At 41.6% G+C, this 243,793-nt stretch overlaps 13 protein-coding genes, 1 long non-coding RNA gene and 2 other non-coding genes across 17 annotated transcripts; 11 read left to right on the plus strand and 5 right to left on the minus strand.

The window, feature by feature from the left end:
* Positions 1–8,307: 8,307 nt before the first annotated feature.
* On the plus strand, positions 8,308–11,417 carry b9d1 (B9 protein domain 1). The gene is made up of 7 exons (XM_054608061.1): positions 8,308–8,499; positions 8,620–8,688; positions 9,252–9,363; positions 9,598–9,694; positions 9,834–9,896; positions 10,415–10,482; positions 10,946–11,417. Exons 1-7 carry the CDS (start codon positions 8,437–8,439, stop codon positions 11,101–11,103), a joined length of 630 nt encoding a protein of 209 aa, XP_054464036.1. The 5' UTR covers positions 8,308–8,436; the 3' UTR covers positions 11,104–11,417.
* A 3,652-nt stretch (positions 11,418–15,069) lies between these two features.
* On the minus strand, positions 15,070–33,892 carry epn2 (epsin 2). Its single transcript, XM_054607172.1, is given in 11 exon segments — positions 15,070–15,113; positions 15,116–15,388; positions 16,750–16,962; positions 18,329–18,421; positions 19,116–19,268; positions 19,787–19,919; positions 20,378–20,482; positions 20,730–20,842; positions 25,468–25,622; positions 26,238–26,958; positions 33,639–33,892. Coding segments are annotated over 10 exon segments (1,713 nt in total). The 5' UTR covers positions 26,669–26,958; positions 33,639–33,892.
* Positions 33,893–40,684: 6,792 nt separating this feature from the next.
* Positions 40,685–69,287, plus strand: grapa (GRB2 related adaptor protein a). The gene is made up of 5 exons (XM_054608114.1): positions 40,685–41,139; positions 46,528–46,625; positions 47,678–47,797; positions 59,042–59,210; positions 68,115–69,287. The coding sequence occupies exons 1-5, from the start codon at positions 41,062–41,064 to the stop codon at positions 68,295–68,297; spliced, it is 648 nt and encodes a 215-aa protein (XP_054464089.1). The 5' UTR covers positions 40,685–41,061; the 3' UTR covers positions 68,298–69,287.
* Positions 69,288–74,363: 5,076 nt separating this feature from the next.
* On the plus strand, positions 74,364–86,882 carry LOC129098262 (protein FAM83G-like). Its single transcript, XM_054607246.1, has 5 exons — positions 74,364–75,120; positions 77,006–77,173; positions 81,914–82,038; positions 82,487–84,794; positions 86,313–86,882. The coding sequence occupies exons 1-5, from the start codon at positions 74,647–74,649 to the stop codon at positions 86,880–86,882; spliced, it is 3,645 nt and encodes a 1,214-aa protein (XP_054463221.1). The 5' UTR covers positions 74,364–74,646.
* Positions 86,883–104,478: 17,596 nt separating this feature from the next.
* LOC129098263 (sphingosine kinase 1-like) lies at positions 104,479–117,061 on the minus strand. Its single transcript, XM_054607247.1, has 5 exons — positions 116,641–117,061; positions 111,124–111,273; positions 107,719–107,813; positions 107,013–107,128; positions 104,479–105,388 (listed from the first exon to the last, which is right to left on the minus strand). The coding sequence occupies exons 1-5, from the start codon at positions 117,059–117,061 to the stop codon at positions 104,479–104,481; spliced, it is 1,692 nt and encodes a 563-aa protein (XP_054463222.1).
* A 2,272-nt stretch (positions 117,062–119,333) lies between these two features.
* LOC129098257 (uncharacterized) lies at positions 119,334–120,210 on the plus strand. The gene is made up of 3 exons (XR_008531592.1): positions 119,334–119,438; positions 119,710–119,773; positions 119,965–120,210. It is a non-coding gene; the product is annotated as an uncharacterized LOC129098257 (long non-coding RNA).
* On the plus strand, positions 120,062–120,135 carry LOC129099176 (small nucleolar RNA SNORD49). Its single transcript, XR_008531626.1, has one exon. It is a non-coding gene; the product is annotated as a small nucleolar RNA SNORD49 (small nucleolar RNA).
* A 96-nt stretch (positions 120,211–120,306) lies between the features above and the next one.
* On the plus strand, positions 120,307–120,376 carry LOC129099174 (small nucleolar RNA R38). The gene has a single exon (XR_008531625.1). It is a non-coding gene; the product is annotated as a small nucleolar RNA R38 (small nucleolar RNA).
* Positions 120,377–120,469: 93 nt separating this feature from the next.
* LOC129098264 (fas-binding factor 1 homolog) lies at positions 120,470–134,824 on the minus strand. The gene is made up of 32 exons (XM_054607248.1): positions 134,751–134,824; positions 130,171–130,225; positions 129,580–129,607; positions 129,283–129,330; positions 129,132–129,177; positions 128,983–129,049; positions 128,860–128,910; positions 128,654–128,771; positions 128,453–128,527; positions 127,680–127,823; positions 127,447–127,579; positions 127,015–127,169; positions 126,830–126,911; positions 126,277–126,741; positions 126,138–126,191; positions 125,977–126,044; positions 125,440–125,769; positions 125,281–125,333; positions 125,141–125,191; positions 124,911–125,042; positions 124,699–124,799; positions 124,311–124,517; positions 123,994–124,101; positions 123,267–123,406; positions 122,912–123,030; positions 122,695–122,817; positions 122,427–122,603; positions 122,126–122,302; positions 121,902–122,039; positions 121,691–121,790; positions 121,458–121,588; positions 120,470–120,905 (listed from the first exon to the last, which is right to left on the minus strand). Exons 1-32 carry the CDS (start codon positions 134,822–134,824, stop codon positions 120,822–120,824), a joined length of 3,834 nt encoding a protein of 1,277 aa, XP_054463223.1. The 3' UTR covers positions 120,470–120,821.
* A 671-nt stretch (positions 134,825–135,495) lies between these two features.
* On the minus strand, positions 135,496–140,636 carry LOC129098015 (cytoglobin-1-like). 2 transcript variants are annotated; one of them, XM_054606959.1, is made up of 4 exons: positions 140,560–140,636; positions 140,319–140,467; positions 136,884–137,115; positions 135,496–136,218 (listed from the first exon to the last, which is right to left on the minus strand). In XM_054606959.1, exons 2-4 carry the CDS (start codon positions 140,465–140,467, stop codon positions 136,054–136,056), a joined length of 546 nt encoding a protein of 181 aa, XP_054462934.1. In that variant the 5' UTR covers positions 140,560–140,636; the 3' UTR covers positions 135,496–136,053. The 2 variants fall into 2 exon arrangements, with proteins under 2 accessions (XP_054462934.1, XP_054462935.1); XM_054606960.1 differs by lacking the exon at positions 140,560–140,636 and having other exon boundaries at positions 140,319–140,508.
* A 3,306-nt stretch (positions 140,637–143,942) lies between these two features.
* On the plus strand, positions 143,943–151,971 carry tbc1d17 (TBC1 domain family, member 17). The gene is made up of 17 exons (XM_054606958.1): positions 143,943–144,032; positions 145,423–145,518; positions 145,595–145,672; positions 145,759–145,870; positions 145,959–146,142; positions 146,309–146,420; positions 146,588–146,758; positions 146,885–147,010; positions 147,128–147,231; positions 147,685–147,779; positions 147,894–148,010; positions 148,883–148,983; positions 149,346–149,445; positions 149,843–149,940; positions 150,762–150,878; positions 151,009–151,095; positions 151,266–151,971. Exons 1-17 carry the CDS (start codon positions 144,006–144,008, stop codon positions 151,425–151,427), a joined length of 1,887 nt encoding a protein of 628 aa, XP_054462933.1. The 5' UTR covers positions 143,943–144,005; the 3' UTR covers positions 151,428–151,971.
* A 2,198-nt stretch (positions 151,972–154,169) lies between these two features.
* Positions 154,170–160,033, plus strand: ccndx (cyclin Dx). Its single transcript, XM_054607249.1, has 5 exons — positions 154,170–154,210; positions 157,963–158,242; positions 158,355–158,570; positions 159,355–159,681; positions 159,884–160,033. The coding sequence occupies exons 1-5, from the start codon at positions 154,170–154,172 to the stop codon at positions 160,031–160,033; spliced, it is 1,014 nt and encodes a 337-aa protein (XP_054463224.1).
* A 727-nt stretch (positions 160,034–160,760) lies between these two features.
* nucb1 (nucleobindin 1) lies at positions 160,761–166,629 on the plus strand. Its single transcript, XM_054607484.1, has 13 exons — positions 160,761–160,854; positions 162,365–162,488; positions 162,576–162,683; positions 162,806–162,938; positions 163,666–163,769; positions 164,022–164,207; positions 164,297–164,387; positions 164,473–164,531; positions 164,756–164,848; positions 164,947–165,036; positions 165,676–165,846; positions 165,968–166,085; positions 166,185–166,629. The coding sequence occupies exons 2-13, from the start codon at positions 162,369–162,371 to the stop codon at positions 166,250–166,252; spliced, it is 1,341 nt and encodes a 446-aa protein (XP_054463459.1). The 5' UTR covers positions 160,761–160,854; positions 162,365–162,368; the 3' UTR covers positions 166,253–166,629.
* A 6,959-nt stretch (positions 166,630–173,588) lies between these two features.
* ppfia3 (PTPRF interacting protein alpha 3) lies at positions 173,589–201,146 on the plus strand. Its single transcript, XM_054607252.1, has 32 exons — positions 173,589–173,652; positions 173,793–173,968; positions 180,376–180,477; positions 180,672–180,911; positions 180,993–181,052; positions 181,879–182,007; positions 182,094–182,186; positions 182,763–182,815; positions 182,917–183,010; positions 183,272–183,406; positions 184,132–184,215; positions 184,457–184,588; positions 186,082–186,144; positions 186,235–186,314; positions 186,907–187,075; positions 187,547–187,740; positions 188,359–188,584; positions 188,674–188,753; positions 189,592–189,645; positions 189,730–189,884; positions 190,040–190,136; positions 190,223–190,304; positions 190,591–190,791; positions 191,604–191,669; positions 192,118–192,141; positions 193,156–193,331; positions 193,618–193,715; positions 195,918–196,093; positions 196,980–197,048; positions 197,168–197,330; positions 198,233–198,294; positions 198,552–201,146. The coding sequence occupies exons 1-31, from the start codon at positions 173,589–173,591 to the stop codon at positions 198,283–198,285; spliced, it is 3,588 nt and encodes a 1,195-aa protein (XP_054463227.1). The 3' UTR covers positions 198,286–198,294; positions 198,552–201,146.
* A 1,294-nt stretch (positions 201,147–202,440) lies between these two features.
* LOC129098972 (uncharacterized) lies at positions 202,441–210,405 on the minus strand. The gene is made up of 2 exons (XM_054608116.1): positions 210,321–210,405; positions 202,441–203,868 (listed from the first exon to the last, which is right to left on the minus strand). The coding sequence occupies exon 2, from the start codon at positions 203,847–203,849 to the stop codon at positions 202,605–202,607; it is 1,245 nt and encodes a 414-aa protein (XP_054464091.1). The 5' UTR covers positions 203,850–203,868; positions 210,321–210,405; the 3' UTR covers positions 202,441–202,604.
* A 12,535-nt stretch (positions 210,406–222,940) lies between these two features.
* On the plus strand, positions 222,941–242,309 carry slc1a9 (solute carrier family 1 member 9). Its single transcript, XM_054606757.1, is given in 12 exon segments — positions 222,941–222,962; positions 227,388–227,543; positions 228,789–228,941; positions 229,836–230,089; positions 232,612–232,717; positions 232,809–232,935; positions 234,976–235,209; positions 236,075–236,269; positions 240,594–240,728; positions 240,844–241,046; positions 241,049–241,278; positions 242,084–242,309. Coding segments are annotated over 12 exon segments (2,001 nt in total). The 3' UTR covers positions 242,270–242,309.
* The last annotated feature ends 1,484 nt before the right edge of the window (positions 242,310–243,793 follow it).

Raw genomic sequence — 243,793 nt, forward strand, 5'->3', positions numbered from 1 at the left:
AACTATTCTGTTTCCAGAAACACATCTGCTTGAAGAATCATGTCTTCAATCCAGAGAAAGGCAAGTTGGCTCACAAGAGTCTCCTAAATCATCCAACGAGCATTTCTCCAGACCTCTGTCATTTCAGAAAGAAAACATTTAACTGCTACTGTAACTGAATGTGTGTAAGCCCCCCCTCCTCCTCCATCTACAACCACTCCCCCCAGGGCCGTTACTGTAAATAAGAACGGGTCTTTAAAATGCCTGCCTGGTCAAATGAAGGTTAAAAAAAAAAAATCCTACATGGGCTTTTCACATCCCAGAGCAGAGTGGAGGTAGAGGGGAATTGGGGAAACTACACAACAAAAGCCCTCCAGGCTCCATCACTTCACATTAAGTTTAAATGATGTTTGGATCAGGTGACTGGGGAAGCACATGCAGTCATTTGAAACCACTTGTGTTAGTTTAGCGGTGTGTTTTAGGGAATTATCGCCTCAGAATACGGGACGGGACCATCTGTGCTCACACCGTACGGAGCACCTAGTAATGTAAAATGTTCTTGTAGTACTTGGCTGTTTCAGAATGATCCTGAGCGTAATGTAATCTAATGATTTCCTCAAAGATGGCAGCGAACCAGCTACAGATCATGTCAAACAGCTGAGAACACACACGGCTGAAGACTTTCTTCCTCCGTCTGTCCAGATACGGGAAACTGGTGGGAAATGATCATTCAGGTTATTTATCTCTCTAGGGTCAGAGGAGGCCTGGGAGGCCAAACGCGGTGAAAGGAAGACAGTTTTTTTTTGTTAGTATGGACTTTGCTTTAACACTGAAGGCTCCCTAAATAACAGCCCAAAAATACAAACAATTATTGGGATTCAATGGTCATTTTTGCAACTTTCCATTCAACCTCATGTCATTGTAAGGTATGTAATTGTTATTTAGAAAGGAACTTAATACTCTGAACAAAAGAGTTGTCTTTTCTGATTCTTTCAAGTCTCAGCTCTGGTCAGAATCTGGCTGGTCTCGTCCAGTAATCATAGCAATACCGACAAAAAGTAATGCGCTGTATTTCGTAGATATCCCACGTAACTATTTTGTATGTTATCCATGTAATCATGAACGAGGAAGTATAAACAAAACTCCTGTTCCAGCACACAGTAATTCTTTCAACCAGGAGATCGCTGTTTCTTCCCAGTGTGAAACGAATAGACAACGTTGCTGTTTTTTTCATGAAACTTTTGTAATTAGTTACGGGACTTATGTAGTTATTTCAACCCGATTCTTTTTTTAAACATAACTACTTACTTTTGTTGCCTAAAACTAATTGAGTTTCCTGTAAAGACTGAAGTTTATTTTGAAAAGACTGTATGCACGTAACGAGCGGAAATTGGGACATGTTTCTGGCATTTTGTGGGAAAACGCATGAAAAATCATTTAAACCTTTGTCAGAGGTTTCCTCTCTTGCGGCTGTGAGCACCCACCCAACAGTGATGTCACAGTGCACTGATGTACACTTTGACATCTCTGTGGAAGATAAACCAATAGGAGGCCACAAAAGCTGGTGTTGCTCCACATTTACTTCCAGGTTAATGCTACTTATCTTCATTTTGGACCACTCTACCATGAGGACCAGCAGCAGCAGTTCAGCAGCAGAAACTCCAGGTGTTGGAGCAGCTGTGGGAGATGAGCAGGTGGGAATGATCAGGTAGATCACAGAACCTTTTTCCTGCCCTCCCTCCTTTGGCAAATTACCTAAATATTAGTAGAAATGCTGGATGTGTGACTTTTCTAAATTGTTCTGATTTGCTGAACTGTTTTGAAGTAATGAAAGTAGTGGTGTGGCAATACTGCCTAAGTACACTCGAGATATGACTTTAAGCTACAGAGCTATCAAAGCTCTAAATTGTAGTGGTATTTTAATCAGCATAAAGCAGAAGTACATTTATATAGATTCCATATTGTGTAGAAACAGCAGCTTGACTCGCAGAAAAATCAAGACGAGAGAACACATTCATTCATATTGATGTCAGTACACTGGCTGCCCATATTGTTTTTAAAGTCAGAATACATATCTGACCTGCTGACCCCTCACTAACCAGTACGCAGCTGAGATCCTCTGGAAGGTTTCTGCTGACTTCATCAAAAGTTTTAGGTTACTTTTTTTCCTTAAGCTTACCTGGTTAGTTAAGCATTATTTTGTTTATATCGTGGTGTTTAAATGTATTTGTTGTAAAGGTTTTGTAAGTGGCTGTACAAATAAACCTGTATTTATTATTATTATTATTATTATTATTATTATTATTATTATTATTATTATTATGTTATTTGAATATTTTTATTTTTCATTATCATTATTATTAGTAGTATTATCATTTTTTTTATTATTTTGTATAATGATGATTGTTATTATTATTATCATTATTATTATTTTGGAGCTGATTCTATCAGACTTTCACGGATCACAACAGATCTAGGAAAAAGCTTTATTCCTAGATCAACCACATTACAAGAAGTCGATAGTATTGCAAAGAAGACTGAAACCTAATTTGACAGTAGATGTTAAAAATAACTTCAGAATGAACAAGTATCAGTGCCGGTTAGGAGCCGGAAGAAATGGAATTATGTACATTAAACAAATGTGATGCATAGAAAATACGCTCATATCGGACAGGCTGGAAAACATAAAAAAAGATCTCCCTCGTAGCTTTTTTCTTTATTTTTCTCAACCAGAGCCACCAGCGCCATGACTTATTACTCCACCACTGTGGAGCTCAGCGGAGCAGACTGACCTTAAAGACTCACTCCGGTGATGAATATCTAAATAACTTCCCTCTGAGTTCTTCAAATCTCTCACTTCTCTATTCCCCCTCATCTGCTGCTTGAATTTCTCCTCCGTCCCCGCCGGCCACTCCTTAATGGTACTTCTAAATAAAACAGATATTTTTTTCAACCAATAGCTTCCTCCATTTTCCCCCCCGAGCATAACTTTCCCCCCTCCCTCCCCCCTCTCCTTGCTGTCTTCGTCTCCTCCCCGCTGAAGGAGGTCACGGAGGTTTGTAGCAGCCTGAGGGCAGAAGAAGCTCTCGGAGCAGGAAGATGAGGTTGATGCTGCCTGGAAATTTAGGCGCGTCTCTAACCAGTCGTGTTCTCACTGCGCCCTTAAAAGCTGATTTTAACGTCGACTAAATGCATTTTGAGATTTGTGGCGAAGCAGGGCGGCGTCCTAGTGGTTAGAAAATGGACATTGTTTTATCCACTCACGGAGAAAGGATGACTTTAGATGGGTTTCCTGTTTACTAAGAAGCATGGATGAGAGTGCAGCAGAGGGGAGAAAACTCATTTCAACAAAGTCACGATAGCTTTTATGTGGACTTTTCAGAATCCTATCTAGAAACCATGCATGTTGATGGAAACAAGAAAAAATAATACTTTTTGGAAAGCAATGGCTCTGACTAGCGAAAATGACATATATTCCAATGAGAAATGGTAGCTATTAGCAGAGATAACAATAATTGGGTGCACAGTACAGTTTTTTTTTATACTTCAGTTTTATGTTTGGATTAAACAAACAAGACGTGTTAATTTGTGAGATTAAGCATCTGCCTGCTATTAAGCAGCTAGCAGGCAGATTTGGTTACAAACTAGCTGTTTCAAGCCTTTAAGCTAAGCTAAGCTAGCCGCCTGCTGTCTTTAGATTTATATTTAGTGGACATATTTTATCAATATCGATCTTTTCATCCAACTCTTAACAAGACAGCGGTAAGCGGAGTGTAATCATTTCCCGAAAATCTCGAAACGCATTCCTTTTAAGGCTAAAACTTGTTGACTTGAGTGTGAAATAAAGTCTGTTCTTTCCTGGAAAGCCTCCACTAACGATAACAACGGTCAAAAGAAGCCTTTGGGCCAAAACAAGACCAGCCTGGTTCTGGACAGATGGGCCCCTGGGAGCCAAGAGGACTCTGAGACTGAGGCAGAACGACATGTGAGGGGGGGGGGGTTAAAAATATGATGTGGAGTTTTGGTGCCTGTCCCAGAGGGATAGAGATATTTAAACTGGGCCAGAGACCACACACACACACACACACACACACACACACACACACACACACACACACACACACACACACACACACACACACACCTCCATGCATGCTGACACACAGATGCCCAAACACACGACTGTATTCAGCTGCGCTAGAGAGCCGTCCAGGTTAGGCAGACCAGAAGACAACTTGGACAAGAAACTTCTGCAGACAGTTTAGGAAAGAAACAGAGGAGAGAGAGAGAGAGAGAGAGAGAGAGAGAGAGAGAGAGAGAGAGAGAGAGAGAGAGAGAGAGAGAGAGGAGACAGCCAGAGGAACACCTCATTAAACTGAATGTGAAGGGCTGCAACAGACAGTTAGTTCTTTTTACTTTTTATTAGACAAGCTGAATGTCTCGACTGTTGCAGGTGTCATTCCACAGGTAGTTGTCCTCACAAAGCCCCAGAGACCGGCTGGTGTGGAATTAGAAGAACAGCTTTAATGGAGGAGTAGAGCAAGACAAACTTCAGGTATGGAGGAAGTTTGGTTTCGTATCAGTAGCAATGAAATGTTCAGGAAATATTTCTGCCAATCCTTTCAAACCATATCTGCCGTATGGCTGCAACCATAGAATACTTAAATCCATTTAAGAAGTGGATGTAGTCATCGTGACGTCACAAATTCCTCGAGCTTGGATATTTGGCCGTCGCCATCTTGGCTTTTTGCAACCAATGAACGAAAGTGACCATATATGGACGGCGGAGGAGTGACAGAGAGACGCCGTATACGTCTAGTAGGAAGCGACCAGTGAATCACAAGTTAGCCCCGCCCTAAAGCATGATTTGATTTATGGTCTATGTGACTCTAAATGGACCATAATTTACTAAATGAACATCATGCTGTATTGAAGAAGACTTGAAACTAGAGATTGAGACCATAAACTCATGTTTACAATGTTTACTGAGGGAATAAATCAAGAGAGAAGTAGAGTCATTTTCTCATAGACTTCTATACAACCAGAGGAGTCGCCCCCTGATGGTCAGTACAGGGAATGCAAGTTTAAGACACTTCCACATCAGCTTTACTCGGCAGAACCGGAGGTTGTCTCCTGACTTCAGTCAATTTAATAATCCAGTGTGATAGTGGGTGAGGAAGCTAAATGGCATTCAGCCTTCATTCATTTTAATATTTCCACCCAACAGATGCAACAAAGCAAACAGGAGAGTGAGGAAGATGTCAATCAAGTGCAATGCTGTGAGGAGAACTAATGTGGCAGGGTCTTAAGTCTATAATTCTACTGTAATAATTGCTGCTGTTATTATAAGTAGTCTTATTATATGAATCATTTATGTCATATACATTGAATGTGTTGTATCTCTGTTATGCTGTTCATTCTGTACACATGACATCTATTGCATTCTGTCCATCCTGGGAGAAGGATCCCTCCTCTGTCGTTCTCCCAGAGGTTTCTTCCTTTTTTTCTCCCTTTTTTTTTTAGGGGAGTTTTTTCCCGATTGAGGGAAGGACAGAGGATGTTGCATGTGTACAGATTGTAAAGCCCTCTGAGGCAAATTTGTAATTTGTGATTCTGGGCTATACAAAATAAACTGAATTGAATTGAATTGAATTGAATTGAATTAAATAAATCCTTTTCTGCCAATTTACAATGTCATGAAATATACTTTTCGTACTTCTTCTATCTCTCTTACACTTCTTCTGTGTCCCTTATGTCATTTGTTATTGGTCAGATCTCTTCCCACGCTGACTTTGTCTGCAGGTTAAGTGTCTGGGCTTCCTCTAAGGAGCAAAATCTGTGAACCAGTAGTCACGGACCATTAGTAACATACGGTCTGGGACATTATCCTCCATCAGGTCCTCTCACTTCTGCAAACCTATTCTGTGTGTGTGTGTGTGTGTGTGTGTGTGTGTGTGTGTGTGTGTGTGTGTGTGTGTGTGTGTGTGTGTGTGTGTGTGTGTGTGTGTGTGTGTGTGTGTGTGTGTGTGTGTGTGTGTGTGTGTGCAGCCAGTTATAAACTAGATAAATATGACTCACTGAATTATACTTGTCATACATAACGTCTTGTGACAGTTTGTTAGTGAGCAAAGACTCTCCGTATGAGCAGAGTGTGTGTTCTCGGTGAATCACTCACCCAGGAGACACCTGTGAAGGACACTTCAGCGAGACGTTTCCTCCAAGACGCTGCAACCTCCGGACAATCAGATCATTGTGCGCTCTGTGACAGAAAAAATCATAATAATCTTCATAAGGATTAGATAATATGGGACACGTGAAGTGTCTCTTCCAATCACACAGAGACCTGTGAAGGGCACAATGAAGTGTGTTCTCATGTTCAGTGATTAACAAACAATCACATCAGGTGTTTTTTTGCCTCCAATTGAAGCTCCCAGGCAGTAAAATATGATGAACAATGAAACCTGATTTGTGGGCTTCTGTTTGGACACACACACACACACACATATGCAAACTTTCATAATTTGTGTGAGTTTCAGGTAAAAAGTCCAGAGAAAATGAGATCCCAGATGACTGCTTTTGGACTGGCCATAGCGGCTTTAAATGGGCCGCGAGTCGTGAGGCTGTCTGACTCTAAATCTGGCGTTTGGCAGGGAGAATGAGGGAGAAGGAGATGGAAGAGGTAACAAAAAAGGGGGTCAGAAAAATGGTGAGATGAGGAGAAAAGAGGGACGTGGGAGGAGGAGAGGAGACAGGTGAATAAGAGGGAAACGATATAGGAGAGGAACGAGCAGGGAGGAGAGTTTTAATGTTAAATTGACGAGACAGACACGGAGTCGGTTGTGAGGAGGAGGATAAGAAGAAGAGAAAATAGCCGGGACGCTGGGGAGAAAGAGGCAGGAGATGCTGGCGAGAGGAGGAAAAAGCAATAGGGAGGCGATTGAAGATGAAAACGGGGACGGAGGGATCGCAGGAGGGAGGTGGAGAAACAAAAACACACCACATTTGGCAGGTGGAGAGGGAGGAGGTCCGGTGAAGTGAAGGGAAGGGATATAGGGAGATGCTGGGAGGGAGAAAGCAAAGAGATGGATTGGAGGAAGAAGAGGTGGAAACAGCGAGGAGAGAGATGACAGAGAGGGGGAGTTAGGGGAGCTAAAAGGGGGGCAATAGGAGGAGGTGGAGGGAGTAAAGAATCAGTGGGAGGAGAAGTGTCATATAATCACATGAGTATTTATTACAGAATATTTACTTGAATATCTCTGACGAGTCAAGATGTGAGACACACGACAAAAACAAAACGTTACAAGCTTTGAGGACGGAAAAATGAACAGCGTAGTAAAAAAAAAGAGATGGACGATGGAAAGAGAGCTGCTGTTTGGGCAGAAGTAAAAGGTCAGAGAGTCGGGGGGGCTATCTGCTGTGTGACAGCAGGACACACAGACAGAGAGGCGGAGGTTAGCAGGCCGAGAGGGGGGGGATGATTGGTGTGTGTGACACAGAGCTGATAGAAACAGCTGATTTCCAACACGATAGCTAAAACACAATTATCCGAACAAAGGCAGTTAATGGATGCGTAGCCTAATAATCACCCTTAAGAGTATGCTATTTAGAGCAGTCCTTTATTATAGACCGACCTCCTCACAGCAATATGTCGGCCTGCCTAGTGGGACATCACATGAGGACTACTGTAATTGTTGTTTGCTGCAGCACAGATCAGAAAGAGACTTGAGATACTACTGATATAACTGTGGTGGAGAAATATAACAGAACTCATACGCCTAGTATTTATTTTTACTGAGATATATCCCTAATGGTACACAGCACTGGACACAGTTATTAACTGCAGAGTTCTTATGTTGTTCGTGTCTAAAGTAAATAGTTTATTTAACTTTATTTTAATAACTGAGTCTGGATATTTCAGGTACTTGGGGATATGTGGATTTTTGTGTGCATTTGCAAATATTAGTTGCAAAAAAATGTATGTCAGCTTTATAAATTCCAAACTTTATATGAATAACATGATTGAGTTATATTTGCAATATTGCATAAGCAGCAAAAAAGACTGTCAACAGTGTGAGAAGTTATTAACCTGTTCGGTAGGGGGGTAAAGAAAGTAAACAATGTGTGTTTATTTGATTAATAATTAATTAACAGTGACGTGCACAGTGCAGAAGTTAGGTGGTAAGGTGGATGCAGCATTTGCTTCAGGTGCAATTGAACCCTGAGCAGCGTGGATACTTTTCGCTACAACGCCGCCATCTTGTGGTTGATTTCGGTACCGCGTTTGGCGCTTCCGTTCAATGTGAGCCTAGCAGGTAGCCGTAGGGAGGAGCAGCCGTCGCCTTAGCAACAGATAGGGTTTGGGTGCTTTGCGGAGCATCAGGATTCTTCTAAACTGGGTGGAACTGTCGTAAAAAGGCAAAAACGCCTTAAATCTCCAGGTTGCTGACTGAAGCCGGGATGGCTACAAGCAGCCCGTCCGTGTTCCTCCTCACGGTGAACGGGCAGATTGAGGGAGCAAACGTGAGTGTTAGCCTAGCCTAGCCTAGCCTAGCCTAGCAACACTTAGCAACGGTTTACGGCAACAGCTTGTGATTCATTATTTAAAGGTATTAATGTTGGTTTTTTGTTGTTGTTTTTCAGTTTCCAGATTATGACAACTTGTACTGCAAATACTGTTTTGTGTACGGACACGACTGGGCTCCAACCTCTGTGAGTATCTGAGCTTTATATGAAATAATATGTTAAAGTTTAAAGTCTTCTTTAACTGCTCTATGTACCAGATATATATATATATATATATATATATATATATATATATATATATATATATATATATATATATATTAAACCACAGCAATGCATTGAATGTGTGCATGAAGAAGCTCCTCTGCAGAGCAACAGGTAACGTAAAGTAGGCTCTCATAAACAAATACTATGTTATTATTATTTTATATATATATATATATATATATATATATATATATATATATATATATATATATTATATATATATTTATATATATATATATATATATATATATATATATATATATACTGCTGGTGAGTTTAATAAACCAAAGCAATGCATTTAATGTGTGCATGAAGAAGCTCCTCTGCAGAGAGACACATAAAGTAGTCTCTCATAAACAAATAATATATTATTCATATTATTATATATATATATATATATATATATATATATAACTGTTAAAATGCATGTCTGGTCATCATCTTACTCTCTGTGCTTGGTTCCTGTTGATGTGTCTCTGTAGGGGCTGGAGGAAGGCATCACTCAGATAACATGTAAAGGCAGTCAGGCTTCACACAAACTGATCTGGAACTTCCCTCTGGAGACGACGTTTAAGAGCACAAACCCCTCTGGATGTGAGCATCATCACACACACACACACACACACACACACACCACACACACACACACACACACATACATACATACATAAGTACCACACAAAAGTTGTTCTGTAGCTGTTTCCTTCATTCATTTATTGATAAGAATGTGTGAGGTTTCATATTACCCGAGCAATCATATTGCATTTCAATTACACTATGAGAATATAACGTACAAAATGAAGAATTCATTTTTTTTTTCTTCCCAAGGGCCTCAGCTGGTGGTGAGTGTTTACGGTCCAGATGTGTTTGGCAACGACGTGGTCAGAGGCTACGGAGCAACACACATCCCCATCACACCTGGACAGTCAGTGTTACCTGCACTACTTATCTACTTTCTCTTCTTTTATTAACGGACGCCTACCCAAGGCACTCATTTCAGTTTGGACTAGTGTTGCATTTAAGTAACTGTATCTTGTTAATTGTTATTTCATTTTATTTCTCAGACATACACGAACCATCCCCATGTTTGTTCCTGAGCCCACATGGAGACTTCAGAAATTCACAAGGTACGACGTGTGAACCGCCGTGTGTTTGTGTGTTCAGTTTATTTTCTATCACAGCCTCTGTGGAGCTGCAGCTGATGATTGTGCCTGCTGGGGGAAGAAACAGATAGCTGAGCATTAGCAAATATTTAGTCTTACTCAGGGTACGGTCTTAGTTCTAAACATCGGTGTGTATTGTGTTCCCACCGCTGTTATCAGTGTATCGAAACACACACACACACACACACACACACACACACACACACACACACAAAAGAAAGGTATACACACCTCCTTTCCAGTCCCACCAACACAGCAGGCTTTTAGAGAGGCAAAGGTGCACATCTGGACATTTGTATTTGCAATTTAGAACATTGGGAGCAGATTTTGTATTTGATCTGCAAAAATGTTACATGTTGATGTGGGTGGAGCTTGTTTGCTCATGCACTCTTCCTAGTTGTACTTACATGTACATTAACACAACACTGTATATTGGAAGCTCAGTCTGTAGTTTTTAACATGTTTTTCTTTCTCTTGTTCAGCTGGCTGTTGGGGCGGCGGCCTGAGTACACAGACCCTAAAGTAGTGGCCCAGGGTGAAGGCAGAGAAGGTTTGTTGTGCATTCGAGCCTGTCTTAATTTTTTTTATTGTTAACAGTGACTTACAAGCTGCACAGGGGAGAACAACATTTTTTTTGAGATTTGAAACACATCTGGTGGAACAAAACTGTGTATATTTCTAAAATGAGTCCCATAAGAAGATGGGTAACTTTTAGGCTAATTATGACCAGTATGATATAAATAACTGGATAAAAGAAGAGTGGTGGTCTGAAAGCAGAGACATGCCCCAATAAATAAACGTGGATGAGTATACGCAAGATTTAAGCTACTGATAATGTAATGAGTATATTGCTGCTACAAAGAGAATATGAATAAGTAAAAACAAAAAAAGACTGTAAGAACACTCAAATACCCATTTAGTTCCAATAATACATCATCAGGTTGAAATTGTTTCTAGGATCTTTTTACATTAACTAAACCTTGACATGTCCTATTTCCTGTTGTGTGTTGCAGTGACGCGGGTTCGCTCCCAAGGCTTCGTCACCGTCTCCTTTCACATCATCACTAAAGACATGAAGAAACTGGGTTACGACACGGGACCATCAAGCCCCTCGAACACACCGTCTGCCACGTCGGGCTGGTCGACAGAGGAACAACCGCACAACACGTAACAACACCAGAGACTGTTCAGAGAGATTTTGTACACAGATTTTTGTAAATTTTTTGGAGCGTTTGGCCCCCACCGAAATGAAAGCTCGACACTCATGTTACATGTTAAACGACTCGTGTGCTAAATACACAAAACTGCAAATACACTAACTGCAGAAAGTGGCAACAGTGTAAGGGGCAACTATGACCAATCAGAACACACACATCACTCCTTTATCAAGATTTTTTTAGTAAATGTATACGAGACTTCTTTTTATGTAATTTTAGATATTTCAGTTTGATTCAATTTTTACTTTTTTAAATAAATATAATTCATCACCGAATTCTTAATGTTTGAATGTATTGAGCATATTTTGCTACATAGACCACTGTGTTTGTTAGGAGATTTGGTAAAAAAAAAAAAAGTAAAAAATACAAGGACACAGACTCTGAAGTGACGGAGCTGAAGTGATACACATTTTATTTTGAACCAATGCAGCTACAGTCGTCCTCGTCCAACGGGGTGCGGCCCGCTGCGTTCGGTTGTTTGTTTGTTTGTTTGTTTAGATGCCGTTAAAATACCACGGTGACTTTTCCTACAAAAAAAAAACCCATTACACAGAATAATAAGGTATACAGAGGAACAGTATGTTACAATAGTACAAATGATAAATTATATTATACAGTTATAATGCCAACAGGTTGAGCACGTATCCGATAAAAAAAAGCAGCCTGCTCCCAGTACTATGAGAAGGGTAAATAGACAGACATGGAAAAGGTTAAAGGAGGCTGTTTATGCATATAAAGACAGACGGTCCATAAGGTGGGTTAGTCCTCTTGATAAAAGCATAGTGAATACATAGTAACACACGGAGGAGCTCGCTACACACAGGCCACATTTTCACTGCACCATAGCCACGACTGTGAAACTGCAGCCAGGGATTCCGAAAAAAAAAAAAAAAAAAAAGAGTTCGACCGCGGTGACATCTGACTGTTTGGGAGTTTGTTTAAAAAGACAGAAAAGTTCTCTTTTTTGTTGTTGTTTCAATGCATCCATAACAAGCTTTTTTCACAATCGCTGGAGTAAAGTTAAAAGGTCAGGCTGCGGTGAAATCAAGGCCTGATGTCTCAGCTAGAATATCATGGTAGCATTTCAATAAACAACGACTTTAGTAGCAAATCGAACTTTGCAAAACACATCAAGCGTCAAGTCTTATCATCTTTTTTTTTTTTTTTTTTTTTACTTTTTCAACTCCCAATTTGTTTTTGCATATATTTAGTTGAGATTAAAAATGTTTGCTGGTCTGCAGGTTAAGTGTCACATCCATTCATTCAGGACCCCGAAGCATAAAAGAAATCATCACCACCCTCAGCATCATAATCATCATCATCATCAAAATCATACACACGGTTGGAGCTGCCCCTCCTTTTTGCCTGAGAGAAATGAAGGTCTGTGTTTAGTGGGAATACCAAGGGTCCGGCGGTGAAGCTATCATACCACAGCAGACCAGGAGGGGGCGCCAACTCACACCAAAAGAAAAACCCTTCCACAGTAATAACACTGGCAGTGATATCAACAGAACCGAAGAGAAGGGAGTACAAGTGACCTAAAGAGAAGAAGAGTTCATCAGCTATATTTCATTAAACCATCTTTTTTTTTTTTTTTTTTTTTTTTTCAACCAATGATGACAAAGAGACGCTCAGCTCGCTGTCAATATATTCAGCCAACAGTAACACTTTCTTACACAAACTCCTGAAACAAACTGTAAAATAGCTCTGAAATATAAAACGTTATAACAATGAATCCATAAACAGAAAAAACAAAAAAACGTCAGTGAAGTGTGACCCTACTGCTCAAACTACTCAAAGTACGACGCCCTCAGAAATCACAGTCGCTATGACTTTGGTAACAGTTGTGCTTCTAAGAGAAGAGAATGACATAGCCTACCCATAGGGTGAAAACAAACAAACTACAATGACAGAAAAATAGAACAAAAGAGAGGATGAAGATGATACGCGGCTTAGCTAGTACGCAGCTCCACAACTCTGAACGGCTCGGCTATGGATTTACATCTAACGAGTAAATAACATGAAAGTAACCGACGGAAACAAAATGAACAACTGCTGTTTACGTGTTTACACTGTTGTTTGCTGCAGGACTCCCTGTGCTATCAATAGACCCATCCTGGAACAACCCTATGTGTGTGTGTGTGTGTGTGTGTGTGTGTGTGTGTGTGTGTGTGTGTGTGTGTGTGTGTGTGTGTGTGTGTGTGTGTGTGTGTGTGTGTGTGTCCGTCCGTCCGTCCGTCCGTCCACCAGGTGACGTTCTTGTGGGCAGATTAGCCGCAGTAAATCCACTCGGGAGGTAAACTCTGAGCGGCTGACATGCTCTTTAAACCCGGAGCTTTCTTCGCAAACTTGTCGCCATAGTAACACTCATGATATGTGGTTGCACACAACACATGCGAGCACACACACACACACACACACACACACACACACACACAGACTTAAGGCTGCAGATGTCTACATTATATCCCCCCACGTTTTGACTTAAAACTTCAGAAACAAAATTATTTTTCTAAGTCAGTTTTCATTTTACTGAGTGAAATGGAAGAAAAAACCCAACTCATTAAAAGTACACTTGGAAGCTAAACGTATCTCTCATGCAAACTGCGCGCGCACACACACCCCCCACCCTCTTCCCTTTGATCCTAGAAACAAACTAAAAAAGTGGAAGAAAAAAAAAGTCCCATGATGCCTCACTGCATCCAAAATACTGATGCCATCACAGTTCATGTCTTTTTTTTTTTTTTTTTTTTCAAATCACACACTGGGGAAGATTTAGTGACGGGTACATTAACATGTGGCTGTTAGTCTCCGAGCTTTAACAGTACACCTTTTAACAGACAAAAAAAATATTTTAACCCCTAGGACAAGAGGCTCAACCCCCCCTTTGATAAGTGTTCATTGTTAGTCCTGTGACCTCTTTAGGGTCAAAGTTCACGTGGAGGGTCGGGGGGGGGGGGAAGGTCCAAGTTTGACAGGAAGTGACCAGACGAGAGTTGTGACTGAGTGGTACCGAAAGAAGAGGCAGTGTGTGTGGTACGAGCCACTGTTAGCGGCTAGCCTCCCTTAGCTAAGGTGTAACGGTGAGCCCAACAGTCGCAGACAGAAGAAGAAGAAAAAAAGACCAAAATTGTGCAAAATCCCTGCTTAGTAACAGACACACACACACACACACACACACACACACACACACACACACGCCACACACACACCCACACACACAAGAGTATAAACACATCTGACCATCTCTCATCCATACTCCAGTGTGTATAAGTAAAACCCACTGGAATATACACAGTGTAAAAGTACTGAGATGTGCACTCACACTCACACTCACACACACACACACACACACACACACACACGCACACACACACACACACACACACACGCACACACGCACCAGCTGACAGGGCTTATAAAAGATTAGCTCTAGTGAAGAGATAAGATCCTGGCGTTAGTATGGTCAGACTGTCCAGTCACTCCACCACAGAAGAAGAAAAGAGCAGTCCTAAGGGGAGGAGTGAGGGGCGAGGAGGTGAGTGAACACGAGAGGAGGACAAAGGGGGAGGAGACACTGGCTCCCGTCCTCCCTCTGTGGAAAAACTGTAAACACCACTGCTATTCTGTAAGTCTGAAGACGGATCAGTATGGAACACACGGGACTAGGCAGCTTGTAGCATGGAGACAAAGGGACGGGGGAGGAAGGAGTAAAGGAGTGTGTTAAATTGGGAGGGGGGCGGGGGGGAGGCCAGGCTGGGACTACGACCTGGCTGGGAGTTGGTTATAAAGGGATAAATGGGATAAGACATCTCCTTGTTCATTCTGAAGCTTCTTAAGGAGCCAAAGTGGAAGAGAGAGAAGAGAGAGAGAGAGAGAGGAGGGGTTACTCTGGGGCAAGTCGTCCCCCGTCATCCCCCTCACAAAAGGAAGGGGTTGGTGGTTCCGCCGGGCTGCGCCCGGTCTGGGGTGGCATGCTCATAAGGGGCTGTGGGATGGACATGGAGGTCTGGATCCCCGTATTCATCCCCATTCCGGGCATCACGTGGGCCATGGGGGTCATACCCGCCAGGGGGACCATGGCGATGGGCGGAGGCGGCCCGGAGGAGACGGCCATGGGCTCGACGGCGCCGAAGCCGGAGGGCATGGGGCTGACCCGCATCTGGTTGAGGGTGGGTGGTGCTGGCTGGGTCACCTGGAAGGGGTTGGCGTGGGCTGCTGCAGCTGGAGCAGAACCTCCTGAACAAAAAGGAGAAGACTAGCGTTAGTGAGCTCACAGAGTACTTTAGTTACTGCTCAGTGGTGCAACTGATCACTGTCCATCCGTGATCTGTAAGAATCCCCCCCTCACGGTTCAGCGTGTGAACCACGGATTAATTACACAGTTTAACATTAACCATCACAGTGTGAAATAAAAGTTTACGGACGATCTTTATCCGCCGATATTCAGTAAAATATGCGAACAGGATCTCACTATTAATGCCGTTCTCTGATAATGTTACATTGAAAACAACCAATCTGTGTTTAAACTGACAGGAGGGGAGCTAGTAACGTTAGCAGCACCGCTAACGGCCAACGAACGAAGGCTCTGTTCAGTTTGATGATGATGATGATGATGATGATGTGTTCGGGCTCTGTTCAGTAAAAAGGACTATCGGGCGAAGTTCACACGTAATCTCGTTAAATATAGTGTTGTGAGAAATACAGTTGTTTGAAGGAGATGTTTTCACAACAACATAAATATACATTAGAGATGAATTATGAGCCGTTTACAAAACCTCCAAGCAGACAACACATTATTAAAACTACTAATGACAAGATTTGTTTTAATCCATAAAAATACTATCTTATTTCCTTATCATATGAATTGTGTGTTCATATGAAGAAGAAGAAAAACTATAGATGACTCTAACAAAGTAAAAGGATAACATTTAGAATATTTCATGTTTTACAACGACTTCAGAGTGAAATGATTTTGGGGACAGTGGCACAAAAAATAAATAGTCTTGTAAACCAGCTGTATAATCAAACAACAAAGGGATCTGTATGTGTCAATATGTATCATCAATGATCAGCAATCAGCATCAGTGGCCAAAGAAAACATGATCAGAGATCTCTAAAAGTTATATTTGCTCCCTTTTTCCTTTTGTGCTGATCCGATCTGTGAACCGATCCATGACTCTGATCCGTGACACGATCCGAGTTTAAACACCATACTACTACTACTACTACTACTACTACTACTACTACTACTACTACTACTACTACTACTACTACTACTACTACTACTACTGCTATACGGCCATTTTATGAGTCTCATCAGGTATGACTCATCTCTCAGTTTACTGCTGGTATAGACAGGGCAGGGTAAATGATTCCGCATTGAGCTGTGTGGACGGGTGTGTCTGCCTGTGTGTGTTCAGGCCTGCATGCTTAGCTTAGCGACTGCACTTCCTGGCTAAACACAACCTGTTATCTCATCAGTTTGAATTAACCAGCGTGTTGTATTTCTTTTGTACGTTAATATAAAAGCATTTCCTCCACTGACTGATCTCTTGAAAAAGTGTTGAGAGAACAAACTTCCTGATATTTTCTCCCACCTGTTGAAGCTAAGAAGGGGTTGACGATTGGTGCAGGCTGGGCCGGTTTGGTCACCAGAGAGTCCAGGTTGACCAGGGCAGCATTGGGACCCAGGAAGGACTCTGGAGTCTTTCTGGTCGGGTTCGTGATGCCAGACATGGACATGGAGCCGGGCAGGGGGTCGAAGAGGTCCAGGCTGCCGCTGCTGGCGAGCGATGCCACGCCCCCGTCGCCTTGGAAACAAAGAGCAGTTGTATTGTTGAGAAACTGCTACTTAACGGCTCTTTGGGGGAACAAAAACATAATAATATAACATAACACTGAGGCATCAGGAAGAGAGGAAGATAATGTTTCTTATCTGGTCTTGGATTGCAGACGCCAGGCTGGTTTGTGAAAGGGTTGTTTATATTTGTGATAGTGAGCTAAGTACACTCTAAAAGGTCAAATAGATAATCAAAAAAGTTGTTTTTGTCTATTCTTTCTTTGTGTAAACCTGCTTACTTATCACCCGCTTATACGTGAGCACCCACACTTAAATTGGGTTGATGCAATGAAATGATCAGAACATGCTTTTATGTGAGGACATCAGAGGCAGACAGCCTGTCCGTTTTTTGGGTTTTTTTTTTGCAGCAGCAGTCAGACGGCAGTGGCAGACTGCAGACATTCATTAATAAACTCACACATGAGCACGCACAAACCCAGCATGCCAGCAGCAACAAACACCAGAGGAAATGTCAAAAGATAAAAACTGTCTTCTCAGAGCAGAAACAGAATAGCAGAGCAGAGCTCCAAAAAAAAAATAAGTCTCATGACTCAAGATCAGACAGGCGTAGTGGTTATTAACGCCCAATGAATCCTGTAGATTTCAGTTGATTCAATCTGTGACAGTTCCACAACTCGTCCTGCTTCCTTATCACTGTGTTTTGTGTCCTCTTCACTCTGTGTGGTGACTCGTCCCTTCTGGGAAAAAGTTACTCTGTACTCCGTGTTTGTGTTCCTTCTCACCTTGTCCTTGACGGTATCGGAGGTGTTTTGTGTTCGGCTGGAACTAAAGTCAAGACACCAATGTTACCCTCCCACACCCACAGACAGTCACACCATACGGGGAAGAAAAACACTCCAGACCTGAGCCAAACTGTTCACTGGAGCCCCTCTCTCACACACCAACCTGAATGGTTGAGAATGGGTTATTTTAGAGTTTCTGTTCTTGGTTCAGATGCACCAGACAGATCAGAGCAGATCTATAAAAGGGATTCCATGAACTGGATGGCTCAGGTCTAATAATGCATTTAGCCATAAAAGCATAAAAGCTGCATCATATTTCACCACGGTGATATGGGACCGGACCAGAGCAATAACAGCTATTTTTCACCATTTGATATGATTACTGCAGCATTTGATCGCATTTGCAGTGATACAAAATCATCGACTGTTTTTTGCTCTGGCCTGGTGTTCACATAAAAAGACAAGACATGTGTGTGTGTCTGGACCCCCCCCTGCAAAGACATAGTGTCTGCAGACAGGCATCGTTTCAGACACCTGAGGGGAAAAACAACACAGACTCCGGGTCATTAGAGAGACGAAGACAAGGGTGAGTACCAGTGGGGACAGAGGAGGAAGAGCGCAGGCTGTCAAACTCTGAGAAGTCCTCTTTAGACGTACCGTTGGATGCATTGAACAGGTCAAAGTTACCTGGAAAGGACACAACGCACACACACACACACACACACACACACACACAGACAAAATCATATAAACAAACAGCAGACACACACATACACACAGATAGAGATGGAAACAAAACACACAAGTATGAATGAGTATGGATAATTGGGTAAAACAATGGATAATAATGATAAAACAATAAGCAAGTGAAAGCATGCACATGTGCATAAGCATTCGTTGTTGTGTACTGCATGAGCCTCTTTAAGTCTCAGGAAAATCAAACATGGTTTCCTATTTGCGCTACATAGCCAAGAATTTAATGTTTTTTACAGGATCTGGTCAAGATTTAACAATAGATGTGGAGCGAGATATTAAATGAGACATGTAGAATATATGTTTTTAAAGAAATATCACAATGTTAAGCTTTATTTTGGTTGCTTTTTCATACGGAAGCGTATGTGCGTATGGAGATGATATGTTGAAAGGACTGTCGAAAAGATGTAAATCTGATGATACAGATGTATTTTCACAGTTTTGGAGATTGTTTAATGAAAAAACATGGTTTTCCATCCTGCCGGCAGGTTTTGGGTTTCAGTACAATCAGTACAATCAAGTACATCATTCCCAGACAAACTAACTGTCATTTGGAGGTACAGTTGACTGGTTAATTCAGTGAATGCCTTAGTAACCGAAAAAGCTCCTTCTTTCCCCTGACGGTCACCTGTGTTGGAGGTTTTAGGGCGGGCGGACGCGGAGCCCCAGGGGTCGGCGGCAGGAGCGGAGTTTGTTGCCCAGGGATCGCTGCTCTTCATGGGTGGGACAGAAGGAGTGACCCCCCATGGGTCCACTGGGGCAGCTGGTTTAGGTGCAGACCCTGGAAGGAGATTTAGAGTTGGGGAAGACCGGGGGTTAGAGGACGCATCAAAAACGTAAGGGCAAATTTGAGGAAGAAGAGGAAGGAGGGAGGTATGAAGAGAGCAGGAGGACGGTAGAATAAGATAAGTGGTTTAAAAACCACTGCTCATCCATTCTTCATTTCTCTTTCAACATTTACATATCAAACTCCCCCACAGCCTCCTTTCCCCATCTCCCTGTCCCTCTACACTCCTTTCCTTCACTCCCTCCTTTCTCTCACATCCTCCCTCCCCCTCCTCCTCCTCCTCCCCTCCCTTGCAGTAATGCCAGTGAGCCAGTGGAGCAGCATTCCTACTTAACAAAGAGTCACAGTCCTACGAGCTGCAGGTGGAAAGCAGAGATGACGACGTCACAGAGAAACTGACTCTGTACACAGATACTTCTCAACGACGTATGTCAGTGTTTAGATATCATCTGATGTATGTATGTGTGTGTGTGTGTGTGTGTGTGTGTGTGTGTGTGTGTGTGTGTGTATACCATATGAATGCCAGGGGTCTTCTGGCGCGGCGGCAGCCCCGGGCCCAGCTCCGCCCGCGGCCCCTGCACCCCAGGGATCAGCACTGGCACTGGGCTCAGGGACGACCATCAGATCCATCAGAGACGATTGCGGCTGGAAAGAGACGGAGAGAGAGATTAAGAGACAGGAGACGAGGAAATAAAAAAACAAAGAAGGCAGACAGAAGAGGAAAAAGGAAGAATGGGACGAGTTAAGATAGAGAGGGGAAAGATAAGGAGGGAAAAAACGTTAGGAAGGACAATCCGTAGCTTAGTCGTTATCCTTTTCAAACACAATGACAGTGGTCGTTCTGTTCTGCTATAAAACATGAACCGTTCTTCATCCCTTCAGCTCGGAGCGCCCTTAAACTCCAGCCAGCCAGCTATTCGGGCAGAATAATGATGAGTGAACTAGGTAGTCTGCTGCCAGTTTCGCTACTGCTCATTAGGCGGCAGACATCGTCAGGCAGAACAAAATAATAGGATGGGTAGAGACAAGACGACTGTTTCATGACCGATATAATGGAATAATTGAGTCGCTCTCGTCTCCACATTTGTGGGTTTTTTTTTTACCTCTCTCTTCTTCTTGGCCAGTTTTGCTGATTCTGGACCTCCTTTCTTACTCTCCTCCAAGGCCATCTGTAGTCGCAGGTCATCCCCTCTGCGTATGCGCTCCTCCTAAACACACACACACCCACAGCACAGTTAGTATAAGCAACACGGGTGTAAATTCTAGGTAAAATGAGCTGCTTTCCACAGATGTAATGTAAACGATCTGCAAAGTTCAAACACAGCCACACAGTGAGAAGAGATCATGACAGGTATGGAATCATTCAATGATGTGTGTGTATGTGTGTGTGTGTATGTGTGTGTGTGTGTGTGTGTGTGTGTGTGTGTGTGTGTGTGTGTGTGTGTGTGTGTGTACCTGCTCTGCTGCCTCTCTGCTCATGGCCAGAGCCAGCTGCAGCTGGAGCTCCTCCTCTCCGCTGGTCTGGGGTCTGGCCTGCTCCAGTTCGGAGCCCGCGTTGGGAGACGTGGCTAAGAAAGACACATTCAGAACATATGTTAACGTCGCTGCCACATGAGACTCCATCGCATACTGTGTGAAATGTAGTTGTGCTTGAAACTGGCGACTGAAATTCTGTTTTAATATTCCAAAAGCAAGTCCTGTAGTGATAATAACACGTATCACACAGAGTCGTGAATTTTAATTACATTTTTACTGTATAGAAAACAGTGTGTGTGTGTGTGTGTGTGTGTGTGTGTGTGTGTGTGTGTGTGTGTGTGTGTGTGTGTGTGTGTGTGATTAGAGGCCTTATGTGAGCCTCTAAGGGATGACAGTTCCATTCAGTTTATTGGATTAGACAGGGCCATGTGGCAGCGCAAAAACACACAAGATACTGCACGTTGCAAATACACACACACACACACACACACACACACACACACACACACACACACACACACACACACACACACACACACACACACACACACACACACACACACACACACACACACACACACACACACACACACACACACACACACACGACAACCTGGTCAGTAGAGAGATGTTAAAATGTTAAAAGTTTAGTTTCATTAACAGTGAATTCTTAAATTCAAAAGGGTGATCATGTGTCTTTGAGTTTGGAAACTGTGACTTTGCGGTTTCCGTGGGAACCATAGCGTGGGAGGTTATGACAAGACACAGTGACATCACTCATAGCAATCCTCTCTCTCTCTCTCTCTCTCTCTCTCTCTGTAAAGTCGCCGTTCCTGCTTCATCGTCTATCAGCAAACCAGTTTAGTGCAGTTTTGTACGTACAAATGTTGTAAATGTCTGGATTCTCATACTGATTTCTTAGGGTTTAATCTAATTGTTCATATACAAAACCAATTTTTTTTATTCATTTTAACAGTATGCATTGAAAATAATTGCAGTATTACTTAAATAATAAAGAGTGCTTCTCTCCGTCTCTGCTCCAAACAAGCAGGACCAGTCGTGACTTGCCCTGCTGCTGATGCGGACACTCCCAAACACTCACTCACTCACTCACTCACTCACTCACTCACTCACTCACTCACTCACTCCATGATGATCTTGTGTAGAACGTTACATCACTCTGATAGCTGTTCCGAGTGCAAACAGTTAGAGGAAGACACACGAGAGGCCATTGAGCCAGAGACAGAACAACAACACTGACACAGATATGACTCGGGGAAACACTAACGGTTGGTTTCACTTAATGACACAATTAACTTTGAAACTTTCACAAGCACTTTGACGAACATCCTCCTGCCCTCTCAAGACGTCAGCAGGAAGTAAGACGTCACGTCAGCAGTTCTCTATAAACATTGCAGAGTAAATTTGCCACATCAATTGTTTCCATGATGAGGATATGGTACAGATCGTTTCTTTTAAAAGAGGAATACTCTGACATTTCCTTTCACAGTTAAAAAGGCTTGGCCTTCCTGGAAATGTCTGCCAACTTTATAGTTCATCATTTTGGGGATATGCATAAATAATAACAACATACCAAATCTACTATGTGATGATTAAGCAACAGCACTACAGCCTCATTTCTACAATTCTTAATAATTATTTCACCGCTTCTGTCTTGCAGGTCTACTAGCCTCAGACCTGAGTCAGTCTCCTCTCCTCCCTACTTGACTCCTTGCTCACTTCTTATCTTCTTTCCTGCCTCACTTGATTCTCAAACCCTCGTCTCCAAAATCTCCGTCTCCAGACTGTGTGTCTCGGGGGGAAAGTGACCAGAGGAACACGGGGTGAAGGGGTGTTTGGTTAGCTGCTGGGACGGCTACATGTCTGCCCGAAATGGACAGTGAACCCAGTGGTACTGAAGCCAACGCAGAGACAATGTAACTGTAAAATAGGCTGCAATCATATAGTAATAAGTGGAATACAACCCGGTAATTTCTCCACTAATTATTAAATAAAGTAGGGCTGTACGATTTGGCCAACAAAAAAAAAAAGGATTACGACATGTATTTTTAAAGTTGATTGATGTCAATGATTATCAAGATATATTAAATAATAATAATAATAATAATAATAATAATAATAATGTTTTTTTTGAGTATGTATATTGAGTATATTCTTAGGACAGAATACTAAAGAAACCAGACAGTTAAATATGGTTTATATATATATATATATATATATATATATATATAACTTTTTCAGAAAAAATAGAACCAACATGGCTTTAGGTTATAGATAAAAATCATAAATATTGTTAATAATTCCCATTACATCCAATGCATTGATTCAAACGATGAGGAGACATTGAACCCCTCCGCCTCTCTCCATAGACAACAGCAAAGCAAGAGAGCGCTTCTACAACAGTTCTTTCAACCACTAAGCCAAACCAGAGACTAAACTGCAAATACAGAAAACACACAGCACAAAACGTTTTAGAAGCGGGTCAGAAAGACAAATAAACAAAACTCAAAGCCAACTAAAACACACCAGGTTCTCACCCACCACTGTGGGAATGGACCATATATGGATAATCACAATTTCTTGGCATTCCTCACGGACACAGCTCTGCCTGCTCGTAGAAAAATGCTACTACCGTTTTGCTACGATCATGCGTCGGCTGTTTATTTCAATTGTTTCTTATGTTTTCATCTTAAATTTCTGTGGTGCTACATTTAAAATATGAGCTTACAGAACCCTTTAAAACAAAGCTAGGAGTCTAAAGGGGCAGAATGCAATTCAAGCTCTGAACAGAGAGTTTTGGGAGAGAGTGAAATGGCCTCATGACGCCTACTGTCAGCTGTGGAGGATTTATGTGGCAATAATGGCCCCAGAGGGTTTCTATCCCAGGGTGTCAACCAGACACACAAGAAAGAAGTGAAACCTGAGGAGTGAGGCAGGTCCTTAGATGTGATTTCTTCAAACATTTTCAAGACATTTTGCATTAAACTGTATAAGCGACAGAAGAGGATAAATGACAATAAAACTAAATACATCTCCTGTGTTTACATTTTGGTGCTCAACAGAGAAAAACTTGTTGGAGTAACTGAACTGCTGAACATTCAAGATGAAAAAGCATCACTGGAGAAAACTAGAGAGGAGAAAAAGAGCAGACGCTGATTTCACTACTCGCTCGTCAACCTCAGGGAAACCACAGCCGCAGAATATATTCAACGCACATACACACAGAGGTAGATACAAGTTTCTAATAGCCAAATGTAATCACATGGTTGAAATCAGGACATTTTAATGCCTGGATCAAGCCTATATCAGACCCTTTCAGATACTTTGGGGACTGATGGGGGATAAACTAGGTTAACACCAACAGTCACACCTGCGGGGCCGTTCATTCACAGCGCGTCTGGACAACAATACTCGAAAAAAAGTTGGACTGGAATCCCAAAAATCCCCCGCTGGAAACACCCACAGCGACGGCCCCCGCCTCGCTCCCATTGGCTGGACTCTCCTTCAGTTTTCTCAACTGATGACTCAGCCGCTGGAGCTTCCGCCTCGGAGCCGCACACTCAAACATAACGCACATGCAGGAATGCGAGCCACAAAGCATAAAGATGAACAGACGCTCCGTGCAACACGTAGGAACCACACACACGCACACACACGCACACACACACACACACACACACACACACACACACACACACACACCACCATCCTGCTGTGCACAAAGGACTGGGGGGGTCACAGGATGAAAAGAGACCGACGATAACTCATTCATTTCAACTTCTCCATTCTTCCCTTCCTTCCCGCTCTGAGTTGCCCCGTTTCCTGACTGGGATTTCTGATTCTTTTCAGCTCCGCCCCTCCCTCACTTCATTTGAACTTTAATTCTCCGCTTGAATGGGCAAGAAGACAAGAGTACCGGTAAGGATACTTAGGAACAGAGAACACAGAAAGTAGTGATGAGTTATCACCGACGTGTCACGGTCATTCCTAGCTCGTGTTTGTGGAGATATGAGGCTAATCAATATATGGTGATAGTTACAGAAGGCAGAAGTAATGAGCATTTGTAGAAAATAAACCCAACATGTGTCACTGCACCCTTCATTAACAAAAAAACAGACATTTCTTCTCCTTTTTTTATTAATGGAAGGAGAGTCTGGTTTCCAGTCACTTCCTCTTTTTTCCATCATGCATCTCTTCCCCCTGTCTCTCTGAGCTTCTATATCTCTAACTCACCGTGTCCCTGGAGGAGTGAGCGTATCACTGAAAAGAGGAGCAGATTCCTCTGTCATGCGGATGATAGAAGCTGCTGCTGATGGGGGGGGTTCTGTCTGTGTTCGTGTGTGTGTGTGTGTGTGTGTGTGTGTGTGTGTGTGTGTGTGTGTGTGTGCGTGCATGCGTGTGCGCGTTAAGGAATGCAGCCCTACTGCGGGACTGCAAGCCAGAGACAGAACACGGGGGAGGGGCAGGTTTTTCAGGATGTAGGCCAAAGTTGCACCAACTGGGACAGTATAATGGGATATTCTGTATGACATATGTGGCTTAAACATATGGAATGAGCGCTATGTGTGTGTGTGTGTGTGTGTGTGTGTGTGTGTGTGTGTGTGTGTGTGTGTGTGTGTGTGTGTGTGTGTGTGTGTGTGTGTGTGTGTGTGTGTGTGTGTGTGTGTGTGAGTGATAACTAGTAGAGAACACTCACAGCCGTGGTAGGAGGCAGGCGAGCCCTCTGACCTGCCGTACTCTTCGCTGTAGGAAGTGGAGAGGTTGGGCTGAGACGAGCCTCGGCCAAAGCCCATCTGACTGCTCCCTGTGGACACCTGGGCCATTCGCTCTTTGGTCTTCAAAGCCTGAGACCTAGACGGACAAAAAAAAAAAGAAATCACTCATTGATTCAAGTCAGAATTCTTATCATCGCTAGAGTGGCGTCCAAAAGGACAGAATAAGCATGAGGTTAAAGAAAATGGAGACCTAGAACGAAAAAAATAATGAGATGTTCCTTTAAGACTGTTAAGCTGGGGAAGACATCTACAAATCTTTCAAGTACTGCGACTGCACTTCTTACCGGTGGTGGAGAAGTGTAAGTTAGAAAAGCAGAAGAGACGGTAACATGGCGTCTTAGAGATGAATCATTGCTTAGAGTTGTAAAGTGCTCGAGAGATTCTTTGTATTAAAGTGTCTCATCTGCTTTAATAAGATGGGACATATTGAAAGCTTGAGACATTGTTTAATAGAAGTACTGGTGACAGGTTCTTGTGTGGGTTCAGTTAAAATTTGATATTAATTAATTAACATTCAGGCAACTTGCTGCATGTGCGTTCAGGCCATCTGTCTCTCTCCTGTCTTTTAAGTCATGATGTCTGACAATGTCGTCTTTAAATCGGCCCGACCTTAATATGAATAAACACAAGGTGACCCCTAAGGTAATCAACAGCTGTGCGTCTGTCCTGACGTGTTTCATAAAGCTCTTACCTCTCTCCTTTGAGGCGCTCCTCGTCTTTGAGTAGCACCACCAGCTGCTTGCTCTTCTCCCTGACGTTGATGCCCTGGTCTTTGCCGTCCCGGTCAATGTACTGGAAGTCCTTCAGCGTCTGGATGGCGAAGATGTTCTCCTTGCACTGCAGCGCCACCCGCTCCGAGCCCGTCTTGATCAGGTAGTCGAGCAGGGTGAGCGCCTTGTAGACGTGGCGCCAGTTCTTGCCGTGGTCGTTGAGCCGCTTCCAGATCATGCTCATGATCTCGCTGAAGGCGACCACGTTGTAGGTGAGGTCGGCGATCTCGGACATCAGAGAGGACGACGGGCCCCAGGGGTCGTTGGAGGTGGCCTCTCTGACTTTCTTCTCGGCGTCCGAGTAGTTGTTCACCATGTTCTTCATCTGGCGACGGATGGTGGAGCTCGGCATGTTGGCAGCCGTGGTGACACAGACGAAAAGAAACTGTGTGTGTGCTCTGGGTGGACGCTTATGCGTCTGTGCGCCCGTGTCCTTTCTCAAGGCACGGCGGTGGCGTTGTGTATCTGTAAATCTTCAAGTACACAGGTGTGTGTTAGTGTGTGTGTGTGTGTTGTGTACGTGTGTGTTTGTTTATGAGGCTTCTCCAGGCCAGTGCAGTGTTCCTGAGTCCTCCAGAACGGCGTCTGTTAAAACCATCTCCAAACACACAGCGCTGGCTGCACACATGACCGCGCCATCACCTGGAAACAAACAGACAAAACACAGGTTAGTGGCAGGAAGAGAAGAATAAAAGGACATTTTGTGAAAAGATAACAAAAGAAGAAGAACGGAGAAATTTGCTGAAGCCAAACTGAAAGAGCAAACGCTTCCTTACTGAAGTGCCCCCATAGAAACATGCCAGCAGCTTACTTTTCCTTTTAGCGCTGTGATAACATCACGCTTCTCTTAAACAGATGCATGCAGACAAACCCAACTCAACGAATTCCTTCCCCCGAGTAGTCACAAGAAGAAACCTACTTTTCATTAGTGAGACGTCGCAGAAATAAATGTCCTTTATATTTCAGACAATGTTTTGATTTCAATTACAAGACGTACTACAAAAAAACATCTGGTAAAACGACTGGTCTAATCAGATGTTCTTTCTTAAATGTTTGACCGTAATCTTGATTTCCACACCTAAACAATAAGATTGCGAAGATAATCTGTATTTATAGGAGCCTTCCTTTTTGAAACTAGACAAAACAACACGTTTCATTCTCTCACACTTAGTTAAGCAATTTCCATGCTCTGACAGAGAGCCTGCCTTCTTCTTCTTATTATGCAGGACAGCGGTGTTGTGACCAAGAATTGTGTTTCCACCTTTTGTATTCTCGCTTGAGTTTACAGTAACCTGACTCATTTGCAAATTTTAAAAAGGCAGGGTGTTGTGGTCGGTCTGGTGGTAACGTTGTGTATCGGGTGGGCTTGAAATAGAAGAAAGAAAACTATCACATCAAACACAAGATTAGTGGGAACCAGATAGAAGATTCATGCCGTGAAAAACGTCAAAATAATAGAACAATCTATTTTAAGAAGATACATCTAGTGTCGCACAGGAAAATGATGTCCTAGTCACAGTGTTTCCCTGCATCAACAAGGTCCACCAAGAATTGACCTGCAACGTGGTGCTTTTTACTAGTTGCTAATAATAACCATCGTCAAAAAATGTTTCGTTGCTGTTGGTTTCTTGGATAAATGCCTTAAACTGATCTGCCACTGACCTTTATCTGACGATATTCAATCTGGATAGTTTGATCGATTGTCTCTACTGGTGATTTCCCAAAATATCGGTAATAGCCGAATCAACGCTTGTGTAAAAAGGGAAAAGCCAACATGGAATGACTGCTGTGAGATACACGTCGGGTCAGCATGCGATCTTAAATCACAATAGGGGCGTTTTTATACCGGCTCTGTTTGGTTCGGTGTAAAAAAGCAAAGCCAGTGTAATGAGGGTTCTTCTGTTTAAAAAGAGGCTTATAAAGACAGAGAGAGCGTCTCTAAGAAAGAGAGTGGAATATGTTATTCATGATACTTTTTCCATCTTTTAATTTCAGTACTTAATTTGCAATGTTGTCAAGATGAGTAACATAAATAATTAATGCTGTGATACGTAGAAGGCTTCAAATGAGATCGGTGATCGTTCAATGCTGCTTCAACTGATCGGCCCCCAAAAAACGTGATCAAAACAAAGAACATGGAATTTGTGCAAAGGTGCTCCCTTTGCACAAATTCCATGTTCTTTGTTTTGTCAAAGCAGAGCTGACAAAACAAAATTAGCACCCACCTAATACATTTATTTACCAAAAGGGCAACTTCTCCTGAGATATGGTAAGTATCGGAGTAGCATACAAACAATCCCTAATTTTAGCAAAATTGGATTCAAAGTTTTGCTGACTAAATTTCCGATTTATTCGAGCATCATTCTCTAACAGCGTTTATTTAAATGAGGCTTTATCTATGCTCTTTACCGTCACGTCAGAATCTTTTCAGTAGGCCAATATTCCTGTGAGGGATGCCAAAAACAATGAGTGAGTAAAAAGGTGTTTCCACCCTTTGGTGGGTGGCAGGGGAGATGAACCATTTCCAGTCTGAAGATGACTACAGGAGAGACTGATGACTCCTCCGTCCTGTTTTCTAACAGATCAGCAGCCCAGCTGTTAATCACTTCCTGACACACACACACACACACACACACACACACACAGTATAGAAGTGTGTGGAGACGCATAGCTGTGACCTACACTTCTAATATCAATATGCAAACTCTCTTGAATATGAAAGAAAGTCACTTTAGAACATGAAATGAAGTAATGAAACAGCCATTTACTATTTAGGCGCCATCTGTTTACCAATTACCGTCTTCATGTTTATGGTATTGTGCAGCTTGGAAAGAAAAGTCGATTCCATTGAAAGACGATATTGTAATAGGGTTTGAACCAACCACAGCAGCATCTCCTCGGCTTGACCATTAAGACAGAGTATTACACGGACCGGTCTACATTTATTTATCCACAGAACATATCCTGAGCGTACACACACTCTTATCCCTTCTACTGTTATTCACCACATTGGCACAGTTGCACACATCGACATCAACTGCAAACTTACTCAAATGTATTTTTTATTTTTTTTTAATTGTTCTCTGTAATAAATAGCAGCTTGGATCTTTTCGTGCCCACTGTTTCTCTAGGGGAGACCCGGGATGACTTCTCCTATTCAGTAATCTGATCCCTGCACCACGCCTGCCCCGACATGCCCCACAACCTAATGCTTTCACGAACAGAGGGAGAGTGTTAAAAGTGATCAGCAGTCTATGCGGACTCTGTGTTGAATGCAACAGGTCGAATGTTTCACTTAAAAAAAGCAGAAAGCTGTACTTCTACCTATGCATGTGTATGAGTTTGTCTCGGGGGGAGCCTCCTGTCTAGCAATGGGGGTCGGGGGAGGAAACCAGGAGGAGTGTGAGTGTATGTGTTGGGGGGGTAAATTTACTAAGCGAGAGTGAAATGTGATTCCTGTGGAGCATGCCCCCCCCCCAAAAAAAGTTCCCTCGTCACCCTCTTCCTCGCCCTGCATCCGCATGAATGCAGCTCAGACCTAATGACACATCTGCTGCTATAATCACCTATTCACCAATGGCAGACAGGAGGAAGAGAGGAGAGTCTGTCTTGTCCATCCCACCCCCGACACGGACACACGGACACACACACACACACACACACACACACACACACACACACACACACACACACACACACACACACACACACACACACACACACACACACACACACACACACACACACACACACACACACACACACACACACACAGGAACAACCCCCACCACAACACACCGCTGGCCCGCCTTCCTTCAGCCCTTCTATGCCTCGATCCCTCGAGCTCCAAGGACCAGAAGAGACGGCACACAAGACTTGTGTTTGTGTGTGTTTAGAAATAAATATTCATGTGTCATTGCAGGTTCATTATGTCTGAATGACGATTTTTGCCATTATGCCTCGTTATTGTTGGAAAAAAAGGAGATAAACATAAAATTGCTTTAGTGTGGGGTCTACTTTTTGCAGCTTCAGATCGACTCACACACATAGTAAGCTTTCTTCGGTTTCCTCTTCTGTCTGTATCTGACAGAGAGACATGGAGGTTGAAGAAATTTGAGCGAAAATTATCTAAATAATGGCATCGACTCATGCCAGTCCTCTTCCTCTCATGTATAATAATACTCTTTATAATTCGATCAGCGGTCCTGTTCCTGCATTATACTTGTAGACATGCTGCGATACAAAGTGCTAATGGCAGTCCTGGATTTACACTGGATTTCATTCAACACCATGGATTGTTTCTTAATATCAGTCGTGTTGACATCGAAACATTCGGCTGTCTTTTCCGCCATCAAGCTGTCACGTTCATGTAGAAATTCCTGACTGTAAATGCTTAGAGATGGACAGAACTGTAGCATCAGCAGAAAACTGGCAGTGCCCACACGAAAAGTCAGGCTCAGTCTAAACTTAGTCAGCCAGTTTTTTTTTTTTTTTTTGAATGGGAAAGAGAAGAGAAACTACCTCGGACATGTGTCATTGCGAAACATGAACCACATAACCTCCACAGTGGACTATGTCACAGTTACATGCACCATTACATGCAAAGTCAGAACATTAAAATTAAGCCAAACGGTGGAATCCAGTTTTAACCAAATAAGATACTGATAACATTATTATCAGATCTGTGCCCTTCTGGGAATGGATTTTAGTCACAACAAAAAGCAATACACTTTGATGTTGTGATGTTTACAATTCAACAAACAACTTTAAAAGTAGCAGCAGAAAAAAAAAAGCATAAGGTCCATCATGCAAAAGGCCTGTGGACAATTTTACTCGAAATGCAATAGAAAAAGTGATCCAGCGTTCTCATTTCCTGTGCAAACCTTCTAGCAGCAAACGTAACTCTCTATAACAAAGTGAATTAAAAGAGTATTAAACATGTTTATTTCAAGGATAAAATTAATGCATTGAACAGACTGACAACATGTGTATCTAATGTTGCGGTTGTGTTGCTTATCAACAGGTGAATTCCTTGCTGAACTTTAAATCAATTTCTTATGCAGAGGTATTTAGGGGGACATCAAGACCTGATCTGCAAGATTGTTATTGGGGCAGTTTACAGCATTTTTTTGATGGGTCAATTTCCGACCCTATTTGTTGACAACAGTAGAGCTATGTCGGCTATCAAAAATGCCTGATCACACTTAGTTAAAACATTGGAACATTAGATGATACGATTATCAGAAACTACACGAATAGGCTAATCATATCAGAGTCTGTGTAATCGCATGACTCTGGCTTACGTAGAGGACTTCCAGCAGTTGTTGTTGATGTGCTTACGAAGTGTTGCGTCTGTAGAAAAAAAAATGTAATCATGATTGATAAAAAGGAAGTGTAGCGCATGAGTCCACGCCATGACATACAAGAGTTTGTTGAACATCTCAAAATGCCGGTAAATCTCTCGACTGCTGGACACAAGTGTGCCGTCGAATGCGAGAACACAACAAGCCGAACCTATTCTGTATTCTGCATGGGCCAGTTTCTGGGTGTGTCTTGGCTAAACCTAGGTAAACTGCGATTAGCATTAAGGGTTGAGAAGCAGTAGGCTGAGAACAGGTCTACCTTGCCAAGCTCAAACAACAAGAGTAAAGCTGATCTGTCTGGAGATAGAAGGCTTGCACAACCAGGTGCCTATATGCCTGACAATATCTGTGTTAAGAAAGAAAGAGAGAAAGAGAGAGAGGGGGGGGAGGAGGAGTGTGTGCAACAGCGTGACATCAAGTTATCCAGCCAGTGCCTTCACCGTCCATTTACTTCTTTTGAGCTCCATTTGAGTGTAACCACCAGCAACCTACACCAGTAATTAATCCTTTAACCGCTCAGCTACTCGGGGGATTAAGATTCTTTTAAACCAAAACTAACAATCAAATCAAATCCAACCGCGAGAAAAATCAAAGCACTAACGTGTTTTAAAAAATAAAAGTATTTAAAGTGACTGTGAGAGGAGTGCGTTTATGATGAGCACTTACTGAATTCGTATTAGTTTGTTACACTTATTGTATTCGTATTAGTCTGTTTCTGTACTTTTGCTCTGGTTTATGCTCTTAGATGCTTGTTTAAGAAAGGAGATGCACTTATGACTTCTGGTGACTAGTAGTTCTCTTGAATACCTATGTTGAATACACTTATTGTAAGTCGCTTTGGATAAAAGCGTCTGCTGAATGACTGTAATGTAATGTAAAAATACTATACGACGAGCTATTAGTGTTGGGTATCAATCAGCACAAGTAGAAAAGGTGCTTTGGATAAAAGCGTCTGCTAAATGACTGTAGTGTAAATGTAAATGTAATGGGGAAGAGAGACACCTTCTCATCGGCATGTCACCCCTGTCTTTTGTCCTCCCTGACCTGACCGAGACAAAGCCAAGTCAAGGGGAGGGAGTGAGGAGGAAGGTGATGATGATGATGATGAGTCTGTGTCACCCACTGTGACTGACAGATCACAGTGACAATGGACAAAGCCCTGCCCCTCTCCCAGGCCACGTTTATATGAGCTCAGTGCAATACAAAGCTGAACATTGACTATAACTAATAAAACAAACCCCTAAACACTGTCTTTAAAAGCATTCCCCTTAAAAATCTCAACAAATATGATGACTCACAACAGTATGATCTCATTCAGAAATCTCCTCCTTCAAAGCAGAGTGCTTTAGTAGAGGAGATAATCTACTGAAAGTTGCTTTAAAAACAAAACAACAAAAAAAAGAACAAATCACTGCTTTTCATTGAGCTGGTGTGATTGATAGCACAGGAGCTAAACTAGCCTTAAGCTAACGTTAGAAAGGCAAACTTCTGCATGTATATTTCAGTCAACTGACCTGTTTTGAGTTGCGTAATAATGTTTGGGCGTAGTGGAGGGCTAAGTTTGCGCAAGTTGAGTGCAAACATGCGGGCAATAAGTTGTCACTAGCTAGCAGGATAAGCTAGTTAGCAATGTTAAGGGGAAAAAGTTGGATGAGAGCTAGCGTAGCCGGTGGCAGATCTCTCCTCTCCCGTAGTTAAAATACTATAAAACTATTGCATACGACTCTTTACATTCATTACACTCATATTATTATGACACTATTCTGGTCGGCTCCCAAAAAAAAACGTGTTTTCAGTGCAAAAACGCGGCCAGCTAGCACGCTAGGCTAGTTAGCAACTCAAGCTAGCAGGCGAAGACGGGTGCTCGGTGGAGACATCGCCAGAGCGAACTGGGAAAACAAAACAACTGTGTTGAAACACACACACACACTCACACACACACAAAAAACGCGAACTTACCATATTGTGTTGGTTTGATTTGTAATCCAGGGATGTGAACCCATAAACTAGTTTGGTCAATTCCAAAAAGAGGGGAGAGAAAAAAAAATGAAAGAGAAGAGGAGTTATTTTTCAGGGGAGCTTGTTGCGCCTCCGCCTGAGCTAAGTGTTGCTAATGCTAATCCAGCCAAAGCCAGGCTACACGTATCTCCTCCTCCAGAACATGGCGGGCAGAGCGGGAGGGAGGGAGGAGGGAGGCTGGGAAGGGTGTGACCAAGGCGGGCAGAAAGACCGACCCTTTGCTCCCCCCCACTGCAAACTATATGCCTTGTCATGTTAAATGTACAGCAACAGGGCAATGCAGAGTCCCCATCATGATAAATAATAAATCACATATTTGATCCAAAGATTGAACAGTACTCACATGCAACAGGGTGGGCCCTATTTCCATAGAATGTATATCACAGTGCTGCTTGACAAGGCCTCTTTTAGGGATTGCAAATTACATTATATTACATTACAGTCATTTAGCAGACGCTTTTATCCAAAGCGGCTTACAATAAGTGTATTCAACATAGGTATTCAAGAGAACTACTAGTCACCAGAAGTCATAAGTGCATCTCCTTTCTTAAACAAGCATCTAACCAGAGCAAAAGTACAGAAACAAACTAATATGAATACAATAAGTGCAACAGACTAATAAGAGTACGATAAGTGTAACAAACTAATACGAATACAATAAGTGCAACAAACTAATACGAATACAATAAGTGCAACAAACTAATATGAATACAATAAGTACAACAAACTAATACGAATACAATAAGTGCAACAAACTAATACGAATACAATAAGTGCAACAAACTAATACGAATACAATAAGTGCAACAAACTAATACGAATACAATAAGTGCAACAGACTAATACGAATTACAAAGACAGTCCTGTTTTAAAACACAGTTCCTTGTGTCCTGTGATTTAGCTGTTTCTGAACTGACTTCTCAGGTAAATCAGGTTCCTCGCAAGGCCACCACTTGTGTAATTTACTTCCTTTTTAATGAAAGTTGTATCAGCCACAAGGAATAAAATACGTAGGCTTTACACAGAAGCAAGTGCATGCCATGATGTGTGTGTGTGTGTTACAGGTGTGTCCGTACAAGCCTCAATATTGCAGGACAGCATTCCATCACTCAGACTCCACGCAACCGCCTCATGATTTAAATACAGGAAGGGACCCACACCCATCACACACTGTCGATCATTCAAATTGGGTTCTATGAATAGAAAGGCACTCCGTAAAGCGTACAGTGAGCTATGAATAGACGTCTATATGTGTAGATGCTTAAAAATAGAGGTAGGGATCAAGACGTCACAGTTTTACGGCACAGTTGGCAACAGTCTGTGTATATTTGAAACTTTATTTTGGCTTCCTATTATAATGCTGTACTTCCTGTCTGGCAGTGACATTTTATTTTTGTATTTTTCTCTTCTTTCATCCACTTTGTTTATCTGTATTTCTCACGGGAGTTCCACTCTCTCTGCTGTGTTCAGTGCACAGGATGAGCCAAAGAAAGCTTAAGACAATTGTGTTTGTCAGTGTCTGCGTGAGAGTTAGAAAGAGAAAGAACGATGGACTCAGTGCAAAAAAACAGGCTGTTTAAACAATCCCTCATCAGCCACACTAGTTTTATAGCTTGAAATAGATTTTTTTAAAAATGACATTTGCAAGCCAAGATACAACCAAGACACTGATTACAGATTATTAACTAACTCCAGACATTTACCAAAAAACTATTTCTGGCATACTTATATAACCCAAACCTTTTCACTAATGGATAATCTCTTTTTGTTTTTCAGTGTTAATTCAGTCGACTGTATTTCCAGTAGTCTGAGTCATCATCGTAGACTTAAAAGCATCCACTTTAAAAACACAACCCCTGAAACACACGGAACAGTCAATATTTAGCTCAGATAAGATCCTATTTCAGAAGAGGATTATCTACCAAAGCTGGTTTCTTCAACAACACCGGAGGTGACGGGCGGAGGGCATTGTGTCTTTTGTGTTATTCAATATATATTTTCTGCAGCTGGAACTTGCTCAAACAAGTGTAATAAAAGCAATCCTGTGAAGATAAGTCTGAATGTGACATTTAGAAGTTGGTCAAATCTTTTATTTGAGCAAACATATAAAACAAAATCAGCATTTAAAAGTTTCTCCTTATCAAACAAAACCATTTACAAATTCCTGACATCACTTTGTTTCATAGTTAGTGCTTTCTTATCACGTCTGTCTGGACTGTTATCATATTTTTCCTTTAAAGCTTGTGCAAACCTGGACTGTACTATTCCACTGAAGGCAACATCTTTGAAATTTCCAGTGAGCGCAGTGAAGGTCAGGCAGGTCTTACAGTGTGTTGGTGCCTCCTGCAGACCAGATCACATCACTCCCCTGCAGGTTTGATGTCCGCCAATAGAGGTCAGCAGTGTTCTACTTTATTATCATAAGACGTGAGGTCATATTAAAGGTGACTTGTGTCGCCTTATATCTGAATCCCTGCAGCCACGTACGTCCTTTAATATGTGTTGGTGGCCCTGAATTTGAAAATTCATTAAAGCTAATTAACATTAAACACCGTAGCCTGCCTGCTTTCATATAATTACCCCCATTCACAACAGTCGTACCCTATTAGAGACTCATCGGGCCCTTAGCTTTCCTGTGTGCATCCTCAGGTCTAATGCACTGACTGTGGCTATTCCTGGCCGTTTAGAAGTGCAGCTACTTACATGAACACCAGCACAGAAATAGTTGCAAAAAAGCATGAGGTTATCTCATAAGCAACTCTGCCACATCCCAACCATTGAATATCTTTATTATTTTTTATTATATGACCATTGTTATTCGCTGATAAAACTTTTAGAGATTTGCCATTTTGCATACAGGTTATTAAATGAATCATTGTTTTGTCACACGTCGGCATTGTAGGCACAGACTGCAGTAAAATCGCAGCTACAAAGGCGGCGACGCATGTGAGTCATGGCCATTTAAATAGCGTTCAGCAAGCATGTGCGAACATAGACCGGCCCTGACAGTCGGCGTGTGAATTACTGGTGCTTTTCAGCTTTCAAAACCTGCAAAGTTATGTAATGCGGGAAAAGAGGAAGGGGAAAGAGTGGCAGGATTCAGTCTGTGGCCTGCAGAGGAACGCGTGGTGCCAGACGGAGCCGAAATCAGCAGAAGAAGAAGAGGAAGACAGAAAGCATGAAACAGGATCATGTATAATACCTGCCACTCCTGCCAGCTTATTAACTGAATCTTTTCATATGTGCAAATGGGGTTATGCCTGCTGGGAGCTGGTGTAAAATCCAACCGAAGTAGATGAGCAAGAAGGACAGTTTTTACATGTTGGATGGAAGTTCACCTCTGTGAGTTTAACTTTAAGTCACCAATCAGCGTCCAGTTTACAACTCTTATAAGTGATAACAGACCAAATAACGTCTTTAAATCTATAATTCAGGAACTCTGGGAGTCGGTCTGCCTCTTTGTTTGCACACCATCACTGTTGTTAACGGACTCTCTCTGGTGGGTATCCCATTCACCACAAAACTAATCTGAACCAACAGTCACAGAGGTCATTAACATTAATAATACACTGTGTTAATCTCACTCTGCTGCAAAGAGCTGTATCAATTCAAACGCATCCGGCTTTTTAATGCACGACTCGAGCCACAATGTGATTTTTGAATTAACTTGATATCATTTCAGTTTGCAGCTGGCATTGTTTGAAAATCAACGCTGACAGTTTTATCCTTGGGAAACTGCTGTTGTTCAAGATGTTTCCACGAAAAAAATCTATTCTTATAGACACGCTGTGAGTTATTAAGGTTTTACATGACACATAAGTTTTGCAACCGTCTTTACACATTTATCACATTTTATCTTATTTTTCACCCGTATCCTGTGCATCGTTTTTTTTTTTTCAATTTTTAAAAGAACAATCTTTGTCTTTCTCTTCTCATTATGTTGACTCACTGATAAAATATGTCACTCAAACATGAACAGAAGAGTGAACGTCTGCTCCATCTGTTAGAGGAAATCCAAAGGTTTCTCACTGAGTTCCCCAAAAAATTCTTGCAAAAGCAGTGAGAGAAGTGCAGAGAAAAGAGGGTGAGATAAAAGAGAGAAATGGGAGGAGAATGAGAGGGAAAGAGCATCACTGGACGATGAGGACATATCTTTCTTTTCAGAGCTCGGTAAAAAGAGAAGAAGCAGAAGAACAAACTAATGAGAAACTGGGCCTTCAGACCAAACAGATGGTGAAAGGCAGAGTTGTCGTTGTCTTTGAGGGGAAGTTGAGAGACTTCATGCCCACCTGCTTTTCCGCCGTTGCCGACTTGCTTCCGCTGAGAGACACACAATCACACACACACACACACTCACTCACACACACACACACACACACACACACACACACTCACACACTCACACACACTCACAGTGGCCTCTGCATCAGTGCCCCCGACAGGCAGGCAGAAAAGTTCAAGCTTGCCTGTGTGTTTGTGGGTGACACAAATGCACCACAACTGAAGGCTAATTACACACAGACAGTGAAGTGTCAGTTTAACAGTGAGCTCTTGTTAAGATAATGAATCTACTATAAGAATCCTCAGTAACATCAGAAGACGTGTCACTGATTAATTTGATGCAATGCAAAGATTAAAAAGCCACTTCATGACATTGTTAAACACTCGCTGCTCAAAACATCCGGTGAGACCTTGGCTGGAAATGGACACAGGAAGTGATGTAAGTGCATCAGCTGAGTGAGCTGAGCAGAAGAATGAGGGTATGAGCAGACAAAGAGCAGAACCGCCTACGTACAGAGAATCCAACTTCACAAACAAAAAGAATCCACAGAAATAAACTGAAGCAGCGCCTACGCTGTTTGTTTGAGCGCCGCGCAGAAACACAACAGCGATGAACAATTAGCATCAATTAGCTTCAAAAGCTAACATGTGGACGCCCGTCTGTGGAAGGCTGTGTTGATTTCTAAATCATCTGATGCTCAGTGATCTTTTACTGACATGTGCATGGCTTCGATGCTATAAATCCAATCCTGTTCAGCATTTATATATATGCAAAAAAATAAAATAAATACAACTATCTAAGTAGAGATTGTGCTTTGGCCCCTGAGCTGATAGGCAGTTCCACTTCCTCTTCTATTCTTCCTCTCTTCCTCCTGCAATCCTTCTTCTCAAGGCTGAGTCAAGAGAACCAGCTGACCGGGGGTTTCCTGGACAGGCCATGCTATTGAAACCACAGTCCGGCCATGATTTCCTGCTGTTCTGCTTTGTCCAGTTCTCATTTAGCTTTGTTTACTTTTTTCTTTGTTTTTATAGCATTTGAAACACGCTAGCTTGTTTTAAATATATTAAAATAAAAGGAAAAGTTCCGTAAAGGGCCAAGAATGTCCATATTTTTTCCATTCTTTTTTACTTCAGGATAATTTCATGAAGAATAAGCACACCCACATTGGTCAGGACTCTGAAGAGCAAGAGACTGCAGCAACATTTCTCATGACATATTTTTGAGGCGGCAAAAAGGGCAAAAGCTTTTTTTATTCTGTGACAGCTCGTGGCCTCAATGTGTCGTTTGGAAAATGCAGATCTCACAATACATATGAGCTGAAATGTATGTGTTATATCTAACACCAAAAAGAGAACCGTTGTAGAGTAGCGTATCTGATGTGAGCGCTGATGCAACCGTTTGTGTAATATTCTGCAGCTTTCAGAGCAAGCATCAGTGAGTTTTTAGGCTAACATCTGAGTCCATCACTGACTATGAGGCTGTTGTGTGTTGTAGCTGTGTTGACGTTCTTTTGTTCATGTTTTTGCGGTGGAAATGGCTAAGTGTGTGTTAAAGAAAAGTAGAAGAAAAGTCATGACTGAAGACTGGTGACATGGTGTGAGTGATGTAACGGTCGGAGACTCTTTAGAGACACACAGAGGGCTTATTGGTTTTAATTAGCAATATATTTATCTGTCTTTAATGAAGTTTGACAATCAAACCATCAACACCTTTTCTTCACATTATGATCAGCATTTTTCCTTGAAACCTATGGGTCACCAGTGCATTACCTCACCGGAAGAGGGATTTCAAGTTGTCTCTCAAACCTGCAGACTCTCTGTTTCGGTTCAATCACGCAGGGGAAGTTTGGAAAAATGGAGTTTCAGTTAAGCTTCATTTACTCCCACAGTGTGTCAGTTTGATCTCCTCCGATCCGGCTTGTGTCCGTACATTATTGAAAAGAAAAACTCTTTTTTTGTTTGTTTTTCTAGTGCCCACTATTCCCAGCTTTGCCCCAGGGCACTTTTTGCAACAGTGAATGCATCTCAGGGAAAAATATACAGTCGGGATTTATGATGCTGCTGTAAAATGTGGATATATCCTCCACCCTTTATTCTTTTTCTTAAACTTTCTCAGGTTCATCCCGGTTCATTTGTTTGTTGTTCCACATGAAACCCTGGACGCCTTGCGATTCCTGAATGCAACCAACGTTAGTCCGGAATCGTAATGTAGCATGTATGAATGGATGGGAGGATGAAGAGGAGACGGCAGTTTAACGGAGGATAAACGGATCCCTGCTGGCTGCTGGCCCAACAACTACACATTGGAACAGAATTCTTGTAATCTTGCATGAATGCCAATGAATAATTCAAGTGTTTCCATTTTTGAACGACATCTTCCTTTTCAAACTCACACTTTAATGTCAGTTTCAGTCTGTACAGGTAAACGTGGGACGCTAGAGATGAGGTGACTTTTCACCTCGAAGGTGTGAATCTAAAGCTGGTTCTCACAGCGTAACGACAAACCACACACACACACACACACACACATACGGGCAACTGATTGAAGAAACAAACACACACACACACACACACACAGAATCCACACCAACTGTGTGAGACAAATATATACACAGGAAGTGCCTCCCACTCACTCGCCCCTCATGCTGCCTCTCTCTCTCTCTCTCTCTCTCTGAATGTTACTCATGGTGGTGTGTTGCTGAGCAGCAGCCAGTCGTGTTTTTCCCCTCGCCGAGCTCACTCTCTCTCTCTCTCTCATCCTCTGCTCTGACTCTCTCTCGCTCGCTCAGCGGACGGACGGACGGACAAGACCTCTCCTCTCTCTCTCCTCTTCCTGTCTGTTATTTCATCGCCTCATTTTTTCTTTTATCTGTTTTATTTTAAACATTTCTCCCTCTTTCTCTCTCCCGCCCCCACCTGGGCCAGGGGCATTAGTGGGGGTCCCAGATTGTGGGTGTGTGTGTGTGAGTGTGTGTGAGTGTGTGTGTGTGTGTGTGTGTGTGTGTGTGTGTGTGTGTGTGTGTGTGTGAGTGTGTGTGAGTGTGTGTGAGTGTGTGAGTGAGTGTGTTGGGAGGTTTTCGGCATGGAAGCAGTGGCACTGTATACGTTTCGTGCCACTGAGGGTGATGAACTCAGTTTCAACAAGGGAGACTTGCTCAAGGTAAGAAAGAATTTGTATCTATCTATCTATCTATCTATCTATCTATCTATCTATCTATCTATCTATCTATCTATCTATCTATCTATCTATCTATCTATCTATCTATACAGCACATGTCTCACACACAGTTATACTTACTACATCAGAACAGTTGGTGGACTAACAGCAGCACTCTCTCTCTCTCTCTCTCTCTCTCTCTCTCTCTCTGCCTCCACTGTGATAATTACAACAATTAAAAGTTTAGCGTCTGCAGCTCTTGACTCTGTATCCAGGTGCTGCTGTTGCTAAAGAAAGAGCCCTATGAGGAAAAACCAGCCAATGGTTGACCTGAACTTGTGTTGAATGTTAAAGTTATTTTGGATTGAGAAATGGATCAGCATGCTAAAATCTCTGAACAGGAAAATGCTTTTTAAACTTCCTTTGGAGGGGAAATACCTGTATTCTCTTGTTTCTTCACGAGCAGACTGACACCACTGATGTCTGTATGCTGAATATGTAATCAGCTAGCTTAGCTTAGCATAAAGAAACAGCTAAACTGGCCTCATCCAACGCGAACAAAACCCACCTACCTGCACAACTAAAGCCAATTGGAATGAATGTAAACTAGTATTACTGCCTTGTGGTTCTAACATATGTAGTGAACGCTTTGAAGGAATTTACAATAAAAGGTATAAGGTGTATTTTTTGGGCAGAAATGGGAAAAAAATCACTATATTGACATGTATCATTCCAGAGAGTAGTTTCCAATAAGAAACACCCTGTCTTGGTCTTGGTCTTGATCAAAGGAGAGGAAGTGAAGAGTACCTTGCGGTCCCAAATGTGTTAACATGCTTGGCCAATAACGTTGATTCTGGTAGAGCACAAGATGGCAGACGATGCTCCAAATACGGATGTTGCTGCAAATAAGCTAGAAATACTAAAACTTGGATGCTTCAAAAATGTCCTATCTCTTGAGATGGGACAAAATCATGTTTTGTGAGGTCACAGTGACCTTGACCTTTGACCACCAAAATCTAGTCAAGACCTCCTTGAGTCCATGTCGACCTTTATGCCAAATTTAAAGAAAGTTTGTTTCAAGCGTTCCTGAGATATCTATCTAAAACATGCAGGACGGTTTATTTTTTCACCGCCAGTCATTTCCTGGAGTTTCTGGTCTGCTGTTTCCAGTCTTTATGCTAAGCTGAGCTAACAGCTGCTGGCTGTAGCTTCATATTTAGCTAATCTTTACCATAGAATGCAAAACAAGCATTTTCTTAAAGCTACAGCTGTTGTGTCTTTATAATGGATATCCGGCCAAACGCAGTGCTGAGATCGCTCCTGCACAGCTGGAAATTACTGTAGTAGAAAAAATCTCCATCTAAGACAATCATCAGTAAACCTCAGGGTTAAAGCGCAAGAGCTTTTCTCTGAACTTACGCTCCAGCACCAGCTGTTCCACGTCCACATACAGTACACGGACAAAGACACAAAGAGATCAATGTCTCCACGGGGTTCAGCCTCAGAAGACCAGAGTGCACTGCTGCTGCGGAACTAGCTTCAGTGGCGGCTGTAACTTTGTCATGACTGAGAAAACCCTCCTGCTCTCATTATCATATTGCTTTGTACCATATATTACTATCACTTGCACGTACCATATATTACTAGTTTGTGAAAGGCATGCTGGGAAACGATTGGAAATTTACTCGAGGTAGTAATAGTTGAGCCAGGTCATCAGGAAATAACCTATGACATGTATTTGAATATTTAAAACAGGATAATAATGCCAGCATGAGGGTGGAATTTACCTCTCCAGTCATTTAACGCAGCAGACTGGTATATTATTCATCCGTGACACACTCTGTCACAATATTAGAATAAAGCAGCATATCCTTCCAGCTGAGTCAGCATTTGATGCAGCTGAAATGAGTTGGCATTTAGTTTTTCTGCTTTGTCTGAGCCTTCTTACAATAAATAAATGTGATTCTTAACTTCCTGCAGTATTTATGCAGATATCCGTCTTTTTGGTCTTAACAACCTACCTGTTTTTGTCTTTTGTCAGCTAACTGTGACACAATACTTTATTTATCTTGATGGCTTGGCATCACAGTGAACTCATGCTTTATGGCCACAGTGACACATTTTGCTGACACTTAACTTGGACCAAACTCGTGTTCAGTTTATGCACCATGTTGTTTTTTTTCCTTCCCGCTGGGATAGAACTGCTGTTAAGTCCCAGCCAAACAGCTCCGGTTCAATCATGGGTCAAACGGTACTTTTAAATAATTCTTCACATTTGTTCATTGCTGCTCGCGGCGCCAGATGGTCGGAGCTTTAGAACTTCACCACGACTCACATAGCATCATGCCAAATGCACATATTTTCCTGTCACTACCTACTTGTGATTTTTGTCCTCAATCATTATATTGTGGTACATTGTTATTTTTCTTCACGTCCTGTTATGCAGTGGCCATCTGGAAACGGATCTATCAGGCTGACTTGAGTGTAGAGTCCCAATGAAATGATAAAAATAGCTTCATAGTTAAATGAAACAATTTGGGGTTCTGTCGTTGGCAGTGACTCAAATCACAGGGGAATGCCAGGTGCTAAAGTGATACTATTTCATTTGTTCACTTCCTGGGGTGACAGATTGCCTATTGAATGACGGCTGGGACACGGTTTTGAGCTATGGGTTATGAACAGTGTTCGAAATACGGGGGGTCTCACAGGGTCCCAGGCCCCTTGAATGACACTTGAGACCCCATGAAAGCCTCAAAAGCTAAATTTTGTCAGGTCAGATAATTATTTATCACTTGCAAGTGTCACTAATATGTCTTTTAAAAGTTATCTTCATTCAAACTGCAAAAGGATTTATTCACAAATATGTAAAGTGAGTGCGAGAAACAGTTTTCCGCCGCAAATGACAGCCAGTCAGTCAGTCTTTGTGTCTGTTTGTGGACCTGATTGGACCCCCTTTGGACAAATTTGATTTAGTGCTTTTCGTGAAAACCTGGATTAAAATAGGACATTTTCTCTCCTCTTTTTGGATACCAGGACGGCAACGAGAGGAAGCCAAGCAAAGGTCGGTGTGTTGGGTTTGCGCGTGTGCATGTGAGCGTGTGCAGTGCGTATTCTGTTGCACGGCGTTGTTTTTTGCGTTGTGTAGTTGTGTGAGTGGCCTTATTGGTGACAATAAAAGCCTTAGTGATGTGTGGGCAAAGAGTGCATAGACCTCCGTCCTTGGCCCGTGTGCAGTGAAACTCAAGCTGCGATGTTGGAGGGTTACAGTAGAGGGCGCAAGAAAAAAAAAATGGAACATTGTCCGCACAGGTACTCTTTGGGTTCGCTTGAATTGATGGTGGCCGAAATTTACAAATGGAAACATTTGTTTATGGTCTTTTATTAAAGATCTTTTCAATAATAGCTGAATATTAGTTCCAACCCATTAAGTAGGCTTTTATGAAATATTCCTCGTAAAAGCCTTGCAAGTGTTTTACCCCAACGATAAGAAGCGATATGAAGCAGTAACTTCATGCATGTTTTAATCAGTCCTTTGGAGTGGCAAAGAAGACCCAAGCACATCTGACTGAAGCCTAGAGGCACAAAGAATCAGCCGACCTGAGTTTTGTTCCGATATTTACGGTCTTGTTCAGATGGTCATGTTTGAAATGTGTTTTTCCTCGATGCATTTCGGGCTTATAGTTATTTTAAGGGTTCATTATGTAATTGTTAAATCCGTTGGTATGGGGAGCTCAGTCAGTCACAGCTGAATCGGTGGGGGTGGGGGGGTCGTGGGTAAACATCATATATATATATATATATATATATATATATATATATATATATATATATATAACACACATGGGGAGGAAAGAAATGAATAATGGATTAAACTGAGCTCAGAAGCTTAGACTGAGTTCTTTCCAAAGAAGCAAATATGATGACGAACATGATGATGCTGTTTATTGTTGAATTAATAAACAATGGGGCAGTGATGATGCAGAGTCTGCAAGAAGAAAAAGAGAAGCTGATTTTATTGCAAATTCAAGAGCTGTTGATGCATCTACAACGTAGCTCAGGCCAAGAATCATCAGAGTACAGAAATGAGAGGGACACGATACTTTTTAATTCAAAATTTTGGTTATAAAATCAACGTCTAACTGAATATGGTCGTCTTGAGACAGTCCAAAATGTTTTGAACCTGTTTTAAACTGTTTTAAATATAGCAACAGGTTGTTTCAGAGGGACTTTCTATTATTCAAATGGAAGGTTGTCTGGCTGCAAACTGAAACCACCAGCTGAGTGAAAGGGCAATCATTCAGTCCTGTGATTGAACAATGATTGATGCTTTGAGCAGTTAATCACTCCGTGGCCTGCAACACGTTTTACAATACGCGTACGATTGTGCACGCCATTAAAGTAGGTGGTGCATGAAATGAAGTTCCTAAAGGCAGACAGGGGGCAGGACAAGTTTTTTTTTTGGGGCAGATAGGCAACGTTTGACATCAAAGTCGCTTAAAGGGCCAGATGCATTTCAGTTGTACGTGTTTAACTGTATTTCACGCTCTGCTTGCTCTCACTTTTAATGTCTGCGATTTCGTTTATTTGAGTTTGACTGATAAAACACAACAAATATAAAAAGTGATGAAGCTCATCTATGTAGGGGAGATAAAAAAATAAATATATAAGGGGTTTATGAATTACTGCACACCGAGCAGAGAGAACAAAACAACAGCTTAAAAAATCTAAATGACAGGAAATGTCACAGCCGGATTAGAATACTGAATTAAAAAAATGACAACAGAAAAGATACAAGACCGAAGAAAGACGCAGGATAAGACAGGTAAATATTAAAGAAGTCAAACTGGAGCATATCAGGTGACAGCGTGTCTCACAATTACAGGCGGTGTCCCGGTGTTTCTACGCCGGTCTCAAAACTGTCCATCCTGCAAAAGTCCTTTAACACCACCGTTCTTCTGTTTGACTAAAACATGAAGCTGAGGAATGTCTGCTCTGTTCTGTGCTGCAGCGAGGGGTTAATGCAGTTCAGAATCCGCCTGCTGGCCCTCATGTGTGCAGTCATGAAGGGGCATTTTTTATGTGGCATTTTGAACTTGCCAATAAGCTCCAGCCTCTGAATTTGAGTGAGTGGAAGGCCTCGCTTCACACAGCGACGGATGAAAGCCACTGTAGCGGATAATAGAAGGGAGAGAGGCCGGGCCAGGAAGGAGAGAGAGAGAGAGAGAGAGGAATGATAGTGGCCTTTCACCCGATGGTAATAGGCTGCGTCACATCATTATGGGCAATATTTCATGTGTGTGTGTGTGTGTGTGTGTGTGTGTGTGTGTGTGTGTGTGTGTGTGTGTGTGTGTGTGTGTGTGTGTGTGTGTGTGTGTTTACATTTGCTCGTAGATCACCAACATGGAGGATGATCCTAACTGGTACACAGCTGAGCTCCACAACAGGAAAGGCTTTGTGCCCAAAAACTACATCAACCTGCGACCACACGCGTAAGTTAACACACACACACACACACACACACACACACACACACACACACACACACACACACACACACACACACACACATGCACTTCAACTTTTTTTTTTTTTTTACACGTCAAGCACTGGTCTATCTAAACAGCTCATCAGTAAGTGTGCGGCGCTCTGGGCGATTTTCTGCTCTGCTTTGGACATCTGCACTCATAACAGCATAAGGCAGCCCCCCCCCAAAGGGACACACTCACTCGCTGGCTTACGTAATCACACACGATACAGCCGTGTGTGTGTGTGTGTGTGTGTGTGTGTTTACAGTGAAGCTGCTGGTACACCCATGTATCTCCATCAGATGGTCATACACCAGCTGGGCTCTACTTTTTTCGCCGTGACAACACACACAAAACTGGCAGCACAGCCGATGCAGCGGCCCTGGCTCGTTAATGAACATTCGGTGTGTGCGGTCCAGTCCGAAGTGTGTGTGTGAGTGTGTGAGTGTGTTTTTCCTCCTCCGCGTTTCTTCGCAGAACCAGTTCCAATTCTTGACCCTTTGACCTAAACCACAAGAGTCCCTTAATGCCGCCTCCATATCGGATGTGCTCTCAGTCAATCTGCAGACCTTGCATCCAAACAAACCGCCCGACTAAACAGGACTAATGAGCAAGAAAAAAGAAATGAAAGATGGCACTGTTAATTACGCTCCACAGCTGACAACTGATATCCAGCATTTTGGTTTGGGGTTTTTGAGTGCATGTTTAGAAGCGTGTTCAAAAATAACTTCACAAATGTGCTAATTTTACTTTTTTCTCCCCCACTCCACTTCCTTTATATATCTCTGTCAGCATTGATCTGTGCTGTTCAGAGCTGCTTTTTTTTTTAGGTCTCATCATTTCCACTGAAAATAGAAACATCAAAAGTTCTGAGATACCCAAAATGAATAATTCAATGCGTGCAAAATTGTATTGTAGCTGCAGAGACCCCAGAACAACCCGGTTCACATGCGTAAAAGAGTCAAATGAATGAGTTCTTTCTGATTTGCTTCCTGTTTTTGTTTCCCTGCTTCCAGCTGGTTTGCTGGTCGTATATCTCGCGGCGTGGCGGAGAGTCGACTCCGACACAGGGAGTGCGGGGCTTTTCTGGTCCGAGAGAGTGAGAGCGCCCCTGGAGAGTTCTCCATGTCCGTCAGGTAGGAGATAAAGGACTCTCTAAGGGTCCTAAACACACTACTTGAATCCTATTCTCCATGCATCCTCTTATTACTGCACAGGGATCATTTAAGTTTCTCATCTAATGCAATCTAATTCAATTAGCTGATCTATGCAAACATATACTGTGTGCACACATCCCTGCTCATGCAGTATTGTTGTCCCTTGTTTGATTCTTAATTAAATGCTGAGTGTGTGTGTGTGTGTGTGTGTGTGTAGGCTTTAAGTTGGTGGCGGGGGGATCTGAGGACCTCCTGCAGAAGAGGAGGTCTAGAGGAGACGGTGTGGGGAGGAGGGTAAGAGGATCTGCAGCCCCTCTGGCCTGATGTGAGCTAATCCTGTCTGGCACACCGCGGCATCTGGAGCTGCTGATGGGGCCGATCGGTTGTCTTGTCAGGGGGGGGGGGGGTCGTCAGGGTTTGCAGCTGAGGCTCTGTGATATGCTCCTGGGGGGGGGGAGGCTATGAGGATGTGTGGGGTCTGAATTTTGGCACTTAAATCCTGACCTGGAAGTGAAGGTTGGCTCCTGTCTTGTTCTGCCGTGGCTGTAAGAGGAACTGGCTCGAATCAGAGGGTTGGTGGTTTATTTGGGCATGATATCTCTCTCCCAGTGGATTTAGGACAGGCCTTTGGAAGCATTAAGGCAGAAAAAAGAAAGGAATTTGCCGGCATTAAGGGAATCGGAAGGGGGAAAAGAAGGAAGGAAGATGCTGGGAGGTGCTGTGTTTATCGGGTTTGCCAAGAGGAGACAGAGAGGATTTTGATGCTTCTTGTTTTTTTCTTGTCTTTTCTGTTGATTCCTCTCTGGCGGTTGTTGTTGGATGGTGTAGCAGCTCCAAAAATTGGGTCAGGTGTTTGTGTGTGTGTGTGTGTGTGTGTTGTGTGTGTGTGTGTGTGTGTGTGTGGTGTGTGTGTGTGTGTGTGTGTGTGTGTGTGTGTGTGTGTTGGGTGTGGGGGTGACGTTGTGTGCTGACGTTGTGTCCCGTCAGAGGAGACGTCCTGACAGCAGAAACTGTGGAAGCTCGGCCTCGGTCCACCTAAAATCGGATCCACTTTCACAGCCACCGATGGAGCCAAATAAGGGACTTTGTTCTTAATTTACAGGAAAATTTGTGATGTTTTGATTGAAATGAACATCTCAGAGTCAGTTTCACCTCCATGTATTATAACTTGGATAATTGGGCTTTGATGAAAAGTTTTTAACTGTAACTTAAACGTGCACCTTTTAATCACCGTAGTCCATCATTTCATGATGTTAAAGGTCTGGGATTGGGTGTTACTATGACATGCTGTTTTGGTGATAAATAATAATAATAGTAGTACAAAATGATTACACAGTGACCCATGTGACCGCTTTTGTGATGGGTGTTGCATTTCTCAGAGTTCATTTTCCCATCAGAAAGCTGTCAACGGGTTCTTGAGCATAGGGTTCTTGTTTATCAATCCAATCCTATTATGAGAAATGCACTGTAGGGACATCAGGGGTTTGGAAATACTGATGTCAAGGTGATGGTTCAATTTTCAAAAAAAATCTGGTATTAATACGTGCCAAAAGCTTTATTCAGCCAAAGAAGGAGGATCATTTTGCAAAGCATGAAGGAACACTTAAACTTGCTTACTTCTAGGTTTGGAGCATTTTGATTGCCTCTCAGCAGCTCTAAACATAGCGACGGCTGAGAATTCAGTCAATCTTTTAATTATGTATGTATTAATGTGGCCTTAATATACTGAGTGTGCATCAAATATACTGACATTTCTCTATAAAATATCCCAAATTGTAGAATGCAACTGTCTCAGAGGTATCTAAAACGTTCAGGTAAAAAAAAAAAGGACTGAACCGCAGAGTCCTCTTCAGTGATTCTGACTGGGAGCTTCAAGGCGATCAGTCTTCATCTAGAACAAAAGCTTTTTTGTGGTCTGAATTGGAGATTCATCGTTAGCAGACGGACTCCTGCTTAAGTGCCGTCTCTGTTCAGAATGCTTTCTCAAAGGTGGTTATGAAAGAATACGTGGCTGGGGACCAGCTTCAGACTGTCCCAATGGGTTATTTAGTAGCTTATTTTTGGAAAGTGGAACAAAGTGACACCAACCTAGACTTTTATGGAGGAATCCATTTTGCTTAGCTGGGCTTTTGCAGTGCTCTTTGATTTGGCAGCAGATTCAACCTAAGGAGGTGTTTTCTGAGACTTCCACATTGCTGTTATATGGATCCGGTTTGTAAAAAGATATATGTGAAGAACAACAGCTGAGGTATATGAGCATAGATAAAAGGCAGCAGGTTGCTTTCTTTTGCTTTTTTTGTTTTGTTGGTGTGGTATTTTGCAGACCCTCTTGCTGACAAGGGTCATAACTTTCCCCACTTTTTTCTCGAATGGAAAGTCTCGCTTCCTTCCTCACACTCTGCCACGATCGCTCCTCCACATACACGTAAAAACTCACATCTGAGCGCCACAACGACTGAGCGCCGTCTCTGAGAGTCATCAGAAGACACTCTAGGAAATCAGTAGCTGAATACCATGTCTGAAGCTGCAACTTTATTATTTATTTTAGTTGTGTGGTCATTTTTTGCTTATCAAGAGCTTGGTCAACATTTTTTTTTTACAAGTTAAACTGTAAGAGAGCAGACGTCACGTTGTATTCTCTTTGATGGCTGGATGTCTAGTAGCGTGATTGAGCTTGAGGTTGTTTCACCACAACTCCTTCCATGATGATGGAAGGGGTTGTGGTCCTGTTTCTGACTCATTGTTTTTCTGAACAGTATGGTGGTCACACACACACACACACACACACACACACACACACACACACACACACACACACACACACACACACACACACACACACACACACACACCCACCACACACACACCCACCCACCCACACACAAACACTTGGTTTTCCTGAGGCCTTTGTCTTTTTCGAAATGACTGTTAACAACTTTGCGTGTACAATAACTTGAGAATAAAAATAAATAGCGTGATGATGACTTTGATACCACTTCAGATATATTTGAAACGTAAATTTTTAAAAAGTTTTGAGAAGGGAAATTGTATCTCTGTTGCTTGCGTTGCCGGTTGTCTATTGTCGAAGCATTTCATCGTGGAACAGATGCCACCATTTCTGCCGTATCCTCAGATATCACCGACTCGTGCTCTCACAGCAAAGTGCTGAATCGGGTTCCTTGTCATCATTAGTCTCTTATCAGGGTCATTACTCCATAGAAGAACCATAAAGGGACGCGACTCTTTGGGCTAAGCTTATTTCACAGCTGCATAATCTCCTTTTCACTTTAAGTAGCACGCATCACTTATCATACAGTTTAGTTTTAGTTGGATAAATGAATGCTTGTGGAGAAAATGTGGAAATTAAACGATGACAGAGGGAAGAAGTGAGCAAACAGTATTTGGGAGGAAATATATGGAGCTTTTTCTTCAGGTGAAATTCTCCTCTCAACACAAAGTTGTTTTCTTGCTTTATGCTAAAGAAATAGTTGACATTTTGGGAAATATTCTTATTGTCTGTTGAGAGTCAGATGGGGAGATCAACACCACTTTAATTTATTAGGTTAGCTTAGCATAAATACTAGAAACAGGAGGAAACAGTTAGACTGGCTGTGTCTGAAGGTAACAAAATTCAACTTCTAGCACCTCTAAAGCTCAATAGTTAGAACGCCTTTTCTTGTTTGTTACCTCTAGACAAAACCAGGCTAACTGCTTCCCCCTGTTTCCAGTCTTTGTGCTAAGCTAAGCTAACCTGCTGCTTTATATTCATTGAGGCTACACGCATGAGAGTGGTATCGATCTTCTCCTCTAACTCTCACAAATGGCGCTGGAGGGTTTTTTGGAAATATCCCCAATGAAGACTAATGGCAACATTTGTAGTAATAACCGTATAAAAAAACTATCATCTATATTTTATATTGTTTTATTTTCATCATTGCTTCTACTTTTGGAACCAAAAGAAAAGTGCACCGGTCTCCTTTTTTTCTATTAACTGTCCAGTTAGGCTTTCACAGCTCACACCACAGCTCAGTGGCACCAATTGAAATGCACAGTTCAGTGACCAAAACACAATTGAGAGAGACAGAGACATAAATACAGAGAGAAATAGAGAGAAGAAGGGAGAATATAAAGACAGATGAGGAGAGACAGAGGGAAAGAGCAAGTAGATAAAAGAGGCAGGAGACAGAAGAGCTTTTAGCGGGTAGGGACATGAAAAGTTATTTAACTTTTTGGTGTCCCTGTTTTCACATATTGGGAGATAAAACCTCCAGAGGATCTCTCTGGGTTTTTTTTATTCATTTTTTCTCACTTTATTCTCTCCTTACTCTTTCCTCTTCTCTGTCTTTATCGTCTCTTAGACCCCAGTATAAACAAGAAGCAATAAGATGTCATAATATCATTAATGCATGATTTTGTCAGTGTTGTCATACAACAGATTTAGTTTGAGTCTACAGTACCAAACATGCTACAACTTAAAGGAATAGTTCCAGATTTCGAGAAAGATTTGCTCCATCCAAAGACAATAAAAATCTGCCTATTAGACCCTCAAAAGATCACTAATCAACAAATTTGTTTAATGCGTAAAAACAAAAATACTGGAGGTTAGGCCTTCAGATTTCTTTGCCGCATGGACAACATTTTTTGTTTGTTAATTACTTAGCTTGCTGGTGGTGGATTTTCTTACTTTTGAACAGAGCTAATCCAGCTATTTCCCATTTTTTCCGCTTTTAGTATTTACCATTTACATGTTGTTGTATGCCAGGTGGATATTTATAATAATATAGATTCATTTGAAGAAATTCAAGGCGTTCCTGAAATATTGCGTTCACTAGAAAGAAACGGACCAACGGACAAACAACCCCGAAAACAAAAGGCCTCTGCAGAGTCCTAAAAATAAGAAACCTCTGCTTTCACAGGGTTTGCATGACAAAAAATATAAAATATTAAAATGCTACATTGCTAACTAGCGTACCCAATTGCTAAAGGCTGTTTCGGCTCGTCTGAACTTTGAAAGTCAGCTTGATAAGATAAGTGAGGAAGAACATGCTAATTTTGTGAGGTTGAACGGGACTGATAAAGTACTTCAAGTTATAGAAGTACTTTTTTTCCTGGCTTAAATAATTCACCTCCGTAGTTTAAGACTAGCCCGAGGGTTTGTTAGCCTAACGTTATTTAGCGGCGGCTCCGTTGAGATTAAACTAAACCGATTATTTCTTTCCCTGAAGCATCTCTGTCTCTGAGAAACTATTCCATAACCACTCCGATCTATATTTATTACAGGAATTCATTTTGGCAGTTGCTGATTCGGGCTTCACTTCCTGTATCTCAACCAATGCCAGCAGCTCTTGGCTGAACTCAATCTCTCTCAGTTTGTCCGAACCTTCCGGCTGACACAAACCACTTCGAGGTTTTAAATTCACATTATATGGAGTTGAAAATGTAATCTTTTCAAAAGCAAAAAAAAAATATTCTGCTTTTCTCAGTATCACCACCGTTTGTTTAGGTAGGTGGTTGTTTTATTTAAGACGATAACTGGAGACTCTTCATCCCTCTCTCCGGCCAAATATCATCTCCGTCTGAAAGGCTCCTTATTGAACCGTCAACTCACTTTTGACTAAATTGCCTCCACGGCACCAAACATCTTTCATCACCCTTCCCCTCACACACACACACACACACGCACTTCCTCCCTCTCTCCTCACCCAATTATCGAAACAGGTGATGGGGAATATATATGGATGCTGCAGGAAGAGCTGAACCTCTCACTCAATCACTCACGTGCACGCTACATGCCCAGTCTGTGAAACACGAGTAACGGACGCACACACACGCTGATGTAATCGGTGATTTGCAGCGAGCACACGGGCCGACGCACACACTGATAGCTCCCTGACACCACCATCAGTGACAGCTGGAGGTGTCAGCGCGGCTGTGTGAAGTATTCCAGACATCTGCAGCGGTTTAGAAACTGAACAGCAGATTAGAAAAAGGGGGGGAGGAGGAGAGGGGTGAGAGACAGAGAGAGAGAGAGAGAGAGATCGAATAAGGAAGTGAGACTAGATTGATGGAGAGAAAGTCGAGGGAAAAAGATGGACGGATGACCTTCACGCGTCTTGAATTGTGCTGGCGCAGAGCAAAAGTTTTATAAATAACTTCTGTCCTCATCTACAGTCCGTCTCTCTCTCTCTCTCTCTCTCTCTCTTTCTCTCTCTGTGCGCTCTGTCTCTACGTCTATTTCATTATTCTCTCTTTCAATTTCTCTCATTCTTTCTCAATCTCTCTCTCGCTCATTTCCTTTTAGTTGGAAAAAGAAAATAATCTCTCTATCGCTGTGGGCCTTAATTACACTGGATCAGGGAGATGAGAGGGCACTTGGAGTGAGTGTGTGTGTGTGTGTGTGTGTGTGTGTGTGTGTGTGTGTGTGTGTGTGTGTGTGTGTGTGTGTGTGTGTGTGTGTGTGTGTGTGTGTGAGTGTGTGTGTGATCAAGTTGAGACAGATGCTGTTGGTGTTATGCACTCTGGTTCTCTGATGTCCCTGGGTAATAATTAAAGAGGAACTGCACACTTTTCTAATGTTTTTTTAAGCTATAAAACAAATTATATGAGAGAACTGGGATGAAACAGCAATGCTGGGTGTTAAGTTGGGGGGGGTTTTACATTTTAGTTAAGAAAAATGCACATTTCATGGTTGAAACGGCTCAAAACGCCATCTAATGTTATTGTCAGACCTAATAATCTACGTCTTGAAATATCAGAACCTTCTCCTCGCCTCTTTTCACAGCGTCTATTGTTTTTTATTTTTTACTTAACCACTGTGCAGCATCACAACCACAGCACAGCACAAGCTGGTTCTCTCTTTTCTGTGGACTGTAAATGAAGCTGTCATCACATTTCAGCATCTAGTGAATCAGTTTTCAATGACTGATTATCTGTCGATCATTAAAATAAGTGCCCCAGTCCATACCGCTATGTTTCATGCTAATGCTGCTAGCTGTCATCATTTTTGATTGCAGTTTCAGCCCCATGCTCACTTTTTTTGTACTTTTCAAAAATCATGAAAACCAACATAGCTGCAACATTAAAAAAAATTCTTCTGTGTCGTTTTTTTTTCACTCTTCTTAGCCATTGCTGGTAATGGTTCATATACATTACAGTTTGTGTTCATCACACTGTGTTTGTTGCCCTCTAGTCAGTGAGTTTGTAAAAATACTATTATTATCTTTCCATTGTTCATATGATAATAGCGTGTAGGAGGTGAAACATGATCTATATCTACTGTGAATTTACGTGCTATCTTACGTGTTATCTTGTGTTGGGTTTTAATCATTTCTGCTTTTTTTACTATGACGGTTTTCTACCGTTTCCTGAATCGTCCGTCTTTGAATTTCAAAGTGCATTAGTTTACTCTAGAGGTACAGAGGGGGAGTGATGTTTTGCACTGCAGGGCAAATTGAGGGTGAAGATGTGATGTTGTAGTTTAAGTGTTGCTCAATAAATATTTCAAGCGTTTCTGGTCAGCTGTACAAAGACCCTACAGGAAATTTAGTTAGAGTTTTTTTTTTCTGTAGACAATAGATGCAGAACTGATATGCAAGATTCAAGATTAAACCCTTTTTTTTTTTCTTAAACAATGTTTGAAGAGTAGTTTAACCACAGAGTTCTGGCTCATCATATATCACTAGCAAAGCAAAGCAAAGCTGGCCAGTCATGGCGAGCTGTCATTCTCCACAGATTCATATAAATGAACTGATCAACAAAATGTTGCTTTGCCTCAAAACTTAAAATTGATGCAAGACTTCATTACGGCTCACTCTGGTGTGCTGTACATACTAGAGTGAGCGTTAGCTAACGTTTTAATTGCAATCAGACATATCTGCAATACATTGACTTTTGGCTAACTGCTAGCTTAAGCGTGTTGCTGTTTGCTAGCTAACTATTTAATGGAGAGCTGTCAGGTGTCTAATGCTCACCTGCCTAATATACGCCAAACTATTGTTAGTCCCCACAGAAACAGGGAGACATTAGTGTTAAATAAATATGACTGCAATGTAACTTATTATCCGGAATGATGCATGTTAACTAAGCATTAAAATATCGTATGAGCTTGTTTACAAGACCCCAAAAAATCCAATACAACAGTTTAATATCATATACCAGTTGGTGGCAGCCATCAAGAGAGCCCATGTAATAATGACAAAATCTCATACTAATAAGTAGTATATTAATGGTATCTGGTGGTCTACGGGGGTCTTGTATGGGGGTTAAAGGAGTTTGTGATAGTAATGCATTTTGACATTGCCAACAGTCTAATCTAAAAATGTTCTAACTTTAAACCTTAATATAATTTAAATTCCCCCCTTTTGAGTTGAGCTTTAGAGACCAAAACCCATTTTGTGTTACTCATTCATAGACCTGAAATTTACAATAATTATAGTATCTATATAAAATCTTTTTATGGATTTTAAAACACGTTATATCTGGAGTTTGTTTTTATTTCTTTTTTTATAATACACTAACACCTCTAGTTGCCAATTTGAAAAAAATGGTAGCTTTCAATGGTGTTCCTATTAACTTGCATTAGTTTGCTAGAGATGTGTCTATTTTCTGGACAAACTTTCCTTCTTGCAGGGTGTGAAAACCAACTTGTACAAACTTGAACACAGCAACACAATCCAAACTTCTAACTTTCTAACTGTCATCTTTATTGCTTTGTGCATTAAGTGAGATTACAGTTTTTATACCAGAGTTTGTGGCTGCCTGCATTATTTATCCCCTGCCAAATGTTAATCAGTTCACTGGATGATTTGGAAATCTCTGTCAAGAAACAGGGCAAACCCCCTGATAAACACGTTGCCTTTAAGCTGTATATGTATTTATTTATTTATTTATTTGGAGCAGTTTTGTTAGTCAGGGCAACAGATAAATATAAGGTAGGCTTGTTCTGTTATACTTGGGATTTTTTTTTTAACTTTAAAACGGATCCGAAACAATTTTAGTACAACAAAATAGTTCCAGTAAATGTAAAGTAGATGTGTCGAACAGGCTACAGCACAATTTTAAAGGAAGTCTTGTTTCCTTTTTCCTTCCTTGATGTGTTTCATTCAACATGACATTGTTGTTGATCACCTAAAGGGAGAGTTGTTGCCCTGCCTACATCCTGTCTTTAATCTCCACCTCCATAGAATTTAAATTCCCCTTAATTTTTCCTTTGTCATCAGTTTCCTGTACGGCGATGGCATCACTGCTTTGTGTCAGCCGGACAAACAGCTGCACAGCTGGAGGCAGTGACAAAGCCCGACCAGTAGGTTGCAGCAGACAGCGTCGGTGATGGAGGGGGGGGCTGATAGAGATCGTTCACAGGGAAGATACCAGTCGAGGGCAATGAGAGACGGAGCGGAGCAGATTACAAGAGGGAGTGAGATGGGGGGAGGGAAAAGTTAGATAGAAGTCAGATAACAGAGAGAGGAATATACAGACCCAAAGGCAAAGAAAGACTGATAGCACGGCGGCTCACACAGAATGAGTTTATGTTCAATCAAAAAACAAGTTTTATGTTTTCAACAAAAAAGCATCATCTACTTCTTACAATTCATCACAGTTTCATTGTTGTTTTTTGGAGGGGGAGACTATCTGAGGGTGAAAAGAGTGAAACGAGGACACAGAAGTGGTGAAACTGAGAAAAGGCAGAGAAAGAAGCACAGGGTGGAGGTGGAGGTGGAGCTGAATGCCATCCAGTCATCAGGGAATCGGGCCCCGCTTGTTCATATACTGTAGAGCTCAGCGTCTGAATAGAGAAAAAAAGACAAATTCTGCCTGGAAAACAAGCCGATGCTCATTTCACTTTCTCTCTGAGTCTGGAGCGGAGCCAGTCGGACTGGATAGAGGAGGAGTTCAGTGAGGTCAAACCAGGAGTTCTACATTGTGTTTACTCCAGAGCCAGGGCGTGTCATTTCTGACACGGAAGAGTCTGATATTTTTTAACACCATCGTGTTACAATAAAGACAGGTCGCTTTCCTTCGTTATCTTTTATTTAAATTTTTTCTTTCAAACAAAGTCGATTTTAACCATCGTTAACTTCCAGTCCCTACACACACCCACTTATGTGATGTGTTTAGAAACATGGGGGAGTCGCGTTGACTTCCGCCGCATTTCTTGGATGCCGTTACATAACCGTATGATCGTGGTGAGGTGTCCAGATTTTTCTAAAGATAAGCTGGCAAGTTACTTAGCAACTACCGCGGAGCCGGATCGAGGGTGGGGGTGGGTGGGGGTGGGGGGGGGGGGCAGGTATGACTGCCAACGAATACCGGCCAAACTCTTTTAATCGTGACAACAAGGCCTGCACTCCAACACTGTGGCTATTTTTGTTTGTGCCGCCGGCTTTATTTCATTATTATTTCAGCCCTGCATTCATCAAAGTACGACATTGAATGTTGGTAATATGTTACCCTGTGTGACAAATGAGTCACAGCTAAATGGGTATTTTGTTGGACATCATCCGTTTTGCACAGAATCCCTCAGAGGAGCTCACGTAAATGTCATTATCTGCTCTTTAAATTCCCAAATATTACTCACACACACTAAAAAATAAGACCCCACTAGTTACCACAACCATTCTCTACTAATTGTATTGATTTAGAAATTGCGCAAATGCGGGTTCTTCTTCATACATCTGGTTAAAAAAGCTCTTGTATTGTTTTATCTGTTCTGGTGTTCTCCCTTTATCCGTTTTGTTCAGGGTTTTCATTATGGACTTTCTGCAGTTGCTTAAAATAATCTAAACTTAATAAAAAAAAAGGAAATAAGTGATCTCAGCTGTGCGAGTTAAAGGGGGGGCTTTGGGAACTAAAGGCCGAGACTGTTGGTATCAACCCGAAGCTGGTCCAAATGTATTGTTGCAACAAAAAAGAGCCTCGACCCGGGGAAGACCAGATTTTGTTGGACCGTCTGTCTGTCTCCACTGTTGCTGAAAATTGTGAACCTGCAACAGCATGCTAACAGCGCTCCACTCCCAACTATGACACAGCACACGGCAGCTTTACTGGTCGGACAACTGATTTTGAGAGGAAATGGCTGATGCAATGGCAGAAAAATATGGTCAAACAGATATTAAAACTTTTAGTTTTCTTATTTTGAGGCTTTTCTATTATATCATAATTCCATATCAACCCCCGACAGATGAGAAAACATTCTTAATTTCTCGTTCTGTTCACTTTCTGCAGTTACGGTGACCACGTCCAGCACTTCAAGGTTCTGCAGGACCGCTGCTGTCAGTACTACGTGTGGGACGAGCTCTTCTCCTCCCTCAACGAGCTGGTGGAGTTCTACCATAGCAACAGCATCGCTAAGGAGAGGACCGTCTTTCTGAGGGACCCCGAGCAATTCGCCAGGGTGAGCACGAGACTTTTTCTGTCTTTCTTTCATGCATTTCAACTCAAACAAGTTTATCTTTAATTAAAGCAATAAGCACGAACATATTATCAATAGACAATTTAATCAGTAATTAAACTGATTTTAAAGTCCTTGCTGTGCAACTAGTTCATACAGTTTAACAAAGAAATTGTGGAGAGAATGTGTACACTTTCAAAAAAAATTGATTTTATTGATGATTTGATAAATGATTTAGAAAATTTAGCTTAAGGTCATAGAATAAATCTTTAATTTAAGGAACAGAAAATAATAATTTTCTCATCTCTTACTCATTTTTTCAATATCGTCATTTTCAGTTTTCTCTGAGACATTTTATATACAGCATTGCATGTTGTTTACCCCTGAGATACTTCAAATTTGAGAAAGTTTTAACTGTTCAGAATTTAGTAAAATTAGTTTTTCGTACTTAATATTGTCCACACAACAGATGTTCTGTTTCCATCTTTTTTATAGTAATCCACCTCAAAATCCACAGCATCTATTTTGCTATGACAATTTCCGTCTCCTTGCTAACTCATTTAAAACACATCTGTTCATGTTGTCATCAGTCTTTCTCTACTTCATCTTCTCTCTTTTATTTAAGTATCCAATCAGACTTTTCACAACAGTGAAAGCAGCATTTTGACAAAAAGTGTACTTTTTTCTTCCTGTTATGTATTTATATTACAGACATAGCAAGCTACCCACGTGTTCATATTTCATTTCGCCGTGACTTTTGAGGTGCTACTAGGTTCATTTATATTTTTTCTCACAGCTATGGGAACACTCCATATGTTTTTGGGGCTGTGACTGTGGCCGCAGGGTTTGACGTAGAAGGTGCAGCATGTAATGAAAGATCACAGGGACTGCCGTCGCTTTGGAGCAGAACCAAATCAGTCATCTCAGGCACCGAGCCAGAGGGAGCGAGGACAGCAGTGCTATAGAGAAATGATCTTTTTCATTAACATAAGTCATGATTTAGTTGCCACATATCAAATTTGTACATTTCTTTAGTTAGTTGTGTTTCGTCCACAACACTTTAGACATCTAATGAGCCGGGTTTAGGTTTCTGCTCTTATCTTGACGATTGATAAGGCTATTCAAGTCAAATAAAAGCATCTTTTTTTATCTAGCTCCAAATCATAAGTGTTTCTCAAGAGGTTTTACACTCTGTACAGAATACAACACCCTCTATCGTGTTTTTAATGCACTCGACTCTGTCGTTGGGTGAAAGAACGTCTGTTACCACAAGGCGTATCCCAAACTTCTGTCAGGTTTAGCGAGAACAAATCTAAATGACAGGTAGTTCCCATGATGATGTCGCCATGGGAGAAGCCGTTGTTGCGGCCTGTTGTTGAGTCATATTGCAGACGGGGAATCGCGTTGCGTGGTTAAATATTCCCCGGGAGTGGCAGCGACGAAGCGCCCGCAGGCGAACCCGCCCGCTGTGGAGATGAATGTGATCCACAGCGATGCTGACATGACAGCATGTTCTCATCACAGTAACACAAGCCGCGTGTTAATACTCATCGCATCAGGGTTCTACGCTTCTGGAGACCGGCACCTGAGAATAGGAGGCCATTCAATTAGGCAGCTGAACATGCAGCGTGAATCACTGGGAGCAGAAACGTTGATTTACTGCAGGGTAGACTCATGTTTTATACAAAGGCATGGCTCTATGGTGGCAATGTCTGTTGATCAGAACTCCACTTTGGTCTAGACTGAAATATCTGCTATGAATAATATTTAGTGTGGACATTCATGGTCCCCAGCGGATAAACCCTTAATTCTCTTGTGATCCTCTTGGATCCTTTAGTGACAACACAAGGTTGACATTTGTGGTTTTTCAGTGAAATACCTGAACAAACTGTGAGATGGATTGCCAGGAATGTGGTTTTAACATTTATGTCCCTCATCAGGATGACATTAAAATAGACTAGTATGAACAAATTATCAAGTCCATGTAAAGTCTCAAGTCTTACAGGGACAAGTCCAAGTCAAGTCTCAAGTCTTAGACCTTGAGTCCAAGTCAAGTCTCAAGTATTTGAGATACGAGACCAAACCAAGTCTCAGGTCTTTGAGTAACAAGTCCAAGACAAGCCTTAAGTCTTTGAGGGTACAAGTCAAGTCTCAAATCTCAAGTCTTTGACCTCGAGTTAAGTTAAGTCAAGTCTAAGTTAAGTCAGAGTCTTTGAGGATAGTCCAAATCAATTCCAACGTTTTTGAGGGACAAGTCCAAGTTAAGTCTCAAGTCTTTGAGGATTGTCCAAATCAAGTCGAATGTCTTTGAGGGACAAGTCCAAAGAAAGTCTCAAGTCCTTGCAATCAAGTCCAAGTTAAGTCCCAAGCTTTTGAGGAACAAGTAAATGTCAAGTCTCAAGTCTTTAAAGGAACAAGTCCAAGTCAAGTGTCAATTATTTGAGGAACAAGTCCAAGTTAAGTCTCAAGTCTTTTAGGGACAAGTCCATGTCAAGTTTAAAGTCTTTAATGATTGTAATCAGCGTTGTATTGTCGGCTGCAGGCCACCCAGTCTGTGTAGAACAATACATAGCTTTATCTTAGGAATCCAAGGCAAGTACTGTATCATCACTCCTTTATCTATTAACAAACAGTATCACCATTGATTAGCTGTTTGGTTTCTGATCACTTTAAACAGGCTGTTGCATTTAAATAGATATTCACGTGAGTCACAGATTGAAGCTTATGGCCACTGACCAGGCGACAGTATTTCATTAGTTGAGAGTGAGAATGTGTGTTGTTCTGCAGCTCTCCTTCCACTGCATCAATATTTAAACTGTATTAATGTGAGCATGCATTGAAGTTAGTCTCTTTCTAACATGGAAAAGGGTGGAAAAAATAGTCTAAATGCAGAGCTGCTTTTTCAAATAAAGAAAAAACAAATTACCAAGTCCCTTTTCGGTGTTTGTCATCCGTAAAAAGTGTGAAGCCATTTTAATGGGTATAGAATGATTTTAATACCCTCGTTCAGAAGGCATCAGCCCGGGGCAACTCTAAAACAGATGAGCACAACTTCCAGATTTTGCTACCACCTGCACACAATTCTGCAGAAAGGGTCTATTTGTAACCATTTCTTTGACTCTACTGGTTTATTTTGCCATAAAATCAGACCTCACACTTAACTATCAGCTCAATGCTCTGCATGCAAGTAAATAAAAAGCAGTGAAGAGCCATTGGCATTTAAATGGTGCTGGAGAGAAGCAGCACCCTGCAGGAAGCCGACCACTGCTGCTTTGTGGTTTTTCTGAGGTGATCAGATAAAATGTGAGGAGTTTAGAGGCAAATTCTTTTAATAGAACTGAAACTGGGGGAGGAAATAGCAGCGAAACATACAGGCACATACGTCCTACTGTGGTTATGACATTATCATTTTTTTTTTTTTATATTTCAAACAGGCATTAGTATTCTGAAAAGGCAGCACATTGGAATACTCGTATACACTTGAAATACAAAAAAAAAAATGAATGCAGATAAATAGGTTTATTATTTAAAAAGGAATAAAATATATATAGCAAAATATCAATTTTGTTCAATATTTTCATGGCCACATCATCAGCGCAAGCTTGGAGAAAATCTGAAAAGTGTCGAGTCTGTCTGAATCGTATGCTCTTTAGAAAATGATCCACATGTATTGATCTTTGTGATGTGTGAGCTTTACTCCAATAAGTCTGGTCCTTCTCACCACTCTCTTTATATACCTGCTGTAATATAAGTGTGCTGGAGTAAAGTGAGGTGTTAAAGTCGGGGGGGATTCGGGTTGTCTCACCAATTCATTTTTCTTAAACCTCATTTTAAAACTCAGATGGGGTTCTTACTAAAATGCACGTTTTTTCTTCATGATCTCGATTTATTCAGAGACGGTTTGCCGAGCAGTCAGGCTGCTGCAGTAATTCACCTGGTGGAGCAGCAGAATTTCAGATGAGGGCGACAGGTTTTTTTTTATCCTAAAAATAGCTTTTTATTTCACAAAGCAGCTTCTTGCTTTTTTTAGTTCTTGTGTTGGTAACATCCTGCCTCACACCTTAAAAACAATTTCAAGCATCTTCTAGATCACGGGGGGGGAGGAGATAGATGTTGCTCAGTCCTTTGAACAAATGCCGCTGGAGCAGATGCGATTTAACAATTTAGCTTCAGGGCGTTACGATGGTAGTTAAACGGGAGATAACGACGGCGGTCCCGTAGGGGAGAAGGAAAAATCTGTGCGACCTAAATACTGTCACAGTCTGAATCTGTTTAATGAGAGCAGCCAAAATACAGTAGCTCTTTCTCAGCAGTTTGATTTTATAATATTCATATTCAGTAGTTTCTGTCGGTGCACCACAAACATCTGTCTTCTGTACTCGACTGAGAAGCTTGTGTCATGACTTCTACATACAGTAAAAGAACAATTATTAGAATAATTGCTCAAAATGCCAATTCATCCAAATCATCCTCCTGCCACTGGATCTATTTGTCTGACAAACACAAGTGAAGTCAAACTTGTAACACTTGTAAAAAAAAGTGTGAATACTGGATAAAGAACTCAGACAGATGTTTGACTCTTTTCCTGTTTTAATAGGCATTTATTGCTGTTATAAAGCAGATTTAAGACCACGACAGATTGTTTATGCTTGTTAATTTCACTGCCATTTTATACTCCATTTATTCTCTCCATTACATTTTAATGTGATGCCGCATCAAGTTAGTAAACTTGCCCCGCATTCTCCATGAATAAACAGGTATTAGCAGTCATCAAAACATATTTAAATGGCTGGTGTTCCTCTGCAGCGAATGGAGAACGGGACTCAGCCCACACACATCCTCACAGCTGCTCCTCTGTGATTTAACTAAGTCTTCATCTCAGGTTTGGGCTGCTATTGCTCCATTATAGAAATAACACTCAACACCAAATATGCGGGAAGTATGTTTTAAGTGTGTTTTAATGCTCTGCAATTAGTAACAAAGTGATGTGAAGATGATCTCAGCAAAATGATGACCAGATTGGACTCCCAACAAAATGAATTACAGCCCTTCTACTCAGTGTATGGGCACATCTATATTAGCAGATTATTTTCCTATCGTATTTCATGATATTTATGATGCGATAGGTCCCCAGTAAACATAACAATATTGCTCTCTTTTATATCATGAACTGTAAGATGTTTCATCAGGAACATGCGTGTTGAAGGTCCATCAAAGCGATGTACAGTATTCTATGTTATTCCGCCTCAGGTCTGCATGATGTGGTCAAAGGTCACTTTGCTCTTCTATATTAATTCAAATCTAATATGGGTTGCGTGCAGAGTGGGCCTTGTGCATATACATAACTGTACAGTCCTTAAAACTGTGCTGAATGTCCATTGTTGGGTTGGAAATATTGAAATCTGGAATTAACAAACGACAAATGCAAGAAAACAACAAACTTTTTCTTGGTTATATATATACGTATATATATATATATATATATATATATATATATATATACGTATATATATTTGCACGGTTCTCTTGTATCATTCCAACGTTAGCATGCAGGCTGAGACTTCTCTTGTACTGTAGGTCACCGTGCTGCTCGGTCACGGCCTCGAGGTGAAGCGTATCTCTGCATCACAACGCGCCCCATAGCTGAGGGTGGCGAGTTCACCTACACGGCTTTGTAGCTTTAAAAAACATCCGTCATTCCAAATCACATCACGGTACCTTAGTCATTATGGGCTGCATATCTGTAGCCTTGTTTACTCTGTAACTGTTTTAATGAGAATTTTAAGGGGAACATTTTTCTTTTTTTCTGTCTATTTTAACAATACAAATAAACAAACAATGATTTAGAAAAGGCAAAGTTCTAATTGATTATGTCACAGTCTATTAGATTGCAGCTCGAAATCTACATATTGTGCAACTTATTTAGACATTTAGACTTATCTAAATCTCTAATTAAATAATTTGTTCAGGTGAAATATATATTTTTTAATCTCACCTGAATGTGTTGCAACAGCCTTTTTTAAATCGTTATCTTTAGTCTGGCAGCAGACTAAATATAAAAACTCCATCCTACCTTTTTTCTTCACGCTTTAGATTTGGAGCACATCATGGTCATTGGCGATTCCAGCCAGTGTTCTTTGTTCCTCTGTACGCCTGCAGATTAAAAACAGTGCATTTAGTTTGGATCCAAACTGTCTGTCATTTTAAATGAAGTCATGGTCAGCTGGTCTTTGTATCCGTGGGGCTTCGTCGTGGCCTTCGGCGTCAACAAATCCCCAACGCCCACTGAATGTCTCTCACTATGCATGAACCTACTACACAGTCCTCACTCCATTATGGGTTCACATACACAAATTATGACGGCAGACAAATAGCAATACTTCATTTTCAAGATGCAGTAAACCTTTTTTCCTAAATCCCCCTGAAGTTCTTCCGTAACTTCTCTGTCTTTGCAGCCTTGAGGTGAATTCTCTATGTATATCTATATAAAATATTAAAGTATACCCATTTATTCAGTTACCAGAACACCATTTCATCTCCGCTTCACACAAATGTTAGGCAGTGACACTAACAGCACAAAAACTAGGAAAAACTGCTTCTTGCATCGCTCCCTTTGGACCTTTGGATTATTTAATAAATGCATTAAAAAAAACAGGGTTATAGAGAAATTATGTTGACTTCAACCTGTGTAATGTGAACGTGTCATGAAAATATTGCCAATTTAATGACACAAACACATGAACACAGTTTATTTTAGGTTTTGTATATACATACATTTATGATAGATTTATGATAGTTCATGATATAAATATATATGTGTGTGTTAGCTCTTTAACTTGAATTAATCCAGTATATATATATATATATATATATATGTGTATGTATATATACAGTATATATACAGTATATACTGGCTTAATCCAAGTCCATGCATCTCCTTGTGTTGTACCCCTTATTGTGCAATTAATCTAGTATATAGTTTGTATAAATATATATATATATATATATATATATATACTAGACCAATCGAACAATAATAGGAACAAAAAATGAAAAAAATATATATATTTATTATATATATTTAGTTTTTAATTCTTCCCCCATCATGTCCCTTAAGATTTATCTTTAAACACAAAGTCTGTTCATGCAAAACTTTTTCTCCACCTTGTCATTTTCAAGTGGAAACAGAAACAGTGTTACAGGCGGGTTTTTTCTGCCGTATACACCTTGTTTGTGTGTGTGCTCAGAGACAGATCTACTACCCAGCTGTAGTCCATCGATGTTACGGAGTAATTTGTTCCACTGTCAGCGCTCGCTCTGGGTCGGAGCGGCCGCTGACGAGGACGTTGATCACAAGGCAGCCGAGCGCAGCTGATACCGGCGGACCATATTTATCTTCCATACCGCCGCTCCTCACGAGCTGGCATGGAGAAATGAATGGGTTTTTCCTCAGTGCTGTCACACAACACACACACACACACACACACATACACATCGGAGCAAATACAGGCCTGCACCCACATGCTCTCTGCACCCAAATAAACGGGAAGAGAGTGCACAGACACTTACAAGAAGTCTAGACTAGATCAGCGACACAATAAAGGAGAAGTCCGTGAGGATTTTATGGATTTGTGGGATTGATAAATTGTGTCTGTGTCTCAAGATCTGTCTAATCTTGCTGTCTGGTTAGTGTGTGTGGGACTTGAACTAAGTCCCACACACACAACGAAGTCTAAGGCAAAACAGTCCACAGCAGAAAAAAGCCCAGAGTTGCAACATAGATACCCACACACACACACACACACACCAACAACAAATACAATATTGGTATTCCTCCTCTCCACTCACTCCCCGTTCATATCTCTTCCTCTCTCCTCTGTGGGAGAGCAGCTGACAGCTGAGAGGTTAGCTAAGTTCACAACGCTCCCCCTTAAAATAGCCGCTTTCATCCTACTTCTCTTAAACTGCTTCTTCTTCCCGAGCAAACAGAGATCAGAGGAGGCCGGCTATCAGGGGAGGAGAGAGAAACTCTACTTTAGTGAACTCGAAAGAAAAACACAGTGAGACAGAGAAAGCAGAGCATCGTTAATTCACCTTTCTGTGTGCGTTGTTGTATCTCTCACACATAGCATTCTGGACTTCTTACTCTCTGTCAGTTTGTCATTTTTTTTCTGTTTATAGCAGCTCTGCCCTGATAAAGCCGGCGTGTAGCCAACTAATTAGCAAAGCTTATGATGAGCAGATGAGTGGTTTACATTAAATACACGCCCTCTTTGCCAACTTGTACCACAAAGTGCAGCTGCAATACAAAAGAATCTTCTTTTATCAAGATTTAGTTATCTATTTGAATTGTTTTGTTCAAATAGATTTACTAAATCTTGAAAAAAAGAAGATCTTTTGTATTACCTCTTTTAGTTGCCTCGTGTCTGTAAAGAAAATAGAATGCCAGCTGGAATTTGAGCATGTGTTGGTTAAATGTTGTGTACAGTGTGATTTGTCTTTATCTTTTTAACCTGTTTTCGCTCCTGAATCAGTGTGAAACCCTGTTTATATCTTTAAAACACATATTATAGACCCTTCTGTCTGCTTCTCTCTGAAATATCTTTTCAGTTTTTACCAAAAAAAAAAGTTGATAATAATTCTTCAGGTAGTGCAATTAGTGACAGTGTGGGCTCCATGGTAACTAAGCTCTGACAGCTTGACGGTGTAGCAGCAGTGGCAGGGGTTGGTAACCACGGCGCTGATGTATTACTTTTTCTATGTTTCATTAGGTTATGTTGCATAAAACAGAGATCATTTTGAAGTAAAGGTTGTTCCCCTTTAAGTAAAACCTTTGTCTGTTATAACATGAACTGTATCGAAAAGTTGTAAAGTTTTCACAAACTTTCTCTCTCTTTGTCCCCACAGCGACCCCACCATGCCCACGCTCTCTTCGACTTCACCCCCCACCACCCGTCCCAGCTACGCTTCCTGCGCGGTGACGTCATCGAACTCATGGACTGCTCCGACTCGCTGCGCTGGCGGGGCCGTTGCCACGGACACGTGGGCTACTTCCCCGAGTACGTCCAGCCCATCTACCAATGCCAGTGACCTGACGCACCAATCAGATACCACTCCCCACCCCCCCACCCCCTCACACTGCTCCCCTGCTGTGCACTCGCCCACTCACTTTTGGAGAACTGAGCTGCTCATTATGTAACTGACTCCCCCCCCGTGATGCCACCTGTCGATCACAAGCTTCGTCCAATCAGCTGCTACGGGCTCATCAATCGCTTCCACCTGATCCCACGACTCCACTTTCTCTTTAATCATGTACAAAATAAAGAAAATGAAGATATGGACCTACACACTGTGGAGAACTGGAACCTACACACACATTCCCAGGCATACTCATGTATTCGAGCTTATCAGCGCCGGTGCAGGCTAAATAAAAGCAACACACACACCTGCAAAGTGTGTGACCCACGGGATACGCTGTGGAGGAATGTTTTCTTCGCCGAAGACGAGTCAGGATTTTGCCGCTGCTTCAACAAAGAGATCCGAGCAGAGAGGGACACAGAGAGTCATTGTGTTGTGAATATCTGGGACAGACACTCTGAGGATACTGACACAGCAGATTCCTCTCTCGCTGGGTGTGTGTGTGTGTGTGTGTGTGTAAAGTGTGGGTCTGAACACTTGTAAATCTGTATTAGTGTGATATGGAAAAGTGAATGCATGTGTGTGTGAGTTTGTGTGTGTGTGCAGCAATGTGGACCAGTAAAGGAGATCACTGGGTCAAAGTGACCAGTGAGATGAACTTTAAAACACACAGCTTAAAAAATGTAATATCCTCAACTAAATTGAATATGAATCATTTATTTTGTTTGTTTGTTTGTTTCCATGTATTTATTCTTATTCATGTGTAATCTTAGAATACATATATTATAAGTAAGATACAACATTGTAAAAAAGGTTTTGTTCCTGTTGCAACAAAAAGTCTAAGAAAGCCACATTTGTATGTGATTTACGGTAAGAGCTTGGACCAGTCTTCCTTAACGTGTAATGACAAATCATTTAAATAAAGTGATACATTTACCTCTTGGACAGAATTTGTCTGTTGAAATGTAATATTAATATATGAGAGTACACAAAATAACATGAGCACTTCAGCTGTGAAAAAAACAAGTAAACGACTAGAAACAGTGAATACGTTTTCATGCACCAAATATTGCCCTCATTCCGAAAAAGGCAATATTCAAATCTGTTTCACGGCTGATGAAAATGAATATTTCACTAATTTTCCCATTTACATGCAGGCGTTCACATTTCGATCAAGGTAAAAAGACCCCACTGTGGCCAGTAAATCCCACGTCAACGTCATTCTCGACTGTGTTTGACGGGTCGATGCCCTAAAATGTAATTTATCATGTAAAAATATGGAAATATAAACAGCAGGAGTTGCTGGTGCCATTATGCTTCTTTCTTTTTTTCAAAGTCCCACCGGTGGCGGACTTGTTCGACCATGAAAACACAGCCTCCCTCTTTCATTCCTTCAATCTCCTTCTTTAAAAGGGTCTTCGTTGCAATATTTGTTCATATCCCAAAACCTGTTGATATCCAAGTCCTTCATAATTCTTTAAAGTAGGTGTGTTTACGTAGTCACTGTAACAAAGCTGGGTTTTATGTTAATACTATGAGTGAGCCTCTCTTTATGTCGTAGCCAGAAATACAGTTTGTCGATTGTATTCCTAAAGTTTCAATATGATGGTGACTCTTCCTCTTTGTTGATGCAGCTCATCTGTGGCTGCCAAAAGTTGCAGACTTGCACTTTGTGACACATTGTGCAATGAAGTCCATTTTGTGCTCGTCTTGCTTTGGATGTCACAGAATGAAATTTCATGCCCAAAACAGCGTCTTTATTTAGTGTGTAAATCTCGTGACATTTAACATGATATTTCACACTTTGTGCCTCAAAAAGCAGGTAAATCACACAATAACGCATGTTGTGCATTAAAGGTGCAACATACAAGATCGGGAGCCTTTTTTACTGCCTCTAAACGTGTTGACGGCTAGCAGCTAGCGGTGCTAACAGCGCTAACAGCTGTAACCGTATGATCGAAATGCAGAGCAGTGGCTCATCGCTAACCGGCGAGGCACAAAAACATGCATGAACATCCACTAAAAGCATGAACGGCCGGCCCGGCTATGTCAACAAGGGAATGAGAAGCTCAGATCACAACACACAGAGTTCTCTGCTCAGGTAGACATTACTTATACTTATATATTTACATAGCTCATAGTGGTTTGCTGCTATATTGATGTTCTGAATTTCATTAATCACACCTTTCAGATACGGTCACATGACATTTCCTTCTTACGGAGATGAAACATGCTAATAATGAGATTTTGAGTTGTCTATTGGCTGACCACGTTGCACATCAGGCCAGTCAAGGTGAACTCTGACCTGCGAGTCCACCAGAGCTGGAAATTGTACAGAAAAAAAGGAAAGGCACGCATGGATTCATTTGTCTTGCTGGCTTCAAAAATAGCGAATGGGAAACGCAATACAGACATTTAATGAACCCTTACATTCACTGTATAAACAAGGTGCCCACCAAAAAGTCATGACTGAGCACTGTGTTGCTGCACAGTAAGTGCTGAAATGATTTCCAATTCACATGTCAACTGACAGAAAATTAATCAAAAACTGTTTATAATCAATAAATGGTAAAAAAAAAAAAAGTTATTTATTAAGAGAATCTGTCAACGCTTTCTGGTTCCAACTTCTCTCTGCTCAACATCTTTGTAAACTGAATATATTTACATTTTGTTTGGTTAGTTGGATGAATCAGCAATTTTGCAGTTTGGGCTCCAGGAAGGTGTGATTAGAATTTTCTACAGTTTTCTTATATTTTATAGACTAAATGATAAATGAATAGTGATGATAACAGCTGTACACAAACTGTCACTGATGCCAATTAAATACTATATTACTGTGTCCACAAGTTAATACTTTTGTGTGTGTGCCAACCTGATTGTATCTAAACGGAATGACACATGCCTGTCCTCTTGTCAACAAAAGGTATTGCGTCTGTGTGTTCATGCGTGTGACTGAACAGCACTCGATGACACACACACAATAGGCGTCTGTCAATGAAGATGTAAGCACAGCATGCACAGTCCACTGGTGCTATGAGAGGAATGCAGCGCGGCCTCTCTCACCAGGATGTAATGTCCTACAAATCCCCCGGTCTGCACCACCTCTGTTCTGTTTTCTTTTACTCTTTTGTCTCCTTTTATGTTTTGTTTTTTAACAAACTTTTAATCCTCGCTGACTGACTCACCTCTGACTTGCCAATGACAGTTAGTCATTAAACCATCAGCATCCAGCCGGGGAGGAGACGAAAAGGCGTTAAAGGTGGAACAGAAATAGTCACCAACTGATGTTTCACCTTCCACTGTTCTGTTTCAAAAAAACAAAAAACGCTGAGTCACTTTGAAGTGTGTGTGCTGCGTGACACAGACACATTCATCATGACATATTTGTGTCATACACTGGAGGTGAGACGACATAAGAATAATAAACGTCCCTGACAAACTGTCACAAAGAAGAAGAAAAGTAAGGAAGTGGAAGGTAACAGATGGGAGTTATGAGACGGCAGCGAAACGAGACAGGAGAGAGAGAAGAAAATGTTAAAAAATACGCAGCAGTGAGAGACAAAAACAGAGAGGAAGAAGCCAGTGATACGAATAAAAGATGGAGGAGCAGGGTGTCACTATGGGAGTGAGAGTGACAGTTGCAGAGCAATCTGCGGAGGGGGGAGGAGGTGGTTTGACCTGGTGACATCAACGATATTCAAAGGCGTTAGGACAAATACAACGAAACAGTTGAACCAGTTCGACTGACTGACTTACTGACTTACTGACTGAGAGCCTCTGGCTGTTGAGGCCCTGACAGGGAAAGAACAAGTAAAAACCAATCAGCCTGCAAACCAGTCCAACACGCGGAGAGCCAGCAGAGAACTTTTTATCAGATAATTAGTGCTGTTCTGCAAAATCAGCACGACAATAAATCAAAAAGATGAGTCAAAAGACAGGCTGTTGATGAGTCAGCGAGACACAAGCTAGTGCATCACCTGAACAATTCACTAAAACATGTGATCAGCATTGACAGCGGGACGGAGAGGAGGTTTCAAATATTTAAGGTGCTTCAAGTAATGCTGCTCATCAGGAACTCCAACAAAGATATGTCACTCTTCCCCATTATCTAATATGCAGACTTGGAAAGATGGATGTTCTTATCTGACATGAAGGGTGCAAACGACTGGAGACAACCTGTTTCACATGTTCAATCTCTCTCTAACTTAAGACCAACAACAGCACTGCGTTTAAAAAAAATGCTTCGTTAGTGGTTTGAGAAGAAAAAACATTATGCACAAAGGCTAGTTTTCGTATTATATCCATAAGTTTGAAAGTTTAAGAGACATCAAAACACTGCAGTTGCACTTTACAATTCTGGAAACTTATCACCATTGCAGTCGTTTGAAAGCAGGAGGAAAATCAGAGAATTCTGATGCAAAACTGACCAACCAGACGAGTGTGCATAATCCTGTCTGTGCAACAAACATTTACCAAAAGGTCCGACCACTTGCACAAATTTTCTTCCCGTTTGCACGACAACACATCCAAACAGGTCTCGATTGACACTTGAGACACCATGAATGCCTCAATAGTAAAAATAAGGGTCTCAAACTAGCAAAATTGCGTCAACATTTAGATCTCTAAAATCACAAGACGTTTATTTGCCACTACTTTTAAAAGCTTACTAATGCAGAGCAACTGCAAAACACCCAAAAAATAGGGAGTGCAAGGGATCATTTTTGCTGCAAATGGCGCAAAATGTTGGTGGCTCAATGGACTTAATTGGACCCCCTCTGAATTCGATGGTAAATGGACTTGTACTTAGTCCTCTAACTATAACCCATTCTTCACCCATTCATACTCCTACTCGTACACTGTTTGCAGGGTGCCACCTGCACATCAACAGGAACACAGTTTACGGGAGCAATTTTGGATTAAGAGTCTTGCCCGAGGACACAGACACAAACTAGAGGAGCCGGGGATCGAGCCATAATATGAGAAAAAAGAGAATTCACGAGAAAAAGTCATTAGTAATAATAGGAGATGTTGTCATTTTATATGCAGGGCCTTTCCAGAGAGCCTGGGTTAAAGCAGGACATTGTCTCCCCTTCTTGGATCCCCCTGGTATTTAGCACACTGATCACAGAGCATGTGGACATATTGCTTACATGCTCAGCAGACATGTCGCCCTTAAGCCTTTTGCTGCAGTCTCTTTGTCCCTGACTGTCTTATTGAGCATCTTAGTCATAATAACATAATTACTTCACACGTAACTGAAGGGATCAATGCAGGCTGCGTCATGTGACTGTAATTAACTGATGTTGAAGTGTTTTAAATTCAGATAAAAAATATGTTTTATGACCTCCAGGCTGCGTGTTTGGATTTTTTGGGTTCTTGAGACGACTTGTCTTCTATTGTGAAGGGTTGCATAAATGTTTTCTGCATAACTTATTAGTATTATTAAGTTAGGGGGATTTTAGTTGAAGCTGTATGAGTTCCTCGGGGTATGTGAACATGTGGTTTTTTCGGTGGTTTAAGACACCGTTTTTGTGCTTATTTTTACGGAAATCAAACATATTTGCTCTGTTACCTCCGGTTAATGTTTTTTGATCCCATAAATCAAAATCCTAATCTCTTCATCTTCCCCCCCCCCCCCATTTTCCAATGAAGCAATTTTGCGTTTTTACATTTTGGCCTTTCCCATCCCGGCAGCGGTGTTGAGAAACATGACAGAACAGGTCAAACAGCATCGCTCAGCTCTGCAGGATCTGCAGATGCTTTTTTCCTTTATGTCAAACTGGCACCATAACGATTTAATGAGGGTTTGGGGAAGAAAGAAAAAAAGGGAGGGATTGCCTCATTAATCACTTCACTTCTTCACTCATTTACCCTTCCACACACACACACACACACACACACACACACACTGTAGGGAAGCTTAACAGGTCACGTGACAAAGGTGGAGGTGTGGGTGTGGATGTTTTGCCTGTAGGGTCACACCTGTCGGGCGGTGCCTCCTCCGGGGTGTCAGTCTCTCACTCTCCCTCTCTCTCTCTCTCAGGCCGGTCATGTTGGGAGAACTTGGGGCAGACAATGGCGCAGTGTTAGTGCGCCATGGCCGGTCACAGGACTTCCAGGACAGAGCCAATTAGGGGACGACATGAAGTTAAGCGTAAAGAGTCTGGAGCTAAACTTTGCCGCAGTTTGAGGAGCACTTTTACGCAGCGTTAGGAGAGCAACTGCGCTCGTAAAACTTGTACATTTGTAAACTTTTTTTTTTGTTTTTTTAAGTGTTAGTTTTTCATTTGGAGCTCGAGACATGGCTCTGTCCCAGGTCCAGTGTCTGGACGACAACCACGTGAACCCGAGGACGCACGAGTCCAAACCGGAGTTCTTGTACTGCGAGGACCAGAGGCTCGCGCTGGAGACATTCCTGCGGGACGGCCGCGAGGCGTTCGTGAAGTACCTGGGAGCCCGGGACCTGCGCGGCTTCCTCTCGGACCCGGAGCTGGAGACCCTGGCGGAGGTGGTGGAGCCCTACGACCCGGGCTCGGAGCTCTTCTTCCCGGAGGATGGAGATGGAGATGGAGATGGAGAGGGAGACGAGCCGCCGCTGTCGCTGCACTACTGGCCCGAGCTGTCGGACACGTCCGTCCCGCAGATGGACCTGAGCTGGCCGGACAACGTGTCGTACCGCGGGGTGACGCGCACGTCCGTGTACACGCAGCCGCCCCTCGAGGGTCAGGTGCACATCAAAGAGGTGGTCAGGAAAATGATTGCGCAGGCGCAAAAGGTATGGTTGTTTTTAACCACATATAGTGTGTATGGTTTAAAGGTATTTTATCAGTGTCCTGTCTGTTTGAACCCTAAATTAAGACTACTTTAATGATATTTTAAAGCCAATAAAAAAATTAATCAAATTAAACATATAAAGTACAATAGGTGGAGGGTTATTAGTGCTGGGTATTATGGAGAAAATCAAATATCTCAACCATTTTGATCAAATATCGCGATATTGTAGGGTTGACTTTTGGTGCTTTTACAAAATATATTTTTTTGAGAAATATTCATCATTATTTTTGGATACAGTGACTAAGTAGGTAAAGGGAAAAACTATTAAACATATAAAGTACAATAGGTGGAGGGCTTTTGTTACCTTATTTGAAATACTTGTTATTAGTGCTGGGTATTATGGAGAAAATCAAATATCTATTAGGGTTGACTTTTGGTGCTTTTACAAAATATTTACACAGTGAGATTTTTTGGGATAAATATTCATCATTATTTTTGGATACAGTGACTAAGTAGGTAAAGGGAAAAACTACCTCACTTTACTGAAATGCAGCCTTTCAAGCCAGGAAAAAGACAATATCTAGTCTCATATCACAATATATACATTGCTACTTTCTTATGAAAGTGTAAATCTCCACTTTTTGTTTGTAACAGACCTATAGTCAGAATCTATATGTATACCTCTGTGTATCTGATCACTTTCAAACTAAATTAAGACTACTTTAATGATATTTTAAAGCCAATAACTCAAATTAAACATATAAAGTACAATAGGTGGAGGGCTTTTGTTACCTTATTTGAAATACTTGTTATTAGTGCTGGGTATTATGGAGAAAATGAAATATCTCAACCATTTTGATCAAATATCGCGATATTGTAGGGTTGACTTTTGGTGCTTTTACAAAAAATATTTAGAAATAGTGATCATTATTTTTGGATAAATATTCATCATTATTTTCAAAAACTACCTCACTTTACTGAAATGCAGCCTTTCAAGCCAGGAAAAAGACAATATCTAGTCTCATATCACAATATATACATTGCACGGCCCTACTTTCTTATGAAAGTGTAAATCTCCACTTAGCGCTGTCTGGTTTGTAACAGACCTATAGTCAGAATCTATATGTATACCTCTGTGTATCTGATCCCCTGTGTTTCTTATGCATCAGTGAATGTCTGCTCTGTCGGTTTCCAGCCATTTGTCTGACCTGCTGTACTCATTCAGAAGATTAACTGCAACGTTGACATAAATGTTTCCACGAGCAGCCACGGCTTTAACCAGTATGAGGGCAGAGTACAGACTGACGACCGAATGAGACAATCAAGACTAAAGTGCAACTTGATTAGGCTGCTTTATCAGCGGCCTATAGAAAGGCTGCATACTGTAACATCTGAGTGCGTCTGTTATGTTTGACATTTGCATGATTATGTGCTTTACGGCCGTTCTGCATGTATATGAGTGTGTGCTTCTGTCTGCTCATGAGCTGACTCATCTGAAGACTATCTCAGGTGTGTTATTTCTCAGCAGCTAGTCTCGGTGTTACATGACGTATCCTATGTGGATTTTCCTGAAAGGAAAATAAAAGGATATATGTGTCATATAAGCTGGGAGAAAATGCATAAACTCCCTTAATTATTGCCTTGCCTGGAAAACTCGTCAGATCATATATTGCTCAAACCTGTGGAGCAACTTCAATCCTATTTGTTTTGGCAGAAAAGAGTAAACACTGTGTGGTGTTTTAACGCCTGAGGCATTAACGTTCTGTGTGTGTGTGTGTGTGTGTGTGTGCATGTATTTTCCGACATGCATGCATAAACTATGCATGAGTATTTCCCCTGTTTGTGATGTAGGCTGTGTGTGTGTGTGTGTGTGTGTGTCTCTCCAGGTAATAGCAGTGGTGATGGACGTGTTCACCGATGTCGACATCTTCAGAGATTTGCTGGATGCTGGTTTCAAGAGGAAGGTTTCCGTCTACATCATGTTGGAACGCTCAACTCTACCTCATTTCCAGTCAATGTGTCAGAGGGCCAACATGCACGCCGGGCACCTCAAGGTGAGTCGGCCCCGCTGACGTTTAGCTTCAAAGAGCAAGAGCCAAGTGAAGTCAAGAAGTCTAAATCCACCAATTATGCATCTAAGGAGGCAATACGGCTCAGTAAAATCCAGGGCAACTTTCTAACTAGATATTTATGTATATTTTGCAGAAGTGGAAATTGAGAACTTATGGCTAAAGAAAGTAAAAACATTTCGTGTTATTGGACAAATTGACCGACCCGTATCACCGTTTGCCTTAATAACCAAAAGCAGATAATAAGTGAAAGTTCATTATTAATAGTAGTAAATGTTTCACTAATGGAGAGTGGATCTTTGACCTGGTAGCAGAGGGGCTTTCCAGATGTTCTGAAACTTCCTCTTGAGCCTGAAATACATCTGTTAGGCTCCGTTGGACACAAGGAGAACAAAATATATTTTGAAAGACAGACAAGCTATTGAAGTCAGGAGGTTTTCATTATGCATGGAAAAGTAAAAGCACATGCCATCTCGCCCTCTCGCCCTCTTTCTCTCTCTTTCACACACACACACACACACACACACACACACACACACACACACACACACACACACACACACACACACACACACACCAGAGCTTAAATAACAAACCAGCAACCCTCTCAGATGGAACTGTATCATCGATTAATCTTTTACTTTATTGTCTGCCTTGGTGTTCTTTTAATTGGCCGATTACCATGAAAAACAAACGTCAAAAAACACGTTATGATCATGTTGCGACACGTAGAAGTAACTTACGAGAAACATAGAACAGTGAATTTGATTCTTGAGAAATGTATCTGTTGATCAAGCTGCCAGGTTATCAGCACATCTCTGAATGATAGGCCTTTAATGGTTAGCATCTAACAGTGCAGTATCTTGGGAATCAGACTTTTTACGCGCTTGCTCAGTTGCTGCTGCGTTGTTCCTCTTTTCTACAGGGTGATCCTTTAGATAAATGTACATGAGGTAGAAGCGGGACTGGATACATTTCCACAAAGGCTCCCAATGTGCTTAGCTAATTATCTTCAAAGTGATATGAGCTCTACAGTGTTTTAGATCAGTATTTGGCAGGCAGAAGTGAGACATTTAAGATGCAGAAAGCTGTGTTCAAGAGACCTCAAGAGAACACATATGCATGTGCATGTGTGGACAGACATATTGAGACTCACACATACATATCCGGCAGATATACAGATCTATTTCGGCCAGGATGATGATGACATGACATGTTCACATCATCGCATGCCTATTGGCAGACTTCCTATATTTATCTGTATCTGCATTATAAGCAAAACAGCAGAACGCTTCACTGCCCCATGTGGTAGTTTGTATTAACATGTGACATTTACACATATTAATTGACTGAGGAGGTTGTTTTAGCTCGGCTGGATGGATGTTTTCTGCTTGCTTTTTAAAATAAGTAGCATTTTGTTGTTTTTAATTATTCTTTTGGGATGTTTTGATCACGTTTTTTGGCCCCAAAATCCAAGTACAATGTGCAAACCTAACAGTACTACAGCAGCACGGTGCACACTTGTGCCTCAAGCCCTCCATTTAAATGGGGCCTCTGTCACAGATTCCCTTGAACATTTTTTTCTATTTTGTATATAATATTCTGTTGTGTACCGCAAGGCAAACCACTCAGGCCTGGTATGCCTTGGGAAATGTTGCAGAATAACATGCAAACAGATTGTTATTTTAACCCAAACCGACTCTGCTGGCAGCACATCTTGACGTTGTCAGACTGAATATCATTAATGGAGACGGACGGCTGATATTTATTTATTTAAGCCGCTGCGTGAGTCTTAACAAACAGATCCAGAGTATTTAACGGAGCTCAGTGAGGTGTGTTTGACAGCTGGCGCAACAGTTTTATGTATCCTTATCTCTGTTATATACTGTGTCTCTGCAGGGATCTGCCCTTTAAATGGTCCTGTAAACATCAATGTAAGTCTCTGAAAGAGTCCCATTACCTCAGTTACTATGTGGCATTAAAGACAGTTTGATAGCCAAGGCTACAGCTGTATAAGTGGCAACGCAATAAAAAAAACTCCCAGTCTGTCGGGAAGACGAGTCTGAACGAGATGATGATTGGCAGGAGGAGTAGAGGACAGATGTGACAGATTGTGGACAGCTTGAGTTTTTACTGCAAGTGACAAGAAGGAGTAGGTGGAGGAGTGGAGGAGATGAGTATGTAAGTAAAAATGTGTCAGGTTCTTCTTACTCATCGGCCGTCTGAGGGGGTTTCTGGACATTTTACAATATAACAGTGACCTTTCACTCTGACAGGTAAAATAAGCTAATCCACGGTGTCTCAGTTAGTTGGGATTTTGTTCTCTGTAGAGCTCTGTGCACTTTGTAATTAAAGCTTGTTTTATATTTTCACATTTTGTTCTATAAAAGGACAGCTTCATCATCTACACAAGACATTCCAAAACACTTGGTCAGGACGCAAGAGATTTTACTAAAATTGCCAAATAATTAGCAGAATATCTTCCATAGTCTTTTATTAAACATTCACGTTCGTTTTTTGCACTGATAATTGTGGCCTACTCATGACAAAGATAGGAAATAAGCAAGAGCCTGTTTGCATTTGTTGTCATTTATAAAGTATTTAACATGTATATATGTTTTCAATAGCACATGCATAAAAATATGCATATATATTGTTAATATATATAAGTCGATCATTTTAGGCGATTCGCAAAGGGCAGTAAAGATGGTCAGGAACTAATTATCTCTTCTCACGATTTATCTATATTGCCTATTTGGCATTGGGTCACAAGTGTTTGTCGTTTTTTTAAACGTTGTGAAAAAGAAAAGCAATTTGCTGATCTTAACAAATCAGTTTGCCACAGGAATGTACAGAGGGCAAGAGATAGTTAAGGGTGTGACCAAAGGAGGGAGGGAAACGAGCTTTTCTACTGTGAGACATGCCACACCCGAGCCACGCCAGGAATCTCATGCCGTATCGTTTTTTTGGCTTCATGCCAGTTCAGGACCTGGTCCCGCAGACAGAAGTCTTTTAGAGTTCTTTAAAGGTCCTCCCCCAAGAGATGGTCTAGATCTAAGCTCATAACATACAAATTAGTGGTATGTTAAGTAAAAATCAATCACATAAGAGCTGAAAATCTACTATCAAACAAGTCAGACAGACTTTGCGTTTCACGTCGTAGCTCTTTGCCATATTTTGGAATCATATTAATTCTGGGTGGCAAAAAATAAGATTTTGATCATTATTTAACGCCTTTTATTTACAATATGATATTTTCCCTCTGTGTACAGGATAACAAGGACCACCTCAACCCTCCAATACCACTTTGGTCAAACAATCGAATATGGAATACAAAGGCTGCAGTTGATGTCCTCAAAATTCAAACCAAAAAGGGCTGCATATGTAAATGCTAAAATTAGGATTCAGTTTTTTTCATTATTGAAAGCACATCTTCCTTAAAGAAAGAAAAGGGGAGGACAGAAAAAAACGAAGAAATGAAGTGAGTCACAGTGAGAGAAACACTTAGCTCGAGGTTTCTTTCATGTTTAATCTCTTATCTGAAAAGTTATTACAGTCTTTTATGACTACAGCACCATATACCGTACCACCCATTTATTACCATGAACGCTAGTTAAATGTTAGCACTCATTGAATATATTACAGCTATGCATCACACCTGTAGGCTTGTCAGAGTGCCGGTGTTTACATGTGCACAATGCGACAAAAAAAACAAATCATACACACTAAACGTCTTAACTGTGTGACGATGAGATTGTGTTGCAATTAAGTTTGGAATGGAAATGTCAAAAAGAACTTCTCATCTGGCTGGATTAAACAACAAAACAACATTGAAGAAGTGCAGAAACATCTTAAATCTTAAGAGGACAGAAAACTAGATTCAAAGATTTGAATCTGATTGAAGCCAGAAGTATTTTAGTTTTTCAGACAGAGATGAGCAAAGCAGGCAAGTCCCAACAAAGACCAGCAAAGTTGGTCAAGATAATGGTGGGGTCCGTGGTGTAAGGTGCAGCACTCAAATCAAGTAAAGACAAGACAGAGATTAACATTATATCATTATAATCACCATGTAAGATTTAATCACAGTATTTACAGTGGTGTAATTATTTGATTAAATTAAAGGGCAGGAAGCAGAACATGACTGCTCCTCCAGTCTATGTATGTCTTTATCTCAAAGAACTGTATCTCATGTAAATATCACAGTTTATTTAAACCTTTAATTTATACGGTTTAAAAATACAGAAACGTGGCTTAAGGCGCATGCATGTCTTGCATAATGTGCTTTACTGGTGTTAATGTGAGCATGCTTTAATGCTTTAATCACATTACAGTAGTTAGAGGATGGTGCTGGTAAGATTATATACAGGTCTGTGGAGTAAAGGTGTCCTTTTTATTTTATTTACATATAACCTGGCCGTCAATCAGACAATAAATATTCAAAAAGAGAGATAAGGTCACCTCATAAAGTCATGAACATAACTTTTGTTCTTTGAATGCTTGATACAAGACGCTGTGAATATTTCTTGTGATTTAAATTCGGTCTCTCTTCTTAACTTAAACTAAAGAATACCACAATGTTACATGAAAGCCATTACTGTCGTTGTTTTGCACATTTACATCACATGACAACGATCCTCTTTGTGTGTGTGTGTGTGTGTGTGTGTGTGTGTGTGTGTGTGTGTGTGTGTGTGTGTGTGTGTGTGTGTGTGTGTGTGTGTGTTACAGAACCTCCGTGTCCGCTGCTCAGATGGAGCAGAGTTCTACACTCGGTCCTGCAAAAAGGTCAGAGGGCGAATGGGACACAGATTCATGTTCATCGATGGAGACAAAGCTGTGTCTGGGTCATATAGGTCAGTGCACTTTTATGTGTGTGTGGGTGTGTGTTTGTCAGTGAGAGTGTGAGAAAGAGATAAACCGTGACGGTGGAACAAACAGGTTATCTCCGTGTGCTCCACCTGTCTTTGTCTTTGCAACCGTTCTTTGCAAATAAAGAGTTCACTGTTTTACAGTTTGTAAATGTATCCGATGTTCAGTCAAGTCCATGAGTGACAGGACAATAAGGAATTTACTTTTGGCTCTGTACTTAAAGTTAAATTAATCTAAGGTTGCTACCATCAACATCTGATGAGCTGAGTAGGAATTGTCGCCATAGTTGTCCCATTTATCTGCCTGGTTCAGTTTTAGCTGTTTACTCGGCCTACATACTGTAAATATGCACAGTATAAGAGGTGTTTATTTTGTAATGTACCGCTGTACTTTAAAGTAGTCTAACTTTTTATTTCCCTGCATGTTCTGTAGTTTCACCTGGATGTCATCACGCCTGGACAAAAATCTCATCACCGTGGTTACGGGCCAGGCAGTGGAGGCCTTTGACAGGCTGTTTCGCGTCCTCTACGCGACCTCCACCTCGGTTGACCTCCGGCAGGTCGCCACGGAGCCCCAACCCGAACTGGAGCCCCTCCCACAGCCGGTCCCGGTGGCCGCTACTTCTGCTGCTATTGCCAGGAAACTGTACAGCCCAAAATATGCCATGCTTGCTCAAAGCAACCCCAGCCCCGCCCCTGAGCCGAAAGAGGCCGAAAATCTGCAGAACTCCAAAGAAACCAAGAGGGAGAGGCGGAAGCGGGTGAGCAAAGAAGCCATACAGGAGGATCCTCCCCTCCACCCCGGACTCACCCATCTAGAGAAAGTATGCATGATGTCATACCTGCCCACCTGGCCAGAACCCGACCCCCCCAGTGATGTAATTGGGTTCATTAACATTCGTGATACCAGAAAACCGAATCAGGTCCATCTACAGAGATCTGAGATGTATGAAACCAGCCAAGCGATCCGGTTCAGCAGTCCGTTCAGCATGCCGAAGGAGACCCTGCCCGAGGTCGCCACGCGCAGACAGGTCATCGCCAAACCCGAGCAGACGAGTAAACTCAAACCAGCACGAGATGAAACCAAGGTGGAAGTGTCGGTGGTGGACGGAGCTCAGCCCACACAACTCAACGCAGGGCCTGCGGAGGGCAAAAGTAAAGCAGAGGCAACTGGAGAGAAATCACCTGCATCTGACACCACTAAGACCCTGAACAAAGAGAATAAAAAGCATTCAAACACGCACAACAACCAGGATGCACACACACCTCCAAACACTGGGAGCCCTTCGCACGGCACACAACCCGTCCCGGGATCAAACACAACAAGAGAGGCAGAAACCAATTTGAACACACAGCGTGAGGTCTTCTACAGAGGTACGCAAAGTCCTCCCACTGACTCAAACACAGAACCGTACACGCAAACAAAGACGGTGTCGCCGAGCACAGATTCAAACGCACAAGCTGTTCACGCACAGCCACAAACTTTACGTGACAATCCTCCTCTCACCTCTTCTTCTACAACTCCCAATGGTCCCCTCCCTTCCTCCGCAGCATCCCCATCGTCCACCTCAACCCCTCCCGTCCCTAAACCTCGCACCATCCAGCTGGTCATCAAAGACGGCGTCAGCGGCGATGGCCAGAAGCTGCCGGAGTTCAGTGTTGTCAAGAAGCCCGAGACAATCACAGGGGTCCACAATGATCCCGCTGTAGCAGCTGCGGTCCAGCCTTTGCCAGAAAATGAGCCCGAGACCGTCCCAGAACCGCAGAGCGGCAGTGGAAGGAAAAAGGGAGCAAAGAAAGATGCAGATAACACCTCGGGTATCGGAGAACAAATTCCTAAAGCACAGGTGAGCTCACACATACCAGAGAGAGCCCTGCGCCTACATCTCCCCGACACACTCGTGCCAGACTTTCGCTCGCCGACGCCGGAGAGAGAATCTCGGTCGCTCTCGGCTCTCATGCGCACTCCGACTCCGGACGGATTTCTCCCGCGCACGCCCACCCCGGACTCACAGACAAACACCCCTGATCGGCGCACTCCGACATCCGACGGGTATATGTCACCGAGAGCGGGCTCCGCTCTCTCCGCCAACTCAGAGGAGTATTACGAGTGTAACTACTCCCCAGTTTTTGACCGAGCGGCTTCCGGGACGACGGAGGATTATGTTAGCTTCACACACACCAATACTCTCAACGCCACCACTTGTGCTGCTACGTTAGGCTTTACAAACAGGAGTTCCTCTAGAAGTGAAACAGAGAGTTTATCTGGGCCTCCTAGTGTCTCCTCTTTGTCTTCTTTAAAAGTGAAAATGCGGGAGGAAAATGTAGAAAATGGGAGGGAAGAGGATGAAAAAGGGAGCGTGGAAGAGAGGAGTTCAGAGGGAAATTATCAGGTGACGGAGAGGAGAGGCAGCGAGGACGCAAAGAGAACGGCAGACCATTTTAAACAAGCTAAAGATCCAACGGAGACGGAAGAAGAACACAAGGAGGCTCAAACTCAGGCCCCAAAGAGAAAGAGGGTCCTAAACCAATCAGCAGCGGAGAAACCGGTCGACACGGGAGGGACTCCGGGACAATTAACCAATGAGAGGACAAAGCCAAAGCGACTGTCATCAGGTGACCTCCAACCAAGGAACACGTCTTCTGAGAGAAAGACACCGGACAAGGAGAAGGCAGCAGACAGGGTGGCATTAGGACCCAGCGGAGCGGAGAGGAGAGACATATACACTGATGGACAGAAGGTATGAGCAGTAAGAAGGAAGATGTTTTCATGTTTATGTTTAAAAAGATAACTTTTCAAAGCCACTGTTAACAGGTCACCCACTTATATAGCTAATAAAAAGTCGTTAAAAGAAGAGAATATTTTATTTCCTGTTGTGTTTTTTTATTTTATTGTTGAAAGTGAAAATAAAGATGTGTAAATATTAATGTCTGCTCTGTCAAACCTTGACTTAACTCTCCAAACACTGTTAATTCTAAGGATTTTATCAATACTAGTAGTCTCATCGATCTGCTTATCGGTTCTTTTTGATCATATTGTGAGAAAAAAAGACAGAAAAGAATCAATATTGCCAACGTGTCACAGGTTGCAGATACAGGGAGCAGGACAAGGACCCAAATTGGGACTCTGATCAGCGAGTTTCAATAAAGACGCTTTGATAAAGAAAGCAGACTTACAGAATGAGATGTTTGAAGGCAGGTAAATAAGCAGGTAACAGAAGCTCCAAGCAGCAACGAGGCAATTGAAGACACAGTGACAGAAAAAAGGGAAACTAATCAGACAACAAGACACAGCTGGGCAAACATGAGGGCAGAATGAAATAAAGGGAACAGAGCGAGGGTGACGAGATTAATACAACACAAGTGATGTATAGAAAAAAGGAGGCAAAACCCCCAAAAACAGGAACACAAGAGGCAGGTTGAGTATTTTTCAAATGATCAAACCTCCTATCTTTATTTGTTTTTAATGACTTAATAAAAATGAACATTTAGGGTTTTAAATGACATAAGTGACAAGTAAGTCCCACGTTGTACATCATTTTAAATGTAATATTTAGTCTATGAAGTCAATATTAGTATAAATTCACTTTTTGAATCATACTAGCTTCACTATATTTAATCAGATTACATAACCATGCTCAAAAAACTAAGCCAGAAAGAATATCAGCAGTTGTTTTTTACAAAATGAAATGACCTGTTGCAAAATTCTATATATATATATCTTACACCAGCTTACCGTGTGTGTATGTCTAGCTCTGTTGAGTATGCACCAGCGGAGCGTCACTAAGCTGAAACACGAGACACTTGTCCATTATTGAACAAGGAGACTGTGCCCGAATTAAGTTCACGTACTTTTAATGAAGCTCTGCGTGTGTTCACACTGATGCAATATTGATGAATCGGTAAAAGATTGATAGTTTCACTTTTATTGCAGTAATTTAGCTCACCGTCCATTTATCCAACCACAGTCCTTTTGAGTAAGTGAGGCGCTGCTGCCATGTTTTAACTCGGTTCTGTCATGTAATATTAACTCGAGCGACAATAAAACAGATCTCACATTTGCACCCAAGAACCTGTCTTTTCCATTTGCAACAGAGCTTTTATGACACACAAAAAAATGTTTCACTGCATTGTAGATAAGTTCCCAGCAAACCAACAGAATACAATATGAGTAATTGGTGTTATAATAAACCAAACAAATGCCTCATTATGTATACATTTTACATTTCTTCTAATCCCTGTTTCTTCTCTTTCCTTAGCTTTTGCATACGCCTCCCAGAACTCCACAAGGACAGCAGCGAGACGTCAGAGGATCGTCCCCTTCCCAACCATCCGGACCCCCTCAACCCCTCTCAATCAACCAGGCTTTTGGGCCTCGTCCCTGGGGGAGCCACCAGCTGAACCAGGCAGAGAGCAAGGTGCTCCACGGTGGTCTCCAGAGCACGGATAACACCTCGTCTCCTCGCAGACCGCCGTCCAGACTTCCTCCGACCACAGCGGGTTATGTCTGGTCAGTGGACGGGCTGAAGGAGAAGGAAGTCTCCCACAGCCAGCAGAGCCCCTTCTCTCGACAGCCTCCGGCGGCGCAGGGCAGGACGAGAGCCGGACATCCTTTCCCAAAAGCCGAAGCCTCCCTCCGTCCATCCCAGAACCAGACGGCATCACCGCAGGAAGCTCATCGGCAGGAGGAAAAGAAGGCTCCTTTTAGCTTCACTTTTAGCCGGCTGTACAGTGTGAAGGGGCTGAAGGAAAGGGTGAGCAAACTGCCCGGACAGAGCAAGATAGGCAGCGCCAGCGCTTCAGGACCGGGACGTAAGAGCACCAGCTAGTCTGATACCGTCATCCTGGCATCCATTTTTAAAGAAAAGATAGTTCACATAAAGATTTAAGAGAAAAACTCCACTTCATCATGTTTGTGTACTGTGAAAGAAAAAGAAAATACCACCTCTGTCACCCGAGGGTGATTTATCGTTGACAGTTTTAGTGATTTAGTGACTTTGACCTTTTGACCCATGACTTTGACATGTACTGGCCTGCTCCAGTCTCGTCTGCTGGAGGACCCCCTTAAGTTGTTTACCGCACAAACCAGAGGAAGAGTGATTGGATGGGCACTACATTTCTTTCTCTTGGCTTCTTCATTCACATGGCTGCATCTCACATTTTTGTCTTTTCATGCTGCCTTTTCTGGCTGAACTCAGGAGGTCGTGACCTCTGACGCTTTCAGTGGCGTGGACATCTTGACTTAAACCAGCTGCCTCTCCTAAATTATGATAGTTTTGAATGGTTTTGTTGTTGCTGTTTCAACTGAATAATAGTTGTTTATAGTATTTTTCACACAAAAAATTGGATGTTGAATGTTTTAATTGTTTGTATGACCAAATAAAATTAGCACATAAAACATTTATAAACCAAGAAGTTTGCCTTTGACATACTGCACATAAATTAAGCTGCTTTGACCTCGTTCAACTCTACATATATTGGAGATCCAGCGGAAACAAAAGCAGATGCTTCCTGAATTCACCGTAACTCTATTTTTGTGAAATATCTTAAAGTCACTTTCTCTTTTTTCCTCTTTTTTTTTGTCATTTCACTCAGAAAGATTTCAAATCTTCTCTGCTTGCAGTAGTTTTAGTATCTCGGGATGATGCAATGTGAATGTGAATTTTCTGCTTACAGTTTGAAATAGGGTACTATCACATATGCGATGCAAGTAAACAGGAAAAATGTACACACGTACTGTATTTTAGGGATGTAATGTATTTTGTGTGACACTGAGCAAAGCTGGAAACCACTGAATGTGGTTCTTCACCTCCACCACTTCACATTCTGTGTGCAGGCAAATAAGCAAATGTTCAAATGACTAACCTCATGACAGCGGCTGTTTATATTGTGTTTATGTGAATACTTCTGTATTGTAACAAGCCTCTTCTGTACATTTAAGTGTTCACAATACAATTTTGAACCCTACATCCGTTGACGCGGAATCGTATTGTTTTTCGATGTCTCAGACCTTTTATTATGGTTATTTTGAGTTCTTCCATTGTATGCTGTACATCAAAAGACTAAAAGGAGTCAGGTAATTGATCTACTCTTTGTTTACACCAAATCCCATTTACGTACATGATGCTTTTTGCCTGGAAGGCAAAGTCAGAGCGACTGTGCTCAAAACAAAGTTATCTGCAGGCGATCACGGGACAGACAGAGACACAGATGTTCTGCAGATTAAAACAACAGCGTAAAAGATGGCGCCCTTTAGTTTTATCTGAAGGTGAAAGGAAGCGTGCCAAGGTGCTGTTTGCATGACAAATAAACTCATCAAGGAAGTGGCATATGTGAACATAATTCATGTGTTGGATGAAAACAGCTTTCTTGTCTTGGAATGAGAGAAGCTCCAGTCTGTCGTCTCGTTGTGGGACACAGATAATCTGTTTGTTTGCGTCTTTACTTCTAAGCAGAACCAGATTCTTCCTAATCTGTTCCTAAGGGAGGTGTTCGGATGACATTTTGTAATCTCCCAGTGCAAACTAGGATAGAATTCTTTCATAAAATATAGATTATGAATCATGGATGGCTGCCCTTTGGAGCTGCCAAAGGCTGCTCTGCATGCCAACTGAGATGTACTGAACATCAGATGTATCCCTTTCTTCTTGTTTCACTTCTGTCAACAACAACAAAAAAGTGAAGAAGTAGTTAGCAGAGGTCCTGTACAGTCCCACGATGCCTCTGTGGTTTTGGAAGCTTCAGTCATCTTTCTTTATATCAGATGTGATCCATGTCAGAGGCGGTTGTGAATAGACCAAATGTCCAATAGTAAATAGCACATTCAAGATGGTCCCTAAGGATACCTTCTATCAGATGTTGCCTAATATTCAGACATGCAGCACAGAAGCTCCTCCTGAGGTTGTGTGAGCAGCGTGACAATCTGCAGCTGGAGCGTAGCGTCAATGTGTGAAACGACTGACTTTGATTTGTTTGAAGTTCTCTGTGTGAGCTGTAAAAGCTGACAGCAAGCCAGTAGGGACAAGTGTCTTGATGAATTTGCATGTTTAGGTAACAAGAGGAAGAGAAATGGAAGATCCCTTTATTGGGTAGGGTGATATGCAAACTTTCACACACGGCTGAACACCTACATGTGGCCTAAAAACCAAATACTTAGTTGAGAATAGGATGCAGTGTATAACACAGGGGCTCCAGAGAATAATGAAACAACTTATATATTTACGAGAGCTGCTACAAAGTTCATATTTGAGAATAGTTGGTGTGGAGCGGATCAATACCACTTTCAGGTCTGTACAGTACATTACATTACATTACATTACAGTCATTTAGCAGACGCTTTTATCAGTAAATACGAAGCTCCAACCTGCTGAATTACACCTACAAGCGTTCAATGAAGCTCTTTAATTAACATGTTCGTTAAATCCAAAAACAGCTGCTGGGAAAACAGAGAAGACTCCTGGAAGTCACTGGTACCGAATCACAATTTTGGCGTTTTACAGGATGGGTTTGGACTTTACCATTTAATGTCTGAGAACAGGGACTTCCTGGAGTTAATGTTTGTTTCCAGACATTTATTCAGAGCAAATAAATAACCCTTACACTTCAGTTTTTATTTGGATTAAACAATAACTACCTTTAAACAGCCAGGCTAGCTGTTTCCTCTAGCCTTTGTCCTAAGCTAAGCTAACTCTCGCTCCATATACATACATAGACATGAGAGTCATATTGAACTTCTTATCTAACTATAAGCAAGCAAGCCATTAAACTGTTCCTTTAAATACAAATTGACAGCATTTGTTGAAGTCTGACAATCAGCATGTTGATATTAAAAGATTACAAAACAAAATGAAACAGTGCAAAGAGACCAAAACACTGCAAAAGTTATATTTAGATTATATATTTTGCATTTGCCAAAAATTACAAAATGCTATATGAGAATTGTATCAACAAAGAAGTAAAGCGTCAGTGTGGTTTTGGTCTACCTGCCCTGTGACGGATGGTGAAACAAAACTAAAGTCATAGAGTAATGAAGACATGACATGAAATATGCTTTATGAATAGTTTTCTGGGTCACACAGATTTAGAAGGAGTCAGACACTGTCACTCACACACACACACACACACACACACACACACACACACACACACACACACACACACACACACACAAGAGCAGTGATTGAGATGCGCAGAGAGATGGAGGATAGAGAAAAACAGAAAATCCCTTCTTATCTGAATTGACTGAGAGGCAAAAAGAGAAGAAACTGCGAATAAAGCATGAGGCAGGGGAAGATGGAGGGACAGATATTTACAGCTAGAGACATGAAATCTGCAGAAATAGGCTGTTGACTTCAGCATCCACGGACCGACTTCTTCATAACTTTACTTTCCAGCTTCTCTATTTAAGTGTGCCATGCACCAATCTATGAGTGCATCTCACAGTACTTTCTCTGCCTGTGGCTGTCACTTCCATCTCCACTGGTTTGCACTGAAAAAAAGAAAAACAGCTGGGCGCTGAAGTTTTCAGTGGAAGCTTCTCAGATAGGAGACATATAACATTTGATGGGGACTATTTTCAGCCGTGGATTTGTTATACACTTCTAGTGAATATGTTCGGCAGCACAATTTGATTTTCGTTGGCAAAATATTTACTCAAATGAATGGTTTTTAAGACTTCCTGTTTGAAAGCATCTAAAACCAAATTGGCCACGTAAATAGTGCTTTTATCAGTGAACTATTTGTGACAGTCGCTTAATTGCCCACGCTGCGCGCCGATAAACAGAAGTTCAGATGTGCACAGCCAAGCACTGCGACCGTGCAACTCGCAGTAGCTTTCGAGTGTAGGAGAACTACGGTGGCTGAGGTAAAAACGTGAACATCTAGAGCCAGTTGGTTTGTCCATTCTGGGCACCACCGGTTCTTAGAGTGAACAGAGTATGCTTTAGGGCGGTCTTACTGTGATTGACAGGTCTTACTGTGATTGACAGGTCTCTGTCGCTACCGGAGCGGTACATCTTCATCACTCCTCCACATTCTAAATATGGTTACTTCCGTTCCTTGATCGCCAAAAAAAAACAACATGGCAACGGCCTTAATCCAAGATGGCAAACTTGAGGCCTCAGTCAACAAACCAATGGGTGACCTCACGATGACTACATCTACTTCTTATATACGGTCTATGGTTCTGGGCTACTGTAGAAACATGGCCGCCGGCTACCTGAAGAGGTATTTATTATTTTTAATTTCAGGTGATTATGCATATTTATTAATACTATATTTCATTTCTGCCAACATATCCCCTTAAATGCTACACAATGTATCTTTAAGTGCATGGCTGACTTCATTAACAATGGCTGCAAAATTCCCCCAAAGCATTTAATGATTGTTAAGAAAGACTCATGTAACATCCGTCATATCACGCACTTGTTAAGCTTTGTTTTCATTCCTGCAGTTTGTTTGCAGCTTCCTCATCTTATCTCGTTATTATCTGAGGTGGCGCCTGGATGGTATTCAGGCGGGACAGACAGACAAGCAGCAACCCGAAAGAAAAAAAAAAAAAAAAAAAAATGGAAAAAAAAGGCCATCTGTTGGGTGACTATGTGCCAGACACACAGGTAACAGTCAGCGAGCGGTGCAACGTTAACCAGAACTCAGCAGCTACACACTGCGTGGCTTCATTTCCAGCCAATCGCAAACATCATGCAAATCTCTTGCACACGAACACACACACACACACACAGTAGCCGTGATAATGTTTTTTAATTTTTGTGGATGATTGGACTGCGTGATAGTGTTGGCTCAATCCCAGAATAGCACACCATACACGTCTACACACTCGTGTTTAAATAGAAACCATCCCCTCTCCCTCAGGCCATTTATATGGAGATGAGAGACCAGGCGGACGGACACGCAGACGCACAAACATAAATAAACACACATTAGTGGCTCGCGGGGCTCATCGTAACATCATCCATTCAGCTGAGCCCTCCGAGCTCATCATAAATGATAATGCCAGACTTCCACTCAGCCTCAGGAGTAGCAATACAGATACATATGACACAATGGGCTCACACACACACACACACACACACACACACACACACACACAATGACTCACACACACAATGACTCTTTTGGGTCTCTCCACTTTTTGAACCGCCCTTTGGGTCCTTCAACTGCCAAGTAGTTCACAAACACATACACACACAAGCGTACTTAAATATAAACACTGGTTGCCTTGCAGCTAGAGGTCTGTGTGTGTGTGTGTGCGTGTGCGTGTGTGCGTGCGTGTGTGCATGTGTGTAGGAAGGTGCAGGTGGACCAGGGGTTTAGTCAAAACATCCTCTGATGTCAACGATTTCTACGTGAGTCATTCTTTAATTAGCGCGTTTTCCTACACACTTGGTCCTCTGGGTAATGAAGTGTCCCATTAGCCTGTTTGGACTTGATTAAAGTCACACACACACACACACACACACACACACACACACACACACACACACACACACACACACACACACACACACACACACACACACACACACACACACACGTCCTTTCAAATTTTTTTATGTGACATTTGGTGATGATGAACGATTATGATGTTTAAGTGTTCACGTCCTACTCTGTCTCTCTGCTTAACTACTGAAGTGGTGGTCTTCAGTAGTTAAGCGGTTGAATCAAAATCAAGTCTTAATTAATAATAATGAATTAAGTCAAGTATAGTTTTTCTTTTTTTTCCTATGGAGTCAATACAAGTGGAAGGTCTTGGTTTGGTTCTGAAGTGTGTAAGATTTACATGTTTCAGCGTAGCATCCACAAACTAACGTGTCACATCCATGTCTTGTGTGTTTTATCATTGTTCACTTGTCAAAGCAGTTCATATCAAGCTACATTTTATAGTGTTCCTACCTTTTGTTGCAACCAACCTGATTGTTGACCATGGCAGGAAGTACTCAGACTAGAACATGAACTCTTCCCACCTGTGAGCATTGCCAGTTATGAGTGCAGAAGTTCCACAAAGAGGAAGTGCAACATTTATCATTTAGTTTATCGTCAATGTAGGGAAGCCAGTGTGAGGCGCACGCCAGAATATGACATAATCAAGGCCTGCACATCCTGCGTGCAAGTGGTCACAGCGCTTTGTCGTGCACCTCTGAATTTCTGTAACATGTCAAACGCGATCATGTGACCGTCACAAATAGCACTATTTGCATGTCTAGGGATTATACCAAGAATGCCAATTTGGGGTTTTTTTATGCTTTAGAAACATTTAAAAATCTACATTTGAGTAAATATTTTGCAGTCAGATCAACAGGTTTACAGGATATTCAGACTTTGTTTCTTAAAAATGCTTTAGGTACTTGACTTTTTTCTTTAAAGGGCTTGTACAAAGGCAAAAGAGTAGTTCATGAATATAAGATATGAGTTAACGGGTAATACAATCTGTAGAGGTTGGTTTATGGCGTTTTGCACCTACAGTCTATGGGCATATCTCTGGGTTACACTAGTTGTCTTTTGGATTCTTTGCAGTTCATCTGGTTTGTACGCCCTCTAGCATTTTGGAGAATAATGCAACGAGCAGCTGGACCAGGAAGTCGGAGGAGCAGCAGCAGAACACTGAATGTTTTTAAGAAAGCGGTGATGAAATGTGTTTTGGAAAAATTGGGGAAAATTGCCAAGCGTCTGTATTTGACGCCATGAGAGTGAGACTCGGCTCGCCCTGCTTCATGATTGCATTTCTGTACAATATCTTCATTACCCGGTTGTAGGTGCAGTTCCTCTGCTGTCCTCTGGGAGCAACGAGCACAGAGCAGCGTGAAACAACTCTCTCGCCATCTCATGTACTCCGGAGGCCCTACAGTTTATAATACCAGCTGACAGGGTGTCCAACAGCCCTAGAGAAAGAACACAGATGTGACACAGAATCGGAAGCTATATTTGGGTGGGAAAAAAAAAAAGACCACAATCCCTGCTGCAATAATAAAATGGATGATTAAGCAGTGGGACCAAGCTGCACACCACCGAGGTGAATTATGTCTGGATCCGTAGTTCAGAGCCTTCTAAAGATCAGTATTGTGCCAACTTTGGTTGTCTGGCTGTTAAATGTCATGTCAATCATAGACTGCAAGTAAGAAGTGGAAGTGGTTACCGTGACGTCACCCACTGGTTTGTGGAGTAACGTTTTGAAGCCTTGATTTTTGCGTGTTGGCAGTTGCCATCTTGTTTCTTTGAAGCCAGAAGTGGCCATATTAAGAAAAGATGGTGGAGCTGGGTTCGAGGCCTGTCCAGGCGTAGACCTTCCGTACACGCTAAGTTACCGAGCTAGCCAGCTTGGTTAGCAAAGTGCATCCATAATTTCCGTTAACTGTATATTAAATGCCCATTTTGGCTAGCATAAAAAACTGGAAAAAAAAACAATCCAGGTATATTGAGCGCAGACACGGATACCTGCTAATTAGTGCTAAAAAAAAATAATAATAATAATAATAGAAATTCAATCACCGAAAAACTGGAGCACTGACTTCTTGGATGGTGTATTGGTAATATTTATCCGATATTTGCATGAAAAATTTAGTAGTATAAAAATTTACTCCGCACAATTGTCATGAAGGTGGAAATGTGGGGTTTTTTTAGGTAAATTGGGTATTTTAACATGGTGGTCTATAAGGTTTGACTCGCTTTTGGAGCCTCAAGTGGTCATTCTAAGAACTGTTTTTGGCACTTCTGCGTTGGCTTCATTTTTCAGCCCCGGTGAAAGCTACATCACTGAATTTAGAGGATATAAATCTGGAGCATCAGGACTCATTCCAATCCAAATGTGGATGTCTGCTTTTGAGTGACAATAATCACAGTCTATCATTTGCTTGGGCACTTTAATGCATTTTTAAAGACAAAGACCGTAGATTAAATAATTAAGATGATATTGCATGTGTTTGAAGAACTTTATAAATATATATTACATCAAATAAATTATTGAAAAAGTCTGTTCTCCATATTTCTTCCAGGACCTCTCACCTGAAACGTACATTTTGAATGTTACAGCAGCTGTTCGTTAGATTTCAGCCGTCTGAATGCACTTCATTTCTTTATGATATTATAGTTCTAGGTTTAGGAGTACAATGAGGATGGGAAAATAAAAAGTCCTGGTGTCAATGTGGTGCAACCAAATGTACTATTGAAACATGATTTATTGCATCGTAAAGGTTATTGGTAAAAACCCAGGCTTTGATTTTAACTATAGAGCCGTTGCGTGACTAACGTCTGAATAATGACACTTTGTAGACACACCTGGTTTTAGAGGATGGAGATGAACTCTGCCAGGTACAGACTAGCTCAGGGCTAACTGGCACATTTTGAAAGAACGTTTGAGATTATCTATATTGTTGTTTTGTAAAAAGTGTGATGTTTTAAGATGATATTTCAAACAAGCAGATGGCAGCTTTACCGGCTACCCTGCAACCAATCAAGGAAGGCACAGATTTTTGGGATCTGTTGAGGCAGAGCAGCAGGGAGGGTCATGCGAAAGAATAAAAAAAAGAAAAAGAGCTTAAGGTCACACACACACGCACTCCACCAGCCCACTCCCTCCTCTGGCATGCAGCTGATTGTTGGAGTGGCATTTAATTAATCCTTCCAGGAAAGGTTAAGGAAAAAGAAGTAAGAAGGGGGAGAACAAAATTAAAGACTTTGACAGAGGGGGAGACTCCTTATTCCCCAACTGAAAAACACATTTTCACTAAAGCAATTCAATTTAGCTTCACTCTGCAGACAACTCATTTAGGTATATCTGAATACTTATTTGGCTTAATTTAAACCGTGTTTTCAAGCCAAAGATGAAGGTCAGTGTAAGTGATAGAGGTGTTATAAGCTTTTTATGCTCTAAATCTTCAGCATGTCATTAAAAGTCGACCGTAATTTGCTGCATTCATGTTCAGGAGCTCTCATTACAGGTCACTGCTTTACATCCAAACCCCAGTGGTGAACGCAAACCTGAATCCCCTCCATTTGTTAATGTAATCAAGCCCTTGAGCAAGGTATTCAACCCCTGCAGGAGGAGACTTGTTGTGGGTGTCAACGTTATGTCAGGAGCTGCTCCTGCCCACTGAATGAAGGAGACCAAACCAAACATCCTCAAGACAAATTCCTTTACATAAGTACGGGAGCGTTATAGGGTAAGACATATTTGCTTACATAGATCTTTTTCCACAGAGGGTTTTTGCTGCTCCGTGCTGTATCTGCAGGGGCTGATGAGGTCGTTGATTTCTTTCTTTAAAAAGTCATTTTTCCAGACCCACTGGAGATAAATGATTCAAGGAGCTGCATCTGAGAAGATAAACATGAATGATAAAGCTGCATTGCATTGTGATACAGTACCTTTTCTGACAGAGCTGTGTATCATATTGTTTTGTAAAGCCACTTTATTACTGTACACAGTCTGCCTGAGCATGTAGGGAGATAGCTTTAGAAGAAATGTGGGTATGTCTATGGTTACCATACAGGGGATGCAATATATTACCATCTGAATATGAATTTGCGCAAATAAACAGCTTAAGAATGTTAAAAAAGTTAATTTCAGGTGCATCAGTTTAAACTTTTGTTGCATGTATGATTTAAAAACTGTGCGATCTTCAAAGAAATAATTATATTTATCATACTATACAGTGTTATTTGTATTACGGCTAATTAATGGGTCATAATGGCTGGATCTTTGTTAAAATTGCTCTGGAAAACACCTTGACTCCGGACTAGCAAATCATGCATTCATAAAAAGAGACCTGATCCGCCCTTTCCATCGTATTTAATGTGGCTAAGAGATAGAATGTAGGATTGGATCACAGAAGGGTTCTACAGTGATGTAAGAACCAGTATGCTCCACAGACATGAATAAATTAGAACGTTCAGGTGTCATCTTGTGCATAAAGCCGGGTTTCTGTGCAAACTAACTTAGTGTCTTCAACTCTTCCACAGAGGACACCTGGACGCCTCCGAGGCAAAACAACCTGTCAAAGCGTGACATCGTGTGATGCTAATTTCCTTTCGTTTTCATTTTCTTTTTTTGATCGTGGTCAGACTTTCTTGGGGCCCCCACCCCCCCCCAGTTACCCTGGAACTCGAGTGGCTGCAGAGGAGGGCCAGAGCTATTTTCAGACCTCCAGTGTATCCGATGTAGGACGCTGTGGTTAGATACTCGCACCAAACTGCTGTATACTGGTAGCATATCTGACCTGTAACTGTGGATTCACATCATACTTTAACTGCTACCACTTTTTTAATTGGAAACAATAGGAAAAGAATAGAAATGTAGCTAAATCTTTATTTAGAAATTGAATTATAGTATTTATAATATCTGCTATATAATGCTGCAAATTGAATAACTTTAAATTTACGTATTATACAATAAAATTTTACTAATTTAATATAACTTTCTAAACTAAGGGAATGACTCTTTACGCTCTCGTTCATTCACAAATAGCTTCTGCAGCTTCTGCTCATTCAGCTTTACGGTCTCCTTTGCTGTTCTCCTCTCTGCTGCCAGTTTTGTCATTTCAGTACGAACCGATCTTCATCACATCCAGCTCTCGAGGATCCTTCCGCTGAGCTCAGCAGAAATCCTTCTCCACATCCTGTCATCCGTCAGACAACTTACCACCACCGAATATTCAGCGTCACCCACCCCTCCTAAATATGAATATGTCAGTATTGGACAGAATAGGCAAAGACTATCCACAATACTATATTTATTGTATTTAAAAAAAGGTAGGAAAATTGACTCTTCTTTTGACTTTGGAAAATGTCTACCTTTGATGATGTTTACCAGGCTCCAAGATCTAAAAGACAGCCATGATTTTTGAGAGTCTGCTTTTAAACAGCAACCTCTTTCAGTGTTTACCTCCCCAAATTATTCATAGCAAATTTACAGACTGCGTGGGCTAAAACGCACAAGCAGCCTAATTCTCAATTTCCAATTAATAAATCACTTCATGTTTACAATCCGATTATCACATTAAAATATACGCAATAATTAAATTCCTGTACTTGGTGGAATAGTGGTGTTAGAATGTGCCAGAAGAACCAAATGTTGGTCTGGATGCTTCATATGGTTGTGTAAAGCCACAGGAAGTCTTTACACAGTCTGACTGTACTGGTTGGGAGATTTTAAACTTACAGTCCAAAAGAACAAATGTATTAACATTAGTTACTGATGACCAACAAACATCTCTTCCTGCCCCCAACATTCAACCAGGGCCCGCCTGCACTTCATCGTCTTTATGTATGAAAATAGTTTGAGGCACGAGCAGCTTGGAGGTGACCTTCTCTGTGACTCATGTTTGTGGCTGTCAGGAGTCGGTGACAGCGAGCGCAGAGACAAAGACAGGACACGCCATAACGACCTGTGGCTTCCTGTGGAACAATACTTCTGCAACCTCTCTAGCAAACTTCTCAGGGTCGCTAAATGAAATACGGACCACACACACACACAAACACAAGTCCCTGTTCTACCCCGCTCACATTGAAAACTATTACTATACTATATTGCCATCTGCAGGCCATCAACGAGTTCTTACACAAGTAGTTCTAATTTAGTTTAGTCAGTTTATGAGAAATAATTCACTCTTATAAAATAGTCCTGCAATAAATCCTGCAAAATATCCTTCATGGATGTTTGAAGGTTCGTTGTTTGTTGATACTGTTGCAGAGAGATATTTGTTTCTACTTTAAGGTTCATTTGATGGCTGCAGTTTCAACAGCACCACTAAACCACAGCCTCAAATATTGTGAACATTTAAGTGACACATGCAGCATAAAAGTTTTACATTCAGGCAGTTATATATAAAGTGAGGATTTAAATATAGGGAGATGGGAAATTAGAAGTTCAGACACAGTTTCTGTCTCCCTCTGGTGGATACAGAGGTGCAACACAAGCTCTCTGTACCCAAGATGCACTCTGCTTTATCACAGGTACACGCTCACACCTGTGCTTCCTTTTAATTAATTGGACCTAATTCCTTAGCTCCTCCAGTCACTTAGGATTTAAAATATTTAAACTACAATCAAAATGTCTTTATTAATGAGGAGTTTTGATGCAGTCTCTCCAGAGGATCTCTCTGTTAGATATTATGTGGTTTGTTTGACTATAGAGTCTCGCTGATATGAATTATAAGTATTTGAAGTGTCATGTCTCTCTTGTTATCAACTACAGTGTGGGCTACAATACTAAATATATAAATCCACTATAAGTATACAAATCCCTAAATTGTCATTTAGCACTTTCCTTTAAAAATATATTTTTAATATATTAGCATCATTATATTTTTTTGTCTTCATAAGCTATACAGATCCCCCACTGTATTGCTTTCCACATGTTAAATTCTGATGCCAAAGCTCAGATACAACTCCAGATATATTTGTATCATATTTTGTCACACTTTGGCTCCCAATCTCTCCTCTCGTTACACATTTCCAGTTCTGCCTTTTTCCATCCACCCACTGGATGCCCTCAGACTTTACCTGCTTTCTCCATCACCTGATTGCCACACCCATCCACACACCTGCATCTCATTCCCTTCTCTGCCTCTCTCCACATTCACCGGTCCACTTCCTTCGATCAATTGTGAGTGATTTAAAGTTGCAAGAGTGTTTTTCTTGCCCAATCTCAATGTCCCCCCAAAGCCTTAAACCCTGAAATGGTGTAAATACAAATGGGACCGCACTTTTATTTGACACATCACATTACCATGACAACATTTTCACATATGAGGTACAATTATGGGTATTTTTTTAATACTTTTTACTCCCTGATTTGAACATCTTCCAGGCTCTTACCTAAAGGGATTAGAGGAAATAGTCAAATAGTCTATGTACTTTTTCTTGTCAAAACAGCTTCAATACAAAATGAAATGTTTGATGAATAATGCTATGAGATATAGTCTTTGCTTTCATGTGTTTTTTTTATGTACCGTCTTTAATCCTTAGTGTTTCTGTGTCAATTTAAAATGTGACGTCTTCTTTGTTTACCTTTTATGTATGTCTCCCTCTTCCCCTGGTAACCCCGTGTTCAACGCCACATTGCTATGAGTTGTGGGTTAAAATTCCTTTGAGCAAAGTCTTCAGAAATGCAGCGTTGAACCCTGATACACTAGCAAAGGACCGGTGTACGTGGAGAGAGGCTGAAGAGGGAACGAGATGCAGGCGTGAAGAGGCCGGCAGGGTGATTAGGGAAGTGGGAACAGGTGTGGTGATGTGTGTGGGGATGGGGGAAGGAGGGAAAGTCTGAGTGCATCAAGGTGCACGGATGGGAGATTAAAAACTAGACATGTGTCTGGAGAGGAGGGACAAAGAGATGAAGTTTGACATATGATTAAAAAATCAGCACAGGAAGCCGCTTTTTCTATATGAATATTTTTATTGGTCTTTTCAAAAAAATAAACAAAATAATTACAAGAAAATAAAAGGAGATGAGGAATATCTGGTTGTCAACAGTTCAATGAATGTAATAAGAAGGACCCATCAACCTTTATTCCAGAAAGCTTAACGGATCAATCAGTGTATGAACTCCACATTTGTATTCTCACACTGATGCATACCAGATAACTGTCCTCCAAAATGCTAAAATGTGAGTATTTCATGTTTCTTTGTTTTCTTTCTTCTTGTTTTTCTGTGCACCACCTATCTGCTGTCTTGGGTAAAGGCTAAGGCACTCTCTGGAGGAACTGTTTTTCCCCCCATTTGCACTTACTTCAAAGTGAAAAGCTGCAAATACGTGGCACACAATTTACATTTTGCCTTTTTTGTTTTGGACAGAATAACACATTCAACCATATCACGTGGATCCCCTGATCTACAGCACTGATGAAAGCCAGTTTATATCACCACATTAACAAGAAAACAATGAACAAAAACATTCATCACCCAAATCATGTTATTATTTCAGGCTTTTGATAAGTGTGGATACAACAAATGGGTTTCATTTCAGTTCTGTGACACAGCTTTCTCGACTCATTTATAAATTGCTATGACATAATTAACAAAGACAAGTATGAACATTAGTATTTTCTTCTTTGTTAAACGTACATTAAAGCAGCCAGTGGAATAAACAATTTAACAGTATAGTACCATAAGATTATCAGCAGTGTAACAACGTCCTACAACCGAGATGTTGACACTGATTATTATTTGCAGCTGTGTTTCTATTGTATCAAGTCTCTGATGAGATAAATTACAATAGGATGGATGTCGGCTTCCATTATGGAAGACTTGCATGGAGAAAGAAATGTCTTCTGCAGCTGAGCTAAAGACTAATCCATCCACTACTGTAAATATCAGAAGCAGGAAGGAGGTGACAGTCTGAAGACATAAAGATATATATTTCAGGATGGTTCAATGAGTGGTCCAGCAGAGGGCCCCCTCTCCCCAGACGTCTGCAGCCATGACAAGGCGTTTGCATAGCTCATCTCGACCCTAATGAGATGTTCTTCATACATTTAGTAATGAACAGTGCATGCGCCCTGCAGAACATGATAATGAGTTCAAAGCACCGAGATAACTTTGCTGAGGATACAGTTATGGTAGAAGGTACAGTATGTTGTTGCTATGACTATCACACAGTACATGTACATGTCTCAGAATGTAAAATCAAGTTATAGGCAACAAACTGGGCACTGCAGTAAAGATGGAGGGTAAAAGAGTTCAACTTCAAGTATGTTATGGTTCAGTGTGAAAAAAATAAACTGCACACAAGATCAATCATAATGGTGCATTTTGCCATATGTGGAAGAAAATAATATCATATCTTTGTATATTCTTTCCTAAACACAATTTACTAGTTGCTAACAGGGTTGGTAGGACAGTCTTGAGAGGCAGAATGACATGGATCTATACAGTTATCAGTGATTCACCACATTATGTTAATACGGAGTCATCTTTCACTGTCCCTTTCCAAAAATCAGCAGCAATACAACAGTAAAGTTTAATGTGCTGGAGGGAATTTTTGCTCCTGCACGAAGTGTAAAATGCATGAATCGCTAAAAATGTCCTTTAATAGGCTCTTTAAATGTGCACAAAATGTTTATTCTAAAAAAGAGTTGAACGATCAGTATGCATTTTAATTAATTCAGTCTTTCTTCACCTGCTGGGCGACTAAACGCTAGATTACCTGTCTGCAGATATCATGTGTCAAGAAAACACAAACACCAGGAGATGAAATAGTCTGCAGATGCTTCTGAGCTATCTCTGTTGGAACTGATCATTAAAGTGGATGTCAGTTTGGTCAATCGAGATAACCTCTATGTACCTCTTGAATGTGCATAATGCAGGTGGTGCAGGTTTTAATTATTAATGCTCGACTATCTTGCACATGAAGACCTTAAAAAATATATTTCAATAGTGTTTTAGTTAAGATAAAGCTAAATAAATCGCAATAGTTTCCAAAGAAACTATTGAGCCTAAAGAAATCTTCCTTCTGTTTACATTTTGGGGAGGATTTTGAATATTTACGCTCCTTCCAGCGGAGGCCAAACACTTCTCTTCTTTCACAAGCTCCAGAAAAAAAGCAGCAGGAAAATAATCAGCTCACTGCATTGACTGTAATGCACTCAGGGTGACAGTGATGTATTCATCAAAACCCGTTAAAGCTTATTACCAGCATGTCTTTGAACCCAATTAACCTGTCAACAGTCTACTTATAACTTTCTGCGAGAGAGGTGTTTTTGTTGTTAGCACCCGCATTCATACCGTGACGTCTCTTTCACCTTTTTGAGATTCTGTTTTTCTTGTTTATAGTTCAGGAAAATGATTTGTTTTCAAGCTCCCCTACTAAGTGATGATATTCAGCTGCTGCATACCTGTGGGGTCTAACAGTGATGGTGTGCGGACGTTGTGATCTGAAATAAACTGGAGTGTGAGTGTATGGGGCGGGTGGGATGGGGTTGGGGGGGGGGGGCACTGATGAAAATGTTAACATTTGCACTCTGCTCTGCTCCGGTTCACTAGCGCTCACCACCGCAAAAAAAAGGCCACACAGGGGAGCAGAGCACATGACTCCGTCCAGCTCACATTGATTGCCTCTCAATATACAAATGCTGACCGACCCGGTGTGAAAAAACGCTGCTCTCTCCACTTCGGTGAGATTCAACCAGTATAATAAGTGTTGAAAACTATCTGTCATGTGATTGAAAAAGCTCCTGCAGATGCTTCATATTAAGGACACATTAGGTGCTGATGGCTCATTAACTAAAAGGGGAAGGAGGAAGGGAGAGTACAATCTTAAGATAGCTCGAAGGAGAGGAGATCATATGCACAGGAGCAGAACATGCCCCTCCCCCTCACTAAGTGCTGCAGAGATGCAAGGGAATGTGTGTGTGTGTGTGTGTGTGTGTGTGTGTGTGTGTGTGTGTGTGTGTGTGTGTGTGTGTGTGTGTGTGTGTGTGTGTGTGTGTGTGTGTGTGTGTGTGTGTGTGTGTGTGTGTGTGTGTGTGTGTGTGTGTGAGTAGCTGTGCATAGGAGGAGGGGAGGGGGGATGGGGCAAAGAAAGTGTGTGTTGATGTGTGAGTGGAGGCGGTTCCTACAGTTTGGTTGCAGATGATGTACGTACAATAACGGATGGGACAGGAAGTGGTGGAGGTGTAACCTCAGCTGGCCACATTGTTGGATTCACTGTTTCGTGTGGCTGTTTTTTTTGTTGGAGTTTATATATATATTATATATATATATATATATATATATATAAGCTATGCAAAGATTAAAGATTTTTTAATCACCAAACCCCCCAGGGGGATTTATAATTCCTCTCCACCAGGCTGAGGACGGAGGCGATGCTGTCAGAGCGGTTGCCCGAGAGGGAGACCGTCGGCCTGGGGCGGTACAGCGGCACAAGGAGGCGTGGCTTCTCTCTTTACGGGAGCCTCCCAGGACCTGAAAATGTGCTTCTCTTCACGTGTGACATGCTTATGAGGTCCGACAGCAGAGTGCACAATGCACTCCTCAAACGCTGCTCTGCTATGTGCCAAAGCTCCTTACACACACACACACACACACACACACACACACACACACACACACACACACACACACACACACACACACACACTCGAGTGCACGCAAACACACATCAAGATCTCTCTAGGTTTATACACATACACACACACTCTATCTATTTCTCTAAGCTGGGACCAGCCAGCAGCATGAACAACCATCCATGGCTTTGACCCTGAATCAAACATTGAGAGAAAGAGAGGAGGGGGGGCGGCGTAAAAATAGGACAAGTTGTTTCTGTAGAAAAATAGAGGAATTTCCAGAGGCTGATAAAATGTCTTTGGCACTTCTGAAAACACAGCATACAAAGAGATAAAAATCCACACTGACTAGAAAAAGGCCGATCTAGAAAGCTCTACAGCCAGAAAAAAAAAAGATTAAAATAATCCAGGTTTATCCACAAATGAGTCTGGCCAGTCCCGGGTGGATTTGAGCCTGAACGGGCCCGTACTCCACCATCTCCCCGTCCACGGTGATCATGCCCTGTGGAGAGACCGGCTCCAGCCTCAGCGCCTTCACCTTCTCGTACACCAGGTGGGGGCAGCCGCACGCCAGGTGGCCGCCCTTCTCCATGGCGAGGAAAAGGCGGAGCAGCGCCGGACGGGAGATTCCAGCCGTCACGTAGAACAGATGGATCACCCCGTCGTCTGCCATCGCGCCCGGGACCGTCCACAAGTCCTCAGCCAGGTGGGACTGGTAGATAGCCAGCACCAAGACAAAGTCCTCCTCCCTGACCACGGTCCAGCTCTCTGGGACCGGCTGGTCCAGCCCGGGAAGCAGGGAGTCCTCCTGTCCTCTGGTTTTGCCTTCACACTGAGTCTCGGGTATCTTGGTTGTGAAAGCGTTATTGGAGGAGTTGGTGATGGTGTTGCGGTTGGAATTTGTGCTGTTGTGATTGTGGCGAGAGTTCTGATTTGGGGAGGTGTTGGGTATGAGCTGGCAAGGGAGGGAGGAGCAGAGTGAGGACCGCTGAGGTGTGGAGGGAGGGTGATGAGCCCTGATGCTCCCTTTGGGAAGCTTTGGCGCCTCCGTAACAGGCAGGTACGCTAACCTGCCCTGGTAGACTCTGAGTGACGCCAGGCGCACCAGGGTTCCCATCAGGAAGCGGATCGCTCCAACGTGGCGGTACTTCTCACTCTCCACGTCGACGTCGGCCACGAAGCCCCAGGCCAGAGAGAGGAAGGAGAAGAGGCGCTGCCGAGAGGCCAGGTGGATGGACACCAGGTCCATGGAGCCCACCAGACCTTTGCACAGCATGAAGCCGCAGCTCAATAAAAGCTCCTCGTTCCACGCTGGAGGCGACCTGAGAGATGGTTACACAAATCAACAGTTAGGCTACAATCACACTGCTATGTTTTCATTTTGAAACGCATTGCTTTTGCTTTACGTATAGCGTCCACAATACTCTGGTTTTAGAACCCCAAATATCGTGTTAGTTTGAAAACTCCATGGTTGCGTTGTTGTGTGGACTGGAAGAAACAGGGACCTTTTGAAAATGATGAGGCATACACCCGCGGTTGTTACTTGTTGGGTCTTAACAGTCATGACGTTTCCTTCCCTGATTCGTCAAGCCGCCGGAAGAAAGCAAACATAATCAGCATTCATTATTGATCAACTACCAGCAGTTCATTTAACATGGATAACGGATTACAGGCGTTGCTGACCTTGTTGTCTATGCTAGTAATGTTGTGCAGTTAAATTCTGCATTTTATAATTCTACTACTGCAGACATGCGGAGGAAACAGCTGTTATTGGGGCAATTGGTGAGAGGTATGTACAGCTGCGTAATTAGCCATACGGAGTGGACGTTTAAAGTCACGGTTTGGGACTTTGAGGAGAGCTATTGACAATGAATGATTCTTTTTTATTTAGCTATTGTGAAGTTCACAAATAAACTGTAAACAAACAAAAGCATAAATGCTCTCCAGTATGGCAGGGACTTCCAGGCACCCAGCAGAGCTACGAGTGTGAAAACAACGAAACTGAGAGGAAACACTTGGAGACGTGTGTTCACCAAATTTCTTGACCGATAATTTAGTAAAAATGTATTTGTAAGTGTTCCTTTTCAAAGTACATTTGATGGGTGTGTGAGAGAGCGATAGAGCAAGACCTGCAGCGTTGGGTTAGGGTTAGTTTGAAAAATAAATATTTTTATTTTTTTCACTGAATTTGTCTGTTTGAGTAAATAGAGGAAGATCTTAAGAATCAAGCCCAACCTCGTATCATTAATGAGTATTATAATACTTGGTTGTATTTTCTGCAACTAAGCGACCTATATACTTCCTGTTTTCACCAGCAGCCGCATGCCCAGTGTACGATAATGGTCGTGTAATATTTGTTTTTTGTTAGTAAAACGGTGTTGTTAGTAAAACGGTGCTGAAACACTTGTATGGACGTTTAGTGTGGATGAAGCATGACACAATAACATCCAGTGTTATGAAGAGGGACACTTGGAAACATGACCACATTATGCTTAAAATCCTTGCAAGGGCCTGTAGCTTAAAGGAGCACTTGATAAATGCCCCGAGGTGACAGATATAGCCCAGTTATCTTTTTTTATGTTGTGCCCACAGCCGACCAGCAGATGGAGATGACACCCTGGACGTGTTCTGGGTCGACTGGTTCCGCAGCTGCACGGTGGACCATAATCACTCATAATGTGGAAGTTTCTAAACCCATTACATCACTCCTTTGAGAGTTATCAGCAGCCTGAAGTGACCTCTGCTGCACAGCGAAGCAGTTCCAGGACGCAACGCTGTCTCTGCTCCCTCCTGAGGAATGATGTGCCCAGTCAGCCCTTGGCATAATTACACCGAAAGGAGATAAATCGTTCTTTTTTTTTTTTTTTTTTTTTAAGGCTGAGAAAGGTCTTTCAGCCTGTACTGTTGGTCCATGCATTTAAATGACTCATTAATGGGCAGACTTACTGTGAGTAGTGGTGGACAGAGGCAGCCAGGGCGTTGCCTGAGCCCCCTGGTAGAATACCCAGAGGGGTCTGGATGGCCTCCTGCCAGTCTTCTCGCTCCATTAGACCGTTTATCACCTGGACGAACAAGAGCAAATGCAAACCCAGAGTCAGATAATAGAAAGTGGTGTCTGTGCATCACTAATGTTTCCATAAAACGTGTTTCATTGATAGCTACAGCTGTCGAGATTTATATAATCATAATACAATGCCGCGCTGTGCAGAAAAGCCCCTATTTGTATATATGTTTTCCATATTTTCCATCATCAATTTAAAAAACAAGAGAAAGCGAAGCATCTGAGGATCAAAAAATAAGACTATTAATCTATAACTGCAGAGATTGATGGTAGCAGAATCACACGCACTGTTGTTGTTTTTTTTGTTGTGTGAGTACAAATATATATTTTTATTCTATTCTGAAAAATAAAAAAAAACGGGTGAGAGACTTTATATCATTTCCATCTGAACTGAAATTTGAAATGCTTAAAGAAAAACAAATAAAACGCATAAATAAATAATGTGAAATACAATATGTATGGTTGTAAAACAACGTTAAAACAATAAATTAATAGAATATTAAAAAACATATGTTAAATCACGGGGGATACACATAACAATGCGTAATGTATTGCACTTAATTTTTATGGACTGGGTCAAGGTCAAAGCACCTCAAACAGCAGCCCGTCTCCAGACATGATAACCAGAGCGTCCCACTGCGACAGGTCCGCCTTCCTCACCAGCTCCCGTGCATGGTTCTGGTGCTCTGACGGGAAAAGAAAAAGAGACTAAATTAAAATAAATATTGTAGGACAAACTGACAATAATACAAGGGCAAGGGCAGAGAAAGAGGCGTGCTGCCTTCATGGCCGGCCTCTGGGGTAGGATCAGGGAGATTAGGCAGAAAAGAGATTCAATTTCCCCTTTTGAGGCCAAACATATCACATTAGCCCATCCAGCAGCTACTCAACAGCTCCCAGGCAGCTTAGCCGCCATGCAAACATCTGTGACAGACAAATATCTGCGTGTGTGTGTGTGTGTGCATGATGCATGTGTTCAGCATGTCTGTGTGTGTGTGTGTGTGTGTGTGTGTGTGCGTGAGTGTTTGTTAATGCGCCCGGCTGTGGACTGAGCTGTTTGTTCAGCCTAGTTTTATTGGCAGCGTCCTTGAGTGGGTCCCTCTGCAGGGGCTCTCTGTGGGCTCATCCCGTCAGCATTAAAGTCTACAGTCCATCCAGCCGAGACTCCCCAGAGTAGAGAGAGAGAGTGTGCGTGTGTGTGTGTGTGTGTGTGTGTGTGTGTGTGTGTGTGGAAGATGGAGAGAGTAAGCTTTAAGAGAGAGAGAGAGAGGAAGGCAGACAGCAAAGAAGTTAGCAAAGTATTGATGCTCTGCCATCACGAAGGAAATATTTTTTCCGCTCCAGCTCCAGTATTGATCGAGGGCAGAACTGAAATAAAAAACAACTGCCCTCTCCTTCCCTTTCACTTTGCTCAACCTCTACCTGTCCTCCCCACACTCTCCTCTCTTTTTCTCTCTCTGTCTCCCCCGCGGTACTCCCAGTGATGCTGCTGTTTGTTTGCCATGTGCTTGGAAAGTCTGGAGGCAGTGATGCAGTGCCATGTTGACAGACGGAGACAGTTAGGGAGTAACTGCACTGCACAGCTGACTCAGCATTTCAAAACCTGCCAGTACTCGGAGTTGATGCTTTATTTCCTAACCAATTCTTTATTCAAAGGTTACCAAACACACACAGGTAACAAAAATCCACCTACCAGCACCTCTAAAGCTCACTAATGAACATGATATATCTCAAAAAACAGAACAACCGTGGAGACTCAAGGAAGTTCCCGGCCAAGAAGTAGTATGGCAAATAACTCCCATTAAACGTCAAATTGTTGTTTTTACAATGACGGACTAAACAAATGAAATGTTACGTGTTAAAGTGAGCTTAAATGTGTTGGTAGGCAGAGTTTGTGTCTATTGGATGGAGCCAGTCGAGCTGTTTCCCCCCTGTTTCCACTCTTTATGCTAAGCTAATATGACCGGAAGCTAGCTGTAGCTACATAATTACTGTACAGACGAGAGTGGTGTCAATCTTATCATCTATCTCTCAGCAAGAAAGCAAATGAGTGTATTTCTCAAAATGTCTCACAGTGTTTTTAAGAGAATGGTGGAGAAGGACGTTGGCTATTGATGGAAATACTGGATAGATGATGTGATATGAAGGCGGCTGTAGAAAAAGTAATTGAGAAGTATAACAGCTGCTAAATGGTTGTGATGAAATGCATAGAGGGTCAATTATGTTATTGCATTAATAGCAATAGAGTGCCCACACACATACATCAAACTAAAATGGGTGATCTCATCATTGATTCTTCTTTTGAGCTTCACAGAGTATACCTTGTAATTACACTCTGATAAGGCACTATAAAAAATCTGGGGTAAATTCCAGTCGTTGTCGCTTTAAATGCGACATTTTTCCTCCCCGTGCCACGCTCTGCCGCCTTCCTCTGAGGTTAACCCGGGTAAAGATGAAGCTTGGTGCACTGGATGCTTCATACAGTATGTAAAAGGTACACGCTGACACAAGAGGCGCCTCCACTGGTACGTGTCCTTCCTCGGGCAAAGGCTGTGCGATACATTCATCAAGGAGGCCGCATGCCGGGAAAAATGGGTTGTGCCAGTTAATCCACTCACGGTGGCTTCTGACTGGCTACCGAATCCGACCACTGAAGGCCCTCAGCGACCCATATTCTCCCCCTTACCTCCCACCCCTCCCTCCCTCCTTCCTGTTCTGCTCGGCCTGGGTCGCCGTCAGTAATTACTCGGTCTTTTTTTCATCACCATCCAGCTGCTGACCTTCCTTTAAGTCCCAGGAGTCGGCACAAAGAGAGCCAGGACTCTTTCTCAAATATACAAACACACAAACAGAGTTTCTCCCTGTGTTTCCTCTGTCTTTGTTCAATCTCTCTGTGAGCTCTATCAGATGTTCAGGAGTGGAGGCTGGTTGAGAGTGAAGGGGTTAAATGATGCATCGTGGGGTTTTTTTGCCCTCACGGCATTTAAACATTTCCCAGTTTGCAGCTCCTTGCTATTCAGATCGAGGTCACTTGAAGTTCAGAGCCTCTGATGACAGAAACCAACACATGACACTGTTTAAGGTCACAAAAAGCCAGCAGCAACTCTCACAGAATGTGGAGCAGCTGGGGTGACAGAAAGGAGAATTAAATGTGTATCAGTGCTCCAGTGCCTGCAGATGTGGCCCGTGAATTTGTCAGATAAGATAAGATAAGATAAGATAAGATATGATATGATACGATACGATACGATACAATAGGATAAGATAAGAGTCTATAAATAAGATAAGATCCCAAAGGAAATTATTGTGCTAGAGTTTGGTCAAAGATTACAACCGAAAATAACAAAAAGCAATTGAATAAAAATATAAACATATTTGAATAATAGAGTTAGAATAATTAAGTGTAAAAGAAGTAATACAGACACAAATGCAAACTAGAATAGAATGGAAATAAGATTAAGTAAAATAAATAAAGTAAAACAATTCAACTAAAATAGAAAAAGTAAATTACAACAACAAAAGATAAAATACAAGTGTAAAAATATAAAGTGTATAAGATACACCAGTGCCTTGTAGAAACTTAAATAGATCAGTAATACTGAGCATTATACTGAGAGTGCAATTGTAAAGTAGTAAAAAGTTATATTCCACATAATGAAAATAATATTGCAAGTAATTTTGCACATTTATCATTATTGTTATTTGATTATTGTTGCGACCACACAAATAGTCAAATGATGCAGCGTAGCATGCAGAGTGTGGAATAACTGCAGAAAATAAAAGTTTGTTTATCAGGCAAGTTAAGTGTGTGTGTGTGTGTGTGTGTGTGTGTGTGTGTGTGTGTGTGTGTGTGTGTGTGTGTGTGAGCTCTCAGCGTAATTGTCCCGTGCTGGGGGTTGAAGGTTTAATCCCTATTTGATGTCAGTGTGACCTCGAGAAGAGAGGCAGCGAAATGCGTGGAGGATAAATGTCTGCATGAGCGTGAACTCCACTGACCTGTGATGACGAGCGTGTACGGGACGGCGGCCTCGGTGAGCATGCCCTGCACGGACCCCGTAAAGAGCTGGAGGGCCTGACCACGGCCGCTGTGAGGGTTCACCAGGATCATGACCCTGCAGGGCCGACGCACCTCCGTGTACACCACACCTGAGACGGATTGAGAGGGAGAGGGAGAGAGGGAGAGAGAAAGAGAGAGAGAGAAGAGGTCTTCTTATGCATGATAAAATATTCAAAAGAATGTATACGGACAGGCTCGTCCCTGAGGGGGAACAGTGATGTCAGAGGCCTCGACAGCATTCAGATAGACGACGGCTGATGTTCATGTGCTACTTTCTTCAAGCAGAGAGGGCTTACAGTTGCTTCTCATTCGGGATCCGACTGATTATTTAGCAATTGTGTGACATTGTATGAATCCCTGTGAGGAAATCCTGTTGCTTTATGTCAAAAGATGCAAATAGAGAAAAACAGCAAGGAGATAGTCCGTGTGTCTGATTGAGGAATAGTTCGCCATTTTGGGCGAATATTTGCTTTTTTGCAGAGAGTCGGTTTAGAACATAGACTTTATAAAAGAACTGGACGTAGTCATCGTGATGTCACCCATCGCCGTTTTGAAGCCTCGATTTTGGCGATTTGGCCGTCGCCATCTTGGATTTTTGCATCCAGTTAACCGACGTTACCAAATTTAGACTGTGGAGCAGTGACGTAGCGATGCCATCTACGGCAGCGACCTGTCAATCACGATAAGCCCGACATAAAGCATACTCCACTTTATGGTCTATTTCGCTCTTTTAATAGCAGGAATCAGTCCTAAACCCAAGAGATGAGTGAGCATTATTTTTTACTTCCAGTTCCCTCTTTTTAAAGTCAATGTTTTTTTGGTAAGATGTCTTAAATTAGATGAGTGGTTAACACAAGCTTAAGACATTTTAACGCCTTGTTGTATTATATAAAATCAGGGGGCTGCAAACAAGGGGTTAAATGAGACAATAAGCACTAGTCTGGCTCTAGCTTGGTGGTGGTTACGTGAATTCTAGAGACTGTGCAGCAGTTCGGTTTACGCCAACTTTTTACTTTTGACGATTGCATTCAAGCGTCCAAAAAAGAAAAAAGCATCATAAACTTGTGTTTTACACCAAGCTTAACTTCTGCAATAATCCAAAATCCAATGGAAAAATCCTAATTGGCTTTTTTGGTCAAGGGAAGGGAAGTGCGATGCTATCTTCCAGGGTTGGCTTACAAAAATAAGTAATTCGTACACCACTCATGACTTTTGCCTTAATGACTCAGGGGTTATTTGCTCCACCTCATAATGTTCCAATTCTTTTTTTAAACGTATTAATGTCGGAAGATCAGGTTTAGCAACCTAATGTAACACTGGATGGTGAGTTCAGAGAGCAGCCCGGTCTGGAAAATCCAATCCATTTTGGGGTGATGAGGACAGAAACTCATCAGTATCAATTTCCACTGTAATCATTTGGCTGCAGGTGATGCTGACTTTGGTATCAGGTATACAAAATTACTGGAAGTACAAAATGTGATGGGTGGTTAAATTCCATCACCTCTTGCTTATCATGTAAATGAATCAAGAGAGATGCCTTGTTGTTACTCTGTATACCTTGTCTGAGCCTCATTTTCCAGAACTGTGACCTGTGCTGCATTAATAATGTCGCCACCACCCTCTACATTTGGCCCGCGATGATAGGACTCAGCAGAGGTACAAAAATATCTCAGAGAAAGAGGTGTAAAACCCGGTAGGAAGAGTGAGGAATGGGTGCGAAAACACACAGACACATGACAAACTCTGCCTCCATTCACACACACACACAGGGTTACTATTGTGGGGTTTTTTTTTTATCAGAGCACAATGCGGCTCTCAGACACAAAAGGTCGTCTCTGCACTTCCAGAATATTGTAGAAACTGGCTTTCTGACGGTGAAAGAGCTTTAGAATCAGAATCAGGTTTTGCACTCAAGAGTGCTGAGCTGAATAGCAAACGCTTAACAGACGCCCCTTAAAAAAAGGTCGAAACCTAAACAAACACAGATCAGCATCCTCCTGTGGAAACTTTGATACTGGAATTCATGAGTCCTAAAGCACAGATGGAGGTGGAGAAATGTGTCCAGCACCTCCAGTAGCCAGAAACCAGCAAGGGGTCACAAATAGACACTGCTTTGTTTTTAGGGTATCACAAACCAAAAATAGTAAATAATTATTTCATTTTGCTGCCCTAAATTTCTATGTTTTTCTTTTTTTCCAGACATTCCTCCCATGTCTATGCCTGTGTGTGTTTTATTCTGTGTGTGTGTGTGTGTGTGTGTGTGTGTGTGTGTGTGTGTGTGTGTATGTGTCTGTGTGTATGTGTGTAAGAAAGCTAGAGAGAGACAGGAAGGTAGATGCAGGGTATGAGGGTGAATGTGAAATCAGTCTGGGAAGTGAAGTGAAGATACCTTGCGGGCAGATCCTGCCCATCACACCGGCAAGCAAACCTTCCACTGCGGTCAGTCTGTGTGTGTGTGTGTGTGTGTGTGTGTGTGTGTGTGTGTGTGTGTGTGTGTGTGTGTGTGTGTGTGTGTGTGTGTGTGTGTGTGTGTGTGTGTGTGTGTGTGTGTGTGTGTGTGTGTGTGTGTGTGTGTTGTGTATGTGTATTTCACAGGTACAAGTGTGCAAACAAACACTCTCACAGGCAGCCAGGTGACAGGCAGACTGGATGTGACAGCGCTGAGCTGCCACAGCTTATTGCCACAAGTGTATCGCCATGACGATTGTTTAAAAAGCGCTAAATAAAGATGCAAAGTGCCTGCGGTGTGTCTCGTACTGAGGCACAGGTAAACCCCGACACCGTTCGGTGATTCTGAAAGCAGCACTTTAGACCCAGACTGGACTGACGTCTGTCTGCAAACAAGCTGCATTCCGAGGTTGGGTGAGTGTTTGCTAGAGAGGAGGGGAGCCGGTGTGAAGGGCACAAACACAACTGCCCACTGAGGCATCACCAGGATGAAAGAGTGGGGGGGGGGGGGGGGAGGGGGAGTGTTGACAGGCCATCACAGCCGTGTGTCACGGAGCAGGAGACGAAGGCTCCAGAGGGGCCGAGATGTTGGACCGGGGTGAGAGGTCGTCTGGTGACGCAGTTTAGCTTTTTGTCTCCTTCACCGAGGAGTCCGTACGACTTGCTTTAGTTGACCCCCCCCCACCCACAAACCCCCTTGGGGAGGAGGGCTCATACTCTGACAGATGCACACCTGACCCTGAAAAACAGTTGCTTTTTGTGAGGGCTGCACAGACTACAGCTGTCCCAACGGCCATTGTGCTCACATTTTGCACTAGATTAGCTGAAAAATCAAGACAATCCACAATGTCATCATAACACTGTAGCAAAAATGTCATCATAAGAATGTAAAATTCCAAAATGAACACATGGTAAATCTGTAACTGGCCTCCTACCAGCTGTTTGAAAAGCAGAAAAGGATCCGGCCGGTCGCTATGACGGCAGCCACGAGGAGAAAAAGTCAAAGCGAGTAACCGTCATCTTCTACCTCTGCATGCAATCTCCCTGTGGCTCCTCTAAGCAGGGGACATACTGTAAAAGGGCCATTAGCTTGTGCAGGACTGTATCATAGTCTATGTGCTTCATTATTTACGGCTCATTCGTTCCAGGAAATATGAAGTGAGAGTGAAAAAACGCTGCGAGAGTGATGGAGCCCTCACAAAAAATAAACTAGAGTCCAATTAGTGAGCTCACTGCAACCTGCACGTGTTAAATTCAAAATGTATCCACTTTATATTTCAGTAAAAGTGAGTCACTCGGACTAAATAACAAATCTTTTGCACTGCAATTACACTTTTAATCCAACCTTTACATCTGCACTACCAGATGAGACGACACGCAATTAACTTAGAGGAGTAAATACACCAAAAGGGATTAGTGGATCACACTAAACCTTCATACTCCACTCTCTCCGACATGACGGTGAAGCAGCGTCTATCACCACAACATGACTCCTTTAACTGGCATATCATATTCTGTTAAATACTGTATTATTGGCTGGCCTGGAATCTAGAAATGCTAAAACAAGCTTATAAATTAATGATATGATCACATCATCGCTGAGACGCTGTGTTCAAAAGAGGGATCTGGGATGAGAGAGCGTGTTGGAAAATGGTTAGATGTCTGAAGTGGTTCATTAGTATGTGTGATTTGAGTCCAGTGAGAGGGGCAGTGATAACCGCAGCTCTCAGGTTACCATCTGCCTGCTGAAACCCAAACTCCTGCTGGCTGCAGACCAGAGGGAGGTGATTCTCCCCATCACAAAGAAGTCCAGTCACCCTCTCTTTCTCTTTGTTTGCATTTATACACCTGGTGGTTTACTCCTCATCCCTCCCACCAACACTTCCCTCCATCTTCGGCAAACCATCATTCCAAATAAGTCCCTGTCAAGTCAAATATCTGCTTCCTCTTTGATCTGCTCGGAGGCCGGCCCAGGAGAACATGGCTGCTTTATATATTTCAAACTGATAAATATTTCCATATGAATCAAAGGATTAAATTACCTGATTCTGAATTCGTTCCCCCCAAAAGATGAATCAATCTGGGACCCCAAAACAGCTTTGTCACATCATCAGCGACCTCCCCGCTTCCTCCCAAATGAGTGATAGAGGGTAATTAGCTGCATAAACACTTCTCAGATAGTATTCGTGTTAATTATTGCATCATTGTGTTACGGGATGGAACACAGATTGGCTAATGAGATCGGGAGACAAAGGAGCCATGAGGACAGTGTGCATTTTAAACAGAGCGAGACACGACGAGACTCTAATTAGAGGAAGCTGCTGCAAAATAAGGATGAAAAAACAAAACAAAACCGCTTTGTTTTTTTCATGTGATTCTTTTTCCACCCGTCAACAATAAACTCTCAGTGGGAATCTACTGAGGAGGAATAATGAAGCCTGAGCAGCGGCTACACTGTCTGCTGACAGAGGATCAGTAGAAATATAACTACTTAAGTGATCAGTTTTGTATGTGTGTGTGTGTGTGTGTGTGTGTGTGTGTGTGTGTGTGTGTGTGTGTGTGTGTGTGTGTGTGTGTGTGTGTGTGTGTGTGTGTGTGTGTGTGTGGTTCCACATCCAGAATCATCCCCTCTCATGGGCTGTTTGAATGAATGAGGCAGCTGTAATTGCTGCTGAAACATCTGGATCAGCTTTCAGGTGGAGCAGGTGACTGAGATCAGATATAAAGTGTGCATCCTCTCTGTTAAATCTGTTTTAATCAATATGGTTTATGTTTCATGCAGCTTCAGTTGCTCACTAATGAACCCCCCCCTCACTTTATAACACTTTTGTTTACAATTACGGACTAAACAAAACTTTTGTGTTAAAAAAAAGAAAGAAAAGTGAAATCACACAGAAATATTCATGTCCCACTGTGACCGAGTTTATTGCACATTTGATGATGATATTGAAATAACATGTAATAGCCTTCTCCTTCATTCATCCGTCATATAAAGTTCATTATCTCACCTTCTCTGCGGGGCGCCTGCAGCTCGGAGGCGTCCCTGATGGCCCGAGCCCACCTCTCCGCCTCCTGGAGGTTTGCGAGCGGGTCCTGGACCAGCGCGACCCGAAAGCGCTGCTCCAGTCTCTGCCGGGCCACTCCGGCGCTCATCCAGCGCCTCCGGAACGGGTAGAAGTAGGCGGTGAAGTAGGCTCCGACGTCCCCGCCGCCCGGCCCTCCCTGCGCCCGGCATCCGACGCAGTCCGTCAGGTTGAACACCGCCTTGGCGCGGCCGGGAGACGCGGAGATCCTCTGGACGGTCAGGGCGCTCCGCGTCAGGGTGACCGAGTACCGGACCCGGTCGTTGAGCGCGTCGGTGAACTCCCCGTACAGGACGCCCAACACCCCGTTCAGCCGGCAGGATGGGTCCGGTTCAGAGGTCTCCATCCCCGGGCAGAGAGGGAGAGAGAGAGAGAGGGAGGCCGGTGTGCGGATGGCTGCAGACTCTCCTCTGGACCGGAGCACCGCTGTGGGACCCTCCGAGGGATGATGATGAGGATGAGGATGAGGAGGATGAAGATGAGGATGGAGATGATGATAACAGCGGCTCTCCTGGTTCAGAGTCTCTCCCTAGTGACTGGAAGAGGGAACGGCAGTGATGAGGCTGGAGGAGCGAGCAGCGGACTGACCTGAAAGCAGAACATCTACCACAGTGTGACCTGCAGAACCAGATGGTCCATTTCAAGCCTCTGCTTTAAGCATGTTTGCAATTACAGTAACCAAGTCAAAAAGTTTGCACACACCTTCTCGTTCAACTACTTTGATGGATCTAAATATAAAACATATTCTGGTTTGTTGAGCATTTGTTTGTTTACCACATAATTCCATATGTGTTCCTTCATAGTTTGGATGTCTTCAATATTAATCTACAATGTAGAAAAAAATAAAAAATAAAGAAAAACATTGAATGAGAAGTTGTGTCCAAACTTTTGACTGGTACTGTATGTTTGAGGGAGTTCAGTAAACTATCCATTAAAATAAGAATAAACCCAGAGTTTGGAATAAACTATCATCTAAAATGTAAAACATATTCTGGTTTGTTGAGCATTTGTTTGTTTAAAAAATTCCATAAATATTAATCTACAATGTAGAAAAAAATAAAAAAGAATACTTTTGACTGGTACTGTATGTTTAAGGAGTTTAGTTCCTTAAAATTAATAAACCCAGAGAATAAACTATCATATGCATCTGACCTTAAATATTAAGAATAATTTAATATTATATTTAACATGTACAGTACCAGTCAAAAGTTTGCACACACCTTCTCGTTCAACTACTTTGATGGATCTAACATATAAAACATATTCTGGTTTGTTGAGCATTTGTTTGTTTACCACATAATTCCATATGTGTTCCTTCATAGTTTGGATGTCTTCAATATTAATCTACAATGTAGAAAAAAATAAAAAATAAAGAAAAACCATTGAATGAGAAGGTGTGTCCAAACTTTTGACTGGTACTGTATGTGGGGGAAAAATATCTTATAGGAATATATAATGAACTTTTGAATTACTTTATTATCTGAAAATACAGATTTATTTTATTTGACTCTCTTAAATGTCATTGGATATTTATTTGCAGGATGACAGCAGCTGCACTTGGATTTATCTTAAATAAGAGGCTGGAAGTGTCAAAAAGTTCATCATGTATGCTGTGATGAAGGTCATTAAGACCGAAAGCTGAATAAAAATAAAATGTTCTCTGCATATATGGAATATTTATTTTAAAATAATCATGATAGGAATCTTATTTCTGATAAAATACACATTTTCAAAATTCATTATGGGCGTGAAATACCATTCTTGACCAAAACAATCACAACTCAAAGTCCACCTTACTTGCTTGTTCAGGTCCATCAGAGTTCGAGACGATGATAAAGACAAATCATGTGGTTGAAAGCTCCGGAGAATGTGGTGAAAACTACACTATCTTTTATCCAGAGTTGCTTTATAAACAACAAATTGTGAAACTGAAGAGGTCCACAGATGCCTTTGACTTATCTCTTAATTGTGAAATAAAATAATTCCACTCTATTACTTTTTGCACAGGTTATCCGATCTCTATCAATTTTCAAATAATTTGTCTATTAAATATTTAGATACACTGCCAAATATGCCCCCTAAATGAGAGATTTTCAATTTGATCCCAATTATCAGCCTCAGTCATATCATGGGCTGTGGTTTCTTAATATAAGTCATATCACATGGAGCAATGAAAAGAAACAAACACGAAATCCGAATTTGTCTCTTCAATTGTATTTATTATTGTTTTCTTTTTGATAAATCTGACCTCATATTCATGTAATTTCCCATTAGTAAGGTTCGCATTATAAAATGTGTGTGATCAAACTGCTGTGAACATAACTGCTATTTCCATTCTTTTCACATTGTCGAATAATGTAATTAATATATTTAATAATAATTATTAATTATTATTAATAATAATTGTTGCTGCATATGTATTCTCTTATATCATCTTTATTATAAATTGTTAAACCATATCTAAATTAATATTTAGTCCACCTATGGAATAGTAGCCTACTTTTCGCAAGCCAATTAAATACAAGTTGAACTTTTACCACACCCAAATCACGTGGGCTGTGACGTGTACAAGCTATAAAACCGTAATCACGCGAGACTTCCGTCCTTGTTCTCTCTCGTCGCCGGTGTTGGAGGACACAGGAAGGGAAGCTCTCCAGCTCTCACTGACACGATGCATTTACTTCTAGATATGAAGTTTGCTGCAGACGAGCCGCCGTGAACAGGTAATATAATCTGAGAAGTGAACGAGATTTAAGTAAAGGAGATTTAAGAGAACGGGAGTTTGTAGAGTGTTTTATGTGAGTTATGCTAGCTGTGAGCTAGGCTAACACGTGGAGGGAGACCATGTTGGGCAAAGGGTTTTTTTTAAGTGGGAAGACTAGAGAACATGCATGCAATCCAATGGTGTGTGTGTATGCAATGGTGTATAGATATTATAATAATGCAGTTTATGTATTTGATTAAATATTAAAGTCTAATTTATTCACTTTACAGGACGCTTAATCTCTCTAATGAGGCTCATCATCCTGCCAACAGAGGCACATCTACACAATGAAAGGTACAATGACATTTGATTTTTAAATATTTATGTATACTTGACTTTCTGCAGTTCATATGATGATTCTGTTATCCCTGTCTGAAAATACAGTGTTGCAATAAATGGTATCTGACCAGCTGCAGACCTGATGTGTGGAGTCACATGATGTTGCTGCTGAACTATCATTAATGAAATGTTTCTTTACATCACAGGTCCACGGTTGATCTGTCCCCACGTGACTGGGGAAAATGAGGCCTGTTGAAAAAGGTGTGTACCACGCTGCCCTGTGTTGCTCCACGTTGCTGGTGGTTCAGTGATGAAAGCTGCTGCATAGGAAGTGCCGTCTGATGCGACAACTGACGATGGAAATAGCTGTTCTGAGAAATACTGTCAAACCTTTTTTTTTCTTATGGTGTACATAATCTAAACACTTAATGATCTAGATGTATCATTTCTCTCTACAGGACTTAACAATCTGCAACACATGGCTGTTTAGAAGACACATGGAGCAGAGAAAAGTTGATCAGAAGGTAAATGTGGCCTTATGATTAATGTCAAGCCAGTGATGAAACATGTTATCCCTGTCAGAACTACAGTGTTGATTCATGGTAACCTGAGGCTTGACTGCAGATACAAGAGTAGTATATATTTATATTATACTAATTACTTCATTGTTAAAGTGTTGACCTCCCTTTTTTTTCTGTTCTTGACTTGCAGATGAAATCAATGGAGAAGTGGACACACCAGCTTGGGGTGGATCCAGAAGTCTGATGCCACAGTATAATAAAGACAGTGGAGTTGTTAGTACGCACATTAGAAAAGGATTGCTCTGAAACATGTTTAATGAAAAATATGCTTTTATTAAGTGTGTACAACATGTTAAAAAAAACTCAGATGGCACCTTTGAAATGTTCTGTCTGCTTTACCTGATTAAAAGGTCTAATGACCAAAATGAATTTCAGAATAAAGTTCATTGTAAGTAAAAAAATACCGTTGTTTGTGTGAATTCTATACTTAAATATTCTACACTTTTTTTTATTTAAAACTGGGAAGACCCAGCATGTGTAGGTCAATCTGTGTTGAAAGGTGATCTGTAGGATTTCTTCTTCAAATTCTCTAAGAAGATCTGCTCCTCTTGGAGGTATTCACGGTCCTGTGGGGAGGAAGGGAGCGTAATAAGATTTTATTATAGCCAACTAAAGGTGATTGTGGGTCGGATTCATATTAATGAATCTGAAATCACATTTGTCAACTGCCTGTGCGTGAGGAGAAAAAAAAAACATGCAGGCATGAGTTTACTTGGATGTCAGTGTAGAATTGGATTATGGTGAAACATAACTCTTTGATGTCTTAATCAGTTTTTTTTAAAGGTTTTTTTAGTTCATGGACTAAAGGGACAGCACTTTGTTGCGACATAGGTTACAACATGTTGAATAAAGCTATGCTATATTTCCATATTTAATCCTGTTCTATGTTCCTGTGTAAATGTGCCGTCCTCTTAGTTTACCTTCTTGATACATTCTGGCTTCCATTAGTAACCCATGATGTCACACTTATGAATTGTGGATAATTCCCTTGGGTAAAGTCTGCAGAAATGCGGATTTAGGGAAAGTGTTCATAAAGGGCTAAAATGAGTGTGGGGATCGGGACTGGGCCTGTGACTGGATTTCCTAAACTTTCAGCATAATGTGTCTCTACTGGTTACCTTTTCTGCGGTGTACTTCCACAGAGCCAGACTCGCCTGGAGAGCCATAGACTGAGAGCTGGCAAACGAGGCAGGAGGGGGAATGTTCAGGCTCGATGCCAGCTCAGGGTTTGGCAACACTGAACCTGCATCTACAGATAAAGATAACAAAGCCATGTTATGTACCTTTATTTAAATTTAACTTGAGTCACTACTTTTTGTTGAATGATGGCCAATAACAGAATTGACCTCACCTTGTAACGAGGTTGGAATCATTTGTGGTATCGAGGTAATTGGAGCGTTTTGTCTCAGCCTCTCTGTGTCATTCTGCAGATGACTTAACCGCTGTCGCTCCTGTAATAAGAAATGTTTAGGTACTACTGCAAAGTTACCGTTCATGTGCTGTTCATCCTTTTATGTCAAATTGCAGCCTGATCTGAAGAATATTTTGGGTGACCCACGCACCTGAAGGATTCGTTGTTCTTGCTGCCTCAGCCGCTCTGTCTGGATGTGGATATTTCTGAGCCTCACCTCGTGCTCAGCCTCCACACGCTTTGCCTCCTGCAACGCTCGTTCTCCCTCCTCAAACTTCTCCGCGGCAAGCTGCAAAGAGCGAATCAGGTCAGAGCTCAAATATATCACAGTCGACTGCACTAACACATAAACGGGTCTGCGTGGCGTGAACTCACCTTGCTAAAGGCCTCCACCTCGTGGGCTCGTGTCTTGAGTCTCAATGCCGTGCTGCTTATTCTCTCTTTCTCTCTGTCCAGCTCTTCTCTCAGTCTCTCCAGAGTCTCTCTCTCTTGTGCCACAGCCATCTGCTTCTGTTTCAGCTCTGCAGTGTTGAGCTTTAAGTCAGCTTGTTCCTACAATAGAAACAGAAAAAAATTCATTTTGTCTTTTGTGTATCCCGGGGAGCTAAACAAAATGTACTTTTTGAATTTATCACATTATATTTAGTCTCTTTTTTTCCTCTATTGTGAAGCTCACCTGTGCCAGACTGAGGATGGAGCCCTCTCTCTTCTCCAGGAGACTGCTGACCTCCCGCTCTGCCCTCTCGTGCCTCTGCTTCTCCAGGCTGTGAAAGTGGGCCCAGTCTGCGGCCAGCTTCCTCCTCTCCTCTGCACAATGCTGCATCACCGACTTCTGCTCCTCCAGTAAGGCACTCTGATGGAAAAAAACAGAGGATAGGCAGGAAAGGTAAGAGCGGACACATGTGGATGCAGATACCATAGATGTGGATGTTCACACGGCTCACCTTTGCTCTCTCCAGCTCCTCTCTTTCCATGTTGATCTGCAAGCTGAGGGCGTGTCGCTCTCCCTCCAGGCCTCTTTGGGTCGACTCTGCCTTGGCCTGCTCTGCTGTCATCTTCCAGCGATCCTGAGGAATAAAAAAAGAATCAGTCTTTGAATGTATCCACTTGTGGTGTACTGCTACAACAAAGCAAATGCAGGTATCCTAAAAATAGTCTGACCTTCTCAAGCTGTCTCTGCTGCTCATTGAGCTGAGTGTCCATCCTTGAAATGATTTCCTTGAGGTAAGCTCTCTCCTCCACCATCGCCTTCTGCTGCTGGGCCAGACGGTCCTGCATCACTGAGGAGAGCATTTAGAGAATGACCTTACCCCACTTGCAATCTAATGCCGACTTCCAGCATGTTATTAAACAAACTTGTATCTTGACCTATTTGTACAAAGTGAGCACATGCATGTGTGTTTGTTTGTGTGTGTGTGTGTGTGTGTGTGTGTGTGTGTGTGTGTGTGTGTGTGTGTGTGTGTGTGTGTGTGTGTGTGTGTGTGTGTGTGTGTGTGTGTGTGTGTTTCTGAGGTACTTCTGAGCTGCTCGTCTCTGTGCCGTGCCCCTTGCTCCAGGCCGTGAGCCGTGTGTTCATGTGTGCTCTCCACCCGAGAAGAAAGATCCCCCAGCCGAGAGGAGAACTGCTCCATCTGCTCAATCACCACCGTGAGAGACCTGGACGAAAGATACAAACAAACATACAGGTATCTATTTAAAAAAAACAACAACATAGAAATCCTGAACAAGATTTGTTGGTCAGCGTTGATTATATGTTCTGCAGAAACAGAAAGTGACCGTACAAAAAGAAGAACTCCAGACTGTTAAAAAAGACCAAAAACATCCTGTTCTTGTTTCCTCTTGCTACATTCTGTGTAGCATAAAAAGAAATCAGCACTGAAACTATTTCAAGCAAAAACGCAGACAGAAAATACTACTAGTATTTACAGGAGTATAATTATTATTCTATTTTATCCACTGCTGCTGTTATTAGTAGTAATGATTTTTCTGTTCCAACTTCTTTCCAACATATTGGTGGTGCTACTGTCATAACTACTCTCACTATATGTATCATTTCTGTCATATGGATTAACTATGTTCATTCTGCACTCTATTGCACTTCCTTGTATGTCGTACAAATTTTAAAGCCCTTTTAGGCTAAATTGTGATTTGTGATATGGTGCTATACAAACCAAAAATGGAATTAGATTAGAATTATTAGTATAATTTCAAACGGGGACTGGTGTCCTTTGATAACGTCTGACCTTGTCTGAGATGTTGCGCTTGTAACTGCATCGATCTCCTCGTCCTTTAATTTCTTCAGTCTCTTGACCTGGTCCTCGTGGTCTTTCTTCATCTCCAAGATAGATTTCCTAGACGGCAACAAAGGACAAAAACACCAATATATGGTAAACTTCAAGCTCATTTATGGGTCATTATTATATATTCTCTTTTGTATGTATATTACTTTACTGACGACTTTTCAGTCGGCACCTGTTGTTAACTGGTGAAAGTCAAACTACAGTTCTTGCTATTGTTATAGAACCAATCTGTTCCTATAGAAAAGCCTGCCCTGATGTACCTCTGGAGGTCTCTGAGTCTCTCCACCTCACGGTCTCGGTCTTGCTGGGCCTGCGCCAGTTTGCGCTGGTACTGAGCCTGCAGCTCGGAGCGGTCCTGCTCAGCCGATCGTGTTGCTGCAGTCAGCCGCTCCATCAGGTCTTCACACTCCTTCCTCCCTTGTGTCTCCCTCTGGGCTGCCGATTCCTCGAGCAGCTTCACGCGACTCCTGGAAGAGCACAGAAGTACGTAAGGCATTTGCTAAGCATACAGACACACGTAATCTGCTTGAGGTGCTGGGAATTATGCATTATGTATGTTAAACATGAGACAGAGGCGATGCACATCTGTGCTACATGTGTGTGTGTGTGTGTGTGTGTGTGTGTGTGTGTGATTGAAGAATAACCTACTTGTGTGCGTTCTCCATCACTTCCATATCCTGTTTATGCCGATGCTGGACGTTCTCTAGCAACATCTGGCTTTGCTCTCTCTCCAGCTGCAGAGTCTTCACCTGGAAAGCAACACAAAGGAGTTGAGCAGTTTCATGGAGGTTACATAGGATGGGAATTTTGGGGCAGAAGAGGAAGGTTTTCTTTGTTTCCCTTCAACAGCGTTGATGTACCTGTCCCTCCAGTTGGATGATGCGAGCCTGTAACGCTTGATAATCTCCAGGGTGCTGCTCTCTCTCTCTGGCTCTCTGCAGGACCCCTGGATCCACAACGCTCCCGAGACCCAGCAACTGAGAGTGCATCATCTGTAAGAGAAGAGTCAGCGAGTCAGGAACAAACCCGGTGATGTACGCATCTTTACATTTTGAATAAATCTAAAAGTAAAGACTTTTATGTTCCCAACCTGCTGTTGTTGTAGAAGCAGCTGCTGCAGACTGTCTGTTGAAAGTGTCACCTTTTACAGAAGATATGGACGGGATTAAAACAAACGTATTAAATGATTGGCTAAATCATGCCAGCCTTAATACAGGAAAGCATAAATACCTGTTGTTGGACAGCAGTTGATGTATTTTGCATTTGGTTTGTCTGTGGAACAGCTGGAAAGAAAACAACCATGAGTAATGATCGCAATGACCTGCTAACATGAGATTTATGTTGATAACTGAATCTAGAACTACTTCAGATTTTCCCAAGATCACCTACACCAAAGCGGCAGCTGTTGCAGGTTTTCATCCGAAGCCTGACTTGGACCTCTTGGCACCCTTTGGGATGGTAGGTGGTGGGGTTGGGGCTGCGGCTGGGGTTGGGTGTGGCTAATGCTAGCAGTAGAGGCCGACAAAGGACCAGTAAAATGAGGAGGGTAATCTGAGGGATGAGACACATTTAGAGGTTGTCCGAGGTCTACTTTAGCGTGGAGAACGGTTGCTGAGGAGGATCTTAAGGTGGAGGGGAGGTGAGGCTGGGTGCTGGGTGTACACTCTGTAACAAAAGAAGGGGATTGTGGTGGAGTCGAGGGGAGAGCAGCGATGGTATCTGTACGAGAGGAGGAGCAGAATGTGAGCTAATGGTTCACTGAGATTATGAGCGTGACCTGATACATCAATGCATCAGATGCGGCTCCACGCTGTGTGATGAGCTTCTGCTGTAAATGAGCAGAGTGTCCAGGAAAGGAACGTGGCTTTTAAAAGTCACCATTTTATTATAAAAATGTAATTAAAGAGAAGTTTTTTTGATGAATACCTTGTTTGGCCGTCTCTCTGACAGGAGTAGAGTGAGCAGTGGGGCTGGGCTGTCCGAGAAAAGTGCTGCTGCACAAAACAACAGAAGAATGACAGAAATAGCTGAAGAATTTCACTCAACAGTTCGTAGGATTTCATTGATTCACATAACAAATATCTTACCTAGTTTCCTTGACAGATGTAAAAGTGTCCTCTCGGCCTCTGGGAGCTTGTTTACTGAAAACAAGAGCAGGTTATCGTTCGGAACTGAAAAACAAGCTTCCTCTGTCATTGCATGTGTCGTATATTCTTTGTTGTGTACCTAACAGTCGACTCCAGATCCATTTCTTCTCCCAGGCCTAAAGAGTCTTCCTGTTTGGATGTTTTTGCCTCAGAGTTAGACGTTGGCAGAGCCTTCTTCCTGCTCAGCGCTCCTGCCAACCAGTCATCCTCCTCCTCTTCCTCTTCTTCTTCTCTCTGCTTGACTTTAGAGACCTCTGGCTTGGCTGGTTTGGTGATATTATCAGTTAAGGCTGCTGGCGTTTTTGCCGCGGACTTGGCATGACCACCAGTGAGTGAGGATCTTCTCTCTAATGAGGGAGAGGAAGGAGCCTTTGGAGAATCTGTAGAAGTTCTGGTCTCTTTAGCATCGTCCACTAGAAATGTTTGGTCGTTGTTCGTCTTGAGGCCCAGCCAGTCGGCAGAGCTGCGTTGTCGAGTGGAGGTAGGGGTGATGGGTTTTGGTTTCTTCTCCGGGGTCGAGGGACTGACGTCCTCTGTAGAAAACCTGACGATGAGACAAAAATCAAGGATTCAGTTTACCCAGGCAGGCAAAGAGCGGACGGTAAAACACAGAGGTTGGACTCCACACACACCTGACTGACTGTCTGCGGGACTGGCGCCCCTCAGGCGTGGATCCAAGGGTGGGCTGATACGAGCCAAATGTGAGGTCATCCTCTAAAAGTGGTTCCGATAAGCGGGAACAAAATGAGCTTTTAAATATTTTGTCATTTTAAAATCAGTACTTGTGCCGAGCAGCAGATGGTGGTGCTCTTATTACCTTTCACAGTGGAGGTCCTCTCGTGTTGCTGCTTCTCCTGAGACGGAGGCTGGTCCTTCCTCTCGCCTGTCGGAGGTCGCTCCAGAAGTCGAGGTGAAGTCAAACTCTCCAGAATCTCATCCAGCTTGGTACGAGGTCTCTGAGGGGTCTCATTCCTGAGGATAGGAGGACACAACCAGACAAAAGAGACCACGTTAAGAGACAAACCAAGGCAGGGGAAGTTGGCAATGTTTGCAAGAAACAGTGAAGGTGACACAAAGTAGAAAACAATAAATATGCATAAAGCTGAAGAATGCTGCTTTGTAAAACATTGTTAACGTTTCTCTTTGTTTTTAGCGGTACCCCTAAAGCCCAGAGCACTGCAGCAGAAATTATTTATCGTTTGAGCACTATAAATAAGGACAACTATGAGAGTGAGAACAGAGCCGTTACCTTTCTGTGTTGGACCAAAGCGCTGTCTCTTTTTTCTTGGGTTTGTTTTCAATACTGTCAAATCCCAGCGCATCCATAAGGTCATCCTTATCGTCATCAAATGTGAGACCGCTTTGGTTTTTTGCTGCCTTAGCTGATGAACACACAGACACACAAACACGTACTGTACTCTAGGATTTGTTTGTTTGAAGTTTGAAGAAAATAAAGAAATGAGGGATGATTTTAAGGCTCACATGTTTCACTCTTTAGGATAGGAGACGCTAAAAGAGATGGTGCAGATTTCTGAGGCTTGGCCGGCTGTGTGCTAGGTTTAGGTTTGGGTTTAGTGTCATCTGGAAGCAAGTCATCGAGTAGATCAGCCAGGGGGTCGTCGAGATCTGCAGAGGGAATTAGATTATTTTAAACGTCACATACAACAATGCACACATTTGTTCAAATATATTTAAATGACGAGTTTAACTGAGCATGTACACTATGTTTTTTTTACACTGAGTTTATCAGGCAGATCTGTTTGCACCGATACAATGGTGCTGTATTGTATTGCATTCATTGAGAGGCATTTTTTATTTATAATGTCCCCCCCCTCATGTATATAAACAGGGGTGGACAAAATATTGGAAACACCTTAAACATAAGGCAATGACGTAAACAAATAAAGGATTTATGGAGGGCTGTTGCATTCGATTGTACAGGTGAACCAAAGAGTAACTATCTAGTAGTACATCAACCGGGTACTTCTGTATCTTCAGATGTGTACATTGGTGAAGGATATCCAACTACCATCACAAAGACACCCACTGAAACTACCCACTGATATTACTCAACTACAAGTAAAAGGCCAAACACATTGACACAAAAGTACCTGTGGTGTAAGGTTTTTGAACAACACCTTCATCATCATCATCACCACTGTCTAAATGGATGCAGCAGTTTGAGGGAAACAAAGCAAGGCTATAAGTAACATAGCGCTCATCGTCATGGATGGATGCATAGAAGGCTCACTCACCAGAGAAGGTGAACTTCTTGTAGTTTGTAGACGAAGGTGCAGAGTTTGGCTTCCTCACTCCTGCGGTGGGTTCATCTGAGTGCAGAGGGGGATACACGGCTCTCTCTGATTGCTGCTATTAATGCAAACTTCAAAGCTGGTAATTATGTGAGACTAATGTATTCAAGACTGAACTACCTGCTCCCTCTGGTTTTAGCTTACTTTCTAACGTGGAAGAGTCTTTCTTTGGCGCTTCATTACCAAATGGCTTTGTTTGTGCAGGAGCTGAACTGGGCTTTTTCTTTGATGCAAAAAGGTCAGCATCCATATCATCTATGTCCTGTACAAGGAGACAGAAAAAAACAATGTGCCGACAACTACAAAGCTGAACTTTTGTCTCTGCTTTTACACAGTTTATCATGACTTACCTTCATGTTCTTCAGTAAGTCATTGGGGTCTGCTGCTGAGACATCAGAGTCCTGGACACAAAAGGAAAGGGATCGTAAAATAATGGTGAAAATATAAGACTGTGAACGTATCTGTCTACATACCTCAGTGTCCCCATCCCTCTTTACCTCCTCTGCTAGCATACTGAAGATGTTATCAGTCGCAGAAGTTCTGTAGAAGAAAAATAAAAACCTCACAAACATTTATTGATTTATAATTGGTGGTATGTAACTCTTTGATTCCTCCAAATTACCGAGTTAGTGGTCCACTGCGAGATGCTTTTCCCCTTACTGGGAGTTCTGGTGAGTGAATTGTTGCAAAGAAATATCACAACACAATAAAACTCTCCCAGTGATAATACAATAATAATGATGATGATTCTGTCTGGTGAAATGCTCACTTACTTTTATCATCAAATAAGCTGTCGAGCAAATCTTCATCTCCAAATGAACCTGGGAAAACAATATTATACACTATATTACTACACTTTAAGTCATCTTTACCTTTATGAGTATATATTCTCCATTCTGACTTCACTGCCACCACCAGATATGTTTTGATTGGTTTTTTTTCTGTTATTCTCCAATTTTAAGTACTTGGTTGTAAGTGTATTTCTGTTTCTCTGCTACAATAATAACACAGTAATCAAATACCACTATGGGGTCACGTTAAAGCATTGAAATGACACTGTAGGAGCTTACTTTTGGATGCTTTGCCCTTCTTTGTAGCCTGTAAAGTTGCACAAAAGTGACACATAATGAGGTATTTTTACAGCTGGGGTTAATTCATTAACAGTTAAGTTGATTGCATGCATAACACTGCAAAACATAAACATGCTGACACTAGCAGAAACCAGACTCACCATTTTGAAATCTCTCCTGGTTAGCTTCAAAGTTGAGAGTAGCTAGCTTGCTAATGTAGCTAACCTAGCTAGCCAAATCTGATTAGGCGTCTCCGGTAACCATGGGCAACCGCTGAGGCGCGTTCACGTTAACGACCATATTGTGGTTATTTAATATCTTTACACGTCGCATTGTTTTAATGCTTTAATTAAATAATGTGAAGTCATTTAGAGTTTTTAAAAAATTGCCCAGTTAACGTTACTTGAAGTTAGCTCACATTGAATAAAAAACGCGCCGCCGCTTCCGGTTTACAGGTCGCAGTGCATTGTGGGTATGGTAGTTTTTGAGCGTACCCTTTTAGGGAAAACACATTTTAGAGAATTTGTGTTTGTTTTGGGCTGCGTTTAAATTATGAAGGTGCTTGTGGTGGACTTCCTCTGACATCTTTACCTCCTGAAATCCTACCAAACGATTTGACCACCAGGTGGCGTCAGAGCTCAGGAAACTGGTCAAAGGAAATCAGTTTCAACCTAATTGAAAAAGCTGAATAATTTATATTCTGAAGCCTATGTTTAATTCAGTAAGGTCTAGGCCTGATGTTGCACTCTTAATCGGCACAACGATAACCAGTAAGCGTGTTGCTCAAAGTTGGGTTCATAGCACTGTTCCTCATGAGATGTTTTTCCAGAGTTGGCATGGTTGGGTTAGATATGCATGCCAACGTCATTTTCTTATCATCATTCTGTCAAAAGTTAGAGATTTATTCCATTAACATTGCGAACAAGCCAACACCCTCTGTGTGAAATGTCTGGCCATGCATGCAGGAGTATATTTTTGTAGATAACTGTGATGATGGAGGGGTTTGTTGTTTCATGCGCTCTATCAATATTTAGTTGGTTTTCTTCTGAGTGCACTGAAGATCTTAAAGCAGGAAATTCATCCTTTTTACTTGATCAAGGTTGAAAATCACAAGTTTGATGTTTTTTTAAGAGATGATAATTGATTGTGAAGCAAATAATACCAGTTCCAACTATGGAAGCCTGTAGTGACGAGGAAAATTAATGTTTCACTGATGTTATTATAAGAAAAATTAACACCTTTTTAATAAGTCATCAGCAAATCGAATGCAGCTGCTCTACGTGCATTTAAGAGACACCATTCAGAAGAACACAACAGCACACAAATGCATTTCATTGTCTTTTTTTTTTTATCAGTGGGCTTCTACAACATAAACCTTTAGGAGATTCACAGACTGGACATATCTGCCATTTACAATACAACACATGACTTTTTCTGAAGAAATGACAGGTCACTTATGAGATCTTAAGAGAAGCTACTCTTTAAATGCATCCAGTCAAAGCTCATCCTGTCTTCATACATACATTTAACACAAAACAGGAAATAACATAAATGATTATTACTTGTTTCTATGCAGAGGCACATAACACAATTTATCATTTTTTTTAATCCTGATCAATATTAGTATTGTACAATATTGTAAATTCAGTTTTTATAATGAATAAGCAGCATTTGTAACTTAGTGGCCGTTTCCTATTCCAGTGATGAGAGAGCCTTCAGGACAGACATTGGAAGCCATGATCAAACAGGCCTCATCGATCATTAAGCCTGGAGGAAGCCTCGGAGAAAGCAATGAAAAAGGTTACAGGAAACTTCTCTGTAGTATTAGGGGGGAAAAGTCTTGATAGCAGAAGTCCCTGAGAAAAGAAGAAAAATCTAATCAGGGTTTGTAGCTTACAAATTTGCAACATAAATACACATTTCTACACCTTTTTCCCCCCCATTTGTTTCCTTGTTCATTCTTGGTAAAATGTGTCAAATGACACCAATCACCTGATGCTCACCTGACTTGATAAGATGATAAGATAACTTTATTAGTCACGTCTGCAGGTGAGCAGGGGGAGAACAAGAGACATAGAAATAAAAGACAAACATGCAAATGCCTGACTCTAGTCACGTCTGCAGGTGAGGGGGGAGAACAAGGGAAATAAAATCATTCGTAAAAAAGTGAATCACTCTGACTCAGCTGACTCATGTGTGTGCCACCATAAAAAAGATTCCGATAAGATAAAAGAAGCAGAGAGTCTCCATGGTGGCTAGGTATAATGCTCAGTTAGTTCATATCGTTATATTAAGATCTTTTCAGCTGCATTAAGCGTTGTGGTAATGTACTGATAATAATAACCCTCCGAAGAGATGATGGATTGTCGTTCAGCCTCTGAATCATTTAGTATTAGCAGTGTAGCAGTGAATACTTAAAAGCTAAATGTGGGGCAGGCGTCTTAGCTCTTTATGCATCTGTGCCTCTGTAACATGCTCCACTGCTCCACTTTCTCCCCTTGTCTGGAGCCCCCTCTGTAAACCCACACACACACACACACACACACACACACACACACACACACACACACACACACACGCACAAACACGTACAAACATGCACAAACACGCACACACCACTCCCACATGACTGTCAGTGTCTCTTTGTCCGTCTGGATGTTTTCCTGTCTCTCTGTTGTGCACTTTGTTTTGGCACTTGATTTATTTAGAATTTACAACTTAAATCAATTCTCCACGCTATTTATATTCGAAACCAGTTAATTAAATTTACCATCAGGCCAATTTTATTGATTAAATACTTTCAAAAATACAAACACTGCTGCCCTCAAATAACTTTTGCACAAGGTGAAGTGCAAAGTTTGTATTCTTAAATGGGTACTCCTCTGATTTTGAGTTACGTATATCACCGATCAGTCACTCGTGATCAGTTGTATCATGTCGTCTGTGGCTCTGGAGAAGGCTTTGTTAAGTCTGAGTAAACGACCCAGATGATGTCATCAGGGTCAGTGACTAGCAATAGCATTGGAGTAGGCTGTCCTCGACAAATACATTCTTAGTCGACTAACTTTCATGATCTTGGTTTTTGTTTAGTTTGTTCCTTGCCCCTTGTGTCCTGTGTTTGTTTAACTTCCTGTCTTTGTGTTTCCTTCCTTTTTTCACATCACCTGTTTTGCATTAGTCTCATAAGTCTGTTCCCATTTGTTTCTTCCACCAATCAGCTTTCAGCCTGCCCATCTGTGTCTTGTTGTCTAATTAGCTTTATGTGTATTTATAGTTCTGTCTTTTGTGTTTTATCTTCTGGTTGTTGGTCTGTCTTCAGTTGTGTTTGGAGTTCTGTGCCAGTTTGCTTGCTGTTTCCTGCCTGTTATGTTTGATTCCAGCTTTACATTTTTGTTTTAATTAAATCATTGCTTTGTTTCTGCTGCTTCCTCATCTTTGTCTGCGTTTATGTCCATCCCCTGTTGCCCGCTCTACAGATAGAGATACTAACACTCACACCATTTTTTTAACTAATTGAACAGATTTAACCAACTGATTCGGAAAACTGAGATGTAGGTGCCATTCAGTCATTCAGCTTGAAAAAAATGTAGGGTCAGCCCTGCATTGGAGTTAATTAACTGGAAGATTTGCACTTACATAATAGGTCCTTTTAAGGGAATTACAGGGACCCATACTTTGGTTATGAACCCGTAACATTTAAAAAAAAAAGATCAATTAAATGCTGAAGTATCTTAAACTTGCATTCTCTCTTATGGCCATCAGGGGGCGACTCCTCTGGTTGTATAGAAGTCTAGGAGAAAATGACTCTACTTCTCTCTTGATTTATTCCCTCAGTAAACATTGTAAACATGAGTTTATGGTCTCAATCTCTAGTTTCAAGTCTTCTTCAATACAGCATGATGTTCATTTAGTAAATTATGGTCCATTTTTGTTTTAGGGCGGGGCTACCTTGTGCTTTACAGGTCACTACCAGAGCAGTATACAGGGTCTCTATGTCACTCCTCTGCAGTCTAAATATGGTCATTTTTGTTCACTGGTTGCAAAAGCCAACATGGCGACGTGCAAAATCGCCGGACTCCAGACTTCAAAACAGCAGTCCACAAAACCAATGGGTGACGTCACTACGCTTACGTCCACTTCTTATATGCTTGTTTAAGAAAAGGAGATGCACTTCTGACTTCTGGTGACTAGTAGTTCTCTTGAATACCTTTGTTGAATACACTTATTGTAAGTCGCTTTGGATAAAAGCGTCTGCTAAATGACTGTAATGTAATGTAATGTAATGTTATATACAGTCTATGATTGGAAGTGAAAAACTTAAATCACAGGAATATCCATTTTAGCCCCTGTGGCCATACAGTACACATCGTCAGTCTGTTTTCATTGACTTGATTGTTTTTGTTTTCTTACTCTGTGATGCTCACTGTTGTCATTTTTGGGTATCCGCTGCTCCGTTGCTCTTCATGTATGGCACATCTTTCTCAACGGTCTGTTTCTGCCTGTGATACAGAACATAATACTGAAAATTAAATACCTCATATTAATCATCATGGTTCCTTCTTGAACAAACACTTATCGAGAAACAGTTTGGTAAAGAAACTCATTAAAGTAATGGAGATAAAATAGCTGTTTATTAGCTCATAATTGTGTGAGCCAGCTGTTGCCATGCTCCATAGTGCTGTAGCCTCCTGGTATTGTTTGCCATTGCTGTGTGAATGGCTGAGCAGGGCCGGGGGGGGGGCTAAGATTGCACTTTGAGTCAATTAGCAGCCATGAGCTCGAGAGCTCTGATGCTTTCCCCTCCATTCATCTCTCCATTAGAAAAAAGAACCTGGAATACACTGTTGTTATGTATCGAGCCACTTCAACCGCAGCAACACTGTTGCTCAAGGCGAACCCTAAAATAATCACTGGAGTGATTTCAAATCAATGTTTCAGATAAGTCACTCCCCCCACACATGCACTTGTGTGTGTTCATACTTATATTGTATGGGTGGAAGTATTTCCTGTGTATTTAATTTAGTAGTATTTAATGCGTGTACTCACAAGCCTCAAGATGTTTGAATTCACAGTGTGAATCCAGATCTTGACAAAAATAGAAAAAGTTTCTTATTTCATGATTGAAAACACAGACAGATCTTCTAACGAAGAGTTCCACGATCGGTACTCACGGTTTGATCTTGTTGGAGAATCTCTGGCGCAGGATGAGAGCGATGGTGGTGAGGACCACCATAGTGGTGCACATGGTGCCACCGCCAAGGATCCCCCACCCCCGCCTGGAGGCCGAGGATGGTTCAGAGCACCGAGACTTCTCCTGTCATTGAAAGGCTTGAATGGTAGAAAAAGGCAGAATTTTGTCGCGTAACAGTCGAACTATTTAAGTCTCTCACTCATGACTGGGGAGATTAGCTCAGAGGATTAGCTTGGATCAAGGCAGGACTAAGAGGTAAACAGAGCATGCTGTGTGGTTTCTATTCCGAAAACAGCCCACTTCGTCACCATGTCGTCAACACAGCAGGATAAAATCTACCTCAATATTGTATTTTTTTTGTTTTTGTTAAGAAATATCTACATTTTGTAAAAGGGTCTGTTGAAATTGACTCCAAGTGGCACTTCAAAACATATATCTGGATAAACCATATTCACCGTGGGCAAAATGCAGTGTTCCTAGAATATATAAAGAAAAGAATAAAGAAAAGAGCATATAGGGGGATAAATGGGGGTGTGAATAGGAACTTCCAGCATCTTATACTTAGCACTGCTGACTCAAGCAGAGAAAAAGGGAGCAGTAGGCCGAGCAAGAGAGAGAAAGGTCTAATTATGTCAACACACTTGTGAATGGAAATTTAATGGGAATCAGGTCGGAGCAGATATTAAAAGGATCCAACGGCAGTGGGTTTTTTCTTTGTCTTTTTATTTAAAAGTTGTGTTAAATACAGATAGAAAGGTGAGTCATAATGAAAAAAATGTACAACCATCACAAATAACTGTTAGAAAATGTAAAAATGTCTTCTGAATATCCCATAAAGCGAACACGAGTGGGCCCAGGCTGATTAAGGGAAACATCACATGATATTTAGAAAGAACAGTATTTACACAGCAGGGGTTTTCTTTGTTTTTCTGTTAGATATACACATTCGGTAGAAGGCACATCCAAGTCAAATGTGACCTCTTGTCCACTGTCGGGTTTACGTCTCCAGTTTCTTTCCCTTTGCTCTCTCTTTCTCACACACACACACACACACATACACACAGTTAGCCATAGAAAGGGCACAGTACCTATTCTTATATGTCTTATATGTCCCATATAGCCCACTATTATCTAAGACTACATTAATCCGTATTCCCCGTATAGGTTCCCAGATACATTGCTTCCCGTTAAAGGTCAGTACAGTTGATTATTCCCTCTCTTATGAAGCCATTGGCCAAACATTAAAAGTCACTCATGGTCCAATAAAAACCAGACTAAAAGCTTCACCCGGTTGAGGTTGAGAGCTTTGTCCAGCCAACTTCCTCATAGACGGCTTTGATGCCGCTGTAGATCGTAGCAAAGAGTTTGGTCCAGGCCACGCCCACCTCCGGTGTCACAACCGCTGGAAACTCTTCTCCCAGGACCTCCAGTATCACACCACTCAGGATCTGGGCAAGACACAACAAACACACAGTACTTAGTCGTGACACGTTCAGTTTCCATTATATGATTAGATTCACACCACTCTCATGTCTGTATGCAACATATCCTTTTGTATGATATTTTACCAAAAGTTTCTTCTTAGTTATTGCTCGTTGCATTCATACAGTCTTGGAATAGATCGCAGTTTGGGTTAAATATGAAGCTACAGCTAGCTGACGGTTAGCTGGCTTAGCATAAAGACTCCATACATAGACTGCTAGCCTGGCTCTGTTGAAATGTGACGGACTCTGTCTGCTTTATGGTCTATGTGACTCTAAATGGACCATCATTTACTAAATGAACATCATGCTGAATTGAAGAAGACTTGAAACTAGAGATTGAGCCCATAAACTCATGTTTACAATGTTTACTGAGGGAATAAATCAAGAGAGAAGTAGAGTCATTTTCTCATAGACTTCCATACAATCGGACTTTTTGCAGCAATAGTAGTTGCCCCCTGCTGGCCATTAGAAAGAATGCATGTTTTAAGATTCTTCCGCATTGGCTTCATTGTCAGAATCCTGCAGTTTATGTTTTAGGTCTTTCAGTTTATAATATATTAAATATTTTGTACTCAACATTAAAGTTAATTAATGTCTGTATGTGTGTGTCACTTCTTTTATTCATTCACCTTAAAGTACACAGGGTCGACCTTGTGTCGCTGTGCGTGCGCCTTCCCCACCAGCTTCAGCACTGAGGCCATCTTGTCCGGGTTGTCAAGGCTCTCCACCAGCGTGTTGAGGGCACTCATGACTCTGCGAGCGTGCTTCCTGAGCTGGACGCTGCTCTCCAGTTCCTCCGGCTCCTCGATGTGCTTGAACTGGCTGAAGAACTGCTTGGATGAGGGGAAGTTCACAAACAGCCTGCGAAGGGAGGAGAGTAAACGAGAGATGTGAGTTTGAGCAGCTGCTGCGAAGCTCGGTTAATCTCACCGCCCTACAGCAAGCACCAGCTCGATCCTGCAAACCCACACTCATTTTTTATTTTTTTTCCCAGCTGGCAAGATACCATGAGTAAATATGAGCACCGACATGAAACAGTGCTGCATATTTTCCCTTTAGATGTTTGCTTTAAACTACTATCTAAGTACTGCTTGGTATGTATTCATATGTAATAAAGTCACATTACTTTCCTTTAGTAACTCTCATAAATCATTTAACATTTCACATTATAGAAATAAATATTGCAGCATTAGATAAAGTGTGTTGACCCAGCTCTAATAGTGTCTTTCTTTTAAATCTGTTTGTCCTTTCCAAATGTTTTGTCAGTGTTTGTGCGTTGGTAGAAATTGCTCCAATTCTTTAGCAAATAAAGCAGATATAGAAAAAACCATCCTTTGCACTTTTTGTAATTGACTACAGGATTTGTTTTGTGTAAACCCAGTGTACTTTAAATGTAAATGTCTGTGTAAATTAGGGCTTTGAAGAAACAATAATTTATTTCGAATCCAGATATCTATTCCTTTATTTATTTGTGATTATCACTCCCTCACTCAAAGCATATCTTATATACCAGAAACCATAACCATTCTTACTTTAATTTAGCAAAAATGTTTATATTATTTTTGGTTCAAGTTCCAGGTCTTTCTTTCATTTCCTTGCACATCCTGCTCTTTCGAAGAACAACCCGTCAGTTCAAAGACATTTTCTTTGGTTTAAATCCCCGTTTGACCCCCAAGAAGTATAACAGAGAATTAGAAAAGAGGAACCTAAAAACACCCCCTCCCACAGTCTGGGAAGACGGCCAATGCATCTGGTTGCTGACCTGACGACACATCTCCCACTGTCTCTGCAACAGCTAACACAAAAACAACCAACCGTTCCTCTGATAGCTCTGAAGCACATATCGCTGGGTATAAGTTTGACGTGTGAACTTAAGTGTCTGAGATGGGAGGAGACGGAATGCCTCGGCTCTGGGTGGAGGGCATGGTTATTCTAGATTCAATGCAATCCACTGAGGAGCTGTGGGTGTTTAATCGCTCCCTTGTGTCATTGCATTCTTGTGGTTGCATATATACAGCCTTATTAGTATTTTATATGATCATTAGGGCCTAAATTATTTTTCTTCAGGACTAACCGAGGAACTAAATCCACATGTGGACAGTGATTTGCTTCTACCGTTGAAGGGAGGATTTGTCACGGTCATGCTTATCGATCAATCGCCATTCCTCAAATTCCTGAGGGCCGTGGGGCGCTTGTGAGGGAATGCGCCAGAAGAAAAACGAGGGGAAACTGAGCTAAATGCATTTAGTTTCCACATGTTTATCATAAAACAAAGAGGTGCAGGATTTGTTTTGTCAAAGTGCTGCAGCTAAATCCTAATACTCAGAAATCTGTAAAAAACAAAGAACATTATCTGACTGATGGGTACTGAACAAGTTGCGCCCTGCTTTGTTGCTTACCTCCTTCTCAACTTTCACCTCCTGCAATCAGAAAGGCATGGTGTGTCATGCAGTAAATCTTGTCACACACGAAAGACCGTCTAAGCCCTCAGGCCAGCGGTTTCCCCTTCAGACGGTCGTTATTTCCCCCTCGTTGTGTGTTTGAAAGACATCCTACAGTGATAAATTGTTTTGACAAAACTCTCTCATTCCTTGATAGCAGAGAAAAGAGCGATGGAGACATGTTGCTTCAGGTTGGCCAGCCTTTTTTGAGGCATTCAAAGCATGACCCTTTGTGAGGGAGGCCTTTGAGTGCCAAAGATGTCCGATTGATGGATTATGTTTAACCTTTAGCTCTACGATTAGGTGAGATAAGGTGAGGTGGGAATATTCCATGCAAAAATATGTGCTCCTTTGGACGGAGTGGAAATTTATAAAGATAATGAGATCATTCGAATTTAGCGACTGCATTCGGTGGGAAGATAATCCCACAGTCTGGATTTAAGTTGATGTATCTTTGCAGTTTTTTTAAGTAGGCCTTTTGGCTCCTGCTGGTGCAGTTATCTTACAGAGCAGGAGAGAGACTAAATGCGTATTTGACCTTATCAGTGGTGAACTCAATAAAGTTGCGGGAAATGAGGAGAAATTATGAAAAGTCCCCGAATAGGAATTAGATATGCATTCAGTTTTTCTTTCAGCCCGTCGTCAGTGCATGTACTTTTATCGTCCATCCGTTTTTCTATGAGGCTCACTGGGCAGCAGGCATAGAAGGGTATTCCAGATGTTGCTCTCCACAGCAACAGCTCGTCCTGGGGAACCCCTCGGAGTTCCCAGGCCAGACAAGATATACAATCCCTCCAGCGTGTTCTGGGTCAACCCTGGGGGCCTCTTACCAGTTGGACATGCCCAGAAAAACCTCTAAAGGGAGGCTTCCAGGAGGTATCGTGACTAAAAGTGAGGATGTAGGAATGTAAGATGGAACGGTTTATCGAAAGCTTTGCCTTCCGGCTCAGCTCCTTCTTCACCACCAACGCCCCACATCAGTGCTGAGACTGCACCGCCTTTCATCTCACATTCCACAAAACCCACAGATACTCGAACTCCCTCGCCTGGGGGCAGTAACTTGTTTCCAACCCTGCAGGCTGCACTCCATCCAACCGACCCCGGTGTGTGCTGAAGGTCATCGTCTGACGATGGAGCCAACAGATCATCTAGAGCAGAGTCGCAACTCTGAAGTCCCAAAACCAATAAACACTCTACTCACCCTGTTGTGCCTTACTTTTAATCATAAACTCAGAAATTTTAACATTGACAACAACTTTATGAGAATGTTTTATTATTGCTTTATTGAATCTGTTTTAACCTTCTATTTTTGTGTTGTTTTGGGTCACTTACCTTGAAAGGCAGGAACAGGTTAGATGAATCAGAGTCACTCAATCATTGGCGTCTGGTGAATAACATTAAGTGAATCATTTCTGGACTGATTAGTGTTGGTGATTGGGATAATAGATAATACCTCACCTTGTGTGATCAAGCCTCTCCCTACTTATTACACTCAGCATTTATAACCTTTGTCACCTTTACCATTCTTTTTTTCTGTTAGAATAATCTAAATATCTTCCTAACTCTGTTGCTATAATGATTTCAGGCAATAAACAGGAGATTAAAACTAATAAAAAGAAATACCTGACAAGTATGGCCACCCCAACGTCATCACAGTTCTCGTAGACTTTTGCCCAGGAGTCCTGGATCATCAGCCTCTCCTTGTCGGTCAGTGGGCTCGTTCGCTCCAGGGGGTCTCCCTCTCCCTCTCTCTCTCCCTGCATCCTCTCCATCTGGAAACACAGTTGTGCATAGCTGAGCACGTGCAGAAGGCAATGCTGATGAAAGCAAACCCCTCCCTTCAACATAAACACTATATATCTACCTTCTTTTTTCTTGGCGAGAGAGGAAGACAAATCTGTTTCCCTCCCCCCCCCTTGTTTTTTTTCCCCCACTGAGAATCTTTGCTCTCCACCTCTGAATCTCTGCTGAGCGCGAGTGTAAGTGAAGACCAGGCTGCAAAAACACAAGAAACACACGCAGCGAATGAGGAGGAGCCTCTGTACTCTCTCTTTTACACTCACCCTCCCTCTCTCTCCCTCTCTCTTTCTCCCTCCACCTCACCTTTGTAGGTGGTGTTTGATGAAAACATGATGAGATGAGACACAAATCCTTCATAAGAGAGTCAAATGTGTAATTTATGCAATGGCCGAGCACAGATTTAATGTAAGATTATGATGTTGGAATAAGATAAAGGAGCACACTGACCTTTTACCTCCATCGTCACCATTCCAGACTAAACGGGAGATTAAACTGTAATATTGAATTTCTCAAAAAGCCCTGCAGACGTAAATGTAGAGACACTAAATTAAGCAGCATGACGTCCATCAGAAATAGGGCAGGCATCTACTTGTTCTTGTTTGTTCTATGCTTCTGACGAGATTCAGATTATATGAGCGCGTTCTCAGGTCATTTTTCATTACTTTACCCTTTTCATTTTATGCACAAACACTCAGGAGAGTCACACAGCTCTCACTGCACTTTTTTCAAATGCATTCATTTTGCACCTGTAGTTTATCAGGGGTTATCAGTGTAATGGAAAATTATATTAGTGTAAATTGGAAGTATATAGTGTAAAGGTTTTGAATGAAATGTACTATGATGTGTACTCTAAAGGTCGAGAACCTCGTCTCTCTGTATGTTAAGTTACACTGTGTGGAGATGTTAGAAATAAAATACCGCAAGGACATTTCATTTGTCATTTGATCATTATTTCAACGCTCATTGGGACTCATCTCGGGACATAGATAGTACTAGTACAAATTGGGTATTAGTATAGTAAATTGTATTGGAAAACTTCCACCACATCAGCAGCATATTCATATCTTGTTTCCATTTGCCACAGCTGAAAACTTGGGAATGTTCTTTTTCAACGTTCATGTGAGGAGAATGGAACCAATTTGCCAAGAATCTGGGTGTTAACCGTCAAAAGGAGAGCCAACGTGGGAGCAGTGACAAGACATTTGATTTTAAAAACAAACGCCAAGATTTAGGTGAAATTTACTGCCTTCGTGTGGAAGAAGGTGCCAACAATGAAAGGACACGTGTTAAACATTGACAGAGTCCTTGAGAGTTTACATTTTACAATCAAGTTAGTGGGGGAAAAAACGGTGCTTAAGGTTAACACACATCATGTTTCTGGGATTTATGTGTCTCAGATATCTCAGGAACGCCCAATTAAAACAATACGATCATGAATAGTTTATTATGAATGTGTTTCCTGCAAAAGTTTATGATTATCAAACTTGCTGGTCAAGGATCAGGAAGTCATAGTCAGATTAGGTTGTTTTGGATCAGAAAAACAAGGAGACAACTTTGTCAATGATTGTAGATCAACACGCTCTTCTTGTACCGGTTTATGTTTCCACAGAGGTAATCTGATGTTTAAGGCAATGCTTTGACTCCTCTCTGCGTCTCCACCCATACAAGAACATTCAGACTTGTTTTTGATGTGAATAATGTTTTACTTTTAACCCTCTCACTCTTCTCAGGAAAACAGAGATTTAATTATCTCATTATGTTACACTCTGAGACATAACTGTACCCAGTAGATCCAGGGCTAATGGATAATGACATCTAGTGGACAGTTAGAGTGGTACTGCTTTTCAGGTGCCTGGCAAAATTCAATATTGAGATGGGGATAATGTAAATTATTCATAGAAAAAGTAGAAAAAGAAAGCCCCTTCTATTAAAAACTAAAACAGTTTTTTTTGTTCTACTGTCTAATGATTGGCTACCTGATTTCATCATATCATCATCAACATTCTTTATTTATTTCCCCGTGAAATATAAATGACATAATGTGTGAACACATTACTGCTCTAGAAACAATATTTAGGTATATCTAAATTGTAGTTAACTTCTAATCCTCTTCTGAATTCATTCTAAATTCTATATATGTTTTTAAAAGCAAATATTTAGTCATGAAAAATGACTGAGTACCAATAAGAGTAGGTCCTTGTAGTAATACAATAATACTTATTATATACTAATTTTGTTCTCTGACATGCTTGGAAAGGGAGGGGTGAACCACTTGATGCCACTAAATCTCAATGTGTTCCTTCATACAAGGGAACTTTAACCCATCTAAAAAATTGTCAGCAGGCCGGGTAACTCTAGTTATGACACTTACCAATCCTCAAATACTAGCAAATTTCACTTTTAAAAAACACAAAATTGATGTAACTAAATATATACAGTACCAGTCAAAAGTTTGGACACACCTTCTCATTCAACTACTTTGAAGAATCTAAAATCTAAAACATATTCTGGTTTGTTGAGCATTTGTTTGTTTACCACATAATTCCATATGTGTTCCTTCATAGTTTGGATGTCTTCAATATTAATCTACAATGTAGAAAAAAATAAAAATAAAAATAAAGAAAAACCATTGAATGAGAAGGTGTGTCCAAACTTTTGACTGGTACTGTATGTATTATTTATTTACTTTTATTAAACCAGATAAGACAATTGAGAACCAGTTATCATTTACAATGATGACCTGACCAAAAAAGGCAGCAACAGGAGGCAAGTCCATATAAGACAAAATAAACATATAAACATCTCAAACTATCTCAAACATAAAGTACAGCATTACAATATATATGTAATATATAACACATATACCATTGCTCTATATGAAGATAAGATAAGATAAGATAAGATAATCCTTTATTAGTCCCGCAGCGGGGAAATTTGCAGGCTTACAGCAGCATAGAGTAAAGTGCACACAAGAGACATAGCAAAGAAAGACAAGATAAAAAAAATAATAATAATTAAAAAAAGAAAAAAAAGAAAAATGTATTATAAATAAGCAACAAAAACAGTAGAAAAACACAACAACTGAAATATAATATTTACAGACAGAAAAAAACTATTTTAACTATTATTGCACAGTGTTTTTATTGTCATGTGTCATGTGGAATATTGTTAATATCTTTTTATTGACTGCTGATTAGAAAGAAAAACCACAGTTCTGCCCTCTGTTTGGACTGATTTCTACCAATATCTCCATCCAGAGCGCTTACTCTTACCAGCTGAAGTGAATCACGTGACGATCAGCCATCTTGAACTTCCGTTTTGACGCGACTCTTCTCTCTACACGGCTCTGCTCCGCTTCGCTTGCTCCCACTGTTCCATGATTGGTTCGCATTCCTGCCGTGACGTCACACTTGTGGGCGGGGCAGGTCTCTTGGATATACCGGAAGTGTGACGTAACATTTATTTTGGAAAAGAAAAACGCTGAAGTCGAGAGGTGACGGAGAGAGAAAAATGGAGCAAAGCGATGAAGATTACAAGGTATTCCTGAATGTTACGATGCTTTCATGTCCGTGTGATCGATGGCGACATTTTGGGTGAAACTCCTCGTGTTTGTTGTCGTTTGTTAGATTATTGTGACTCAATAACAACCCGATAAATCCAGCACACTGACAGCTACATGTTGTCATCTGGCCGGATTAAAAGGCTGTGTTTATAACCATACACAGTGTTAAACCTACCAGCAGATTCAGTCCATACATGGTCTTCATAGTAAAGTATGTTTCTTCATCATATGACCTGACAGACCTGTAATCACGTGATCTTCCCCCAGTTATTTACAAGCTCTTTGTTATGTGATTACCTTCTTCAGCTGGTTATCACTGTAGGCCGAGGTCTGTTCTTCTGTTTCATATGAGATGTAACCTTAAACATGTCTTGATTTCATTTTACAATATTTAGATGGTAGTATATAATAATAATAATAATAATAATAATAATAATAATAATAATAACACAATTCAATATGGCCAGAGTCCATACACAAAAAAAAATCATTTTAGCTTCACAAATGTGAGGATTTGTTCTTTTTCTATTCTCTGTCATGATACTAATAACAATACATTTTATTTGTATTAAAAGGTACTAATTTTACATGGTAAAGACAGAAACAATAAAAGCAATAACAATGCAAACAAGGCAGAGAGATGATATTATAACAGTAATAAACAGTTAGCCCAAAATAAAAAACATTTGGTTGGATAAAAACAAGCAATTTCAATCATCATGATCATGTGATTTGAGAAAGTAATCAGTAGATTAATAGATGAAAATAATCAACGTTTATCAAACATAATCCGATGACTGCAAACCCTAAAAATGAGCCATCTCTTCAGTTTAACTCTCATCTTATGATTTATATACTCTACATTGAGTAGTTGGTAGTATATAATAATAACACAATTCAATCTGGCCAGAGTCCATACACAAAAAAAAATAGATTTTGAAAATAGGTCAATCATTTTAGCTTTATAAAATGTGAGGATTTTCTTTTCTATTCTCTGTCATGATAATAATAACAATACATTTTATTTGTATAGCGCTTTAAAAGGTACTCAGAGGAATTTTACATGGTAAAGACAGAAACAATAAAAGCAACAACAATGCAAACAAGGCAGAGAGATGATATTAATACAGTAATAAACAGTTGGCCCAAAAGTAAAACATTTGGTTGGATAAAAACAAGCAATTTGAATCATCATGATCATGTGATTTGAGAAAGTAATCAGCAGATTAATAGATGAAAATAATCAACGTTTATCAAACATGATCCGAAGACTGCAAACCCTAAAAATGAGCCATCTCTTCAGTTTAACTCACATCTTATGATTTATATACTCTACATTGATGTTTTGTTTTTCTTCCTCCTCAGCTGATATTTGAGAAGGAGGGAGTGTACCTCCACACAAATGCCAAGAGGAGTAACCAGGACACAACCATCCCAGGGTTCATCCGCATTGTGGAGCGGGTAAGTTGAGTTGTTAAGGTACAAAGCGGGGAAATCAAAGAAACACTCAGATTTCTAAACATGCTTTTTGTTTTAGGCCGGAGTGCCAGCTTTAGAGTGGAGCCCACTGGAGGATGAAGGTCGCAGTGCCCCTGCTGTACTCTACTCCAAAAAGGTCAGCAATCATCTGCTTGCTTCATATGAATATTCTTTTTTTAAATCTCAGATATAATTGACATAAACCCATTTCTTACTTGTTAGGATGGAGAAGGAGGAGAGGAGGATACAAACTTTGACCCTGGGTATGAGCCGGACTGGGCAGTTATCAGCACAGTGAAGAAAGATCGAGATCATGTCCCAGTCAGAGACTCAGGTGCTGTTTAAACGTCTCCGTCACTTTTGGGCCAACACATATATATTAAGGCTGCGTTAAAACTAAATGTTGCTCATCTCGCCCACAGGTCAGTGGTCGTTCTCGCTGCCTCTCTCAGAGTTGTACTCTCTCCGGAGGGCTCGGTTCTCTTTGGGGCGAAACTTCCTGGTGCTGACCAGTAGAGGGGGCCACCCGCTGCCTGCGCTACACTTCCACAGAGGAGGAACCAGGGAGCTGTTTAGGGCCCTGCAACGTTACATCATGCTGGACCAGTAAGTGTCATCAACCTTATTCTGGCAGCCAGTTCCGTCCTGCTGTTACTATAAATATGTTCATCTTAACAGTTCTGGAAACGGCTGATGTACCGTTTCAGATGGAGCTGTTGACTAATCACCTGAGCATGAAAAGACATCACATGGTTTCTGTTGTCATCACCAGGTCACCGGTTGACGGGCGGCTCTTCCTCGCCTACCCTCACGACCCAGGCGCTCTCTCTCAGTCCTTCGATAAGCTGCAGCTCTTTGACGACGGAGGCGCTGATCTTGTTTCGGTGAGTTGCTTTTTTTTTTTTTTGGTCAGTATCAATGACTCACTGATCAAAGTCCAATCCGCTCAGTAGATAAACCCAATCAAGCTTGTTGCAATTCTTACTCAAAGTAATAAGTAAACCTCTACGTCTGTTCTCATTGTGATCCCGTTCTCTCTCTACCTGGACAGAGATTCATCCAGGACCCATACGCCACTACATTTGGTGGATTCTCCAAAGTCACCAATTTCTTCAAAGTGGCCCTTCGACCCCCGGGGTCCCCCGCCCACTTCCGTACCGCTCAGGATCCTAGTTTGCCCCACCAGTCCGACGAAGAGCCCGGCTTCGAACTCATCAACTGTGTAAGAGAAGGAAACAAAAAGAGCACACAGTCGTGTCACCACACAAAGATTACAGCTTGTTGTAATGTTAAATGTTTAAGATAATCTAAACCCGTTCTTAATGGCTGTGTCTGTCTTTCCATTAAGGGGGTAGAGCTCGGTCCCAGACCAAACGTAACCAGGGGACAACCTTTGAACAAATGGGACGAGTTCCTGGACCCAGAGGGGCGAGTGAAGAACCCAGATAAGATCAAAGAGCTAATATTCAGAGGGGTGAGGCAGAAAAAACAGTGACAATATGTCTCCCATGTAGAAGACACACTGTTTACTCTGTCAACCTTCTCTCCGCCTGATGTGTGTGTATTTTCGTTCTGTTCTTGTCCATCGCAGGGTATCGTACCGTCCCTGAGGAAGGAGGTCTGGAAGTTCCTCCTGGGCTTTTATCCGTGGAACAGCACTTTCAAAGAACGAGAGGACATTCTGCGGTTCAAAACGTGAGTGTCGTTATTTTAGAGCATCATCCTCCTTTTATTGGTCAAATGAATAGTTCCACGTTTAGATGAGGACAAGAAATATCCTCGCACAAACCACAAATACAACCGAGTCGTCAAACAATATATAACCTCTTAATCAGTGAAATGTAGAGGTGTTGGGAGGTGTATTTTGTTTCTTTTGCTGCTTATGTTTCTGCTTTATTATTCAACATTTTTTGTTGAAATGTAGTCCTTCCAGAACCCCAGTCTTTGACCATAAAGTCTCTGATTTATGACACATTATCTTTAAATATTAGAGGGGTGTATGACTAAAGTGTTTTAAAATGATTTCCAAATTCTTCCAGTGATTAGGAAGCATAACTTTCGACAAGAAAGCAAATGAACGTATTTCCCAAAATGTAAAGCTATTCCTGTAATGCAGTCGGCCTCTTTGACGTCTTTCTCTCTCTGCAGGGACGAGTATTTCAGAATGAAGGTGCAGTGGAAGTCGGTGAGTGAAGAGCAGGAGATGAGGAACTCCCTCCTCAGAGGATACAGAAGCCTGATAGGTCAGTACCGCCATCCGTCATGAAACAGAAGATCTGTTCATGGAGTCGGTCGGCTGCCGGTGAGAGCGGCGATAGATTTCTGTTGTTTGAAACTTCTTTGTTCTGTCGCGGCAGAGAGAGATGTCAGCAGGACGGACAGACACAACACGTTCTTCTCCGGGAACGACAATCCAGGACTGACTCTGCTGCACGACGTGCTGATGACGTACTGCATGTACAACTTTGATCTCGGTATGTTGGCAGACAGAGGTGCACCAGTACAAAAAAACACTTCAGTATCAGTACAGACGGAAATGTAAGAAAAAGTAACTAGAAAGTTGCAGATCACCGCCACGTGTGTCTGCAACAACCCTGGTTGTATTGTGTGATTGAATGAATGCAACCACAGTTAATGGGCAGTAAGCCTTCGTGAAACACTCTTCATTCAAACTCAAAAACAAGAGGTGATGTATGCAGGGGATCAAAGTTGTCATATAAGACACGTAAAACTATTCATACAAAAACAAAATTAAACCCATCAAGCTGTTAGCCAAACACAAAGGTGTTTTGAGAAAGAATGAGTCACCGCAACCACAAGAGCTCCTTAAGCATGCAGCCATTAGTGGCAAACCCCAAATATTTATGCAGTTTGCTCCAGCAGAAAGCGAGATTAGCCGCGGACAGACACAGAGTCGCACACTCACAGAAGCACGCACTCTTGCGGGAAAATGCCACTATTCTCCATTAATAATAACGATAATGATATTTATTAATTTATTATAAATTAGTTACTAGAACAATGTCTTTAGGCATTATTGCTCAGACTTTGTGCTTACTAGTTCATAATTATTAAAAATCATTATTTCACAAAAGCATAGGCAGCAAGATACAAAAGAACATTCAAAGTTGGACTAAAAATAGACACATATTATTGTTCTCAACATCTTTGTGTATAAAGAACAGGGATGTCAGGTGTTAAGATCTGTGACGTTCATCCTCTGGGTTCAACTTAATTTTTTTTTGTTCATTACAGCTGACTTTTCGATAATTAAAGGGACATTTAAGACGATCATTCAGGCAGAAACATCCGTGTCACCCTCACACTTTTGCTTCCATGTGTCCAGGTTACGTCCAGGGGATGAGCGATCTCCTGTCTCCTCTCCTCTTCGTCACCCAGAACGAGGTGGAGTCCTTCTGGTGTCTGACGGGCTTCATGGAGCTGTTGGTGAGTAGAAACCTCTCCCTTTCTCTCTGAGTTGAATTGATTTTCAGTCAGAAACAGAGGTTTTAGTTACTTCCTCTACTTCCATTGTAGAGGAACAGCAGGCTACAGCTCAGCAGAAACACAAAAACCAAAACAGAAAGTTTATTGCTTTGTGCGGTCAAATGATTCCCGTGTGGTGACTTAATGCTTAAAGCAGTTCTGATTTAAATGAAAACAGATTTAAATGAAGTTTGTTGCAGTTTGATTTCGTTGAGGATGTCTTCCACTATTTCTTTTAAGATTTCACACTGAATAGGTTATATAGATATCAGTATTTTAACGTATGCAAAGACTTAACAAGTCTTTCCTGGTTTCCTCCGCAGCACCAAAACTTTGAAGAGTCTCAGGAGGCCATGAAGAAGCAGCTCCTTCAGCTCAGTATCCTGCTGAAGGCTCTGGACCCGGAGCTGTGTGACTTCCTGGGTTAGTCAGCCTAACTCACCCAGTCCGACTGGATTAGATTCAAATAAAGTCTTAAAGTTATTACGATGATGCAACAAAAACGTAGGGTAGAAACAAGAACAGCTCGAGAAAAGGTGCACACCGTGTTAATATGCATGATGATTATACAAATGTGTGCTGCCAAATTTATTTCTAGGATACAGAATATGTAAAACAACTCCTCATATATCTTAAATATCAGGATCTTAATTTGAAAACGTGTCAAACAGGTACAGTAGGTGTGACAATTTGAAGAGGCGGAGACACTTTTGTCCAAACATTTCTCTGTTGTTTTTTTTAAAGATTGATTATGGATGTTGTTGTTTTTTTGTCTGGTCGCTAAATAGTAAAATGAAAACCTGTTCCTTCTGTCCGTCAGACTCTCAGGACAGCGGCTCTCTCTGCTTCTGCTTCCGCTGGCTGCTCATCTGGTTCAAGAGAGAGTTTTCCTTCGAGGACATCCTCACCATGTGGGAGGTGAGAGCACCACAGCTGCACCTACTCATCTACATGAATATTTATATGATGCTAAAGGACAGTCGGTCTCACTTCACACCTTTAAACCTTCACCAGGCTTCATATTAAGGTGTGATTGACATCGCTTGTACAGCTTGTACAGAAAATATAAGAGAGGCGTAAATGAGCGAGGAAAAATAACTGAACTAGTTACCATGAGCACTAAACTTTTGTAATGTAAATATTCTATGGGATAATCTGATCATTTTGATCGTTTGTTTGAACAGATACAGGTTACACTGTATTCGCTATATGTAAACATGTGAACATGAGTTAAATGATTTAAAGGCTGTCAGATATTTTAAAGATAAAAAAAAAAAAGGAAAAGTTCTTGTGCTCACTCGTCATTCATAACTAGATAAATCCTCTGTTGATCCTTTAGCCAGAATTAAATAATCAGGATCAAAACATACAATAAAAGTTAATATGAACAAAATAAACAAGTGTCAATATATTAAAGAATTCTGTTAGCTTAATATTTTGCAATTTAATTTTATAGTAACAGTTTAGATTTGATGAACAAGGCTTTCAGAGAGTCTGTACATTTTTTGATTAGGTACATTGAAAGTGCTTGAGTGTTACTCTTAAAAAGATAAACAGACCCTTTGTTAAAACATTTAACTTTTATTGAGCTATTTACTGATTTTGAAAACGTTTTTTGTGAAACTTTGCTGCAACATGTCTGAGGGAAAATCTCATTACTTTTGAAAACAATAAACAGTGTATTTAGATGCAAAATAAGTTCCATATCAACGTTTCATAACGTCCCTTTTCTCCCTCAGGTCCTCTGGTCTCGTCTGCCGTGTGACAACTTCCACCTGCTGATCGCCTGTTCGATCCTGGACTCCCAGAGAGGAGAGCTGATCGGCTCCGACCACGACTTCAACACTATTCTGAAAGTGAGTACCGTGTGTTTGTGTTTGTGTTTGTGTGTCTGTGTGTGTGTGTGTGGACTTGAGACAGGAACTAAGTGACTTTGTCTACAACTTAACACTCACCTCTGTTCATCACACTCTGAATGCTCCTCAGCACATTAACGAGCTGACGATGAAGTTGGACCTGCAGAGCGTTCTGCGAGGAGCAGAGGCCATCTTCCTGCAGCTGACTCAGTGCAAGGTAAGAGGAGCTTCATGGGCCAATGAGATTCAGCATGAAGTCAATGGAGGATCTCAGTCTCAGTGGTTATGATGAAGAGCGAAGATCTTTTAAAAGCTAAATCTAAGAGCTGTAGAAGCTGTGGGGTCAATGATTCCTGACCTCCTGACCTCCTGTCCCTCCTCCCTCAGGACCTTCCCCTGAAGGTGCTGCAGGTCCTGGGTCTCTACGTCCCGTTCAGCTCCGAGGAGGACAGCCCGGACTCGCAGGCCAGCGAGACACAACGCCTCCTCGTTGAATCCCAGGCAGGAGCCGCCTCTTCTAGCTCAACACGCGTTCCCACCTATCCTTAAATCTGCAGGTCGGCTAGGGGACTGAAATATAGGGATGATCTTTATATTAAAAACAAACATATATATGTATATATACTGTATATGATCCAATGAGGTGGAATGAAGAATGTTGTTACTCTTTGTCGGAGGCAGGGGGCGATGTTGAGCCTTTTTTTCTTTGATGAATGTTACACTTCAAGATGTTATAAAAACACTAGAGTGCTCCTTTTCTTCGTCTGTTTTGTCCTCCTCCTTTTCCGCCTGTCTCTTGTTTACATGTCCTGTATGTGTCTTCTTCCTCCTCCTTCTCCTCCTTCACCTCTTGACAAGTTATTTAATCGTCGTCTCTGCCTGTCTCTTGTGATGCAGCGTTCCTTTAAGAAGTGAAGAAGATGAAGGATACCTTTTTAAGTACTTTATGATGCCATTCCAGCTCTATGCAAAGCTGACTGCATGCCTTATACTTTTGTCACACGTGTGGCGTGGTGATGTTTTAATCCTTGTAATTATCTACATGATGTCATAACGTTTTCATCCGCTGATTATTTCCAAATAAATGGTTGAATTTAAAGAAGCAGGGCTTTTTTTTTTTGCTTTTTTTCTCTCACTAACCAGTCTGCAGATCTACTCACAGCCAGGATCGGATTATTTTATTTATAAAGTTCGAAGCAAAGACTTGTACCTCATGCCAACGCATTTAATTTCACAGACGTCAATGGGTTGAAGAAAATGTAAGAAAAACCAAAAATTTCCCAGCAGCACAAACTGCAGCCTCCAAAATGACCATAACATTAAATCAACAGCTCTTTAAAACAGTTTCAACAAAAACTGAACATTAAAATGTTCATGAGAGAAGCATTTCAGACTGCTTTAGTTTTAGCCAAGTGTACCTAATAAACTGACAGCTGAGCTTAATGAGCCTTTATACAGCTGCATAAAAACTAAACAAGAAAATTCATAAAACACCACAAGAAATGATTACAACCTAATAAATAAAAGAAAAAGCGTCCAAAGCAGCACAAAATAACACAAAATGCAACAAGATAACATTAAAAACCGAAAGAATCTCCAATAAAATACCCAGAAAACACAAGAAACTAAACATTGAACTCAAAGACACGCCACGGATCTTTCTCGACTGAACTCTCTTTAACATCTCTTTCACTTTGGTTTTAAAATGATCTCAGTAATGATCCACTCTGAGCTCTGTGGACAAAGACTTAAATCCATCATATTGATCCTTTGAACAGAGAAAGTCGTCTGTACAAATCATGTCACTGAGAACTGGAGAAACCTGTTTATTTACATTTAGCACACATTTATTTGTGAATTTAATATAAGCAACTTTAATAAACAATCAGAAATGATTTACTGTTAACCCCCTTATAAGCAAACTGTTCACACTATATCGTAAGTGTTCATACGTCAGCAACTATAACTCCTGTGAAGCATTCACAACTTCTATATTAACACTTAATATATGATGACATAACACAGTTGTTATAATATAGAAATCATCTTCATAGGAGTAGTTATAATTGTTTAAACTATTGTACGTAAGTAAACTCTTAAAATGCAATTATATAGGCTTATAGGTACATTATAATTAAACAGGTACTGCTTAGATCAGCAGTGGCCAAACGTTTTTGATTGTTGGCCTTATACATAAAAATAGAAAAATATAAGAAGCCTCAGGTCAAACATTAAAAATGTCCAGTTTTCAACTAATTACACTGCATTAAAATCTGTATTTCTAGACCAGGAAACCCAATGTCCCTTATAAAAAAACAGATTCTATTAAAATAACTACAAAGCAGTTAAACATTTGACATTAAAGTAGTTTATTGGTGTGTCCACATTTTACAAAAGTACTTCTGTATCTGCTGCTCTTACATTTAATTTGATTTAATCCACATTTTTAAACTCCAGCACAGTGCATGGCCTCAGTACCCACTTAAATTATTATGATGTTATGTGGAAATAAGTTAAGTTAAGACAGGCAGACATTCGCAAATATTGGTTTCTGTTAGATATAAACAAAAGATGTAAAGAGATGATTTCACTTAATTTTGTCAACATCTGGTGTTTAAATTAGTATGTGTAATGTACATATAGTGTCATTTATGAGAAATAGGTTATTTAAAAAAAATCACTGCAGGCAATTTAAATGATGAATAACAGATCAAACTGTGAAAATGAATTACCCCGGTGTAACAGTAGCAACTATTTGCTTAAGTGGTGTCTTAACTGGTGAACTGGTTAAACTCTGGCCCCTCCCCCTCTCCTCCCCCTCTCCTCCCCCCTCCGTCCAGCAGGTGTCTGTGTGAGGTGAATGGGACCTCTGTTCTCCACTGTCCCGGCAAATGAGCTGGAAAATGAGGGGCGGAGAGCCACACCCCCTTTTCTCAGGACCCCTTTGGGCTCATCGCTGTCTCCATCCGCCCTCCGTCCACGTTGTTTGAATACAGCTGCGACGTATGAATTTAGCAGGGTGCTTAAACAGGGCCCGCCGATCTGTCACCCTGTTTCTCCCTTTTCCTCCCCTCCATCCAACCCCAGCCTGACCTCGAGAGGCAAACTCACTCAGCCCCTCATTCAAACTCAATCTGCTTTCAGCCTCCTCTCAAAGCCTGTTTTATGAGGCGAGGGCCTTGTCGACAGCTTTAAACTCCATATTCTCTCACTAATGCTACAATCGACTAAGTGTTTGAGGATTAGGGTCTCTTCATGTTGTCTTTATGCTCAGAGTCTTAGAAGTAGATGATGTGGCTCAAGATCTGCCCTCTAAGCTTTAAAAACCACGGGTGTGACACTTTTTTTTTATTGGAGGTGTGTTTCTGTGTGCTGATTTTTACAGATTTGGTTGTTTTTAAGTCCCTACATGTCCCTTATTTTGCTTAAATTGATTGGATTGTAGACGGGCCTAAATGACGTTCCTTATGTTTTTAGGTTTAGGTTTTCCGTGAGCGACTGTCTGAGAAGAAAACATGTTCTTGCAGAAGGTAAACATAGTTTCCACTAAAACCCGCCACCTCTTTAATAAAAAGTCAGAGCTGCTTCCTGTGGGACGATAATATCGACTCTCCAGGGCCAAAAATACAATTTAAACACTATTTTTTACTGTGTGCAATAAAATCCCTTAATTTTTGTTGTATTTATTGTTACATTCATCATTATTTATTTATTTATTTAATCGTTATTGTGATACTCTTTCTAAGTCTTTTCATATATATAATGTTAATAATAATCTGTTAAAGTTGCAGGCCAAATTTCCCATGCAGGACAATAAAGATTAAATTCCAGTAAAGTATATATCTAAATATATAAATGTTAAATCAGAGCATACATACAGACACGATTTCAAACTGTGGTCAGATGGCACTTGTTGGTCTTTTTGTTTCAGACATCCTGAACCCCAGAGGGTTTTATTTAAAAGCAGGAATTCCAGCTATGCATCAGACAGTGAGCCCATATGGCAGCGTTTACATGCAATTCTGCTTTTTAGTGCTACAATCAAATTAACAAATTAAAACGTTTTATTATTATTTATTATGATTAAATCTTGTACTTTTAAGGGTGGTTTTGTAAAATGTGAAATATAATATTTGTTAATGTTGTTTACCAAAGCACACCTACCTTTAAATGTAACAGCTCCACTGACAGCTCACTGTTACTTATAATGGTTTAATGTAACTATTTGCATAAGTACAATTTTATTGTTTCCTGCCACTTTATACTTCTACTTGATTACACTTCAGATTGAAATACCAAATGTTTTACTAAAATATGACAGGCTGTTATAGATTAAACTATAACTGAATTTAAAACACTTCAAGTTAGCAGAACCAGCTAAATGTTTATTTAATTACACATTAATGCTTCAGTAACAATAATCCAATAATGTTATATGTAATAAGTACAACATCTTGAAAACTTTGTATTTTGATTTTTTTTAAAAATGATAATAGAATAGAATAGAAATTGTCATTGCACTAAGTACAACAAAATTAAGTTGCAATCCTGAAGTTGGCAACAAATATATCAAACAGTAATAAAATATGTCATATTTAAATAGGAAAAAAAGTAATTGCTGTGACCTATAAAAACAGTAAGATATTGAACTTCTGGATACAACTATTCTTGTGTACTTTTAAGTCAGGACTTCTCCTTGTAATGAAGTATCTGAATCTGGATGTCTAATCCAACATCAAAGCTTGCGTTAAAGCAAAGTAACCTCATTAAATGATTAATTAAATGAAACATATTGTGCTCAAATACCACATCTGATTTAATAATAATGGCATATGTAACTTTTGCCTCTCCTTATATGAACCTGACTCCACCGTCAGTCATAGTTAAAGAAAATGGCCACCAGCTCTTCTCTGAATAGAATGAATAATTGATGCACAGCTGAAATCAAGTCGTTCATTTATCTCCCATTTGAAACTGGAGCTGCCATTGAAGCTCCTAATGTGTGAAGAGCCACCTGTAATGACTGTCACATACAATCTGTATTCTCCTCTGGTGAGTGCGACCCCATTGTGACCACCGGAGGAGTCCCAGGAGAGTGTGTGAAAAGTGTGTCTACCTACCCCGTCAGTGTGTTTGTGAGTGTGTTTGTGTGTGTGTGTGTGTGTGTGTGTGTGTGTGTGTGTGTGTGTGTGTGTGTGTGTGTGTGTGTGTGTGTGTGTGTGTGTGTGTGTGTGTGTGTGGGGGGGGGGCAGCAGGCAGAAGGCCAGGGGCCGTTGTCTGACACTGATTTGTAAAGGGAGACAATACGCCTCATTGACCTGCCCGGCTCCACTGTCTGTTGCACATACCTCGCCCGGCCCTCCCCGCTGGCTTTGCTGCTCTTTAAACACGAGTAGCAGATTGCCGGTGGGGGGGCAGTGGGCCACAGGTTGCTTTGACAATGACAAAACCTCAGAGACAAGAAGAGGCAGAGCCAAAACTTTGATGAACACATGCATATTCCAAAAAGTCTTACTCATTCTTATTTGTGTTATTATTTTTTTATTTTTAGTAATATAGAACCAATACAGTATTAGAGGTTATTGTTTACACAGGTGGTTCCCAAACTCTCAGGCTTGTAATTCCTTGAAGCAAACTAAATTGGTTTTCCTCCCCTCATAACAAAACTAGAGTTAATGATATTGCAGCTCCTTCATGTTTGAAAGTTGTGTGCTGCACTTTTGGAAAGTTTCACTAATGTTTAGTTAATGAAAAGTCAGAAACTTTGAAAAAAGCACAACTTAATTTCCCAGAGCTCAAGGTGACGTATGCAAAAAGCTTGTTTTGTCCAAAAAAACCCTCGAATATGGTCGGTTACTCTCACACAAGATGAAGAAAAGCTGAAAAAAAATCTCATTTGATAAGATGAAACCAGTGACTTTTGGGGCATTTTTGCTTCAGATTTTTCTTTTTGGTAATTAATTATTTATCAGATATGTTGCTCATTAATTTTTTGTTGATTTAATAATCAATTCATTAAATATTTCATCACTATTTACCTACAAGATTGGGGAACTGTCTAAAAATATGTACATTTTGTGATTTACTCAGAAATATGTATATATTTTTCCACTGAATTAATCTTGTGACCCAAGTTTAAAAATTTCTGGACATAAAAAAAATCCCCACTGAGATAATTTATCTTTATCTATTCAACCTTTATTTATCCTTTATTTTGAATTTCATTTACAACGAGTTTCCTTGCCAACACAAACAACAGACTTAAAAAAAGGTAAAAACAACATAAAAGAAATTCACATAAACGAGACAACATACTTGAAACAATCAAAAACTTTTAATTCTGTGTCAGTACAAATAAGTACAAATAATTACTGTAATTGTATCATCAAAATATTTAAGTGTGACTATCTCTTCAAGAGAAAAATAACTGGATAAATGAAACAAGTATCACTACTTCAGATTGAACATCCATCCAGACTTTGACACATTTGCTCTCGTGCTCTGGTTGTAAACAAACACCCTCCTCCTTTTGTCATCCATTCCCATTGTCACAGTCTGGATATGACCTTTTCTCTCCCCTCTCTGTCCTTTTCTTCTTCTCCCTTCTCTCTTTCACTGTCGAAGACAAGCTGTCGCTCCGTCCCTGCGGGCCACTCCCTCACTTGTCTGCCCCTCTTTCCTCCTCCTCCCTCTCTCCCCCATCCTCTCCCTTTTCTCTCTCCCTCTCCCCACCTGTTGAAGCAATTGTTGCACGGACCATATTGTTGTCTTCTTATTATTTTATGTCACTCACGAGGGTCGACGCCCCCTTTTTTCTACGCTCCTCTTCCTCCCCTCTGTGTCACACTCTCCCCCTCTCTCTCTCACTCTCTCCCTATCGCTCTCCCTGCTGGGTATAAAAGGCAGAGCCGATAGTTGATTCATCAGAGCACCACAGGAAGCAAAAACTACTTCAGCCTGGGAAAAAAAAGGATTTCCCAGCTTCTGTTTACCTGCAAAACACAAAAGTGACAGCGGGACACTAGGAGCTGTTTTTTTCTTTCCCATTTGGACGTAAAAACAAAGTTCATATTTTACCCAGCAGGCTGTTGGAGATGGACAGAGGCATGTCAGCGTCTCTGTGGTGCGAGGAGGTTGAGGAGGACCAGAGTCAGGACCAGAGTCAGGACCAGACTGAGGCCCGGGGCCACACGGCAGGCTCTCCGTCTCAGCTGAGAGCCGCCTGGGACCCCACCGTGTCCGGGCACCGTGTGATCCAGAGGCTGCTCCACGTGGAGGAGAGGTACATGCCCTCCGTGCTCTACATCACCCTCATCCAGCGGGAGCCAGAGCACAGGGAGGAGCTCGCCAAATGGGCCCTGGAGGTATAAGACTGTCCATTCTCCAGTTTCCTTCTGGGTGTCATCACTGCAGCTGTGATACTGATCCCTCTCTCTCTCCCTTTCTCTCTCTCTCTCTCTCTCTCTCTCTCTCCAGGTGTGCTGTGATTGCGGCTGCGACGAGGCCGTGTTCCCCCTCTCCGTCTCCCTGATGGACAGGTTCCTGTCGGCCACGCTGTCTCTGCCCATCTCACCGTACTGCCTTGCCGCCAGCTGCATCCTCATCGCCTCCAAACTCTCAGAGTGCGACACCATCACCGCTGACACTCTCTGTGCTGCAGCCGAGTACAGCTTCCAGCCCTCCAACCTGCGGGTGAGTCAGTCACAGGACAACTGTTGCTAGAAATGTGGCTGTTAAACACCACAATAACAGACTTTTTCTCTTTATATGATTGGGATGCCTTCGTTCATCCATCAACTGGATGACATACCCGCGTAAAACCTGAATTTACAATCCAAGAAGGCTACAACTTACATATTTTATTAATGCTCTTTCCATCACTTGTATTACTGATCAATCAAAGAGTTCATACTGGAAATTGAATAAAATGATGACAGATGACTCAGAAGTTACCAGAACCCAATTGGATGACATTGACAAAACAACAAAAAGCTATTTTCATTATCAATTAATATGCCAAATGTTTTTATATATTAATTGATTATTCATTTTGTCTATGAAGCCCAAGTTGACGTCTTTAAATGTCTTGTTTTGACTGACACAAATCCAAAAGATTTCAGCTGACTTTGATATAAAGAAAAGCAGCAACTCTTCCCATTTGAGAAGCTGGACTTAAATGATGACTCGATCATGAAAACAGTTGCTGTAAATTAAAAAAGTCAATAAAAAATAAATTAATAAACTTTTTATTCTGTTCTTCAATTCAGTATTGATGCTCTCATCAAACTTAGAAAAAATTGGGGTAATAAGTAACTGACTGAACTGTAATGCAGACTTTAGGACAAGAAGAAAACCATATTGAAGATCTTTGACGATATAACAAATCTCTTATGAAATCTATTCTCACACATAATGTCTGTATTACAACATATATTACACAACCCTTCTCTAAATGCACCTGTCTTTCCTCCATCAGGACATGGAGCGTGTCATCCTCGGCACCCTCCGATGGGACACCGCAGCAGTGACTCCGCAGGACTTCCTCCCACATTTTCTCGCCTCCGTGGAGGACAGAGGAGATGGAGACAGCGAAGACTCTGTGGAGGTGCTGCTCTCGACCCTGCGGCGGCACAGCGACACCTTGGCCGCCATGTGTGCCTGTGATTCCCAATTTCTGGGAGCACCGCCATCACTTGTTGCTGCGGCATCACTGAACTGTGCCCTGAGGGGTCTGGGCAACAAGGGCCCCGGTCAACTGGCTGTGATTTGTGAAGCTCTGGCGGAGCTCTGTCAGGCTGACCTGGTGAGTGAATTACACCTGCAGAGTCTGAGGCTCTTCCTGGGCCTATTTATCTGATTTAATCACATTTAGGATTATTCTGGTTTGCAGGGATGAGAGTTGCAAGATCAATCAGTTTTTGAAGCCCACAGACTCAGAATACTACATGTTCTACAGTCATTGCATCTATGAAGAAATGATTTATTCTCTCTCTATGTCTTCACAGGCAGTGCTGCAGTGCTACAGTGACATGATCGAATATGGCCTCCGACAGCGGCTGAGGAGTGGCCTGCAGCAGGGCCCCATGGAGAAGGAAGAGGAGGTGGAGAGCGAAAGACCCGGGACACCTACAGACATGAGAGAGATTGATTTCTAAACACAACTGTTGCATTGAAAGTGTGAATCAATCAAAAAACCTTGCATCAAAGTCCATCAGTCAAACTGATATTAATTGATCATGACCTCAAAATGCTCTGACATGTCTTGATATTTTTTCTTTAACTTATTTTATTGAGTGACTGTTAATTTATTTTTTAAACTTAATTTATTTGTGAACAATTTTGCAGCTATCTGTTTTGCATGTGCCATATCTTATTATCTATTTCTATTCATTTTATTGTAGGCCTAGATGTTATTTTATATCCACAATATTTATACCTTTAATTTATTATCACGTGCAATTGTTGGCTCTTTCGATGTTAATTTATTTCAACTTGCCATGAGTTTGTGTTTGTGTGCCGAATTAAATATACCACAGATCTATTTTTCAAAGCAATAAACGTTTAAAACGTGTGTACTTATTTTGTGTCTTATTTCGGTTTTTTTTATTTACCGATGGGAAAATGCTGCCTTCACTTACTATTCATAGGGTCGTAATTCTGAGTACTTCTAAACTCATGTTACTATTCATCTACTTTTGATTGGACGTATTCACCCCCGTAAAGCACAGATGTAAGAGCACGTGGGTTGTTGGCTGATTTTATTTTGTAATCAAGGTTTTTGGGCTGTAGTACGAAAAAAAAACAACATCTGTCGCATCTGTCCAAAGTCGGAATATAAATACATCCGTTATTTCCGACAGTACCTGAAAGCAGCATGTTGTTGGTCCACTGCTGCATTTTCGTGACGTCAATTTCATCCGACGCGAAATAGGATCGTGCTTTCTGCATCGGATCCGATATTAAAGACACACGTGTGGTAAGAGACGAGCTATTGGGAATATATGTTGTTTAATAACACATTTGTAATGGTACGTTTAAATATGGGCTGAGTTTAAAGGAAGGATTCATATATATAATCGTGACGTAGGTTTTCTGTAGCTCACAGCTAACTGTCCCGGAAGTGGACAAAAAGTACCTGTTCGCCTTTATCACCTATGAAATCACCTTTTTAAAGACTGACACGTGTTTCACATGTGGTAGAAAATAAACATTAATTCTCTCGTGGTCTGTGTTTGATCTCACAGGTGATACATAAATATATATATATATTAGAGAGATTGAGACATCAGACCATCCGCATCCTGGTTCACCAGCTACAGAACCCATATATAATACTAATGTCCTCATTTAATCCAGTAAAATGAATAAGAATCACTGCTGGTGTCTGGAGATACATGTGTGCTGTTAATTCAGCATGCAAAGATATGTTTTCCTGCTCAAAATTCATTGTTATGCCAAACTAAAATCTAAGAAACCTGATATTATTGTTTACTCTCATCATGTAAGAAAAACAGGTTATCAGACTTTTAACAAATCTGTTAAATGTAATTTCGGCATACAATGTTGACACCAGACACCAACCTATGTCACTAAAATCCAAATCTGATGTGTTCTCATTTACATTGTTATGGTTACATTTAAAGACTGATCCAGGGTCAGGGTTACTGTTTTCCCTAGTGTGCTGTGGATTTAATGTGTGGATCCAGTAGTTTGTAAGAACTATAAAGATATTGTGTTAAAGTGTGTATGCACCTTTAAATGAGAGTTTATCACTGGTCATGTGTGACTTGTTGTCGTCCTCGTCTACCATTACATTGAAGATATCCAGGGTCGTATGCAGCAGTTTTCAAGCTGTTCAGTCACAGAAGAAAAGACAGCGCAGACAACAGGCAATGATCAGAATAACAAGATTACTCCGTCTTAAATCTGATTAATAGCAGAATTAGTCATAAATGGTATTGGTTTACATGTGGACATGTGGAGTCTTTGAATATGTATGATGGACGGTATTTTAAGATTTTATCGAAACAAATGCATCTGTACACATGACATCTATTGCATTCTGTCCATCCTGGGAGAAGGATCCCTCCTCTGTCGTTCTCCCAGAGGTTTCTTCCTTTTTTCTCCCTGTTAAAGGGTTTTTAGGGGAGTTTTTCCTGAGCTGATGTGAGGATGTCGCATGTGTACAGACTGTAAAGCCCTCTGAGGCTAATTTGTGATTCTGGGCTAAACAAAATAAACTGAATTAAATCCTTTTAAATTTTAGGTACAATTGCAAATAGATGACGGATGATAGATAATTATTTTTGAATGAAATCTGACCCGCCTGGCATACCACACATTGCTTAGCTATTATGTAGGATGAACTAACCCTCTACAGGACATTCATCTCGGCTAGTTTTTACTTCCTCTCCTTTGCTGTGCGTGGTTTTTCAGTCAAAGCTTTGCATGCAATATTGTTACAAGCATTGTTGTTTGTTTTGAAGGAGGATGAACCTCACGCTTGGCTGGCTGCTGCTTCTATCCGTCTCTGTCGGGGTCTGGTCGGTGCCCATTGACCGCAATGCAGACAACCAGGAAGCTAAAGCGGAGGTGCCGGAGGAGAACGTGGTAATGGTCTCAAAAGTCTCAGTCATGTACTTAAATTGAGATGCAGCTTGTTGTGAATAACTGGTCCTTTACAACACACCCTTGCAGGACACTGGCCTGTACTACGACAGGTATCTCAGAGAGGTGATTGAGGTTTTGGAGACGGACCCTCACTTCAGAGAGAAGCTGCAAACGGCGAACACGGAGGACATCAAGGTCAGCGGCCGTTTCTTTACGTCAGGTCTCGCTGTCAGAGCTTCCTTCGTTAAGCTTTTTTGATTTTAGGATCTCGTATTCCATCTGTTCTCCTCACCTGGATGTCTCGTGTTCTCCGTCAGAATGGGCGTCTCAGTAAAGAGCTGGACCTGGTCGGTCACCATGTGAGGACTCGCCTGGATGAGCTGAAGCGTCAGGAGGTTTCTCGCCTCAGGATGCTGCTCAAGGCCAAACTGGACAGCACCAACACACAGAGTGAGTGGACTTCTTCTTCTATAGAGAGCTTATGGAGTTATATTTATACATTAGATTTAATTTAAAGATCTCCAGTGGAAAATTAGATGTTTCCGTAGCAAAGAGATACAACAAATACTGACGTTTAAGGTTATGTACTATTATTAAATTATACATAATGTTTTTTTACTTCATAAAACGTCATATGTTGAATGATTACTTACATCTTACTACATAACAAACACTATATTTCATCCAAATTGTGTACTACTTAAAGCAATATTTTTGCATTTGGTAGAATTGCAACCATCAATTGTTTGTACAAATCATCAGTAACTGACTAATTTGAGCATAGATAAAAAATCTGAATCTTTATGGACAGATTTAAAGTGAGAGTAATACCCCTGCATGAGTGCACATTTTTTTTTGTCTGCAAATGGAGGAAAAACAAATAAATTAAACATCCAAATGTTCCCTATCAGCTGTTCATATTGCCATAAACAGATATAAAAATGAAGGGATGGTTTGTTAAAATATGCATGGATGCAGATCAGAATTTTCCCAAGCAAAGCAGATGGAAGCAGCACATTCACAACAGTCAAATATTTGCTATTAATGGTAAAATATACTCATGAATGCAAATTAGAAAGGTTTCTACTAAGAGAGGAATGTAGAGAGATGTGTTCAGTGAGCGTAGGACATAATGGAAGTCAGAATGTGTTTGTTAACCGATGTGTCTGCTGTGAAGGCCTGCAGATGGACCACGCCTCCCTGCTGAAGCAGTTTGAACATCTGGATCCTCACAATCAGAACACATTTGAGGCCAAAGACCTGGAGCTGCTAATCACCACGGTAAGATCATCCGGAGAGAATAACAGCTGGATTATCGTTGACCTCAGAGACCTGGAAATCAGTCGACGTTTTCTGTTCTGACCAGATTTGAATGCATCGTAAGGGGAAGTGAAGAATCCCCTCAGAGTTCATAATTACACCTTTTCAAGCCAGAGGGCGCTACAAGTACAGCTCAAATCAAGATGGCGGGCCTGTTACTGATTGTTCCTCACACCATGTCTGACGGTTCTGTCTCTCTCTCTCTGCGTTTAGGCCACCAAGGACCTGGAGAACTACGACGCCGAGAGACACGAGGAGTTCAAACGCTACGAGATGCTGAAGGAGCACGAGAGACGGGAGTACCTGAAGGGCCTGGACCAGGAGAAGAGGGAGCGGGAGGAGAAGAGAATGCAGGAGCTCAAGGACAAACACCGGCAGCACCCCAAAGTCAACGCTCCGGTACGCACAAACGCACACGTGTTGCTTTTCTGCGAAGTGGAAGCGAATGCTCTCTCACAGGTTTTTCTGCATTTTCTCTCCACACACAGGGTAGTGTTGCTCAGCTACGGGAAGTTTGGGAGGAGACGGACGGACTGGATCCTCAGGAGTTCAACCCCAAAACATTTTTTAAACTGCACGGTGAGTAACGCCTCCTCTTTTTAACCCCCTGTTCTTTATTAAGATGTGAACAAATATGATTAAAGTCCTTCTGTGCCCTGTTTAGATACAAATGAAGATGGTGTTTTAGATGAGCAGGAGTTGGAGGCTCTCTTCACTAAAGAGGTAAAGAACCCTGCAGAAGATCACGGCTTTTTTCTTGTTCGGTTTTATAATGAAACTCATTAAAATGACATGACAAAATATCAGAAAATGGATGATCATCCATTTGAAAATACAGCTGTTACATCTGTATTCCTGCAGGTTTTATTTTAGAAGTAAAAGTTTTGACCTGACAGCAGTGATGTGCACAGCAGCTCTGTAACACCTGTTCATTTCCCCTCCTCCAGCTGGAGAAAGTCTACGACGCAAAGAACGAGGAGGATGATATGATGGAGATGGAGGAAGAGAGGCTGAGGATGAGGGAGCACGTGATGAAGAATGTGAGTCTTAAGTATTTGTCTTATCTCTCTTTTTTTTTTTTTAATCTTTCTGCGCTTTACTTCGACTGACGCAGCTTACGTCTCTGTGTTACAAAAAGGTGGACGTGAATAAAGATCGCCTCGTCACCATGGAGGAGTTCATCAAATCCACGGAGAAGAAGGAGTTCAGTAATCCCAAAGAGTGGGAGGTGAGGAGCCCAGAGGTGGCCTGCAGGTCGGGGGGGGAAAGTGGGCGGGCATGTGTTCAAATCCCGTGGATAGATGGGAGAGTGTGGGCGGGGGAGTTAAACGGGTAAAGCGTTATTATTATTTCCCTCATCACCCAGACTCTGAGCTGCTCCCACAAGTGGACGCTCTGGATAGAAGGAATTTTTCTTACAATTAAAACAATTAAACACTGTCGGACTCAAAAAAAAAGAACAAAATTAGATATTTTCTTTTCTGTTTTACATTTGTCTCCCTTTTTGCCTACAATACCCACAATGCAACTCGCCCGTTCAGCCTGAGATTCTGCTGTGTTAATGTAGCTTGGAGCAGAGATTAGGGAGCTACAGAGGTCTCACTTCTTCCCAACTTCACACATCCAGATTCTTGAAAAATCTTGTTGTCTTCAGACTGAACTGACGACTTTAGACATTTATCAGATTATACAGGTTGTTTTTACATGTGCAGTATTACTCACCGAGGGCTGTTTACAGGTGTGTCAGATCAGTTCTGCGCTTTGTTAAATAAGGTGTGTGTGTGCACATCAGAACTGGTTTTTGGAAAGATGTTTCTGAAAATGTGTCAGCCTTTTTAATATTCATGTGAATTCTGTGTCTCTGCAGACTCTGGAAACGAGCCCGGTGTACACGGAGGAGGAGCTGCAGCGGTTTGAGGTTGAACTCCGGGACAGAGAGGAGGAGCTGAAGAGGAAGGCGGAGAACCTCCGTCAGCAGCAGGAGCTACTGAAGGAGAGAGGCAAAGCCCTGGAGGCCCAGAGGAAAGAGTACCAGCAGGTAACTGTCCGACACATCAGTCACGGCATCATCACACCCGGGTCAGACCTGGATTATAATAACTCAACGCCCAGTTTTCAGCCTTAAAGATGTTATTAAATTGTAATTTTTTCAATTTCAGGCCGTATTAGAAATGTCCCAGAGACAGAAAGAGCAGCAGGCAGCAGACGGGCAGCCTCCAGCGGGTCCTAATGGAGAACTACAGTTCCAACCAGAGGCACCAAAAGTGGAAGATAAAGGTAAACAATCTGAGATATGACACGTGTGTGTGTGTGTTTTATTGTTGGAATGGAATTTCTTCTTCTATTGAGTGGATCTTTCTCTCTCTTCTCTCACAGCTGAACACCAGGCCGAGGTCCAGAACAGTCTGCCTGCAGAGCCTCCACAGAATCTGCCTTTAACATAGTGCAGCACGCCTTCTCACACACACACACACACACACACACACACACACACACACACACAAACAAACAAACAAACAAACAAACAAACAAACAAACAAACAAACAAACAAACAAACACGCACACGATTTGCACTGACACAGATATCCAGATTGGTTCCACAAACTGAGTAACGTGGAGTGTGTGTATAAATTCAAACTTGGCTTGTGAATCCTGACATTCTGTACTGTGTGTTCATCACTGTGGTCTCTGTTAGATTTCAAAGTTCTCAAAACAACAATATATATATATATACACATATGTGTGTATTTTAATTCATGCAGGGTGTTCAGTGTAACATCATACACATCTATAAATAAAGTCCTAATTTAAAACCTCTGAATCAAACTTCTGGAAATCAAATTATTTTTCTCGTCTCGTCTCATCCCACTGTAACGATTGTTTTCTTGGAGAACGCCGTCTTCCTCCCATGCATGTCATCACAAAGCTGTTAGCTTTCCTGATTCCGATTTCCTGATTTTCCTATTCATCCGGGATAATCCAAATCCTATTTGTAATCCCTTTTACGAAGGAGTCCTGGCCAGGATGACAGCGTGAAACTTTCACCACATAAGAAACAACAGACTGACGTTAAGGAAGGTTTTCATTCGGTATTGAGACAAATACTTTAAGTGCTCAAATGATCCTTTAAATCATGCATGCTTATGAAGTAATCTAATAAAAAATGTCTCTGTGACTCATACCAAGATGAGGCTGCAAAAACTTTCAAAATGCTTAACCAGAAACGTTCCAGGTTCCAGAAAAACAATCAAAAAATCTAAATTATGAAAGTGTTGGATGCTTTATTAAATTGTCTCGCATGCTGGATCTGGACTTTAAGATCTATTTTACTGTATATTTGATGTGTTGTAATATTATATTTTGTTTTAAGAGTGATTTGATACAAACCACTATAAAAAAACGTACCTTTGTAATAGAATAATATAAGTAATAATTCAGTGTGGGTGAGTGTTTGGATGTGTTTTTGTGCTCCCAGCCTCCTCCTCCTCCTCCTCCTCCTCCTCCTCCTCCTCCTCCTCCTCCTCCAGGTCTCTGTGTGTCTCTGTTGTCCACTGTAGACCAGCTGATGCTTGTTGTTGTCCCGCTGACGAGATGCTCCCCTGGCCCGCCGCTCAGGGCATTCCTATCAGCATTCCTCCAACCCGCTGACCCCCGTGACCCCCTGCGGGCCTCCTCCTCCTCGCCTCTCCTGGCGTCCACGCAGCTGCCCGCTGTCAGTCACCGCTGTCATATCGGCCCCCAAACAGAGACGTCTTCAGAAAAGCCGCCTGGATCATCAAGTCAGTGTTTGTTACGATGCAATCAATATTTCCCAGCCAATACCAATACATGAAACACACTTTTTTTGCTGTATTAGCACAAATGCAGATGCAAAAAGGGTAAATAATTATACTTTAATTCTGTTGTTAATAAAGTATTGTATTAACAGGCTAACTAACTAACTAATTCTCCATCAGCTCGAGTAGAATAACACTGGAAGATACCAAAAATGTGTCTTATAGCTGATGTTAACAGGTATCAACACTGTACCGAGATACCTTATTAATGTGTCTGTAACGCAAAAGTTTTGGATGCTTAAATGAACCATATATCCTTAATTTTAAACATTTATAACAATACCACCTTCATTTTAAACAATAAATAAACCATACTTCCTTCATTTTAAACATTTATAACAATACCACCTTCATTTTATACATTTAATAAACCATATGACCTTAATTTTAAACATTTAATAAACCATACTTCCTTAATTTTAAACATTTATAACAATACCACCTTCATTTTATTTTAAACATTTAATGAATGAATGATGAACACTAGAGACTTAACACAATGAAGACTAACTTTAAAATGCTTTTTAGAACATATATATATATATATAAATAGGATTTTATTATTCATGTGGTAGGACTGTGTCTGTCTTTATCACTTCGTCTGTTGCCGGTTTCCTGTGGTTGACGGTGCAGTGAGGGTTCGGGTCTCGTTGGGACCTTTAACGGGTCTGTTGTGGTGGTGTTGGTCTGCAGAGGAGCGCTGACATTTCATCCAGCTGTTTGTGCTTCTGCAGCTGTCAACACGCTGTCAGCGGGTCTATTAAGACGTGGTGGTGGTGTTAGAGGCTGCTTTGTTCAGATACTGAGACTTTACTGGAGAACTGAGACTGTGTACATTCACTACACTACACTTATTATTCTACTGTTCTCTCCTTTATTTTCTTAAAATTGCACTTACTGCTTATTTTGCTGTTAAACAAACTAATTTGGTTCACTGTAGTTAAAAGTAGCCAGTTTTGTATCTGTTCAAATACAAGTTGCAGTAACAGCACAACGGAATTAGAATTTAACACAATAGTATAAATAACTTTATACTTTTTATATTTACGATTTTACTGCAACAACACTTTTTATTCCATGATAAGGATTTTAATATTTTAATGATTTTAATATTTTAAGTGTTAAAGGTAAAAGCTGAAAGTCCTTTGAGGCTGACTAATATTCAGGTCTTTGCAGATAATATTAAATATTTGAGGCAATTTCATATTTTATTTGATTTAACCTGTATCATCCAAAAATAATCCCATTGAAATATTTGATCTCTTTTACGAAAAAACAAAACAGAAAAAGTTAAAAACAACATGAAAATCATAAAAGATTTCACATAAAAACCGAGAGAGACAAACAAATTAACAAAGTGCATCAAAGAATTTTCATTCAGTGTTGAGTCATTCTCTGCTCAAAACTTTTAAAATAATCTAGTTTGAAATGTCTCTGTAGCTCACACCAAGATGAGGCACCAAGACTTTATGAATGCTTTCAGCATAAAACGCTGCAGGTTCTAGGTATGACAAAAAAAACTTTAGAGAACAGAAGAAATAGAAGTAGAGAACATAGATGAGGAGGCAGCTCCTGAAATATAAAGAAAAATAAACCAATACTCCGTTCTGCATTTGTATAAAGAAACAAACCAACTGTCTCATACAAACTGCAGAGTTGTGTGCGGAAACACAAATCAGAAACAAATCATAACGCATTTTTTTAACAGTTCCTTAGCTTGTCTGTGATTCACAAAAACTGACCCTCTCTGTCATTTTGCTTTTACAAATATTATCCACAGACATGGTCAAATCTTAATATGAAAAATAAAATGTATTTTTTATAAATAACGTGATTTTTAAGCAGCACTAATATGATTAGTAAGCAGCACTTTCAGCTGATGTGGATGGCCATACTTACAATTTTAAAGTTTGATTCTGACAAATATCACAATGTTATAAGTGCTTAACGTCATCTATTGTAATGCTTTGTTTTTACTGTTTTGATGTTGTGTTTTTATGCTGCTTTACTGCAAAAAGAACAATGCCTGTGAACTGTAAACGATCAGCTGATGGAACAGTTTGTAGGTTTTAAAATGTTTCCAGCAGAAGCTGAGATCTGCTGTTCATCATTCCAGACTTTCTTGTGTGTTTGTTTGTTTCTTCTTTTTCTCTATTAAATATATAATGTTGCAAATTACATGTGGATGCTCTTTGAATCTCACTGGTGGCTGTACTGTACATCACCCTCTCTGAAGAGGGCATTACGTCACCTCCCCCCTCCTCCCTCTGTTATAGGTACTTAAGACCCGCCTCCCCTGCGTTCTGATTGGCTGACAGACCAACCCTTTCAAGACTGGTGATGGTGTCTGGTACATTTTTACTGACAGTAGTGGCTGAGAAAATTGTCAACATTTGTATTCAGTTTATTTTAATAAAATGATTTAAAAGCTCAATAGATCCAGAAACTTAATATAAAGTTTGAAAGTTAAAGTTCTGGTCGTTTTCAAGTTGCTTTTTACTGATTGTAACCTTTTTAAAAGTTCCTCATATGTTATAGTATATAGTACAAAAAAATATTTAAAATCTATTAATAAACAGACATTATAGTTAAAACCTTATGATGGCAGTGCATTGCATTTCCCTTATTGATCCGCCAGAGGGAGCAATTGTTTAATTATTTTTAGCAAGTTTCCTGGACCACACCGTGGGAATAAATTTAAGGAAATGCTTCTCACTATACTAATGTCCATTTGTTTTGTGTTTAAAGAAATACAGTGAAATAAAGTGAAACAAAGCACACATATACAGTAGTTTGGGGATGTGAGGAGTTTAATAAGACGGTGTGAGCTTGTTTCTTTAAGACCCAGCATCTTTACTGAGGAGGAGAGATGAGGGAAGATAAACGATGGGAGGTCGTCAAGTTACACAGAAACAGCAGGAGGGAGACCGGAAGCACTATTATTTATCTTCAGAGTAAAGTCCCAATGTTTCAGGTTATTTATAGAAGTGATTTATCTGTCATTACTCAATTTTTAACAGAGTTATACTTATATAGCTCAATTTCAACTAAATATATTTGTCCAAAAGGAGTAAATATAGGACATTACACCTGTCCTAGTTTCCTGTTACCTGTCCTGTTGGTTTGTGATGCTTTAAAGTGATGTCTACTCAATAACAGGTTCAACATGTCTAACTGCAGTCACTTCAACCAAAGAGCAATGTTCTCTTCTCAGAGCGTTACATTTGAATAGTTTTTAAACACCTAAAGATGTAAAACTATTGAGTAGCTCTCATTAAAAAATCAAAGACACTAAAACTTAAATGTGTCGCAGAAATACTGTCTGCTTTTTTCCTATCATCATTATTGGTTTATCAAATAAAACCAATCATGAGTCACCCAGACACCTTTCTTTTGGCTTAATAAAAATATATTTAAACTACACTGATATTTATTAGATATTTTAACGAGATTCAGGGGTTTTGTTTGTCACCTCATAGAATATATACAGTCAAATGCAGAGTGGCTTACCCTTAAGATTGTGCTAACAAGCTAGTGCACTTAATAATAATATTTATAATAATAACGATTGTTTTTTTGTTAAGCAATTTGAAAGATATTATTATTAATAATAATAAAAACATGTATTATTATTTCATTATTATTATTTATTGTTATTTTTTCTTTCTTTTTATTTCTAATGCTATACACATTGATATTATTATCACACGCACATAAATGCACACATATGAATTTACACACACACACACACACACACACACACACACACACACACACACACACACACACACATGCTCATTCACATCTTGACTCATTTTTTTTCTTTGTTTTCTTGTTGTTTATAATGTATTATTATTATAAATCATATCTTGTAAAAATGCTTATTATATTATATATATTTCATACCATCTTTTTGTATTCGTTATAGTATTGTGATTTAAAAAAAATATTATATAGGTGGAGGCTTCAAATAAGCCCAGTGGGCTTTCCGCCTCTTCCTGCACTGTAATATCATTTATCAATATTATTTGTTATGTTTCAATTGTGCAAATAAACTAAACTTAAAAAAACTAAACTAATAATCAGTACCAACAGAAAGTCAAAGGACAACATTTTCAGAATAAGAATTATTTACAAATATGTAATGAAGTTAAAAATAGAATAGAATAGAATATTGAGTCGACGCTGTGTATTTGTTTTACCATGTAAAAGGTAAAAATCAACCACATCTAGTTTTTTGTTTTATTCTGACAGTCCTAACCGGATCTCTCCTGCGTTTCCTCCGTGCGTCTTTACGCAGACGGAGCCGAAGCGTCGCTCCCTCTCAGCAGCGAGAGAAGGGAGGGGATGGGGCAGGCTGGTAACCGGGCTGTGACGGGGGGGATGAGCTGCAGCCTCCGTCTCTCAGGTGCTCCGATGGAGTGAACCGGCCGCCGAGGCGCCTTTACTTCCCGTTCTCTGCCGACCATGGAGAGGGTAAGAGACGCACACATCGGGTCCGGCTGCTGCGGCTGGAAATCCACCGTGATGGTCGGTGCACACGGTCGGTGCGTTAGACCGTCCAGCTGTTTTTATGGGTGGAGAGGAGGGAGGAGGAGGGATGGAGGGATGGAGGGAGGGAGTGGGGTGTTGATAGGAAATAGACGCCTTGCAGTCGGAATAAAAAGCCAAAGAGGCGCACCGTTTTACCGACGTTTACTCTCATCCCACATCACTGAGACAGAACCCGGTTGCGTGATAAACATCTCCCGGTTGAACGTGTTAATTAGGCCTTCATCGTTTACAGCGTGATTGGCACCTCCTCCCGGGACGAGGCTCTCCTGCACAGCCTTACATGCTTTAAAAAGAATAAATACATAGGATGCTTTTTTCAACATATTAAGCCATTTTTTTTTTTTTTTTTAAGACAGCAATTAATTTCCCGTCCAAACACAATGAGTCTCCTGATTCACACAGAAAAATATATATATATATATATATATATATATATATATATATTTATATTTTACAGATGGCTTCCGGAGCCGTAGAAAATAATTTCCTCCTGGATACAGACCGTAATTACAATTCATGATGATGACACCCTTTTTTTTTTTTCCACACCACATGAAAACGTAAGAAACAGCGCCGCGTCGCTCTGCTCTACCTACAGGCCGGATGATGCTCTGTGTTTGAAAAGGCTGCTGAGGTAAAAAAAAAAAAAAAAAAAAAGAAAAAAGGAGGCTAAACTGTTCACGACTCGTTCACGTGCATCATGCGCCAATCATGTGCACCTTTCTGACTGGATGGATGGATGGATGGATGGATGGATCACTACAGACGTTTGGTACCGTGATGCAATAACGATGGTTATTCTGTCTGTGAGGTGTGTGTGTGTGTGTGTGTGTGTGTGTGTGTGTGTGTGTGTGTGTGTGTGATGATATGGTGGGAAATACAGGCTTTTTATAAAGCCCCTTGTGCTCCTCCATCACCTTGTGTTCCTAAACCTAAACATGTCCTCCCCCTTTCTTCTTCTTCTTCTTCTTCTCTCTAGGTTCTACTCTCACCTCAGTAAAGCCTGGGCCGGGGGTCAGAGGTCAACCATTAAAACCTGCACCTCTCCCTCTCACCCCCGCACACCTATTCACCCCTCCACCAGACCCACAGCCCCCCATCACCCTACACTGTCCCCCCACCCCCCAAAACTACTGGAGCTCTCACCCCCCAACGTCCACAGAGCTCGTCTCCCCCTTTGCACTTGTGTCCTGCTTTAGAGGAACACCCCCTCCACACACACACACACACACACACACACACACACACACACACACACACACACACACACACACACCTCCCAAAGTAACAATTGGCCGTTGGATGACGAGTCAGTGGTTCACCAGACGCCACCGTCAAGTGTCCTAGACCTCCTCTCAGATCCCACCTCTCACACATCCGGGCCTCAAGATGATGTGCGAGGTGATGCCCACCATCTCGGAGGACGGGCGCGGAGGAGGAGGAGGAGGAGGCGGCTCGTCTTCCCCAGCAGGGAGCGGAGGAGGAGGGATGGGTGGAGGAGGAGGAGGAGGGATCGGAGGCATCGGGGCCTACGGCAGCAGGGATTCCCGCGGTAGTATTGGGAGCGTTGGTAGCGGTGGTGGCAGCGATGAGGGGGCAGCACGGGCAACCTGGAGTCCCTGATGGTGAACATGCTGACGGAGAGGGAGCGGCTGCTGGAGAGCCTGAGGGAGACCCAGGACAGCCTGGGGACGGCACACCTGAGACTGAGAGACCTGGGCCACGAGAAGGAGTCGCTCCAGAGGCAGCTGTCCATCGCCCTGCCGCAGGTACGATCCCCGAGCCGCTCGCACACCCGTCACACAGCTTCTATGTCACATGGTGATGTCAGTGGATGAAACACACACACACACACACACACACACACACACACACACACGCACACACGTCTCAGCTCCTTCACTGTGAGAGGCTTTTATTAATATTATCATACTTTGTGAAGGTCAGACTGAAGGAAAGTTTCATCCGTGCAGCTGTTTTGAAATGAGTTTAATCATATCAAATTATCCAAAATGTGAGTGCATTAACTGTCTACTCTGCATGTTTAACTGAAGGAACCAGTTCACCTCAAAATGAAGCTCCAGTCGGAGTAAAAGGTCCCTTTTAGACTTTGTATTCAAATGCAACACATGGTGGGTTCAGAAGTGCAACATTTGACATTATTATATCTCACATATCATTTGTTACGCAACATGCTGCGGACAGAAACGTGCACATCCTACAGTAGCATGCAAGGATGCATATGTCACCGTTGAGGGAATTGAAAGAGACAATTGGGTGAATTTATGGACATGTATTTTATTTGTATATCCACAAAACGTATATTTTAATCTCTCAGTAGAGCAGGAAAAAGGTTATTAGCTTTGATAGTTTGGGTGAAGTTAGAGAGGGAAGTCTTGGTAAGAATTCTCTGTTTGTTTTGTGGTTCCTCTGTGCAGCATTGACTCACAGTCCTGGTGTGTATTTAAGGTGAACTGCTCCATTAACTTCAGGTTCTTCTGTGGCTTAAAGTTCAGGATGTGATTTCAGTCTCAGGCTGCATGTCAGGACACAAGTTTAGGCAGGTTTATTTATACAGCATGTTTATGCAACAAGGCAATTCAAAGGGCTTTATGTAAACCATAGAGACCACAGAGACAGAGTGCAAAAGAAACGCACTACTAAAGGACATTTAAATACAATTAAAAGTCACTAAAAAGCAAAGCTTATTGAAGTTGACCATGTTATCTCAAGTCAGTTGTAAAACAGGGAAAGACACTTATGCTCAGCTCAAAATGTTCAACCTTAAAAACACAAAACTACTAGAAAAGTAGTCCCCATTAACAGGATATATAACATATTGTATATGTCTTACTGGACTTCATTTGCGCATTACTGCAAATACAGTGATCATATTTTCATCATATTCCCGTTGTCCTAAAAGATAGTTTCTTTGTCTTAAGTTATTTTAGATTAACATCTAAACACATGCCGTATTAAAACCCCAGAGTACAAGATTAACTTCAAGATTTATCCTTGTGAGCAGCAGAGTTGGAAAAAGTACTAAAATAAATTACTCAAATCCAAAATGTTATAAAAAAACAAAAAGATCCTCATCTCAAAACTGAAATCCTGCATTCAGTATCCGACCTCAGTCAAAGTAAACAAGTCTCATCAGTAGAATCTTTCTCTGTATCAAAAGTGCTGGTGGTGAAGATGCTTCCTTTCACAGCGATGAATTATTGATGCGTTAACCTGTTAGCAGGGTTTAATGTTGTAGCCGGTCCAGGTGGAGTCTGACTCCCTTCTTCTTCTGCTGAGGAATTTAAAGTACAGCAACACGGATGGAGCTCATCGAACCTCCGACTGCTAAATCACCTTTTGTCTTTCTCCCGTTTAAAGCTCTTTAGATGAAGCTACGAATGTGACGCCGAAAATAAGTCGTCAGGGTAAAACACTGCGGAGATACAACTATAATATGTTTTTTTAATGAGATCATGTTGAACTGAAGATTTGTTCTTCAAAGTTGCACAAAACATATCAACCTTATGCGGCAACTTTCTCATACATTTTCTGTTATGAGAAAAAATAAGATTTTGTTCAGATGCACCAATTGTTTTCAACCAAATCTGGTCTTACTTAGATAAATCCCACTTGATCTTAATTTATTGTGTGTGGCTGCTTGTTCATTATTAGGTAACGCCACCTTTACACTATATAAGAACTGGCGAGATGGCACCAAAAAAAGGCTGTGAGAAGAAGAGGAGCTATAAGTGAAATGGAGGTTCAGTTAGATAAACCTAAACAAAGTAAACATCAAATCAAAAAGCATCTTAGAGCAGTAAAGCTTTCAGAAGCTGAAGACACTTAATCATCCAAGAGTTTTTATAGTCTTGATGGCATCAATGGACCAACAGTTAATAATCCAATCATTACATAACATTATAATAACTCTAAATCATATAATAATCTAAGTTTGATTATATGATATTCATGCTTTTGGTTATGTTCCTCCGATTTAAATATTTGTTTCCTTGTGTTGGATAAACTATTTGTGGAGTGTGAAAACAAGATGTTTTGTTTTTTTATTAATTAGACTGAAATGTTCTCTCACCTAAAAGAAGAGCAACAATAAAAGAAAACATCTGTGAATCCCAGAATTCAATGGCTACTTACAAAATAACGAAAATAAGAGGAATTTTGTTCTTAAACAGCTTCCTGTGTGATGTCTCTCCGAAAATGCAAAAAAAACCCGCATGCACCAATACATCAAAACTTTACTTAATTGTAGTAAAAATCCTTTACTCAACGATGCTGGATGATAAATCAGTAACCATGGCAACGAGTTCAGTACATGTTTTTTTAAAGTTGCAAGCAACGCATATTCAGAAAAGCTGCTTTAAACCCAGTTGTCTCCAGTTTGTGCCTCTTTTGACAAAACAGTTCATCTGAGAAAAGGTTCTTCTAACCAAAGGTTCTTCTAACCAACTGGATTCAAAATATATTACATCTGTTGCATCATAAGAAAATATCTGTGACTGTATTTACCAACCAGGTTGCTGGAAATGACAATGTTTTGTGAAGCACAAACAAACTATGTGTAATTTTGCAATAAGATATTAATGATTGGAAGGGTTCATCAATATATGGATGCAATTTTGGGTTATGTAGCACAAATTGAGGATGGAGATGCAGCTTTTGGAATATTTTTTTCAGAGCAGTTGTGTTGTTAGTTTTTAAAGGTGGTAATAGTTTTTTGGGGGGATGTATAGCTTTGTGATAGAAATGTATCGAGAGCTAATTATTCTGTTATTCAACATACGAGAGCTCCGTCACTACACCTGAACTAAAAATGCAAAATGAAATAACTGACGTAGAAGAGGGAGCGACTGGACATCAAAGAGCCTTATTACCGCAACGATAAGGTGATCAATATGGTGCACACATCTGCAGAAACACACACACACACACACACACACACACACACACACACACACAGACACACACACACACACACACACACACACACACACACACACACAGACGGAGGAGCACATGGAGCGCTGCGTTACATTCTACAGTAGATGAGTTCAGTGAGTTCGTCTGTGTGTGTTCGACGCTGCCAAGAGAGAAAAATAGGAGCGAGGGATGGAGAGAGCGACAGCATGACACACACAGAAAGAGAGAGAGAGAGAGGGAGAAAAACCTGGTGATATGAAACACACAGAGACTAACAAATCAAGCTCATTTGCATATTGCTGCATACTAATAAGGTGGCTTCTAGAGTCTGTTTTAGATGTGGTGTATCATGATTGACATGGATGAAAAGATGTGCAATGATTTTCACCGACCAAAATGACGGCGGCCGAAAAAAAAACAGAGATAGAGGAGGAATCTAGAAAGTGTCTGGTACCGGTGGTGCTTCTCGCTCCGTCTTCTACATGAATTAATCCCAGAATTAGGATTTCCTTCGGGCCCAGAACGAGCCATCTGCACGCAGCTATTTCCTTTCCTTGATCCTCCTCCCTTCCATCGTTTTCAAATGAGCTTCCTCCTTTCACGTCTTTCTCCAGCGTTCGAGGCTTAGTTGCAGACTGTACATGCTGTACTTTTTTTTAAATGCGTTTTGTCTGGGAGAGGGTGTGAGGTGAGGCGCCTGTGAGGGTAAACTGATCACTTCACACAGTGCAAAGATAACAGCAGCGCACGGCCAGTGTTGTTGTGGGACTCCAGATCAGGCCTGGTGTCAAGACCAGCTTCTCAAGGTCTCGGTCTCCGAATCGACCACATGTTTACCCGGTCTTGTCTCGTTCCCATTTGATTTATTTGTGTCCATCATCGCTGTGATTGCTCAAAGAAAACAGAGGAACACTGAGGTTTATTCATTTATTGTGGCTACAGTTATATGGACACGTCAGGTGAGGGCGATAATTCAATATGATTTCTATAGTGATGAAAGTCATATATTGAGATATCGTGATACACACTTACGTCGTCTATATTGATAATAGCAAGCACATACTAGCTCTCTTTCTCTCCAAACTCACTTAAATCAAACTGATACATTGATTTGATGACTCTGTATTTGTGTGCATGCATGTAAATATAGTCGGTGCACAGCTGGAAAATATTTATTTATCTCTATAATTTCACTTGAAACTGATATTGTTCATTTTGAGTGAAAGTTCTTCATTAAATGAGATTATACTGTTCATTTGTCGGGTATTTAAATCGCAAAAGAGTAAAGAAAAAAAAGGCTTCCTGGTGTTTTTATTTCATATGGACTATTTATTTATTGAACAATCAGAAAACATCCTGATATATAACGTTATATAATATATCGTGGAGTTATGAAATTACCTGTATTGCAATTAAAGATTTTGGTCATATTGCCCATAAAACCACATATACAAATAAATGACAATAAAAGATGTGAGTTTTATTTATTATACTATTATTATTATATATTTTTTGTCTTTCTCAAGGATACATTAATGCTGGGACAACATTACAAGAGTATCTTTGTTGTTTAATTTGACCATATGTGTCTGATGATTTCCTGATTTGTTCTTTTTTTGTGTTTAAAATGAAAAATATAGGGGAATAATTAGGAATCTTAACGTGTTTTCTGTGGGAATGTGGAGTCGCACTGGTCTTGTTCTTGGTTTTGGTCGTGGTTTTGGTTGTGGTGGTTTTGGTGGTGGTGGTGGTGGTGGTGGTGGTGGTGGTTGTGGTCTGGGTCTAGGTCTTGGTCTTGGTCTTGGTCTTGGTCTTGGTCTTGGTCTTGGTCTTGGTCTTGGTCGTGGTCTTGGTTTATGTCGTCTTGACTACCACACTGTTGCGTTTGCATCGGTGCCCTTTAATGTCTCGTTTGGAAACACACATGATTGGTCCGGAGCACACATGGTTGGAGGATGTCCGTCTGTGTGTGTGTATATATGTGTCTGTGTATGTGTGTGTTTCGTGTGTGTGTGTGTGTGTCATGCATGCATCACGCCGCCATCACACCCGAGCAGAGAGGACGATCAGTTCATGGACGAGTGCTCGCGGTTCATCGTGTGTGTTGAGTGGAAGCGGACATCATCTGTGCTGAGAGTTGGACGTTCACTTCATGATGTCACTCCTACTCTCTGTGTTGATTTGTTGCCATGGACACCATCTAGTTTGACTTAAGGCGACATATTTGTTATCATAACCATCATGTAGCTAACCTCACATTATACATAATTGGATTAAATTACACAAAATCACAACAATTCAACTCAACTGCTGTCATCTGGAAATCTAAGACATTACGCTGCGCTGGCTCCGTTCCAGCTCCTCTCATGCTTGTTTAACCTCCAGGCGTTTTTTTTGGTTTTAATGGCGGGCAAACGCACAGCCAGTCGTTGTTATTGAGCAATTAAAGCAATTTCAGGTGCAACACGTGCAATAAACCTAGCTGTTAGATTTTATACATCGCAGGCTGCTTTAGGACTCCCTGTGGTCGCTGTTATGAGGATTATTCAAAAACGGAGCTGCATGTCTGTGCATATTTGTTTAAATGCATTGGAAGACTGTGATTCTGTAGTTTATCGTGCTGTGTGGGAAAAATTATTATTGGCAGTAAACGTCACAGTCAGCACCTTTTTTTTGTCCGTTCTTATGTTTAATAGCGTTTGTTAATTATTCTTCTTTGGAATAAGTGGCTAAAGTTAGAAGAGGCGACCTCACACTGAGATCTTTATTTGTTGGTTTCACCTTCTGACTCAACGTTTATCAATCAGACGTGGGGGGGGAATCCATTAAGGAAGCAACAGAGGAAATAAAAACGTTTTGTTGACGGTGCACATTCAATGCAAACGCAGCCAATCAGACCTGGAAACCTTCACTCCCCCTCTGCTAGCTTCTCACTGTAAAAAAACAGCCAGCTAAACCCAGTGGATGCCCGCTCTCTGAGGGGCAATCTGGGAAATGAAGGAAGTCGCCAATCCAAGTTGAAGCAGCCGGGGCTGGTTTTGCGGGGGAAGTGTGAAAGTGCAGCGCTTCATAACTAAATAAAATGTATGTCAGTGTGTGTGTGTGTGTGTGTGTGTGTGTGTGTGTGTGTGTGTGTGTGTGTGTGTGTGTGTGTGTGTGTGTGTGTGTGTGTGTGTGATCATGACCGCATGCAGCAGCAGCATGGAGTCACTAACGGCTCCCTCTTGTGACCCTGCAGGAGTTTGCAGTGCTGACCAAAGAGCTGAACCTCTGCCGGGAACAGCTGCTGGAGAGAGAGGAGGAGATAGCGGAGCTGAAGGCGGAGAGGAACAACACACGAGTCAGTATTTTACGTCTGTTTAACATTGTCTCCTTTGTTTATTTTAGGTAATTAAAGTTCTGGATCTGATTCCTTTGGCACACGTTTTGTATTTGCTCTGAAAGAATTCCCAGTGAAACGTGAACTCTAATCATCTGCAGACTGTTTATTATCGATAAGAGGTTTCATTGTATGCGAACCACATGTGTGTCCAGCTGCTGCTCGAACATCTGGAGTGCCTGGTGTCCCGCCACGAGCGCAGCCTGAGGATGACCGTGGTGAAGAGGCAGGCCCAGTCTCCGGCCGGCGTCTCCAGCGAGGTGGAGGTCCTGAAAGCGCTCAAGTCCCTGTTCGAGCACCACAAAGCTCTGGACGAGAAGGTGAGGGAGAGACTGCGGGTGGCGCTGGAGCGAGTGGCGTCGCTGGAGGAGGAGCTGCAGTCGTCCTCTCAAGAGGTGAGTCCACGTTGTTTCTACCAGGTTTCAGTACGTCGGTGATGGAGTCTCTCCTGACCATTCCCCTCCGTGTTGTTTCAGGTCGTGTCTTTACGGGAACAGATCAAGCGACGGCAGCAAGGACTGGACAACGGCAAAGAGGTGAAGCATTTCTAATACAATCTCAGAAAAATTGTAGTCACCTTGTGGATCAAACGATCACAGTTCTGCTGTAGAGATGAGGATACTGACTCCAGCTGATGTATCAGAATTAGAAATCTATTTCTGATTTGACATCCATGATGGACCTGCTATCAGAGTGACAGCAGAAACCTCAATGAACAAACTGACCAGTGGAAAGGTGAACTTCTCAACCGTCTAGCATGAGACATGAGAGTCTACAGTCACAGCAGCAGGTCTGTCGTTTTCTGAATTGAGATTCTAGGATAAAGTGTTTCACAAGCTGATCAGGAGCCACTGACTGCCAGAAGAGACTGCCTTCAGTCTACAGTTTGATCTTTGATCAGTATTGTTGCAATATGGCTTCCAGCCAGCAGCACTCAGCTCAGTCAGAGAGGAGGAGGGTAGGCGCCATCTTGGATTGACTAAGAGATGTAATAACTTTTATTCTCCAGCAATCCATCAGAGTAGGTTACTTATTACTTTATTTTTTCTGGTCGCTGAGAAGTTTACCGTCCCTCCAGTTTGGTTCATATTTTTTCATTAAGGTACCTGATGTTTCAGGTACTGAATGCCTGAAGTTAATCAGATAACAATCAACTTTATCTTTTATCTTCATCTTTAACTTTTATGGTGGAAGAACCTTGAATTTCCTTCTTGTGAAACAAAGTACTTTAGCTAAAACATTTATTTAGAAAATCCAAAACAGCCAGCACCCAGCATACAAAGATATCACGGTCACTGTTTGCGATTTATGGGTTCCCTTTTGCATCATTAATTAAAAATAAAATATTTTCTCTTCGTTCAGCGGCTCCCCAACGGACCTTCATCCATCTTGGATGACGCCGACATCGACAGGCAGCGTGAGGGCGAGATCGAGCGTCAGAGGTCCGAGCTGGGTCAGCTGAAAGAGAGACTGGCCCTCATGTGCAGACAGGTACTCCGATCGGACGCACTCTCACCGTCTGATGCTTTTCACAAAAAATCAAACTGAGATACAAACACTCTCACTTCCCCTTCCAGGTCGGGGAGATCGAGGAGCAGCTGACGTCCGCCAGGAGGGAGCTGGCCCGATCGGAGGAGGCCAACCAGAAACTACAGAGGGATGTGAAGGAGGTGAGACTCTGTTCACAGTGGCACAAAAAAGATCCTCTTTCTCTCAACCTCAACAGAAATATGTAACCGTTTGCTATGGCAACAAAGCCATTTCGCCTCCTTGGCAGCAGCGGCTGTTACTGTACGCACCAGAGCCTCTTCCCCCCGTATCCATGGCGACCAGTGCCATCAAATCAGTCAGTGTGCTGGTGGCCTCACTGAAAGGTGTGAGGGCATTTTTTCGGACGAGAGGTGGTCGAGTCGGCAAATCATTTTTTTTCTCCACGTAGAACTGCTTATCCTCTCTCGCTGCTCTTTTATCCTTCCACTGTCCCCCCCCTTGCTCTCCCCCCTTTTGTCTCTCTTTGACTTGTGTAACTGCATAAGTGGGGGCCTCTGAAAGCTGTCAACAACTATTAACTAGTCATTATCATTCTTCAGCTAATAGCAGCTCCAGCCCAGTGAATTCCCTTTGATCACCTACTTGTTAACCTGACATTTCTCCCTATCTCACTTTCTCTGTGTGCTCCTCTTTGCTTTCTGTTTCTGCATCAAAATCTCTACTTATGTTACGTTTCCACACTTTATTTCTCCCAGGCTCTCTGTCAAAGGGAAGACATGGAAGAGAGAATCACCACGTTAGAGCGCAGGTTTGTGTTTCTCTTCATTTCAAAAAGAAAAGAAAAGAAGATAAAACTGATCCGGCGCTCACTTCTGCTCCGTCTGTGTGCCGCTTTGTTCTGGTCTGCAGGTACCTGAGCGCCCAGAGGGAGGCGACGTCTCTCCACGACACAAAAGACAAGTTGGAGAACGAGTTGGCCAGCAAAGATTCTCTTTACAGACAGGTGCGGTTGAAAGTGTCTCTCATCCCCGTCTGTGTCCATGTCTCTGCTGTTGATTGGCAGCCTGCCCACGTTTCACGTTGGCACACAGAGCGAGCCATCAATGTCTTTTCTTTTCTTTTTTCTTTTTTTGTTCTTCCCTTCCCCGGTGGCTTTAATCACGTATGCTGCCCTTCGGCAATCTCCCGACCCTCATTTCACCTCCAGTCCCTCATTTCTCTCTCATCGTGTTCTTTTTTTTTTTTTTTTTTTTTTTTTTTGCAGAGTGAGGAGAAGAACCGGCAGCTCCAGGAACGTCTGGATGACGCCAAGCAGAAGCTGCAGCAGACTCTGCAGAGGGCTGAGACGCTGCCCGAGATCGAGGCCCAGCTCGCCCAGAGAGTGGCGGCACTCAACAAGGTGTGTGTGTGTGTGTGTGCGTGTGTGCGTGTGTGAATGCAACCACGCATCATTTTATTATCTGCCAGTCACATATAATAAGATTAAAAAATGGTGATATTTATACTGACAGCAGCAATATGTGCATGCATATGTGCACAAGTGTGTGTGGGCATGTGTGGGCATGCAGGCTGGTATATATATATATGTGTGTGTGTGTGTGTGTGTTCATGCACCAGTGCAGCAGAACATGAGATGTCCAATGACGGGTGAATAGCAAATATTTTTCATCGAGCGGTTCCAGTAATTCACAAGTAAACGATCAGGAGACGAAAGCCGGCTCAGGGCACCGAGTCCGCTCAGCTATGTGGATCCCTTGGCGCCTCGACACGTCAAGAACTGTACGCGGCATCGGGTTATTCACGAGCGACCTGTTTGATTGCTCGTACTGAGCATTCCTGTAAACACAATGTGCACTCATGCCAAAAAAAGAGAGACTCTCCTCCAGGTAGCCAAACCACTCAAATTGGCTACACTTACCTGCTGCGTGTCGGGGCAGGAGGCGGCTTCCTTGGCAGGTGTGAGATGAATGCCCCGAAAGACACAAGCAAAGTTTCCCCGCGTCGCTGTGATCTGTACAGGCATGTAACTAATTGCTAGACTCGGTCAACAAGCTGTTTCCTTTTGTGTTAATTTGTGTTACTTCCTCCCCCCCCCTCCCCCCCCCATCCCCTCCAATCATTCAGGCGGAGGAGCGTCATGGTAACTTTGAGGAGCGACTGCGACAGATGGAGGCGCAACTGGAGGAGAAGAACCAGGAGCTACAGAGGGTGAGTCATGCTTCGCTTTTTCCATCTCTCTCTCTTTTTCTCTCCCTCCGTTTTCATCCTCCCCCTTTTTTTCGTGCCGTTCCTTTTGTCAGCCTTTACAAAGGCACACTAATTTTCTAAACCGTCTATTTGGTCCCGCACATTCAGATAGAAATCTCTGTCTGTCGCTCTCAGTCAAGCAGAATGCTTGTTATTAACTCACCCTCCTCCTCCCCTCACCCTCACTCTCCCCCCCCCTCAGGCGAGGCAGAGGGAGAGGATGAACGATGAACACAACAAGCGCCTCTCCGACACGGTGGACAAGCTGCTGTCTGAGTCCAACGAGAGGCTGCAGCTGCATCTGAAGGAGAGGATGGCGGCTCTGGAGGAAAAGGTGACCCGCTCAGACTGAAGCATTTCTACATTTTCATCTGAGCCTCGTATAAAAAGCAACAGAAAATGTCTCAATCCCCCAAATCAAGACCCTAAAGATGGACCCCTTTCCCCAAATAAACGGTCCCCTCTGCCCTCCAGGAAGTGCCCAGTTAAAACTTTAAAAAACTTTATTTCAATGGTCATAAACATACAGGTACAAACATGAAATTTGACCCCTTTTTTATGAGAAGTGGGCTGCTGTAAAACAGTCCTTCATCCAGAACAGTGGTGGGAAGTAACTTAAATTAAGATTTGAGTGTATTAGAAACAAACAAGAGTGCTAGCATGGTAGCAAAGCAATGTACTTGGACGTATGTTAGACACCTAAAAAAAATCAAAATCAAGTAAGTGTACGGGTTATTTTGAATATTTCAACTGCTTTTTCTTGCCTTCAGACAGCCCTTTCCAGCGGGCAACTTAAGCCGTTGTATTCATCTCTGCTCTCGCCAAAGCAACCAGACAAACAATAATTTCACAGAACACAGAGATGGCTGGTCTTCATTGATAAGTTTAGATTCACCAAAGTCACACAATAACACAAAAAAACGTACCGATTGAGGCAGTGGTAGACCAGCAACATCGTGTTATGCAAAGTAAAGTTACAGTTTTTTAGATGGATTCTGGTGCAGTTGTAAACATATACTGTTTACTGTCTCACGGCAAGAAAACCTGGGAAAGACTACTTTAGACTTCTACTCAGTTACGTTCCAGAGGATATACTTTACTTATTACTTCTCTTAATTTACATACAATACATGTAATCTCGTTATAAAATAAAATGCATTGATACTGATTAAACCCCCACCGCAACCAAATGTACAATTTTACATATTCATTATTACTACAATAATAATAATAACATTTATTATTATGCATTTTACATTTGATACTTTCAGCACATTTTGTTAATGATACTTACTAACTTAAACTTTGCAGAACTTTTAACTGTAACTGAGTATTTTTACAGTGTCATGCTGCTACTATTACTAAGTAAAGGAACTGAATGATGAGTTTAAATCTAGGTGAAATTCCTATTTGGAAAAAAAGTATTTGGAGCGCAAACTCTTCACTGTCTTCTATCTTTTCAACCTACTTGCTTTAGTGCATTCTCAGCCTTTTATTAACATTTCCCACCTGTTTTATCTGTTTTTATTCACTGGAGGCATTTTTGTAGCAGTCAGTGTTCTTTTTCACAGGAACATAAAATCTGGGTGAAAATGGCTTCAAACAATCTGAGTAAAAATCTGAAAACTGTCTGGATTATTCAACATTACTGTGCTGTGTTTGATTTGGTGATGTCCTCTTACAGGATTTGTGGGTGTTTCCCCTCACAACTGTGTTGTTTCAAATAACACAGTTCAAAAAAGACCAGTTCAATTACCTGTCCAGTTTCTCATTAAGAATATACAGATTTTTATTTGACAGTATTAAAGCTTCTCATTCTTCCTCCAGAATGCCCTGTCTGAGGAACTATCCAACATGAAGAAACTCCAGGATGACCTCCTGGCAAACAAGGTGCCTCTAAGCTTCACTCTCAGTTAAACCCAGTTGACATATCTTCCTTTTTTATTTTTTTGACCAACTCTGCCTCTTTTGCCCCCTCAGGACCAGCTGATCGCGGAGCTGGAGCGGATTCAGCTGGAGTTGGATCAGCTGAGAGCGAGGCCCGGGGGCTCCTACTCCAGGTTTGTCGCTATTTCGACCCCGAGAGAGTGAAGCTCCAAACATTATTCAGAGTCTCCAGAGGAGTCTGACTGTAAAGACGCCAGTGTTGTGTGTCTCTTGTCTCGTAGATAAATCACTCCACGTTGGAGGCGTTTAACACTGTCAGCACTCCCGATATGAAACAGTGTTGATATGTGGCAACCACACACACACCCACTCTCTTTGACACGGTGCCCAAACACACATACATGATTCAATTAGCACTTTCTCATCTGCAGGTCTTGACACTTACAGCCTTCTGTGAACCTGTTAATGGGAATATGATGCACTTTTATACAATATATGAAGTAAAACACTTCTTTCATTTTTTTTCTATTGTTTTTTTATCGGAGTTTCTATAATGTATATGTTTTTTAGATTTTTTTTTTTACTTATTTACTCTTCAGTTTGTTGTTTTTTTTACATTCTTCTGTACATATTTTAGTTAGCTGTGTTGTGTTTTTTCTGTGTTGTACCGTCTTTTTGTAGTTGCTGCCACTATCTCATTCACCCTGCAGTGATAATTACCATTCCATCTTATCTTGTATCATCTTTCTGCCTCTGTTTCTGCAGTCGCTCTCTTCCAGGAAGCGCTCTGGAGCTGAGGTATTCCCATGGGAGCGGCTCGCTCCCAACGGGCTCGACCACTCACCTGGATCCATTCGGCAACGCCTCCGCCGGGGGCGTGGTCAGGCGAAGTCACCGGGCCCGTTGGAGCTCCGCCAGAGAGGACGCTACCAAGGTGAGAATCTGTTGTAACAACTCTACGACCCACCATAGAAAAAATAAAAAAGATTCATCATGTGCATCTTTTTGCACTTTATGCCTCTTAGAAGCATCATTTACTTTTCTGTGCAACAACAAACATTGATAAAATATGGAACAATATTTTATACCTTAACATCAGGAAGTGGGATTTTTTTTTTTTTTCTCTGGATAGTCGTTAACTACCAATTATCCCCTCAATCTTTTTTGCAATGAAATCAGTTGTGTTGTTCTTTCAACTTGAAAAAAGGAGTTGATTAATAAACTCTAAAATCAAAATGACTTCTAGTTTTTTGGATTTTTTTCCTCCGTCTGTCACTTGCAGGTTGATATTACTTTAATCCTGATCTTCTCTGACTTTCTTCTTCTAAAAAAAAAAAAGAACATATCATAATGCAACATTTTGTTTTTTTCATGGAAGAACCACAGTACTACTCTCTGTGTACAGTACCCAGACTGGGAGACCGGGGCTCTGCTGGGGACCGGGTTCGAGCCGGGCTTGGACGTGGGCTGCTCCGACGACGAGGACGACGGGGAGCCTCGGTTTGGCTCCGAGCTGCTTTCCCCCAGTGGACAGACGGACGTGCAGACCCTGGCCATCATGCTGCAGAAACAGCTGGAGGCCATCAACAAGGAGATCAAGTAAGGACGCGCATCTCTACATATTCACCACATTCTACAGCCTCAAGCACATTTCTGACACTGTCTGAGGGGAAAACTGCAATTGTGGAAGAAGTACCCCGACCTTTTACTTAGGTACTAGTACCAATACCACATTATAAGAAAAATACTAGCCCTGCATTCAAACCTTTATTAAAGTAAAAGTACAAAAGTTTTAACCGAAAAATGTATATAAAGCTACTATGAGGAACTTTCATCTTGTATCGACTTCGGCTCTGAAGGAGTTTCTTGTGAACCTGCATCTGAAAATGTCATGTGATTTTGCGGAGAATCTGAGTTGATGATAGGCATTAAAAATAAATATATATGTATATATATTTTTTCTTTATTATTATTATTTTTGCTTATAAAGGTCGAATAGTGGCCAGGCTAGCTGTTTCCCCCTGTTTCCAGTCTTTATGCTAAGCTAAGCTAACTGGTTGCTCGCTGTAATTTCTTATTTATTGCACAGAAATGAGAATCTGAAGAAATTAAGAATACTCTTTTTTACTAAAAGTCTGTACATTATGTTACCTTTATCGTATCGTCCAAATGTTTCAGTCCTTTCCTCGTTTTCTTACCGTCACCTTCCAAACCCAGACTGATCCAGGAGGAGAAGGAGAACACAGAGTTGCGGGCCGAGGAGATCGAGAGCCGGGTCAGCGTGGCTCTGGACCCTCCGTCCTCCCTGGGGAGAGACGGCACAGGACGGGGCTTCATCCCCTCCTCCATCACATCCTCCACCCTGGCCTCCCCCTCCCCCCCCAGCTCTGGACACTCCACCCCTCGCCTGCCTCACTCCCCGGCCCGCGAGACGGACAGACAGGTACCGCTTCTTTTCCCGTCCCACGTTAACCTTTGGCGTTATCTCGCTTCTGTGTTCCACCTCCCTGTTTATGCAAACATCTCCTCCAGACAGTGAGTCATGTAGAGAAAGCACAAATATTTCACGCAGACGGGGTCGAACAAGTTCACTTGGTCTTTAAGAGCAGCGGGTTCGATTGGGCAAGACTGATTCAAGAAACTGGTGGGATGGAATGACGGTTTGTGCCTGACACGCTGGTTCCAGCATTTCCGAAACGGGCGGATGGATTACAAAAGATGGTGCAATAAACATGCAGTTGGAGGTGATGGTGAAAGTGATAACGTTGATGTGGGAGTTCAGAACAGAATGGTTTAACGTAGGAAGCAGGAAGATGAAACCAGTGACGATACTCTAATGGAACTGTTCGAAAACAAAAATGTGATGGTAACATTGAGTTATAATTACAAAAATAGTGGGAAAAAAACAATAATAAAAGGATCCTGTATCAGTAACAGGAGTAATAGCAGTGTAAGGTTATGGGAGATAAATTTAAATGCTTATACGGGAGTGTACATGATTCATCAATTTGCTAATCTGCAGGAGATAAATCCCCAAAAGGTTTCACAATCTAAAGGTATGCAGGTCATTAGAACTCGTTATGTTTCTGCTGCTGGTTGGCGTCGTTTTGGTGAAAGAACGTGTGATAATTGCTGAATTTTTGGCTAAAATTCTGTGCAAGTTGGTGGAAAAAAATGCCTCTTTTGTCTTTAGATCTCATTTTATTAGGTGGAATGAGATTTGTTTTGTTTGTAGCCTGGATTTGACTGAAAAAGTCGCTCTACTTTGCAGTAATAAAGTTTAATTTCAAGCAATCCAGGTTCTCAATGATGCAAAAGCTACCATCCAAGCTTCACACTTTGAGAATATATTTTTACTCTTCGCTCTGCAGAACAGCAAAGATGATGACCGCTCCTCGCTCTCCTCGACTCCACGCCTCCTTCCACTCCTCGTGCGCTGCGGTTGGACAGGATGACCCTCACCCATCCAGGGGCGATGCTCGACGACCCCCGGGAGTTTCGCAGGTAAAGCGGCCGAACATAAAAAACGGTTTAACCCTCATTTGCCTCTTATTCTCCCTCGTTGATTTCTCTTTTTGTCCCTCCCAGTCTCTCTGCAGATGGCAGCAGCTCCAACAGCAGCCAAGATTCTCTCCACAAGTTGAGTAAGAAGAAAAGCATCAAGTCCTCCATCGGGCGGCTTTTTGGGAAGAAGGAGAAAGGACGGATGGGCCAACCGGGGCGGGACGGATCTGCTTCTCTTGGTAATCAGATGGAGGATGACACTGAGTGGATACTAGTTATCCACACTGTCAGCATTTACATCTACACATTTTTGCTCTGGCTCAGATATTCCAGGTATTCATCTCTATATTATCTTTTATTCTTGTGACCTCTGACCTCATTTTGTCTCTTCCAGCGTCTACACCCTCTGAAGACTCGGCCTCTGGAGACCCAATGGGGATAAGCAAGACCGGGACTCTGGGTTCAGATAAAGACCGCCGCAGCAAGAAGAAGTTTGTGAATTATGTTGTCAGATGATATTTCTGATCCCAAACTTCAACAGTGCCAATTATGTAACTTTTCCTCCTTCTCTTACCAGGCACGAGCTACTGGAGGAAGCATGTCGCCAAGGACTTCCCTTTGCATCCTGGGATGGACCCACTGTTGTATCCTGGTTGGAGGTACTGTGCCGTCAAAGAAACCTAAAGAGATAGTAATTAAAGAACATAAGATATACTTTTACAGCCGACGTCCTTAACAATATTTGTTTAGTTCTGGAAAATCTATATGTTTAAGTAGCATTCGCCTTCTTTGGTGGTTAATGCCTTTACACGGACTGACTTCTGCACACTAACGTCCCACATCATTGTTTACAAACTATAAAAATGGTCTGTTTGGATCCATAACACAACATTTTTTCTCTCATATGTCCTCCTTGTGTTTAATCTGTCGTCCGCCTCCTTCCAGCTGTGGGTGGGAATGCCGGCCTGGTACGTCGCTGCCTGTCGCGCCAACGTGAAGAGCGGCGCCATCATGGCCAACCTGTCGGACACGGAGATCCAGAGGGAGATCGGCATCAGCAACCCACTTCACCGCCTCAAACTGCGTCTGGCCATCCAGGAGATGGTGTCCCTCACCAGCCCCTCCGCCCCGGCCAGCACCCGCTCTGTGAGAACATAGACTCATTCAAAGACAAGAAAAAAAAGAGGAATTATAACCGCAAATGTTCTCATGTCATAAACAAATCCCACAGTATTCTACATGCAGATGCAGAGACTTTAATTATAATATACTTTCATATTAGCAGAATGAGGAACATGTAGAACCAGGTGTTTGTAGTTTTGAGATTAGATGACTTCTTAATGATCCCTGTTGGGAGATTTGCGGCAGAAACTAATAATAGCATACAGAAATATAAAAATACATATGTATATAACTGAGAGTTTATGAATGATGTCAAATGAAAAGCAGATTCCGTAAAAATGAATATAGGACATGAAAAGAAACCTGCATGTGATAAATGTCAAACATAATAAAAATACTATATTTTCTATACTGCACTGATAAAGTTCCACCTATTTTGCCTTGGCACTTGGCAACAAAAGCTGCTTTTTACCTAAATGTTGCCTTCTCACAGAGCCACAAAAACGAACCAGATGATGAAAAATGTAGTAAAACTGTTGCACGCACATGCGTTTGTGCTGCAGCGTTTTATGGCTCATGTTCCAAAGAAGCCACAAATAACTTAGGACCGTCAACGAGTGTCGATTTGGGAGTTTGGAACAGTTTTGGTTTGCCTTTGTTTGGCTTTGTATTTATTTACAGCAGGAATCATATAAACAAGTTGAAATGATGAAAAATGAATATTGAACTACCTGTTCATCAGAATCACCGTGGTGATTAGAAAGCAGTCCGCTGTGCAAGTTGAGTCAGTGTATGTGGTTTTAATCTCAACCACTTCACATTTCTCTCATTCACAGTCGACCAGTAACGTGTGGATGACCCACGCAGAGATGGAGACCCTGAACGCAGCTACCAAGCCTCCGGTAAGTGCCCCCCCCTGCTGCCCCCAGCTCTGTCTAAAAAAAAAGTATTTTTATGTCTTTCATTATTAGTTTTTAATTATTTTAAGCGTCTCGTCTGGTTTGAATCATGTTGACGAGTCTCTCCCCTCCCTCCTCTTCCTCTCACTGTCTCTCTCTCTTCTCTTTTTTGAATTTCTGCCTCTTTATGATCTCTGTCTTTGTGGGCCCAGGACAGAGTGTTGAGCATCTTCTTCCAACTAATTACCCGTTCACTAACACACTATTCCTTCCTCTTTGTCCTCATTTCCTGCTGCTGCTGCTGCTCCCCCTTCCCCCTCTGCTTCGCCTCCATCATCTCTCCATCCGTCCTCCCTGCTCTTGACCCCTGCTCCCCTTTTCCCTCTCGCCACCTCCACATCACTCTCTCTGGCTCCGTCTCTCGCTCTCTCTTCTCTCATTGCTGCAGGAGCTCAAAGAGTTCAGCTGGGATCAGGTAAGGATCAACTGAAAAGTCAACAATAAAGCAAAAACATTGTTTTTTTCATGCACTGGTCAATTATGATTACATAACACGTCTTCTTTCAGACTAGTGGAAATTCAAAATACACATTTAGTTGTTTATTTAACTACTTTGTCTCTTTACGTCTGGTGATTTCCCCATAAATTCACCAAATGTTTACAATCAGATAATGCCTCATTTGCATATTCAAACATACCATTTCAGAAAACATGTAATACAAAAGTAATTGTCTTAATGTAAGTAATCAACTGGGGAAGTTTCATGTTGATATCTAGTAGTAAAAAAATGTCCCCTGTTCACCTGTAATGTATTCAACATGTATGTCATTTTACAATACATATCTTTAAAGGCTGTTTTATATAAATTAGTTTTTATTCTAAGCCAGAAATCTCCACTTTAGTAGCACTTACATGAAGCAAACTTTCCGGTTTCATTGCTATCTATATTTTGAAGGTTTGTGCAGAGGGGTTTGTTGTTGTAAATCATTCATAGTGTGATTTATACAACATTTTAGTACTAAAAACATGGCCAGAATTTTTAGTGGCTGACAGTATGTTTAGATTTATAGAGTGAACAAAAAAAGAGAAAAATACCTTTGACTCTGAAATGCCAACAAAAATTTATAAGAATTTTGAACCTGGCTTAATCCAATGTTCAGATTTTTGTTCTGGAAAATTAGTCAAATTAGCACATATTTAATAAGATAATTCCTTATTTGCATATTCAAACGAAACATTTTAGAAAACTTGTAATACAAAAAATAATTGTCCTAATGTAATTAATCCACAGGGCAAGTTTCATGATGATATCTATAAGTTATTTATTTTACACTATTCACTCCTTAACACAACAAGAAGCGTATTTGTCAGTAGCTGTGTCTCTAGTCAGACTAAACCGCAGTGACTCACAAGCTCCTGACCTGAACTATCACCAGACGTGAAGCCGAGCGTGAGTCAGCGTTGACGGCCTGTGGTTGTCCCCCTCCAGATACTGGCCTACGGCGACATGAATCACGAGTGGGTGGGCAACGACTGGCTGCCCAGTCTGGGTCTGCCTCAGTACCGCAGCTACTTCATGGAGTCCCTGGTGGACGCCCGCATGTTGGACCACCTGACCAAGAAGGAGCTGAGAGGACAGCTCAAAATGGTGGACAGCTTCCACAGGTAGAGCTCAGCATCTGCGTGGCCTCAATCTCAACATAAACTTGCGCAATTTTGTCAACTTTTCAGTCACGTTCTTGTCTGTTGTGGTGAAATATGAAGGTGTTAAAGGGAAAGTTCCCTGTTGTTGTGACACCGTCTCTGTCTCCAGGCTCTCTATTTAAAAAGTAAAAAGTCCAGGGGTCACAGGCGTTGGATTGGGTTAATGCTTTCTGAGGGTGCAGGTGGGAGTGGAAACACGCCTTCAGTTAACCCGCTTCGACCCTCTGGCTCTTTGATCTTCTCCCAGGGTCAGTTTGCATTACGGCATCATGTGCCTGAAGCGTCTCAACTACGACCGCAAGGAGCTGGAGAGGAGGAGAGAGGACAGCGTCCACCAGAACAAAGGTGAGCTCTTTTTTGTCTTGGCCATTATCCCTCTATTCACGGTGTTAGATGTTTCTATCCACCCAGATAAGTCCTCTATTCAAGCTGTGCTATTGTCCCTTCAAAGCATACCTCAGTGACTACTTTATAAACCCAATTTAGACAATTATTACTATTAACAACCTTTTTAATTTCCTTATTATTATTACAAAAAATGTGTGTATTTACTTTATTTATTTGTTTGTCTGGTATCAGTTAAAGTTAAAGTCTTTATTCTCAGTTAAAAACAAGTTTCCCTGCACATTTACTTCCTTTGTCTTCCACTCTAAAAGCTGTTTATAAGGAAACATGAGGTATAAATACAAGAAACAGGTAGAGAACACTATATACAATATTCAGAATAATAGAGACATAAGACAAAAATATTTGAGAAATAAGTAGTAGAGTATAGAAGAGTAAGAAGAGAAGTTATTCATTGTGCCCTTCAGACATGGACTTAAAAGAAACCAACATCTCAAAATTGACTGAAAAAAACTGTCTCCAAGCAAAACTAAAAAATATTCTCCCTTCAACTTTTTTTTATAATCATCCTTTCAAAGAACTGTAACTAAAGGTATGTCTAAAGAGTGTGTCCCTTAAATCATCAGGTAATTAACAATAAAACATTAAATCTGACCCTAAATCAAATAACAAACCAAGCATATTGTCTTCAGGGAGACCTTTAACCTGCCTTATTTTAGAGCTAATGCTTGTAAACATAACCTGACTGTAACCGTGCATGTTAAATTCTGCTTCACATACCAAACATCAACACACTGTCCTTCCTTATAAATCAGGAGTGATTTGCACTAAACATCATGAATATTATACTGTAAAAATTAAATCAAGAGATCACTTATCCACGGATGTCAATGCAAAATGTTGTCGCAGTTAAAGATCTTTCTGTTCACAACTCTGTTTGAATCATCCAACTTTTATGCCTAAGGTTGCCATCTCATATCCAAGTTTTAAGTTCAGTTACAGTTGTGGAGTTGAAAATCCCCACTGATTTTAAAAAGCCAGATGCAAAATATAAAACACGGCCGATAAAGTTGTGTGTTAGTACTAAATCCCAGATCCTGTCTTTGACTTAGTTCAGCGCTGATCCCAGTGCTCTACCTGCTGAATGAACTCCTTAAAAGTCAGATACTCATCCAAAATAACACCCATATAAATATATATATTGGTCAGTATATGACAGAGATGTTGAATCGAGATTCAAAGTAACTGCACTTCTGGTTGACCTCTAGTCTCCACTTCCATCAGCGTTCAACCACAACATGAAGCGTCTTCTGCAGATCTTTGTCATGCTCTGCGAGTAAGATCACATCATCTGCATAAAGTAGATTACCGACAATAAATCAATCCACTTGTTTACAGGATTTAATTTGAAGAGTGAAATTATTAACGTCACCAGATTGTAGGTTATCTTCATGATGTTATTTATAGTGGCAGCTGAAGTGCCATTTGCTTAACTTTTTTAACTTTTAACAATCGAGAAAAGAGACATAAACTAAGCAATTATACATCTGCAAACTCAATAAACCATAAATACGAATTTACTTTCTTACATCATCTTTAACATATGAAATAAAGCTGACAGAAAAAAAAACAAAAAAACAAAATAATGAAAAACAAAGCAAACATTTCCTTTGATTTCCGCAGTCGTCCACGTTTCTGGAAGATGTTTGGACCACCCCTTATGTTATTGCTCCCCTTATAAACTGCAGCTCTCTAGTGCAATTTGGCTGGATAACGATTACATAAATGTCAACAGGTTCGGTCATTAAATAAAACCCCAAAATATCTCGCTCTCCCACCGCTGCGCCTCGGGACACACATGTTGTACATATTACCGTCAGTTCATCTTGGCTGATTTCCTCACTGAAGAATTTCCCAAGTGAGGAAATGGGTTTGTCTGATGATAAGCTCGACCTGTCGGAGAATAAATCAGTAAAGCAACAACATTTCACTATTTTCCTTCATCGCTCATCAGCACTGAACAGCTTAATTAACCCCCTCAGAGGACCGTTGCATGTTTCATCCAGCTGGAAGTTCAGGAAGTGAGCAGATTATTTAAGAAACCTGATCTCGCTTTTAAAAACATTGAGCGGACAGCTTGCTGTTTGCAGACGGATGTCTCCTCTCTCTCTCTCTTCACCTTCCTCCCTTCTCCCCTCTCAGACGTGATGGTGTGGTCCAATGAGCGTGTGATGTGCTGGGTGCAGACCATCGGCCTGAAGGAGTACGGCGACAACCTACGCGAGAGCGGCGTCCACGGGGCTCAGCTGGCTTTAGACGACACCTTTGACTACACTGACCTGGCGCTGCTGCTGCAGATCCCCAATCCGAACACACAGGTAACTGTATGAGGAGGAATTAGTGCCAAAGCGGAGAGAAGAGCAGTTTTAAGGGGATGTAAAGACCGACTGCCTCAAAGCATGTTTTTTACATTAGTAGTTTTTGGCGTTCTCTTTTTTAATATATTTGAGAGCGGACAGGAAACATGGAGAAAGGTGCCAAGCAGGAATCAAATCATCAACTCTGTGGTGGTATTCACCCTAACTGTTAAACTATTTGGACGCCAGGTTTACCACATATTAAAATTATTACATATACTTCTTCTCCCTTATTGAAAAATCCAGAATTCTATCATTTGCAGCTACATTTCTTTTCAAATTAACACAATATGTCTCCAAGTTCAGTGAAATTACCTCATCACACTTGTGTAAGTCTAAGTTGCATATTGGATAAAGATTGGCCTCAAAACTAGTTGTGATGTCATAAGAGCATGCTCATATGTTCATGTGTGAGATTTAAAGTAAAGACAGAAAAACCTTTCCATCTCAGTGAAGGTCAAACAAGTGGAGGACTTTTTTATATCTTTGTCAATTTTTCCTTGCAGAACAAAGTCTTTTTATTGAAAAAGCGTCTTTAATAGAAGCATTTTTTAATACAATTTACATTTATGATTAGATCCTTTATTTACTTCAGCAAGAAATATTGTTTTTTGACAGGCCTTTAACGAAACTAAAGATAATAAGTGGTGCTTTTTGTCTTAAAGAATACATATGTTAATTTTCCTTTGATCTTATCTGTATGATATGTGTCCAAAATCTTAAAAAGGAACAGGCCGTGGTCCTTTGTTTCATCTCTCTCTCTCTCCCATCATTTCCTGTCTATAACAAAAGGCTTAACATGCCTGAATATATAGCCTCATCTGACCCTGTCACCTCTCTCCTGCAGGCCAGACAGCTCCTGGAGCAAGAGTACAACTCCCTCATCTCCATGGGAACCGAGAGACGACCCGATGAGGTCAGCACGCTAAATCAAGCCCTGATAAATATGGGAGAAAAAAATACATATTTGTTTAAGTGATGGATTGTCTGAGCGGCCGTCTTTCTGTTCACACACTCTGTCTGTCTCTACAGCAGGACGGAGCGAAGACGTTCACCCGCTCGCCCTCCTGGAGGAAGATGTTTAGGGAGAAAGACCTCCGGGGCGTGACCTCCGACTCCGCCGAGACCCTGCCTGCCAACTTCCGTGCCTCAGCCATCTCCACGCCCTCCGTTACCCTGAGAAAGGTTCAGAGTGATGGTGAGTACGACCCTTGACCTCTGACACCTACGCTCTCATATTCACATTTGGTTTCGGCTCCTCTGAAACCTCGAGGCGCATCTCAATTTAGACGATGTGTGAAGACCTGTTACTCTATATGGCATTACTCACGTGAAGAGCATGACAGGTCAGGGGTTCTGCTGTGGAGAGGTTACAGGCTGATCAGGTGTTCTGCACATAATAACATCTTCATTTGAAATGTATGGAGGAGTATTAGGGACAACAGGCATAACAGAAAAAAATAAGGGAGAAAGGTGTTTTTTTATAATTTTGTCAAAATGTTAAGAATAAATTCGAAATGTTGAGAATAAATTCAAAATGTTAAAAATAAAGTAAAAATGTCGAGAATATATTCAAAATGTTGGGAATAAAGTAGAAATTTTGAGAATAAAGTCGAATTGTCGAGAATAAATTAGAAATGTTGAGAATAAAGTCAAAACGTGGACCTTTTGAAAATAAATCAAACTATTGGCATCTAAAATTTTACAAAAATTTGACTTTATTCTCAAAATGCAAAATGAAATAAAAAATCTTCCTCCTCTCATTTTTTCCCCTTGTGTCTGGCTTTAATACTAATAATAGCCTTGAACAGAAACATTTGTTTTCAGCCATGTTATATAAGACTCAACGCCAGCCTCACACGCACAGAGCAGTTGGTCTGTTTTCATGCTACTGTGCCATTAGTTTTGCGGAGAAGTTTCTCTCTTTCCAGCAAAGGAACAAAGCAATAACAAGGAACAAACGCTTCAAAGCACAGAGGAAGACGATTATCCCTCATTCCGCCTCTTAATAGGAATGCCTGTGGAAGGTCAGTGCGTGTTTAAAGCATCCCCGTTACGATAATGACCCCGTCTGTGTCTGTTTCCCCCACCGGTCTCCAGCCAGCTCTGGTGCCCGGGGTGAATCTGCCTCAGTGAGGACGTACTCCTGTTGAGGGGCTGAGGTGAGAACACCCAATTAATTAAACTGTCACGTAGTGTTTTTTTTTTTTTTGTGTGGTGAGACACATGTGCCCAACACATTTCTTTAAACCTCGTTGTTTTTATGTATTTGTTTGTTGAGGTTGGGGATTGGTTTGAGCCCCGGGGGGATTTTAAAGGTCTTTAAGTGGTGGTGGGTTTGGTCGGCGAGGATTTAGTCAGAGTTGAATTAAGGCCGCGGACGCAGTGACGTGGGACTAACGCTGTTCTCTCTCCTCAGGGTGCTGACTGACCGGATTTGGGACTCGAGGACCCGCTCGCTCATCCACAGAGAAAGAAGCAATGAATATAACCAATTTAACTTTAAAAAAATAAATAAAAAATCTATCGGTCTGACCATTCTGCAATAACAGAAGCAAAGGAATGAAAGGGGGAAAATGACATGAAGAATGTATGAATGTATTTTCCGACCAGACCGGGGAAGGTTGAATGGGATCAGCTGTTTTCTCTCTCTGTCTCTCTCTCTTCCTGTCCTTCTGTCTTTGCTCTTCTCTCTCTCTCTCTCTCTCTCTCTCTCTCTCGGCGTGACTGTTGGGTTTAATGAGGGACAACACCGGTGTTGGTTCGGTTTGTCTCGCAGATCCCCCCCCTTCTCTCTTCATTCCTGTCGGAGTCTGCACACAGTCAGCGGAGTTGGCAATATCAGGGCTCATTTTCCTCCCTTCAGAGGAAACCACTACTCGCTGCCATTTATTCTCTTACAGTTTGAAAAAAGAACAACTAAACGTGTCGCCTTATAACTTCTGCTCAACAACAGGTGTTTTTGATGAGAGCCGGGGGCAGAAGTTCACCTCACCGTAAAGTTTGGATTTAAGAAAAACAAGAGGAAATGACTGGAAGGATGTGAAAAAATTGGGGGGAAAATGGAAGTTAATGGCGGTTAAACAACACCGGTGTTCTCCTGTCTGCTCATGGTGTCCAGTGTCAGCCATTGTGGCGCTATTGTTGGCTTCTATGGTCCCGTCAGGGGGGGAGTCCAAGTGTCCCCAATTGGTCGGAGTGGTGTAGTAAAACATGTCCAAGTTCAGACGTCCGACCACATCAGAGCTACTCTCCTCAGGCTCTTTGTCTATTGGCACCTTGAAAGCCGATCTCCTTTGAAGGGACCCCATTATGGAGATCAAAGGGTGGGAAAGGGTGGAGCGAAGGCCACAGAGGCATTATGCTCGTGATGGAAGGGAATCCATAAAGTTTGTGTTGGTACCACTTTCTGAAAAGGCGTACTTTACAAGTTTATTAGTCTGTATGTCCTTTGCGTATCTCCAGGGTTACATCACACTTGGTGTTTGATTTGCTGCAAACCCATGGACTGCTTGGTTGAATTTGGTGCAATTTGGACACAAGACGTATTCAATATTAATAAACTTTAAGTGAACAACCGAACTCTGTTAAGCAGCGGGGGCGGAGCTTCAGGCCTCTGCATGCTGGACTTGCTAACGTTATAACTAACGGGCACTGCATTAGTAACTTTTAAAGGAACACTGCAGATTTTTTCATATTAATTTCAGTTTATTTGGCATGAGGAGAACTATTCCGCCTGTAAAAAACAGTTGTATAAGGTCTTCTGTGGTGCTGGAGTAGATTTAACAAAGACACAACTGAGTAGCATTCAGGGAAATGCATGATCCAGCTTTTTTTTTTTTAATAACTTGACTCATATTTGGGACTAAAACGTCCCGGATATCTCGCCCTCTGATGATTGAAACTTTTCCGTTTTTCTTTTGTTTATTGGAGTCTGCAAAAGGCAACACTAAATCATCTATTAATACCTTATAGATCAGTAAAAAACTCTGCAAATAAAGATCCAAGTTCCAAGTTGTGCAAAATCAGTTTAGATGGTGTTAGATTTGTGTCCAAAGCTCAAACATATATATTACCTTCTGGAAAAAAGCTTACAAAGGTTTATAACTGCAGACTTTGGTAGCTCAAGATAAGGAACTTCGTGTAAAAAGTCTTCTGAATTAATAATGAGACATTAGATCAGTTTAAGCATTATTAAAGACGTTTTCCACCTTAAAATGTATATATAATAATTAATATATGTTAATAAATTGATTATAGAGCTAACTAAAAAGACATTTCTCAAACCTGCAACCTAAATGTAACTTTTAATAATACCGTATCTTATTACAGGCCTATAAATAACGTATATACAACGTAAAACAAGATTAAAATAGTTGATCATGTAGGGGATTGTAAAGTATGTCTAATTAGAAAGTGGTACCAAAGTGTTGTATAATCAGAAAGTCAGGAAGCCGGTCATTTTACTGCACACACAAGCCATAACAGAAACCAAGAGCTCTCTGTCAGGAGGGGGGGAGACCAGAGAGTGAGGCAGGGAGAGAGGGTGAGGGAGGAAGTCCAGGAAACAAAACCTTTAGCCTCTGTGTTTACGATGCATGTCAAACAAACGACAATGACCTAAATACATTTTTTTTGGTGGTGAAGATGATATGAGGTGTCTTTAAAAACATAATATATATCTGTATGATAAACCTACGGGGGTTGGGAGCCTGGGGAACAATTTGTAAAATGTGTGTATTTTTTTCAGTTGTATTTCTTATTTTTTACGATATCTATTTATTTTTCTTTAGGTATGTATTGGATAAATGTATGTACACGTTCTGTTCCTCCTTGGCTTCATTTGAACTAGTTTTAAAAAGTAAATATGAAAACGGTCATTCAAATACGCTACTGTATGTGTACATTTTGAGAAACAAATTGTGCAATGATTTATCAGATTTCCATGATTAAAGTGATAGTAATACAAATTGAAAAATATCATCTGGGAAAATAAACAATATTGATGATGAAAATGGTGATGTAAAAGAAAAAAACTAAAAAATAAAGCGATCCATGTGGATCTGCTGATCATCACAAACTTTCTCTGATTTTCTTTTCCACTTGGATTTGTTTAATTCTTTCCCTTCTGCAGGATGTCACCTGTGTGGAGGTGAGTGTAACTAAGTACATTTACTAGAGTACTGTTCTCTTAAATGTACTTCTGCTGTTCTTTATTAATTCTACCCTACCACATTTATGAGGCACATATTGTCCTTTATACTCCACTACATGTATATGTATTTTGATAGTTATAGCAACAAAATACTTGGCAGAGTGAGATTTTGCACACAAAATCTGCAGGACTTTTACTTGTAACTGAGTATTCTTAAATTAAGATACTTTTACACAGGTAGCAGATCTGAACACTTCTTCTCCCATTAACTATTTTATGAAGATGTAGTTTGAGGAATCTGCAGATTACAAAAATAAAATACTTCAAATGTATGATTTATGATAAGGTTTCTTTACAAAAGTAAATCCCAGACTGTGTATTTTAACACCATTAAAAAAATATTATGCTGAGTACAAAGATCCTTTATTACCACATTTTGGCAGGGTAAAGTGAACAAACCAGCAGATGGTAAAAATACCTTGTCATTTACAAACCACATGGTCTTTGCTTCCACACATGGAGATGTTTCCTGCCACAAAACATAAAACATCAGCCTGAGTGAAACCTTGTTATGCTGTACTTTGTGTATCCGACACTATAAGCTCTGTCACATTCATGTTAATCCATAAAGGAACGGGGTGGAGCAGTGAAACGGAGCCTCAGTAGGTGGCGCTGCTTCCTATCACAAACCCGAGCGGCCCAGAGGCTTGAATTATCATCAGACACTGGAGAGACTTCTTCTATAAATACACACAGATATACATAGCTTCATACATAAAGGTATACTGGTGTCATATATAAAGGAATATATTAATATCAAGGACATACACATGCTTACATACTAATCAAAAATAACTTAGATTATGAAAGATAAATCATACAAAAACAGTAAAATCTCTCTATATATATGACAATTTTTTCCCTAAGATCTAGTATTGAGGTCTTCTTGTTTTTTTCAAAAGTCATTTGAAGTCGTGCTGGAGGGAGAGAGGGAGAGAGAGAGAGGGGGGGGGAGAAATAACCGAATCCATCATGTTAGAGGAAGTGCACACAGAAGGATGTCGCAGCTGCTCTGCTCTGTGTCACTTTCTACTCCCCCAATCCCTCTCTCTCTCTCTTTCTCTCTCTCTCTCCTCTCTCTCTCTCTCTCTCAGCCTCTCCCCTTCCTGGTCATGACCTCCCTCCCCAACGCCTGATTGGTTCTGGACAGCAGCACGCACACGCAGGACGAGTCGATGCGGATCCACCTCCACCCGGTCCGGTTGTTGGCGTCCTTGGTGAGCGCTCGGACGTACGACTGCTTGGCTTTGCACTCGCTCACCCACTGTTTCTTGTCCACGCCCAAGCAGCCGGCCCGGCCACGCCCGTCCCGACGGATTTTGGCGCCGTGCCGGCCTTCGACCTGCCGGTGTCGCTAAACTGCTCGGCCGCGCGACAGCGAGTCTCGTAGAAGTACTGTTTGAGTGGTCCCGTCTGGGTCTGGATCTCCTGCAGGATGGTGACCTTCTGACCGTGGGAGTCGATGGCCGTCTTCTTGTCGGTGACCCAGACGCTCTCCGCCTCGCACACCGACTTTTCCCCTCTCCTTCTGTCGTTCAAGTGTGAGCGTTTATCCCTTTTGGCGGGATGGGCGGGATGGGCGACCTCGGCGGCGCTGGGAGAGTCCGCCCAGCTCAGGGTCCTGTCGATCGCCCGGTCCCCGTGACCCTCGATGTGCATGTCCTCCTGCGCCTCTCCGTCCCTGTCCTCCTCCAGCAGGCCCGTCTCCAACATGAGCAGGAGCGGCGGGTGCTCTGGAGGCGACGGGGACGGCGAGAACAGGACCCGCGGATGTGCGTCCAGAAACATCTCGTCCAGGCCGGTCCCAAGCCCCGCCTCCAGGTTCAAGCTGTCCACGGTCAGACCTCTTCCAGCCCCCGTTGTCCACGCGCTTCCTGTCCCGGTTGTGGGTGAATCCCTCAGCTTCTCCGAGGGAGCAGTCGGACCTGGTCCTCTTTGATCCTTCAGACTAGCAGCAGGACTGACGGGACTCTGGGTTCCCGCTGTAGAAACCAGTCTTTCTGTAGAGTCCTGATGATTGTCCTTCTTAGAAAAGTCCACAAAATTGGAGTAGTCTCGCCTGCTGCTGCTGTCAGCTTTGTAGTCCTTTGGTAGAGAATTGTCCCGGGAAACCTCCTCGGTCCTGAGTGTCCCTCCTTCCGTGGGAACGTCCACACTGGTTCTGCTTTTGTCATCGCTGCCTGAGTTGCTATTTGCTTTGTAGATTCCCCGATTCTCCACTCTGAACGTGGACGTCTCTACATCTGTGGAGGATTTCACATAATCCCTACGGCTCTGGAGGTTTTGTCGGCTAAGGGCGGCGGCCATGTTGTAGTCCGTCTGTGAGGCATTTCCGTGGAAGTTGTAGTCCGAGGCGGGAGCTGCGAGGCGAGCGGCCGGGTCATGCTCCCCGCGGTTGTCAAAGCCGGGCTCCGTCGTCGCGGCAGCAATCCTGTACACGGGGTCGTGAGGGAATGGCAGGGCCGAGGCAATCACCATGGCAACCAGGGGAAGCCAGTGCATCACTCCCAGGACGTATCAGCTGATGAAACAGAGTAAATATTTGGGAGAGACTGTTATTTTATACAATGCAAATTTGTAGTTAACCAAAGTACCTCAATAAAGAGGTAAAATGAGAGGTTTTACTGGCTGCCCCGCAGCTTTACAGCCCCGGTGCTTTAACCGCTGAGGTACGGCTTTAAAATCTTGGCAGAACTTGTGGAAAAATAGTACCAAGTACAGCAAGGTCACCCTCTGCCCGTGCACGCCTTTTGTTTAAAAACAAGACTTTTTATTTCTTTTTTTTCTGTTCCATTTGCTTTCTAGGATCCAAGAATCTGGGAATGTCTTCAATAAATGTGGTTTAACTCAGATTTACTTGTAAAAACTCACAAAGTACAAGAAAGCATCCCAGTGCTGCTGAGGCAGACCTCAGGTATTCTAGCCGATAACACCTGGACTGTGGGGGGGTTTGTTTTCTTTAGAAAAGATGATGCCTGAACATGATATAATTCATCTGCTGTCCTGGACTGAAAGAATATTCATAGCGGACTGCATTCACTATTGTAAACAACCGGCCTGCCACAACCTGCATTATTTAAACTGTGTGCAGCTTGTTATCACAAAGGGATTAATAGTTGATTTTGTGTCGCAAACAATATAAAGAAAATACTGCAGAATCTTTATAATAAATCCTCTTAGGGTTGGAGTCATGCAGCAGCAGCAGCAGGTGACATTTACAGTTTCAAAAACATTGTGATTAAAAAGGGTCGACCATGTTACTAAAATTATGTTAAAAGTTTATTTTAGAGCTGAAACGATAAGTTGATTAACAGAAAATTAAAAGCTATTAACTATTTTGATAGTCAGCTAATCACATAAATTACTTTTCAAGCAAAAATGCCCATGACATTTCATATTTTTAGCCTCTAAAATGTGAGCTTTTGCTTCTCTTTCTCCTCTTATATTAATAAAAGTTGGATACCTTTGGGGTTTTTTTGACTATTGGTTGGACACTTTGTGCACTTTTCACTGTTATCTGTTTTTGTTCGAGAAAATAATACCCAGATTAATCAAAAATGAAAATAATCCTTAGTTGCGGCTGTATTCTTTCAAATTAATGAGATAAAATAGTACCAAATGAGACAGTGCCCTTTAAATATATTTATCTGAATTATTTACATAAATAGTTATAGTAACACCAAAAAAAAACTACCCATGGTGCCACATTGGTAAGTCATTATAACAACTTTACATGACTCAAATAAAACACTCCCTCCTGTAGGCTAAATGTAAACACATTTAGTTTGTCACCTCTGACATGATCACGACGAATCGTGAATCACAAGTCGGTTCGAGGTGATTCATTCGTATTTCAAATTGAGGTCCACCTGTGACTAACTGGATAAATATTCCAGCCACCCGTCCATGCGGCGTGTTCAGTGGCATGGAATTTCACCCGGCGCTCCGAGGTGGTGAGCGTTTCTTTCTTGTTTGAAAGCAGGGAGGAGGTCACTTGCAAAGAGTTAAAATAGGTGGAATGATCAGAATGTGAGAGATGCAGCTTTACTGGCGAGGCTCCTTCAGCAGTGAAGACAGAGAGAAAAAAAACACGCCCGGCAACAGAAAAAGAAATGTGAAGGAGTGGACGTCACTGTTTGTTTGCTTGAGCTTGACTGAGTGGATTTATCAGTGACCATCAGTGTGTGTGTGTGTGTGTGTGTGTGTGTGTGTGTGTGTGTGTGTGTGTGTGTGTGTGTGTGTGTGTGTGTGTGTGTTTGTGTGTGAAAATGTGAATGAGTGACAAAAGTAAAGCCTCTCAGTGACAGGATGTGTATACTCTTCAGGGCCACACCCTGTGACACGACGCAGCTGCCGAAGCACCAACAAGGTTTGGCCGACGCATCACTCACGCTGTCACCTCGGGGTGTCTCGAAGAAGTGCGTGCTTGTCATGCTGACAATAAATATCATCAAAGTACGTTGAGCTTCCTGTTTGCTCTGGCTACTGATCTGGGCACCGGGCCCGCCAGATGAGTCCCAGGTGTTGTGGGGATGGTGAAAGGACGGTAAACGGTAAAAACGGGCAGTTAACACGGAGAGGCCTGCCAACGCCAGTGAAAGCTGAAAGTGTGTTCAGCAAAAGGTGAACGCAGTCTGTGATAGAAGACCATTTCAAATGAGCCGACCGTGGTGGAGGAGGTGGTACAGTGTGATATATGGGCGGTAAATATCCAGGAAGAATCTGCAGGATTTGAATAATGTGAGTGTGTCTTCTGTTTCTCATAGACTTCTATACAATCAAACTTCTTTTTTCACCCAGAGGAGTCGCCCCCTTCTGGTCAGTAGAGATAATGCAAGTTTAAGCCACTTCCACATTGGTTTCACTCCTCAGAACCGGGAGTTGCCGTTTGGTTGAAACAAACTTCAGAGAGTTTTGTTCAACAAGATTTTTAAGTGTCTTAAAAAGGACTAACATCATCACTAGAACCAATCTTAGTGGTGTTGACATGAAGTCATGTTCCCGTGGTGTAGATCATTTATAGAATATATATCATTTTTACTTCTGCCGATCGCCTTCATGCTTCAAAAATCATAGAAGTGGTGTCCATTTGATGTTTGGTGTTTGTTCTGAACAAAACCTTTGTTTGCCATGGAGATTATTTTTTGGAATGATCCAAAATCAAATCCCCATTGGCTTTTTGTGGTAAGAGCCAGTGCGACGCTAACTTCCTGCTTGTCCTCCAGAAATACGGCCTCCCTGCAGAACTCTGTGTGCTTCTTAAAGGTTTTTCTTGGAGGCACCACACAGACGGCAGGCAAGCACAGACTAAGTGGTTTCTTTGTAAAACAGCAACAGCAGCAGCAGCAGCACTTCATCACCACGCTCCATTTGCTGCAATGACACGCATCATTTGCCGCTCCCTGCAGGGCTAGACGAGGACCGCGACGTTCTTCCGCCCTCTGGACCCGACCCAAGCACTCTGAACCCCCCCAGACAAACACACACACAGAAACATCAGTCTCTCTATAAATAACAAGAAAATCCACTTAGGGAATAAAACCCTACTCAACACTACACACTACACAGACCTGAAATTCATCCAAATGATCACAGGAATAGTGCCGTGAACCCACAGGACGCGGGCCTGAACAAACAGACAGGAAGCGAACACGTCACCGTGCAAAACTCCATGAATAAACAGACCAAACAGACTAAACTATGACATTAACAGCGAGGCCTCCACGAGCCACAGCGGCACCCTGAATTATTTAGCATTGATTGTGAGGCTGAATATCAATTAAACGGCGGAGAAGGCGCCTGTTTCTTCCTGTTTTATGTTCGCGCAGGAGAAAAACTGTGCAATAGTGTAACATTCCCAACAGGACATCATGGAGACCAGCTCGGAGGACATTTTTAAGTGACAGCTTGAGACGGATCCATTTCACTTTGCTTTCAACTAGACTTATGACACACAGTGTTTTCCCCCCTCTGAACCACTATTTTATTAAATTACTGATGTCATATTATTACTGATTCTACTTGTTTTCATTTAACCATGCACCTTGCGCTCGGGCTACATTTTTTACATACATTCAAAGGTGTTCTATAAATACTATAATGTCTGCAACTAACAATTATTTTCATTTATTTTAGTTGATTAATCCACTCATTCTTTTTCCTGATTAATGGATTCATTGTTTGGTCAATAAAACATCAGAAGATCATCCGATTTTTTCTTGTTTCTGATTTCTTAATTTGTTCACCCAACAGACTTAAACCCAAATAGATTATAAGTTACAATAATGTAAAACAACGCAGCAAATTCTAACATTTTAGAAGGTTGAACCAGAGAAAGTTACATTTTTTTCCCCCAAAAAATGATTTATTGATCAAAAAAGAAAAGAATCGTCTAGCTCTAAAACTACTATGATTATTTGTTTTAATGGCTAAAATAAATGAATCCAACGACCTTGTTGCCGAAGCAGCACCTTCAGACGCGTTGCTCGAAAACACGACAAACACGAAAATATCAAAATCAATAAAGGAAAGTGGTCCAGTCGTAAATCTGGCACCTGGCAAATTAGCCTGACTTCTGTTTTGAGTGCTGCCAGTGTGAACCGCGGGGGTTTAATCCACAGGAGACAGCGTGAGTGAAGGAGGAATCAGGGGGGATTATGGTACAGAGGGCTTCTGACTGCGAGACCCTCCTCAGGAAACAGATGCCATAAAGCAGCCCCACACCTGGCAGAGGCTACTGCGCTGTTGACAAAGTAATGCCCCCCCCCCACTCATGCGTGGCTAATGTCAGACACGTCCATCTGACAGAGAGTTAATGCACTCTGTGTTAGTGTTAGGACCAGACCTCGTCCTAACCTAATCCTGCCCACTTTGAAGTCGACGGGGGTAGAGGTGGAAGATGTCTGGAGGCCGGCTGATTGGAGGACAGGTTTTATTTATTTTTTAAGCCTCACATCACATCTTTCATGACAAGTCCGGGCTCATAAAGCTGTCATGGATGCATCCGAGTGTGACCGTCAGAGTGGCTGTGACACCGTGTGACGTGGAGAAAAAAAAGAAAAGAAGAAGACAGAACATGCAGGTAAATGTTTGCCCTCCGTCTCTCTGTGAGGGTACAGTAATGTTCACATGTGCTCGTTTACGATGACATGCTGTCCCACTGAGCAAACAGCCCATTAATTCCAGCTCTGTGATTGTTTCATACCACGCTCAGCCTGCAAACATCCAGCCGCCTCCTCCTCCTCCTCCTCCTCCTCCTCCTCCTCCTCTCTGAACACGAGCTTCAGATGAAACGTCTCTATCGATCACATCTCATTAAGATCTTTTCTTTCTCTTTCACACACACACACACACACACACACACACACACACACACACACACACACACACACACACACACACACACACACGATGACACAGTACACACTTATGCTGAGCAGTGGTGGAATTTAACCAAGTACATTTGATCAAGTACAGTTTTGAGGTACTTGTACTTGTACTGCTTCTGCTACTTTATACTTTACACAGCATTTCAGCGGGAAATGTACTTTCTACTCCACCACAATTATCTGATAACTTTAGTTACTTTGCAGATTCAGATACTCAACAAAAACATTATGATGGAATTTGATAGGTTATAATAAAATGTTATTGAGCCCTGGGGGTAAATTCAGTATTATGGAAATAAAATAAGCTCCACATTTACGAGCGGATAATAAATATTTATTATGATCTAGTACTATAATAGATATGATACGTACATCTTCTGCATAACGAGTACTTTTATTTTCAATACTTTAACTATACTTGTAGCAATACTTTAACTATACATGTAGCAATACTTTAACTATACATGTAGCAATACTTTAACTATACTTGTAGCAATACTTTAACTATACTTGTAGCACCTATTGTATTCGTATTAGTCTGTTGCAATTATTGTTTTCGTAGGAATTTGCTTCTGCACTATACTTTTGCTCTGGTTTATGCTTTAAGATGCTTGTTTAAGAAAGGAGATGCACTTATGACTTCTGGTGACTAGTAGTTCTCTTGAATACCTATGTTGAATACACTTCCTGTAAGTCGCTTTGGATAAAAGCGTCTGCTAAATGACTGTAATGTAATGTAATGTAATATAATGTAATGTACTTATTGCCAATGCTTTTGTGTGAGTATTTCTACAATGTGTTATTGCTACTTTTACTTCAGTATAAGATCTGAGTACTTCCTCAACCCCTGCTGACGAGGTACTGTACACAGTACTGCAATAGAACAGCACAACACATCTCCACCTTTTAACAGCTTAGTTGATGAAACATTTAAATAGATGGAATTGAATTCTGTAGAATACCAAAAAGCTGTAATACTGAATGATTTTTATGATCTCAGTGATAATTTCACTTGATACCTCCCACAGTGCTCGTCCAGCCTCTCTTTTGTCAATATGACATAAAGACATCAGCAGCAGCTTTGTTTTATAGGACAACCTGTGGGATCTACCTGCGGGTTTGGATTGTGACTCGGTAGCTCTCACCTCACCTGACTGACTGCCAAGGAAAACAACATGGGGAACGGGAAACAAGGCTGCAGGACTGCCAGAGATAATAAAGCAAATAGAAGTGAACTGGCACTGCTTACTGGCGTGTTTAAAGAGCGTCCATCTCGTGCAAAGAAACAAGTGAGCAGAGTTTTTAAAAATGCATGAAATATGTCACACATATCATTTAATGTATGTCTGCATGCATGAATGACTGAGTGAATAAGTGAGTTAATAAGCACATCATATTTACATGCATAGACAAATAAGTAAAAAAAAGGTAAATATACTGACTTAGGGGTTTGGAGTGGTAGAAGTCTACTTAGCTGACTGGATCCATTTATGAGTTAATACATATGTACCTGTATTCATTCATAATTTGCATAACAATAAAAGTCTCTATATGTAAGGCCTACGTGTATGATTTAAAGCCATACCGTTTAGGTGAGATCCGGACCCCGCGTCCTTCCAGCTGACACCACATTGATTATAGAGTCCTGTCGCCAGTTACTCAACTGGTTTTATGAAGAAAAAAAAAGAAAACTCACTAAGAGAGCTAAACGGGATCATTTCTTTCTTCTTCTAATACTCCGTGACATCGCATTCCGGAGTTAAAGCAAAGTTAGAAACCAGAAAAAACTTTCTCTCCTGTCCTGGGAGCGCTCCCACTGAAGAGGAGGGTGAAGAGGGTGAAGTTTATAAAGCCCAGAAAAAGTGTCAAAAATATCAATGTGCCACAAAGTCAAGATATTCCATGAGTTGTTTTACTCCTCCAGAGGCAGACGGGCGGAAAAAGTTTCTCAGCTCACACATGTGAACGCAGAGAAGTGGAGAGGTGAAGAAGTTGGCCAAATGTTTTAAGACCTGAACTCCGCCTGAAACGCGTTAACGCGGACAAATAGTGAAGCTGGCACGAATGGCAGGCGTGACTTTCGGTTTTGAATTTCAAAGTAAAATCCGCGTTGCTGTATCAGCACTGCGATGGAACGTCTGGTCAGCAGAAATGCTTTTATTTTGAAGATGAAAACAGACACTTCCGGCGCAACTTCTTCTCCGTCGCTGCTAACTTGGCACGACTACTACTCCGGTTTCTCCTGGGAAGCGCAAAGACAAGCCGACGTTTTTTTTTTTTTTTTGGTTTTTTTTTTTTCTTCAGGAGGTTAGTTTATTAAAAAAAGACCTACAGCTTTACAACGAATAACATCTGTGGAGAGCAGATGTGTCTTAAAAAACTAATTTCCTAAACACATGCATATAATATAAAGCCGCAAACCACAATTAACCCCAAAAAAGTCGCATTTCAGGCTAGATATGATGCATTCAAATAAACATTGTGCGAGTTGTAAAGTCAGACTTCCCATGTGCGTGAGAGATTTGTTTTACCTTTGCCTCCCCCTTTTACCTTTCTTTCTTTTCTTTTTGAATCTCCTCCCCGCGGTTCACTAGAAAACAATTTGATGAATTACCAGCAGTGTTGTGTTGGCACGGATCCACCCAATGCGCGTTCATTATGGGTTGGTAACAGTGCACATTATTACAAACAAGCTGTAGGGAAGCTGGATGGCGCAATCCGTCGAGCTTCTTGTCTGCAAGTGCAAAGGCTGCAACCGAATCTCACTTGGCTCAATCAGACCGGAGGATGTCACACTTTTTGTTTTAATGCCAGATCCGAGTCTGCTTTCAGATTGCTTCCTGTTTTGTATCTTGCAGGACAGTTTGGACTCTTGATGATGACTTCATTGGCTGTAATTAGTTGGTTAATACGTCATGGATCAATGGTTTGCAAAAGTAAAAAAAAAAAAAAAAAAAAAAACACAGATGACACATAAACAGCATAGGTACATGTTTCAACATGGACACAGGACAAAATGCTTAATTCCATCCACACATTTTTTTAACAGGGGTGGACTCACTGATTTGGGGGCCGCTAGGCAGTTAACATTAGGCCCCCCATCACATCAACAAGTTGTTATTCATTAATACTGCTTCCTGGAATAACCTCTATAAAAATAAAAGCCTGAAGACACTTCTAGGTATTCCAAGAATGATGTTCTTATGCAACTATTCTCCATACATTTCATAAGAAATGTGCTGCAGGCTGTTTTTAGTGGTGTATGAAACACTTGGCTTAAACATCAGTGTTCTACATTCATGTGGCTTCTTAGATGTCAACACTGATATTTATCATAAAGGTAAGTGAAAGCTACATTCTTGCAAAAATAATTACTTATGTATTATTTATTGAAACAACGGGGCAAATAAACAATTGATTTGTTTTTGTTTCTCCTCAAAAACTAGAGAACTTTTAAAGACTTTCAACCCACAACATATTTATTATTTATTTATTTTAAAAAATATATATGTTTTTGCTGAAAGTTGCAAATCTGACACATTTATCCTTTGATCCTGTTTTGGCATTTTACACTATTTTCTTTTATTATACCAAAAAAGTGTTAAAATGTATAACAAGGCTGTGTTCTCTAGATGTTATATTGTCCCACTTTGTAAAGGTAAGTTCTCTATATGTTGTCTTAACTTTACCTGTGTGAACTCAGGTATTTCCTATATGAAACCTTCGTGAATGTCCAGGTTTAAATGCTGCAGTTATTTGGTGTAATTGAAAGTTATCTCTCTCCCGTGATGTCGGTGGGATGAGTGCAGGCGGCTTCGGGACTCCTGTAAAGTTGAAAGGACGGAGAAGAGGAGCTGGTGACTGGCTGCTCTGTCCACTCACAGGTCTTTGGGGGAAAGTCGGCGAGGGCCCGGCGGAGACACAATGGAGGTCTTTGGAGGACACACAGGCCGACAGACAGTTCAACGGGTCCTCTGAGCAGATAAGTCGTCCCCATACAGACCAGTCGAGGGTTCACTGCTATTGACCCGCGAGAACAGCGCGTCCACTGAGCCTCCCCACCTTGAATGGCCTTGTTGAAAAGGAGAGCCATAAATTGGCGGATGAGCAGAGGGAGGGGGGAGACTCGGCCTCCCCGTCCTCCTCCTCCTCCCGCCGCCCCCTCTCTCACATACTATCTCTTTCTTTTCCTTTACCAAGTAGTGGTTTCCATCTCACCAAACCCCTTTTCCCCCTGAATGTTTAAAAAGATGAAAGGATAAGGAAAAGAATGGAGACAAAAGAGGCGAGGGTTACGTTACAACCCTGCCCCCCTGAGAGACCGCTCATGAAAGCGTTCGGGGATGGGAGAGATAGGGACCGGAGAGGAGACACAGAAAGAGACGGGGAAGGGGGGGATCATGAAAAGAGGTTTTTCAAACTCAAAGCCGCTAAAACGGGTCACTTCTGTAAAGAGAGGCGGACTAAAGTGCAGTCTTCACTCAGGGACGGAGACATTTAACACTGTCAATACCCGCAGACGGAGGGGAGCGTTGATGTACTTGCACCCGTTGACTGACAAACACACACACACACACACATACACACACACACACACACACATACACCTGTGTCTCAGAGGTTTCTCTTAACCGTGCCCACCATACAGCAAAACCACATTTAGGTTTCGGGGGAATCTTCCACCAGACCATTAACACACACACACACACACACATATACGCACTGCTTGGTGTCTCCCTCGCGGCGTTCCTCCCTTTTGGCATTTAGTGTCAGTCACTCGAAAATCCCTGCTACCCTCCCACCATTCTCTCGATCTCCGTCTTTGTCTGAACTTGCCCTGCACGCACTTAGATATTTCCGCCTCGGGGTGCATCAGTGAGAGCTGGAGTCAAGAGAGACAGAGAGAGAGCAAAGAGAGAGAGAGAGAGAAAGTTGTTAGCTGAGTGCGGACAGGAGTGGCGGTCAAACAAAGATGACGATTGAAAAGGGTTTTCTTGCTTTACACATACACACACAGCACACAAACACGCACACACTTACATTCAGACATGCAAAACAAACCAGAACCATTTCACAATCAAGGATATATATCTGCTGGGTTACACCAACGAGGATTTGCTTTTCAACCTGATTAAATCATGTTGAACTAAATTGTAAAACTAGCTTAGAATTAATAAAGACTACATTTAAACTTCTCTTTAGTTTTTAGTCTAAACTTGGATTGAATTTAATTATCTTGCACCAAAACTTCAAACTCTAGTTTAAACTGTGATCCAGTATTAACTTTAAAATGAAACTTGAGGGGCTTTAACTTGTAAATTGGCAAAGGCTCGACCATTTGAGTTTTATGATGCTGCTGCTGAATTCCTCTCAAAATACCAGAACCGCGGGATAACTGTTCTGGAGCTGAACATGAAGATTGGACTAACAGGCAGTCTCTCTTTTTAAATTTTTCTATTAGTTGGTCGTATCTCTCCATTTATTTGTCCAAGTTTTTACTGAAAAGAGGAGAAGTTAGAGCTTCTATTTGGAGTCTTAATGAGTACCGTTACGCTAACTAACTGACTTTTTAGCTAGCTAGAAAACAATGTTTTTGTTAAGCTTCAATCTTTTTAATAGCCTACTCACTTCCTCCCGACAGAATGCATAATGATGTATTGTAATATGGGTAAGCAAGCATCTCCATATTGATTTAACTCTATTTGAATTTGGCTGAAATTTGATTTACAAAACAGAGATTAGCTTTGAATTGTTCGAACAGATTTAAAAATCTGGATTTACTAATTTTTAAAACTAGTTTTTGCTAAACCTTAATCTTGGATTAAATTAATCCTTGTTGGTTTCAAACCTGCCATGGAGGTTTATACAAGGTTAATTCACAAAACATGCTGTCACACGTCACATTAATAGATTTCCTAAATCCCAGAGTCCGCAAAAGCCTTTAAAGTTAAGTCACAATACTTTCTGTTTTCCCTTTTAGGATTTGTGCTATAAACAAACAACATTTGTCATGAACCAAATAGATTTTCTTTTATTAAAGCTCCATAAAAACAAAACTGATCCTCTTTCTGAACTTTCAAAGCCTCTGGCAACATCACTCGCTGTGTCTCATAGCGCTGATATCGGTTTCACCGGAATCACTTTCTTCTCCTCACAATCCACCTTTTTCAACTCCTGACATCTTCAACCGACTCTCATTTCCAGATGTCACTTCGCTTTCCCACACGCGAGGAGCCGTCACACATCAACTCATTGCATTCGCGTTGGATTTCCTCCTTTTTCAAATGAAACTCAGATCTGAGCGTAATTGGAAGGTAGCTATTATGGCAATTACTGCAAATAGCTGAGCCGAGCTGTCACGGCGAGTCCCGACAGTCTGGTTGTCCACCGAGTCAGACGTCAGACCTCAATCACGGATCCTCGGCCTCCCCGAGGAACGCCGCGTCGTTCCTTCATCATCTCCTCTTCTCCATCTTCACACACTTTGATTCTCTCCCACTAATTTGTTTTACATTTTCAATCCTCTTCATCACTCGCCTCACATACCGCGCTCCACTCCATCCTCCTCCTCCTCTCTCCTACATTCAAACCTCTCTCTAGTAAGAGCTGCACCAACATCACTACCATTACACACACACACACACACACACACACACACACACACACACACTCACACACACACACACACACACACACACACACACAGTGAGGTATAGCTGCACATGTTTCCAATTTCAGGCATAATGCTCCTCTCTGCGCAATCTGACCCAATTAGCCGAAGCCTCCTGGAAATGCCCCAGCCGGCAGCCATGGTGGTAAAGAGGTAAAGGGGTCAAAGGTGAGGTCATTCACAGGGGGGGGGGGACTCTGGTGGTTGCATCACCTCCTGTCTGTCTGTCTGTCTGGATCACAGTCCATCCTAAACATACCTGGCGCTTTAGCTGCTGTCCAACTTTGCCATACATATATGTGTGTATATGTGTATTATATTTAATTCTCTGGCACACGTGTAGGATTGTGCAGAAAAAGCAACCCAAGCCTGAAATTAAATTTCACAGCTTACTAAAGGTCAAAGAGGATGAGGATCAGCTTCTGGAGCCAGACCATACATAAACACACATGCATGCTGAGGAAAAGTATGCACACACACACACACACACACTCCAGAGTTCGCTCCGACAAACAAACGTCGCATGCACCTACAAGCCTGTCCTGCGTGAAACTGAAATTAGCGCATGGAATGTTCACCTTGGGGAAACGGACTGCGAGGGAGGGGGATATATGAGAGCATCGGCTCTGCAAACCCCTCATTAGGGGAGTGGAGGACTTCAGTTTGGTAATTGTGTTTAATGCTTAATGAGAAACAGGTTCCAATGGGTGCAAAATGCAGACTGGCGCTGCGCTGCATTACCTGGCAGTCTGCCCCCCCTCGTTCCAGGTCTGTCTGTTTGGATTTTCTGCTACGTGTGGTGTCGTTGCCGTGGAAGCCGGTGGGCCGCTGTCAGTTTCATGAACCGGCAGCCGCACACACACCCTCTGCTCGTCTTGTTTACATCGTCTACCCCTCGCGGATCCCTCTCCTCTTACAGCGCCTCGCTCTCTCCCTCCACAGATCACCTCTCAATCACTCGTCCTCCCCCCCCCACCACCTCTCAGTGTCTCCTTACAGGCCTCCATCCACCTACGGAGGCTACACTTTCATTCACTTGCCACCGAGCCGTTGCCGTCTGGCCCACCGGATGAGACATGCAGCCTAAATAGTGAAAGATCTATTTACAGTTACGTCTTCATCCTCGGCAACACAATCCACGGCCTCCCTGTGTTTTTGCACCCGTCCACTCGTCTGTCCTCTCACTCGCTCTCCCCCACCTCCCCCTCACCCTCTTCCATAAGTTGTGTTTTGTCCCTTTTCTTGCCAGAGGAAAAAATGTTACACATTGTAAACTTTACTCACTGTACAACACCCCTCAGGATTGAGTTTCAGAGGCAGACTTTGTGTTTGAACCACTCTGGCAATTAGTAGAGGATAGACTTACAGCGCACCGACTGCACAATGGAGACACCGGCCCAGTTGTACGAGCCCCTGTTCCTCGTCCTGCCCCTCTCCATCTGTCGCTCCAGTGGGACACACTGTGTGTTACAGTGTGTGTGGATCTGCGTGTGCACGGAGGTGCGTGTTTAAACTGTTGTATGTGGACGTGCATCGATGTTTGTTAGTGTATTTAGATCAGTTTTATCACAAGAGAAGCCCGGCTGCGCATGAATAAGTAAGTCAAGGCTTAGATAACAGATGTACGCCTTCATTTACTCTTCAGTAAGTTGTGATCTTTTAGGCTGAAATCAAATATGATCAAATGACGCTCGTTTTCAAATTCTCCATAATTATCCCTTGATCCTGAGAAAACAAAAGTTGTTTGCACAAGAAATGAACCCGTTATCAGGATAAAACGACCTTTGTTATTTCAAGATAACAAAAAGCTCTCAGCTTCAGTGAATAACACAGTTATGTGGTTATAAGTAGATAAAGTATTTGTTAATGTATTTGTCAACAATGATTACTCCTCCTGTAAGTGGATGCTGATGTATAAACACATTTAAACAGATACTACAGCTGTATTTTACTGCATTGTTTCATTCCTTATCTGTTTGAAAGACAATATAGTAAAATACATCTGTTATGATATAACACATGACATCACAAGATACAAATACTGTACATTAAAACTACAAACATTATGAATGTCTTGCTGACCTAAATATTTAGTGAACCAATGGCATCAAACCAGAAGTTCAAGTATCATGTTGAGTCAGTTTTATTTACATGAATGAAGGAGCTCTAGAGTCTGTTCAGCATGCGAGACCATCTGTCCTCAGAGCTTCGAACAGGAAAAACTCCCCAAAAAACCCAGAGGAGGCAGACATACACTGGATGTTGTGTGAACAGAATAGACCAACATGATAAAGTTACAGTATACACAATGATGATGACTAAAATATAGATGAATCATAAACGTAAATGAAGAATATGGATCCATGAGGATGTGGAGCAGCTTCCAGGTGTCTCCAAACAGATGAGACCTGGACCTCACAACCTCATGACCACCTTGGAGACCTGGAAAGAGGGCAGGCATCATAAAACACACAGTAAGGCAGAGCTCAAGCAAAGGAAACAAACATGAGAGGGCGAGACAAAGAGGGAGGACGAAGATCCAGATCGTCTTAATGGATTCATTGAGACCCAACAGTCCAGAAGTAATGAAAGAATGAGTAACTCGCTGAGAGTTAAGTTTGGATTTAAAGAGCCTCAACAGAGTCAGCCTGTCGTTACACAACATTGTATCTGACAGTTGAGAAGCTACGCTCATAAATCAGTCCTGACTCTTGCTCATAAAGCACAATCATCTACTGCTGCAGCACCGTGTGACAATAACCTGAGACTCACTGACTTCTTCCCCAGTTTATTACTTCATTCTGCGTATTGATAAAGTGTCACGCTTCTTTGGAGGAAGCTCGGCCCGTCGTGTGTTCAGTATTTTGCAACTCCACCCGTGGGCCTCCACGCTGACACTGATATCTGTCAAAGGGATCCCTCATCGGGGAGACGACTGTGCAGATGTCTCCATTCAGTGCAGAGTCATAGCGCCCTCCTGTGGAAGGGAGGGTGACCATCAATCATGACCCCCCCACCACCACCCACCGACCCACCCACTACCATCACCGCTTCTGATGACAGGGTGGAGGTCCCTAACTCCCCCCTCGCTGGAGAGAGCATCCTTCCTGCGTGCAAAAAATGTTACTTTCTCCGGTTTTCACTGACAACAAACAAGTTCCAATAAGGTTAATAAAACCAGAGCTGAGATGGGGAGGAAGTGAGTGAATGAGGGAGAAAGAGGGGAGGGTGAGATGGGGTTAGGGAGGAGGAAGGGGATGGGAGGGGAGGGGGGGGGGGGGATCAGAGCACCCAAGCTGTTGTATTAATCTGCAAATTTTCTCAGATGACGCAAAGACTGTGACTTTGCCGTCCGTCCCGTCTCCCTGTATCGTCCCGGCGTCCCTCCTCTCGTCCGTGTCCTCCCCCGATGCCTCGCTCTCATCGGATGGGAGACAGCGACACACAGCAGGTAAGCCCGGTTGCCGTCCCACCTCCTCCCCTTCTTAACGCCTCCTCCCTCAGCGTGCTCCCATTCATTCACAGCTGACACATGGTCCGGACCATTTGTCACCTTTGGCAGCGTTGATTTGTTGGGTGTCTCAGGCTGGATCGCTTTCACTGTTTGGAGCTCAATCATTCATGATTATTGGCTTGCAGTCATTATGAATGAATGAGTGTTGAGCTATTGGTGTTAAGTTAACTGTTGATTTTGGCCTCTTAAAACCTGCTGTTTGAACATGTGGCGAGCTGTAATGTCCGATTAGTTATCATCAGCATTGTTTCAGAACGCCCGTCTGCTTTAAAGAGCTTCCAAGGCGTCTGCTGACCGAATGAGAAGATGGATTTACTGTACGGAGAGCATGAGCTGTGTGAAATTCAGTCCTGCTGCTGGAGAGAAACGTTGACAGACGGATCAAACAGGAGAGAAAAAGGAAAGGAGGCGAGGGGAGAAAGTTTATAAATAGCAGAGCTTTGCCAGGGTGAAGAGAGCAGATGTGATAGACAGTCTGTGCTTAAGGAGTTCAAACAACAGATTAATACACTCAGATTATCATCCGAGAGAGGAGGGGAGGGAGGGGAGAGGAGAGGAGGAGGGCCTGACATGTGTGGAAACACACACAGATGCAGAGTAAATCACAAACACAAGCTCATCTGTTCGCTCACTCACACTTCATGGCCAACCAATTTCAAATACTGACAATCACACACACACACAAATCTGTTCCTTGATGGTTTCTGGCTGCATCTTCATCTATTTAATGCTAAAATGTTTTAATCAATAATCGATTAGTCGGTCATAGTACATATAAATGATAATTTATTAGGTTTAGGTCATTTAATAAGCAAACATGCCCTAAAGTTTGATGAGTCCAGCTTCTCCAAAGTGATGATTTGCTGCTCATCTTTCTCTCATATCCTTATAATGAAGGATGAATGGAGAAACCCAGAAGGTTTCTCCATTTCTGTGCGCAAAAATAATAATTGTTTATTTATCGTTTGAGTCATTTATCAGCTTCTCTTGTCGGTTTGATATAATTGTAAAATAAACACCTTTAGGGTTTGGACTGTTAATTATACAGAGAAGGACATTTGAAGATGTCACATTGAGGATTTTGTGACGGGCATTTTTGACTTAATCAAAAATGCAAATAATCAGTTGCAGATCTATATCTATTAAATATCTATTGAAGCTTGCAGTGAAAAAGTAAAACAGGCATCAAAACCCAACGGTATGACATCTCTGTAACTTAATCCAGAGAAAATCTGTCTCAGATAATGTCCAGTCATCAAACATAAGTAAGAGACCTTTATACACATAAACTGTTGGGTTTAACAGACTTCATAACATTTTCATAGAGTTGCATATAAAATCTGACTCTTTTCATAATATCTTCAGTTTTAAACAACTTAATATTGAAAAAGCTTACCTTTAAATTAATTTCTTGTTGATCATACCAATAATACCATTATTAACATTTAAGCATGTTTCCCCTATTTCTGTTCCAGTTTGAATGAGAGTGGCTGGATCATGACCACTTTAACTGTCACTAACATACCTCTGCCTGTGTGTGTATGTGTATGTGTCCCTCCGTCTGTCCGCTGCCCATGCTCCGTCCTCGGTTGTTGCCGTGTGCTCCGTATACTCTGCATTCTGCCACCTGTACGCCGGTTTGCCTGTGCTGCTACTGTGTGTGCTGGCTGCAGTTCACCCAAATATGGCCTTATTGCCGACAGGTATCACTTCTGTGAGAAGTGCTTCAACGAGATCCAGGGCAACAGTGTGACCCTGGGGGACGACCCGGCACAGCCAGTTTTAGTCAAAGGTCAAGCAGCAAATACCTCGTAAGGCGTTAAAACATGCCAAGTGAGGACACGTATTGACCCACGTGTGGTGACGTCCAGTGGAGTCGTTCACATGTGAATCTGACCTCCACTGAAAGGGTTAATATGCACCGTTTAACCTCCTGCTGCGGAGGTCTGGTGAAGCAAGGCATCACACGTGTTTGATGGCAGTTGCGGATATGATGGAGGAATTATGTGCCGCTCTGCTTTGAACTATTAATATTTCTTTAGGAAACGTGTTCTGATTCAACTAGAAACACTTATGTAACTTTTAGCATGTAGTTCTGTTTCCGTACTGTGGCTTTGGATTTGACAGCCTTTTTTTATTGAATCTGAAATTAATATTGAATCAAATAATTTATTCTTAATCCAATCCAACGCCTTATCAAATACTGTTTTATTTTATATCAGTTTTCAAAATCAGAATCAAAAAACGGTTTATTGCCAAGTATGTTGTACCTACAATGAATTTGGTTTGGTGATTGTCGCTCGACAATAAAGTACAATATTAAAAGAAAAAAATCAAAATAAGAAAATAAGAAAATTTACAATAAAATATGATAAACAGACAAAAAAAGAGTATTTTAAGACGAGTATGTTATTAAAGACATAAATTAATTTAAAACTTAATATCGACGAACAAAAACTGAAACCATCAAAGACCCCAAACTCAAACGCTAAATGAATGTCCATTTCTGGTTTTTAAAACATGAAAGCATATACATACGTAGAACCGGATCTGTTAGGAACCTGCTAGAGGAACCCAACCATGTAAACCGCAACATGGTGAACCGGAGATAGCAGCAGGTTGGTTAATGTACAATAATTATTGCAAAAGATGGAGAAAGTAATTGCAGATTCCATAATATCTATTAATTGTAACTATGTTTTGGTTATAAAACACAATAAAACAGGAGAAATTACAGTATTACTTGAATAGCAGTTTTATATTGAATTAATTCCAGCTGTGTGTGTGTTTGATAGTAGAGGAGTGTGTTGTAGTGCAGAATTGAAGAGCTTCAGTGACCATCCTCATCTCACTCTGCTGAATGAGGGGAGGATGGAAGGGAGGATGGAGAGGGGGAGGGGGATTATATCTCGATCCCTTTGCAAAGCTCACACCAAACAATCAACCCTTGGAAATAATCCTTTGAGACACACAGACACACAGTTACAAACACACATACGGATGTCTTTCGTGCAGATTCAGAGATCTCTTCAATGAGCAGTTTAGTGTTGACCTGTAAATAATGTATAATAATCTCAAGGTAAAATCAATTAAATCAAGTATTTATTGTTTTGGTCATTTCGATGTTCCACTGGCAGCAAATGATTGGAAACCACTCTATTGGTTTGTATGCCATTAGGTTCCATTAATTCCATGTTCTCTAATGGTCGTTTAACTCTCTAAATTATTAAATAAAACATTGCGTTTCGGGCTGACGCTAACAATAATTTTGACCCAGAGCCCAACTTGATGTCTTCCAATGTCTTGTTTTGTTCAAATAAAAGTCCAAAATCCAAAGATATTCAGTTTATGAGGAATTATGACAAAGACTGATGCAATTCACCTCACGTGAAAAAACTGGAAACAGAGAATGGTTTAACAGTTTTTTAAGTATTTTTGCTTGAAAAACGAGTGAAACAATGAATCCATTATAAAAAATATGTGCATGATTTTGTTTTAAACTAGATTTATAATACTGATGCACACAATGAATTCAAGACAGATCCAACGTTAAAGGTTCAGTAGACCATAGATGAATATTAATGGCTGTATCGGCTAATAGTATTGGCTAAATAAGTAGTACGTACAGAGTACATACATTCATCTTCTTGTTTTGATCCATCACAGCTTTTTTTCTGTAATATCTACGGTCAGATCAGAGGCAGGCAGACGGAGTTGGAGGGAGGGGGGAGGTTTCAGTGGATGTATAGCCAACGTGCATCTGTTTGATCTCTTGAATCCACATCAGCAATTGGCTGGTGACCTGGTTGGATCATTAATGTGGATATGAAGAGGGGGTTAACACTGACGAGCCTGTGACAGCCGGACTGTGCGAGCACCGAGGTAGTTCGTCATATGCTGCTCTGATGGTGTGTGCACCTTCAGCTGCAGCAGCTTGGACTCATTTACAGCAATCAAAGAGCCTGCTCTTCTGGGAGATTAACTCCTTTGGCCATCGGCGGGCCTGGTCGTCCTGGAAACCATGACGATTAAGAAGATGTGTCGTAAGTACATGACTGCGTGTGGAGGCTGATTGTGATGGTTATCACGCACTGCATGGGTCGCCATCGCACATCTGATGGACTGAGGGTATTTACGTTGAGGACGCTGATGTTTATCCAGTCTGCTTCACTTAGAAAGTCATTGTTGGAGAGTTCTCTGTCTGGCGGCTGCGTCTGGCCCATGAGGGCATGAAAACAGCTACACCATCACCACCACCAAACCAGCAAGGGTTGCTTCCTTGTTTCTTTGCTCCGAGCTCGACTCACTTTGAAGTCCCTCTGCCTTCAGCTCTCATCACTAACATGTGTTTCTCAAAGCTCCCTCTCAAAGACCAGGCTTCCCTTCAAAGGGTGAATGCCTCCTGGTCCGCAGCCTACCTGGCAGAGTTGTAATACCTGTCATGTTACTACGAAATCCAGGATTTACTGTAAGCTGCCTGACCACAACAGTCTGAACCTGCTGACTTTAGTTGCTGTGTTTTATTAGGCTAGGCTGTGATATGACGTAACAATCGTTCCTCGCCTGGCTGTTGTTCTGATTCTCTGGTCAGCATCTGTTTCCTGTGTTTTCCCTATAAACTGTACTTTGGGAAGTACTTTTCGAGCAAGACATTAAACCTTTAGGAGTCAAATTCAACCCAACAAGGCTGTAAATAGTTTCTGTTTCCCTCAGTTGTAATAGCCACAACGACCATTCCTCGAGGCCAGCTACGCTTCGTCTAGAGGCGGCTCTGACATTTCCTGGAGCAGGAAAATAATCTCTCTGTTAGGGAAGGAAGACAGATTTGCAGAGCAGCTACAGGTCCTTGAGCATGTCCTTTGCAGCTTATGTTCCTCAGCGCCGCCCTCCTCGTAGGACACATGTTGTTGTTTCATTATTTCAGGGGCCTCAGCTCAGGAAACAAAGGTTTAATCATCCTTATTCTTACTCTGACTCATGTGACTGGGGCTTAAGTTGCTTTATACATGAACACAGGGCTGGGTATCTGTACTCGATATTTACAAGGTATGGACCGAAATAACCCAGTACCTAGTGCAATGGAAACATCTCCAAATCAAACTATACCTACCATTGTTGTGTTTTTTCCCCAGATCTAGAAAATGCATGGTTTTGCTTGTAAACAATCAAATCAAAGGTTCTTCGACTTAATGCAACTTTTGCATGAGATCTCTCGGCCGGCAGCAAACGGTGCAAACAGCAAAAAGAGCGGCAACAGTGCTGACAGCAAGCGGATTCAAGCGGATTCAATTCTCAGGGGAGAATCGGAGGGTGGACAGTGCACTTCTGGGACAGCAACCCCATGGGTCATTGGCAATATTTGCAGGAACCGCAATAGGAACGCTGTGCAGTGTGCCGTCAATTAGCAAACCAAAGGGCCACACACACACAGCTTTACAGGATGGGTTTTGAATGAAGTATTCTTTTGGTATTGGTATAATTTTCATGACCTTTTTACGTACATGTTGTAACAGGATCACCAAAAGTTTTAAGCAAAGCAGCCTTTATCCCGCCTTGACGGCCTCAATTTTGAGTTCATCCACCAGGTTTTGTGGGATCCCATTTGCCCAGAACCTTATCAGCTTCTAGAGAAAGTAAAGTGATTTTAAAAACTCACTAAACCTTGATTTGTGAATGATGATAAAGAAAAATAAATTATCCCACCTGGTCCATGACTTCATTGTTAAAAACTCTGGGATGGTGACTTCCCCCATCCCTTCCCCTATGAGACAGCTCCATCTCTGAATGTGGTCGACTGATGTCACCAAACAATGATGATGCTGAGAATGACATAAGGGTTGAAAAGAGGATTTGTGAAGACTGTAACAGTGGAACATCCTCCCCCTCCTCTCCTCCGCCCTCCGCTAACCGAGGATTATATCGTTGCAATTGAAACCTAGCAGGACATTCTCCGCCCCACGAAAATATACTATTTCAGATCACGCTGGCAATCTGTCGTTGTGCCCGGACTGGCGACTGTTACAGGGACTAGAAAGGGGGGCAGAGATATGGCCGGAGAGTGGAGGTGAAAGCGTGAGAGCAGACCAACTAGTAGGTAACATTTTTTTGTGCTCCCCCTCGTCTACTGTACTTTTTTTATCCCTGCCGCTGCAGAAAATGCCTTCCGCTCAGCTGATGGATTATAATCATGTCTGATTGCGATTGTCTCATTGAGCAGACTGTTTGTAAATGTGACATTCATACTTCTGACAAGGATTAGGCATGGCCGCGCCGCTCTTAAAATGTGTTTATATACGATTAATGTTTAGAGATGTTGGCGGTGGGGTCTCCGTTGAGTAGAAATCTGTTATTGGACAGTGGACACATTCTTACTGGTTGACTCTTCCTTTCATGTTGAAGGGGATGACTTTGCCTCGGAGGAAAACTTGATTGCCTCTGTAGCAATCCTGTGTTGACACACAGGAGCTAAAATAGACTTTGACGGATAATAAGAAACAGTTGTCGGGTGTTTATTGGAGCTGGCTGTTTGCCAACTTTAAGAAGCGATGTGGCTTTAGGGTGACTGTTCAAAATGATGGATGTGGACTTCCATAATTAGAAGTGTTGACTTCTTCTGCATTTAGCTGCATCCTTTCTGATTATTTATGCTGCTGTATTGCAACATCAGATTATGCTTTTTAGCAATGCCAGTGCTGTTGCTTTAAGCATTACACTGTCGTAGGATGGTCCACCACTTTGGACGGTAATATCTCAACCACTATTGTATGGATAGCCTTGACCTTTTCTGCAAACATTCATGATACTCAGAGGATGAATCTTTAAAACTTTGGTGACCCCCTGAGCCCAAGTTTTTGTTTTTTAGCAGAATATCTCAACAACTAATGGATGGATTGCAATGAAATTGGATAAAACACATTAATGTTCCCAAGAGGATGAATGCTAATTATTTCAGTGATCCCTTGACTTCTTGTTAAGTGCCACCAGAAGGTCAAAAACTTTACTTATCTGGTGAAATATCTCAATAATACCCGCCAGATGGTTTGTAACACAGAACTACCTGGGAAGGCGCTTTCAAAAAATACTTGGCAGGTGATTGGATAAACCAAATGTCAGTTAAACTCTTGTTGAAGCTAGTAGGAAGAAGAGTGAAAACATATTTTCCATTGACAAAAGGCTTCAATGCAATTCTTTGATCTTCTTTCAAAAAAGAAATACTCTCCAGTTTCGATTTAACTGATGCTATTGCAGCAGCTACGCTAACTTCTTTAGGAGCCACCATTGTTGCATATCTTTGTCGTCTCAAACACACCTAAAACTCACCCATAGCTGCAAGTATCTCCTCACAGGATTCTGATTGGTCCGTGCTCTGGCTTGCTGGACTCAAACACATTACTTGAAGCCTGACAGATGTTATGTGATCTGCGATTCTAACATGATCTTGTGACATTGCGAGAATCCAGCTGCCGTGAAAGCTAAATCTAAGTTTCTTAGACGTTGACGTCCTCTAGCACCACTATGCGGATGACATTTGTGGTTTGAATAAATGTCTCATCAACGGTTTGATGGATGTGAATTTGAACAGTCTTGTCCCCCTCAGGATCTTTCATCTTGCGCTATCATCATGTCATAATTGCGGTTTGATTCTTTTATCTGCGACCAAATACCTGCAAATTCAGTCAAATCAGTCGTACTTTCGGAGTTCAGAGCTATTAAGCAAAAGTTAGCAAAAACTAAGAAGTTGAACAAGGTAAACATTAAACCTGACATCAGCGTGTTAGCATTGTGAGCATGTTGAAGTGCTGTTAGCATTTAGTATCAAAGCACCACTGTTTCTTTAAGTACAGCGGCAGGCTCTTAGTCTTGGTCCTTTCCTGAACTCTTCCAGTATGAATTCAACCAGTAAGGAACTTCCACTCAGACCCGTCAGTCACGGATGGTCGGACGGCCAGGGGGCCACATCTCACGGCTCCTAACTGACTCACTCATCAGCTATATCGCTTCTTTTATCAGCGGCTCCATATGATGTAGTATACATTCTGGCAGTTTCCATTTAGAGAGAGACGATCACAGATTACATCTCTTGAGTTGTTTCATCGTGTCCTGTTTAGCCATCGGCTGCTGTGTTTGGGTTGCCTGCAGTTCTTTACTTCCCTAATGAACCCAAACCAAGTGCTCAAAGGACATTCCTGTTGAGTGAGTGAGTGAGTGGTTGGTAATACTGGTTGTCCCTCAGCCTCCTTATTAAGAGAAGAGTCCGCCAACCAGTATGGCAACATTGTGAATCCTCCCTATAGCCACTGGAGACGAACGCTTTGTTAAGATCAGTCCGTAAACAATGCAGCGTCTTCACATTTGATGAATCAGTTTTAAAAAGTGCATCATTAACCAACACTGAAAACTTTGCAAGGATGTTGAAGCATGGTTGTTTTTAAGCAGTTAAACCTCATCTCATCCCTCCGTCTCCACAGGCAGGATGACAAACCAGTCGACAGCCAACCAGTCCAACACGAACAAGAAGGAGAAAGAGGAAAGCCAGCGAGATGACAACACAGAGGTGGCGGATAAAGATGCCGGCCACTGCACCCGCAACTCCCACAACCTGCTCCTGGGACTCACCGTCATGGGTATGCACAGACTGGGAAACTCTCTATCATTACGCAATTCATAATTAACTGCAGCATGTTTCCATCAGCTTGTGAGAGCTGGATTGTAGTTGTTAAAAAACATAGAATAAAAGTTATAAGAAAAAGCTTTTGGTAAACCTCATTTAACATCCGACATTGAATTCCATTTGAGGTCAGTTTTATTGTTTAAAAAAAGCCTTTTGTTTTATGGAAATACTAACACGCACACACTCGATGTACAGACTCAGTGATCATTTTTCCCATGAGACTTGTTGTTGTCTTAAGTCTGCTTCTGTAAACACTTTGGTATGTTTCTCCATAGTCAAAAAGAAAATTCCCGTGCAAAGTGTGTTATTTTTGTCCATCATTTGTCACCCAGATTTAAACCCCAATGTGAACCCGTTTACATTTTCTGTAGACGGATCTCATTTATCAGAGGTCTTACATGTCAGATGTAAGAGAACATTTTCTTTGGCAGAGGAAGAGAAGAAGAAGCAAAAGAGTCCACAAAAAAAATCTAGAAACTGATGTTCTATCAACATGTGGTTTCTCAATATTAATAATAGTGTAGATATTTTTCATAGTTGGCTGATATTTGTACCAATTTTCATTTTCTCTATGGCTAACCAAGTACACACTGCTATTAGTATCTGCTATTTAAACTCTCCTCTTCCTTTACTTCCTCCCCTCTACCCTCCTTTCCTCCCCTCCTATCCCTCCTCCTCTCTTCTCCTCAACCCTTATCTCCACTCCATTCCTCCCCGCCCCGCTTGTCCTCTCCCGTCCTCTTCTTTTCTCCTCCCTCTACATTCCTCCCCCTCTTTCCTGTCCTCTCCTCTCCCCTTAATTAATCATCTCCTCTCCTCTACTTGTCTCCCCTCCTCTTCTCTTTTCTCTCTTCTCCCCTCAACTCCTCTCCTGTCCTCTACTTGTCTCCCCTCCTCTCATCTCCACTCCTCTACTCTTGCCTCCCCTCTTCTCCTTTCTCTCCATCTTCCTCTCCTCTCCCCTCTTCTCTTCTCCTCCTTTCCTCTCCTCTCCACTCCTCTCATTTGGTTTCCTTTCCCTCTCCTCTCCTCTCCTCTCTTTTCCTTTCCTTTCCTTTCCCTCTCCTCTCCACTCATTTCCTTTCCTTTCCTTTCCATTTCTTTCCTCTTCTTTCTTTGCCCTCCCTCTCCCCCTTCCTCTCCTCTCCTCCCCTTTCCTCCCCCTCCCCTCTCTCCTCCCCTCCCCTCCTCTCCTCAGGTGTTGTCATGGGAGTGGTGTTTGGGATGTTGCTGCGGTACATGTCGGTGAAGGACAACTCCGCCCTCACTATGGTTTCCTTCCCCGGAGAAATCCTGATGAGGATGCTGAAGATGCTCATCCTTCCTCTGATCATCTCCAGCCTCATCACAGGTGTGTCACTGCACACACACACACACACACACACGCACACACACACAGGAAGTAATGTTTTCTCTTAGAGTGTGATCTGTCCACAAATATTGGACATTCATGAGCCCCAGAAGATGAATCAGACAGATGTTCCACCTTTGCATCTCTTCGGTTCATGAGGAGAAACCTTTTTAAATGAATGACTTTCAGCTTGTACTTTAAGAGTAATTCTTACATTGCATTTTAAAAGCTAAAACGCTGTAAGTATGTTAGCATATACTAACATGCTGAACATTTATCATCATACAAACTCAACATGACATAAGACTAAAATCCTAAACGTTTTTCATCATTGAAACAAGGATTTAGTGTTTTACAGTTGTTGAAGATACCGCTGACCAAATTCATGTGAGCCTCAGCTGTGCTTTGAGGATAATGCCAACTGTGCCTGCTAAATGCTAGTGTGCTGTATATACCTTACATAACATGCTGGGCGTTTGTATATTACAATGCTTACTGTACACGGTATTAAAATGAAAAGCTAAATGTTACCAATAAATCTAAGTTAACATGCTAACTGTACAGAAGCTGACATTCTTATCCTGGCATTTTGAGAGTAATATTGTACTGCTGGCTCTATGGATAACATTGCATTGTAACATGTAAATAAGTATATTTAACTGTACACAAGTCAACATTCTGATGTTAGCATATTAGAAGTAATATTGTCCTGCTGGCTCTATGGACAATAGTGCTTACATTGCATGCTAAACGCTAAAACATGAATATATTCACACATTAAAATGCTAAATATCAGCATGTTAACTGTACAAAATGTAACATTGTGAAGCATAATAAGAGCAGTTTTGCGTACTTCATGAGTGCAAACACTGATCATTTGTCTGTCTCTTTCAGGGCTGGCTGGTCTAGACGCCCGCTCCAGTGGCAGGATGGGTAGCAGAGCCATGGTGTACTACATGACCACCACTGTAATCGCTGCCATCCTCGGGGTCATCCTGGTGATAGGGATCCACCCGGGGAACCCCAAACTGAGGGGAGAGTCGTCGACCTCAGCCCCGAGGAACCAGGAGGTCAGCAGTCTGGACGCCTTCCTGGACCTGCTCAGAAACCTCTTCCCTGAGAACCTGGTGCAGTCCTGCTTCCAACAGGTAGCCTCAGCATCTGAAAAGTGTCTCTGGAACCGTTATTTAACTCTTTATTTGTGCACACTTTAGGGTGGTGTGCATCAAATACAAGTGTAACAGATATGGGATAAAGGGCAAGTTGGCCAATACTGGTCCAGCATTATTGAAGTTCTTTGTGTTTCTGGCTTTAAATCCTGTAATGAAATCTGCATAATTTATCCTTAAAATTATGTAAACCAAACTTCATTGAAAACATTTTTAATTATAGAGAAGCTGTTAGTTTTTGAATCCAGTAATGCAAAAAGTTGTGAATTTTAGCATCAAACTCTGTGCTGATGAAGATTGTGTGATATGATCTAAAGCAGTGGTTCAAAGCTGCGGGTCGGGACCCACACAGGGGTCGCAAGATTAATCTAAGTGGACGTGATCATTCAGAATTTTCTCACATCTTTTTTCTTTTTTAAAGAATCAGTGTAGTGTTTTATCTCTACGGCCCTCAAAAAAGTAGTCACTTACTAGTCTTAAGTAATGAAACACTAACAAGAGAAAATGATTTAGTTTGATTTAGAGTTGTGATTGATTTGTCAGCCAAATTCTAATATTTTAAAGACCTTTTTATGTGAACCTGAAAAAAAACACCACAGAGTACAAAGTATTTATTGAGCAGTCTGACAGAATGAAAGAACTGCAGAGTTGTTAACGACCGGTGAGTCTCTGGAGAACTTGGTTGTCCTCCAAACTCCGGAAACAAGTTAATCTACATGAGCGAGAGGATGTTTCGACCCAAAGGGTTTTCGACTACAAAAGGACCAAAAAAAGTCCAAGGCTGCCTTCTGATCATGTACGTGTTACAGAAGTTTGACTTTTGAAGTGTAATTGTCCAGTTTAAGATGAAGTGCAAATGCAAGCAGAGATCCTAGAATAAGACCTGCCTGTTTAAGCCTGCTTTCATTTAATAGCTTTGTAGTTTGAATATTTGTTTTTATTATTGCTTTTTATACAAAATAAGCAAGTTCTTTTTTATTAAAAGATGTGACTTTAGGCTCTAGTGAATTGAGATGGAACTTAAATAATCAAAACCGTCATTAATAAAAACCTGTGTTGACTGATGATTTATAAAAGGAATAATAACACTTTAAAAGGTGAGACATCAGAAACACTTTGTTCTTTATACCAGCTGAGAAATCTCATCGTGATTTTCCGTCTGAATTCTTCGGTTACAGTAACGGTCAGTTGGCCAATGGCGGACATGACCCAACTACTGTTTATCCAAGCTGATCATTTGTAAACGATAATCTGAGTCTCAATCACGAGGAGACTTCTTTCTGTCCAAATCCTGTTTTTTTGCCCCCCTCTCTCTCTCTTCACTCTGCCATGCGTGTGTGTCTGAATGATTAGAAGTAGTCGTCTGTGTCGGACCGGGCGAGGGTCAGCCCGTCTGCTAATCTCTTTACATCTGTAATGCTACATCTTTATTTACCACAGGCGGGCAATCTGCTGGTGAACACAGAGCGCTGCTGAGCACCAGCTTATAGACTTCTTCTCCCCACGGTATTCTCTGTTTCATCCCTTTTATCTGTCTTTTCCACAGCTCCCTCTCTCTCTCTATTTCCTGTCTGCATCTCTGTTTTACTGCTTCTTTTGTTTGCTCTCATCGGGGGATTCATTGAAGTCATAAAAGGCATAATTGCTTTTGCAGGAAGGAGTCGTCCTTCCCCTTTTTAACCTTCCCGTCCCTCTTTTTTTATTTTCATTTTGTTTTCTTCCTGTTTGAATCTCTTGTTCCCTGTTGCGCCTTTTTCTTTATACTCTTTATACACAAATCTGAGTGTGCTTTGCTGCTGCTTTTGTTTGCTCACGCACAATATTAATATTTTGCTGTGTGATTTATCATAGGATCCCGTTAAGTACATTACATTACATTATTACATTACAGTCATTTACACTTTTATCCAGTATAACTGTTGGCTATTCTTCCTGTGGTCCAAAGTATACAGTCAATTACATAATACATATTATAAACACAACAAACAAAACCGCTTGTCTTATTGAATTAACAATCAAGTGCAGAATGGGAATAACATTGTCATTCTTTAACAAACAATCACGATTATAAATCAGAATTCCTCACGAATTCCTAGTTAACTTAATTTTTTACTTTATCCCAAAAACATTATCTTTCTTAGTGAACAAAACATGTCGAAATGACCGTAAATGATATGATCTTTAATCTATCACACATCTAATCCCAAGAAAGTAGGGTATTGAATTCAATTTATCATTCTCTGCTAAAAGGGGCTTCTACTTTCTCTAGATTTTACATTTTACTTCTTACACCATGAATCATAATTCTCTTGAACAAAATGCGTTAATATTCTCTTGAACAAAATGCAATGAGTTCCACCTGCCTGATGTTTTCTGTTTCATGCTTGTTTTTGCATTAGGTATCATGAACCTCTCTATCTTTCTTCATGTTTGATAATTGTGTTGAGCAAACTGAGAGAAAAACCTCTCACATAATATCTATGTGAAACGTCTCCCTCCAGGTTCAGACGGTGATGAAAGCGGTGCCGGTCCCAGTACCAAACCAGACCGAGCCCATCTTAGTGAACAGGAAGAAACTGGAGTACAAATGGGGCATGAACGTCCTCGGTGAGTCGACGCCGGAGCTGATGTTACTTCCTAACTGCGGTACTTTCCCCTCCATGTTTCCGTTGACACACTGCTTTGTTTCTTCCTCCAGGCCTGATCGGCTTCTTCATCACCTTTGGGATCTGCATGAGCAGGATGGGCGAGCGGGGGAAGATCATGTGCGACTTCTTTAACATCCTCAACGAGATTATCATGACGATGGTTTCCATGATCATGTGGTCAGTGTCTTGTTTTTACCCCCCTCCTGCTGTGCGTGTTTGTGTGCACCCATCTGCAAGCATGCACAACATGTGTGTCTGTTTTGGTTCGCATTGCATTGACATTCTGGAGATGCCACACACAGAGAGGTCAGTGACAGTGATGGATAAGGTGAAGACGACGTAGATGAGGCATGTTGTGGGAACGAGCTGCAGTGTCGGACATCGAAAACCGAAGAGGAAGAGGGTGAAAGAGTGTTAGTGAAGGACACAGACAGATGGAAGAGAGAGAGAGAGAGAGAGAGAGAGAGAGAGGGTTTCCCTGGCACATGCTGGGGTTTGTGGTATGTTGGGGAGTAGCAGGGAGTCGGAACAATGTTGCAGGACTCCCAGGGGAGCCGAGGGTGGAAGATCTCCAAAATGTAATGGATCCACTGACGGCAGAGGAGCCACTTGGCAGAAAGCAGATGCAGAGTGGGAGGAACGGCGGGGACGTGGAAAGATGCATGTGAGAGCTTGTCTCCAGAGAGAGCAGCGCACAACTTGAGGCTTCGCAGGACTCCGGCTGGACGAGCAGAGAAAGACAGAGTAGTGGCACTCAGAGCGGGGGATGGTCAGGGAGGAGGGAGGGAGGAGGGGAGCTGGAAGAGAAACAGCAGGATGCTTGTGTTGCAGCCCTCCGAAGACATCTACATGTGTGCAGCTGGACACCAAAGGAATCGCGTCCTTGTTCGTATCACTCACACAGTATAAACAGATTACTCACGGGGCCCACGGAGCGCTCGCCAAACGCCCAGAGTCCAGTGTATACAAAAACACGTATCATACGAGGAACACATCCATCAAATCATACACACGGCAGGCTCCACCAAACAACTGTCGGTGGATGCCAGGGACTCGAGTGGGGGGTGGGGAGCAGGCCGTCGCTTTGACCGGGACCAGAAGGAGGCGTAAAGGAGGAACACCGACTTGATTCACGCTTTAACACAGCGGTCTGTGTTCATGGAGAGGAACAACTGCACTCCGAAGCTGGAAACCAGAGATCCAAGAATGTGTTTCGTCCTCTGGAGGAGGAAAGTCTTCCTTTGACTGTTAATGAAGAGGAGTTAGGTGTTGGCCTGACTTAACACATTATTTATTATTTATCACGTGATAAATGCTTCCAGGTGCTTCCAGATCATATGCGTTCTAGGGCTGTGGTTAATGATTATTTTCATCATTCATTGTTAAATTCATTGCTCCAAAACAGTATGGATAATTGATTATATTTGCTGATGAACTAAGTAATCAACAATCAACTGAAACATTCAGCACTAATCCTTTCACCTCTCAACTTAAACTTTATACAAATATAAATTAGCTTTTCAGCGTCTAACATGAAAATGATGAGAAGCACCCTCAACTTTCGTTTTCAGGTTTCAGAATGAATATATGATGGTTTAGGACTGAATGTTTTATCTGTTTTAAATACGGGAGAGCTTCAACAACTCGTCATTTCATTATTTATTTTTTTTTTTCATTTATTCAAAAATAACTGTATAATAAATGTGAATATTTGCTGCTTTTCCTGATCTTACATTATAATATTCTAAATATTCACTGAGGAAACTAATATGGATTTTATTTCATTATTTTCTGAGGTTTCATAGACCAAACGTTCATCCGTAAATAGAGAAAATAAACACCACATTAATCGATAATGAAAATAATAATAACTTGTAACTTCAAAATATATAATGGGTTTTTTTCCCCTTAAGAATCATCTGAGGTTATTTATAAACCACAACAAAAACATCACATCAGCAGTCGAATTAAACTGGTCTAAAAATCAGTTTATATATAAATTTGTGAGTATATGAAGAGTTAATTTGCAAAAAAAGATAAAGGCCATTTTTTTATGACTGAACAAACACCAGTTTGATAAAACAATACAAAAAATCTATGTAAATAAATAAGAACAGAGATGTCTGTTTATGCAAATGAGCCCTTCATAGAGTCATATCCTAATTAAGCAGTCAGCCTTATGAAGAATAAATAGTTTCCTGCTGACTCTGTTCTCAGGTACTCTCCTATCGGCATTGCCTCCCTGATCGCCGGGAAGATCGCCGCCATCGGAAACCTGGAGGTTGTGGCCAGGCAGCTGGGCATGTACATGGTGACCGTCATGGTGGGCCTGTTGATCCATGGCTGCTTCATCCTACCCGCCATATTCTTCGCTATCACCAGAAAAAGCCCTTTTACTTTCTACCAAGGGATCTTCCAGGCCTGGATCACGGCTCTGGGCACCGCCAGCAGGTAAGAAAAGCCTGCAGGAAGTGTGTGTGTGTGTGTGTGTGTGTGTGTGTGTGTGTGTGTGTGTGTGTGTGTGTGTGTGTGTGTGTGTGTGTGTGTGTGTGTGTGTGTGTGTGTGTGTGTGTGTGTGTGTGTGTGGAGGTTCTCTGTTTGGGGCATGTGTTAACACATGTGTGTCACATGTTTCTTTTACAACATCTATTCCTCGAGCAGCTGCAGTAGCTGCTGTGATTGATCGGCGTAGCCTGCTGCTCGCTTTCAGCTATCTGGGTTCAATCTGAAACGGCTCAAGGCGAAAAAGTATTTACGTAGAGGAATCAGGACAACGGAGCCAAATGTGTGTAAGCACAGGCTATCATAGACAAGTCCCATGTCAGACAGATCCAGTGTTGTAAATGTCTAAGCCTCTGGGATTAGTCGTCACCAGCCACACTGGCCGGCTCGGATCGGCCTGGCTCGGCCCGGGAGTCTGCATCGCAGCTAAAACCAACTGTCATTTTGGCACATTACTGAGGCTTTAGTGAAAAACGGTAATCCTATCATCGTTTTCTCTAATTATATTATGACCCAAGCTTAGCAGGGCCAGGAATCAAATTCCTTTAATTCACATGTTGGAGGATTGCAACAGTGGCGTTCACCAGCTGTTAGGAGGCTGTCGGCCGACTCAAATTTCCACTTTTCTTTTTTTTTTGTCTCTACCCCGACTTCACCCCCTCACCTCCCTCCTCACCTCTGCTCTTTTGTCTTTCACCACCTGTCTACCTATTTTATATCCTTCAGCAGACACTTTGCTTCTGTTCTCTGTAAGTCTGCACCTTTTTATCTATCTCAACATCTTGTGTGGTCTTTCTTCTTCTTCTTCCTTCAGTGCAGGAACGTTACCTGTCACTTTCCGCTGCCTGGAGGAAAATCTGAAGATTGATAAGCGTGTAACTCGCTTCGTGCTGCCCATCGGAGCCACCATTAACATGGACGGCACGGCGCTGTATGAGGCCGTGGCAGCCATCTTTATCGCCCAGATGAACGACATCTCCCTGGACACCGGACAGATAATCACTGTCAGGTGAGTCACATGGTGGATGTACTCGTGATGTCTCCTCTTTCTGTCTTTATTTTGACTTAGAAACCATTTAAATACAATCAACTTAAACAAAGTGAGTTTTATATTAGAGTTTAAATCAGTGGTTCCCAACCCATGGGTCGCGTAACATTTAGTACTGAGAGTTTTTACAGAAAGAGAGATAAGAGACCGATAATTTCAACATTGTTTCACATTTCCATGTTGAACTTAAAGACATTAACAGAATAAACCTTGCTGTGTAAAATAATTATGATCCACTGACCTGTCACCATTTTCACGCCGTCTGAGCATCATTCTTATCTCACATTGTCGCTGATCGATGCCTCATTCACTCATGTCTTTGATGCTTTACCGAGAATAAGCATACTTCCTAAAATGCTGAACCATTAGATCTATAGAGTAGCTTATTTTGATTGTTATGAATTGAATCACACTTTTAAATGTTATTTTTAGATTCTGAAATGGGGACCCACTCAAATGACCACCTGTGGGTCCCCTTTGTTTGTCAGTACACAACAACATTTTTAATATAAAACATCACGCTGAGTTACTTTAGACAGGTTTTAAGGAAGACAAAAATCTAAAAATGTCAGTGTAAGTATGACAAAAAAGCTGATCTACTGTATCACTATCCAATTCATTTTCATTTAAGAAAAAACTTAAAAGTCATTATTTTTCATTATCCATCAGCAGATGAAGATGGACACAGCCTTCTAGTGTCAAATTCTCAGGTCTAAAGGTGAAACATCTAAGTGAAGGATAAATAAGAATATATTATGTTTAAATGGAGAAGGAGTTTTTATTACAATGCATTATTTGTAGAATGTTTCTACAGTAGCCCTCATCACTAGATGTCGGCAAATCCTACACACTGCACCTTTAATATTAATATTTAAAATGCATATGAAGCTTCACAACCCTTCCATGTAACAAGCTATTTGTTGTCCATTATTGATGTTTTCACCACCAGCTGGTTACAAGAGAACAGTATTCAGGGGACTGAAAGTCACATGACATGCTCTCAGCATTTTGATTGGTTGTTGCAAATATTAAAAGCAGTTGTAACCATTCAAATAGTTTTAACTTAATGCAACTTTTAAAAGACCACATGCTGTGTTAGTTGCATTAAAACATTGCTGTGCGTAAACAAAATTCCTTCACATTTTCATGTGTCTTACATCAGTTAGAGGCAGCGTGCTTTAGTTTTATGCAGAAAAGAAGGACATCTTTAAGTTCTGCACGAAGGAAGTAAGTTTTCCCATTTCTGAGGTTGCAGCTAAACATTCATGTCTGATTGGAACCAGTCCGCTTGGACCAGACTCAGCTTGTTGCGGCCTCGGGTTACAAATGATGCTCTGCACTTTGAAGTTGTTTATTTTATGTCTTTCATCAAAAGCAGTGAAATTCCAAAATTTCATTTTCAAAAGATCTATTATATGATCTGTTGTGGAATTGTGAATAAGATCCATATGTGGTGTGTGTAAATCTTGTGATTGTCCCAGTCGCAGTGGAGTGATAATTAGCTCTGCAGTTTGTCAGAAAGGACTGACATGTAACGCAGAGCTCTGAGATCAGATGAACAGCGTCGTGTGGTAAACACCGACTGGCCTGCAGTCACATCTGGGACCAACATGAACTGATAATATCTCTAATTGCAAACATGTCATGACGAGCAGCATTCCACTGAGCGGTAAAGATTTAAGTCTGAAAACTTTAAAAAAGTCAGGACACATTAAGGGATTCGGTTTTGTTTGGCAATTAACATTTTTAAGACACATTCCAGGCAGAACAGTCAATAACTTAATTATGTCTCCAGTGAAGCAATTTGTGATGAGCAGTGGTGTGCATATAATTAGCACACATAAAACAGCAAACACTAGGTAAAAAAATATTTTTTACCTATTTTTTCAAATAAAACCAAGTTAAACCATTATGCCAATAACTTTTTACTGCAGAACCATCCCAGAGATGAATCTGCTTTTTTATTAATATAACTGTTTGTTGTAAAGATCCTGCAGAGTTTCCTCTGCAGTGCCGGTTACTTTACTGCAGACACTGAACACCTCTTTTAGTACATTTTTGTGATTCACCTTGAGAGATTGATACCATCAGATAAAAGGGAACAGACCAAGGGTCAACCTCTGGTGATGAAAAGTAAAGCCAAAGCTGAAGTGCATAAACCTGCATTCTCTCTAATGTCCATCAGGGGGCGACTCCTCTGGTTGTATAGAAGTCTATGAGAAAATGACTCTTCTTCTCTCTTGATTTATTCCCTCAGTAAACATTGTAAACATGAGTTTATGGTCTCAATCTCTAGTTTCAAGTCTTCTTCAATACAGCACAATGTTCATTTAGTAAATGATGGTCCAATTAGAGTCAAATAGACCATAAAGCAGGGTATGCTTTATGGGGTTGTCCTATCTTGGAGCTGTTGCTGTTTTCGTTTTACAACTTTAACCCTTTCACAGTGTGTTTCCAGTTCATGATAGTTAATTGGAACATTTTGGTTCATCCTAAAAATGTCTTATTCAGTGTCCGGTTGTACTTAGCCCTACCCTCTCGTGTCACGTCTGGTTCCAAAAAAACAAGATGGCGACGGCCCAAATGCCAAACATGAGGTTTTTAGACGGTAGTCCACAAACTAATGGGTGACGTCACGGTGAATACATCCACTTCTCATATATAGTTTTTCGCACAGACTTAATTAAACATTAATTACAATATTGTTATCAGGATCCTGTCAACCTTGATCTAAAAGAGTTTTTGCCTCTACAACGCGTCAGTATTACTCTCAAATGTAATTTAATCATCTAGTATTGTTCTTGTATCTAGTATTCAGTATAGTACTCAACTATTTCTATACTTTTGCCTTCAATCACTGTCAGGAGAGGGGGGAGAAAGTCTAAAAATCAATGCACGTGTCTTTCGTCTGGTACACATTCAGTACTAGAAATGATTCATGACATTTATGTAAAAATTAGTCTGCATCAAGTTTTGTTATTTTACTTGTTCACATTCTAAAAACGTAATAACAGAACTCATATTTTGAAATCTCCTGCATGTATCTCTGTAAAGGAGATAGTTTAAATATTTGCTATGATGTTAAAGTAACCCTGTAAATCTATGTTAACCCTCTAGTAATCCTTTAGGCGGTTACCACAGTGACATTTTGAACCGGTGCACTAACACGGTGATGTATGAAAGGATTACATTTATTTTAATAACAATGAGCTGGAGATCCTGTAGAACCTGTTACGAGTTTGAATGGATGTTCGTGGAAAAGCCTTTGAAATAACACTTTTTCATTTGGTCCAGTTCAGATGTCTTTTTGTGGGCTGTGCTTTTATCAGATAAAGCAAAGTCAACAAAACTACATTACATGAAATCCATTTCCTATCATTCGTCGCTGAAGTCATCACGTCTGCTTTAATGCCGAGCAGCTCTGCTTGCAGAGTGATGCTGATCTCTTGCTAGCTGGGAAACAAACAATGTTACCTGATAAAAATTCTAGTTTTACAATTTCATGTGTTTCAGATTTCTGTGAGATTAAACTGTACATTTTATTTGTTAATTTATTAATGTAACAAACAATGCAGAATTTTCAGATGGAGGTTGGAAAATGTTAATTTTTTCATCCTTCCAAAACTGCTATGACCAATTTCAGACAGAAATATCTGTGTTTTCACTGTCAGTGGCCGCGTCACATAAATCAGCCGGCAGATTCCCTTTTATACTAACGTCAATTGGTATCTGAGCCCTTTAGGGTTTGGACACGCCATGCTAATTGGACTAATTGCGTTTATTGGCAGACATTCGGCTGACTCAGTGAAAGCAGTTAGTGAGAGGTAGTTAGAAGTCTGGTTTCTCTTTTGGCTTTTATCAAACATATTTTCCTTTTATATTCCAAGTATGTAATGACACAAGTTATTGATGCATGTGTGTTTGTCCTATTGATGCATGTGTGTTTGTCCTGTTTGTGCATGTGTGTGTGTAATGTGTAAAAGATAACAGGAGAGTGAAAAAAAAAATCATTTCCCCTCAGGGATCAATAAAGTTTGTCTTCTTTTTCTTTTCTTTTTTTGGTCTCTAGCAATGCTGTGTTTATCTATGACGTATTTCTGGCTATAATAATTTCCTCTCACGCATACTTAGATCAAAAGCATGCATGTCTACTTCCTGCATTCTTGTGTTCAAGTGCAGCGTCTCACAAACGCTGTTAGGCAATATAAAGTTTGGAGTTCCCTCTTTGTAAGTGTCAGAGCACTTTCTGTTAATTGATATGTTGTTTTCTTGAATTCCTCCCCAGTCTGACTGCCACCCTGGCCAGTGTGGGAGCCGCCAGCATTCCCAGTGCTGGACTGGTTACCATGCTGCTGATCCTGACGGCTGTGGGGCTTCCTACTCAGGACATCAGTCTGCTCATCGCCGTCGACTGGCTGCTGTGAGTCAGGTGTCTGAAAGGTGGAGGTGTTTGAGTGTGTGTGAGGAGAGGTATAAAGGTTTTGGTGTCATTCTTCTACATCCTCCCCCGCTGATGATACTGTTTGTCCACCCAGTGACAGAATGCGTACCTCCATCAACGTGGTGGGCGACTCGTTCGGCGCCGGCATCGTGGACCACTTGTCGAAGGCCGAGCTCGCTGAAATCGACGCAGCGGAAATGCGAATGCTCCAACCGGAGGAGCTCGATTTCATCCCCCCGCCACCGATCCTTGAAGGGATCGACCTGATCGACCCCTTCAAACCGCCCGAGCTGCCCCCCGCTCCCCTCGCCCGCCCAAACAAAACCACCACGGCCCCGTTCCCTCCCAGTCCCAGTCCATCACTTACTCTCCGTCCCGCTCTGTCCGATCTCCGTCACCTCGCTCCATCCGCTCTCCCTCCCCGCGCTCTGTCTGCTCCCACTCCCCCCGGCCTTTCCGCACTCATTCACCACGCATCCTCCGCAGGACGGAGGCGGGCTACTGCGCCCTGCCCAGCCACGACAACCAGGTAACTACTACTTCTTCTTCTCCTGCTTCTAATGCTGCAGAATACATGTTCCTCTATGATACATTAATAACTTAAATTGAATAAAGAGATGCGCCATGTTTTTGGAGATTGGCCTGATGGTCAGAACAAACAGTGGACTCCTAAAACATCCACCTATTCTGCCCAAAGAAAACCCTGTTTCTCTTTAAATTTAGTGATATTCAAATTTTCCAATAAACTGGAGAAAGTTTTCCTTTATGAGGTTAAGAATCATTCTTAAGCTAAATGGAACCATTTTAAAAATAGTCGTTTCTAGCAGTCCAACATATTATATAAGATGTTTACGATTAACATTTGATTAGTTTATTTAGCTATCATTTTATCTGATTTATATATATATACATATATATATGTGTATATATATAAATTAATCTGTCCTGCTTTGGTTCTTTATGAGATACTTGTAGGAAGTCTAAGGCTGAATGGCAATTTTGAAGCTGATTAAATGGTAAAAATGACATGCATAACAAAACACAAACAACAAATATGTTGTTTCAGAACAAAGCTTTTTTAAGATGATGTACTTGTATATTCCTATATCTTTAAAATGTGTGAATCTAAAGGACAGGAAGCAAAATAACTTGATATTAACAAGATATTAGCAGTGTACTAAAGATTAACGTTGCATGCTTACATGTTTAGCTAGTGACTACCAGAGATCTATTTATTTATGTATTCATTTAACGCGTGTATATTCTCTGTTTTAGTCTCTAAATAAAAGGCTTCCTGGTCGACGTGTTCTCACTTTGTCTCTTTGCCCTCTCAGGTTCCCACAATGCCTCGCACCTACAGAGAGAGAGAGAGAGACAGGGAACGGGAGCGTCTGAGGCAAGAGAGTGAAACCGAAGAGGAGGAGAGAGAGAGGGTTCTGGGTGAAATAAGCGACGGCGAGGAGAGCGATGACACTGCTTACGATCGGAGGCAGGCCATGCCCCAGAGCGACCTGCCATGATCAGATTTTTACCACCCAAAATAAATAATAAGCCTTCCCATCGATTAGTTTCCGTTTTACGACAGCTTTTCGAGGTCCACACTGGATTTCTGGCAGGTTACATTGCTACTTCTACTTTGATATACATAAATGCTAAAATGTTGAGATGGCCCTTTAAAACCAGGCCTGAGACTTCTGCTCTTTGGTTTGCAGAGAGGAGCTTTAAACGGAGAGTTGTTCCCCTAGTTTACTCATGTCTCTATCACTGTCTTGATTTTTTTGTCATTTCATGATCAAATGCCTGATATTCCTTAAATTTTCCTGATAGGAGAGAAATTGTGAGTCTGCTCTCGATGAGAAGAGTATCTTGGTGTTATCAGCCTCTTAACACACAACTACAAGTTATAAGTTGATCCTTTACCTTTACCCAACTCCTTTCATTTTCCTGGCAGGAAGTTAAAATGATTTGACATGAATGAAAAGCTTCACCTTTTGAGAAAGACGCTTTTACAAACTAAATCCACCTACAATCACCTACACACCTCACTAATTAACACATATATATGTATATAAATATACGTGAATATACACATTTGTTTAATCTGTGCAAAAACTGAAGTATACAAATGACATTTGGCTTTTTTATAGGACGTAATGTGCCGGACTGTTTCTTGTCTTGGAGCAGTAAATTCCTGAAGTCTCCACTGATTTCCTGCCAACTGGTCCCAGTCAAGAAACAGTCCAGCACACACAGTAAATATCTGAAAAGACACAACTTGTCATTTTTTATCATTCTGTTTTTGTGCAGATTAACCAAACAAACTACATCATGTTAAGTAGTGAGTGTTTGAGATGCTGGTAGGAGGGTTTTAGAGCCAAGCTAGCAGTTTCCCCCTGTTTCAAGTCTTTATGCTAAGCTTAGCTAATGTGCTGCTACTTGTAGCTTCATATTTACTGTACAGACATAAGAGAGGTATTGATCTTCTCATTTAACTCCCAAAATGTTCCTCTAAATAACCTTGAGAATACCAACAGGTTCAAGTGAATGAAAGAAATACAAAAACCAGAAGACATTAATATTTTTTCTAATTCTCTACCTTCATTTATCTCTTTTCATTTTCATCCTCGTCGCTCTTCTTGCACCTCCCCTCTCATCTTGATGTTAATATTGTCTATATCATCTATGGTTTATATTTATTTGTTGTGGTCTGGTGTCTGAAATGGCGAGTTTTAGGCGAGATGCTGTTTTGATTTAGCTGTAATGTTTAAATTTAATAGTTTTAACTCTCATTGTTCATTCTTAAATGCTGTAAAATCCTCCCCACTGAATTGCCTTTCATTTTAAATTTAATTTCATCAACTGCCTCCCTGCATCCTTAAGTCTTAACTCAGATTCACAGGTCCGGCTCATGTGTATATTGTATGTAATAAAATCTTAAGAGATTTATTTAAAATAACTGCGATCCTTCTGTGTTTCCTCTGCCGCTTAAGCACAATCTGCGGAGGGATTTGCAGTCGAAAGGGGACACGCGTCAGTGTTTGGTG

This window comes from Anoplopoma fimbria, chromosome 11 (assembly GCF_027596085.1).
Source record: "Anoplopoma fimbria isolate UVic2021 breed Golden Eagle Sablefish chromosome 11, Afim_UVic_2022, whole genome shotgun sequence".
NCBI lineage: Eukaryota > Metazoa > Chordata > Actinopteri > Perciformes > Anoplopomatidae > Anoplopoma > Anoplopoma fimbria.

Coding starts and splice junctions, on each gene's coding strand:
- LOC129098262 (XM_054607246.1), top strand. CDS start 74,647: ATGGCTCTGTCCCAGGTCCAGTGTCTGGACGACAACCACGTGAACCCG. Junction 82,039..82,486: donor GCTGTGTCTGGGTCATATAG/GTCAGTGCACTT, acceptor CATGTTCTGTAG/TTTCACCTGGATGTCATCAC. Junction 84,795..86,312: donor TATACACTGATGGACAGAAG/GTATGAGCAGTA, acceptor CTCTTTCCTTAG/CTTTTGCATACGCCTCCCAG.
- LOC129098264 (XM_054607248.1), bottom strand. CDS start 134,824: ATGTGCACCACTATGGTGGTCCTCACCACCATCGCTCTCATCCTGCGC. Junction 126,742..126,829: donor TCCCGCAGACAGTCAGTCAG/GTGTGTGTGGAG, acceptor TCTCATCGTCAG/GTTTTCTACAGAGGACGTCA. Junction 120,906..121,457: donor GGAAGTACACCGCAGAAAAG/GTAACCAGTAGA, acceptor TCCTCCCCACAG/GACCGTGAATACCTCCAAGA.
- LOC129098972 (XM_054608116.1), bottom strand. CDS start 203,849: ATGCACTGGCTTCCCCTGGTTGCCATGGTGATTGCCTCGGCCCTGCCA.
- ppfia3 (XM_054607252.1), top strand. CDS start 173,589: ATGATGTGCGAGGTGATGCCCACCATCTCGGAGGACGGGCGCGGAGGA. Junction 181,053..181,878: donor GACTGGACAACGGCAAAGAG/GTGAAGCATTTC, acceptor CTCTTCGTTCAG/CGGCTCCCCAACGGACCTTC. Junction 186,315..186,906: donor CCCGGGGGCTCCTACTCCAG/GTTTGTCGCTAT, acceptor CTGTTTCTGCAG/TCGCTCTCTTCCAGGAAGCG.
- LOC129098015 (XM_054606959.1), bottom strand. CDS start 140,467: ATGGAGAGGATGCAGGGAGAGAGAGAGGGAGAGGGAGACCCCCTGGAG. Junction 137,116..140,318: donor GGGGTGGCCATACTTGTCAG/GTATTTCTTTTT, acceptor CTCCCTTCGCAG/GCTGTTTGTGAACTTCCCCT. Junction 136,219..136,883: donor TCGACCCTGTGTACTTTAAG/GTGAATGAATAA, acceptor TGTCTTGCCCAG/ATCCTGAGTGGTGTGATACT.
- tbc1d17 (XM_054606958.1), top strand. CDS start 144,006: ATGGAGCAAAGCGATGAAGATTACAAG. Junction 145,673..145,758: donor CTGTACTCTACTCCAAAAAG/GTCAGCAATCAT, acceptor CTTACTTGTTAG/GATGGAGAAGGAGGAGAGGA. Junction 146,759..146,884: donor GCTTCGAACTCATCAACTGT/GTAAGAGAAGGA, acceptor CTTTCCATTAAG/GGGGTAGAGCTCGGTCCCAG.
- nucb1 (XM_054607484.1), top strand. CDS start 162,369: ATGAACCTCACGCTTGGCTGGCTGCTGCTTCTATCCGTCTCTGTCGGG. Junction 164,208..164,296: donor ACCCCAAAGTCAACGCTCCG/GTACGCACAAAC, acceptor CTCCACACACAG/GGTAGTGTTGCTCAGCTACG. Junction 165,037..165,675: donor GTAATCCCAAAGAGTGGGAG/GTGAGGAGCCCA, acceptor GTGTCTCTGCAG/ACTCTGGAAACGAGCCCGGT.
- ccndx (XM_054607249.1), top strand. CDS start 154,170: ATGTGGCTCAAGATCTGCCCTCTAAGCTTTAAAAACCACGG. Junction 154,211..157,962: donor CTAAGCTTTAAAAACCACGG/GTGTGACACTTT, acceptor TTTACCCAGCAG/GCTGTTGGAGATGGACAGAG. Junction 159,682..159,883: donor AGCTCTGTCAGGCTGACCTG/GTGAGTGAATTA, acceptor ATGTCTTCACAG/GCAGTGCTGCAGTGCTACAG.
- b9d1 (XM_054608061.1), top strand. CDS start 8,437: ATGGCTACAAGCAGCCCGTCCGTGTTCCTCCTCACGGTGAACGGGCAG. Junction 8,500..8,619: donor GGCAGATTGAGGGAGCAAAC/GTGAGTGTTAGC, acceptor GTTGTTTTTCAG/TTTCCAGATTATGACAACTT. Junction 9,695..9,833: donor ATCCCCATCACACCTGGACA/GTCAGTGTTACC, acceptor TTTATTTCTCAG/ACATACACGAACCATCCCCA.
- LOC129098263 (XM_054607247.1), bottom strand. CDS start 117,061: ATGGAGACCTCTGAACCGGACCCATCCTGCCGGCTGAACGGGGTGTTG. Junction 107,814..111,123: donor GTACACGCTCGTCATCACAG/GTCAGTGGAGTT, acceptor TTTTCCCGTCAG/AGCACCAGAACCATGCACGG. Junction 107,129..107,718: donor GAGACGGGCTGCTGTTTGAG/GTGCTTTGACCT, acceptor TTGTTCGTCCAG/GTGATAAACGGTCTAATGGA.
- grapa (XM_054608114.1), top strand. CDS start 41,062: ATGGAAGCAGTGGCACTGTATACGTTTCGTGCCACTGAGGGTGATGAA. Junction 41,140..46,527: donor ACAAGGGAGACTTGCTCAAG/GTAAGAAAGAAT, acceptor ATTTGCTCGTAG/ATCACCAACATGGAGGATGA. Junction 47,798..59,041: donor GAGTTCTCCATGTCCGTCAG/GTAGGAGATAAA, acceptor CACTTTCTGCAG/TTACGGTGACCACGTCCAGC.